We start from the raw sequence: 221,896 nt of genomic DNA, 5'->3' as shown, positions 1-221,896 counted from the left end.
CACAGTGAAAGCTTTGCCCCTGAGTCCCTCTTGCTGCCATGTTCAGCAGTGAGTGCAGTGCACGGCACCTCCCCGAGGTTAGACTGAGGGGGATGGTGAGGTAAGGGACCCTTGCAGCCACCGCGCGCACCCAGGACCTTAACGTGTGTCCCACTCAGAAGCTCTAGGATCTGGGTTGGAAGCCGACCTAGAAGGAACTGCAACCTTCATGGACTCCTCCTCCCTTCACTCTGCCTCCACCAGTCCCAGAGCCTTGCCTGCAAGCTGCACACTGTCCCCAAAGCTGGACCCCAACTAGCCTGAGGCAGGCCTCTGCCACTGTGAGGGGTTTGCTCTGTGCTACTATGATTGGCTCACCTGGCCCTACCCACACTGAGGCAGAGGAGGGGAGTGACCCAAGCATCCTGAGTCCATGACTAGGTGATCAGGAGAAAGCTACAGAAGAAAGGAGGGGGAGAGGGATGAGGAAGAGTCAGGTGATGGGAGAGGGCACAGAGACCAAAGGCGACTGGGTGCCACCCAAGACTGAGATTTGGAATGAAGTCAGTCAGAGAAAAAGAAGCCAGGGCTTAGGAGGGTCAGGATGCCCAGGATGAGACAACAGAACAACACAGACACGGTAGGCCCATGCTTGCTCCGCTTTGCAGTGTGGTGCTCCTGCTGGTTCTCACAGAACCATCCTGCTGGCCCGTGCTACTGGGAGGCAGCAGCAGGTTGGGGCAGCAGTGGGCACACTGGGGCTGCCGCAGTTTGTCACTTAGGTGCCTCTCCACTTTGTGCCAGAGATCACAGCCTGTTTCTCTTATTGGTCCAGGCTGTGCCCTCATTCTTGAGCCAGCTCTCTGGGGCCAGCGCTCTTTGCTTCTCTGGGTTCTCATTCTCTTTATGAGCCAACCCTTTCCCACTGGAGAGCCCCTGGGCTGTAGCAGCCAGGCCAGCATGCACCACACATGGGGACCAGATGGGACTTTCTCCCATTGCTACCCCGTGCTGCTGCTGCCCCAACTGACTCCTACATGGGCGGAGCTGTAGGCCACTGACTAGGCTCACCAGCTGCACCTGTTTCCACCCCTTCATCCCTACTCAGTCGCCCTGCTCCGCAGTTCCCCATAGGGTACCCACCTGCTCATCTGCAGTGGACCAGCCTACGATTCTTAAGGGAAGAACACACCAGTCTTGATCCCCCAAACCCTGCACGTTCCAGTCTGCAGTCCAGCTCCTACACACACTAACCCCACTTCGACTCTGGCCTGGCTGATATGCCCAATCTAGCCATCCAGGCAAGCAGTCCTGACTGGCCTTCTCTCACCAGCACCAGTAGAAATCTGAGCTTCCTCTGCGCTCAAGACTTTTTATTCCTACAGGGCGAACACTTCCAGGCTGTCTCGGGATGGAAGTTTGCTACCCTGACCCCCTTGTGAGCCTCATTCTGCAAAGCCTCATTCTTTATATCTCTTTAGCTGATTTGCACACAAAGGACTACATATTGATTCCATTTATATAAGATAAATCTAGAGAAAGTGGTTTGGTGGTTGCCTGGAGCTGGAGGAATTGGGAAGAAAGGGGAAAAGACTGCTAGAAGGTACGGGATTTCTTTTGGGGGTGCTGAAAATGTTACAAAATTGTGGTATTCAACTCTGTGAATATACTAAAAACCACTGAATTGCCCACTTTAAGTGGGTAAATTGGAAGGCATGTGAATTGTATCTCAATAAAGCTGTTAACAATAAAAACCAAAACCAAACAAACCCATAGCTGAAGCTCAGCTCTCCAAAATCTCCTCTGGCTCCTTGTTGAAGGGGAAAAGTAGCAGGCTTGGGGGCCAGTACAGTCTCATAGTGGACATACATCATGGTTTCTTGACCACCCTTCACCTGAACCTCTTTCTCACGCTTGGAAACCTCCCACCACAAATCTAGGTAGAAGACAGAATCTACCTCCCACCATATAAAAAACCAGACACTTGCTTTCCCAGCCTCCCCCTTGCAGCCAGGTGATCAGATGCCTCTGCCAGCAACATCTGTCTAGAGCAGAGCAGGGGGTAAATGGAGTGCTGCCTTTGGCGGTGGCAGTGACATCTTCACATCAACACTGGTTCTGAGAAAATTAACATAACGTTGTAAACTGACTGTACTTCAATTAAACACACACACACAAAAGCTCACTGGTTCCAAGGTAGGACTTAAGAGTGCTTTTAACTGCTCAGACTTTACCCCTCACTAGTCTTTTTTTTTTTTTTTTTTTGAGCTTCTCTCCAACCTTAGTTCCTCTGTAAGCCCAATAGTTCAATAGTCTTTTTCTGCTTTTATCAACCAGAATCAGTTTTTTTGGCTTTAAAGCAGGACTGATACATGTGACACTGGGGACCCTGGAGCACAGGCTCCCTCACTCCCTTTGGGCCAAACTATCCTGGTAGCTACAGCTCTCATCTTACAATTACTGGGAGCAGCACATTTTATGCATTTTTATCATAACATCTTTCCCCCCATCCAAGAAGTATCAAGTAATAACAGATGTCCTAACTTCTAATTCTACCTCCCTTTTTCTTTACAGCTGCTTTTTAGATGTTAATCTTTCTAATATTCTGTATCTTTGTCATTTATTTGCCCCCTCATCCTGTTTGTGATTAACTGGTCTTCTTAATTCTTAGTTTAGAAATTTTATGAATTCTAGAAAATTCTCAGCCTCCTTAAAATTACCTCCTTCTGCAACTTTGGTTTGGGTCACACCTCACTCTGTCGTCTGCTTTTTCACCTTTTCCTTAGTTTCTCTTTCTCTCTATCTCTGGGCTCCATGGGTATACCTTCTTCAGATCTACTTCCAGCTCATTTTCCTTCCTGGTGTGTCTAATCTGCCACTTAATCAGAAAGTCTGTAACTTCAAATAGTATATTTTTCATTAAAAAAATTTTTTAATCAAACTAATTTGGTCCTTCTTTTCATTAGCATACCTTTTCTTTCATCATAAGACTTGTTTTTTTGTATTTTATACTTCCAACATCTCAAGTCTTGCTGGTTTGATTTAATTGCTTATTGTTTCTTACGACTCCTGCTCATGGTAGTTTCTTTCCTTGTGCGCTTTGTGTCTTCACTGTAGGCTCATATTCCTTGAAATTCTATCTGAAGGAATTCCTTGAGGCCTAGATTTAAAGTTCAGTCCTCAAGAGAGGATTGTATTTGGTTCTGCCAGGTACCTAGAGAGACCATCAACCTGAGATCCCTGTAAACTTAATTGTCAGCTTGAGGATTTCCCAGTCCACATTAGAATGAACCCTCCACCCAAACAGTACTGAGGGGAAGGGTATGCTCAGTGGTAGAGTGTATACCTAGCAAGCACAAGGTCCTGGGTTCAATTCCCAGTACCTCCACTAAAAATAATAAATTAAAAAGCCCAATTACCACCCCCAAATAAAATAATACTAAAACAAACAAACAAAAAACCAACTACTGAGAGCCAGCTGTGTTTACAAGTTATTGGGGAAGCTCTTTGTCCCACATCCTACCACCCCTTGAATCCAAAATCAAAGCTAAGGAGGTGAGTTGTGGGATTGGTTCCCTCTCTGAATGACTGTTTCAGCTGTTGGATTTAAGTAGGATGGGTCTCTGATCTGACTTCCCACTCTGTAGGAACCTTAGGTTTATTGCCCACCTCATATGTCCCTGAAAAAATAGTTCTACGCCACTCACAAAAGGAAATAAAAAGATGAGTAATAAGAGTGTTTATGAACTGGCTCCCAGTCCCAGCCCTGGGAGTCACTGACAGACTCTATGGCCTTCAACTGGCCTCAAGATCACTCACTGGTCCTTCTCTTTCTACACCACAATCATTATTTTAAGGCACGGATGGGAGAAGGACACTAGAATATTATGAAGCAGATCCAAGCAGGGCGAGTGTGGCATGGCAGAGGGCTGACCTGCTCCTCCTGTCAGTCCTGGGGCAGTCCGAAAGCCTGCTAGTCATCTCCGAGCCAATCTAGTTCCAAGGCAGATGTGATCCTCGCCCTTGGGAAAGAACCAGAACAGGGCAAGCCCAAAGGTGTCCCCACAGATGCATTTCTCACTGGGGTAGTGGCAGAGTTGAAGACAGTTCCTTATTACTCCTTGCTCAAAGGGAGATGTCTTCTGTCCTTGCCTGCATTTCGGCGCCTCTTTCGACTCAAAAAGCTCTCTAACTTCTTGCTGCGTTTCAGCTCCTTGAACTTTTCAGCGAGGACCAACTGGCGCTGCTCAGCTGGAGCACAGGAAGAAAGAAAGCTGGTAAGCAAAGAAAGCCCCCTTTCCCTTTCCCCAGGCCCGTAATTCTTAACCACTTTGCTCGAATATATGACATATCCGGAGTTCACCGGTGTGTGGAAGCAAGGTGACTCCTATGATTCTACTCTTTCTCAATATGAGTTTCTTCTCTGTGCCCAACCTAACAAATGTGGGGGTGAAACAGAGATACGAGTGACACTTCCTGCCCATAGTCTAATTAGGGATACAAGAATGGTTACACACAACCCTGCCCTACTATTTCTACTTCCCTTCAGCTTACCATGGGATCCAGCCTTCATGCCTCCCTTAGGGAGCTCATAGGCCCCCAATACAGCATCCTGCCACTATGGCCACCCAACCCCCATCCCTGTAACTAGTCGGTCATAGCTGTGCCCTACTCACATTTCTTCAGGAAGTATGGCCGATGGCCCTGCTGGGCCTGAGCCCGCCGTTCCTGCTTCAGTGCCAGGCGCAGCTCCTGCTGCTGCTTCCGTTCCTGCTGCGCCATTTCTTGCTGCTCCTGATGGGCAAAGATGAGATTGGGGGGACAGGTAAATAGGAGGGACCGTGAATCACCTTCCACTTCTACCTGCTCTCCCTACTTCCCCCTCCTTGGGTAATTCTCACCTACTCACCATTCGCTGAAGCAACTGCTGCAGTTTCTCATGCTCCTCCCCTGAACGGCGCTTCTTCAACTGCTTTTTCACAAGCTCCACATTGGAAGGTGAATGTGATGGTTAGCATTCTGTAAATGGTAGCTAAAACTTTGTGCCAAGCGTTATTCTAAGAGATTCACGTATGTTAACTCAATGACCCTATGAGACAGGAATTATTATCTCTTTTTATGATTAGGAAACTGAAGCAGAAATTGGTTAAGTAACCTGCCAATGATGACATCAGCTAGTGAACTGATGCACCCTACTCCCTTCTGCCAGACTCCCTAACCTGTGCTCTAGTTTTCCACCCCTTGGAGTCCCCACAAACCAGTCCCATGGTACACACCTCTTTCTCTCTGGCTCGGATGTCATTTAGAAATTTATATGTTTTATCAAACACCTCAGGATTATATTCCCCTGACAGATCGTCAAAGCGGGGGTCCCGGGCTACCTTTGGAGAGAACAGAGAATATAAAAGAATTGTTCGGTGTCCTTTCACTTAGAAAGTGCTTACTGCCTCCTCCTCACCTTCTTACTGATGGGGACAACTTGACGCAAAAATGGCACCCGGACCTTGGCTGACATTTCCAGAGGCCTACAGAGAAATCAAAGGACAGGTCAAAGGCCTCCCACCTGCCATCCAGAAAAGCAGACAATTACTCAAGGTCCCAGGTATCCTCCAACAACTGTGACAGGCCTTGCTCCTCACCTGTGCTTATCTGCAACACACGCTTTTTGGACAGGTGGTCTAGAACCTTGCTTCTTAGTGCTGTTTCCAGTTACCAATTGTTTGAATGTCTTAGTCCCCATTTGGCTCTGCAATTCCAACAGCTCCTCAAATGACATGTTAGATGTGCCTGTGGAAGTGGGGTGGGGGGACCACAAGATGCTCAGCTCAGCACCTTCCACTGCTGCAAAGACATCACCCCATCCTTACTCCTTAGGTCACTGATCCTTTCCAACATCCTAACCTTAAGGCCCATCACTGCAGGTCCCAGGCAGCACAAGTTGTAATGGTGCTACACTGACACCTAACTCCCCATCTGTTCCAGTTACCTGGGGCCTCACCTTGCTAAGGTGTATATGTAAGGCTGGAGGTGGACCAAGCCAGTTTCTTCTTTTTCATCTTCTCTCTTTTGGGGGGAGGAGGGGTAATTAGGTATGATGATGATGATGATGATGATGAATTTAATGGGGTTACTTGAGGATTGAGCCCATGACTTCATGCATGCTAAGTGTGTGCTCTACCACTGAGCTATACCCTCTTCCCTTTCATCTTCTCTTAAATTATTCCTTCGCAGGCTTCCCCACAAGGGCTCCTGTCTCCCTTGCTCAGGTACCACTGTCATTATTCTGGTTCAGAACACTCTCAACACCTCTCACTTTTATCAGTGCTCTAGCCTCCTAACTGCTCTCTCAACTTCCAGCCTCAATCCTCTCGAAGCTATGCTCCCCAGAGAGAGGCATTGAAAATGCAAATCCGATCTTAGCACTCCCACCTCATTTCCACATACATATCCTTCAGATCAGAACTCAAAATTCCCCAATGGCTTCTATCTTGCTCAAAATAAAAGCTATAGGCTTTGTAACAGCCTGAAACCCCCACGTGACCAAAACCCCATATTGTCTCTAATCTTCCTACTCCTTTCCAGTCGACTGGCATCCTAGCAGTTCCTAAGCAGGGAGGTATGTTCCCATCTCAGTTCCTTTGCACTTAATTTTGCCTCTGCTTGGGAACACTTCCTCCAGATGTATTTATTACTTGCTCTCTCACCTCCTTCAAAGTATTTCTCAAATGTCCCCCACTCAGAGAGGCCTTCTGTGATTACTTAAAAATTGCAACCCTGCCTCTGCTTTCTCTTCAAAGCTCTTATCATTTTTTGAAAAACTGGGATACAACTCATATACCATATAATTCACCATTTAAAGTATGTCATTCTGTGCTTTATTGTCTTTTCATATACCAACTTGCTTGGTTTCATTTTTTTTTAACCCCTAAAAGGTAAGCTTCATGAGAACTTTTTTGGGTTGCTTTATTCACTATTCTCTCTTAAGCATCTAGAACTGTACCTGCATACAACAGATGCTCAACAGTGTCTCTGAAATTTGTTGACTCCTGACCTACTAACCATTTCCCAATCACCCATGCCCTTTCCTGCCTGTGGTTTTGAACATCTGTTTTCTCCCTGCGCAAAACCCTCATCCTTCCTTTAAGAAACTGTTCAGGATGTCCTAATCCAGGAAGCATCCTCTCTCACTCCCCACTTTCCAGTGCGTTGGGGGGCGCTCCAGTGTTTGCGTCTGTCATAGAATTTAGCAGTCTCACGGTGACGGCGTCCGCAGGGTCCGAGCCCACACCAGACTCTGAGTTACTGGGCGCGGGGCGGGCACCCCCGTCTGGATCCTCTCCCCGCCCCCAGCGCCCGCGCTACCCCTCAGCCCAGCGCCGTGCCCTCACCCTTCCGCAAGTCTTCGGGCTCCAGGCCCTTGGAGTCCTCCCAGTCATCCTGGGCCCCACCAGGAGACTCGGCAGCCGCCCAGTCGCGAGAGCTCGCTCTCGGCATCCGTTCGTGCGGCGCGGCGAAGACGAATGGCGCTACTTCCGCTCCGGCGGCCCTCGCCCCGCCCCTTCCGGTGCCTATGGGAGGCCGAGTCCACGCGGCACAGGACAGCAGAGCAGAACCTGCCCACTGCTGAGCCGCCGGGCGGGGTCAGACGGGCTGCCCCTGGGTTCTGGGCCTAAGAGAGCGCCCACTCGAGGTAAAGTCGCCACCTTTCCGTCGCATGGCACTGTCCGCGCCGATGAGAGACTACGATGAGAGACTACGTCCAGCCGTGGTGATGTCTAGTTGCCTAATGCTCTTGGCTGAGAAGCCAGAACCTCAGCACTCTGCCCCCATAGCACACTCCTACCATCCCCATCATATTCCACAAGAGATCACACGTTTGGAGATTTTTATTTCATTTTTATAAAATCAGAGCTGGCTGAGAGCGTCAGGGTGCAGCAACAGCTTAAGGAAGGGTGGGATTATCTGCTGGTCCTTGCCTCCCCAGGTAAGGGAGAAGGAGGTTTCATGCCAACAGCTGCAACTCCTCTCAGCTCCCAATCAATGCCCATGGCTCAAGCAGGGGGAAGGAGTGGAAATACGGGTAGGGGGGAAGCTCCTGAGGCTCAGACACTGCTTGCTTCTCCCTTCACCCCATTCCCTTCTTCTGTTCCCAGCAGAGCATGGCTGGCATGGGGCAGAGCAGAGGCCCAGGAGCAGTTGGAGGGAGGTGGATGGGACAGAGCACCAAGGGGAAGGGGCCCTCGGCCCAAGGAGGAAGGGACCTAGCCCTCCCCACCTACAGCTCCCCACTGAGTTCACAGCACAGAAAACATCTCTAGTCCAACAACTCCATGTGGAGGTATACCAAGTCCAGGGTCCAAAGGGGCAGGCGGGTGAGAGATGGGCAGGGGCAGTGGAAACAACAGCAGGCTCAGGAAGGGAAGCGGCAGAAACTTCCCCCTATCCATGGGAGGAGACGATGGGGCGACTGATATTGCTGTTGGTGGTCATGGCATTCAGCTCCCACCTGGAAGGCCAACAATGACAGGCAGAAAGGACAGAAAGGGGAGCCTCCATCCCCAAGCCCAGAATTGCTTGAACAAAGCTATGAACATACCAGTCCCTTCTACTTCCTAAAGCTCAACCACCCACAGCCACCTCTTCCTTACAGCCCTACTAGGTTTAACAATTAGTCACCACCCACCACCAAATCCAGTACCACCCACTCCTCCACCTGCAAGCTCATGTGGACTTCCTGTTTGCTCACATATTTGTATTCTTGTGCCCAACACCTGGAGAAAACCACCTGTTGTATACATCTCAATAAACTTCCCAACCTACCTTTCCTCCTCTGTTCAAATCCAAAACGAAAGCCTATCCCCCTCACTCCACCAGGAATGCCCCTTTTTGCTCTCAGTTCCCATCCTTTTAAGGCTCTGACTTAGCTCTCACATCCTCCCTGAGGCCTTCTCCATCCATTCCACCACATTAAAATTAAGTCCCTCTCTTTTTAGCAATTCTATCACTCTACGTAGATTCACCAAGTACCTCCTTACACCAAGGCTACAGGCTACTTGGTATTAGGTACTTGCACATGTGTCAATCCTGGGCTGGTCCAAGATCCATCAGTTCAACCATGTATACTCTGTCACCAAATACTGAACACAGAGACCCTCAGCAAGTAAGAGTTAAATTGAACTGATACAAGGAGAGGGAAGTGTCACAGAATGACCCAGAAGGGCACAATTATATGCAAAATAACTTAGTGCTTGATCTGGACCTAAGAATGGAATTCAAGGGCAAGTAGCTAGGAAGGACCTCCCTTAATTCTGGAACTGATGTGATCCAGAAGCTCTGAAACTTGTCTTTACTTTGCAACTAGGTTCTAAGATTTAATCAAACTTTCTCAGCACGTTAACAAAAACTGAATAAGCAGGTCTCAGGAAGTGATGTTTCTGAGCTTGGTTTGAAAAACTGGATTTTTTTTTCCCCACACAATTTACCGTGCTGACAGTTTTATATTTCCTTCCAGCTCACTCTCCACAAGCACACTACATCTCCAGCAGAACAAAACCTATCTCCCCCATCGTGAGACCAAGCCAGTCAGGTCATGCCTGTGCTGCCTACTCACCTCAACCCATCCCTTTCTAACCAGTCACTATACCTGATGTCATGGGGCAAACAGGACTGGTCCAGGTTATACTGAATCACAGCCAGTTTGCACAGAGTCTTCAGACTAGGGCCTTAAAAGGAGGAGTGAAGAGGGAGATGGTCAAAGCTGAGGAAAGAGCCCAGTCCTGGATATCACCACCCAAAGACAGGCACCCTGATGACATGAGCACTTTGGGAGTAAGTGTACTTACTAAAGTCCAAGATGTGTAAGTCAGAATGATCTATGAGGTCAAATTCATCTCCCAGGCCTTCCTCAGGAGACGGACTGTAGGGATCAAAAGAGAGATGAAGGAAGGAGCAGAGACGACCCACGAGACCCTCTCGCTCAAATGTCTCCCAGGTGAGTCACAGGCTGAGACCCTTCCTGGATCCCTCCCCTCTCTCCTCCTAACCTGGTGCCCCCAAAGAGGACAATCTTGTCACCAACAATACAGCAACACTGGCGCCGGCGGGGACACGGCCCCTTCCCTTTCGGTTCAATCTTTTTCCAGGTAAACGACACTAAAAAGAATTTATATGGTGGTTCAAGGCCTGCCTACTCCAGATATCCTCTCCACCCACGCACCTCACCTATTCAGGATTATTCTCCCCCTTGCCCGAAATTCCTCTCTGTTCCTCCTTTAAAGGCAGTGCTCTTTACCAGGGTTAAACTTCCAGAGGTCATGGAAGTGCCGGTTCAGCCTTGCATTATAGCCACCAAAAATGTACAGCTCCCCATTGTAGCCAACTGGAAGGAGAGAGGAATGTTAGGAGCGTGGGGACAATGGGCAGGAAGGGGACTCGGTGGGGATGGAACAGACACTCACAAGCTGAGTGGCTCCGGCGCCCCTCAGGAAGCACTGGGGTGGGTGGACAGTCCAGCCAGGCCTCAGTCCTCGTGTCAAAGACGCGGATGCGGTTGCAGTAAATCTCATTGTTGGAATGGAATGGCCCAAAACGGTCGGCGCGGCCCCCAAAGACATACATGTGACTGCCCAGCATTGTGGCCGAGTGGAAGTCCCTCCAGCGTGCAGGGTTGCCCTGGGCAGGAGCAGGGTGGGAGGGGGAGAGGGTCAGCTTTCACTGTTTGAGCTCCCTATGGTTTCTTAAATTGAGGGTGGGGACCTGGAAGAGAGGAAGAAGGGCAGACCTTTGTACAGATCAGGGTCCACGTCATGGTGCTGGTATCCAGCTTGTGAATGTCATTGGAAAAGCAGTCCGCCTGAGAGGGAAGAGAGAGGAAGTGAAAGAAGGAATAAATGAGGGGCAGTGGTCACTCTCCAGCCCTCCATCCCTCCCCACTCAGAACCTGCAAGCAAACCAAAGCCTTCCATTCCACGACCTTCAATTCCCCTTCCACTTTCTCATTCCCACCCTAAACCTGTAGTTTCTTCCCAGACCTACCAGCTGCTCGTAGCCCCCGAAAATGTACATGGTCTTGCCCAGGACACAAGCCGAATGTCCATCCCGGGCCCCAGGAACTGTTCCTGACACTCGGGGTGTGGACCACTTGTGAGTATCTGAAGGAGGGGAGAGGGTGGGCCTGGTAAGCAAGTTGACACTCTCTCCTAGACTCTGGGGGGCCTTACTCCCAGCTCCCTCAGCCCACACCCTTCCCAGCCCCCCAAGGCACCAGCTGGCAGAACACAGCCTCTCCAAGACCCATACTCACTGACATCAAAGGCATAGAGCACGTTGCAGGCCCCTTCGGTGTCATTCCGCCCGCCCCAGAGGAAGACTGTGTCATCGATGAGGACAGTTGAGTGTCCATACCTCATGTAGGGTACCACGGGAGCCTGCCCGCGGGTGGCAGGTCTCACTGGGGGCAGCTTTGTCCAACGCAAGGACACTGTGGGCACAGTTCTGCTCAGCCCTGGGAACCTCCCTTCAGGCTGTCCACCTTTTCCCAAACCAGATATTCATTTCCCCCACTCCCTTTGGCCACAGGGATCACCATCAAACCTCATTCAGCTGCCCGTTGCCCTCCCTGACATGGGCACCCAGGGAAGGTCCCCAAATTAGCTTACCTGCATTGAAAATGTGCACATCAATCTGACGCAGCGTCTCATAGTCTTCACCGGAGCAGTAACCCCCGAAGGAGTATACCCGGTGCCCGACAGCCACTGCAGCATGGTTCACCCTGCGGGGCCCGCCCTCCAGGTGCACTGTCCACCGTAACATCCCCTGGGCCACTGGTTACAGCAACATGCCCCCCCGGCACGGCCTGCTGCCTCTGCTACCTGAACACAAATTAGGGCCACGGGCTCCTCAGACGAGGCCTTTGCCCGCCTCACTGTGACTCTGCCCAAGACTAGCCCTTGCCTCTAAGTGTCACCCTGGTGGCCCTCCCACACCACCCCTCCGCAGCTCAGGTGGCTGGCTTTGCCCCAGGGGAGCTGCCGAGGTCAGGGAGCTAGCCCTGGCCCTGTGTTCTCCAACAGGGAAGGGTGGGGCCAGTCTGACCTGACTGCCAGCTCAGGCTGCTGATCAAGGCTCAACATGGTCATACCCCACTCATGGAGGCGCCACCCCGTCCCTGGCCTGGCCCAAGCTCCAAGCCCCCTTCCCAGGCCGGTGAGTTAGTTCTCTTGTCTCTCTGGCTGTGCTCTGCTTACTGCCACCTCTCTAAGAATCTCTGTGCTCTTTGAGGTGGGGAGAGGGATCTCAAAATACTCAGAGCTATTAATAGCCCAGCCAGCCCCAGACAGTCTATTGAAAGCTGGCATGAGTGCCTCCAAGCAAAAAAGCTTTTAGGCTTTTAGAATGGAATACTCCCTTTATCCACAACAGGGTGGGATTGATCCAGGGCAGGGACCTCCACGGATGGATAGCTAGGGGGCTCTTGTCAAGCTGAGCTGTTGTCTTCGGGGTCACCCAGGGCCCCTCATAGGCACAAGGAGTTCCTTTGACAGCTGTGCCTGGTATGCTGCCAAGACTAGGAACTTAAGCCAGAAAGGTATGTGTCTACTGGGGATTGACAGAACGGGAGTGAGGAGGAGGGGTTTTCTCCTCTTGCCACTTGCCCAACCCTGCTATTGTGGTAAAGAACGAGCTGTTTCCAGCAGCTTTTCTCCCACTTGGGTTCCTCAGAGGGGCTAAGGGTGGGGTGCACACTGCAAAGCAGTGGAAGCAGTTGGAAGGAAAGCAAAAATGCCCTTGTGCAGGACAAGAAAAAGACAGCAGGCATAAGAGGTCATGGTCTCTCAATCTGCCAACCTAGTGATAAAGGGTACATCTGGAGGCTCTGTCCCTAGGCAGATCCTGCGACTGGCACTGCCTTCGCTGGCAAGCACCTGCTGGTTTTGGGTGAATCGTTTGCTCCCTCTTCAAGAAGCCCTAGCGGAGGGAAGACCCAGGCAGAACCTCAGGCGCAGAAAAAGCTCAAGTAAAGGAGGCCCCTTGCAAGAAAGACACACAGCTTTGGCTTTCGGCAGGCTTGCCAGCCCCCTCCCCGACCCCAGCCCACCTCCCTCAACCCCCCACCCCATGCTTTAAATAGCCACTCTGCCAAACCTGAAATAGCCCCAGCAGGAAACCACTCTCACTTCATTACTCCTGTCCTCAATCCAAAAGCTCTCGGATCTGGGCTTGTGGGGACAGATAGGAAGGAGGTGGAAGAGCTTAAGAATGGGAGTTCTTCATCTTCCCTCATAGCTTCTACTCTCCCTTCAGCTATATGAAAGTAAAGAATTCACAGGGGAAGAGAGAAGCAATTCCATCCAAAGGTGGAGAAAAAAAAAACTTAGCTTCTCGTCCATAAGGAGGGACAACTCAAGCTCGCGGATAACAAGCCTGCAGGTTCTCATGAACTCCTCTTATCCCTGGGTCTCTCCCATCCTCCATCACTGCCGCATTCTCAAGCTTCTTCAAATCCTTTAATGTACCTAACTACGCTCCTATTCTCTTGCAATTTTCAGTCCCCGTTTCTGGCCCTTCTCGAACTCCTGAGGGCTTTGCAATTTTCTCCTTTTTCCTTCTCCCATAACTCCAAGCTCCACTCCGATAGCCCTCTTCCTCTAAGGGATAGAAAGCTAATATTCATTGACCCCTTTCGACCAGAGATTTTCCTCCCTGTATATGACGCTATCCCTGCCTTCTTCCAGTCATCCGAACCTCCCTTCCCCCACAACGCCAGACACCCCCGCCCTTTGCTTCCGTTATCCTCAGCTTCCCTGTTCTCATAACCTGGTCTTCCTTCCAATTCCCTTTAGGGCTTTCTCTAGCTACCAGGTGTCTCCCATGGGTCTCCTCACCATCCTCCCCGAGTCCTCCTTTCCCCATTAACACTCTCCTTTCCCATCATCCCCCTAACTCCCTCCCCACCCCCACCTCATCTCTCTCAGGCCCCTCCCCCACGAATCCAGCTCTTGGCATGGGTGTCCCCAGCCCCTATAATTTTCCTAGTCCCTCAACCCACCCGGGGCTACCTGCCAGGCCGGGCCGGGGCGGGGCCGCGGGTCCTCGCGCTGCCTGCAGCCTAGAACCCGTTGCGCGCCAACCGACGACTCGGTCCCCAACGAGATAAACACAGCCAGGCTCGGACCTTCCAGCGGGCAGCTGTGTGCGCACGTGCAATCAGCGCTAAGCGCCCGAAGCCTACCGGGATTTGTAGTCCACGGGTTTGGGGAGGGACGTGAAGGGATCTCAGGAGTGGGCAAGAGCCGGAGGAGGTTCTGCACATGTGCAGTTGTGTCAAAGCCGCGAGACTTCTGGGTGATGTAGTCCTTTGTTGTCTGGGCAGAAGATGGTGGAGGCGGGACAAGGGGTGGACTATACGTCCTCGCTCGCGTCAATCATGAACGTGGGGCGGGGCTGGAGGACTAGTTGCCCCGGCACGTCCTGCCCCGCCGGAAGTGAAGGTGCGGGTTCGGCCGCGGGCTCTGAGCTGGTGAGGCGCGCGGAAGCACCGGTGCTGAGAATCAGCGGGGTCGGGTAGGGGACGTTGCAGCTGGGGCCATTTGAAGGAGCCCCTGGGGCCTGGAGGGCGTTTGTCAGGTGGTACTGATGAGAACCCCTTGGGGAGGAGAGAAGGGGCGGGTACTCCTTGTCTAGGGGAGCTTCTTTGGCAACCCGGAGTTCCTAAGTGAGTTGGGGGGAGGGGGCATGGCCTCCGGTTGGGCTGTTTTTTTAAGAATTGGCAGAGCAAGGCGGGTGGGCCCCGGCTGGCGATAAGAACCAACTTAAGAGGTGGAGCACTAGGAAAGGCTGAGGTGGGTCGGGTGCAGGAAGCTTGGGGCGTTTAAATGTTTTGTGGACGCAGGAGGAGACCACGGGAGATGGATGAAAGGCTGACGGTGGACCTAATTTCACCCAGTCCCTGTTCTCCTATCTCCTTGTTCTTGCAGCCCCTGCCTGATGGCAGCAGTAGTTCTAGGGGGAGACACCATGGGTCCTGAGCGTATCTTCCCCAGTCAGACTGAGGAACTCGGGCCACACCAGGGCTCTACAGAAGGTACTGGGGATTGGAGCAGTGAGGAGCCAGAGGAAGAGCAGGAGGAAACGGGGGCAGGCCCAGCTGGCTACTCCTACCAGCCTCTGAACCAAGATCCTGAACAAGAGGAAGTGGAGCTGGCACCGGTGGGAGATGGAGAAGATGTAGTTGCTGATATCCAGGACCGGATCCAGGTATGGTGGAGGAGACATTGTTCCTGAGCAGGTGAAGCTAGAACCCCTGCAGGGCTGGCCCTGAACTGCCTTCTCCGGCTCTGCAGGCTCTGGGGCTTCATTTGCCAGACCCACCATTAGAAAGCGAGGATGAAGATGAGGGGGGAGCTACAGCATTGAGCAACCACAGCTCTATTCCCATGGACCCAGGTAAGAGATCATTCTTTTATTCTGGAATAATTATAGAGGAAAGGGACTGGTTAGAGCCAGTAAAGGGAAATCACAGAGGAACACCCCATTTCTAAAACAAGTTTGTAATCTAAGATCCAGGTGAAATGATGTTCTTCTAGACTTGGGGGATCCAGCTGAAAATGCTATTCTTCTAGGCTTGGGGGATGAGCAGGCTTGCCTAGGAATAAAAAGGATTCAGTGACCTTGCTAGCCCAAAAGCTCTGGGTTAGTTCAGTGAGTGGAGAGGGGAGCTGTTCCCATTGTTTCTACCTGCAGCTGGTTTCTGCCTGTAATTTCAGAACACGTAGAGCTGGTGAAAAGGACGATGGCTGGAGTAAGCCTGCCTGCGCCAGGGGTTCCTGCTTGGGCTCGGGAGATATCAGATGCCCAGTGGGAAGATGTGGTACAGAAGGCCCTCCAAGCCCGGCAGGCTGCCCCTGCCTGGAAGTGACCACCCTGAGAGCTGCCTTATCTCCCTGCATTCCAGGCCATGACCAGCACAGGACTGAACACATCTTGGTCGTAATGTCCATCTTCATCTTCCTGTCTCCCTTTCTACACCAAGGCAAATCAGACTTCTTCTCAGAGACCCACTTTATTCAGTTCTGTACATATGGGGACATCGGCCCAAGCCCAACCCACCATAGCATGTATCACTCTGTGGAGAATAAAGCACCCTATGTACACAGCCAAAAGCTGCACTGCCTGCGCCCCTGGAACCTGGGTCCAGCCCTTCCCAGACCCTTGCCCCTTCAAGGTGCCTAAAGTGGACAAGTGAGGGCCTGCCCACCATCATCACAAACAGGAAATAAATAGGTGTTGGGGGGAGCCATGCTTGGGGCACTGCTCCCTGCTTCCTTCCTCCCAGCTTTGGAACCATCAGCACAGGAAAGCAGTCAGCCCCAGGGAGGTCCCTTCCATGTCAGTGATCCCAGGGCTGCTGCTCACCAAAGAGGGGGCACAGGGTGGGTGCTTGTTCATGCCCTTCTTTTGGTCCATCTGGGCTCTATTCACCCATCACCCAGAGCCTCTGGCTTTTCTCCTCCTGCCCTCCCACATTGTCTTGGTCAGGCAGGGAGCAAGAGGAAATCATGCAGCTCTGTCAGCCTGCACACTGCTGGAGCCAGGGGTCTATTTGTGCCTTTGGGGGTTGGCTCCCCTCCAGCTAACTAACTCCAGGGGCCAATGGGGCTTGACAGAGCTTTGGTGAGAATCATCTCCTGCTGTTCCCTATATGCCTGTAGTGGAGGGGGAGAAGGAGAGACATCTGGAGGTCAAATGAGACTGAAGGGGACAAAAGAGGAGCGTATGTATTCCCATGTGTATTTCTCAGAGCAGCCTCAGGTAGCTGTGGGGTGAGGAGGAGGAGGGGGCCAGGCATCCCCAAGTCATCTGAGCACTGAGCATCAAGGTGCTCAGCCTGTCTGTACTAGCTGCAGGGAGTCATGAACACATTTGGGGGAGAAGAGGGACCACTCTGTGGGAGTCCCTGCTTCAAGTGCCGCATCCCCCTCCCTAGAGTAGAGAGGCACTGCCTTGCCCAAAGTCAGCCAGTGGGGAGCAGAGGGTGGAGGGCCAGGGCAGTGTCCCAGGGCTGAGTGGGCTGTGGCCCTGTGGCGGGAAGGTGAGGAGGTCAGAGAGCCTCCTGGCTGGCAGTTAGAAACTCTTCCGCCCGCTTGTGCGCCTCCAGTGCCTTGATGGTGTACACGTCCTGGGGCAGCTCTGACTTCCGCCGCAGCAGCACTTTCTCCTTCTTGATGTCCTTTAGCATCTGTGCGTGGGTACGTGGAAGGTGAGAAGTAGTGACCAATTCCCAAGAGCTCCTATTGTTCCCCCCCTTATTCCTTGGCTCTGCAGCTCCCATCTCCTCTGCCTCCCAGGGCTGTCTGTTCTTTCTGCTTCCCCTTCCCCCACACCCTCCCACCTGCACAGCCTCTGTCTCCACCGTCCTCTTCAGAAGCTGTATGTCCTCTGCTGTGGGGGTCTCAGTCTCCATCGAGTACACAGGGGGCAGTGGTGGAGGAGCTCGGAACATGGGATACTGAGAGGAAAAGAGGCATGGACCAGTGACTTCGCTTCCTGTTCCTCAAACAAACCCTCCCCCAGCCCAAGCCAGACCCCTCAGTCCAGGGCAGTGGCAGAACAGTCTCACCTGGGGATTAAGTCGGGCCAGCTCCTCAATCTTTTGCCACATCTCTTCTCTTTCCTTCATTCGGAACCGGCCCCTGAGGGAGTAAAAGACAGGACTGGGGTTGAGAGAACAGCCCCCGGGCTGGAAGATGAACAGTCCCCAAGGAGAGGTACTCACTTCTGCTTCTCTGCCTTGTACTGTTGTGTACAGTCATCAAACAGCTTCTGATTCATCTCCATAAACAGCTTCAGGGCATTGTAAATCAGCCCATGGATTGTCCTACCACGAGGAAGAAAGACGAGGTACAGAAGGCATGAGCCCGCCCTCAGTGCCAGGACCGCAATTTGCTCTCCCACGAGGGTCTCTGCTGAGAGCTTTCTCACGTACTACTCCCATTTCACTAACCTTTGTAGTGTCAGCTCATCTCGCTGGCCAAGACATGTGACTTGAGATTGGCATTTACAAATATGGCTCTACCTGTCCATCCTTCCCCACACCCCATGCTCCAAGAGCTCCCTTCTCCCCTCTACTCCCTGCCCTCCAGCCCACACTGATGGCCTCCTGGCACCATGACAGACTGTCCACACCACGGCACACTTGCTTTTGGCAGGAAAGCCTTTTTTACAACACTGGGATTTAATACTAAGAGGATCACATCAGCTTCTCACAACATGGAATTAAATCTCCAAAGCTACGGAATATCTGACCTCAAGAAGAGATGAGACACAGGCCACTGCTCTGTTGCTTAGTAGCACAGATCTCTCACCTGAGTTATCTTTTTCTCCCTGGTCAGTCCCTCAAGGTCCTATTAATGTGCTGTGGGCACCAGCCCACTTGCTGAGGGACTAGATGAGACATTGGCTCTTGAGTTCATCCACACCCTCCCAGGTTCCAAAACCAGATCCCCACTGCCCAGCCCCTCCCCAGTTCCCTACTTGTTCCAGTGGCTCTTGGAGTTCCTGTAGAGCGCGGGGAACATGATGGGAAGGACCCGGGCAGCATTGTCACTTATCAGGCTCATGATGTACTCGTTGTTCCAGTAATAGAGTGCGCGCTCAGCCACCTGGTGGGGATGGGTGGGACTCAGTGGGGATACAGTTCACTTTGCTGAAGACCCTCCTGTTTTCTGGGAAGAAGGGCCTGGGATGTTCTGGGTCTGGGTCTCACCTGGAAATGGGGGCTGGAGACACACTTGGCAAGCTGGCGGAAGAGTGGTTCCATCACTTTGCTGAACTCTGAAGGTTCGATGACATCCAAAATCTCCTCTAGCTCATTCAGGAACATCACTTCCTTGGGGCTGTGGGTCTTGGGCCAGAACTTCAGAAGTCCCACAATCACCTGTGAGAAGAGGAGGACAAGGGGATAAAGTTCTCACTCAACACCTGCCTGATTCTCCAGGAGGCCTTCCTGCCCTCTCCCCCACATCCTGGTGGGCACAACTTGGGGGACCGCATGTTTCTGGCTTGGGTCTGTTTCCTAGGTGTACAGAGGTTTGACTGCTCCTCTAGAGAAGAAACCATGTCACCTGGCGGGCCATATCCCTCCTGAGCAGCTGCTTACAGCACCGCCCACTAGGTGCAGAATGGCAAGCACTGCCAGGGAGGTGGACCCAGGGCACAGGAGGGGAAGTACCGGCTCAGTGAGGCTGCTCTCCTTCTCCAGGAACTGTACCACACAGTACGCCAGCTGCAAAAAGTTGCAGTAGAAAGGAGATTATGAGGTGCAGGACTCAGAAGGTTGCAGAGAGGTTGGTGAAAGAAATCAAATCCCAGAACAGAAGGGAGGTGGAGAGGAATTATGCCAACTGCTCCCTCTGCCGCCCCATCGCAGGCTGGACCACCTCCCCTCCCTCCTTTTCTGCCACCAGGGTCAGGGATCGTGGGGAGGAGGGCTGCTCACCTGGGGGTGGTATACACTCAGGGACTTGACCTTGTGGAGGGGAAGCAGGACACGGATGAGGAACATCTTGTGTTCCTCCTTCAGGGGCAAGGCAAAGCCATTGATGATACTGGGAGTTAAGAGAGGGTTGTTAGGACCAAAAGGCCAGGTCCAAGCTCAATGCACCCACCCTCCCAACCTTTTCAGACATGTGTGCCTCTGCCCTGCCTCTCACCTGCCCAGGATCTCCAGGAGCTCAGCAATCCCATTGTGATGCTCTGTCTCATAGATGAACCTGAGGGAAGAACAGAGGCTCTCTTTGTCACCCTGAGGCCCCTCCAGCATCCTGAAGAGCCCCACCCGCCTCCTTTCTCCCACCCCACCTCAGTGGGGACTGGCTTTGCTCCTGAGCCCAGGCTCCTGGCCTCACCTGTAGAAGATGTGGTTGATCTGCCTACGGATATAAGCCCGGAGCCCCAAAAACTTGCCATAGATGCGATGCAAGATGGTCTTGAGGAAGTCCCGCTCTCGAGGGTCCTCACTATCAAACAGGTCCAGGAGCTGGGAGCAGGCGGGAGGAAAGGCTCCAGTGAGGCAGGAGCCAGGGAAGGCTGGGGCTGGGGTGACTTGGGTCCTGGCCAGGGAAGCCCAGAGGTTCTCTGGAGAGGGGTGTGGGGACAAGCCTCTGGGAAGAGTGAATCTATCAGATTGCTCTAACCCAGGTGACATCTGGGTATGCAAGTGTCCATGGCGGGAGAGGGGGAGGAGGTAACTGTGTTGCTTTTTTGTTTCCTTCCATTATGCTGGAAGCTTCTTAAGGGCAAAGTAGGTTTGTTTAACCCCCATAGTCAGTTTGTACCAGACACAGCTGAAACCCCACACAGTACCTATAGTCAGCAGAAGGAGCGGCTGGGACTGGAGTGAGGGGACGAGGGGCTAGAGTGCATGGACTAGAAGGAGGGGAGGCAGGAACTTCCAGGACTCACAGCAAGGACAAACTTCTGATCAATATACTTCTTGGCTATGTTTGGCTGGAAATCAGGAGACTCAAGGAAACGTAAGAAAAACTCATACACGAGCTGTGGGGAGAAAGGAGCATCCACTTAGGGGAACTCTCCAGGCACTGGGACGGCCCCCTCACTTCAAGGCTCAGGGTGCCCCATTTCCCGCAGCCGGGACACTGCCCCACTGCCCTGGTACCTGGAGATGCGGCCAAGCGGCTTCCAGAGTGGGCTCATCTTCCTCGGGGTCAAACTCGGCCCCAGTGGGATTTGATGAAGGTGGCAGCGTCCGGAAGAGGTTCACTGAAAACTGAGGGGCAGGGCCCAGGTGAGAGCTCCGTCTGGGCTTCTCCAGGGCCCCTGTCCTGCCCGCGTTCCCTGTTCCCTGTGCCCACCATGGTGACGGCCTCAGGGTAAATGGCCTCGGTGACAACATCGCGGCTGTGGGTGATGTACTCCACCATCTCGTTGAGCCCTGCCCGCTTCACCTCCTTGAATTTGAGGTCACTGAGTGGGTCTGACACAAAGTCAAAGAGGACGCAACACTGGCGTAGCTTCTGGATAAACAGCTCCTCCCGCTCCTGGGTGGGCGAGTCTGGGGGCAGGCGGGCCACAGTCAGATCTCCTCCAAGGTCCTTCACTGCTGTGCCCTCCTCGCCTTGCAAGGTGTTCCCCTACCCCTTCCTGCCACCATCCTGCTCCCCGGCCCCCCCAGCTCCACTGCAACTCCCCCTCACATTCTCTAGAACTTCCATCCCCCCAAAATATCCCCAAACCTCCATCCTGCCAACATCACTGTGCCCAAGTCCTGGTGCCCCAGCCCCCTTGACCTTCCCTGAGTACCTTTCAGGGCAGGAAGCTTCTGCAGCTCTCGGTTCTTGCTGAGGTTGAAGCGGGAGGAACTTTGCCGCCGCTCCTTCTTGACAATCTGGGGCCCCCCTGAGTACTTGATCTTGCTGAGCTGCGTTGGGGGCGGTGTGCTGTTGCTGGGACGCTTGTTGGATGACGGCGGCTGAGGCTGGGGCTGCGGCTGGGGTTGTGGCTGGGGCTGGGCCTGGTCAAATGAGCGATTCACTGAAGTCCTTTTGCCAAGCTATACTTCCCACCCTGGGCCTGGCCCACCGCCCAGCCCCCTGGCCCCCAATCCATCTGTACAGGTCTAGGTGGCGAGCAGCTACCTCCTGCCCCAAAGGGGCCAAGGCCAGGGTCAGAGAGAACTACGGGCAGGAGCCCTGGAAGGCAGTGGTCAAGAAGGCATGTCTCCCAAGTGATGCCCGCGGCCTGTGCCTCATGGCCTTCAAAATATTCGTTCCTGTTCACGAACAGGCAAGGCTAATTGATGGACTGATGGCACTGTGAGTCAGAAAAGTGGCTCTCCTGCCTGCAGGGGTGGCAGTGGTGCAGGGGTGGGGAGATGCAGGTACTGACTGAGAAGGGCTGAGTGGAACCTTCCCAGTAATGGAAACATGCTATATATTGACTGACCTGGGAGGTGGTTCATAGCATAAGGATATGGAAAAATTCATTAAGCAGTACACCTACGATTATTGTATTTTATCATTTACTGACTGTGTGACATTCTTCAGTTAAAAGGTAAAAGAAATTCTTTCCGATGTCTCAGTAGTTTAACTACTAGAAATATTGCTTAAGAAAAGTCCTAAATATAAAAAAAGGCTTTGTGTGAACACACTTTCTACAGTCTTATTTATAACAGCAAATACATAAATAGACATGGAAAACCATGGAGTTAAAATTATGTTTATGAAAACTATGTACTAAATGTAATCATACATGGTTCGACTGTGAAAAATATTACCCAAAATGTGTGATAAGTATTCTGAGAGGAAGGGAAATGCCTGCATGGAGGTATAAGACACTAGGGCCTTAATTTTCCAAATCAGGAAGTCAATAGATAATATCTAGAGCTCAAAATTAAAGTAAAAGAATCTTATTTGGAGTATAAAAGTCAATCTGCAAGGAAAGAATTAGGAGTTGAAAGTGACTGCCACAAAACACCGGAAGAAGAGGGGCTGGAGACGGGCCCTTTTCATTACAAGCCCAAGAGTATTATCTGTACCTGTTATCACAGTGATAAAAATTATAAACAAAACAAAAAGCCTACAACGATGGAATGAAGAAAACTGCTTCCTGTGCTAAGTTAAATAGGGACAACACAAACCTGTATATACAAAATGAGCCCACGCACATTAAAACACATGCATAGAACCCAAAACCCAATTAAGAAAAAAAAAGAACTGCGTTGTGTTTGTGACTTATCTCCCGTGATGGCAGAATGATAGATGACTTTTTCCTACTTCCACATTTTTTACAAGCTGACACTGCTTATATTACAATGGGAGAAATAACAGCTAATTTCCAAAAGCTATTTCTTTACTTCCTCCCACACATGGGTGTCAGAGCCCCATGAATCCCACCTGCAGAAGCCCACCCACAGGTACTGCTCAGATAACCCCCTGCTGGGAGAGGGGAGAGGCTGAGCCACAGGACAGCCCTTGCCCACAACGAGAGGACAGACTGCAGCAGAACCAGAGGAGTGAGATCACATCCAGCCGGGTATCCATCCCACAGGAAAGTAGTCCTCCCGTCCTCACATCTGCCATGCCCACCTCCTCCCCAGCCCCTACTTCAGACAGAACGGGAGAAGAGGAAATCCTCTGGGATGAGGGGAGGGAGGAAAACAGAAATGTTATGCTATGTATGCTCTTGAATTTTTTATAGAAACAATTACATCAAGCTTGTGACCTATCTGGGGATCAGAGACAGGAGAGGAGCACTGGGTCCAGCCCTGGGGCAGGCCTTGAGGTCTAGTGTAGCTCATGACCACTCTGGCCATCTGGCCCTCTCCTGCACCTGAAATGAGCCCGAGACACCAATTCGGCCAGGGGAGCACAAAGAAGTAGGGCAAGAGCAGTAGTCACACACCTCCCTTGCCGTGACCACACTCAGCCAGCGGGATTCTGGTTGCACAGGGCAAGGCACCCTGGAGTCTGGGGTCTCGCTTCCTGTATGTGGTGGATGGATCACTCCTCAGTGGAAGATAGGGGAGAGAGACAGAAGGCTGGGGGGCCAGGGCCTGGTGTGCATCAGGCTGTCCCCTGCTTCAGGCCTCCATTTCTCTGTGGCAGGAACAGCCAAACCCTTATCTGTGGAGCTTAAGAGTCAAGAGCACAGACTTGAGCCTGACTACCTGGGTTTGACTCCTGGCTCTGCCATTTATTAGCTAAGTAACCTCCAGGAAGTCCCAAGGCCCCTGTGTGCCTCACTCTCCTCATCTGTAAGATGGGGATGACAATAGTACCGAGCTCACAGGGTTGTCATAAGGATTTAAATGAACAGCTTATGGCACACAGAAGTGCTTTATAAGCAGCTATTATTATTATTATTATTATTATTATTATTATTATTATTATTATTATTATTTTATTTTATTTTATTTTATATTCTATCCCTGGATTTTAGGAGTACAGCCTGGAAATTCTTGAAACCAGCACACCTCAGATACTCCTTAGAGTTTGTTATCCTCCTTGCTTTAAAATGGGGGAACCCAAGAAAGCAGTGCATCTTTCAAGACCCACCTTCTTCCAAAAAGCCTTCTCAGATCAGTCCGGGCCTTGCGAATCCCTCCGCCCCAACCTCCCGACACTACTCGTCTGCTCCATTGGCTCTGTGATCATCGCCAGTGGCACCTCTTGCTCAAGCTGTTCACATGTCATCCTCCCACTAGAAAGCAAGTCCCTTGAAAGCCAGGACCCTGGTTTGTACCCCTCTGGGTCTCCTCAGCACTGGCATGTAACAGGCATTTAACAAATGCTTGGTTGCTTGATTGATGGGGACGCCAAGCCCAGGCATGTCCCCACAGGCCCCTCCTGTCCTGACTTGGGAACCCTCAGAACTGAGCCCTGCACAGTGAGGGGAGCAGAGTGGGAAGGAGAAACACTAGTGAGACAGCGGCAGCTGAGGAACAAGACTCAGGAAGGACACGCCTCTCCCTCCTCCCAAATAAGATGCAGACACCCTGAACCACTGAGGGACATTCAGAGAAAAGAGGCATTCTTCCCAGAAAGGGCAAAGCCAGGCCTCAATTTTCGCTGCTAATGAGGAGAGGGATGGACTAAATCAGTAGGTTGCCAAACATTCTCCAAGTAAGGTTTCAAGAGAACAGAGGTTGCATGGCTGAAAATCAAAGTTTAAAAAAACCACCCAATGAGTTGATGCCTAAGGTCCCTTCCCCACCAGGATGGCGGTATTGAAGGCTGGAGAGAAGTTGAGCCGGCTTAGCCCACCCACCCCCACCCCACTGGGCCACCCTGGTTTTATAACGACCATTGGCTCCCAGGCCCCAGATACAACAAGCATCTGAGAGACAGCTGGTCCGGCCAGCAAAACCCGGGTCTGTTCACTCTGCTTATGAAACGTACTCGTCAGAAGGGCGGTATGGGTGTAGGGCAGCAACTCACTCATGCTCAACCCTTTCTCCCAAAAGCCCAAGCTTCCGACTTCTCCTTTACTGACATGGGCTGGAGACTAGGTGTCCCCAGGAGAACCTTCTGCAGCCATCAGGGCATGGGTGGACACTGACCAAAGGCAAGCTGGCCAACCTGCCCACTACCTGCGCCCGTGTCCTGCCTGGTCCCACGTCTGAGACTCCGTAGTGGCCATCTCTTCTGCCTGAAGAACCTCCTCCTCCCACTTCTAAACTCACAACAGAATCTGAACTCCAAGAAGCCTTCCTAGATTCAGGCCTCTGGTATCAAGTGGGGCTTTGAATTTCCACTCCACGCTCACACTCAAGAGGCTGAGACCAAGCTTGCCCACTCTGAACCAATCCTATTCCAACTTGATGCTAACACAGCCACTGGTCATAACTAAACTCATATATTTAAATATAGATAAAGTAGGACGCAGGAATGTAATTTAAGCACAACAGAAAGTACTATAGGAGAAAGGCAAAAGATAAAATTATCAGTGAAAAACAGAGATTAATGTTACAGCTTTTGCATAATGAATTAACTAGCAGAATAAAGATCATTTTAGTTTAAAACCCTGAAAATCAGAGAGGCATTCTCTCCTGTACTGACATCTAGAGCTCTGTCTGGCTGGGCTTCATTCAGTCCTTCCTTCATTGATTCAATAAACATGCTACGTATTAGAGAGTAACAGGTGACTAAGACGTGGCCCTTGTGGGCAAGACAGACAGGAAAGCGGCCATTAGAGCCAAGGCATCACAAAACCAGAGGCCAAAGGATGCGGGAACACAGAGGGTTGGGTGACAACATGTGCCTGAAGATTAAGGAAAGTCATCCCTGAAGATGTGACCTTGGATTTGACATGGATTTAGGCAAAGAAAGAAAGGAGAGAGAGAAAGCAGTCCAGGCCAATGGGATGGCATCCGTACGGGCCCTGAGCCATAAAAAGCCTGTCATGTTGGAAGACATCAAGTCTGAGGGGCAGGACACCACGAGGGGCACTGGAAGAACGGGGAGGGGCAGCTCAGGACGGCCGGGGGTGCAAACCTGAATTTATGAGCAATGAGATGCCAACAGGGGTTTTTAAGTTAAAGGACAGATAAGAGCAAAAGTGTTTTTAGGATAACAACTCTGGCTACAAGGATGTCAGGGAAGTTGGGGAGATTGGGATCGTGTCTTCCTCCCTCTGTCCCTGCTCCCAGAACCCAGGACAGGGCACAGCACATAGAAAAGTCCACAGCACTGAACTGCTTTCTCTGAAGACAGACCAGGAAAGACCACTGGCCTACAGTAGTGGCAGGTCCCACTGAGTCTGTCCTAACCTCTCAAGGCTCCTTTCCATGGTAAGACTCTTCTAGAATCTCAGAACCAGCGTATCAGGTCATTGAGAACACAGGAAAACTGGCTCCCAAGGCACACAGACCTGGGATGAATTCCAGCTCTGCTGTTTCACTGTCGAGTAAAAGCTATTTACTGTCACTGCGCCTCAGTTTCGTCTGTACAATGGGGATGATGATGATAACAGATGACCTCAGGGGAGTGTTGTAAAGATTAAATGAGAAGACTGTAAGATTAAATGCATGCAGAGTACTTAGCTCAGTTCCTGGTACAGAGGGTCCCCCCAAAATTCATGTCAACCCAACATCTGTGAATGTGACCTTATTTGGAAACGGGGTCTTTGTAGATGTAATCAAGCTAAAATGAGGTCACACTGGATTAGGGTGAGCCGTAAATCCAACATGACTGGTGTCCTTATAAGAGGGCGGAAATGTGGACACAGAGACTCAGGCATACGGGAGAACGCTGAGTGAGGACGGAGGCAGAGACCAGAGGGGGGCATCGACAAGCAAAGGGACGCCAAGGATTGCACAGCCACCAGGTACTAGGAGAGAGCCACAGGAGAGGTTCTTTCCTATAACCTCAGAGGAACATGGCCTGCTGACACCTTTAGTTCAGACTTCTGGCCTCCAAAACTGTGAGAGAATAAACTGCTGTTATTTTAAGCCACCCAGCTTGTGGTAATTAGTTTTGGCTGCCCCAGGAAACTAATACACAGGTAATTGCTCAATAAAATAAATGTTGGTTGCTATAATTATTATTAGGATCCACCGGAAAGACTGACAAATGCTGGACGTTGGGTAAATTTGGCTGTGACAGCCCAAAACTGGGGACTAGCAAAAGGGCAAGAGAAGGAGGATACCAAACAGCTTTTGATGACCTGGGCCTCTCAGCCTGGCAGCCAACTATTCTACTGTCCCTCTGCCTGAGGCCACTCTGCTTGGGGCCATGTAAGTACGTTTCCCCCAAAATCATGGAGCAGAATTCCTGCAGCTGCCTCAACCAGGTGAGCCCTGAGCAGCGTTTCACAAAGCAGAGCCCAAGGTGAACGCAACACGCTCCTTTTCCAGAGGGCAGTGGAGAAATCACATCAGCTGCGCTCAGCAGACTTAACCTGCTTCGTTTGCCTTTATCTGCCTACCCACAAAAGGGGAGGTTGTAAGGTTCCTTCCAGCTCTCATCTGAAGTTGGTTTGTTTCCTCATTCACTCACTGATGCATTCAGATGCTGGTGCCTCAGGTGTGTGTGCCAGGCCCTTTGGCATGAGCGAGAGCCTCTCAGGGCTCACGTGTTAACACAGGAGACAACCGATACACAATGAATTCCCACGGAACTGTTCCATTACAGCTGTGGTTAAGCGCGGCTGTGGTGTGGTGCTGGGTGCCAGGAGCCCTGAGTGAGTCCTGGGCCCGGGGATGGGGGTGGGTGGTTCAGGAAATGACAGGCAGTCTGTCTAGTAACTCAATAGGCAGGAGTATCCTGATGTATCTTCATAAAAGCAATGGAAGTCATGAATACTAGTTGATACAGTTCAAATAAAGACATCTTCACAGATCTTCAAGAAAAGCATAGGCTACTCCTCCCTAAAAGGTCATAAAGTTAATGTACATCCATGTTTCCTAAGTTATTAGCCTCTATTTTGTAAACCATAGAAATCACAATTCTCAGATCAGTATATCAGAAGAATAAGAATGCTTCTGAATTCCTGTAATCTGTATTTTGACTTAGGATCATACAGTGCATTGTAAAAGGCTTTATTTAGACTATCTGTGAACTTAATATATGTTAATTAATAAAACTGAATGGTTTTAACATGTTAAAAAAAAAAAGGTGAGAGATGGGAAGCAGCCCCTGAGCTATTCCTTCCTGTCCCTTTAAATCCTGTTTCTGAGTCTCTTGCCGCTTTGAATGTCAATTGCCTTGCCGCCTCCCAACCACCTTCCCAGCGGGGTCCCGCATGTTATGGGCTCCTGAAGGGGAGACTGAGCCTGGAGGGTATGCTCCCCAGAAGCATCTCCTGGTGATCTGTGAACCCTGGGCACCAGCACACAGGTGTGGGCCTCCTTCCCTCACAGTTCACATAGTCTGCTGGGGAGAAACACATCCAGGAAAAAACAGTGCCAGCACTGAGGGACAAGGACTGGCCTAGAGACATGTCTGGATGCCAGTGTAAGTGCAAAGGAAGAAGGAATTTTGCTTCTGTGGTCCTCAAGTCCCATGTCTGTAAAATGGGGAAAACCTACCAAGCTTCCTCTGATTATTCAAGTAAAATGATGGCTGCAGGTGTGAAAAGTGCTTGGCTCTCCTTGGAGGTGATGGGGCCAGGAGTACCCAGAAAAATCTAAATCCAGAGTTAACCCCAATCAAACCCTTGTTAACTGATCTCCTCTCCCCTATCCAAACCACAAGACCTGCCCGTCATTAGAGCGCTCCGCTGCCTGGTCGCCTCTGTCCCTCTGAACAGTTTAGAAAGGGAGGGAGGAAGCACAAAGACCAACGGTCACCAGCTTCCGGGTAACACAGGCACTTGCACCACATGCTCCCAGGACTGTTCACCATCCAGAGCATCCCACTAAGCACACTCCCAAACTTCCCAAGACACACTACACTCTGAATTTCCTTAAGTGCCCTGCCTCCTATGCACGCTTCTATTGCCATTTATTGCTTTACAGCCCTAGACTGCCAAGCTGTGCCGACCTCTGCTCACGACAGTCCTTCAGTAGCTCCCATCTGATTGGGACCAAGGGCCGTGGACCCAGCCCTGCTCGACTCAGGGACACCAGCCAATCCCCACCCCCTGCCCTGCCCAGAGCTATGCTGAACCCACTCGCCACCCCACTGAGCAACCAATGTACTTTTTCCCTCCTCCCCAGGACCCCTAGCTTTTTGCCCTAAGAGGGAAGGAATTCTCAACACTCCAAGTTGGTAGGCAGAGAATCGACTTTCACAGGAGTCGCTGGGAAGTGGGAAGAACTGGAGGGCTTATTTGGTCCATAGCAGCCAAAGGGAAAGCCTGCCGGAGGGCAGTCTGGACGGGCTGTCCAGGCCCCTCCCTGGCTATGAAAGCCTCTTTCCCTTCTGCCCGGATAACCTCTGGCCCCCTGGGATCCCTCACCCCACTGGCCATGAAGAGCTGGAGCGCACCTGCACTGTAACTAAGGCTGTGCCCAAGTTCATTACCTCTTCAGTGCTCTCGCCTCCACCATCTTTGCCCGAGCTGCTGGGCTTGGCCGTGCCTTTGGCAAGCTTGGGAGGCTCCTGCAGGGAGATGAGGGAAGAGTTAGCAGATGCTGGGCAAGGGAGAGCCTTATCCACATCCCTTAGGTATTTGTTGTAATTCTCCTCCGTCAACTGAATCAGTCCATCAGTCAGAACCACTGAGCTCCTAACTTGAACCTGAGGCAGTGGGGATGGGAGTTAGGGAACACACAAGGAGACTCAGTCCCTCCAAGGTGCCAAGGAGTTTAGAATCTGGTTAGGAAGACGTCTCTAAGACACGACAATTCAGCATGACCATGCTCTGTTGCCTCACAAGGCTGGTGTATGTCAAGCAAGAACCAGGGTGAGGAGTCTTAAGGGAAAAGTATCACAGAATGAGCTGCTCTGACTGGTTTCTGGCTAAATCGGGCAGAGGGGGCTTGAGGTTCTCATGCTGGAGGGGAGGGAGTCACCATTCTACCCTCAAGGCCACCTGCAAAGACCTGGAATACCATTTTTGGATGTCACAAATGGCACCCAGACTAGAAAGTGCTACTGGCATAATCAGGGGGGCCCAGGGATGACAACAGGTACAGGATTGGCCCAAGAGTGCCTCGGCAGACAAGCGCAGAGACAGGGACGGGGGGAGCCCTGAATGGCTACAAAAAGTGAGCACTAGTCCGAAGTCTCCCTCAGGAACCAGGCCACTGGCTCAGAGCACTGACCTGCCCAGCATCTCTTCCTATCCTTCCGGCCAAAAAAAAGCAACTGCCCAGGGAAAGGATGGGGAAAATGTGAAAAATACTTGGGGATTTAGGTCTCCCTACAAGCTCAACACAAATCACCCATGTGCTGTGGCTGTCACGGCAGCTAACGCGACCTGCTGTCCAGTTAACAGAACTGTGCAGAGTAGTTGGCTCTGGGGGACACAGAACCGCCCCATCCTTGGCACTGATGGGGCCATTCTGGATGATCTGGTTCAGTCGGGGAGCATCAGACATTGGGAGGGACAAAGACACATGCTAGGTTTTCTTCGGGAGAAATACAACCCATACTGGGAGTAGATTCAAAAGCATGTCCTGAGAGCAACAGCTGCAGGAACTGGGAGAGTTAACAATGGAAGGAGGAGTCACGGCGGGTGGGGTAGCAAGAGAGATCTTTACAAATAAATGAACGGCTGTCATGTGGACTAAAGATGCAACTTGTTCTGTGTGGATCCAGAGGCCCAAGAGCCAGGCTGAAAGGGCAGGAAGAGACTGAGGCTCCAAAAGAGGAAGACTTTTCTCCAGGAGCAGCTGCACAGAAAGCAGCTGCCTGGTGAGGCTGTGAGTCCCCCAATCCTGAGAGTATTCAAGCAGAGGTGCATTCAAGTCACCCTCACCCTGCCGAGGCACGGCGCACAAGGGACTCAAGCCTTAAATGAAGATCGGGTTGGAGGACCTTGGAAATCACTTCCAGCTCTGAGGTTCTGTGACTTGACAGCACCTGAGCCCCTTCAGTAAGAAGTGTTAAATCAAGTATTTGTGACAATGAGGGCAAAAGGATTTCGGGGAGGAGAGAGCTTCCTGTGGGCTGGAGTCCGGGGGCGGGGAGGCAGAAAGCCACTCCCAGGCGTGGAGCAGCCCAAGGCAGTCACACCCGCAGGGCCCCTCACAGTGGGCTGAGCACGCTCCCAGTGCCCACCGCCCAGGCTGGGCACACTCATTGCTTGCCAAGGGGCCAGGGAGCGGTGCAGAGCGGTGGGTGGAGGGGAAAAGGATGAGGGGGGTGAGGGCAGGATGCAACACCTAGGTGACCATCTGCACACACACCCCAGACGTGGGCCTCTCGGACAAAGCTGACCCATCTGCACACACACCTCATCTCTCTATGTGATCATAAGCTCCTCATTCCTTTTTGTACTCCTCCACCCACCCTACAGCACTCAGACACATCTCTCAGGGAACGTGTCAAAGAGAAATCCCGGCTGCCTGGGTGTGTGTAGGTGTGTGGAGGCATGGGGAAACCAGGCCCGCCACCCCTGCTCCCTGGCTCCTGCAGAACAGGTGACATGCACACATTTCAGCCCAGCCCATCATCAGGTGCACAGCCTTGTGGTATGGAGACAGTCCGGTGGTCCAGGCCCAACTCTTACTTGCTAGGTAAGCATGGGCGAGTCAACTACTCTCACCAAGCTTCAGTTTCCTATTCTATTGAGTGCTGACAATCATAGTCCCTAATTCCCTTTAGCACAGTGTCTGGCACGTGAAAACCTTAATGTCAGTCAATGTCATTACTATTATTATGAACAAGAAGAAAGCAGGAGGGGACAGGGGCACCCCACCCAGGAAACTAAAAGAGAGAAGTCCCAGATTAGAACATGTGGGAAGAAGGATGCAAATACTCGCAAAGACTGACTTTTCACCCATCCATTAAGTGCCTACTGTGTGCAAGAGAGATGCCAAACCAAAATGGAGCTTAGTTATTATCTCAAGGGTGAAGAAAAGACCTGTCTTAAATTAATTCCAGTCCAAAGGAACACAAAAGGGCCATAAGTGACCTACCAAGTGTTCTGCAAATTCAGGAGAGGAGAGAGAGCTCACCCCCAACTGGGGGTTCAGGATGGTCTTCAGGGAGGAGGCTGTGAGGTTTGGCAAGGAACGGGACCAGCAGAGACAAAGGAGAAAGGGGAGGGGTGATGGATAAGCAATACAGATCCTCCATCCCCCCTCCTCTTTGCCCCCACCCCACCCCAGCAAACCCCAGTCACATTGTCAGGACTTGTCGACCACTGAAGGAGGCCAAGTGCAACTAGAAATCAAAAACAGAGTTAAACCTTCAAGGGGATCAGAGATGCCTGGCCCCATGCACCCCAATCCTTCCAATACTGTTTCCCAACCAAACATTTACACCTGTAGTCCTAGCAAGACTAAGAATTTTTCTTCTTCTCAATCTTCTAGTAGAGAAAGGCTTTCTGTGGATGGGGCAGTATCTGTTCTATCAGATGAAAAACTACAGATAGGTGCGGAACCTCCGCAGCTTTCCTAGAAATTCCATGCCTTCCACACTCCTGGAAGGAGCCCCCCAGCCCTTGATGTGGCTGATCTGTATGTGCATCATCCACAGCTAAGCTGCCCAAACCACCTCAGCATGCCCAGTCCCCAAGGACATGGAGCCCGGGGAGGGCACACAAACCCGCCTAGCACAGCACCCCAGGAAGTTCTGTGCTTGCTACACCATCACCAACCCGACACTCAGAACTTTAGGCCCTGAGAGGTTATGGGGACAATCCAGAATCAGAGCTTCCTGGCAAACTTACAACAGCCCCCAGATAAAGACTTTAATTGATAAGGTCAGAGACGGCAGCCCAGCAACCCAGCCAATCAGAAGGCAAATGAAAGCAAGACACCACGGGGTCATAAAGTGGGTGTGCAGAACACCAGGCCAGAGCCAGCGCCCACCATAAGGGGCCAGCCCTAGGAGAGGAGAAGCTGGCGGAGGCTGGAACTGGTATCCTAGCATCCTCTGTGTGAGTCTGTACCTCAAAGGAACCACACCTCTGAGTCAGACCTCAGCAACAGCAGGAAATAGAGGGTAGAGAAAGACAGGGACGAAGAGGGGAAGGCGGTTCGGAGGTAGAAGAGGAAGGTGAAAGAAGGCAACAACATTCAGAGACAGTCTGTGTCAGGACACCAGGACAAAGGCAAGGGTGTCCAGAGGTTGCTGCCCTGTGGGGTAAGAAGAAAAACTAATCTGATAGTGAGGGCAGAATCCCAATTTAAGGATGTTGTGGCCCAGGAAAGAGAGAAACCCAGCGCTGGAAAAGGAAAAATACAAAGGTTATCCTCAGATTAGGAATAAGAGGAGGAGTCTGCGCAGATTAGGAAAGGTGACCGGTTTAGGATGAACCTGGGAGTGGGTTGATGCCTGTTAGAGGGGCTTTGGTACAAAAGAGGCCATTAAGTCAGGAAATCTGATGTTACAGCTGGGCCTCCAGCAGGCTGTGTGACCTTGGCCAAGTCCCTTCCCCTGTCCCCTTGTCGGGGCCTCAGTCTCCTCATCTGTATCACTAGGGATTGCACTGAATGCGCTCAGACACACTGACGTTCTGAGATTCCAACGGCAGAAGGAAGGGCTCAGTCCTGGCTTACAAGTTTGTGTGTTAAGGAAGAACTAGAGGGAGGGGCCTAGGCCAGATTCGGTGTAGGAGAGAGAAAGCAGAGCCGTTCTAGGTCAAGGAGCTTGGCGGGGAGGGAGAAGGGGCTGTAGGGACGGTGGAGAAAGCAGGCCCAGGCCCAGGCGGGTGAGAGGAGGAGGGAAGAGAAGGGGCTGCGCGGGGTTGGGGAGGGGGGTGGTCAGTTTTGGAGGGAGGTGCTGTCTCAGAAGAAGGGCTGTCCCAAACGGCAAACGGGTGGGGGATGGGGAGGTGACGGGGGGAGAAAAAGCAGGGGAGTGACCTGGGAGTGAGGCAGGATCAGGAGGGAGGAGGTTACCCTGGGCCAGGGGTCGGTGCACGGAGGAGGGGAGGGAGGTGCATGTGGGGGGACTCCATCCTGGGCAAAGGGTGAGAGATTTCCCAGCTGCGGCACAGGCTAGGGGTGCGACCAGCAGCGGGGGCGGAGGGCTGGCCCTGGGAGTCCTCCGGGGGCCGGACGGGAGGGTCAGTCTGGGGCTGTCCCGGGCCTGGCTCGGGCCCCTCCCAGAGCTCCGCGCAGGCCCCGAGGCGGAGGCGCGAGGAAAAGGGCCACGCTCACCTTCTCCTTCTTCAGTTTATAGGGCATCTCGGCCCGTCCGGACCCGGCCCGTCTCCTGCGGCCCCGCTCCGGCTCCGGCTTTGCTCGGCCGCACTCGGCCCGCTCGGCTTCTCTTCGCCACCGCCTGCGCGCTGCGCCCCGGTCGAGCGGTATCTGCGCCTCCAATTGGCCGGAACTCTTACAAACCTGCCTGACAACCAGGCGCCGCCTTCTCCGATTGGTCGCTGGAGCCAAGCGGCTTCCTTTTTTTCTCATTGGAAAGGAGGAGTACAAACCGCCAGGGTTCGGCTCCCAGAATTGGCTGAAGTGGAAGGTCCCGCCCTAAAGGGGGTCGAGCTTAGCGTGGGAGGCGGGGGTCAGGGGAAACCCGGGTTTAGCACCAAGTGCCGCACTTAGGCGTCTGCTGTGCGTCGGCTTCGGCCATTCTTCGCAGCCCTTTCCCTTTCCCCACTGCTACTCCGCCCAGTCCGAACTGAAGGAAAGAAGCCCTAAAATGAAGGGTACCTTTTGTCATCAGGGTAACGTAGCACTAATTGCCTACGCAAAATTGGTGGAGAGAGTTCCCATAAGTCCTCGAGGGCATCTGTTTCCTAGGAAAGGCTGGAGGAGTTTCAAAGGGGAAGCCTGGCAGATCGGGACTGGGGTGAAATGAGATGAGAATCCCGAGTTTGTTGCAACTTTGGACAGAGGATCCCCTGTCCTACTGCAATGGGGCTAGGGAACCAGCTAGACCTGAGCACTTGCGAATGCAATGGAAATGCTACCTCATTATTGAGTGTCTGACGAAATGCATCCCTTACTCTCCACCCAGCCCAAGCCAGTGTCCTATGGATAAGATCAGTTCCTGCCCTCAAGGAGTTCACAGTCTGGTGAAGTTCACAGTGGTGTATAAGCAGATGATTAAGATACAATGTATTAAATTACACAAACCTCGAGGTGGCTGGAGTATGTTTCAGAAAGTCAACTCCAGTAGCCGATTGAAGAAACTGCAGAAGGCACAAGAATCTGCCTGTAGTCCTCGCAAAGGAGAGCAATGTTATAAAGCAGTGGCCATAGGCATGGAGAAGAAAGGACAAAATTGGGAAATGTGTAGAATCAACAGGATTTGGTGATTCATCGGATTGTGGGAAGGATGGTAAGGGAAAGGGAGGGGTCGAGGATGACTTCTGAAAGCCGTCAGAGATGTAGGAGGAAAATTGGTGTCATGATGGCAAAGGAAGTATAAAAGGATTGGTCAATAGTGTCAGGTTAATGCCAGAGAAAGGCTGAGTAAGATCAAGATCAAACAGTATCACCTATATTCTGCAGTTAAGAGGTTACAGGGGAATCTTTGCAGGAAAGTTTCAGAAGAGTGGAAGGAAAGTTATAGTGGGTTGAAGAGTAAGCAAGAGGCATGGAAGTAAAGGCAACAAATCAAGGCTCCTGGTTATCTTACAGAAGTAATATTTGGCTTTCAATAACTAATGATAGGGGCAGGGTATAACTCAGTGGTAGAGAGAAGCTTAGTGTGCACAAGGTCCTAGGTTCAATCCCCAGTACCTCTATTAAAATAAATAAGTAAATAAATAAACCTAATTACCTACCCCCCAAAATATTAAAAAAAAGAAAAAAACTAATGACAATTTCAAGGTAATGCAGAGTGGACAGCATGCCAACCATTATTTGCTGGGGGAAGAGCCTGGGAGGAAAGGATGTTTATTTGTGGACGAATATTTGTGTCTGTCTGTATGGGTGCTGACCTAAGCAGGATACCAGATGTATTTACCCATTCCCAAGGCCTCAAGGAGCACTATAGCCCTGAGGCCTGGATCTTGCCTGCTACTGTGTAAAGCAGTCATATCCTCTTTGGACCCACCCCATCATCCTCCAGGTCCTTGTTCCCTCTGAGAGGCAGGGAACTGAGCCACAGAGTTTAGAACTACCAAACGGGAACTTCCATCCTTGTGAATTCAGGTATGTTCTTGCATGCTGTTTTAAAGATATGGAACTGGTTGGGGAGTGGGGTGGCGTATAGCTCAGTGGTATAGCACATGCTTAGTATACACAAGGTCCTGGGTTCAACCCCAGTACCTCCATTAAAAAAAAAGAAAGAGAAAAAGAAAAAATTTTAATAAATTAATTTTTTTTAAAGATGTGAAACTGGGCAATTTCAGGTTTAGGACTAAAGGTACCTCCAGAAACTATAATCAAACATTTAAAAAATATTTTCTTGTCTCTCTAAGGATAGAAATATCTTATAACATGAAAATATAATATTCACCTCTCAAATTTTCAGGAAATTTTCAGGAATACATAATGTACAAAGTAGAAGACTGCCTCAAGATGAAGGAAAGGAGAAATTTGGGCAATAGTTGGAAGAGAATGCAAGGTCCAGAAAGAGTAGACTGCCACCAATCAAACCATTGATTCTAAATGCAAGTATATTGTTAATAACTGGAAGTGTGACCAACCAGTGTCCAAGTAGAAGACAAGGATGTACTCTAAGTAACAGCACAGACGGGAAGAAAGCTGTTGGTTTTGTACTCATAACTGAAGCCTTGAACCCTTCTCTTCTGCCTGCTCTGCTGCCCACCCCTCTCTAGGATGGAAACAGGAATGGGTCTCCAGTCTGCAAGGATTGGTGGGGGGAGAGCAGCCAGTTTTGGAGAGATGAAAATGCAAAGCTGCTTTGTCTTCACTTCAAATTTGGTGGGAGTAGATTGAACAGGACAATAAACAGGACAAGAAACGCTGGAACGTGGGTTTTGTGTAGAATGTGTTGAAACAGGTGTGGCAGCACCAAGCATTTCAGGGCTACATGAATCACATATAGTTATTCAGCCAGCAACCACTACATATCCATAAGCATGTCTGAGACAGTTTTATAATCCTACCACTCCCTCGTGCAATCTTCCTCACAACCCCCAAACCTAAGTGCCTACAGTTCCACAGAGTGGACTCCTTCCTAAACACTCCACAGCTCCCAGCAGGGGGTCAGGTTTAGTTCAGGGGGCACTGACCATTCATTGATCATTCAATAAACTGTTAAGTACATGCTATGGGGCAGGCTAGTTGACAGGACGTTACTCCCCGAGCAGGCGCGGAAGGTAAATCTCTGTAAACACGTCTCAAAGGGCGCGTGTGTAACTGCAGCGATCGCCTTACTGCCATCGAGGTATCACGCTGATCAGTCCAAGGTGCAGCTCACCCTCCAGGATCATGCTTCGTGTACCGTACGCCCCGCCTACTTCCCTCGTTCCTCCCCCGGCGGAAGCGGAAGAGGTGTGTTTGTCGCCTGGACGGCTGACTCTAAGGCTTCGGAAGCCGCGCTCCTTCACGGTGCTTGTTGGTCTACTGTCACCATGGCGCTGGCAGTCTTGCGGGTGCTGGACCCCTTCCCGACCGAGACACCCCCGTTGGCGGTGCTGCTGCCGCCCGGGGGCCCTTGGCCTGCGGCGGGGCTGGGCCTGGTGCTGGCTCTGCGACCTGCAGGGGAGAGCCCGGCAGGGCCGGCGCTGCTAGTGGCGGCCCTGGAGGCGCCGGCCGCGGGCACCGAAGAGCAGGGACCCGGGCCCCCGCAGCTGCTGGTTAGCCGCGCGCTGCTGCGGCTCCTGGCCCTGGGATCCGGAGCGTGGGTGCGGGCGCGGCCTGTGCGGCGGCCCCCAGCCCTGGGCTGGGCGCTGCTTGGCACCTCGTCGGGACCCGGACTCGGACAGCGAGTCGGACCGTTGCTGGTGAGGCGCGGAGAGGCCCTGCCAGTTCCCGGACCGCGGGTGCTGGAGACGCGGCCGGCGTTACAAGGGCTGCTGGGCCCAGGGACACGGCTAGCTGTGACAGAGCTCCGTGGGCGGGCCAAACTGGGTCCGGAGACTGAGGACTGCAGCCGGCCCCCTCCCCCGCCCGTAGTGTCCTCCTTCGCGGCTTGCGGCACAGTCCGACGACTCCGGGGAGTTCTGGGAGGGACTGGCGATTCACTGGGAGTGAGCCGGAGCTGCCTTCGTACCCTCGGCCTCTTCCAGGGCGAATGGGTGTGGGTGACCCGGGCCGGAGAGACATCGAACACTTCCCTGCCACACTTGGCCACAGTGCAGGTCCTAGAGCCTCGCTGGGACCTTTCTGAAAGGCTGGGACCCAGCTCCGGACAGCTGGGAGAGCCCCTCGCTGACGGACTGGCCCTCGTGCCTGCCACTCTGGCTTTTAATCTCGGCTGTGATCCCCTGGAAGTGGGAGAGCTCAGAATTCAGGTAGGATACAGGACTGAGGTCAGGAATGCTTCCTCCTCCTTATCCCCTCTTCTTTGAACTGAGTGGGAGGACCAGTGCCGTAGAATTTAGGTCTCTTTCTCCTTAGATCTTGGGCTTTCTCTTTAAGACCTCTTAACTTTATTCATTCTCTACAATTAAAATATGTTGGTGGTGCATGAGAAGGACTTTCACTATTCAGGTGAAAGGTGAGAGTCACAGTCAAATTACCACCAGATGTATAATCTGCTAAATCTAATCAGTTTGTTGAAACGCTGCAGTGTATCCAGCATTGTGCAGAGTAGCATGGAGGATGATACCTCAGTGCTTTCACTCATGCTTATCCTTGACTCAAGTTCCTTCCTATTCTTCTAGCCTCCTCTGTTAAAATCCTACCATCCTTTTCTTTAAGACCCATCTAAGGATGCCACCCCCTGCTCAAAGCCTTACGTAATCTCACCAACACAAATTTAACATTACTTCCTATAACATTTTGTGCCTTTCAGAGAGCATTTGTTTTATTCTGTCTTGTTAATTGTGTAATCCAACCCCCAGTTATATATTGTAAATTCCTTGAAGGGAAAGGCTCTTTATTATCTTTATTGCTTGGTGTTTAATTTTAATATTTTAGTAAATATATCCAAGAGAAGTTTTTGCTTTCTGCCTTTTAGGAACTTACTTCAAGAAGATAATTGAGGGGAAGGGGGAAGGGTATAGCTCAGTGGTAGAACGCATCCTTAGCGTGCACGAGGTCCTGGACTCAATTCCCAGTACCACCGTTAAAAAAGTAAAATAAATAAATAAACCTAATTACCTACCTCCCCCTCAAAAAGATATTTTAAAAAAATGTTTAATAAAAAGTATTTTAAAAAAAGATTTGGAGGAACAAATATAGTCTAATGTTTAATTAAGCACCTAGATATATGGTTTAGGCCTGCAGTGTCCAATATGGAAGCCACTAGCCACTTAGTGGCTCTTTAAATCAGTTGAAACTAAAGTTAAAAGTTCAGTTCTTTGGTTACATGGTCACATGTCAAGTGCTCAATAGCCACTTGTAAATATAGAACATTTCTATTAGTGTAGAAAGTTCTATTAGGTAATGCTGGCACAGCCAGTTAGTGCTGTGGATGTCAAGAAGAGATACAAAATATGCATGAATGGGAGCCATGTGTGTTTCCTTCTGACTGGAGGAAAAATGCTGGAGAACTCAGGCTGGAACTCATTCAGCTGACCCAACCTTTTCAGCTTCAATGAGATCACACCCTTTAACTACAGCCTGAATTCAAAGGGTCCCCACTAATGTCCAGTTAATATTCCCAATGGCTGCCTGGTAATGGTTACCACGTTCTCCTCACCCAGTAGCTGCCTGGTGTCACTTAAAGGATTTGTGGGAATTACATGTCTTTACCATTTCACTGGCTCTGGGCTAACATGAAGGTTTCACAGAACAGTTATCTTTACTGGTGAACTTTTTGGAGCTAGAGTCAGAAAAGTCACAGTCAAAAATCTCTTCCTGGTGCTCATTAGGATAGGTTTCTGTTTTCTAAACAGGTATTCAGCTCTGCTGCCTTGGGTATCAAGCCTTGTGGTTATGGGAAGGATAAAGGATGAAAGTAGAAACATTGATTGCTGAGAGATTGGGCAGAGCCTGACTCCTTGGGAGAAGGTTGTAAGTAGTGGATTTCTCTAATAGAGGTACGTGGAGGGCTCCAGCACCTCTGAAGACAAAGGAAGCTGCTCCGTGCTGCCTGGGCCTCCGTTTGCCAAGGAGTTACACATCGAAATTGTGTCCTCTCCTCACTACAGCACTCACGGAAATTACGACCACGTTCTTTACCGGCACTTTCAGACACCCAGGTTAGCTACTTACCCCTTTCAGGAGGATAGCATCTTGTTGCTCCTCTCTTATCCCATGCCTTGGATTCAGGTACCACAGAGCCTCTGATTTTAAAAAGCCATATTTTAAGGCAACATTGTGGCTAGAAGCCTCTTGGTGTGCCAGGCAGACAGCAGAAGAGAAGTCTGGACCATGAGGTGAATCCGGACATTCTAAACTGAGAAACCACTCTGATTTGAAAAGGCCCCCAGAAAGCTGGGATCCTACTTGGCCCCTCTCTGGTCTTGGGTCCCCTTTCTAGACTCTCTGCCATCTCCCCCAGCTCATTCTAGGTCGGACTTGTTCTCTGGACAACTGCTTGAGATCTCTGGGTGGGCAGGAGGCTCCTAAGAAATAGTCTGCATCTTGGGGGTGGGCATGCGGGGATGTGTCAGGCCTGTGCTCTTGACTCCCATTGTGAGCTGACCAGGGCCACTGCTGTGTTACAGGGCAGTCCAGAAAGGGGATGTTCTGTGCGTGCCAACAGTTGGGCAAGTGGAGATCCTGGAAGGAAGCCCAGAGAAACTGCCCAGGTACGCAGCTGCCTCCTGTCCTACAGCTGGGATTCTTGACCTGGGTGCGGGAGTCCTACGACCCACTCCCCTCAAGTTGAATGGAATAATTTTGTGCATAGGAATATGTTGTGGTTGTCATGTACATTTTCCTAGAGAGACGGTACATTCTTCAGGTTCTCAGATAGACATGTGACTGAAAGAAGATTAAGAACCCCTGCGTGCTGACTTTGGGAGGTGTTTATCCCTAAATTGATCGGTGGTCCTAGGTAAAGTAAAGCATTAAGAATAGTTGAATGGCCTAGACCAAGGAGGGATTCCTTGCTTTCCATTCTCAGCCAGTGCTGTTTGGGTCAGGATTTGGGCCACACCTCCCATACACTCAGCATGAGGAGACCCAGGCCTTGATTTCTGCCCTAATGGAGGAAGTGTGCACATGCTGCTTTTCAACCCTTTCTCCCAAGGCAGGGGAGGGAGGGATTGCTGCTGTCCTTGAGAGCCCTTCTCTCTTTCCTTATCTTCAACCAAGAACAAGAAATAGAGCATAACTGAGACAAGGACCCAAAACAAAGAGTCCAACCTTTCTCCTCCTGTTGACTCTGACCACAGAGGTTCGGTGTAAAATGGTGAGGCAAAGAATTCAGATGCTACTTTGGCCTTTTGTGAAGGGAGAGAATGTGTACCCCCAAACCCCAGGACTGATTTCCTGTGGTGATTTACTAGGAGAAGGCAGCTGGTAGGCAACACTAACCTGACTTTCAGGGAACTCTCAGTGAGGTGGTGGGGCCAGCCTGCAGGAACTTGGGCATAAGAGTCCTGTTGTGCCCAAGGACTCTGGCCGAGCCAGCCTGGGTCCTCTGCCGAGAGAGAAGCCTTGTCTGGAGCTCCTGATTTGTCCTTGGTCAACATTCAGGGCTTGGTTCTGGCTAGTGCTCAATCTCCCCAGTCGCAAGGCTGTGGTACCCATCTGGCTCTCAGGAACACAGCCCAGTGTTCCCCAGCAGTGTCCAGATAATGTTCCAGAGGTCCGGCCCGTGTACTCACTGAGGTGGTCCATCCACTCTGCAGGAAAGGGAGAGGGGTGTCTCCCTGTCCCCTCCCCCTCCCAGGGCTGGTCCTCCTTGGATTCTACTGCTCTCCCTGGGCACTCTGACTCAATGTTCAGCCTGACTGAGAGTCTAGGTTAGGGACCCACCCGTCATTTATTTACAGTGAATAACAACAGGACAGTTTTCTTTATGTTCTAATTTTTACCACAATCACTGTCTACCGTCATAGTTTCACGAGTTTCCTAATACTAACCTGGTAGGCTTCCCCTCTACCTGGAGGAATTTACACCCTGACTGGACCTTAATTAGGCCCAGGCTCTGTTATTGCCTTGCTGCCTAAGGATTAAAGAGGGAGTAGTTCATCATATTTTCATTCGGAAAACTGGACTAGTAGCTGATATCTGCTACCCAGCCTCTGCCTCCTTAGTAGGTTGAGTAACACTAACTCCCTCTGACACAAGCCAGTGACTGCATAGCCCCGGTGATGGCTGGGAGCTTTTGAAAAATACACGTGCCTGTGTCCCACCCCAGATGTATTAGAGCAGAATCAGAGTGAGGCTGGGGCCTGTGCAGTCTTCTTATTTTTTTCAAAAGAAGGAAATTTTAATTTTTTAATTGAGATATTCATGCACCCAAAAATTCATGCTTTTAAAGTGTACAATTTAGTGGTTTTTAGTATATTCACAAGGTTGTACAGTCAGTGCCACTAATTCCAGAACATTTTCATCACCCCCAAAAGAAATCTCCATCCAGTGGCAGTCACTCCCTGTTCCCTCCTTCCCTCAGCCACTGGCAACCACTAACCTACTGAATGGAATCATCCAATATGTGAGAGATGTTGGTTTTTTAAAGTTTCACAGATAATTCTAATGTGCGGCCAAAACAGAGAATCATGAATCATTAAATGTCATTATTATCTGCTTGCGATGAGGTCTTGTGGATTATTGAATAAGAGCTAAGGGGCCTCTTTCCTCTGAGGTTTTGGGCAGCCTTGGCGGGTATGTTTTTTGTGGGAGAGACTGTAATCTGAAGCCAGTGAAAGTGGTCAGATGGTCACTGCTTGGTGCGGCAGTGGTTTCTCCCATTGCAGCAGGTGGGTAGGCCATTTACTTGGAGAAACCCACCCTCAAATGATGTTGTCATGAGGGATACAGAGGACCCACATAGCTCCCGCTCTCAAAATGCATGTGATCCAATCAGGGAGATAAGAAAGACTGCCTGTTTTTCTTCTGCCCCCTCCTTCTTCCCCACCTCCACCATGTCTGGGGGCATTTATTTGCACTTCTCTTGAGTTTGTCCCTGCAGTGGAGCGCTGATTGAGACCTCCACCTTGTCCGTGGAGAGTGGTGTGTGTGGGCTCTGGACCCAGGGTTCATTGGGCCTCTTGCTTGCAGGTGGCGGGAGATGTTTTTTAAAGTGAAGAAAACAGTTGGGGAAGCTCCGGACGGGCCAATCAGCGCCTACTTGGCTACCACCACCCATACCTCTTTGTACTTGGTGAGGCCCCAGTGGTGGGAGTAGACCTGGAAAAGGATCAGAAAGGACTTCCAGAGACTAAAGCTTCCTCCCACCTTCCACAGGTAGGTTCTACCCTGAGCCTCGTTCCAAGACTCCCTTCAGGGGAGTCCACTCCCTGGAGCAGCTTGTCTCCTCCAGGCCTGGAGGCCTTGGTGACCGAGCTCTGTGCTGTCCTGAAGCCTCGTCTCCAGCCAGGGTGAGTGACCACAGGCTCAGGGTGTGAGAAAAGCCTGCTCAGAACATCCCTGGAGGGGCACCAGGCCAGACAAGTACTCCTAATGCCCTGGCCAGAGTGGGATTGGATGGACCTCTCTCAAACCATTAGGCCCAGGCCACTAGCCCATATCCTGTCTAGAAGCAAATTCCCAGGCCCCTTTCCTGGGACAACCTCCACCCTCCAAACTTAGCTATGGAGGAAGGATCTCTACCAGAGACATCTGTCTCGGAGAGTGCCCTTCCCCTTGGGGAGCCCACTAGCCATCCTGACCTTCACCACCCTGGCCCTAAGAGACACAGGTCCTCATACCACTGGTCTAAGTATAGCTACAGACCCCTCCCTAATTCCTCTCAATATAATCCAGACCAGAGAGAACCAGATAGAAAGAGGCTTTACTGATGACAAAAGGGAGTCTCAACTGCTGGATACGCTCTCTGCTCCTGCCCAAGTACCACAGGTGGTGTGGGAAATATGGCCTCACCATGTGGTGACAGCCCTGGGGGGAGGGGTGCCTCAAGGAAGGTGTCTGCTTTCTCGATCCGAGGTTCCCTGTGTTCCTGGGGAGTCTCACTCACTTTTGGGCAGAGTGGAGGAAACAGATGTCTATTCTCTGGTTGCAGGGGTACCCTGCTGACAGGAACTAGCAGTGTCCTTCTCCAGGGTCCCCCGGGCAGCGGGAAGACCACTGCAGTCACTGCTGCCTGCAGCCGCCTTGGGCTCCACTTACTGAAGGTGAGGGTCCCCAGAGAGCAGACCCCAACTGTGTCTCCTCCCCAGCCGGCCCCTCCCTCTCCCTCTGCCCGCCCCTCCCAGCCCCTCCTCCCCGGGATACTAGCTGGGCCCCACCACCTTAGCCTAGTGGGCCAGTGGGTCAGGCATGGTCCCATGATGCTGAGCTGTACTGACAGATGCTCTCAAGAAGGAGGGGGTTTCAAGTTGTTGGCAAACAGTCCAGGGAATGAGATTAGGGCAAAAAAGAGTTAGGATTTGGCTAGTGTTACCTTCTTCCCGCATTCCTGCCCTCCCAAAAAGAGATGGCCTGCACCTTCTTCTGACTCCTCCCCCATTCTCCTGCCCCAGTCACCCTTGCCCCTTGCTCACAGGCCCATTGGGACCCCCTCCCCAGGTGCCCTGCTCCAGCCTCTGTGCAGATAGTAGTGGGGCTGTGGAGACAAAACTGCAGGCCACCTTCTCCTGGGCCCGGCGCTGCCGGCCTGTGGTTCTGTTGCTGACAGCTGTGGACCTGCTGGGCCGGGATCGGGATGGGCTAGGTGAGGATGCCCGTGTGGTGGCCACGCTGCGCCGCCTCCTCTTGGATGAAGACCCCCTCACCAGGTATCGGACAGCACTGGGCCTGTTAAGGGGTGTGGCGCAGCTTCCTGCCTCTCTTCAGCCTTCGCCCTCTCTTCCCCATTCCTTGGTGGCTTCTCAGACATGTCGCCCATCTGGCTGCTCTCCAGACAGCCCTGAGATGAGGGTTCCCAGAGGGAGGAGGATGCGGCCCCTGGTATTTCTTGGGGGACACTAGGTCGGAGTAAAAGAACAGCCTCTACCTTCACTGAGCTCCCTGTGTGAGGGGGAGCCCCACCCAGGATGCTCTGGGGCTCTCATCTCCCTGTCCCATCCCAGCACCACCATCCTCCCTGCCCTCCTGTGCCAGCAGGCCCCCTTCTCGCCCTCAGTGCCCACTCCCTGTCTGCAGCTGCCCTCCCCTGATGGTTGTGGCCACCACCAGCCGGGCCCAGGACCTCCCTGCGGACGTGCACACAGCGTTTCCTCACGAGCTGAAGGTGCCCGTGCTGTCAGAGGGGCAGCGGCTCAGCATCCTGCAGGCCCTCACTGCCCACCTCCCCCTGGGCCAAGAGGTGAACCTGGCCCAGCTGGCCCGGCGGTGTGCAGTGAGTACCGAGGCGGGGTGCAGGCCTCCCTGCACTCCTTGTTGGGGGAACTTGTCCTGCTGCCCTGCAAGTCAGGGTAGAAAACCCCGAGGCATTGGCATTGGGCCTCTGTTCCAGCTGGGTTCCTGCTGGCTGTGCCCTGCTCATGCGTTCTCTCCCGTGGTTCCAGGGCTTTGTGGTGGGGGATCTCTATGCCCTTTTGACCCACAGCAGCCGGGCAGCCTGCACCAGGATCAAGAACTCAGGGTAAGGAAATGGGGCACAGGAGGGGTGAGGCAGCCAGAGGTGGTGCAGGTGGCAGGGCTGGTGAGGAAGGGAGGAGGGCAAGGACCCTGATGGGGAGGAGGCCTTACATCAGGCCCTCCAGAGGCCTCCCTGGGTTTTTCTTGGCAGTTCTGGAGGTGGCTTGAGTGAGGAGGATGAGGGGGAGCTGTGTGCTGCTGGCTGTCCTCTCCTGGCTGAGGACTTTGGGCAGGCGCTGGAGCAGCTGCAGTCAGCTCACTCCCAGGCCGTTGGAGCCCCCAAGGTAGACACTCCAGGTCCTTGGAGGCGGGGCCACAGGTCCCTCCACCAGTGTGTCCCCAACCGTGCCCTTTCCATCTGCTAGATCCCCTCAGTGTCCTGGCATGATGTGGGCGGGCTGCAGGAGGTGAAGAAGGAGATTCTGGAGACCATTCAGCTCCCTCTGGAGCACCCTGAGCTGCTGAGCCTGGGCCTGAGGCGCTCAGGCCTTCTGCTCCACGGGCCCCCTGGCACCGGCAAGACCCTGCTGGCCAAGGCAGTAGCCACCGAGTGCAGCCTTACCTTCCTCAGGTGGCAAGGGGGCCCTAAAGGGAGGGCTGGTGGACTGGGGGCCGCAGCAGGCCAGGGAGCAGGAGGGGTTGGCCTGGAGGTCAGTTGTGTGTTTCTGCATCTGCCGAGTCTCACCCTCTCCCATCCTCTCCCTTAGCGTGAAGGGGCCCGAGCTCATCAACATGTATGTGGGCCAAAGTGAGGAGAATGTACGGGAAGGTGAGTGAGCTGTGAGGGGAAGGGCTGAAAGCCAACCCCAGTGGCCCCTGTGCCGCCCCCATCCTCAGGCTGCTCATGGTCACTGCTAGTCTTCCTCTCCACAAGTCAGGATCCTGCCCAGCAGGGCCTAGTACCTGAAGTGCTAGTGATGAATTGTCAAACCTGGGTTTCCCTCCTCATCTCCTGACTTCACATCCCACTGAGCCTCCCCATCTTGGGGCTCATCTCTCTCAGTGTTTGCCAGGGCCAGGGCCGCGGCTCCATGCATTATCTTCTTTGATGAACTGGACTCCTTGGCCCCAAGCCGGGGGCGAAGTGGAGACTCTGGAGGTGTGATGGACAGGTAGGGGTCTGAGACAGGATGGAGTCTGGGGTGCAGGACAGAGGGATGTGAGACAGGTTGCACTAGTCTTTGGAGCCCAAAGAGTTTCTGCCCTTCCAGTTCTGAGACAGTATAATGGAAACTAAAAGGGGCCGTGGAGTTGGGTGTGGAATGCTGAGGAGAATGGGGGCCTGCATGGAAGGGTACACGGGGTATGACTGAGCAGGGGGCCCTGTGGAGAAGGCCTGCAAGGAGGGAAACACAGGCAGGAGGGAGGCTGAGGATGCGTCAAGCACTTCCTCCTTTGCAGGGTGGTGTCTCAGCTCCTGGCTGAGCTGGATGGGCTTCACAGCACTCAGGATGTGTTTGTGATCGGAGCCACCAACAGACCAGACCTCCTGGACCCTGCCCTTCTGCGGCCCGGCAGGTGCACACCCCTTACCTCTCATCTCCACCAGGACCATTTGGGCCTGTCCCTTGACCCCCATCCTGTGCCTCTCCACCCTCATGCTGGGCTCCCTGCCACTTATGCCCACGTATCTCCCTACAGATTTGACAAGCTGGTGTTCGTGGGGGTGAGCGAGGACCGCGCCTCTCAGCTCCGTGTTCTGAGTGCTATCACGCGCAAGTATGCCCTTTTGGGGGGGATTCCTGAAGGGCTGGAGCCTCAGGATGGTTAGGGGATGAGTGTGGAATAAGCTGGTCAGGGATGCTGGTTGATGGGGGAGGGGATGCCAGGTAAAACTCTGTCTTTCCTGTTTCCCCACAACAGATTCAGGCTAGAGCCCTCTGTGAGCCTGGTGGACGTGCTGGACCACTGCCCTCCCCAGCTGACAGGCGCAGACCTCTACTCCCTGTGCTCCGATGCCATGACAGCTGCCCTCAAACGCAGGGTTCGGGACCTGGAGGAAGGTGAGCCACTTGCCAGCCCCAGAGGTTAGCCAAAAACCTAGTGGGCACCAGGCCCAGTTCTGGATTTCAGTGGAGGGACTGTGGACCATTAGGGACTCTGGGCAAGAAGGTGCCTACCCAGGCGCTCCCCTGCTCGGGCGCAGACCACAGCCTCTGTGCCCCAGCTGGGTCTCACCTACTCTCGTCACCCCCAGGCCTGGAGCCCGGGAGCTCCGCACTGCTGCTCACCATGGAGGACCTGCTGCAGGCCGCGGCCCGGCTGCAGCCCTCAGTCAGCGAGCAGGAGCTGCTCCGCTACAAGCGCATCCAGCGCAAGTTTGCCGCCTGCTAGGAGCCTCCTCGGCCTGGGACCCTGCCCACCCTGGGTAGCTCCAGAGACCTGAGAGAGCAAAGGCTGTTTCTCAGGCTGCTGCCATCAACCCACCTGACGGCTGCCTGCCCCTGGGAGATCCCCTGGGTGCCAAGTGGCATCAGGAGCCCCAGGAGAGCTCAGGGGCATCCCCTCCTGCCCTCCAGGCCAGTTCCAAGATTAAGGCTCTCTGCTCAGGAGAAGAGGTGGGGCCTGGAGCTCTGGGGATGGGGCCCTGAGAGAGCCCCTTCTGTGGCTGAAAATAAAGTGTATGCTGCCCCCTGCTGGTGGTGTGGTCTGAAAGGTTGGAGTAGGGAGGAGCAAGGCTGTGGAGGAGTAAACCCAGGGGTGGGCAGGTGGGTACCACAGAAGCCTGATCCTTACGACATAAACACAACACATAAAGTCTGAAAAAGGCACAGACTATATTGTTCCCCCTTCCATCTGTCTGAACCCAAATCCCTGCTCCCCAGCTGCAGACTGCCCTTACCCTCACCCACCCCAGGATTTGCACTGGGGGCTGGGTTTAGTGTAGGGTTACTGGTCCCCTCCTCTCCAGACAGAGCCTGGCAGCTCCTGGGCAGTGGTCTGGGGAGCTGAGGCCTTGCTCAGTCTGTCCTCTTGAGCACGTGGATGAAATAGCAGGGAATGTAGGCCTGGCCTGGCTTGTAAGGCTTGAAGTCGCCCAGGATGCTGTGCTGACACTTGCCCCCGAAGGCTGTTTGAAGCAACTCCGTGAAGGATGCCAGACAGTGAGGGTAGTAGGAGAGCCGGAACTTACTGCAACAGAGCCCCCGACCAACCATGAGGACTGGTGGGCTCAGCACCCTTCCCCCCAACCCCTGCTTCACCGAGTGGGTACCTCAAGCCAGGAGAACTGTCTTGGCCAGTCCCTGGCACCTGCACCGTGTAGTCCAGGGTCACCATGTGGGCCTTGTTGTTCACTGTCAGCACTGATGTCCTGATGTCCTTGGTCAGGTCACTCTGCAGGTGGTGGTAGCAGGCTGCGTTAGCTTCTGCAGCTACCGTGGGGCCAGGATCACACCTCCCACTCTGGTCCCTCCCTCCCTCAGGGGCCCCACCTTATAATAGATGTTCTTTCCTGGGGGCGCGCAGCCTGTGCTGAGGATGTGATCATAGTTGCGGTGATCGATGACCAGCACGCCCCCTGATCGCACCATGCTTGCGATGTTCTTCAGTGCCAGCCGGTGCTCGCTCTGGTCCCCTGAACTCCAGGCAGGGGCAGAGAGGCTACGTCTGCCCAGAGCCCCCAGCACCAGTCTCCCTCCCATCTTTCTCATCCCCAGGGGTCTGGAAAGGATACAGTTTAAAGCAGGGTCTGTGCCCAGGGCCACACCCTCTCTCACCTTTGCAGTCTGGCAAGTGGGCAAAACTGTTTCCAAGGCAAATGACAGCATCAAAGCCACCCCCTGGTGGCTGAGGCACATCTTTGTCCAGAGTCAACCAGTTGGCTTCTTCAATGACTAGGAGCCAGGAAGGTGAAGAGGGATCAGGTACCAGCAGTACCCTCTACCACCAAGTGCAGTCCTGCCTCAATTTCCCCTTCAAGACACACACATCCAGTCTGGGGGAGTGGATCATTATGAACAAGATGGGTGAAGAGGAACAGGGGTCCAAGGAGGAGGAAGCCATGGTTACCATGGGAAGGAGGGTTCTGTGCTTATGGGTTTTTACTCGGGGAGAGGGGGACAAGACACTACACATAATTAAAACTAGCTCCTCATACTAGATACCTCATTCTGGTGCCTAAGCCTCCCATTTCAGGGAAATGACAGTAATTTTACTGTCTTCCTTGAGAAGAACAAAACACCCCACCACAGGAGCTAAGGGATCCCAGGGCAGAGAGAACTGTGTCCTTGGGGGCTGGGCTGAGGGGGCCTGACTGGACACATTTACCCCACTTGTCGAAGGAGGGCTCGTGCCGCCGGTTCCAGCGCTCTTTAAGCGCATACTTCAGCATCTTGTCACTGGCATCCACGCTTGTCACATTGAAGCCCTCTTCCACCAGCATGATGGAGTCCACCCTGGGCAGCACCCGGAAGGAGAGGCAGGGAGAGGCAGGGAGAGGCCGAGAGGGACAGTCAGAAGGGCCTGGGAAGGCAAGGAGGAGGCCCTGTGCTGGACACTTCCATCTCCTCAGCTCTTCAGAGTCCATTTCTCTGCTTCCTGTTCCCAGGCTCTCTCCACTGACCTCAAATGACCTGGTAAATCTATCACTGAGTGGCAACTTTTATATTTTAGCATCTATTCCAAGCCAAGCATACTAGAAATGTGCATTAATCCTCATGGCAATACGTGGAGGTAGATGGTGTTATCCCCATTTGGGGAAGGGGACAAACTGAGGCTCCTGGAAATTCACTTGAGCACAGGAGGGCATGTAGCACGGTGGTTTAGAGCACAGGTCAGACCCTAACCAGCCTGGGTCTGCACCTCCTCTCCACCTTTACCTCTCCGAGGCCAAAGTTTTACAACTGTAAACGGGTATCACTACTTACCTCAATTGGGTTTTGTGAGGATTTTAAAAACTGATGTAATCAAGAGCACCCGGCACAGGGCTTTGGCGGGGCAAACGTTGAACAAGTGTTAACTGTTAATGCTGCCCAAGGCCATCACGCGAGGAATGAGAGGAGCGGAAATCTGACCTCAAAGCCTGGTCCTTGCGCCGCCCCCCAGGCGAATCCGCTGTGCCCACACCCTTGCTCCCTCCCTGGGTCTCCTCGCGCTCTTCCTGCCGTCAGCCTCGCCCTGCCCGTTCTGCCTGGGCACTTTTTTCAGGCCCTGGCGTCGCGCCCCGGCCCGGCTCCGGGTCGGCAGAGGAGGCTGCCCCGACGTGCCTGCGTGGTCCCGCGATCCGGCAGCCTGGGCCGAGCCGGTCTTGTCTCCCCACCATCCACCGCCAGCCCCCGGTTTCCCCGGCCCTCGCTAACCCCCGGCCTGCCCCGGCCGCCTGCTACCCCGGGTCCCGCTGTCCCCTGCCCCGACTCACCCGGTGCCGCAGGCTACGTCGAGCACCCGCTGACAGCCGTGCTGGCGCAGCAGCCCGAGCAGCCAGGCCTTGTACTCGGCAGTGCGGCTGCGAGTGTCCCCGATGTAGAGCTGCCACACGCGTGCTGCCTCTCCGTCCGCATACTGGTCCGGGAGCCCTTCAGCCGCCACCCCCAGGGAGCGGGTCCGGTACACGCTGTCCACCATCCTGCGACGAGCCTTGTTCCGCCGCCGCCGCCCGCTCGGCATTTATAACACGGCCCCTGGCGGAGCGCCGGCGGCCCCACCTGCCCAATGGCAGGTGAGCGCGGGGGCACGCCCCTGCTGGGCTCTGGGCCCAGGGCCGCGGGGAGGGCGCTGCTTGGCAATCCTGGACGAGTCCTTCTCGCCTTCCTTAAGATCCGACCTCTGGACGATCCTATGGCGGGAAAGGACCCTCCCAGGCCCCTATCTACTTAACCCATGCGCAGGAGGACACGGGAGGGGCCAGGAGAAGAAGGAGCTGTGAGATGGCCCGCTCCATCCCCTGTCCCAAGCTGGAAAGAAACTTCACAGTCCACAGAGATGAGCGCCCATGGCTGAAACGTCCACAGTGGAAAAAAGTCCAGCTGAAGGAGAGCCTAGCCAGCCAGGGAAGGGAAGAATGAGGAGTGTCTGGGGAAAATGCTGGCCTGGTTTTCCAAGTCCAGGAGCAGTTCCCAAGGGATCATCCCTCTCCCCGGGGGTCAAGTGCTCTTCTGTCGTGGAGGTGATGCTTCAGGTTTTCTGTGAGCCACCTGAGATGGAGTCTGGTTCCAACTCCTCTCCAACCAAGCGCCCTTCTAAAGACCCACTGCTTTCCACGGAGGTGGCCACAGCGTAGGAAGTCCAGGGTTGGGGTGGGAGTGCTTGGTGCTCTTGCTATTATATTGCTCATTGTTGCTTTATAAATTGGTCATTTCATTTGGTTAGTATACATCTACCCTTCCTCCTCAAAGCATAAGGTCTCTTCCTGGGACAAGACCCTGGACTGAAGTGGATTCAGGAAGATGCTGCCACCCAGGGAAGCCCCAGACAGCAAGAACAGCCTTCCTCACCTGTCTTTGTTCTTCTGGCTTCAGAAAGGGCCAGTTATGGAGTCTGGAACAAAGAAACCTCCCCTCCCCTCATCCTTTTACGACCTATAGAATCCTGGAGCTGGAGGAATCCCAAAGATATATAATCATTCTCACCTTTCTATTTTTGGCACAGAGACAGTCTTGAATGGGCCATGTCCAAGTAATGGAGTCTCGTGCTCACACTGACCCCACAGACAGGTCTTTGGCAACAGGCTTAGAAAGACACTATACTGGGGAGTTTATAATATGATTTTTTAAAATAATATGAATGCTGATGGCAAATTTGGATTTTTAAAAACTCATATAAGTTGTGAATAGCTTCTAAATGCACTTTCCATTTCAAAGACAAGATTTTTGTTCTGAAGTTAATAATTATTTGATTTCTTTCTCATCCAGAAGCATTTTTTAAAAGTTGAGATCACAGTACACATGCAATTTCAGACAACTTTTTCTTTCTTTTTCCACTTTTAACTCTCAAAACCATGTTTTCTTCTCTTGGTCATAAATTACTTGGCGTAAACCATTTTTTGGCTACACTGAGTGGATGTGCTGCGACTTGTTTAATCATTCCCCAAGCTCTGAACATTTAAAATGCTCCCACGATTTTTCAAGAGAGTGAACATGTGGATAATTATGATGAAATCATTCTCCAAATGGAATTTTTCTGTTAATTGATGCTGTCACCCAAAACAAATGTTTGTTTCAACTCTTCTCTATATGAAGATATTATTCATTGATATTTCAATGGGTAGAAAATTGTATCTAATTGTTGTAATCTTCTTTAATTACTACCAAAATGTACCAAGTAATTGCAGTCCTTCATCTCTAAATTGTCCACATTCTTTGTCCACTGAAATATATCAAAACTGCCTTTTGTTTTACTTGATTAGTCCCTGTGAATTTTAGACAACCCAAATCTGAGGTCCTGGGCCATGGAAGGGAAGGTCACAGAATACATATCAATTTATACTTTCACTTAGCTGAAAACAAGGATTGGTGGTATTTTTAATATGCAATGCTTATTATTTGTAATTGGCCGAAAAGACTAAATTCTGCATCCCCAAATGTATATTTGCAAAAAAGATTCTAGGTTGGAAATACGGCTGCAACCTGACAAACTCCAAGGCTATTCCTGTTTGAGGACACATTAAAATCTTAAAATTGTGAATTATGTATATGTATAGTGACTACAAACGGCAGACATCCTGGCTGTTTTTGTTTTAATTCAGAACAGGTAGAAATTCATTGTTCAGAGGAGGTATGCCCATTTCCAAACTCTAGTCCAAGCCCTTAGGAAAAACTCTTCTCTGCTGTTGAACACTGGGACGCTGTGGGTGGGGTGGGAAGCCGCCCACCAGCATGGACTCTGCTAGCAGATTTATCACAATGGATCCTTTTTTGGCCTCTCAATATACCGTGAAAGACTTAATCTGCTTTAATAAAGTCCCATCAAGTGAGTGTAAAAGTGGTTCCTAAATTGGTGGTTGTAACACAAATTAGTGGTGGCGACATTACCATTAAGCTTAGTGCATCTATGAGAAGTCCACCAATGTGTGGAAAAGAGGTTCTCTTTGACCATTTCATACTTTGTTGATTTTTTTTTTTCTTGCGGCAGGGTCGGTAATTAGGTTTCTTTCTTTTTATGGAGGTGCTGGGAATGGAAGCCAGGACCACTCATTGAAACAGGTGATTTAGCAGATGGCTTCACATCTTGATGAGATGAAGAATAAAATAGCAAGACCACTTTGGTGAGTATAATTCCTAACAAAATAACATCTGGCTTTTTGAGTGTCTTGTTTTTTTTGGATTGAGAACCTTTTCTATTTTAGAGAAGTGATGAGGATAGATGTCGCCACCCTGGAGCTGGTGATGGGGTCAGCCCACTTCTCCCTGTCAATGTGCAACACCTCCCTGTAGAGAATCACAATCATCTTGGTGAGAGTTTAAGTTCTGTTGGCCAGTACAACCTTAATAAGTGGACGGTACACTTTTAAAGAAAGAATGAAGAAAACTGGATTCCTCTTAAAGAAATTGTGAAGAGAAGCCAGCCCTAGAGGGCAGTGTCAGGGTCAGCTGCTTTTAAACTATCCACAACTGTAAAGTGAAAAGGGAGAAAGACTTGAAGGTTAACTCGCTCCCAACTGCACGTCCAACATGGAACTCTGAAGACATAAATAGATTAGCGTGCCTTCTAGAAGAGAGCCACGTGGAGGAAAGATGGTCTGAGCCAACTGGCTGTGGCTGCAGGGTTCTACAGCATTGGGGTTATGCCCCAGGGCACTGAAGCCATTCCACTGGGACTCGCAACCTGGTTGGGCCACTTCCTAAATGTGTGACCTTGGGTAAGTTATTTAACCTTTCTGTGCTCTGTTCATTCAACAGATAGTTATTAAGTGGCAACTCTGAGTGCTGGGGATACTGCAGTGAACAAAACAGACAAAAATCCCCGTTCTTTTTGTAGAGCGTGTGTGTAGGGAGTGGGGGATTCTGGGTGATGGTAACAATGTATCATGTGTGTGCTGGTGACTTCGGTGTTCAGATTGTAAAAATTAACTGAGCTGTACACCTATGTGGACTTTCCTGTATTTTACTTTGAATCCATGGCCTTGTGAAGATCATTAAATATTAAGTGAGTAAACTATGTAAAACCATGTAGAGCTGTGCTTGCCACATAGTAACACACACTCAAAAAAGTGACTACTATTATTATTATTAAACTCCTTATAGCGCAAACTAGGGCATCAGGGGATGTTCAAGAGGGATTCAGCTGTCTCTGCTGCTAGGATTAGTACAGAGTCCTTCCATAAACCAGTTAGGTGTGGACCATGCATCTGTCACGAAAACATGTGCTTTTCTTTCAAGATCAAAAAATGAGAGGAATTTTGTTCGTACTTGTGACCTAAAGTGATTTAAGGCAGCTGTGAACATGTGGACAGGTTGTGCACTGCACAAATTCTCCATATTTAAGGGGCTTCAATGCAAATTGCAAAACTCATGAGCTTGTATATTTGTTATCATTTTCTGGCAGGAATTCTGGCAGTCAGGTGTCTTACTCTAACAAAACTTTTATTAAAGTAACTTTCTGACAGATGGGAGTCAAAGGTGTGAAGAGCACCACTTTCTAACTTGCAAAAAGATGCTGCACATTAATACCGCCCAGGAACTTGGAAATAAAGGGAGGAGCCAGACTCCTAGGGGCTATCTCTTAAAACAAATACAGAGAGGTCCCAATGCAGCCACTTCTGAGACTACAGAGCCCCGGCACCTGAGACTTATCACTGAACTGGAACAAACTGACAAACTGACCTCGAGGTTTGCCCATCGACCTTTGTGGTTCTGGGTGATGCATGTCTCCAACAGGGAGAGAGATCCTCTCTGAGGTTCTGACAATTCGTGTCTCTGAGGACCAGATGTGGCTTCATTAGGCCTTGGCCCCTGTGAACACAAGACCCAAATTCTTCCTGGTGAAGTGGGTTCCACCTGGCCTCATCTTAAGACCCACACGGACTCCTAGATCTCCCACCCAGGAAGTCTGAGGGGGGCCCAGACATCAGCATGTTTAACAAGCATCCAAGTGACTCTCACGTCCAGGTGAGGGCAGGAAACCCTATTTTCATCAGGTTTCTAATAAGGAGATTGAAGTCAGGTTCACTCAAGCCCAGACAGTACCCTCACCTCATGGAGGGAAGGGATGTGGGAAAGTGGGAGGCAATATTCAAGTTCAAAGAAGCCTGTGTGTGGTGGCGAAGCCAGATCCTGCCTTCTTTCTTTTCCAGACTGGGCCAGAGAGAAGCTGCCTGCTGGGGTGGGTAGGTGGGGAGCTAGTGAGTGTGCAATATGTCTGGCCTTGTGGGGGGCGGGAGAGGGTGCTCATCACGCAGCCACAGGTCAAAGAGCAACACAGTCACAGAGCTGCCCGCCCTCTGGGCTGGTCCTTGGCCTGGGATTTGGCCCCTGGGCCAACACCCCAGGAAGGGGATAGGTCTTGCCTCATCCTACTCTAAGGACAGTGAAACTCTGGGGACAGAAGTAAGCCAGGCACTGAAGTGCTGTGGGTTAGTGATAGGATAAGGGAGTCAGACTGGCCATCAAACCCTAGACAGCCCTGGGTTCCAATGCCTGACCCCAGTTGTCTCCTGTGTTCAGAACAAAGTCCAGGACTGGAATCTCTGCCCATGGCCCCTTCAACAGCGGGTGGTATCAGCACTGGAGATGGGGAGGTGGGGGCCAGACCAAAAAGGATCATCCTCCAAGGGCCTGTTCTAAGCCTCATAGGCCAGAGGAGAAGCAGCTTCCCAGTTTGCCCCACTCTCTATGGCCTCGGTGTCCCCACCTCGGGGAGGGAAAGAGGGACTGAGCCCAGGTTGAAGGGACCCCAGAGTCTCTTGTCTGGAAGCTGGAGTCTGGGACCCCTCAGCAGTGCTGGTCCTACCTGCTGGCCTCAGCGCGGGTGCTCCTGGGGACGTGGCGGCCCCTTCCGCCATTCTCACCTTCCAAGAAGCAACAGCTGCTTCCTATTTTCCTTTTAGAAGAGACTTGTTAGTGGGGGGGCTTTAAGGGTAAGAATCCAAACCAGTTCAATATGAACCACGTGGTCAGTGCCAGGTGTCAGTGGGGAAGGGGTCCTGCAGCTGCAGGATCCTGTGGATACAATGCACTGGCGCTCAAAGCCAGAGTCTGAGGGCAGGTCTACCACTACCAACAGGAGGGCTTCGGGTGTATCCCTTGACTTGAGCCTCAGTTTCTCCTTCTACAAAATGGGGCTAACAGCTACCACCCAAGTGCACTGTTAGGGTTAAAGCACTAGCATCATCACCATTGCTACTGACGCCACTGATCTCTGCCCTCAGGACAAACTGGGGAGGTGCCTGAGCTTCCCACCCCTTCTCCCCAGAGGCCAGCCTTCCCGTTCCTCCCCTGCTCCTAGAGAATATGGTGTAACCAGCTGTTGTTGGGGGACTGGGCTGTCCTCCCCTCTAGGCTCCAGGCACAACAGTTAGGAAGTGCAGAGTGATCAGGTGTAGTCATCAGGGAACAAGGTTCAAGACCAACAGGCAGGGCCAGACAGAGGTGGAGGGCAGGGGCGGGAGCCGGTGTGGTCACTCGTGTACACTTTACACAACAAACGGGAAGACCTTGGGGGAGAGAGGAGAGGTGGGATGCAGGGAAGGAATGAGGGCAGCCAGGTGCCAGGGCACGAGTGAGGCCCCTCCCAGCCTGGGGGGTTCAAGTAGGCCAAGTGCAGCTGAGGGGCAGGTCCCAGGCCCAAGCACTGTGCCCAGCCTCACCCCACACCCCGCCGCCCTCCATACACCTGCTGTTCCCCAGTCAGCCGGTTAGGCCTCAGTAATGAGAGGATGGGAACAGCCTCTCAACCTCATCCCCCACGGCTGGAAGGTGAGGAGCAGGAAGAGCCATAATGGGCTCCGGGCCCCTCTGAGGGGCTGAAGGGGACTCAGAAATTGGGACGAAAAAGGCCAAATGGTTTTTACTCTGTGAGCCCTGGGGAGGGCCGGGCAGAGCACAAATTGTCCACAAGAGGGTGGGCAGAGGAGGAGCTGGGGGTCTCCGTCTCGCTTCCTGGTGCCGGGAGGAGTGAGGGGGTGACAGGCTCCAAGCTGCAGTCCTGGGGTCCAGCTCCGAACCCTGCCCACCCGAGTCCATGCTGAGTCCTCGGCAGTCCTGTCTGAAGCCTGTGTCAGGAGAGGGGCGCTCCGTGGGCAGAGGGAAGAGGACAGCCCGGGCCAGCTGCAGCTGATCTGAGTTCTTCCAGGGCTGGAGTCTGTCTGCAGCAGGAAGAGGCACAGCCGAGGCAGGGAGGCCTGAGGCCAGAGCCATAGCCCAGACCCTTCTGCTTCCAGGTCAGCGGTCTTGGTCAGCAGGAGCCGCTGGGTTCAGCTCAGAGCTCATCAGGGGGGCTGTGTGTGAGGGGGGATGCCTTCTGGATGCCCTCGTCCTCCTCAGGGCTGGGGTCTCCCTCGAGGCCACCCAGCTCCTTCCTCTGTTTGCTGCTGTCGCCACCAGAGGCCTTGGCCCTGCTGCTCTTCTTCTTGGACTTCTTCCCGCCCAAGGCGGCTGTGTCCCCCTTCTTGCCAGACCATTGCTCTGCCAGGCAGCCTGAGTGAGAGGACAGACACCCTCAACAAGCTGGTCTGCTGGGTGAGGAGCACTGACGGCAGAGCCACTGGGGATGTCTGGGCCTTTCCCAACTGTCCCATCAAGCTCCCTGAGGACAGAGATGCTACGATGCCCATTTCTTATTTCTTTTCCGTCCTCTCCCTACCCACCTCCCCCGAGGGGGAGCAGACAATACGATCATACAACCCAAGGCTGACGGCCCTCAGACTCACTGGTGTCCTTGCCCTTCAGCACGTGGTTGGCACAGAGAAACTGTGTCAGGTCCTCCTCCTGATGGTTCCTGTACCAGTCCTCGATCACCTCCTCGAACTCCTCCACCAGTACGTCACACTGTGAATCACAACACCTCACGCTGGCAAAGCCCTGGCACTGACTTCTCCCGGGGGAGCCCGGCCGAGCCTCACAACCCACTGCCGGACAGTGGGGTGGCTGTGATTCCCCTGAGGAGGCTGAAGCCAGAGGAGATGAAATGACTTGACATGGTCCCCTGGCTCCTGATAGCCTTCTGCGGCCTCAGACCCATCCCCCTACCCAGTCCTGTGGGGCACAACCGCCTCCAAGGGCAGAGGGGCCCATACCTGCTTCTTGAGGTCGGCCACCTCCGCCGAGGTCTCGTTCCACAGCTCGTAAGGGATGTCCATCACCACCTTGACCCCTTTGTGCACCAGGTTGTGTAGCGTTTCAAAGGTCTCTGACATGCCCTGGAAGAGGGGACCGGACATGAGAGGCTGGAGAGAGGCACCTTTCCTCTCCCGGTGCTGCTGGAGGCCCAAGGACCTAGCTCGAAGTCAAGATCAAGACCCCTGATGGCTTCTCACACTTGATCTCCTCTCCCCTCTTTTAGGCCAGAGTCCCATAATCCCTCTACACACGTACTGTCCTTTCAAAAAGCTCTGTTGTCACCCTCAGGCCCTTTGAACCAAACTCCTTTTCCAGGAAATTAGTGTGTCCTGCTCTCTCCCCTCCCTGTGGTGGGCACACTCACTCCCCCACACCCACCCCTGCTTCAGGTTCTTCCCCCGGCTTGTGTCTTTCCTTGGTAGGAAGATGGCACAGGCAAGGCAGGCAGGACTCTTGGTTCTGTAAAAATACTTCTGCCAGCTCCCTAGGTCTCCTCCCCAGAGACAACATACAGTCTATTTCCTCTGTCTTTCTGGAGATAATGCATGCACGCACACACAAATATATCCTCCTCGCCTCCACCCCCGCTTTTTGCAAAGCAGCAGTATAAATTATACAGATTATTCTGCACCTTGACTTTTAAATGGCTTAATAATATATTTTGGAGATGGTTTTAGTTCCATTCACAAATAGCTACCTTGTTCTTGGCTTCACAGTTGTATAATAGTCCACTGAATGGCCATATTAATTTATTTAACCACTCCCCTACTGGTGAATGGTTAGGTTGGTTCGGTTTTGTTTTATTTTATTTTATTTTATTTTATTTTATTTTATTTTATTTTATTTTATTTTATTTTTTATTTTTTGCTATGGAAAATAACTTTGAACATTTTTACATGAAAGTAAACATAGATTTATTACTGAGTACAACATTAGTATAAAATTAAGAAAACCCAAGACTTTTGTGGCTTGAGACTATTCCTCTGGGTGTCCCAGAGGTTTCTGATGGAGCTCCTTTGCTAGAAGGGTACTTAGGCAGAGAAACGTGGGAGACGGCTCTCTTACCAGGCACGGAAGATGCGGAGACAAAGAAATATGAGTCTTGTTGCAAGAAAGCTCCTTTTCCAGGGAGAGAAGCATTCGTGAACACAGTAAGTGCATTAAATGTCATAAAGGCACCATGATGGAGGTCCAGGGAGGGGCCCTGTGGGCCCAAAGGAATGACCGGGTAGTCACTACCCACCTCCCAAGAGTCTCCTGACATCTCCTCTAAACCCCTACAACTCTGTATATCCTGAGTTCTCCCTGTGCAAGTGCTTAGGTCCCCACGGGGACTCCCACCCGGGAGCATCTCTGCCTGAGGCTGAGGCAGGACCCGATGGGCAGGCCCAGGCCATCAGGAATGTGCTCACTGACACTGGAAAGTCAGCCACTCAGGAGGGCAGGGGTGCAAACAGCAATGGATGAAGATCGAGGAGAGGCCGAGGAGGGCAGCTCCGAGGGCACGATCCTCCAGTGGCACCCAGACCAGCAGCCTGGCCCCAGGGGGGATGAAGGGCAGGCACAAACCCAACCTTGGCAAACCGGTTGCTGCCAGTCCTCTCCTTGTGCAGGCTGTAGTCCAGGAGCCGCTTGCAGATGGTCTCAGTGACTTCGATTAACCGTAAGTCCCTGCCGAGACAGCAGCACAAGAGGGCCTGAGTCCCCTCCTCGCCCCAGTGAGTTAGTGGTCCGTCCCTCCAGCCCTGCTACCCCAGCGCCTGCGCATCTCACCAACGGGAAGTCAGGGCTGGAAGGAAGATAGGTCATCTGGTCTGGGGGCTCTGAAATGCTGGAACACAGACCAGAGAGACAATTTTAACAGCTCTATGGGAAGGAATTTTTTTTAATAAAGCTAAATGATTCAGTAGTTTTTTTTTTAATAAAGCAAAATGTGTTAAAATTTGATGTTAAGCTATCATTTCATTTTGAAAGGATGATCATAGTTGATGGAAGTGTTTTTTGGTTTGTTTTTAATATTTATATCTGACAAAATTAAAAGTTTTAGGCAATCCTATATTTTTAAACATTGGTCCATGAAATCCAAGAGTCTAGGGATCACTGAGAAGGTCCAACAGTCTTGCTTTTACAGATGAGGAATCTGAAGCCCAGAAGAGTGCAGGGATTTATGAAGCCCACACAGTCAGTTGTGGGGAGAACCAGTGGGCAAACTCAGGTCTCAGTTAGAACTGCCTTCCCATGGGAAGGGAGAAGGAAACTTCAAGCCACTGAAACCCCAAGGAACAAAGCAGGCCAGGCCAGTGGGTCCCCTGTTCGCTTACGACTTGGTGTATTTGACTCCGGAGGCCTTGCGGTCCAGGATGCCGTAGCCCGTGTCAATCACCTCCTTGGTCTTGCCGGTTTCCTCAAAGGCTGACTTCAGCTCCACAGCAACATATTTACACACTATGGGAGGGATACACAGCACAGCCTACTGAGTGCATCCGAGTCTTTGACGGGAGCTGGCTCCCAGCAAAACAGACCCAAGTGGATGCCTCTCCTAGACTGGGTCGAGTCAATGCTTGGAGCAGAGAAGGAGTTAGCACCAGACCACCAAATGGAGTTCACTGAGTGAAGGAAACTTGGCTCCAAAATCCACTGCCCCAAGTCCAGTCTTGGCCCTTGTCCTATCGACTTCATTTCAATCGTTTATTGTACTTTCAAAATTTCAAACATATAGAGAAGCTGAAGGAGTACAATGAATAACTATATACCTTCCACTCATTAATGATTTACCACACTCTCCCTCCAATGTATAATATGAAACAATGTGATAATAATAGATCTCAACAATACACACGTTGTTTTTGCTAAACCATTTTGAAAGTAAGTTGCGGACATCATGATCTTCACTCCTAAATAAGTCATCACCCGTCTCCTGAGAACAAGGACCTTCTCCTCCCTAGCCATAAAACAATTACAATCCTCGGAAAATTAGCAATAATTCCAGTATCATCTAATGCTCAGTCCACACTCAAACTTCTCTCCAGTTGTCCCCCAAATGTCTTTTACGGCTATTTTATTACTTTTTTTCACATGTTGTTCCAACACCAGCTCTCTATTCCTACCAAGTTAATTTGCTCCCTCCTCCCCCAGAGGCCTGTTTCTTCTGTTTTTTGTACATTCATTTTCTCATTTCCACTTACTCTTCCTCAAACAGTTATTAAGCAACTCCTATGTGTCAGGCACTGCCTGGGGATACAGAGATGAAAACAAGGTCCCTCCCTTCCAGATACTCGGTCCAAAGGAGCGGAAAGTAGTTAAACAAATAATTACCATTGCATAAGGAGCGTTAGCACTGGAAGTGTGAAGTGCCCGAGGCCTTAGGAAAGTGCTTGATGCCCTCTAGGGGCTTTGGGGCTTGTCTGCCCATTCTCCCAACCTCACCCTCAAAGCCTCCTCCCCCAGGAAGCGCTTCTGGATGAATCCCACCTGCTCTTGATTTCATTCTGGGACTCTGCAGGATCTATGCTCTCACTAAGGGCCGTGGTCATCTCATGTGTCTCTCCAATTAGACCACAAGGGTGCTCAGTATTAGGATTATGTACTGGATTTTTTCTTTATTCCTCTAGTCTGGGACTTTGTGTGTTGGGTACTTGATAAACATTGCTCAGAGAAAATGTGTGGTCAAGGCAGCTTCTGATGTCTCCCAATGAAATATGGTCTGCAGCCTAAATGCCATCAGCGTTTTTATAACACCAACAGCAGAGTTAGGTAGAAAACCAACTTACCACCAAAACAAATCAATCCCCTGCAGGCTTGCTTGGTGGAACTTTAAAACATACCCATTAATACGTGGCTTGGAGAACTTGGAACACATGAAAATTCCAAGATATAAGCCAGTGATCTCAGAGTCTGCAGTGAACTGAGGGTGTCTCACCTCCCTGGCTCTCCATCCAGGACCATCTGGGCTCCCTCCCCTCCTCTATCCTGCCCTCTGTGCAAGCTCATCATTTCTCTGGCTCCCGTGCCCTCCTCTCCCACGCCCTCCTCTCCCACAGTGTTCTAGGCCCTACAGGGCTGGAACCCATCAACCATAACCTCGCTTCCCAACTCTTCCAAACCTTACCTTGTCAAGCCCCCTCTGGGGATTCCACCCAGAACCAGACTTGGAGGAGATCCGTAGCACAGACCTCAGATCCTCATGGACATCTACCTGCTTTTTTCTGGGCAGGTTCTCCTCCCTCGGGGCCAAAGCCTGTTCCACTCAGACTACTGAGCCAGGAGGCAGACTTTGTGGGCCAGTCAGCATTAATAATAAAGTTATAACAGTGATAAATAAATGTAAATACACTACTAAGAGGAACTTAAGGGCTGGAGTTTGCCAAGCCATCCTGCGACTGAAAGTCCCTTTTAAATTATTCTTTATCAGTTACCTGCAACATCAGGTCAGACTAGAATGATCTCAAGATCTTTGACAGCTCTATGCTTCTTTGAGTCTCTTAAGGAAAAGAAATGTGAGTTTCTTAGGCTATGAGAATAATAAGAGAAACAGTAAGGGCTCTGTGGTATCAGAATACGATAGAAAATGAGAAGGGGAAGTGAAACCCTCAAAGGCTATTGGTTATGACTAGAGGAAGAGTGACAGGAAGGCATCCAAACCCTCTGACTGTCTATTCAAGGGAGTGGGGTAAAGTACAGGCTAGAACCCATATCGGAAGGCCCACCAGTGAAGTCAGCTCCTCTCGGAAGTATCTCACCTCTAATCTCTCAGATGAAAGGATTATGCATCCTGGGCCACCCCCACTTCCCACAGCTTAGGGAACATCTGGCCAGCCGTAGGCTTCGAATTTGGATGCAATAGATTTATAGCCAACTTTCAGGGGTGGGAGGCTGGGGTTAGGGAGGTGAGAAGGAAGAAGAGGCTGTAAAGGTCTGAGGAGGAAACCAAGAAATGGAGGGGAGGGAAAAAAAGGGAGGCCGTCGGCAGTCCTGGATGGCCGCTTTGTGTGCTGGTGCTCTCTTCTCTCTCTGAAGTTCCACATCTCCACCCCATGTCTTTGGGATTCACTCTTGTCCCACATTCCTAAAATCTTCCTCCCTCACCAAGCTCCCCCAGGTTCCATTCTTCCCCCAAAATGATGGGTCTCGGACCCTCCTCCTTCCTCCACCCACACCCACAGCGCCCCGCGCCCCCGTTTATTCATACTTATTCCAAGTATATTCATTGGGTGCCTACCAAGCACAGTGTGAATAAATATCCGAGCCAAGGTCCCTGCCCTCAAGGGGCCCACAGCCAGCGGGGGAGACTCTAATTACACAAAATAGGTTGGGTGAGGGCACAAGGGGAGAGTCTCAAGCTCTTCTTCCCCCAAGACCAGCCACATGGCTCTTTTCAGTTCCTCAAACTTATCCTTTGCTTGTAGGCCTCTGCATCTGTGGCTTCCTGGGTGGGGCCCTCTCTTTTCACTTTTCTTCACCCGTCTAACTCCTAATCACTCTTTGCGCTTCCTGGACGAAGCCTTTTCCCCAGCCCTAGGCTAGATTAAATGCTCCTTACCCAGCCCCCAAAGCCCTGTACCTCCTCTATCACGGCATCTACTACCCCGATTATAATTGGTTGTTTCCACCGATTTCTGAGCTCCAGGTGCAACGAGACCTGATCTCTCGCCCGCCCCGTCCCCAGCGTCCAGAACAGCGCCAGGCACACAGAAGGTTCGAGGAGCGGAGACTCTTTCCAGAGCCCAGGACCTTGCACCCCTATTCTCCGCAAGCCCCGCCCCCCAGCAGCATACTCCTCGTGGGCCCCGCCCCCTCACCTTCGCATTTGCTGGGCAGCCGAACCCAGTCGGTCTCATCTGCTCGGGCCTGCCTCGGGCCCAGCTCTGGGGCCGGCAGTAGCAGCAGCAGCAGTAATAACAGGGGAAAAAGCAGAAAACAGCGGGGCACGGGCTGGGGCAGGGACACGGGCTCAGGTAACGGCTCCATGGCCCAGCCGGGCCCGACCCCAGCGGACCGGGCTGCGCTTCCTCCGGCTGCGCGCGCTGGGCAGCTTCCCGGAGCCGCTCCCGGGACTGCACACGTGCCTGGGCGTAACCGGGGCAACCGCGAGCCCCCGGCGCGCTCCCTCCTCCGGCCGCCTCGGCCCGCCCCCAGAGCCGACGGAGGCCCGCGGACGACGCAGCCAATGGGCTTTTGGGGGTTTGCCCGCTAGCGAATGGGAAAACTATCTTTTTTTCGGCCTCGGCCAGTGAGAGATCGGATGGTGTCCTCAGTGACCTATGGCACATCTTTTCCCACCCCTAACGGAGGCTCTGGGAGGGGCTAGAAGAGACCAGGACCAGGAGAGAGGAAGCAGCGCTCTGGTCCTGGAAGACGTGGGAAAGGCCGACACATACCTTCTCCGCCTCCTCCCACGTCACTTCCCCCTCTCGGGTCATAATACAGCAAACTCTTACTGAATGAGCACTTGTTTTAAAAATTTACTACTATAATGATTGTTTTTATTGTTGTAATGTCCAGTCACTCTAGTAAGCGCTGTGAATGAGACCGGAACTCAAACGGTCCCCAGCCCTCAGGCAGCTTTATTATTATGCCCAGTAACCCTAGACTTGCCCCGGTGAGAACTAGAACGAATCACTTCCTCTCCGAACCTCAGTTTTCGTCTGATGACAAAAGTGATCCTCCTAGCTGCTGTTCAAGGCTTGCCTATTCCTGGGAAACTCAAATAGGTTAATGGAACTAAAGCTTATTGGGCAGATTGTAAAAAGTTCACTGGTTAATTTTTTTTTTTTTTTAGCGTGTGACCTCATCCCCTTTTCTGCCCTATTATTTATGTCTTTAGATTTTGAGGTCCCAGAAGGCAGGGACTTGGCTTTCCTTCCTTCTCCCTGGCAACAACTCGGAGCCTGGCTCAATGAATAACCCCCCCACCCCACTGTGTCCTCAAGAGGAGGACTCTGGGTCTTTGGGCTGCTTCAGGCTACCCCTGAGCTCAGTGTCCTACGGACACACGCAGACCAAGGCTGCTTCTCTGGGAAGTTGTATGCAAATTCCATTTTTGTCCATAAACCCCTGTTTCTCTAGTGCCTATGTTTCCTTCCCAGAGGTTAGATATTTATGCTATTTTATAAAGACTTAAAAGACTGATGCTCAGTGCATCGACTTGTCATTTCCTGGTCTAGCTGCTTGCTCAAAACAATCGTGTGAGTGACAAGGCACTTTGGATAAGCAGGAGCCGTGGTATGTAGAGTTCCACAGTGTATATACCAGGATGAGGACACCTCCTGAGGGCCTCCATGTTCTGCAGGCTTCGTAAGACTCAGAGAGGCTCAGAGTCTGACCATAGCACTTGATTTCCAGGGCCAGAGAGTCCTCCTGGGAAATAATGTTAAGCCAGCTCAGTTGGGATTCAGAGTCTGGGGCAGGGCAGAATTGGGGAAATGAGGGCGAGAGAGGAAAGAGCACTGAAGCTCAGGGGAGTCTGCTTCCAGAATAAACAAATGGGTCTCTGAGGGCATTTACTGAGACACAGATTAGTTTGGCATATGCTCTGGCCTCAGTATCTGGGCTGAGACCTGGGAAGGAAGAGCAGCTGGAGAAAGTCTGAGGTTATGGCTGGATACACCCCCGCTGCCACCCAGCCTACCCCTTCCTCAGTCTGTGTGTTAGGGGGATGGTGGACAGATTCATTCCAGAAGTTCTAACCTCTCCCTCCTTCAAGAATCCAAAAAAGAGGTGGGAGAATCTCCTTCCAGGCTGGGGAGAGATGGACAGTGGAGGGGAAGGTGAGGGTTTTCCTTGAACAGCAGCTTCGAGGACACAGGCTCAGGGAAGCTGGGAGTGTCATTGATGCCATGTGTGTGTGGGGGTGTTGGAGCATAATTCCCCACTGCCACTCTAGGGGAAGGAAGACTAAAGAAGGGCCATTGATCCAGGAAACTGTCCTATGCTGCCCAGAGGACATCTGGAGTCACATGAAAGCACCCAGAGATTCTTGGGGTGATTATTGGAGGGAAAACCCTGGGAAAGGCTGGATTTCCTGCCAGCACTGGGTAAACAGGGGACACACAGGTTACACTCCAGTGTGGGAGCTTCACATTCTATCAGTGCAAGAACTCTCTTCAGGAAATAAAACAAAACCCTCTTTAGTGCCTGCCTGGCTCAGAGCTGACTCTCACTGAATATTTGTCAAGTGAATAGTGACCCTTTGTTGATTAATAACATGTAAGTTTGGAATTATGACCTGTGATCTTGGCATTGGATATGATCTCGTCACCCTGGGATCCTGGCCCTGCTCTTTTCCATCAAGTCTGTACAAGATTTCACATAAGGCCCAACACCCTATCTTCCTGGGTTCCTGGGCTCCTTGCCCTCAACTCTCAAGAGAGATTGGGCCAGGGTGAGGAGATGAATATAGAGGGCCTTGCCTCATGCCTGGTGATGGGGAAAGGAGACAGAGGTGGGACAGCATCCTCCCCAACCCCTGGCCCCACTCTGCAATTCCCAGGCTCTTACCCTCAGGAAGTCTTCCAAGATTTCTGCCTCCTCTAAATCTACCCAGTTCCCTCCTCCTATAGTAGACATGAATTAAAATATTTTTCATTTGCCTGTGTCATATAAGTTCTCCTTTAATTGTTCCCAGATATCTGCACCTCAGATGTCCCAGTGCCTGGGTCGATCACCACCCTCAAGGGGCTTCCAGTCTGATAGGAGAGACAAAGCCATTTCTCTTAGCCCTCAGTTTGATGGGGGAGACCGACCCTAGCCCCCAGGATGCTCCTGTCAGCTGGGGGAGGCAGATCACAGAGAAATGCTCCAAGGCTTGAGGCAGGAATACTGAGGGCGGGTCTGGAGCACCCGGCCCTGAGCATGAGCGGCCCGATCTTCCCAGACCAGGCTCCTGGGATCCCGACCCGGACGGCGGGTGTGAACCCCTCAGCTGTTGCGGGGCTGAAGCGCCGGCGGGGCGGACAGGCTGAGCCCTGTGGTCCCCCCATCACTGCGGCGAAGCCTGTCGGTGGGGGCTGCGGGCGATCCTACCGGCGAAGGCTTCGGGAAGAGAAGGCGATCGGCCCGCGGGGCCGCGAGAGGCACGGGGAGCCTGGGGTCCCTCGGGCAGGACGGCCCGGCCGGGTTTCCCCGCGCGGCGGGCAGCGCGCGGAGGCGGCTGCAGGTCAGGAGCACATCCAGCAGCAGCATCTTGAAGAGCAGCAGCCGCAGCGCCCCCAGCCGCAGCGCCTGGCCCCGCGTCCCTGCGGGAGAGAAGGCGCGGGTGAGCGGCCCCGCAGGCCGCTGTTCAGCCTTCCACCCGCCCCGCGGGAGAATGTTCACCAGACAAAAGGTAATCAGGGAACGTCCTTCCTGGCGTCTAACCTCAGCTCTGTCTGGGAATAATAAACACCTTCCTAGCCTTCATTTTCTTTTATTCCTCAACAACCAAGGGGATTGAAGGTCAGGCAGGAGTTAGCATCCCATAAGGAGGAGAGTCATCAGCTCAAATTTCTCTGGTTGGGAAGCAGAACCTGGGTCATGACTCTGTGTCCAGCAGATGGTTGGACTTGCCACCACGCAGTCTCCCAAGTCTCCCTGGACTCCCAAGAATCTCCCAAGGCTCTGATGCTGAGACCATCCCTCTGGGCTGCCCACGGAGAGCTTCAAGGACCCTTCTGCTAACTCTCACGTGCTTTTCTCAACTGGTGTCCAGAAATTAGGCCGGGATCAGGGGATTTAATCCCCATCTGACCTGCGGGTTGGCAGAGGCCCAGGCTAGCCAGTGCCCTAGCCTAGCAAGGCAGCCTCTTCAGGGAACACCCATTAATCCCCAAGGGGACCATCAAGCCAGAGCCCAACAGAGCCTGAGATCCTGGCCCACAGTACTCACCTCGGAGAGGCTCCCAGAGGCAGGTCCTGGTTGAGGAAGCCTCTCCTGCCAGGCAAAGAGAAGGGAGTGAGTCAATGGGATGGGCTGTGTCCTCCACCCCAGTGCTATGCCCCAGCCCTGCTCAGGGCAGCTGCTCATGGCATGTTGGATAAATGGACAAAGGAACCAGCAATGGACACTCTGAGTCCATCTGCAGCAAGTCCTCTGAGGGGCCCAGATCTCCCTCCCTCCAGACTGTCCCCTGTTCTGTTCCCCTGGGAGGCTGAGATGCCTCAGCTCTTTTAGACAATGAATCAATTTTCTTAGCAGCCTTCTTTAGAAGGTGGGGCATTTATTCAACAAACATTTCCATCTGGAAGATGACAAAACTAACATAATCCAAAAAGAGGATGTAAGCCTTCTGGTCAGTAATAATAACGGCTGGCTTTGGACTACCTCTCTGTGCCTGTGCAATGGGAGTAATAGGACCCACTTCATAAATGTGAAGTGTTTACTTGCCATGCCCGGCACAGAGTAAACAGTGAGTGATAGCAATTTACTGTTTAATTATTGTCTGGTTCCGGTGAGTAGGGTGTCATATTAAGGGTAATTTACATACAGACAGTAACCCCAGGTATATATATAGAGAGATTAACCCTAGGAGGGAGGAGACATTATTACCTCTTAGAAGTCATGTATCAGAGCCTGGATTTGAATGAGATACCACAGTTGCAAATCCCAGGATTCAGGGCCCTGAGATCACCCTGCTCTGAGCCTAGATGGTTGGCACTTGGATGCCCTTCATGCCCCATGGTCTGGAGTCTGTCCTCCCTCCCACCATACCCTGGTTCCAGGGGCAGGGAGCAGCCTCAGAGGTGCAGGCTCTGTCCCCACCTGACAGCTGTAGGGGCTGTGTGCTCTGGCTCTGTTCTCCAGCCTCAGGCCCGGTATGGCAGACCAGGGTCTCCCAGGCTGCCAGCTCTTCAGAGGGTAGGGAGAGCTGAGCCAAGCTAGTCCAGGTGCCATCCGCCGCTGGGGAAGGACCATAGGTGAACGCATCCAGTGAGCTGCCGTTGCCAGCTGAGAACCAGATGGGACTCTCGAGGCCAGGAGGTGCAACGTCAAGGACCAAGCAGACCACCAGCGTCTGCTGCTTTCCATCCACCAAAAGTGTGATTGGTGGGGCCAGAGAGGGGAAGGGTGTGCTGCCCGCACCTACAGGAGAGCACACACTTGTGGTGGGGCTGGATCTGTCCATGCCCTCCAAGCCAGCATCTCACAGTAGCAGTCTATCCTTCCACCCACTCATCCATCCCTCTCTCCTTGCATTTATCCATCTAACCATCTTCATTCCCTCCACCCTTTCATTCATCCATCTTTTCTTCCATCGTCCATCTTCCCTACATCTATTCTCTCTCCTTTCCATCTATATCTTCATCCACCCATCCATCTATCCACACTTCCTTCTATTCATCCATCCATCTGTCCTTCCATCCATCCATCACCCATCTGTCTTATCTGACCCTTTCTGTGCCAGGCGTTGGGGATACAACATTAAGTAAAATATTGTCCCCGCTCTCAGTGATCTCAGTCCCATGAGAGGGACAGCAGATGCAAACAAATACTTACAGTACCTTGTTGTGCCAGCCTCAGGAGAGTGGTTACCTCTGGGGAGGAAGGGAAGAAAATAGGATCTGTAATGAGATCAAAAGGGGCCTCAAATGTATCTGTGATTTTTGTTTCTTTAAAAAAAATCTGATTCAAATATGGCAAAATTTTAACCATTTGTTAATCTGAATGGAATGTGCATGAGTGTTTTTTGTGTTATTCTTGGTTCTTTTCTGTAAGTCTGTATTATTTTTTAATAACTTTGTTTAGATATAATTCATGTACCGTACAGTTCATCCATTTAAAGTGTATGTCTGTATTATTTTAAAATTAAAAAATAAAAGTAAGTCATGTGAGGACTATAAACATTTGTCCTACCTTTTCCAGAATAGTCCTGATTTTCCACACTTATTCTTTTTGGGAAAGATGACTCATTTAATATATAAACGTTATTTTTGAACAGTTGGATATCTTTTCATATAAATAGAATCTCAAAGGTTAAAACCTACCAACAAATTTGCACAATGAGTTAAGTGCAGGCAGGCTAAAGAAATGCCCCAGGGTGCAGAGAAGGATGCCAGAGGGCCTTATGGGGACTTAGAGATCGGGGATGCTCACAAAAGATTTCTTGAAGGTCAAATAACTGACCTAGAAGCAGGTGGATGGTAAGTAGCCCACTCAGGATTTGAACTGAGATCTCTATGACTCCAGATCCCACAGACCACCCCATCTGGAAGAATGACTAAGATTTTGCTATATGACACAGTGGACCAAGCCTGGGACGTGGCCTCAGACAGAGTTGGTTTGACTCCTGACTCATCCATTTGATTTCCTGAGTCTAAATTGTCCTATAAATGTAATGGGGTTAATAACACCAGCACAGTAAAATTGCTGTGAAGGATAAAGATCATGAATATAAAACAACTTGGAAGGAAAGTGTTAGTATTATCATCAATACACATGTTAACAAGACATCACAAACAAAGGGAGGAGGGAAGGCTGGGAATGAGCTCCAGGATGCTCGACCTCCTGAGACCTTTCAGCCGTACAGAGAGACATTCCCCAAGTTGAGTTGAGTGTCTGCCTCCTCCATGAAGCCTCCCAGGATTGCTCCTCCTCACTCTGGCTGCTTCCCTCCCAGAGCTCAGGCCTCCTGCCACAGACTCTCCTTGCTCCACATGGGTGTGGTTTATCTCCCTAGCAAGGAAAAGTTTGTGACATACTGGGGGTCAGCTTTAGAACACGGAGAGGCCATAATTCAAAGGTCAAGGACCTTCCCCCACCACAAACATGCTTGTAGATGAAGCTGGAATTCTCAGAATTCGAGTCTTTTGTCTCCAGCCTTCATCTTTGAACGACCAGGGTTGGGGAAGGTGGGTAAATTCACCCGGGAAGTCACTGGGGCCTTGAGACTTCTGAGAATCCACTGGTAAGGGGAGCTGGGAGTAAACACAAGACACCCTGAGCCCTGAGGGCAGGAGACTGGACAGGAAGGGGGGACCTCACAATGGTGCCTGTGTCCCACCACCCTACGTAGCACAACACGATCTGGCTATCCTCCCGCCCATTACGGACACCTGTCCAGCTTACTCTGGTTTCTCTATATCTCCGAGACTGACTGCCCTCCCTACCAACTCTGTGGACTCCAAGGGAGCAGGACTTGGGAGCCCGGAGTGCGGTAGCTGGCAGGTAGAGTACAATGGGGAAGGGGATGATGGGCTTCTGGGGAGAGCCTCCCCAGAGGGCCCTCAAATACCCCTGTCCTGCCTCCCTGCATCCCACCCACACCCAGGGAAGCCTAGCGTGTTGGAGTGGGCTGGGCAGACGGATGGGGTGCAGAGAGGGATGCAGGGAGGGTGCTCACCTGTGGGCAGGGCTGGACACTCGAGGGCCAGGAGAAGCAGAAGCCAGGTCCCGGCCATGGCCCACCTGAGAGGAGGCAGGACCCAGCTGCAGACCTGAGGTGCGGGCTGGGGGAGGAGGCAGCCACAAGACTGCCTCACAGGCCACAGGCCCAGCTGCATCTCAGCTGCTCCACCACGGAGCCGTTTCCCCAGGGGAGGGGCCCCTCCCACCCCCAGTCTCTCACAGTGCCTTCCTACACCAGAAGGCTCAGAGAGATTGAGTGACCTGCCCAAGGCCACATAGCTGGCAGGTGACAGAGCCAGAGCTTGAACTGTTTTCTGATGGCTGGCTTTATTATAGCCAAAAAGCTAATAATTGCATTTTCATGTAGTTACAGCCCTTTTAAATAGAATTTAATTTTTAGAGCTGTTTCAAGTTTATAGCAAAAGTGACCAGAATGTTCAGAGATTTCTCATATACTCCCTGCCCCATCACATCAAACACCTTTTAAAAAATAAACTACTGTTTAAAATGGCCATTTAAAACATAAATGCCATTTTCAGTGACTCCACTAAATTTTAACTGGAGCTGTCATTTTTACCCAGAAACTTCATATCTAGGTATATACCCTAATGCAATAATAAGAGATTCAGTCATTATAAGACAAAGATTTATGCACAAAAATGTTCGTTGAAGTATTATATTAAAAAACCAAGGGGAGGGGAGGGTATAGCTTTAGTGGTAGAGTGCCTACTTAGCAGGCACGAGGTCCTGGGCTCAATCCCCAGTGCCTCTGTTTAAATAAATAAATAAACCTGATTACCCCACAAACAAACAAACAAAAAACCAAGAGAAATTGAAAACAACCTAATTGTTTAATGCTAGGAGAAGGGTTAAATGAATTAATGTTTGAATTTTTTATATTAGTGAATATTATGCATCAGCTTTTAAAATCATGTTTTCAAAAGAATGTTTAATGACATGGGATATAGAATGGAGTTTGGTTCAGTTATGGGCTGTGAAGCTAGAATGCCTAGCTTTCAATCCTGACTACATTGTTCAGGAGTTGTCCAACTTCCACCAAATTACTTCTCTAATCCTCGATTTCCTCATCTGTATGATGGGAAAGGTAATAACAAATAATAAATACATCTGTACAATGGGAATGATATTTAAACAAGATCATCCATGAAGAGGGTCTAGCATTATTATTTATACATAGTAAAAAGTCAATAAATGTTCTCTCTTTCTTGATATATGTGTATACATAATTACATACAGAAAGTTTAAATAAACAGGATATAAATTTACATGGAAAATATGTAACCAATTTTACATAAGAAATACATAATTATTCCTAGAAGGAAGCAGACCAAAGGTTAACAATGGTTATCTCTGCATGTTAGGATTTTGGATAGTTTTTATTTTTGTCTTAATAATTGTTTATTTCTTAAATTTTCTATGATGAATCTGTATTATTTTAAAAATCAGGAAAATGAATATTATTAAAACATAAAACTACAGTATACTACGGTTTATTTAGCCATTCCTTTACTTTTAGACTTCTGGGTTTTCCAGTTTGAGGCAGTAGATACTGTCGTTTATAAAGCATTTTCCAAATTCATACTTATTTCCTTAAAATTGGCTTAAAGTCCTCTGTGTTTTCTTGTGGGTTTTTGTTTGTTTGTTTGTTTAACTTAAAAATGTTTTAAATTGTAATAAAATACACATAACATAAAATTTACCATGTTAGCCATCTTGAAGTGTACAGTTTGGCAGTATTAAGTATATTCACACTGTTGTGCAACCACAACCACCGTCCATCTATAGAATTCTTTTCATCTTACAAAATTAAACACTCCATCCCTGCTCCCCCAGCCCTTGGCTGCCACCATTCTACTTTCTGTTTCTATAACTTTGACTACATCATTAAAGTGAAATCATGCAGTCTTTGACTTTTTGTGCATGGCTTATTTCATTTAACATAACAGTCTCAAGCTTCATAGTCCATGTTGTAGCATGTGTCAGAACTTTCTTCCTTTTCAAAGGCTGATTAACATTCCACTGTATGTATATACTACATTTTGCTTCCAATCAATTCATCTCTCACTGGACATCCCTCAGTGGTTGCTCCATTTTAACTATCATGAACATAGGTGTGCAAATCGCTCTTCAAGATCCTACTTTCACTTCTTTTGTGTATATATCCAGAAGTGGAATTGCTGTATCATATGGTAATTTAATTTAAATTTTGATAGTGATCATCCTAATGGGTGTGAAGTGTTGTCTCGTAGTAGTGGTTTCAATTTGCATTTCCCTAATAATTAGTGATGTTGAGCATCTAAGACCTCTGTATTTTAAGGCTCCCGACACACATCTGTTATACTAATTTGTGTTAGTATAAAACCACCACAACATATGAAAGGCCCATGTGGCATTTCTTTAAAAAATAAGATAAAAATTTTAAAACCCTAATTTAATTAGCAAAAAATGGAATCTCAGTTCTCTTATCAAAACATTCTTTTCCCATTTTAGTTGCTTCCTTTGCTGTATTGTCTGTTCATTGTCCTCTCATAGTCCTAGTGTCTTACTGATTTTGAAAAGCTTTCACATATTAAAGGTACCAACCCTCTGTATAATGTACTTGGCTGGAGCCATTTCCAGATTCATTGACTACTTTTAATTTCACTTTTTTTTTTTTTTAACCTGCAGTTTTTTGTTTTGTATGAACCAACGTATCCATCTTCCCTGTTGGGATTTATCTCATCCCTTTTAAGCCTAGAAAGTCCTCGCCCCTCTAAAGGATCCATACATTTCCACTTGTATTGTCTTTTTGTGCGTGTGTAGTTTTACCCCCTCCCCAATTTAATTCCGTGAGGAATTGAATTAATTTTGGTATATTATAGAAGATGTGCATCTAAATTTCATTATTTTTCCCAAAGAGCTAATCAGTTACCCCAGGGCTATTCATTGAATAATCCTTCCTTTCCCTACTATTTGCGAGACGTTATTACTTGTTAACATCTTTATCATATGTTAATGTCTTTTATATTGCTGGGTTTACTTGTTCCTGGCTCTCCGGATTTCCTGCTTTACATTATTCTTTATTCTGGTGTCAGCCTCACTCCATTCCCGTCCGATGGTATTTTAATAATCATGTCGATTGCACCCTTCCGCGCCCCGAGTGCCCCCCTGCAGTCCGCGCTGCGCTCCCACCCCTTTTCCCGTGGGGCAGCCTGGAGGCCTCGGGCGCCACGTGTTCCCAGGCGCAGCCCGCGCCCAGGTGCGCGCAGTCTCGGTGGGTTCCCGCCGGGAGGGGGAGGGAGGGAGACAGGTGTTCCTAACGACTCTCCCGCCTTCCAGCCTCTTGGGCTCAGTTACCACAATACAGATGGGGACGAGACCTCTGGCTTCCTTCGCTCTTTGAGTTTCAAGATCTTCCCAGGGACGGGAAGGCTGAAACCTCCCCCACCGCCAGCCACCTCCCTCACCCCGCTGCTCACTGCTCGTCTGGGCCATCTCGCGACAGCTACCCCACAGGCCCACTGCCAGCTCCCTGGACACGGGTTGGCCTGGAAGTTTTCTTTGCTCTGTCTTTCATCGGTTCTCTCCTTCCAGGAGCCCCGGGAATCTCCGCCTGACTCCACAGTCTTACTGGTACTAAAAATGCCCTTCCCCAGGGCAGTGAGGATGCTCTGACATGTGGCCTTAGATCCCAGAGCTGAATTTCTGCTCTGAGCTTCTCACTTGGGACTGAACCTGCCATTTGCAGACCCGCCACCTAGAGCCAGGTGGTGTTCACAGACATCTCATTTAATCCTCAAAACCACGCATCGGGTATTATCATCTCGGTTTTGCCGTCAAGTAAACTGAGGCTCAGAAAAACGAAGTCACTGAAGATTCTCTAGCAGGCAAGTGGTGGAGCTGGGCATTCATTGCAGAGATGTGTTTACAGGTCTGTCTCTCTCCAAAGCTCTTTTCACAAGGTTTTTGGGAGAATTCAGTGAAATATGAGTACCCACCTGAGTGCCTGGTACACAGCAGATTCTCTCTCCCTTCTTTTTTCACCTACCCAGGTAGAAAACCCAGGGCTGTTGTTAAACTGAGATGAGCCACATAGAATATGAGAAAGAAAATTAAGGAAACGTAGCAGTACTTATTAGAGAAGACTGCTGATATTACCAAATGATTACTGAGCATAAATCTGACCTATCTGATTAGATTGTAACCAGAGGGGCAGACGGGGCGTCAGCCTGTGTGTCTGCTGAACTTGCAAGTAGAAGTCTCTTCCAGTGATACCGAAGGGGTCATATGTCCACTGGAATCTAAAATGTTTCCTACCATCGGTGTTCACATAAGTTAGCAGGGGAAGAGTGGTTATGAGGCCCAAGTTCATAATCACGGCTAGCTGCTACACCTCCAGTGACAGGTTCTTCTTCTTTGACAGCACCTTGGCTGGACTGGGTTCTCTGCCTGGTGGTGACTCAGGCCTTTATTCCTGTGGTGTCTGAGTCCTCGGTAGTCTTGACATTGTGGGTTGCTGAGGTTTTCTGTTAACCAGGACAACTGAGCAGAGGATTATTAAGAGGCACTGTGTGAATCCCCTGGGTCCCAGACCTAGTGCCTACCTCTATTCTGTGGTAGCAACCTAATGTTCTCTGGTAATTGGGATTAGTCAACCCAGACCTTACAGTAACCGCCCCCCTTTCTCTGCCTGTGGGTTCAACAGCGTGAGAAACCAAAATGGCCTGGGGCCATCTCAGCTTCCAACTCTATGACCCTTGCCTGGTGCAAACATTTCTCCCTTGGATGCTAGGATCGCCAAACTTCCTGAGGGCAAGGTTATGGGGGTGAGTAGCAAAAGTTCTTCCAGTAGGTTATAGACTTTAGCTATAATAGTGAGAAGGCTGCTGCTACCCCCGCCTCTCAGTTATATACGATTCTAGTTTTGGCTTAAAGAAGACACTGTATCCTGTAGGACAGCACGTCCACCTTGCAGGGTGTAGTTTCTTAACTCTGCTCTGAGCCTGCAGCTGGCCAATCCTCCATTCTATCAAGCCAACTGCTCCTGGGTCATGGGGCAAATGGTAAGACCAGTGAATGCCTTGGGTGTGAGCTCATTCCTTGGCTATAAAATGTGTGCCAATGTTGGAGGCAATGTTATGTGGAATGCCATGGTGATGCATACAGTATTCTGTGAGTCCATAAATGGTGGTGTTGACAGAAGCAGAGGTGAATTCATACCTGGAATATGTGTCTATGAGGATAAAGCACAGCCCTTCCATGCTAGAGGGGCCCAAACAAATCAATCTATGATCAGGTGAGAATGGTGTCCACTCAGGGACTCAGCTCTGGGCTGTAAATAGGATGGACATTCAGCCAGATTAGCCTCAGAGAGAGGAAGACCATGTTACTGAGCCAAAATATAGCTTCCACCCTGCCACCATGGGTCTGCTGAGCAAGTCCTGGAGCACCTGGGGAAAAGGGGTGACTGTGGCCCACAGGACTATCATTTTGTCTACCTGATGACCATTATTCCCCATGCTTTATTATGGGTCATTGTGGTTCCTTTGCCTTTGGCTGTTAAGCATCACCACCTGCTCTTTGCCCCACCAGGATACCATTATTCTCATCCAGGTCAGGGTATTCAGTTCCAGTCTCTAGCATCCCCCACTAGCATCTCTAGCCTACGGAGGCCCACCAGTAGAGCAAGCCAAGGTTGCTGGTGGTCCTCACCGATGCATTTCTTACTGCTTTGGTAAAGGGAGTGTTTTCCAGGCCCCCTTAACATATGTGGCTAGGGATGGCGAAGCAGACTGCACGTAATAAATCCAATCCAGCATTCCTATCTCTCTGAGACTTTGGATTCCTTCCTCTATAGTATACCAAGGAAATTCTGGCGTTTTAAGTTTATTAACTCTAGGCTACATTAAGTCCAGACTTTAATTAAACAACCTAACAGACTACTCACGCTTCTTCCAGGTACTTGAGCCAACACATTAAGTCCAAAATCCTGAATGAGCATCCTGGGCCATGGGTTTGGCCAAACCAGGTCTAACTTTCCACCCTCCTGGGTCTGTTTCCCCTAGAATCTTCTCCATACATGCTCCCGTGGCTCTTGCCAAGTCAGTTTGGCAGGGCCTGTGACTCTGTCTGGGCATTCTCCTCTTAGCGTGGGCTCAGAGCTTCTCCACCCAGGCTGGGCTGGGATCTAACTCACAAAGGGCCTGGGGCCAAGGAGGGGTGGTGTGGGAAGGGTTCTGAGGCTGATGTCCTAGGAGACAGGATCACTGCAGGAGGAGGCTGTCTGCACAGACGAGACCCTTCAAAAGAATTTGCGGGTTCAGAGTTCCCAGGCTTGTCTGTGTCTGCCCAGATATCCTTATCCCATCTCTGGGCTCCACCCCTTCCCCATCAATGCCCTCACCTTAGCGTAAGAGACCTAGAGGCATTTAATCCAGCCATGTGAGCCCCTCTGTCTGTGGGAGATGAGGGATCCCTTCAAGTCCCATCAAGAAGTCCTCATGGCTCACTCACATTCCTCCTCAGATACTGATGACTCTTAGTTCTCCTTTCCCCTGCACGTGTTCCCTGAGGCCATCAGAAGCCACAGGACTCCACACCAGAGTGTAGAAGAGCCGAAGCCATTTCATCTCGCTCCTCCACTCCCCAGCAATGCAGGGCCCTATCCTGCCTTCTGCGCTATCCCGGCAGTAGCTTGAGAGGTGGTGAGACTCTGCATGCAGTGGATTTCCTGGGTGCTTCTCCCCCACTGCGCAGAGGCTTTCCTTGTCCTCCTTGAATTGGTGATCCATCCACTCCCAGTATCCTGTTTGAGGCTGCTCCTGGAACCAATTCCTGTATTGATGAGTATGGGCAGGAAATAGATGGAACACTTATATTGGGTAATTTGAGGGGAATTTAATAAAAGGATTATTTACAGAGGCACAGCAGTGTGAAGGGAAATCCCAAGGGACAGCGCAGTGTCCAGGACTAGTGACGGGCCTGCAGAGTGAGGGGAGGGAGCAGTGTGGGGCCCCAGAGCCAGAGAGCCGTGTGGAGGGACCCTGCAGCCAGTGGAGATCCTGGAGGGAGAGAAAATGCAGAGTAAATACCCTGACTGTCTTCTCCTTTCTCCTGCTGGGCCCACCATTGGCCAAAGCCAGAGGTTCAGGGAGCCGACTGCAAGTGTCTGCAGATGTCAGTGGCCAGGAGGCCAGGAGGACAAGGGTAGAGAGAGGACCTGAAGGGGCCAACAGGAGATGGCCAGCATAACCACCACTGGATAAGAATATTAATAACTGCCTTCATTGGGCATCATTCGTTATCCCATTTGATCTGCTGGGCAGTCCTGTGAGGCAGGCACCATCATGGCTCTTGTTTTACAGGTAGAGATCTGAAGCACAGATAAATGGAAACAATTTGCTCCAGAGTCCCGCAGCTCATAAGAGCCAGGGGTGGCATTAGGATCTGGCTCCAGAATCGGGCTTGGGCCAGCCCTGCAGGCCGACAAGGTGACCATAAGAGCAGCTCCCATGTATGTGCTCTGAGATCAAATACATTTCAAAACCACTCTAAAGTGTAGGCTGCTATATCACTGGGCACAGAACACTGTTCCCACACCAGGCAATGCACGGCATTATTTGTATGATAAATTCTATGATACATGTGTATCATAATTATCATCATCATTTAGTTCTGTGACTTTTCCCCCAGGTAGGCTGTGAACCCCTGGAGAGCAGGGATCTGTGCACCAGGCTCTGGGTACTGGGCACTGGGCACTGCACATGGCAGGCTCTCGGTCTGTGCTTGCATTGAGTTGAATTCAGTCTTTTCTCCTTGAGTTTATAACAAGAGATTCAGTCATCCAAGCATTTAGTTAACATTTCTGAACACCACTAGGTCTCTGCAGCTGCCAGTCTAGGCACATAGGAATATTAGCTGAGTAGGACTCACGGTCTAGTCTCAGAGACAACGGGTGCACGGTGAGATGAGCGAGGGACAGCAGGAGCACAGAAGGAGGACCAGTTAATGCTGATGGCAACGATGGGAGGGGTGGGCCCACCGAGAAGCCTTTGAAAGATGAATTGGGCTCCAATAAATGAAGGATAGGGAAGGGCATTTCCTGTTTTTAATTTTTTAAATTAAAGTGTAGTTGATTTACAATGTTAGTTTCAGGTGTACAGCAACATGATTCAGTTATTTTTATTTATTATTTTTAAATTTATTATTTTTAAGTGGAGGTACTGGGGATTGAACCCAGGACTTCGTGCATGCTAAGCACACACTGTACCACTGAGCTATACTCTCCCTCCAAAAGTGATTCAATTATACATGTACATACATATATATTTTTTCTTTTCAGATTCTTTTCTATTATAGGCTGTTACAAGAAATTGAGTATAGTTCCCTGTGCTATACAGTAGGTCCTTGTTGTTTATCTGTTTTATACGTAGTAATGTGTGTCTGTTAATCCCCTAACCCCTAATTTATCCCTCCCTGAAGAGCATTTCCTGTTGAGATGCACTGTTGAAAATCATGGGTGAAAGATGTCTAATGAGTTATAAACGAGCTCAGTGGTGTTTGGAGGTTGAATCTGGCCTTGCCACACCCTGCAGAAATGACTTCTTGGCCTCCAGGGTCCCAGCTGATGCAGGGAAAGGCTGTGGATGTGCCTGGATGGGAGGTATCTCTGTCCCCACCAGTGGGTTTACTCACTTTTCCTTCTTTCGTCTCCCTTCCTTCTGTGTGCACGTCCATGGCAGGGCACAGGCTCAGGACGGCTGCCCACAGGGCAGGGGCCTCTGTGCCCTGTCAAGGGGAGGCAGCCTGGGCTAGGAGTCAGCGGGCCCACGTTCCAACCCCAGCCCTGTTACTCCTTCTCACTGGCTCAGTTTACCTCCCTGTATATGAGGGGGTTGGGTTCAGTGGTGCCAGAAGTCCCTCCTGACAACCCCTAATTCTCAGACTCATCCTGTCTGTCTTCTGGAGTTGTGCTGAGGAGGAAATAAAAGAATTGGAGAGAAGAAAAATTATGATGCTGAGACAACTCCCCACTTCCCAAACGCATACACATCACTTTACCTAATTCTAAGAGAATGTGGTCCTCACTGAGCGGGGGAGGATGCCCGAGGTTGGCTTTAATTCCATAAAGATGTTTTCTGGTAGGAAGGAAGGCAGTGGTGGAGCAGGAACCCAGAGCCCACCAGCTAGGTTGTGAGGAGTGGAACTGGGGCCAAGGACATCTGAGGAAGAAAGAGAATCTGGTGGTTTAGGAGGAAATCCTTAGGGCAGGAAGTACAGGAGGTCACCCAGAAACTGACGCAGGCCACAGAGAGAAGGGTGAGTTCTTCCTCCAGTTCCATGTTACAAACGCCAGCGGAGGTGCTGCCCTTCAGCTCAAACACTAACTGGCTGGTTAGCACAGATCCCACAGGTTCAAGAGCACAGTCCCCACAGGAGTGCTCTTAGTTCAGACACTGGCTGCAAATTCAGAAGGGCCCCAGGCCACAGGCACTTCTGACTCACTGAGTACAAATTTAGGGGATCCCATGACCCCTTTCAAGTTCAATAATTTGCCAGAACAACTCACAGAACATAGAACTCAGAAAATTACTGTTCTTATGATTATAGTTTTATTAGAGAGGATATAAATCAGGAGGAGCAGCCAAATGAAGAGGCGCCTAGGGCAAGGTCTGAGAGGGTCCTGCATGCTGGGCTACTGTGCTGGCTCCTGGTGCAACCGGAAGATGGCACAGAAGCCTTTCCCTGTGGAATCTCCCGACACGTTGATGAGTTCAACCAGGACGCTCCACTGAGCTTTGTGTCCAGAGTTTTTATAGGGGCTTCCTTACATAGGCATGGCTGATTAAATCATTGGCTGGAGACTGAACTCAATCTCCAGGCCCCCTCCTTGGACTGCCTCCCCTACAAACCTTGGGCTCAAAGCCCCAACTCTTTAATCACATGGTTGGCCAGCCCCAGTCCTGAAACCATTTAGGGGCCACCATGAGTCACCTCCTTGGCATAAACTATGAATGTTACTTCTAATACTTGGGAAATTCCAAGGATTTAGTCTCCCCTCCAGGAACCAGGGACAAAGGCCAGTCAAATTCTTTCTCAACTAACACTTTGTTTGGACAGTTTCTTCCACACTAGCTTCTCAAGCTCACCCCTTCCAACTTTGTATTTTGACAAATTTCAAACCACTTAGATTCACCAGTTCTTAGCAATCTTGCCACATTTGCTTTCTCTTTTTCTCTCTTTCTTATTATGACATTTCACCCATAAATGCTCCAGCATATATCTCCTATGAACAAGGTCATTCTCCCACATAACCAAGACACAATTCCTGCACTTAATTTGACACTGATATAACACTGTCATCTAATACACAGACCATCTTCAAATTTCCCCCTCATTTTGGATCCAATCCAGGATTACACTTTGCACTTTTCACACCTCCTTTAGTCTGACATAGTTCTGCCGTCTTGTCTTTTTCTTTCTTTCTTTGTCTTTCGTAACATCGACATCTATAAAGCTTGCAGTCCAGTCACTTTGCAGAATGCTCTCCCACTTTGATTTGTCTGCTCATTTGCTCAAGATAAGATTCAGAGTGAACATTTTGGGCAGGAACACTATGGAAGAGTTGTGGTATCCCCCTCAGTGCCTCACTCCAGGAGACAGATGTCGTAGAAAGTAATCAATAAATAATAATAAGAATAGAAAAGAGTTTTATCTGAGCCAAACTGAGGACTAGCCCAGAAGCCCACTTCCCAGATTACTCTAAGAAGTTACTCTAGATAAGCAGGTTTTTCAGTCCAGTTTTGTATCTTGTCAGAACAAAGAACATTAAACAAGTCAGGGTTACATTTCTTCAAGGTTTGGGGGAAAAACAAAAAAGCCCAGACCAGCATGAACGTAGCGAGTCAGTATGGCCTTGGCACCTGGGACGGGACTCATCCTCAAAGGAGCACTAGTGTTAGTGACCCAGGAAGAGGGACATTTAATCTTTATTTTTAACATGAAAACTCTTTACTTCTGGCAGATGTGCCCTTTTCTTTAATAATGAAAGCAGATGTACAGTGTATGTTTGGTAGGCCGTTTTAGTTAGTATACAATTCAGATTAACTCGTATAAGCCACAATAACGTCCTTCCATCTCACGTCCCTACGGGAAAAGTCCTTTTATCACACATGATGCTAGTTTGTTCTATTAATAGTAACTGAGCTTTGCTTATTTGATTAAAGTGGTGTGTGCCAGGTTAGGCTTGCTTTTGTTAAACTTAGAAACCTGAGCTGTATTGGCCCTGACTTCGGGAGCCGCTTGAGGGACTTAGCCCGCCTGGCCTGCCTGCATCTTTTCCCCTCCCCTCTGGGAACACCAGGTATTGTCTTGATGGCAGGACATGGGGAGAGAGAAGCTCCGCTGTGGTGTCACTGATTCCCAGTTCTCCTCCAGTCACTGGAGACCTCTCCTCCATTATTTTCTGTCAGGTGCTGCGGAGCCAGAAAGCAGGTATGTGCGGTGTGTGTGTGTGTGTGTGTGCGCGTGCGCGTGTGTGTGTGTGCGTGCGTAAACGCGAGTCTTTTTGCCTGCACCGGCGAGTCGGCACGCACTTGCATTCTGTGCACGCCTTCATGGTTCTTCTAACGCATCCCACACTGGGGGCTCTGGGGCGGGCTAAGCCGTGCGTGTGTGGGTGAAGCGCGTCGGCGCGGAGCCGGCCGTGGTTCTACAGCGCTCCCCGCTCTCTGGGCTGCTTGGTATGGTCTGCACCCCTTCCTCTCCTCCCAGGGTGGTTGCACCCATCCCTCCCGGAAGCGCCCAGGCTCCGCGCCCGTTATGGAGCCGCCCTGCAGTCCCAGCCGGTCGGGCCATGTTCCCGCGGCGGCGGAGTCAGCCCCGGCCTCGGTGACCCTAACGCAGCTCCTGCAGCTGGTCCAGCAGGGCGAGGAGCTCCCGGACCTGGAGAGGCGCCACATCGCGGCGACCCTTGGCGAACCCACGGCATCCCGGCTCCCGCGGAGGCCCAAGCCCTGGGAGGCCGCAAGCTCCGCAGAGGACCTGGCGCCGCCGCTCCAGACCTTGGGCCACAGGCCCACCGACCCTAAAGTATGGGCAGAGCAACCTCCTGGAGGAGCCCGGCTTGGCGCAGGTGCGACGGCGCCTTCCTAGGTGGCACCTAGTGGGTTCCTGGTGCTCGAGGTCTTTTGCAGCTGTGAATGAAAAATGTTGCCTGTCATATCAACAAAGGATGCTGCGGCCAACAGCCACTACCGCTCCTTGCCCACGGTGAGCTTTGAGGGAACTCAGGATGGAGACAAATGGGCTGCCGGCTGCCAAGCCCTTAGCCCCTGCAGCACCCGCAATGGTGCTCCCTAGGAGACTCAGGATGGAAAGCACAGGTACTTTCCCTAGGCAGCTGAGGTGCATTTCAAAGGGATGATTTCAATGAGCCCAGATTCTTGCTTATTCCCATGCATAGAAGAAGCACTAAATTCATTGACTTGAGATGTCTGGTTTTCTTTAATTAACAGAAATCTTTTGTTGTTCCAGCTATCTGGTTGACTACCTGGCTTTTGTTGCAAAACTGTATTTTGGTTCCTCCCTTCTCTCTTCTGAGCAGTCCCTCAGAGCTATCTGCAAGGCTGCCTCCTGGGCTTGAGTCCTCAGAAAGTCCGCCAGATAAAACATAATCCTCAACTTTTAGGTTGTTCATTGTTCTCACTCGACCTGGCTCTGAGATCTGGAGGATGTGACTGTCCCGCATAGACACGGACCCTGGATACTGGCCATTCTGCTGTTCCTCTTTTGTGCATTTACCTCCACCTATCAGCTGGACTTAAGCCTCCAGGGAGCATCTTTGGGGTTGTTTTGTATTCATATCTCTGGACCATGAGCCTCAGTAAACAGTTTTTTTTAATAACTCCTGTTTCAGTCCTTATTTTTAATTGAAACATCTCTCATACTTTACTACTTGAGGTGCATAGATGTGTTTTCACTTTTAAAATGCTGCTTAGGATACACTAAACGGTTCTGACCCGCTGGGAACGATTTCTTAGGAATGTAGAAGTTGGTGTTTATTTCCTGATTCAGCTTATTCTGGTGGTTGTGGAAATGAACTTGGGATCCAAGTGGCATTTTGCTTTCAGACAGCCATTCTCTAGATAGGCAGTGAAAAAAGGGGTTTGATGAAAAAACTTGGCCCAAGAATGACAACGAGTGAAATCTCAAAGCATAAAAAAGGCCAGTCAAGAACAGCCCCTAGAATCCTAGGATCTGAGCACCAGCTGGGTCATGCAAGGGGCTGGAGGCTTTACAGCAGGGGAAAAACTCTGTCTTCTAAAGTCAGTCTCTTTAAATCTGCCCCATGGCTCACTGCACCTACTCTTGCTTCCTGAAACTAGGTTGTTTGTTCTCCCTACGCCTAGAACATACCAGGCATTTATGTTGACTGTCATGGACCCACATTAGCACACACTAATGTACAGGCTAGATCATAGGGCTAGCTTTTCCCAGAAATAAGGAGAGTCCCACAACTTGTTCAGGGAAAGGTATATATCATGGTACACAATACAGAAGTGCATCTTTTTTTTTTTTAATTGACGTATAGTCAGTTGGCAATGTGTCAATTTCTAGTGTAGAAATGCAGCATTTTTATATAGAATTCTAAGTTAAAAACTGTTGTTTTGCTTAATACCCTTAACCATGTGAGGCAGACAGGCTAGATAGACCACATTAGCCCCATTTTATAGGCAAAAGTGGAAACATTCCCATATTTAGTATAAAACAGCTCTGGGATATAAACTGTGGGCTTCCGTACTCACAACTGCTCTTTTCCCATGACTTTTGATACATCATTTTAAGGTGATCTGATCAATGCTTTACAGTATAAGAGTAACATCTATACCTTCTAATCCTGGCAGATTAACTCTTGAGCCAACCAACTGTGAAATAAATTTCATATTTTATGGCTAGACAAGAAAAATTTAAACAAAACATTTCCACCCTTTGGCCTCCTATCCCTGCACTGTGCATTGTGTATCTGTATTATTGACCAAGGCTTTCTCATCGGCAGAAATTTCCACTCAATCGTAAATAGCACATTCTCCTAAGACAGCGCCTTAAAGATAACATTCCTTCTTGATAAGGGGTCACACACTGCTCAGATGTGGATTATAGAAACTGTTAATATGTCATTTGATGTACAGCTCTCTGTCTCAAAAAGCTTACGTAACTGTCTTCACTTCTAACTGGTGGAAGAGTTCAGAGCTTTCTGAGATGCTCTTCTTGAGTTGTATCATCAAATTTGGTTCAAGTAAAATTTTCCATTTCTTGCTTAGACTGACTGATTAGTTTTTCATCACATATTGTTGTAGTTAGCAGGATATCAGAGGTACCCACCAGGGGGCACCTAGAGTCTACCTGGAACCAGTGCTCAGTACCAGCACGAGCCCACTGAGCCCCACTGGCTTCTCCGTACTCCTTGGATGTTCCGGTGAGTTCTCCTCATGTTCATATCTCATTGTTTGGGTGATGGCCGTACAAATTTTATTGGAGCTGGTTTTCACTTAAGACTTGGAGTCTTTTTTTTTTTTTTTTTTTTGTGGGTGTTATTATTGTAACTGTTTTATGGGTAAAAAGAAATAGTTATGATTTAACTTTTATACCTGAATCAGTAAAGGGATAAATTTTATTTATTTTTATTTTTTTAACATTTTTTATTGATTTATAATCATTTTACAATGTTGTGTCAAATTCCATTGTAGAGCACAATTTTTCAGTTATACATGAACATACATATATTGTCACATTTTTTTCTCTGTGAGCTACTATAAGATCTTGTGTATATTTCCCTGTGCTATACAGTATAATCTTGTTTATCTATTCTACAATTTTGAAATCCCAGTCTATTCCTTCCCACCGCCCGCCCCCTTGGCAACCACAAGTTTGTATTCTGCGTCTATGAGTCTGTTTCTGTTTTGTATTTATGCTTTGTTTTTGGTTTTTTTTTTAGATTCCACATATGAGTGATCTCATATGGTATTTTTCTTTCTCTTTCTGGCTTACTTCACTTAGAATGACATTCTCCAGGAGCATCCATGTTGCTGCAAATGGCGTTACGTTGTCGGTTTTTTATGGCTGAGTAGTATTCCATTGTATAAATATACCACATCTTCTTTATCCAGTCGTCTGTTGATGGACACTTAGGCTGTTTCCATGTCTTGTCTATTGTAAATAGTGCTGCTGTGAACATTGGGGTGCAGGTGTCATTTTGAAGTAGGGTTCCTTCTGGATATATGCCCAGGAGCGGGATTCCTGGGTCATACGGTAAGTCTATTCCTAGTCTTTTGAGGAATCTTCATACTGTTTTCCACAGTGGCTGCACCAAACTGCATTCCCACCAGCAGTGAAGGAGGGTTCCCTTTTCTCCACAGCTTCTCCAGCATCTGTCATTTGCAGATTTTTGAATGATGGCCATTCTGACTGGTGTCAGGTGATACCTCATTGTAGTTTTGATTTGCATTTCTCTGATAATTAGTGATATTGAGCATTTTTTCATGTGCCTATTGATCACTTGTAAGTCTTCCTTGGAGAATTGCTTGTTTAGGTCTTCTGCCCATTTTTGGATTGGGTTGTTTGTTTTTTTCTTATTAAGTCGTATGAGCTGCTTATATATTCTGGAGATCAAGCCTTTGTCGGTTTCATTTGCAAAAATTTTTCCCAGTCTGTAGGTTGTCTTTTTGTTTTACTTATGGTTTCCTTTGCTGTGCAGAAGCCTGTAAGTTTCATTAGGTCCCTTTTGTTTCTATTGCTTGAGTAGACTGTAAGACTTGGAGTCTTAAGGGGCAACTGAGCATTTCCTAGGAAAGACCTAGGGGGCCTGGGAAGCATAGGTCACTGCGTTCTTGTTAAATTTGGCTTAAATTGAAAAAAATGAGCTGTATATGGTCTGAAAACTTTTGCTAGTGAAATAAGACTGAATTATTCAGTTCCAAAGAATAAAGGGACATTTTGCTCCTCTGGTCACAAGGAGTCCTCAGGCAACTGAAGACCTCGTGGAAATGTCTGTGGATCAGTCCTCATGATGTGCAGCAGTCCTATAGGGGAGACCCACCACGACCATTAAGTACTGCTCTTGGAGAGGGGTCATGGGGAGGGGCACGACAAAGGCTAATCCCCCAGCATTCCCAGCACCCATGATGGTTTAAGGCTGTCACTGGGAGAAATCGAGCCACATAAAAGAATTTGACTCACCCAAGGGTCCTTGGGGAGTGAGACTCAGAGCAGCACACATGTGATCCACCACACTGTCCTCAGAAAGTTGTTCAGATCATGTCTCTTATCCCATATCTGAAACTAATACTGGGAAATTGTGCCTCAGGCCAAGCAACTCCTATTTAAAGAGTCACCTATGGGAATACCAGCTGGGTTTATGTGTGCTTGTGAGTACTAATTGGAAACTAAAGAAAATCCAGCCCTGAAATGGCCAAGTTGTTGTTGTTGTTTTTTGACACTCCAGTACTGAATTTTGAGCATGCAGTTAAAGCTGGCAGTCTTCTGGATCTGTGCTTGCAGGTGTATGGGGCCTTCCTGGGACAGACCCTTCCCTGCTCTAACTCCTCTCTGGAGTACCCAGATAATAGTATCTCATGCATATTTCCTGAGTTCTTCAGATGCCAAAAAATCATCACCAAATGGAAGATATTAACGCTTGATGATCATATACCCTTATCACATACCCTGGGACGCCCCTCCCTTAATTGGCCTTTAAAAATGTTCTGCTGAAACCCTTTGGGGAGTTTGGGAACAGGGCGGTTTGGGCATGAGTTACCGGTTCTCCTTGCTTGGCCCAGCAATAAACCTTTCTCTGCTCCAAACTCTGATTATTTCAGGTGTTTTTTTTTTAACCTCACTGTACATCAGGCACATGAACTTGCATTGGGCCACACAAGGTCTACTGGAAACAACAGTGGTGTTTTTCTCTTTTCTAAAATTAGATTAACAAAGAATAATATTTGTAGGGCTAGCTCCATGGATTCTTTGAATTGGAGAAACATCTAAATTGTTAAAATTTTTAGAGAGCTCTCATCTTAAACTGTTTCACCTATTTTAGTTGGTATACAGAAGCCCCCCAAAACTTTAAAATTCCAGATCTTCTAGAAGCCCCTGGGAGGCCAAATGGATTAGATCAAGATAGGAGAGGTCTCAGGCAGATGACCCCTTGGTGGATCACCTGAAGTTCTCATGACACCCGATGAACTCTTGTAAAAGAACAGTGTTGACTGGTGTCACTGCTGCACCCTGTCCCGTTTACCTGTGTAACTGCCAAGCCCCAACCCCAAAGGGGTTCACAGTTTGGAAGGCACTAGCCTGCTGTGACTCCCCTTTGCCGGGCAAAGCAATAAAGCTGCTCTTTCCGTTGCTCCCAAACTTTGCCTCCGAGTTTGAATTCACTTTTCGGGGTGCAGAGGCCGATTTTTTGGTAACAGTAAATGAGAAGAGCTTTTAGTAAACTCTTTAGGAATAATTGTGTTTTGGGAATATCTGTATGGTATCTCCAGATTTGGTGACTTGGAAGAATTCATTCACTGTGTCATTTCAAATAGGATACTGGAACATTAATTGCTGGGCCTTCTTAGGAGAGGAAAACTAAAGCGTAAGTTTATCAATCAGAAAATGCTGATACAACAAACAGTTTACTACTACTTCTTAGTGCTCACTAGAGATGAACATGTTAAGGTTAAGAGTTGTCAAGGAAACATTTCAGTATGCAAGGGCAGCAGGATGTGTGTTTTCAGCAAAGAAGGTGTGAGGAATGAAAAATGCATTTTGTTCAAGGGGAAAAGGTGGTTTTGTCCTAGATAGAGCTGGTTGTTTCTGAATAGATACAGAAAGTTGTGAAAGGTTTGTGGAAAAGGAACACTGAGTTTTGTGCATGGTCAAGATTGGCTAAGATTGAACTTAATAAGAAAATGAATTTTAAAGGTAAAGCAGTACAAAACCTGAATTTGGTTCTGAGAGGACAGAGTTTTCTTAGAATATTGTACTGATTGTGAGTTTGTGTCTAAGTGATCTGTACTTGCCATTGTGATCTTTTATAGTTACTTTGGTTAAGTGAATGGGTATTGTTTCACAGTGACCTGTGATTGTGTTTGGCCAAGTGTTTTAAAACTCTGTTATTTTTGACAAAGTTTCCAATGATCAACTTCTAAATGAAGTTCATTTGACTTCTAGCTAACTGTCAGGTGTTCCAAAGGGTCCTTAGAACATCTCAAAATATTTTCTCTCCATCTCAAGAGAGAGGAACATTAAACTAATTAGGTTTATCTGGTATGTTAAATGGGAAGCATTGTTAAATTAGCAGTGATAAAACTTCTTAGGCTGTCATATAGGTAAATGTTATTAATATACACATTCTGGAAACTGTATGGAACCCCTAAAATATCAGTCATAATTTTAGTGCATGTCATAGCAGTAACCAAGTTTCTTTTCAGTTGTATTGTAATCAAAAAGCTCTTAACCTTGACTTTTAGTCTTTTGTCATTTACAGCTATTATGGACAATTAACCAAATGTTTGGTAGAAATGAGGGTAATTTTAGAAAAAGATTGTTTCAGTGAACATTAAATTCTAGTTTTGTTAATTGAAGTCTGTATTTACTGGCTAAGATTCATTTCCCAGATAGCTCCTTGTAAAATTTAGTTATTAAAAGGACACTTTCTGAAGTTTATCACAGTAATCTAATTTTGGATGAAGACTGGACTCACCATGACCTAAACCAGATTGTTCATAATGGAAGAGACATGAGATAAAGGGCTCCTTGCAGCCACGTTGGAAGGGCCTCTCCTGAATGAACTGAAACTCTTATTTTTGACACCCGATTTCAACTAAGATTAGCACTACCAGATCAGGATGAGAAGAGGACATCTGAAGTAGACAGCTGACCCAAGATGCTAGGACTAGGCCTGTATACCAATTCCTTTGACAATTTCTGTTTTGCTTATGAACCAAATGCATTTCTTGGGCTCACTCATTATGCACATTTCAAAAATCAGTCCAGTTGTTGGGTTTGTGGCCAATTACCTATGTCCAGTACTCTCAGGTTGCCTTGGTGGATTTCTCCTCTCCAAGGCTTGAGTTGGATGGTCCTTAGAAATTTTACTTTAAAAGAAAGTCTAAAAATGACTATAATTCAATTTTAAAAAATGTTAAAAAAATAAATAAATAAATAGAATAAAGTCTAGGTGGGAGGGTATAGTTTTCAAGTGGTAGAGTGCATGCTTAGCAGCAGGAGGTCCTGGGTCCAAGCCCCAGTACCTCCTCTAAAAATAAATAAATGAATAATAAACCTAATTACCTCCCCCCTCAAAAAAAAACACCCCAAAACACCCAATTTAAAAATTAAAAAAAGTAGCACCATGCAAGCTAATGTTACCACAAATATCGCTAAGACCCTTTTCACCCAGCCAGTTAACATGCCTGTTCTGGCTTTTATATTAGATGTTGTTTATTGGGTAGTTCCTAACAAGACCCAATATTTACAGAACAAGTTTATGACTTTGGCTTTCCCCATGTTAGTTAGGGTGATGCACAACTGGTTTCCCCTGGGCTCAAGGTCACTTACAGGCAGCCTTGGTAACAGCCCCGGCCAACCATCAATCTGCCTTCAGTGCAGGCACGTTGGTTTCTATCAGTTTTCCAATGGCATGACCATCTGGCCATATTTGTTAACCCACCTTATGACCCATGAAAAGTCAAATACCCGGTTTGAACAATCCTGTTCCCACTTAAGAGTAAACATTAGGAAAATGGTTTGGTTCAGGATTTTGACTTAAATCTTTGCTAATGTAATGACACTTGCTCCCACTACCAATTTAGTTTGCAGAACTTACAACAGTCTCTTGCCTCTCATGCTGTCACCTGCTTGCACTAAGATAATCATGTCTGAACGACCCCAAACTATAGATCACATCTAGAGTTTTCTATAAAATAATGGACATACACAATGCACATGAGGAAAATTAGCCTAAGTCCCTTACTGGACAACCTAGAATTCACTATCAATCCTTGCCAAACATTCTGCTAGTATAACCTCCCCCCCACCCCAAAAGGGAGAACTGGGCTATTAGGACCTGGAATCCAGGGACATGATGGACACTGGGGCAGGCAAGCAGCCACACTAGGTCTGAGGAGTAAAATATTTCATCACCCAATGCTTTCTATCAAAAGATTAATGATCAACAGAGGGAAACTGTGTAATACATGTTTTATGGCAAGACAAGTACAATTTAAACAATTCTCCCCACATTTGGCCTCCCTCTCCCCACACTGCATTGTGTATCTGCATTATTGACCAAAACTTCCTCATCGGCAGAAATGTCCACTCAACCATGAAGAGCCCCATTCACCTAAGACAGCTCCTTAAAGACAATATTCCTTCTTGATATGGGGTCACATAGTGCTCAGATGTGGATTATGGAAACTGTCAATACATCATTTGATGTACAGCCGTATTTCAAAAAGCTTACGTCTTGACCTCTAACTGGTGGAATAGTTCTGAGCTTTCTGAGATGCTCTTCTTGGGTTGTAATCCTCAAATTTTGTTCAAGTAAAATTTCCCGTTTCTTCCTTAAATCGATTGATTATCATTACAACTTAATTACCTCATAATCTGGCACATTTTAAGGCACCGTTAATACTTTCAACTCAGTCTCACAGCCGGAGGGCCCCACGAGCCAAAACTGCAGCAGAGCTGGACTTAAGGGACCAGGAGACAATGGTAAGCGTGTTTTCAGCTCTTAAGCTGGGCCTGGCACACCTTCACCAACTGCTTAGGTAACAACTTGAGGCAACTTGTGACAGGAGCAGAGGGAAGGCCCATTTAGGGGTGCACACTGATGACAAACACAAGTGGGATCAGATCACCCAGTTTATTAGGTCGAACAACTCCAGAAGCCCTAGTGTTGGTTTCCATCATTACCTGCAGGGCAGTGGGCACTACTTTTGGAGTCTAGAATATGTAAGGAAAGGGTCCATTAAGCTGCTTGCCTGGGACCTAAAAGACCCAATAGTGCTAATTTCATCCACAGCAAACCAAGAAAATGGTTCACTCTTCCTGATTTGGGTTTGAAAAAGAAGAGTGATCATCAGGGAAACCAGAAAATTCCATCTTGAAGCCCAGAAAAAATAAGTGGTAGGCATTTCCCTGAGTCAGAGATGGCACAGGAGCTCAGCAGCTAACGCTGTGCTAATAGGAAACACCCATTTGGCTTAAAGGGAAAAAGCCACCTTGGTAAATAAGCTTTGGTCATCCACAGGGTATGGAACCAGAGGAAGCTAGCAAGGTCAGAGCCTGAGTGACCAATCCTGATAGCGCAGGACTTCATCACAGATGGTGCCTGGTCCCTGAGAAGGTCTATGAACACCCTAAACTTATGAGTTTATGGGTGTTTTCCTGGGGAGAGACCCTCGCTATCTCATAGATCCAAAAATAAGCTAAACCCCTGAGCTAGAGAAAAGCACTAAGCCAGTTGCAGGCAGAGACAAGGAAGCCACCAGATACACCTAGAGCCAGCCACGTCTGGGAGCCTGCCAAGCTGTCACTGAAGTTAGAATACGGACTCACACACAGCACAGACAACCAAGCAGTGCTTTTGTGCGATTCTTTCTAGTTGTATTTCAAGTTCTTTCCAAAACAAGGCTCTGGAAACAGCCAGGTTCAAGTATGTCCCTGGGCTTGGTCCACTGCTGTCCTGTAGTGATACCTGGGTATTCATTCACCAACATTAAACCCCTGGGCAGAAGATGGAACAAAACGGTCTCCCTCCTCCATGGCATGAGTCCTTGCTGATCTCAGAGGTGCACGGTGGCCAACACAGAAAACACACAGGAACTTTTCCTTGGAACTGGGGTGGGATGAAAAGTGTCTGCTGTGAACATCACAATCTTTCCCCTGACCCTTCCCCTTCAGTTTCTGAAGATATAGCAGAAAATAATCTCTGAAGAGACTGGGTAACAATTCCATAAAACAAAAAACACATGCTTCCAAAGCGCTGTGCTGAGGAAGAAAAACACAACTTTATCAATACAAATTTACTGCAACTTGGCATCTAAGAATAATAACAAAAAGCAATTTCAAAGAATTAAGATTCCTTCAACAGAAACAATAATTATACCTTCAGATCCTTTTTGAAATTAGTTAACATTATTCTCCCCCTATCTCCAGCTAAACTACCACAGCAACACAGGTTTTTTTGGTTACTCAACTTTTTCCATCCTGTAACTCTTGGGGTAGACAGAGCCCCTTGTCCTAACCAGGCATTCACTGTACCAAGCACATCTCTATCCATTAGGCTTGTGAATACACCCCTCCCCCCTGCCAAGTTATGCTCACACACTTGTAAATGCAAAAAGATCTTTTAAGGGGCAAGGCACAGCCCATCAAAAGTCAGCCCAAGGGCAGTTTTTAGCCCTGCCTCACCTGGGTTTAGTTCAGCTGCCGGATGAGCTGGTTGATGCGTTCACCTCGATAGCCAGGTGAACCCACTTCCTTGAGGAAGCCCACTCTATTCTTGGTAGCATGACGGGCCACTGAGAGCTGGAAAGGGCGCAAGAACCCTGAGATCTCCTGAAAATTCTTCCCCGGGAAGGCAATTTCATGAATAAGGTCTTCCAAGCAAATGACACCAAACTTCCCTAAGAAACATAAGGTTCAGAATCCTTTACTCAATGTTTCCCCAGCATATACTGCAGGCTCTTATTTGCCAGAGCTGGGCACTCTGGCAAGTTCTTGGTGCCTTCTGCTCTGACCCCTAAGATGGGCACTCACCCAGGTGCTCCTCTATCACTGTGTTGTCTGTCAGAGGGACGATTTTATTCTTGACTTTGGCTTGTCCACGTTTCAAGATGAGTTCCCGAACAGACTTCAGATTTGGAAATCTATGTGAGGCAGAATAAAGTACAACCTTAGTGGGCCCCCTGCACACTGCATTACACTGGCCACACAGTCCTGCAGCCTGGCTAAGGATTCTCCCATCCCCTCTCCCCCTCCCCAAGAGGCGCCCTGCAGTACACCCGAAGGAGGTGAAAAACCTAAGCAGCCCTGACTATGTAACTATAGGAATTAAAATTTATGGATACAAATACTCACCAGACAAAGATATTTATTTCCAGGCAAAAATAAAGTCCTGGCTTACATTTTAGGACTTTGACCTAGGTGACCCTATTAAAGAGTTTGAAATTAAATCTAAGTCTTTTTTTCAGATCTTAATGTTTGAAGAAATACAACCCTAGCTCTGCTTCAAGATTCCAAGAATTACTCTCTCCTCTACTAGTCTTACTCAGCCTTAGCCCACAACTGACCGAACCCTGTCATGGCCCTGTTCAGACCATTATCAGTGGCATGGATACCCCCTGATCTAACCACCCCACGTGCCAAGGTTCTTATTATGGCTGGTGGTTGATTCCTAGTGACCATGATAGTCACACCAAAATGCTCCTTCGACACAGCAACATGAGTGTTGGAGAAGAGTACCTGGTGCATCCTAACATTCTTAATATAATCTAACATGAATTCACTCAAAACATACTCACCCCCAGGTGACATAAGGTTCCACTATACGGAGTGTTTTTATGGTTTGAGGGGTTACTTTCACAAACACACCACTGAAAATCTTATTCAGGCGAAGTCTTCCAATGGTCCTCTGCACAAGTGAACTCACCCCATTAATCCTGAAATCAACAGCAAAAGAATTCAGGCTCTGTCCAGCAAGTACCTATGAAGTGTGTGCCATTACTGGGGGTCCAGAGAGTAGGACACAGACTGTGCCTCACAGATCACTTCCATGCGATGTGGAGCAATACCCGAGGTGCTATGAGAAGAGGACCTGAAATCAAATACCTGACTTTGTGTGTGGGGTTGTACCTGTCAAGCTAAGGAAGCTGGACTTGCTTCTGTGGGCAGTAAAAACTATAGAAGATTTTAAGTAAAGAAAACATGAACAGATTTGTTTTTGACAATCACTGAGGAGAGCATATAAAACAGAAACAAGAGCATGACACCATACTCCAGGAAATCCAGCTAGAAAGCTGAGATGACAGTCCAGGAGAGACTATGGACAGTGGTGGGAGGCTCATACATATTTAAAACCCACAGGTTTCTGGTTTGGGTGACTGGGTAGGGGAACAGGAGGAGGTGGAGCTGCATGTGTGGGTAGGAACGAGTAAGGGATCAATAAACGTGGAAAATGCTTTCAGTACTGTCCTCAGCACTGAATGTGCTCCATCCACTCGACCTTGCTTCAGTTCCAAGAAGATACCCTGATTCCTCACTTCATTTTTTCATCTATGCCTGGAAACTCCTTTCATGTTAACAGGTCTCAGCTGCAAGTTCCTACTTCAGGGTGTCCTCAACCACTACACACCACACCTCGGCCCCCTTGCCCCACATCCAGCACTTTACCCTCACAGCAATTAGTGTATTTTCATGTCTATTTGCCTAAGGTCTGTCTCCCTAATCTTGAAGACAAAATCTGTTTTGCTGAGCCGTGAATTCCCAGCACAACTTGCATTAGTGGCTTAAGGCCTATTATCTTATCTCCCTAGAAAGGGTCTAAAGCTGAACCAACAGTTTTCCCCAGCCTCAAGGAATCCGGCAAGTTTCCTACCTTTCGATGCGTACAACAAAGGCCAAGGAATGTTTATCTGGCATTTCCAAGCCATGCGGTTTCACTTCTAGTCGTCTGAGGCGCACCCTGTCACGTAGCTGCCGCCAGGAATCATGCAGGAACCATTCTAGTCGCTTAAACTTGAGCTGTTTTCCTTTCCTCTGCTACAGAGGAGGAAGACCATCACCATTTTATGCCTCTAGTAGTCGTTACTTCCACAACAGTAACTCATTAGTCACTACTTTGGTGGGGGGGGGGAATCAGGTTTATTTTTATTTATTCATGTATTTTTTAATAGAGGTACTGGGGATTGAACCTAGGACCTCGTACAAGCTAAGCACACACTCTACCACTGCGCTATACCCTCCATTAGTCACTACTGATAGAGCTTATTTCCCTGTATGTTCCAGAAAGGGAGCCAACAAACATCCTCTATTCTTACATAATGGAAAAACGAGATACCCAAGTAAAGGTGGAGTTGAGAAAACTCAGGAACTACTGGGAAAAGCTCCTGCTAAATAAACAAAAACCCAATTCGTTTACATTCTGTCAACCAATGTTTCCCAACAAGTGTTTATGGAACCTAACACCGTGTTATGCCTCATAAAGCTCCTGCTTGTTTTATTTCCTGCCTCCAAAATATGCATTTCTCCAAAAACATTTAGCAAATAGCAAAAATTGGTACGTTAAAAAAAAAAAGTTTTCCTCCAGGTACACAGGCCTTTTTGGCCTCCCAAATCACCTGGTATGAATCCAGAAGGAACAATCTCCGTTCCGCTTTTCCTTAACAAACTCCACTCAGTATCTTGCCCGCAGAAAGGGCTTGATACATACTTGCTAAACAAAGAATATTAAACCTGGTATAATCCAATCGATGGGGGAAAGGAATGTCAGTACCAAATCTAGTTCAATACATGCTGGATAAAACTCACAAAATACAAATTCTTATTCCTTCCTCCTCGTTCCCCACCATTACCTCCTTCTTTTGCAAAAGCGCCTGCTTTGCCTGGGTGGCTTTGAGGGCCTGATAAGCCTTCCTCTTTTTCAGGAGATTTTCCGGAACCAAAGGGATTTTTTTCCTTGGCCTGATAAAGAAAAGGGAGACCAGTGATAGCATTTAGGAAACAAATCCGTCAATGGATTTCTAAACGATATCCTGGGTTTCAGGAAACACTGCCTTCAAATTCTTAAAGGCTGAGGCTCCCCCGAAACCTGTCGTTCCTGACATCAGTCCTCAAAATGAACCCCTACCATTCCCTCGTCCCCAAAGCCTTAAAAAGTCAGGAACCCCTTAGCCACCGATCCCGTGTATGTCAACGGAACTTTTACTACCCCAGCCTTTTACAGACACCATCATTGATGAGATTCCGCCCCGTGGGGTTGGGGCGACGCAGACTCAGCTGCAGAAATATTATTTATGTCAGGGTGGGGGAACCCACACTCCAACTCACTGCCTGAAAGTCAATCCTCGCTCCTTGAAGTAACCCGAAATCGACGGCGGCGCCCTCCGCCCGCCCCAACTCTATGGCTCCTTATTCCTCCTTCTGTAACCTGGAGCCCTTTCTATTCGCTCCCTTCAGTCTACAAGTATCCTTATCTTCCACCACCAAGAAATAAATTCTGTGGATGGCACCGGATGCTCAAGACGCCACGCCAAAGATTCCCAGCCCCAAAGACTCACTCTTCCTCCGCCATCTTTCCAACGATGCGGCTACTGCTCATGCGCAGCTCCACGGCGTGAGGAAGAGAGGAACCACTCTGTTTACTCAACCGTAGAGACGTCCACTCTATATCACGGCGGGGCAACTGGGGCGGTCCCGCGCCCTCTTGGCCGCAGTAAACCGCTGAGGTATTGCTAACCCCGATTCCTGCCAAAAGCTGGACAAAGCCTCCTTCTCACTACTTTGAAAGTTTTTGGAGCCGTATCATCTTCAAAACCCAGCCCTTTTCATTTCAGTTGTAGTCTCATAATGCTGGAGGCCGGGCTATAAACATCTAAACGCTTCCCACAATGCACCGACTTCCGGCAGAGGGTGGGCGCCGCTTTTCTGGCTTCCGCTGGGCTGCGGGCGGTCTTGAGACAACTTTCGGCTGGGTGGGGAGCGCTGGTTCTACCGCTTTGGCTCTCACGTGTGGGTGGAGATGTATATGGACGACTTAGGATGGTTTAGAAAAAGACAGCTCTGATTACGTAGGCCTGGCTTCGTCAGTGGGTCCCCGAGCAAGTTCTTTAACCCGTCAGTCCCTTTGTTTCCTTTATTCATAAAATGCACATAGTAATGGATCTTGCCTAATAGCCTTAGAAGAGTTATATGAGCTACTCCTTGTATCAGCAAAGTCTGGTAGTAAGCGGTTAACACTATGCTAATTATTCTTGGTGCTGGACCGAAAACTAGAAATTACAACTTGCCATCTTAGAACCTTCCCTTACATAGTTCTCACCACTTGGAATATGCTTTCTTATTTCCTCGTCTTCATAAAACAATGAAAACTCACGTCTTGTGTTTTCTGGAAACGTCCAGAAAACCTCCAGAGTAGCGCGTTCAAGCGTTAATGTGCATAGGAGTCACCTGAGGAGCTTGTTAAAATGCACATTTTTCTTCAGGAGGGGGCGATATTCTGCATTTTAAACAAGCTTCAAAATGAAGTGGATGCTTCAGGTCTGTGGAGTACACTTTGACTAGCAAGGCTCTTAAGTAGTCTGTTTTCTGAATTCCTTCTGCACGAAATTTTTAACATTTCTTCACCATGATCCTAGGAGGGCAGAGACTATGCCTGCCTTGCTCATCACTGATCCTAAGAGAGTCTAGCACAAGTTTTTCAGTCTCGGTACACTATTGGCATTTTGGGCTAGGTAATTCTTTGTAACAGAGGGCTGTCCTGTGCATTGTTTGATGTTTAGCGGCATCCCAGGCTTCTGCCCACTACGTGCCAGTAACATCCCCACCCTAGTTGTGACAAACAAAATGTCTCCAGGCATTCCCAAGTCTGGCATGGTATGTATATTTATCCTAAGGTCTAAGACAGTGTCGTTATTTGACAGTAATTAAAGGCATATCAAGAGACTATCGTGTTTTGTTTGGCTTTTTCTTTCTCTGATTGGACTGGGTTCTCTGAAGGCCGGGAACTTGTCTCGTCTGTCTCTGAATCTTCTACGGTATCTGTTACAACAGGGGGCACCCGCAGGAGCTTGTTAACCATCTAAGCTCAAGGCATCATATTGGTATGTGCTGTGTAACTAGTTCATCAAGAAAGACAGTGCCAAGTGCAGAGCTTAGTACCTGATGAGTAAATTTCAAAGGATAACACAGTCTTCAGAGACAGGCTGTGGTGAGGCTCATTTAATGTACTCACTCTTTCAGCACTTCACCATGTATCTTACTTTGTGAAAAGGCAAAAACAGAGGGGTCAGCAAAGTGTAAAATATATTAAATAGTAAAGAAGGAACAAAAACAAGTCGGTGTTTTGTAACTTCTGTCTACAGGTGAAAGGTGGGTTCTGTGGTACTGAAGGTATTTCAGAGATATTAACAAGACGATACTCCTGACTGAAAAACTTGGAGGCCAGATTCAGGAGAGGCCTTCCAATACCAGCAGATGGTGCCAGGAGAGTACTTAGTCCCGGTGCCAAAGCCATCATCCACCAGACTGATCCAGAGAAAGAGATGGAGTCCTCTTCAACCCAAAAATGTTCACTGACTGAATACATATTTACTGAGCACTGAGCATATACCCTGAGCACTGGGCAAGATACGAGATTTTTCATTTCAAAGTTAGGTTCCTGAATGAGAATGGGGTGTGGCCACTTACAACCTCAAGAATCTTACTCTTTTTAGCCTGTCCTCATAGGCCTCTGTCCCTGTTTTCTTGGCCATTTCAGCTATCCATCATTAGGGAATAGTTTAAGAAATCATGGAAGACTATGCAATTAGATGCAGTAAGGTAGGTCTTTATGTCTTGAAATCTTAGTGGTATTTGTTATTTTTTGGCCTGCTTCTTGACAGTACCCCCATTTCTCTTGTGGACTGATTGCCCTGATTGTGTGCAGTCTTTGGAGGGCAGGATATCAAATCCAAACGCTTGCCCTCTCAATACATAAATTGAAGGCGTCTCTGGAAGATCTATTCAACCCCTCCCACCTCCTCGTCAGACTCTAAACTTCTCTCTTCTGGGTTTTGAATCTTCAGCAGAGTGATGGCAGGACTGGGGCAAGACTTTTATGGATTTCCACTTACTAGGACCTCCTGGAGTTTTTTTATTCCTGTCTCTATCAAGCCTGATGGTTCTTCAGTCTTCCTTTTAATTCTTAGTCTTCCAATAAAACTTGTTAACCAACAAGATAGGTTTCTGTTGGTTAAAACCAAAGAATCCTGACTATACTGCTCCCAGGTATTTGGTTACATTTGAAAAAGCAAGATTCAGAATAGGGTGTAAGAGGATAGTTCGCAGTTATTTTGTTATTTTTGTCTTTTGCTATAAATGTATTTGTATGTAGCAATTTTGGAAGGCTATACAGGAAAGTGTTGATGAGGGTTATTTTTGGGAAATAGTGAAGTGAGGCCTGGAATGGAAGACTTCCATCTTTGGATGGAAGCCTGCCCTTTGTTTGTTACATATGTATTAGTTTAAGAAAGAGCTTGTTAGGGACTTAGGTTCTTGTGATTTGCCTGTTTTACAAACCACTTGACCATGTTTTTTTTTTAAGACTCCTTTTAGGACCAACATTTTACAGTTCTTTGTATTAACTCTGGGATCCCTTTCCTAACGTATTCCACCATAACTTATTTCAGTGTTGTCTGCATTTTGGGGTTATTTGGAATCCTGTTCTTTTTCACTGAAGAGATAATTAAACAACACCTTCTTAGTGAGGCAAGACCACCACACCCAACATGCCATAATGGGGGCCCCATCTGCAGTTTCTCATCTGCTTCACACCTCTTTCTTGGATTATGACCCTTCTTGCAGCCGACTTCATTTTCAAGCTTTCCTTATTGCTTCTTCCTAGAGTGACGTGGGGTTACCAGGAGGCAGGTGGGAACGAGCAGCCAGATGAGCCTGGAGTTGGGGAAGACAACATGGACAACGGCTCTTGATCCTGATGAGAAACAAGCAAAGAGAGCAAAAGCGGGAAGGAAAACAGTGAAAACAGTCGAAGGGCAACAGCCGTCTGAGGGTTGAGGGTGGACACAGGAGAGCGCCAGTAGGAAGGAGACAGTGTGTGGTAGGTGAGACCAAATGCAAAATGGAAAAGCCCAAACCTCTTCTGATGTATTTCAGGGATAATGGGAACATTAGCCTTTTCTACCTTCAACACTTCTTCAGTAAGACTTCATTTTACACCCTAAGAAGTGGAGGGTCAGGACTAGGGCTTCCTATTTATAAGCAAGGAAGCTGAAGCTGAGAATAACTTGCGAGAAGGCATCTGATGACCTGTTAAGTGAAGTACTGGGATGTTTCCAGATTCTGCTGCCAAAGACACCTTCTGCACCCGTACCCTGCTCCTGGCTGTACTGCTTTCCTTGACCTTCACAGACATGACTTTTCCCTAAAGGTCTTGCCTTTGTAAGTGTTTTCAAAGGCCGGCTCCAGCACATGCCTACGAGAAGTATAAATTACAGACTCTTATAAAAGCCTCTTACCTGCAGCGGTGTAGACACAGGCTATTTACATTACGGAATCCACTTTATACTACAAATGTGCTCCTACTGTGTGTGCATCCGCTGAACCAGATTTCTCCATGTAGTTAACACTGTACAATTCCTTTACCTTCATTCCTGCAGAAAGTATCATACACTTTTTCTCAAACAGAACTCGGGAAACTGCACTAAGAACCATGGACATAAAAGACAGACACTGGGAGTAGAGAGCGCGGTGCTACCAAGAGGCAATCTGGAAGAATTTTAGCTCCAGTTTTTTCTCTCTAGAAGTGTACTTATTTAAGTGCTTGTTTCCTCTCTAGACTGTGAGCTCCTTGAGAGTAGAAATCATACCTGAATGGGCCGTGGATCCCAGTGGCCCAGTGTTTAGCACAGTGCCCCTAAACTGCTCTCAATGTGTCAGGTGCTCAACGCCAGACGCCAGGCGTCCTCCCTCTGGCTCGGCCGCACACTCAGGCTGAAGCCCCCTGGCTGCAGCACAGCTCCACTCCTGCCTGACAACACTGTTTCTGTGCCCCCAGACAGTGGAGTTCCTTTCTTTCCCCCTCTCTTTCTCCCCAGCAACCCCCTGGCTGCTCTCTCCACATCAGGGAGAGCTCAGCCCCTCCCGGGACACAGCTTCCCATACACAGAGCTGAGGGCTTTAACTGTCCTAGGACAGGGTGCCTGGTCTCTCCCCTGGGCAACACCAGACTCTGATCCTAACCAAGTGGCCAGATGATCCTAACTCTTCATGCATGGGACACACCCACTGCAGAGGGCCTGGAGAGGGGCAGAATAGCATGTTGGACCCACATTTGTCTGAGCAAGGAGAGAACCCTGACACCTGGATGCTGCTGCGAGAGACGTTAAAGGAGCCATCACTGACGTAACTGTCCTAGCAGTGCTGATTCTCAGTTACTTGACAACAAGTTCCTCTTTACATACTAGCTACTGAAGAATCTTGATATCCGGGCTGCTAGTACCTGAGGGTGAGGGGTGGGGGTGGGAAGCAATTAAACCATAAAGTAAGCGGTATAAGCATAAATTCGAGGCCCAAGAAAAATCTAAGGAGCCTTACACCCTCACCCCCAGAAGTTTCCCTGACAGTGTGGGTAGAGTCACATCTGTGAGGGCAGGAGCTCAGATGGGCCCTGTGGGGCTCATTTTACAGATACGGCTACAGAGGTATTTCTCAAAACAATTTGGTCAGATGTGTGAATCCAAAGAGAAACATGTTAATTCTGGAACAAGTCTTAAGTAAAAGATTTTGATTTTTTCTTTTCTTTTCTTTTTTTTTACCTATTCCACAGCCTTCTTGCCCCTGCAGAAACAAAAGAAATATAAGGATTAAGGAAAACTTCCTGTAGATTGAGGCCCATTTCTCTAACTTTTAAATGGCTTCACTTTTCTTTCCTTAGTTAAGGGCCCAGGTGACAGGAGAAGGGAGGGGAGGCCAGAGGCCTATGTGACTAAACTTTCTCACTGACCAACTTTGTTTAATTTGTAACTGTTTGGAAAAGCCAGCCAATTAAAATCCTACCCCCTCACTGGCTGGGCTACTTTTTGGTAATGGTAAATATAGTTAATAATAGAAATGAACACTTACTTACCCTTTTCTTCTGGGAAAAGCAGCCATTCCTCTTTGCAAAATCAAGACAATCACAGTTGCACAGTTTCCCAAATCTTTGGCTGTATTGCAATGGTTGTTTCATTTTGTAATCTCCAACTAAACATTTCCTAACCATGGATTAACAATATAGTTACTGACTCGTTTCTTTTAACAGTATTTATCCAACATAACAAAATAAACTGCAATTTGTTATACTTTTTTTTTTTACAAAACATTTTATAAATATTTTTACAAAATGTATACAAAGCAATTTCAAGTGAGACATACTATACAAATGAAGGTATTTAAGCAAATAAAGCCCACACCACACTGACAGTGAGTGACGCGTCCTCTTTTAAGTCAAGTCAGTCTGTAAGGCCTCCCTAATCTAACAAAGTCTACTAAATTCTTCAGAGCTAAAATAGTTCTTTTTCGTAATTGCCAGTTTAAAATTTGCTTTATCTTTAGGCAGTACTTAAGGACACAGGAAATCAAATGCTTAATAACAAGTTCACACTTTTCCACAACAACAACAGAAAAAAAAAAAGAAAGAAAAGAAAATGATTTTGTTACTGAGTACTAAAACTTAACCTTGACTAATGAACGTGGACAATTGAACGCTGGCCATTGGAGGCTGGGCTCTTACCCTTCACCAGAGGGGACTCGACATGCGAGTTATGACCTAATCACAGGAGTAAAATACATTTTGTAATCTTCATTTGTCATTATCTAGAATCTTTCCTCCATAAAAAGTAAACTTACATACAAGGACACAAAAATTTACAAGTTTCATTTTGGTAAATTAGGCTCTCCATTTGCTAGACAAGTGTCAGGGCTTAAAAAAACCCTTTTAGATGGTATATTGAGAAGCTGGGACGGGGGGCAGGGCAGAAAGAGAGGTGACAAGTGTATATGAAGCTTGTCTTGTCTCTTAAGAATTCCACTGATTCAGGAATTAATATAACTCATCAGTAGCCTCCGTGAAGGGTCTAGGTATAAATTTCCACAAAGAGAAGAATCTGATCAGGAGGGACCATCTTTAAGTCTTGCTAGGGATTAGGGGAGCATGAGCCCTAAGAGAAGAAGAGCCTATGAAATCATGAGGTTCAGGGCAGGGTGTTACCCTAGGGCTGCCCAAACAGAAAGTTCCAACTGGCAATACCAACTTATCTTTCTAATATGTTACAATACAGAAAAAGGGGAAATCTGCAACTTGGACATTGGCACAAATAAGGAAAACACGGCAACCGTAAAATGGCCCAGATTTTCCAATTTCTGTTGGTTTGGGGCTAGGAGTGGGGAGAAGGTATTTTGTTTTTGTGAAGACTAGCTGTCTCACAGGGTTTCTCTGTGTGTGTGTTTGGGGTAGGGGGGGCGGCACAAAGGGGCAGGGAGAGTCTAGGTCTTCTGTTGCTGTATTTTCTAGTAATCAGAAGCATTCCTTTCCTTTGCAGGCCAATCTGGAAAAGAATACCCAGTATGATGACAATGGGGTCCTCCCTATTCTGGGGAAGACCATATGCCGATCTTGGCAACGTGTTACAGTGAAGACCGTTGGAGATGGACAGAATACATGAGAGCCCGTGCACACGAGAGGGAGAGTGTGTGTATACACACTGCAGCCAAAACGACCTCTGGGTCTGAGCAACTCAGACACGTGCACACATGTGTGTACGAGGCTACATATAAAATACCGTATGTAGCTTTCCCAGTGCTAGGAGATACTGATGGTTACCATGACGTTGAGAATGAAAGTGACCACAGAAATGGGATGACCTGGGGCAGGTATACAAGAAAGGAAAATGGGGAAAGCTCCCTGAAAAGAAATATAAATAAATAAAGCAGTAAGTCATGCTCACGATCATGAACATGGGCCAAACACAAACAATGACAGGGCTTGTCCTTTGGATCTCGAGTGGGGATCCCGTGTCTCAGATCTTTCCTCTCAGTGGTGGGCTGCCTGGTTACCTTTGGTTTGTCTGTGTTTTGGTAATGATTGCTGCCGGGAGTGACTACTGTTCTCAGACAACAAGAAGCAGAAACAAGGCCAAAGTCCCCTTACAGTTTAAGATAAGAAATTACAACATAGTTTTCAAATGAAAGTGCTTTTGACGCTTGGCTATTTGTAGTGGGAGAGGGTGCAAAGAGAGGTAAAATGAAACAAACCCAGCAAACCAATAAAAACATACGTCGTATGTTGACTAGATCCAATTACAGAATGCAAAACGCTTGGTTTTTCTCAATAGTTGACATATGTATGCTTTTACATATATACACATTCGATCCCTCAGGGCTCTAGCCCGGCCTCCCCTGTACATGCGCCACTTCACCGGTTTCCATTTTCCTTTTTTTGGCCTGGTGAAATTACCTCAGGTCATGCTGTCGCAACTCAGAACCAAGTATTCCCTAGATGAAATTCGATGCGGATGTGCTGAAGAGGTGAGTTTTGCTCCAGGAGCGTCAGAAAAGCACTTCAACGATGAACAAGGAAGCCCTGCAGAGCCGGGCTTGTGCGCTACGGGTGCTCGCACCGGGGCTGCGGGGCCCCGCGGAGCCAGGACTACCTTCTCAGGGACGGCCGGGGGAGAGCCGCACGGTCTCCTGGCCAACGACAACCCCAAAGCCCCCCAAAGCCAAAATTTGGAGATGCAGTGGGATACTCTTTAAAAAGTATCTTCTACCAGTCCTGTTTGATTTTCTTTAATAAGTCTGTTCTTTTCAAATGACTTATGATTGTCAGAATTTTACCCAGGGCCAAGTGTACTGTGATCTCATTGAGTTACAGTGTTTTTTTGTTTTTTAAATAAAACAAATTTTAAAAAATGACTAAGCACTTTCAAAACACTTGAAATGTGTAGGGCCTATCAGACTGCTTTCTAACAAGGATCAGTTTTACTAGAGGATTTCCCTGTAACCACGACGAGTATTGCTCTTAAACAAAGAATGGGATTGAGATTAGAAAGAATAACCTGTGATGAAAGATCAAGCAGGATGGAGACAGGAGACCGTTTCCATTGCTTTTGCCAGGAAAGGATGTAACTTGTCCGGGGCGGGGTCTCGGGGCGGGACAGGGGGCCAGTGGCTACTAACACTCTAGGATACTATTTACAGCTGCTTCTAAAATGGAGTCAGTTTCTACAACGCCTTCATTGTGGTCCGGGATGAACTTTTCCAGGCAGTTTTCCTGCGAAGCCATTGGAGAAAAATTGGGGAAATCTAACTCAACAGAGCCGCTAACCGTGGGGTCACTCTGGGGCTGCCGCCCAGCCTTTTTGAGTTCCAAGATATTCTTAAAAGTTGTTTCTAAACTCTTAGTGAGCTGGAGGTCAGGCTGGGGCTCGCCAGACCCTTTCATGATGTCTGTGTGTAAAACTTCATTCTTTGGAGAACTCCTCAGAGTCTTGTCCTGGAAGGAGCTGTTACACGTCATCTCCAGGTGAGAATCCACTAGGATGCTTGAGAGTTTGCTCTCAGGACCGTGATCAGGTCTGGACGAGTTCTTCCGGTGCCCTTCGGGGCCAGGAGAGCACTCGCCACCTTTCACTGAGTCTCTCCGGCTGGTTTTGTCTTCGGATGCACTCCGGTACTGAACTAAGCCCATTTTGTCAAATTTTGGTGCTCTACCGAGGCATTCGGTTTTTTTAGAAGTGTTTCCTTCTGCGGAGACCACGATGTGATTAGGCACTAGATGAAACTGGTCATGATTCGTTGGTTCTGCCTGGCCTGGTTTGGCTCGGTCTCTGCCCTGGGCCTTGGCCGTCAGGTGCACAGAGCTGGTTGTTTTACAGCCATGCTGGTCACTCCGGCCAAACTGCGTCTCATGAGCAGCCTTATCAAATTTGAAGGAACAACAGAAATCAGCCTGAAAACCCTCTGGAAATGGAAACAAAAAGAACATTAATGAAAAAACTGAGAGTAAGGGCTGGACAGCAGCCCCTCGTGGGGCAGATGCAAACCCACCAGCCCAGCCCAGCCCAGCCCAGCCAGTCAGCCTTTCCCGTCCACGGGAAAGCACGGGAAAGCAGAAGCACAGTGCTAGAGGGCACATCCTATAAAAGGAACGGAGCTGAGGGGGCCGTGGGGCCGCAGCTTCTAGACGAGCTTAAATCTCTTCGAAAAGGGGATTTGCTGGATGACAAATGGGAAGACCGAATGTACAGAAAGCTCCACTTTGTCTTCATCTCTTACTGTAGTTTTTATCAGTTGTTTATTAATGACTACTTTGGAATGGTCTGAACACAGAAATCAGATGCTAGTGTCAGCCTCGTTTCTTCTGTGGGGCAGAGGGCCCTGAGGTGAGGCTCTGGGAGGGGAAGACACACCTACTTGTCTTTGGGTGATGGCGCTTCCATCCCTCTGGACACACTGGAGGGGACCTGCCGTAACTAGAGGCACTTTGCCAGGAACACAAAACGAATGGTCAACACACATCCTAAGTGGTATCTGCTTGGAAGGACAGGGGTATGGAGGAACCAGGCCAGACAGAGTGCTGACTCGTGCCAGGCTTGAAGAGCCAAGGATGGCAAGGGGGGTGTGATTGAGGATTTAGGGGGTGGGGTTACGGAGGGAGGGGGGCAGACTGCCATTATGCAAGGGCAAAAAAAATGTGCACTCTTTATGTAATGAGAGTGAAAAAGGGCTTTGATGACAACCTAGAAAACCACAAACATGAGTTTATTCACTAAATCCCAAAATACGAGCTGTAGGGGATAGAGCCTTGAAATAAAAGAAGATGATTGCACTCAACAAATACCAGCTGTGCAGGTACAGGACAGAGGAGAGTGTCACACCCGCCTGGGTGACGCTGTGCCTCAGGGGCTGGGACAGAGGAGGAGGATTTAGCCACAAGCCCAATTCACCAAAAGGCAAGGGTTGATTTCAGGGTCTAAGAAAAAGGGGGAGAAATATATCCCACATTAATTATTCTCTTGTTTTTTGGAAAGATTTGAGGATTCTCCTAGGTGTACAGCAATTCTTCAGGACTCTCCTTTACACTGAGTGTGAGGATCATGTATTCTCTTTGAAAATTTCTTGAGCCACATCAAACACAAGGCAAAACCTTGATATTTAAGTAACAGAAGATGTGAGAGGAATGTGAGTTAAGCTACAGGAAAGTAATAGTCCAAGAGTAGAGGAATGGATTACCTGAATTATCAAATTGATGTATTTAAAGTGTATTAAATATTATTTTGAAGACTATAGCAACAGGATAAAAACTTCAGGTGAATTAAATGGAAGAAACTAAGAATAACAAAATCATAAAAATATAAAAATGATGTATGCAAACAGGAAGGAGAATTGGAAGAAAACTTGGAGACGTAAGAACGTTTCTTTTTACAGAATGGTGAAAGTACGGGCAAAACTCGAATTGTTATGCTATCTGATTTAAAAAAATTTTAGAGGCTACAAAAAAGTAAAGAGAATTCATTTTTAAAAGGCAGAATGGGGGTCAAGTCTAGCACGTATGCAGTTGGTGGACGCTGATGGAGTGAGGGATGAGTACTTACAGGGAACACTCCAATCTACCAGCTTGTGGGCAGGGACTGTGTTGTGCTGACTACCCCCAGCAATGCCCTGCACACAGTAAGACAACTCAATAATTGGCTGAGGTTAAATTGCTTCTGGGAAGGCTTCTGGTTTACTTTACTTCTCATAAACTATTGAGAAATTTCAGTGTACAGTGAGGAAGAAGAATCACTTAACTGAATGTAAAACTCCAGCTTGGATTTTACAGAATATAGACCTTCCCAGAGTATTCACATTCTGCTCTCAACTCCAGGTTTTTTCTCCCCAGCATTCATATCTACCTTCAGGTTTCACACCCAAAGGTCAGTTCAGATAGTCTCCCCAAAGCCACGGCCCCGGAGCCACGGCAGCTGGTCTCCTTTGCTTTTACTCTGACGTTCCTTACCAGGGTCTACAAGTGCCAGACGCTTGTCCCGGGACAGAGAAGCTCTTTCTTCCTGGTTGAACATTCTATCGATCATCACCATCTCAGCAGAGGGATTGATCCGCTGAAAATGAGACAGTCTAGTCATTTCAGGTACCTTTTAAACAAGTGTGAACATCTCTGTGTCTTTCGAACAAAGTAAGCGATCAGAAAGGAGGAGGTGGTGTCCAGGTTCTGGTCATGTCCCGTTTAGTCACCTTTATCCTTGCCACATAGGATGCATTTTTTCACCATGTAATTCTTTGGGAAAAAGTAATTTACCACAATGGTACAAACTTTAAAAGGTACAACAGGGGATGGGAAAAGTAAACATTCCTTCTCCGCCTCTGCTGTGCTCTGTCTTCCCCTAGCCTGGCGCCCTCCCTCAAGGCAGAGCCGTTTAATAAGCTTTTCCAGAGATATTTTCTGCACACACCCAAATTTACATTCTTCTTCCTTTGTTTATTTTGCACACAAATGGCAGCAACTGTTCTGTACCTTCCTTATTCCCTCCTCTGCTTAATAATAAGTTGGAAATCTCGTCATTAGGATGAGCTTTGACTTTATATTCTGCTATGCTATAACTGTGTTTTTTTATTAAGGCTTTCTTTAAAGTTATTTTTTGCCATGCAGAATCAAATCTTTTTTTTTTTTCAGAATCAAATCTTAAATTGTATTTCTGGGTCTTACTTAACATAAAAATTCATGGCAGACATGAGATAACTTGTTCGAATAATTTGTCCATTTGTCCAAATTTTTCCCGGGGTCCTTTTCTCAGAGATGATAGAGTTAATCTTTTTGATATTTCAGAGTTTTGTTTCAGAAATGGTCGTTAATATAAAAACAACTATTTCAAACTTTGGTGGCACAATTTTAAAAAAGATACATAAGTCCAGGCAGACCTCATTTTACTGTGCTTCATTTCATTGTGCTTCGCAGATACGGCAGGGGTTTTGTTTGTTTGTTTGTTTTTAATACAAATTGAAGGTCTGTGGTGATCCTGCATTGAGCACGTATACCAGCACCATTTTTTCCCATCAACATTTGCTCACTTCATGTCTCTGTGTCACATTTTGGTAGCTCTCCCAACATTTCAAACCCTCCAGCGAAAAGTTATAACTCACTGAAGGTGTAGAGGATGGTTAGCATTTTTTAGCAATAAAGTATTTTTTAATTAAGTTATGAACATTGTTGTTTAGCGTAAACATAACTTTTATATGCACTGGGAAGCCAAAAAAATCCATGACTTTATTGTGATATTAGCTTTATTGCAGTGGTCTGGAACTAACCCACAGTGTCTTCAAGGTGTGCCTCTAAATATATATATTTTAGTAAATACAAACACACGTACATACGTAATCACACTATATTGCATATGTGTATAGTGTAGTTCAGCTAATCTCCGAGACTACGTTTTCAAAGTTGATCTCAAATTGAATGCTGCTTGTAGGAGACTAATTTATTAAAGTCTATGTGACTTTAGAACTGCTTGTAAAATCTCAGATAGGTTTGGTCTTTCCATCATTTTCTGGGATATCTTACTCCTTTCTCCAGATAACTGGTGCTTTAAAACTAACTTTAGATTCTATTTGGGGTGATGAAAATATTCTGGAATCAGAGAGTGGTGATGGTCGCACAGCCTTGTGAATATACTAAAAACCATCAGGTTTGTACATTTTAAAGTTAAGCATGACTTTTATGACATAGTAATGATCTCTTAATTGAAAACGAGACAAAACTAATTTTAACATCTGTCGCCACCTCATCTTTTCAGGTGTTATTCTGAACAGTCTTCACTGAAGTGTCACTGGTCCTCTCCCATGTCTTCCAGTCAGTGCGCAGCAGTAGGCAGCACCAGAGTGTGGATGGGGGTCAGGTGGTCCCGCTCTGTATCCCAGCTCTGCTACTTACATGCAGACTTCCTGGCTGTGTGGTGTTGGTCAAATTATGTAACTAAGGCCCTCGTTCCTCATTGGAACCAGGAAAGCAGTGGCACTGACTGAGTGTGATCAACCACGTAAAGCACAGCAAATGTAGCTGCTGGTAGGAGTAGGTACGGTCAGAGGTAAGTTTTCTACAATTTTAAACTATGTTGGGAAAATGTAATTCCTGAAATTTTTCTTTCTGAATTGGTAGCTGTGATCTGCGGAGTTTTAAGAAACAAATGTGCTTGGTAGTGGAACTTTACCATGGCGTCTTCCAGGAGCAGGCATCTGTACTTGTTAAGCATAGCTTGGGTCCTTTTTAGGAGCTGAGTGGCAACTGTTTCAAATTCATTGTCGACTTTAAAGAGAGAGAGAAAAAAAAAACAGTAAGAGAGCGTAAATCACCCACTAGGTTCTTTATTCCTTAGGATTGAAATGCAGTGCTCTTCCACTGACTTCCTTCCAACAGCATGAAAAACTGAAACCCTTGAGACAATGAGTCCTACTGGTGGGGTGGGCAGACCAGTTTTACAGAATGACACCAACTAGTCCATGGCATCGTGCAGGTCATGGTACTGTGGCTATGTCCTTTGTCTGTCAGTCTCAAAGGCCTCATATTTTCCACTTCACTCTTCTCAGAGCCTCCATGCCCCTGGACACTGGATGTGGACACTCTCCCTGGACCTCTGTCCCAGGGAGGGGAGGCTCACAGCAGACTGACGGCTGCACTCTGATCAGAGACCCCGGCCTCAGGGAACAAGACTGGCAGCAGCTGAGGGAGGGACTGAAGCGGTGGAGGGGCAAATGGGGTCAAGGTGGGAATGGTGCTGAGGAGGGGAGAACCCAGCAGCACCCTGCGAGAGGCAGCAGGGCCAGGTGTCAGAATGGGCCGAGTTCTAGGTTGGGACAAGGAGACCTTATCTCTAAAATTTTCACCAGTTTTCTGATGTACAGCAATGCCGTGGACTCACTTTGGAACTTTAAAGAATGCTCTTTGGGAGCTAGTGTCTACCTAATTCATAAAACCGGTAGTAACAGCTAAGGGTATGCATTCCGCCTAAATGCAAGGACCGTGCCTAGATTACCGCACAGGCCACCCCGTCCAGGGCCAACCTGTCTGCAGCCAGCAGTCCAAACAGGGATCTGGATTCACTGCCCTCAAATCTGTCCTTAAAATACTCTTTTGGGTATCCTTTCACGGAATGGTGAGAAGACCAAGTCACAGTCCTAAACAGGGACTGGGAAATCGAGTAAACTGGGAACGTGTTAGGTCTGTGATGAAAAACAGTAACCTGGCCACCATCTGGGGGCCACGTGGCTCCGGCTCTTCTGTGGGGCGTCCCCAGGAGGGCGTCTGGTGTCAAGGTGGCACTCTGGGCTTCCAGCCTGTTTACCTTTCTTCAGGTCTTCCTCCGTGGGCATGGAGCCCTGGCACACGTGGTAGGAGAGCAACCTCTGCACCGCGTCACTCAGTGAGCGGAAGTGACTTTTGTCAGGTGTCACAGCGTAGGCTTGGTCCCTCTGTAACTGCTGGAGAATGCTGGAAAAGAGAAATTGCCAGTGTCAGTGTGCAGTCAGCGTGCAGCACGATGGTCATTTGCATGCAAAGACAATGAGACGCATGGGAGTGTATCATTCATAGGACTGCAGTTCTGTTTTTCCTTCAGTTTTATACTTTGTACAACATGGTGGGTTTAGAGTTTAGTCTAACCATCTGTACTGGGGACTCAAACTATGACCCTGGTCTCAAAGCACTGCGTTCCCACCAGCCATTCAAGTGCGGATGCTCACACAGACCTTGGCAATGCCTGACCACTGGCCGGCTAAGCTTATGGTAACATTTCTGCTCTGGACACAGGAGCTTATCAAACTGTGTTTCTCCTTGGAGAAACGTAGGCCAATCAAAGGGTATGTGGTTGCTAAAAAGACAAAGAACTATTCTCCTTAAGAACAGAAGGGTAAACAGTAGGCTCAAACGACATTTGCCATATTTATAGGTCCCTAACAGAAACAAACTACAGGGAAAGAAATCCAAAGTATATTTTTTAAAAATATATGATTATAACCTGACTTCTGTTGTATATGTATTTTTAATTTTTTATTGAATGTAGTTGATTTACAATGTTAGTTCCAGGTATACAGCAAAGTGATGCAGTTACTGGCTTCTGCTGTATATTTGTTGAAGGTTAGGAACCTAGAAGAATGTTCAGAATGAGTCGTTTGCGAAGGTAACTCACAAAGCTCCTTTCGTTAGCTGTTTTGCAGCAGGCCTCTTCTGTCCTCCCGAATGACTATCCACCTAAAGAAGAAACACACCTCTTATTATTCCCTTTTGTGGGAAAAATAAGCAGAATACAGTTACACATAATGGACACTATGTTTCAAATATTTTCAACTCCCCATCAAGAGCAGATTCTAAGAATGTAGAATTTGATGCTGAAAAATAAAACAAGGAGTCCACGACCATGTAGCAAAGTGGCAAGATTGTAGAAAGCTGTACTATCAGTTCCTGAAAGGACTTGGCTTGTGCCTTAAAGCCTTGATCCCCAACTCCCTCTACAAATGCTTCATTATATTTTTGAAGAAATATATTTGTAAGTACCAACTCCATGAACATCTGAAAATTCAGTAGACATCCCCTAATGCATCTTCTCAGCAATAAATAAGGGAGCAAACACTTTTGTGCTCCTGTTAAATCCAGTCCAAGTCTGTGATCCAGCAGGGCATTTCTTAGATCGTGTTAAGGAATAAATATGCCTTCTGCCAGAACCTGAGAACTGAACCAGACCCTTCATTGAGTGCTCCAGGCAGGCCCAGACTATCACAAGTTTCATTCAACTATTAACTGGTAAGTTTGATGGAGAAGAAACTAAGGACTTAGAAAGCTGAAAACAAAAATTTTTTTCTTCTTTTTTAGACCAGTGGATGGGTTAAGAGACCACAGAGACTGACTGCTTCATACATTCCCTGCAGGGGAAAAAAAAAATCCTTCGTATAACTAAGAGGAACAGAGCCACTTTGATGGGATAATGATCATCATCATTCAGCAGTAAACTGTGTTTTCTGAGTGCCTACTATGTGTTGGCTGCTGGCCTATTATTAATTCATGAGGAAATGACAGCACTGTAAACATGCGAGAAACAGAACAGACACATTCATCCCATAAACGTTAGCATAACAAGGCCTGGCCAGCAGAGAAGGTCTTCAGTGAGCACTTCTGTGGCACTGCGATGGGCTGACTGTGCAGATGACGCCAGACAGCAAGTAGCAAGCAGAAGGTGACGCGACCGCCTTTTCTTTCAGTGATGCTGAACATTCAGAAGAAGCTATGCCAACTGTCCTCTACCTGCACAGCTGGCTGGCCAGGAGATGATCCAACTCCTTTTTCCTGCTGTGGCTGTGCCGTTCCTAAGGACGCCGGTATAACTTTGCTTCCAGAATCCTGCCCTGTTAGAATTAACACATGGAACAGTGTTCAACAGAAACAGTAAATCAGGCTCCTTGTGGAACCCCTAGAGTCCAAAGTGTACAAATTACTGAACATTGTGGAAGGGATTTCTTAACCTTGGATGCCTGTGTGAGCAAGGAGAGCAGGAAGTACATTAACCTACCAAAGCTCGAGAGGCAGAGGTCAGGATTACTAATGCCGATTTAGGTGATAAAGAGAAATAAGTACATAAATAAATGGTAATAAATAAAAGCTGTCAGGGCTACAGTTTCAAATTACTTAAGCCTAAGGAACTGGTCTCAAGCCAGTGATCTGTCAGCACTACCGAACTCCAAAACACAACTTAAGGAAAGGGAGGCCCAAACAGGGTGCTGGCCGGGACAGTTCGCGCTTTCGGCATTTCCAGTACTTATTGAGCAATGTAGGCGTTCAAAGCTTTAGAAGAAATAGAAGACACGGCCCAAGATGTTTTTTTTGTCTCGGGGGGATTCTAAATATACATATATAAAGCAAGGTGAGGAGAATTACAGAGTCACACTGCATGTAGTACTAGATTTCATTGTTTCTAAGCAGCACATTTTTTTCCACATCATTTAACATGTCATAATTTAAATAGAAGTGCTTTTATTTCTTATTAGTATATAAAATGATGGTACAGAAGGATACAGAAAGAAGGAAGGATCGAAGTGGAGGTGAGGCTGAGTGGGCAAGGTGTGGAATGAGGGGTGTGTAAGGAGGCCCTGGGCCACGGGGACAGGACAGACTGAGGACCACCGACAGCGAGGGCTCCTGACCTGGCAGTGCGGTGCTCAGGAGGCCGGGGATGGGTGCTTGCCTCAGGCCATCTGCTGTCTTGGGAGCAGAAATGGGGGACGTCTGATTCAAACTTTTTTTCTGAGCCTGTGAAAAATAATGCCAAGATAGAAAAATGACTTTCATGACTTAAAGCTTTAGCAGATTACTTAAAACACCAACCAAGCCTGTCAATGACTATCTGGCATCACCTTCAGGTTAGATTATAAAACAAAAGTTTAAAAACATGATTCTCCTATCACACTGAGAGAAGTGCAAAAAGTCCCCTTGACAATCCACAGGCAGGCTGAATTTTCTCGACGCCATTCAGGAGGGCTGCTGAGTTGATTGATACCACATTGCTTTCTTGCTCCTGGAACTGCTGTGTTCATGGTGCGCAGATGCAAAGCTGGGCCTGGAACTCAATTTCTACCCCCAACAATTTCCATCCTTGGTGGTTTTATATCACGCCTGCAAGGATTATGACCTCAACTACCAGTTCCTACGTGGGGTCTGTAGGGACACTAAGCACAGATCAGGGCCAAGCACCACCCCCAAATCTACTGCCAACACTTGCTGTTCGCTGTGTAGATGACCTAAAGGACACTTCACCCCAGCCATCGGGGATGTCTCTAGTTCGTGTCATGACAACCTCAGGTAGCATGTTAATTGGGAAATGTAAATTCAACTGAATATTAGCCCAAGCAAAATATTATCAGGAAAATTAATCTGATGTTTAAACTGTCGTGTGCTTCTTTTCTATAAGTAAGGAAGATGAACTGTGAGATGTTTAAGGACTAACAAGTTCCCTTTGGCTCTAAAAAAATCTGTTATCTCTATAATGCATTTAAATTAGGGTAATAAAGGGTTTCTAAACTACTCCCAGTTTTTAATCCTCTATGTCATTACTACTTCATAGTACAGTGAGTTTTCAGTTTTTCCTTCAGTCTTATAGTTCGTGTATCAGCAGTGGATTTAGATCGAGTCTAACCACCCCCATGGGTGATGACCTGTGACCTTGGCCTAAGCAAAACGTTCCCACCAACCATTTACGTATGGCTGCTCACACAGACCTTAGCAATGCCTGACCACTGGCCAACTAAGCTCATGTTAATATTTCTGTTCTAAACAATGAAGTATTTGAAACAATTAATGATGTATTTGGTTCTCTTTTCTAATATAGAAATGGAAAGGGCTTTGACTTCACCCAAGAAAGGCTGGCGGAGGTGGGAAATGTCCCCTCGCTCATCCTTCCGTTAGCAGGGATCGGACCTGCACCTGTTAGGTGACGGGCAATGCAGCCTCAGTGAGACGCCCCTGGGCGGTGTCTCCCAGTTTTCACAGCATTTCTCCCAGAACAGAACTCCACACTCTTCTACTATAGGGAAGCTCTTCACAGGGGGGACACCATGCTGTGGGAATGCCTGGGGCAAACAATGAGCACAGGCCTTCCTCACAAATATTTCCAGGGATGAACACTAAGAGCCACCTTGAATAAAAAACAAACAGATAAAAGTTGGGAAAACACGGTCTAATAGGACAAAGCTATATTCTAGATGGGACTCTGAAATAACGAGATCAGCAAATGAACAGATGAACCAGAATTAATATGTTCAAAAGATGGAAGTCCTCCTTCCTGGAAGTACTGCCAGGACACAACGTTTCTGGAATCTCTTTCAATATGCCAAGGTCACATGAAACAGAAGAGTCACCCTTACTACCTCAGAGCACACAACTTTTTTTTTAGATAAATCAATGGCATTACCCAGCCTGATTTCCCTCCTTATTTATCAGACATGACCTTGAATGACTCCTAGCGATTAAACAGATAAAATAAAACAAGTCATGCATACATAAGAAATAAAACTGTAAGAAAAGCAAGGAAGAAATCACCATGAAAGTCAGGAGAGGGGCTGAGGTTAGGAAGGCACGTGGAAGGGGGTGATTTCGGGGGTACTGGTAATCTATTTCTTGAGTGGTTACATGTATGGGTATTTGCTTTACAATTATTTGTTAACTGTACATTTATGTTTTATGCATTTTTTTAAATGTGTTTTTTCATAATACAAGAGAGTAAAAAGAAAAAAAACAAACTCTGAACAATCTAATCGAATGTCAAAGCTGGAAAATTTGCCATCATTTAAGGGGATAATACACTGTTAAAAACAAGGTTACTAGCTGTAGGGACGCCTCCTTATTGTGGCCCTCCCCCCAGGACGAGACCATCTCTCCAGTTGTTACGCTGTCGGGTAACACGGAGGTCGACGGGGCGGGGAGGGCCAGGGCAGTGGCAGAACGGTAATCCACTGCGGAGTTTGGTTTGGCCTTCACACTGGAATCCCCTCCATTCACCAGGCCTGTATGTTTGGAAAGCTCTGCCACCCTGGGAACTGCTGTTTCCAGATGTTCGCTGCTCACGGGTGGCTCCCAGTCCTCTCATTTTCAGGGCAGGACTTTAGTCTGTCTGGTCACCGTGTATCCCCAGCACTAGAACAGGGCCTGGCAGCACAGTGAGCACATGGTAAATTGTTTTTAAATGAAAATAAGTGAGTGACTTCCACTGCAGCATTCGTCACAGGGGTCTGGACTTCCTCCCAGCCCTCCCCTCGTCCCCAGGAGCAAGCAACTTCCTCTCATTTTCCCCAAATTTAGGTTGCCCCCCAACTGACAATCTCTTCCAGAAATAAAATTTATCATTCTTTTTTTTTTTTTCTTTCTGAACTCTTAGAGAAGACTTGCTCTTGAAATACATTTTCTTTACAGATAAAGAAGCTATTTCAGGATATTTTGTTGAGAACTTGGCTCCAAGAACTCTGCTCATGTCAATGTATAATTTTAACTCTTTAGACCCTGTGCATTATCTTGACACCATGTGAATATACAGAAATCCCCCAATGCATCAGAATACTCAATATATCTCTCACCCTCTGTGGGACACTTTGTAAGACGCCGGCTACAAACTAGAAGGTGATTTTCATCGAGCGACATGTGTTTGCTGAATGCAGGAGGCCATCTGGGATCTTCCCTGCCCACACTCTCCTCTGGGAATTGCCCCACTGCCACAGAGATGGGTTGGAGCCGGCGTGGGTGGGGAACACAACGGCTGTTACCTGCTAGAGGGCATTAAAAGCTAGAATCCAGGCAACAAGCATCTTTTCTCCCCATGGAAAAGTGCCAAGCCTGCCAGTGAGCAGCTCTGCCCAGAGGGGTGCCTTTTTCTGTTTCGGCTCAGAGGGGCACTTTTCCCTAATTTAACAAAGGCCCTACATGGAGCAGCAGGGGCTCCACGTGGCCACTTCCTCAGGTCACCTCCTGCCCCCTCCTCTGGTCAAGGGTGACTGAACCACGGGTGGGCCAATCAGATTCTCTCTCCTTGGATTTTTAGAATGGGGGGGGTGGGGAGGAATACCCAAGGGCAGCGGTTGTCAAATGCAGGTTTACAGACTGATTGCATCAGGATCACCTCCGGGAGCTCCTGAAAGACTAAGTTTCTGGGTTCCATCCACAAAGACTGATTCAGAAATCTGATGCAGGTCTTTAGGAATCTGTAATTTCAGAAAGCCCTCCAGTTGATTCTGATGCACTGTGAAGTCTTGGAAACCACTGCACTTGCCAGTCTCTGTTAAATGCTTGGATAATCTTGTGAAGCTGGACCTGGGGTGGGCACTGTGGTCCAGAGGAGTGAGACAGAACCTGAAGGAGAGAAGAGGCCGAGGGAACAGCAGAGCGCCTGGCTTCTGACCCTTATAAAGGAACTACACTACACTCCTCCATGTCCTCCTTTTTCGCTAAACATGTTAGGGTGTGTTTTGGTAGCTGCAACCCAAAGTGCCTTGACTAAGACACCTGGGTGTCCACGGAATACACAGCACTGTGGAAACCACAGGAAGTCAGCTGAAGGCTACCACACAGTCTCCACCCTCTGAACGTTCACCATTCAGAAAACACCCAGGCCCATGGAACACGATCCATCAGTGCACCACATATGGTGTCCACCCTCAGCTGGGCCCTCATGCCTGACCATTTTCCAACGAATGCTATTTCCTTATCTTCCAACCTGTCAGCCAGGTGAGAATTCACCCAACTTTCTACCACCAGGGCTACCACCTCACCTGCATCCCCATTCATTCGTCCCTTCCCCTTCTCTTGTTACAATGGAAGAAGCATCTCTCCTTTTTTCCACAAAGAATCCCACCAGGGTTCTAGAGCTCGTGTCCTTCTCCTTCCCATCAGCTTTGAGTAAAGCTCAAGCCTTTCTCTTTTCTTATAAAACCACCCCCACCCCCCGACTCCACACACCCTGGAGCTGCTGCAGTGTCAGTTACCATCATTTTTCTGGAATTGTCTGTGCTCATCCCACACCTCCCCTCCCCTCAGTCCACTGCGATCTGGCTTCCGCATGTATCACTCCATGGATGCAAATCATGCCAAGGTCAACAACTGCCTCCTTGTTGCTAAATGTGTCGGAAACATTCCAATCCCGACTCCCACCGACTTCCCAGCGACACTCCAGTCCGTGGACCCCCCGCCCTCCCACCTGCCAAGTTTTCCTTTCTTAGCTTCCAAAATGCTGAACCTGCTGGCTTTACTCCTCCCTGGGAGATTCCAAGTCTCTCCCGTGGACTCCTCTCTGTGTCCGTCCGGTGCTTTGGGGTCCTCTTCTGGCCGCTTTTTCTCTCTCTTTACACACTCTTCCTGATCCATTTCATCCATTCCCACTGCTTCCAGTGTAACAGATGTGCTGACCCATCCTACCTCAGCACACATTTCAGGCCATACCTCAGTGTGTACAGCTGTTCCCATACAAGCTGGTTGTCCCACAGGTACACTTGAACACATCCTAAACCAAACACAGAACATCCCTTCAAACCACAATTTCTTCCCATGTTCTCTTTTCAGTGAACCTGGGCGTCACTGGCAGGACCTCTGTGTCATCATATTCCTCCACTATAGCCAACCATCAAAAGTTCTATCTAACCTGCCTCAAATCCATTCACTGCTTACCATTTCTACTGCCACTGGGCTAGTGTGAGTTTTCCCTATTTCTAGGTTATGACACTGGCTCCTTAACGTGACATCAAGGTCCTGAATGACTTAGTGCTTGCTTACCTTTCTCACCGAAATCATCACCTCTCACCTGAACTTGCTTTCCTTCCCCCGCAGAACCATGTTCTCTTCTCTCTCCAGGCTTTGCCCTGGCTGTTTCCGCTGCCTGAACATTCTTTTCTCAGACCCTCTCTTGCTAGATAACTCTTCCTTCTCTCTTAGTAGGGCTCCATCAGAAACCACTATTTCATGGACACCTGCCGCAACCATCCCATGTGGGTGAGAGGCTCCTCCTCGGAGCCTGGAGCTCTGGACTGCTTCCACCAGAGCACTTAAAATACTGTCTCGTGGCTGTCGGCTTCTCTGTCCACCTCCTGCCCTGTGACTGACTGCTGTGTCCCTGGGGCCTGGCCCAGGGCTGGCCGTGGCAGGTACCAATATACTGCTGAATGAATGAATCAGTGAAGGAAACAGCCCAGTGACTCTGCACCTGGTGGGCAGTACAAACAAGAAGTGCAGAGAAGAGATCAGCAGAGGGACTGGAAAGACTTCCTTCTTCTCAGGGCTTTGGATGCGCTGAGGGAGGGGACGTGTTTAGACCAGACAGGAAAGAACACTCAGTGAATACCATCAGCAAAGGCTTGAGGCTCAGGATGAGTCTGGCCTGTTCGGGGAACCACGGGAGTCTGGCCTGGCCAACCTGGAGGGTTTCAACTAGAGGAATTTAACGGCCAGGCCAAGGGTTTGTGCTTTCTCCTTGGCAAGTTGGAAGCTCCCAGATGATTTGGGAGTCATCAAGCAAATGTTTTAGGGAGAGTAATGTGGTGGAAATCAGACTTTAGGAAGAGGCTGAAGCAGATCAATCACCCAGTGGTGCGGGGTCTAATGACAACACGGATGGGCCTTGGAAAACATCTAGCCCAGGGGTCCTCCTTCCTGGCTGCACTTTAGAACCATCTGGGGAGCTTCTGAAAAATGCTCATGCCTAGAGCCTTTAATCTGGACCATTTAAATCAGAATTTATGGAGGTGGAGTCCAGGCATCCATATTTTTACAAAGCTCCTCAGATGATTCTGTTGCATGGCTAGCGTTCCTCATTTTCAAGAAGAGAAACCTAGGGCTCAGAATTTAAGATACAATCTTAGATCACAGTCACTGGCAGGGTAGGACCCGCAAGTGAGCTGACTCCTACTCCAACCCCTGTTTTTCCCTGTTATACTGCAGCCTCTCTCAGTCTGGCTCGGGGTATGGAGGTAGAAAGGAGAGAAGTGAGAAGCGATAAGGTACAGACAGCTAGTAGGTGAAGTCTGCTTTTACAGCAGCGTGCCCACGCACTGGACCTCCATCTCCCTGACTGTGAAATGGGAACAGTAATGCTACTCACAACCCCAAGGTAAGGATTAGAAATAATACAGATAGCCCCTGGTATGGACCAGTTGTTAATAATATAACCATTATTTTCATTATTATTGGGGAGAATAGATATGAGACATTCGAAGAAGAATTTTAAGATTTGTCAACTTATTAAAGGTTTAGAAGGAAAGGAAAAAACAGGTAAATCTTCTTTATTAATAAGAGGATTTTGAAGGCTGGTGTCTGAAACACAGTGGTTCCACAACAAGATAGGCAGGCGGAGCCCGATGGGGAAGGAGTCAGAGAGGGGCAGGGCGGGCTGAAGACCAGTGCTGATCACTCATCCAAAGCACGGGTAGTGCTGCTCTCAAAGAATCGAAAATCTACTAAATCTTTTAGTGATCTAAAGAGATTTGGACTTAAAATAATTTGCATACTTTTGTTTGATAGCCTAAACACTTGTAAACTGCCTTCTTTAATCACTGACCTTTGAAATATTAATCCAGTTATAACAAAGTTTAACCCTGTAAATTACCCTCTGCATTAAGAGATTTAAATTCACAAGGCTCCTTAGAGAAATGGCCGATTCTAGGTCTGAGGAAAGGTAATCACAATATCTTGTGCCAGCCAGTGCCCAAAGGAGGTGGGGATGAGTCAGAAGTATAGAAGCCAGCATAATAGGCCTCCTCTGACCCAATCTGGGACAATTTAAGCATCAAAAAGAATAAAAGCTATTGATTGCAACATTTAATATAAAGAAAATAAATGATCTTGCAGAGACATACACTAAAAAATTACAAATGAACTTATATGCCTGGCTTAGCTTCAAAATAATATTGGGCAGGAGAGACTGACTGGAGTATGGATGAAATAAGAATAGCCATGAGTTGGTAAGCACTGAAGCTGACTGCACACGGGGCTCACTACACTATCTTGTCTACTTTTGTTCATGTTTAAAATTTCCCATAATACAAAGTTTTTAAATGAATGCAAAAAAAAACCAACTATGATTTCATAGTGTTACACACACACACAATGTGAGAAAGAAGAAAAGGCTCTAGTCAACAGTAGATAGGATAATATAATTAGAAAATTGTTTTGCAACCACTAATGGAATATTTATCAATGGAGTCAAACCACTGGGTGAGAGGCCAGGAAGCAGGATAGTCACGTGGCCCCAAAGCACCATCCTAGAGAGCCCATCTTCCTCACAATGGGAACAAGATACCTCTGAGTACCTGGAGGAGAAACCTGGCGGGGGGCCACCTTAACCAAGTGATCACACCAGACTCACCCATAATGGGACAAACCAACTATAAGTGCCTTGTCAAAACCATTTAACATGAATCAAATCATGAGGAAACAATCAGAGGACACACTGAGGGCCACTCTACAAGACAACTGATCCAGGCTGCTATAGACTGAAGATGCATGACAGTAAGTGAAATCAATGCTCTCTGACTGGTTTCAAGAGTGAGGCATTGTCATAAAGGACATTATTGGGTCAACTGGAAGAATTCTGATATAATGTTATTATATTAATGTTAAATTTCTTGGGAGTGATAGTGATGCTGTGGTTGTGTGGAAGAGGGTCTTTGTTCTTAGGAGATACCTGCTGAAGAATTTGGGGGTAAAGGCTCATGCCACTTGCAACTTACTTTCACATGGTTCAGAGAAAAGAGTCTGTGTGTGTGTGTGCGTGTGTGTGTGTAGACAGACACACAGACACACATAGAGCAAATGTTGCAAAACTAAACAACTGGTGAATCTAGGTGAATACATTCACTGTACTCTTTCAAACCAATTTTTCTGTGAGTTTACAAATTTTCATAATGGAAAAGGTGGAGTGGGGACTTAAGTTCACTCTGCAAGAAGCTGGTTACATTGGTTGCCTGTGGGCAACTGGGTGCCTGGGGACAAAAGGAGAGAAACTTTTCACTGTAGTGTACATCTTTCTGTACCTTTTGAATTTTGAATGAAATAAATGTATTAGCTATACCAAAAATAAATAGAGTTTACATTTTAAAAATCATTCCTCTCTAATATTAACTTGCTGAATTAAATTTCCCCAAGTAGATAAACACCGAAGGATAATGGTATTTTTGTTCATTACAATGTTCTATAAAGTAATTTATACAGAAATTACAAAGTAAAAGAGTCACTGTAAATGTGTCTGGATGTCCTGGGAGTTTAAACGTTAGATGACACCTCAACACTACTTTTCCAACTTGTGCTGCCTGCAAGGCTGTGTCCTCCTTACTCCAAAACACCCGATGCTTTAATTTTTCCGGAAAACCTACAGCAGGATCCCACCTGCCATAATGCAAGAGATCTAATCCCCATTACCCTTTGGCATTACAAGTCACAAAAAAATTACTTTGGAGCTGCCAATATAGGCTTCTTGTTACCTCTGGATAATTGAAACTTCAGGGGGTCAGAGAAAAGGATTTTTTTCCCTCAGTGAAGCATTATTGAAAACAAAAAAAAAAAAAGAAAAGAAAAAGAAATGACCATGCTTTGGCTGATTATGTGTAATTAACTATAGTAACAAACGTAAAGTAGATCAATATATACAGATGTAAAGTGGTCCTCAAGTTATACGACTAAGTAAAACGGTGTATGGTGTGTTGCAGAGGTAAATGTATGTGTGACATCTGTGCTGAGGATGCAGAGGACACCTCTGGGAGAACAGAAAGAACCTAGAGACAAACAGTGGTGGCTTCTGGGAGGGAAACTTGGGAGAGGAAGACTTGCTTTTCACTCTAAACTATTTTGGAGCTGTTTCTAATGTTTACCATTTACACGTTTTACTTATTTTTAAAAAATGCATCAATATGTTGATAAGCGCTATCCAGGTATCACCTCCTTGATGTGGGGTAAGTTTTTTAAACTAGAAGAAAACAAGAGTAATTTGTAATTCCCCCACCCAGAGAACTGCTGTTAATGTAACAGGGCGCTTCTTTCTAATCAAGTTTCTGGGTGTTTCATAAGCAAGAGGGTTTTCTGCTTTTTAATTCACCATATTGTCTCTCCTCAGCATTTTTCTAAAAGTGAAAACAAATTGAAGAATTACTATTTGGGTTTAGAAAACTTTTTTTGCAACTAAAGTGTAGAAGGATATTGCTCTATAGTGTGCTATATGTGAATAAGAAAGAAGGGGAAATAAAAAAATATACATGCATCTGCTTATTTGTGTGAAAATAACAGAGGATAAATAAATGAGAAACTAATGAGATTGGTGAATGAATACAGGGGATGGGTGAGAACTGACTGGCAGGAAAGGATGGAGGGGTGGGAGCAGGAGAGGGGTTGCGGGGTGGGCCTGCCCCAGGCACACTTTCTGCATAGCCCTGACTTTCGAGACCATGCTATGGCTCACTCATTCAAAAGAAATTAAACAGAAAGTAGAGAGGAAAGAATCCTAAAATGAAACACAAACAGAAATAAATAAGCAGAAGTACTGTTCAAATGAACAGCACAACCACACCAAGAGGGGGAAGACGCTCTTACCCAGGTAACTTTTGAACACAGTATTTTGAATATACACCTATAGGCTAAATACAAAGCTTTAAACCAATACGGAAGTCTAATTAGTAGGTTTGTTTTTCGCAGTGGTATGAATTTGCAATTCTTTTTTTTTTTTTTACATAGGGGAAAGTGAAAATGCAGGACCCCACTACCACAAATTATGCAGCTGAGTTTCCCACATTTGGGGAAATCGCAGGGGTCAGCACATCCGGAGTGCAATGGATGAGCCTCGCCCTGGGAAAACCACCTTCATGATCATAGTATCTCCCCTGCCAGGTAAGTACTGGATTAGCAATTCTTAAACTATTTTCTATGTGTTCTAGGACTGGGCAAATCAGCAAATGCATTGTGGACCTGGCTTTCATATTGTTAGAAAAGAGAATTACAAATATGGAAAAGAAGAAGACTTGAATAACAAAACTGGTGGTCCTGGATTAGAATTGGAAGTATCAACATGAGTGCTTGGTTTTTAATATAGTTAATATATTTATGTTTAATATATTTCAATAAATACCCATAGAGGTTGGGTCTGGGTAAATATATGTAAGTCCCATCTGAGACGACTTCAGTAGCAATGAATACGGAGTGCTCAGACCTTGGTTTCTAAGTACTGTTCTCCACCAGAAGGAATAAGGTTCCTTAAAGAAATGGTTGATTCTAGGTCAGGGGCAGGGAAAGAGGAAGATGAACATGGAACATTTTGTTTTGCCAGAAATTAAAGGAAGTGCTCAAAACATGATGGAAACATGTCAGAAGGGCCAGCAGCCAATTTGGAGGGGCATCCAATGGCCATCAAATCGATGTGAACATCAAAATAAATGATTGTAACAGTTTCAAACCCATTACATAAAATAAGAATCTATTTCAGTCCATACTGATATAAGCAAACAGAGAAGTGGGAAGCGGGAGAAGGAAAAGCTCTTCCTTAGAGCAGAATACCAATAATTAATGTAGAACAAATGATGGAATCAGAAAATCTCTGTTTGGTGACCATCGGAATAGCTGATTCAGTAATAACTGATTCAGTCAGGAACTATCAATGAAAGCATAAACTAGTGTGTGCAAGTCTGATGAGAAACTGGGTATCTACATAGTCTCAGAGTATCTCCCAGAAGAAACTTACTGACGATGCATCAGACACCACATGAAGCGGACACCATCTTAAGCAAGTGTTCAAAGTTAACACCACCAGGAATGTGACGAGTCTACATCCTGAGGACAAATCGCTCTGTGACAATCCTACCAAAAATGTATAACCTGAATCTAATCACAGGGAAACAGCAGAGAAACCCAAACATCTTTAATTTTTCAATAACCTTGACATTATTTCAAAACAAACAGACACATATGCACCTTTGATACCAAAAGTAATACACTGAACAACTTTGCATAAATAATCTTTGTTTCCTTAGGATTTGTAGTGGAATTACTAAGTCAAAGGTATACAGTTTAAAAAATATTGAAGTAGATGGTACAGAGTGTTTGAATTCTTCTAAATGTGAAGGAGAAAGGCAAGGAAAGTGGAGGTCTAAGGAGGTGGACTACTGAGGGGGGAAGTGACGTATGAAGCTGGAACTACAGAACACGCTCAGAATGAGTGAGAATCAAGAGCCAGAGTTCAAGGATTGGCCGATGGGGTGAGGGACCAAACCTGATGATCGTTCGAAATGCTGTTCAGAAACATAATCCTTGTCTAGTTTTTCTGATTGCCCAAAGTAATTTACCTGCACAGTGGCCTGGTAAGAGAAGGCTCAGGTACCTAGTCCAGTGCTCTGGATCCCTCCCTCCACATGCCTCCTGCTGGTGCAGGCCAGTTACCCACTGTTGAGTCACACTGGGTTCCTGAGCCTTTCCAGTTGGCACCCAAGAAACAGGCTTGACTTCTCTACCCAGTCTTCAGTGATATGACCTAAGTGGCTTCTATATGATGTAAGTAAATAATCTAAAATAAGCTTTCCTTTTAAATGCCTATAATACATTCCATCAAGTATGTGTATCAATATTGGCTTTTACTGAGTATCTGCCATTTGCCTGGGCCTGTGCTGAGGGCTTTATATGGATTATCTCATCAATTCTCCCAATAACTCCATGGGATGGTAACATTATTATGTCCATCTTACTGATGAAAAAAAAAAAAGTCTAGAGGGTTTAATTAGGGTAAGACCTGCTCCATGTCATAAAGCTTAGATTCAAATCTATCCATGAGTCTGAGTCTAGAGCCTCCACTCTAAACCAGAATGCTCTGCCGGGTGAAACATTTTAATTAAGAAGAAAAAAGGCAATCAATCATAAGTTGAACATTTTAAAATAATAAATTGGGAGCCTAGGATGAAAATTGTATTCTAGTAAAAACACGTTTCATTTTTGCACTCTGTTATTCGTCCACACGTTCACTTGGTAAAGGGGCTGTTACCTGACAGAAGAACTGCTGCTGGGCTCCCACCCCGGGTGTGGTGCTGAAGGTGCTGGTAGATTTGGAAGAAGGAACTGGAAGACGATGAGACACACTGACCGGTCCTGGAGTCCTGTTTGGCTGGGTCAGCTGATCTCCCGTAAAGTTTGATCCTGTTGCACCAGACTGAACCGCAGACCCGAGACTAGGATGGGCAGTGCTGGAGGAGCTGACCACGGGGAACCGACTAGGTCCTGACATGCTCGTCACCGAGGGCATGGTGGTGAAGCCCGGTCTTCCTTGGGAGACGCTGCTCTGCCCAGGGGACAGGTGCAATACGGTCGGTGACGCCTGCTGCAAGGGCATCTGTCCACCAACAATCTGAGGAGAGGCGTGATTGACTATCACTGGACTTCCAGAGGCAGCGAATGTCTGCCCAGACACTAACTGGACGGCGGTGTTCTGGTTGTTAAGCATCTGTCCAGAATACGGTTGGTTGGTCCTGAGCATGTTGGAGGAGTTTCTGTTCAACATGACATGCTCTGAGGCCACCTGGCCAGAAATGAGCTGAGAGGGTTGAGTCTGAAGAAGTTGCCCATTTATGGTCTGGACATGGTGTACCGAGTTGGAACTGACGGAAAGGCTTGTAGGTATGAGGAACTGACTTTGGGGTGTGTGAGGCTGGCCCATGGGAGAATGAATAACGATGCTGCCCCCCGCGCTGCTCACTGCCTGTGACGTGACTGGTTTCCTTGTGTTCTGTTGGTTGACAATGTTCACCGACATGTGCGGACCAACCACCGAGCCCTGGGGTGAGCTTGCAGAGGCGAAAGAGATCCCTTGTTGAACGTGGTGCTGCTGTATTCCCAAATTGTTCACATTGTATGTGTTTTGCTGACCCATCTGCATAGGCTTTGGCTGGATATTAATCGGGACTTTATTTGAATTTGGTGCAAGACCCCTTTGTATGATGATGTTATGCACAGGTAAAGACGTTTGAAAATTTGTGCTGTTAAATGGAACGGTAACAGGCTGTGCTACTGGACTGGAACTGGAGTTCCCAAACAAGGAGTTGCCGTTAGGAGTCTGTCTGTGAACCAGGAGCCCTCCACTCACATTTGATGGGGGCTGTTGCCCACTGCCCTTTAATATGATTTGAGATCCATCTAGGTTATTAATAGTCATCATGGAAGGTTGATTACCAAATGACCCAATTAACTGTATTTGACCAGAACCACTAATCTGACTGCTGTTAGACAAATGCTGGCTGGGCACACTGATCCCCACGTGGTGCATAAAGCCATGGTGCACACCCACTGTATTGCTTGCAAACGATGCTCCAACAGGCACATGAGTCACCCCTATAGGCTGCAGCGTCTGACCTGAGTAATTAGAAACATTAGAAGCCTGAGTAAAGGATGCTGATGAAGAGGGATGAAGCTGAGCTTGTGCAAACTGTTGGCTTGAACCTATACTGGCGTCCAAATATGCCTCTTCTGCCAATGTTTGTTCAGTGATATTGGCCTCTTGCAAGGATTTCTGAAGAATGTCGAAAGGTTGGTCCTCACTGAGATCAGGAAGAGGAGAAGACTCAAGCTCATCTTCGAGAAACTGAAGGCTACTTGAAAGTGGCAGTCCATCACTGGGCCCTTCTCCAAGCTGGCTGCTTACAGCTTTGAGGGATGACTTAGGATCAGCATTCTAAAAAAATTAGCAGGAAGTTACATGGCACATCTATCCTTTGAAAGAGAGATTCTTAAACAAAAAACTAATCTCACTTTTGAGTATGAATAAAGCGTAACAGGCTGCCTTTCAGGCACAACTCTTCAAACTGCTCACCTTACTCTGAACTTGATTTCCTTAGTAATGATGTTTAAAATTATTTCTGTAAGTATATGCATTCATTATTCTGGTAAATTATTTTACAGGAAACAGATCAATAACATGAACATATTCATGACTATCTGGAGTTTAGTTTTTTTGTTTTTTTTGAGATAGTGGCGTAGGTTTTATTTTTTAGGATTTCTCCCAAGACCAAGGCTGGAGTGGGACTCAGCCTAGGGTCTGTGGTATCTAGGAGACAGCCATGTCTAGTGCTTCATACCACAGGAGTTGACATGAGTTTGGGGCATGCTGAGTGTGGTTCTACTACAAGTTCATAGGGTATCCCAGATTCAGCCTTGACTTTCAAGGTTTCTCAAAACTCCCCTCATTCTAACCTGCACCACTCCAGGCAAGACAAGCTTCCCACATGAAATGAGTGATGGTCATTTGATTTCTCAGAAGTAATCAGCTTATCAAGACGTTTTGAAAACGACTTCAGTGTCTTATTCAAAAATAAAAGTTGCTCAACATTTATCAAGTGTCCAATTATGTATTACTGTCTGTTCTTAATGAGTCCTTAAGGACTTTGCATTCCAACCGGAGACAGCAACACGGGAATATGAAGAGAACTGAACAGAGTCACTGACAAATCAGAGACACTCCACTGGCCAGCAGTTTATCATGGGATACGTCAAAATTATACAAGAAAAAAACCCAGAATCAATAGCTATTTGACATAAGGTGAAGATAGTGTGAATGTACTTAATACTATCAAACTGTATACTTAAAAACGGTTAAGATGGTAAATTTTATGTCATATATATTCTTTAACACAATTAAAAAATTTTAAGGTGAGAAAAATTAAAAATAGGTTAATCAAGAATACTTCAACTTGCAAAAACTACAGAGATTCTCAGCCCTAGGCTATTAAGGTGTGTTGGGGGCTTGGTGGTGGGACAAACGAGGTAGAAGAGCCAGTTCACTGGACACCCAGTCAACAGCTGAAATGGGACTGACATGGTCTCAGTTAGGTGGACACCACCTTAGGGCTTGTAGAGTCATTGGAAAGGAAGTGGAGAAAAGCAATTGAAAGCAAGGAGGGTTATTTATGTTTTTTGGCAGAGAAATATCAAGGCAACAGTGGATCTCTCCTGAGTGGTGACACACAGGTGAATGTTTTCACAATGCACAAATCAACAGACCACAGATTTAAAATTCCATATTTTTCAAAGCTTTAAAAATATTTCTACTAATAAGATGCATTCCAAGTTCCTAATAAATAGACACCGAGCGGAGCAGCCTGAGGAGTCGGAATTGATGCTCATGCGGAAGTGCGAGAGCTGGTAAGGAAGATTCGGTAATGCTGGGGAACAGACTAAACATCTACTTTCTGGGTTTAACGGCATCACATGCAGTTATCACCCGTTCAGAATGAATTTCAGAATTGCTTCTGATTCACCAGCCTTACAGGAAATCAGTGCTGAGACTTGAAAGCCACCCCTAGCACGGGGAGGAGTCTTGCATGTGATGATCTGACATACTTTACACACACTCAAATACTTGAGAGAAGTACGCATTCCGAAGGCCTTTCTGAAAACTATCCTACTCTATAGATGAAGACAATAAAGACCTTGTCGATAATAAGCTGACATTAACTGAGCACTGGACCACGTGACTTCCATGGACTAGTCCATTAACCTTCCCCATCTTCAGAGGTAGTTCTGTTATTCTCCTGGGTTCACAAATAAGGAAACCGAGACTTAGAGATTTCATGATGCATGCAAGGTTACACAGCTAGTAGGTGGCAGAGCAAGGATACAAACTTGGGCAGTCAGACTCTAGACTACCATCCACGGCAGGACACAGCAGTTGAAAAGATTAAAGTCACATGGGCTTAAACATAGTGCTCTGGATCCAGTCTCCAGGCAGGACTCCCCTGTCCCCCAGGTCAGATTTCTTGTGTTGATGCTCCTGGAGCTTATTAAGCATATGTGCCCTGGAACCTGGTGGCCTGGGCTGGATTCCTAGCTCTGCAGCTCCTGACTCTGTGATCTTGGGTCAGTACTACCCTCTCTACCCTTTAGTTTTCTCAACTCTAAAGTATGGATACTAACAGAACACACTTGGTGGAATTATTTGAGGGTTCATGAGGTTAATATATATTAAGCCCTTAGTGCCAAGAACATACTGAGTACTCGGTAGGTATCAGCTACTATTCTCTTTTTCCTTGTTTAAGATGAAAATCATCAGAAAGTAACTACAATTCAGATGATTTCTTTAAAGTTTATATAACAAGGTTCAAAAGACTCTAACAGAACTTTCTCAGGTCATAATATTTCTGAGTCATTTGAGAAAGAAAGCTGAAAGCTTAGGAAAATGGCAAAGTAAAAATCTTAACTGACTAAGTTAAAAGTAGAAAATATCAACATAATTCAACAGATTTTTCCTTTTGTGTAAATTACAAAAGTGAAGGTAAGGATTCTCATCATGATACATCGGCAACTAAAGCTTCAATTTACCAGGCATCAATGAGACAGAAACATCTAATCACTGCATTCATTCAGTTTCCAATACTCACACTAGAGTTGGCAAAAATTGAATTTGAATTGGCTGCAGAATATCCTGTATTAGTCAGGTCCTCATTGCTCTGCAAAGGTACAAATTTTAAAAAATGATCAATTTAACTGTAAAGAAGAAATGAAATGTATGCCTGTGATGTTCTGAGTATTACTTACCGATTTGTTACTAGGTCCATGTAGAAAATAGTTCAATGCTTGTGGGTCTCTAGAAAACCACCACCAAAAAGGGAAAACAACAAATAAATACATTACTTATATAGGGTTCATTTTTACTAGGGTAAAAAGAAAATGACATATTAGCTTGAGTAAAATCCCTTCCCTTTTTAAAAACTATTAGTTGTTTTTTTGTTTGCTTGTTTGTTTGTTTTGTTTTGTTTTGATGTTCCATTTCCTATTATCACTCATTTCTTCCTCCTAGGGTTTCTGAGGAAATAAATTTAATAAAGGATTACCTAATTATGACCCCGTGTTAATCCATGTCACTTTGTCTCCCTACTATACCCAAGATGATTATTTAATTTTTGTTTAAAAGACCCACTTGGTTTTAATATGCTTATTAGATTGTTTCAGTCTAGCAAATCTCACACATTTGATTTACTCTGATTTGGGAGCAAGCATCTTACCCAATAAGATCAAGGAGACACGAGTCATCATCATCATCCATGACAACTATAAAAGAAAGAAACAAGAAAGCATTGTTTCAGCAAAGCAGATTAAAGTCAGCAGCATCAAAGCACCACAAAAACATACTTCCTACTTTCCTCGATAAATAACTGTAATTCATGTAAGTTTTCCCTCTAATTGCTAATATGAATGTGATTTTTAATTTTTTGTGGTCATTCAAGAGATCAAGTATTCAATTTAAATTGTTTTTATTGAACACAAATCCTTAACTTACAAGTCAAAAAGGAATCTAGACAAATCAAAGATAGTTGGCAGCAACCCCTCACATGCAGATTCCCCAAAGGGGCGGTAAACCATGAACAGTAACTTCCTCAAAATGTATAATGAACAAGAGGAGAAATCATGTTTTTTTGTTTCAGAAAAAAATCTCATGCATACAGAGGTCTTTGAATTTTGTGACTGGATGTTTCCAAACCTGGTGAGCAATTTGGGTTTCTAGCCAGATTTGGGCTATCTTTAGGAAAACAGAAAAGTCAGTTCTCCCTACTTTTTGAGACAGGAGAGGCACCATCACCTCAGGCAGTACTGTGACAGGCTTTGCCCTGAAGATCCCAAGTTCCTCCTTCAGCAGCAGCAGTGCCAACTGTTCAGTTCTAAACAATCTATATCCCAATGCCGGAATCTTTAAAGTCGAAAATCTCAACCCCAAATTCACCCCAGCTCCAAGCCCAAAGCTCCCTCTCTCCCCAGCCATCAGCAGCCTCAGGCTCAGCCAGCGCAGTCACTGTGCTCTGGCTGAAACAACAACAACTGTACAAATTCCAAGAGCAGTTCTCCCCCTTCCTTTCTCCTCCCTCCCCCGAGGTCCGGGAAACTTACACTAGTGATCCGACACCTGGCAACACTGCTTCGCACCCATTTCGAGCCATGCGTGGAATAATTTACATCATGGAATGCCAAGGCCAAGAGTTCTGGAGCCGTTGGAAAGGGCAGTTGTGAACGGCAGTTGGACGGAGGAATGAAATCCTGAAGAGATGCCCAGAAGAGGGACACACCCGAAGAAGGCAGAGGCAGAGTTTCTACTAAGTGTTTTTTGTCGGTTAAAGCAGCCATCTCCTCTCCAATCGTCCCCCAACTTCCCATCCTATCGGTCACAAGGCCAAACAAATATAAAATTTACTCCTGCCACACGGAAGGAAACTTGTGTTCCTCAGGAAGGGTCTGGAAGGGGTAAGTATCCCCCAGTGTGGGACCTTCCCATTGGTGGGCGAATTGGTTCAGTTGCTGAATGATCCGATGGTTACAACTCATCTGAATGGACAGTCAGTGGAAAGGAAGATGATGGATGAGGCAGGAGGAAGTTAAGAGTGGGGAAAGCTTATCAAGTGTAACATCCCTGGCCAAAGTTAAAAGGGGCAGCTGGTAAGTGAAATCTGCTTCCAGGACTCAGATACTGAGTTACTCAGGGGCATGCCAGCATGACTCTACCAACATGACTTTTGAGTGGAAATGGAACAGGAAGGAAAAAAGAGGAAAACAACCACTAAGTAGATATGTAGAATCTGTGTGAGGGTCTTCCCTTAAATCCTGGTATTTAATATGTAGAATTGCGTTAGCTGTTGCTCATAACGGTACCCCAGGCCTGTCTCCCAGACATCATAATCACATGGACTATATTAGCCAACAATAACATATAATTAAGCCTATAAATAAAGGGGATGTTACTTCTTTACTTCCACATGGCCAGTTAAATGGAACTCCACTGTATCCTTTGTAAATTTATTTTTTTAAGTGTCTAACAGTCTCCAGAACAAACTAATTAATAAAAGCACATGTGAAAAATAGCTTACATCAAAGAAAAACCCTTTCATGACTGTCCCAGCTTTGCTCCCTACTTTATACCTGCACCTAGCTCCTCCAGTGGACGAGATGCCCAAGGGTTAACACGCAAACTGAGAGAGGAAGTTAGCACCAGTCCCTCCTCTGAGGTGTTACTGCCACCAGGACTTTAAAGCACAGAGCACATTTGCTACCTCAAAGTTCAAAGTGACAAGCTACCCCTTGAATAGCCCAAGTAAAAGAACAATTTTATAATATTGGATGAAATGAAAAGCCATTGCACATCCCCTCCCCAAACCAAACCAGGTGGCTCAAACACTTGGCAGAACTCCTTGGGCACACAAGCCCTACCCAGTGGCATCAGTCTACCAGACAGGCCTCCTCCTCCAGTCCCACTTGCGTAGAACTCTACGAGCCATTATAGTCAGTGGTACCCTGAGAATTCTACTTTTTAAATGGCCACACCCTTTTTTGACTAAACAGTTTTACATTAGGCAAGATGACTCTTATCCCTCCACCCCAGCTCTTCATCGTGCCAGACAGTCATAATACCACCCAAGTGAGCAGGTCTTTTCCCCAGGAGGACACACGGCCCACCAAAGGAAATCTACCAACGTAAAGTTGTAGAAATTGACTACGATTCTAAAGTGGGAAAACAGCCTGAGGATCAGAAACTAATGACTCCAAAGTGAAGAGCTTAGTTTTCTTTGGAAAGATTCTCCCTTTACTTCTGGACTCTTGTTGAGGCTCTTTTCTCATTAAAGTGACAACCTTGGATTTACGAGGTGGCTCTCTGGCCACAGGTGACACTTACAAGGCTGTGTGAAAGATGAGGCCCCCCCTCAAGGGGAAATCCCTGGATCAGTGGTTTAAAACTACTTCTTGGCCCAAAACACTTGAGCAAGACACATCCCCTCAGTAGTAGCAGCTTATGGCAGCAGGATTTGTCAGGGAGAGAAGGGGGCTGCGGTTCGTACAGGATCCTGACAGGCACGCTGAGAGATCAGAAATCACTACCCCAGACACCTGAGTACCACTCTAACAAAATTAAAGCTAATATTTAAAATTGCTATTACTATCCTTAATCAAGAGGACACAGTATAAAAAGTGACATTTCAAATCAGTGGGGGGAAGACTTTAGCTGTCTAAAGAAAAGAAGGCAGACCCAGACTTCACGTCTTACACAAAACCAAATTCCAGACGCATCTAAGAGTTAAATGTGGGGGAGGGAGGAGAGCCTTAAAGTACTAGAAAAACACATGGGAGAATTTTGTTTTTATAATCTTGGACTAGGAAAAGTTTAAGGGTGTCACAAGATGCAGAAGTCATAAAAGATAGACAAATTTGATGATAAAAAAATTTTAAATTCTTCATGATAAAAGAAAAAAACATGAACAAAGTCAAAGATTTTAAACCCAAAAAACGTTAAGTGAGGAAAGTACTTCCAATTCATATCACAAACGGCTTTTCTCCCTAATAAATAAAGAGCTCCTATTTAAAAAATCAGCTATCCTGCAGAAAATCAAAGGTATGAATAATCAGGGAGGAGGGTGTAGCTCAGTGGTAGAGCGCATGCTCAGCATGCACAAGGTCCTGGGTTCAATCCCCAGCACTTCCATTAAAACGTAAATATGTAAACCTATTACCCCCCAAAACAAACAACAACAACAAAAAGAAATGTATTGGTTTCAAGAACAGATATTTCAGGAAAGATAGCTAAGCAAATCAATTCTACATTTAAGATATTTTAAATAAGTGGCAATAGAAGAAAACATTAAAAGTCATAACACAGGATTTCAAATACTTCATAAAATGAAATTTGGTATGTCACTGCTACAACAAATGTTTCTCTTTTCTCCCTTATATGCTTCTCTGTTCTTCTTCCAAAAACATTACCTAGTGAAAATGATGACTAATAAGCTAAAACTTTAAAAGACCATCAAGAGTCAATATAACAGGCTATCTTGCCAACACATGAAAAATTACAGACATTTGCTTTATTTGCATGAATTTGGTATAGCATCAGTATATGCCATAATTTCCAAATCATTTACAAACAGAATTTTAGAAAAAGTGCCAAGGCCAGCAGAAGGATCACTGGGGAAGTCTATTTAAGCAGTCAGGAACTATGGAATGGTTTCATTGTCCTCAGGTGATCACTGCCTGAACTATTAAAGGTATGATGAGCTGCAGTCACTTTCATTTTTACCCACATTATTTACCAGTTCCAGTGCCGTTCATTCCTTTAAGTAAATCCAGATTTTCATCTGGTATCATTTTCCTTCTCCTGAAGGATGTCCTTGAATATCTTTTATAGTGCAGATCTGCCGCTGATGATTTCTTTCAGCTTCCCTATGTCTTTAAAATGTGTTTATTTTGCTTTCATTTTTGAAATGTTTCATTGGCATATAGTTCGAGATTGAGTTTTTCCCTTTTTTTTTTTTGGTTCTTTAAAGATATTGCTACTGTTTCTTGTTTGCATTATTTCCAAGTAGAATTCTGTTGTCATTCTTATTTTTGTCCTTTTGTACATAATAGGTCTTCCTCCACCACCCACCATGCTTTAAAGATTTTTCTCTTTATCACCGGTTTTAAGTAATTTGATTATGGTATGCCTTGGCATAGTTTTCTTCATGCTTCTTGTGTTTGGGGTTCGTTAAACTTCTAGGATCTATAGGTTTACAATTTTCCTCCAATTTAGAATAATTTCAGCCATTACCTCATTTATTTTGTGCCCCTATCCCTCCTTCAGGGACTCCAATTACCTATGATTATGCTGCTTGAAATACTTCCACTGCTCACTGTTGCTCTTTTTAAAAAATTGTTTAAGTGTCTTTTTATCTCTCTGGCTTTCATTCAGGATAGTTTCTATTGCTATGTCTTCAAGCACACTAATCTTTCTTCGGCAGTGTCTAATCTGCTTATTAATCCTATCCAATGTGTTTGTATTTTCAAACATTGTAGTTTTCATCTCTAGAAACTGGGTCTTTTTGTTTGTTTGTTTGTTTGTTTAAACATTTTTTATTGAGTTATAGTCATTTTACAATGTTGTGTCAAATTCCAGTGTAGAGCACAATTTTTCAGTTATACATGAACATACATACATTCATCGTCACATCCTCTTTCGCTGTGAGCCACCACAAGATCCTGTATATATTTCCCTGTGCTACACGGTACAATCTTGTTTATCTATTCCACATTTTGAAGTCCCAGTCTGTCCCTTCCCACCCCCCATCCCCTTGGCAACCACAAGTTTGTATTCCATGTCTGTAAGTCTGTAGAAACTGGGTCTTTTTTTTTTATATTTTCCATGTCTTTGTTTAATATGTTCAACATTTCCTCTACCTTCTTGAAGTTATACAGAATAGTGATAACTTTTTAAAGTCCTTCTCTATTATCATTTATATCACTTCTGGGTCTGTTTCTATTGACTGATTTTTTTCTCCTTGTAATGGGTGGTATTTTTCCCTTCTTTTCATGCCTGGCGTTTTTTTTAATTGGATTCTAGAATTGCTAATTTTACATTATTGACTACTGGATATTTTTGTATCCCTACAGATATTTTTGAACTTTGTCTAGGATACAATTAAGTTACTTGTAAATGGTTTCATTCTCTCGAGACTTGTTTTTAAGCTTTGTCAATCTTTAGGGCTAACTTTGCCCTATACTGAGGCAATATCCTGAGTACTTCACTTGATGTCCCATGAACTGCAAGGATTTTTGCACTCTTGCAGGTGGGAACACAAACAATTCGCTGCCCTGTGCGAGCTCCAAGTTTTGTTTCCTCTAATCCTTTTGGCGAGTTCTTTCCCAGGACTCGGGTAGTTTCCCTACATACATGTGCTGATCAGGTATTAGCTGAAGACTCAAGGGAGACACTCTGCAGCTCTCCCCTCTGGTGCTCTGCCCAGTGAGTTTTAGCCACTTCTACGCCCCAGCTACCTCAGCTCAACTCAGGAAGACGACAAGCCTCCATCTGGGTTCCGCTTGCCTGTGCTGTGGCCTGGAAACCTTCCCTAGGCAGCAAGCTGGGCAATTACAGGGCTCACCTTATCTGTTTTCTATTTCTCAGGAGTCACTGTCCTGTGCTGCCTGATATTCAATGTCTAAAAACCATTGCTTAATACATTTTATCCAATTTTTTAACTGTTTTATGCAGGAAGTCCCTGTTATTCCATCTTGGCCCTATAGCCATTTTTAAGGTTTTGGAAGAAATCACTTTAGGAGCTAAGAACAGCTTATATGAGTTGATTAGCACAAATTATAGGATCAGAGCAGCCTGACAGAGGGAGGAAAGGAGAAAGAGAGGACAGTAAATTGTACAGGTTTATCCCATGCCCCTTTCTGTTTTCTACCCTGAGGAATAGCTTAGGGAATGAGGAAAGCTGCTTCTTTAATGACTGTCTTTAATAAAGTTGTTCAGTGGGTGAAAAGAATAGGCATTTAACAAACATTTAGCACCCACTATGTGCCAAGTACTGTGTTAAAGACTGGGAATATCAAATGAATATGACATAAAATGCAGTAATAAATGTAAATACCCTTAACATTTTTGTAGGACTATAAAAGCAAATAAATTATTATAAACAAGCAAACAATATTCCAGTAAGTGTCATGATCAGAAAGTTACAGCATAAAATAGCCACTTACCCAGAGCAAGTGACTGTTTATGTCAATCAGGATATAAAGTATTTTCGTCTTATTCCTTTTACTATATTGTCATTGTTACGGGCTATTGAATTTTGCAATTGCAAGACTGTGTGAAACTTCCTGGCGTGGTTCCCAATTGTAAGGAACTCACTCTGAGAAGAGAGACGGGCAACAGTCCATCACAGTGCACTGTGAGAGGTGCTTGAGCTCTTGGCCAGCGTCCCCACGCTTCTTCAGGTGAAGTCACTGGGCTTTTTTTGTGAAATAATATGACATTTTACTAGAAGAAAACATGATTATATTTTTACAATTATACCCATTTGTAATAAAAAGAAGCTATCGAACTCAACGTGATGGGCTCGAAGTTTTTCCATTGTTATTCAACCAAGAATTTCATTCTGTCACCAACTAGAGCCTCCTAGCAGCAAGGAAGAAAGGTGGGGGAAAAAAACTAAGAAACATTATCAGGAGAAAAATTTAGGAATCAAAAAATTCCTCAAAGTCAGAAAAGATGATCGTTAACGTAGAAAGCATCGGACCTTGGTTCAACTCATGAAATGCAGAATTTAAAGGCATTAAAACTGCTTTAATTACAACTTGGAATGAGGTGGGGTAGAAATAAACCTAATATATTAAGCAATCCAATGTCATCCTAAGTAAAATGAACCAGAAAGAGAAAGAAAGATACCATATGATATCACTTACATGTGGAATCTTAAAAAAAAAAAAAAAAAAGACAAATGAACTTATTTACAAAACAGAAACAGACTCACAGACACAGAAAACAAACTTATGGTTACCAGAGGGGGAGGAGGTGGGAAGGGGTAAATTGGGAGGTCAAGATTTGCAGATACTAACTTATATATATATATAAAATAGATAAACAACAAGTTTATACTGTATAGTACAGGGAACTATATTCACCATCCTGTAGTAACTTATGGTGAAAAATATGAAAACGAATATATATATGTTCCTATATGACTTAAGTATTGTGCTGTACACCAGAAATTTACACACTGTAAACTGACTATACTTCAATAAAAAATATATTTTAAAAAATTGAGCAATCCAGCTGGCTAAACAATATACTATAACATGGGGAGGGGGGAAGAGTGACCAACCTCAGGGGGTCAGGGAGAAGTCTGGCAAGGCTTTACAGGGGCTGGGGACACACTTGGACACGCTTGGGCACATTAGAAGCTACCTGGGAAACTGTCCCCCAACTGCAGGCAGGTGAGACCTGCAAACAAGGGCCTCTGGTCAGATGAGAGACACAAATTGAGGCTGCCATCTTTCCAAACTCAGGGGAGGATTGTTTCCTGGTAATATGATGGGAGGAAATGCAGAGGGTGAAACCTTATTTGGGGATGCATCACTCTCAACCACCTTCAGCATCAGTCTCTTACTACTCCTTCCCCTCAATTTATTTCTCCCTTCCCCTCTTTACTGTATTTACTCATATTTACATTAGAAAGCCAGCTTTACCAGGACAGAGGTTGGTGTCTGTTCATCGATGGACCTCAGTACCTGGCACATGACAAGGGCTCACTAAATATTTCCCTCCTCAGCCTTACTGAGATATAATTGAAAAATAAGATTATATTAGTTTAAGGTGTACAATCTGATGATCTGATAAGTGTATATATTGTAAAATGATTACTACAAACACATCCATCACTTCATTAGTTAACTTTTTTTTTTTTGGTGTAGTGAGAACATTTAAAAATCTACTCTCTCAACAAATTTCAGGTATACAATACAGTATTGGTAACTCTAGTCACCATGTTATACATTAGATCCCCAGAACTTACTCATCTTATAACTGAAAGTTTGTACCCTTTGTCCAACATCTCCCCATTTCCCCTACCCCCCAGACCCTGGCAACGACCAATCTACTCTGTTTCTGTGAGTTCAACTTTTTTAGATTCTCCATATAAATGAAATCATACGGTATTTGTCTGTCTTTGTCTGACTTACTTCACTTAGCTTGTGTTTCATCCATTTTGTCACAAATGGCAGGATTTCCTTCTTTTTTATGGCTGAATAATATTCCATGGTAAGTATGTTGTATGTGTATGTTAACTACCTATATATTTATCTATGACAATTTCTTTATCCATTCATCCATCAACAGACATTTAGGTTGCTTCCATATCTTCGCTATTGTGAATAAAACTGTAGTGAACATGGGGGGTGCACATAACTCTTCAAGATAGTGACTTCATCTCCTTCAAATATATATCTAGAAGTGGGGCTGCTGGAGCATATCGTACCTATATTTTTAATTTTTTGAGGACCTTCCATACTGTTCTCCACAGTGGCTGCACTAATTTACATTCCCACCAACAGTGCACGAGGGTTCCCTTTGTCCACATCCTTGCCAACACTTGTCATCTCTTGTCTTTTCGATAACAGCCATTCTGCCAGGTGGGAGGTGATATCTCATTGTGGGCAATGAACATTTTTTGAAATAAACTTTTATCACCCTTTCCAATATATTGGCCACAAGATGACAAAACCTGCAGCAGGACTGAGCACACCAGGGAAAGTGTGCTTATTCTCTTTTCCTTGAAACTTACTTCAGTTTTCCAAGAAAACATGCTTATTTTGGACACCAGGTTATTCCTATGGGAGAGCAATCTAAAGTGGAAAAGAAAGAGTTATATTTAAACCTAGAATGTACAGCGGGGCAGAAGTGATTTCCCAGCATTCCTCCACACTCTGTTCTAGCCACACTGCCACTCTCCTAGCCCCCGACACAATGCACACTCTCCCAGCACCTGCCCTTGTCCAGGTGACAATTTTGTTACCTGAAATACTCTTCTTCCTCTTCTATATCTACTGAAATTCCAACCATCATTCAAAACTTATTTTGAATCAACCTCTGTAAGTCTCTCTGACAACCATGGACTGTCTTTAGGATTTTCTACCCAGAATTCTAAAAGCAACAACCATGTCTTTTTACACGGATCAGACACTGTTCTGTGATTATCTTCACTACGCCTCTTTTCTGTACCCAACTAAAGCAGAGCCCAAATTTAAATACAAACAGTAGAGAATGCTACAAGAGTACAATGAATTCTCCCAACTGAAAGCCAGGACATTTTTAGACTATATGGTTTCTTGGCATCAGTGAACTGAAAATACTGGCCCATTACAACAGGCTCTAGTTTCATTTTATACCTTAACTCACCCCAGCCTCCCCCGTGTGGAACTCTTGTTTCTTTGCCATCTTGACCATCTGATGTCCCCCAAACTTATCATACCACTTTTTCCATTCTTTGGCTTTGTGCTTGTCCCTTTACTTAGAAAACAAAAGACCTTCCCATCCACCTCCAAGTAGTCAACTGACCATGCCTACTTATCTTTTAAGGCTTTGAGTAAAAATGATATTGCCTTTCTTTAAAAAAAAAAAAAAAAATCCCTAAGCAAAATTAGTTGCTGACTTATATGTATCCCTAGAACACGTCTGACCTGTTACTAGGTCTGACACACGTATGACAAACTTTGTTTTTCTGACTCCCTCATTAGCTTACAAGTTCCATGAAATCTGGGTCAGTTTCTTCCCATCTTCCTGTTACCAGAGTTTATTGCGATACCTGATACAAATGTGCCCAATAAACACATCTTACTCAATTGAATTAAGTAAGATTTTGGTCTAAGAAACTAACTTTTTCAGGGGTGAGGTCAGTTCCTCATCATTGAGTTTCCAACAATACGCAGCGAGACCACACATGAACACTTTTGCACAATTATAAAGCACAGGGTTTGGATGCAGGGCTGGTCATCCAGCATCCAGGATCCACTGGCTTAGGCTGGGCCCGTACGTATCTAGCCAGGCATCTGTGCTGGGTAGAAAAAGCCTTGAGAGCTTGACAGATTTCCCATCTCTGCTCCAGATCAGATGGTTCAACTCTCTGAGGCATAAAGAAATGTCATTTTTTAAGACCCATAGGACAAAAAAAATTGTGTATCCTTCTATGATAACCCATTTAATGTTCAACAAACCTTAAAACAGGAATTTATGTACTGAACATAAATATAAAATCCTTGGAGTCCCCAAATCATTAGCAGTAACTTATTCTAATAATATCTGTCTTCATTAACAGGCTCAGAAGTAAAAGTCTAAGTTGAAGGGTCCCTGGCACAGCCGTGTATGACTTCTTGAGGCCATCAGTAACAGACCTGACAGGAAAAAAAAAACACAACTCTGCAGTATAGGAAAAACAGATGTCCTGCCAAAAATGTTTTCATAATTTCCTTATTGTGTTGTATAAGAGACAACATTTTAGTGACTATGGAAAACAATACACAGGAAATGAATGAGAAATGATCGAGAAATGCTGCTGTCCTAATTGTTATTAAATACTGAGTAAAAAACTAAGTTGAAACTATCTTTGTGATAATTCACAATACTTCACTACATAGAATAATAAGTACTAAAAATATGACTCAGTTCTCTTCAGTTACACTACTAAATATCAAAGAATTCGTGTATTATACCTCCAAGAAAAAGGTGAATTTTGATTTTCATCATTGATTACCATATTTATTACTTTCTTCCACTAAAGGTAATCAATCATTTAGAGAATCAGGTCCAATGACAAGCTGACTTAGCAAAAGGAAGCTGTGCCGACATTGAAATAACCACTTACAAAGAGGAACCTAGTCATGTATTAACCAAAAACACATTAGCAAAAATTTTAGGAACAGGAATTAAAAACTAGAAGAGCCAAAAATAAATCTTATTTCCATCTTCTCGTAAAAGCAAATTACCTGAATATTAAACACAAACTCCTTTCGACAGTTTTTAAATTTCTAGTTTCATTCAGAAAAATACATATTTTATTAAATGGAGATCTACCTGAGTCTTTTGTGTATTTCCTAACAGAAAAGGGATTTCTTTTAGAGAACACTGTAAATGAAGTAAAAGAAAAATCCTCCCAGTGCGGATTTTTTTTCTACTTTTAAAAACAATGGCTACTCAGGGAAGGGAACAGCTCAGTGGTAGAGCATGTGCTTAGCACGTATGAGGTCTGGGGTTAAATCCCCAGCACTGCCATTAAAATGAAGAAACCAATAAGCCAATAAATAAATATCTAATTACCTCCCCACCAAAAAAAAAAAATTAAAAACAAACAAACAATGGCTGTTATTGCACAACACCAGTCAGAAATAGTAAAAAGGATCGCCGTTTGCATTTCCATCCCACACTCACAAAATTTACTAGAATACAGTATGGCAATAATTAAGCTATTAAAAAATAAAACAGCCCAATCTTTCTCTATATTTCCTCAAATATAACAGGACACTCTGTGTTGCTCTGTGTTAGTGTAGTCTGCACACATTATTGTGCCTATGTATGGAACTGCTTTAAAAACTACTTTAAAATGGTAGTAATTCCAAACTAAAAACATGTTTCTTTTATTGAGCTTTAGTATTAGCAATCTGGTGAAAGTTATTATGCAAACTCTTGACACTGACTGCTCTCTGTCAATGAGTAACATTCAAAATATTTTGGTTCTACGATATGTTCCAAGAAAAACAAGCCCTATAAAAACAACTAACAATATTAACAAACAAAATTCCATCTTACAAAGTCAACGATGTTACCAAAGAAGAGATGCCAAGGATTTCTTTTTATAAAAGCAGACTCAAAAGGAAGATGTGTACATGAAATCAGTATTTTTAAGGAGGAGAGACTGAAAGGAACTTTTTCAAGGCTTGATTTAAGAAAAATACATATGTAGCATATTACTGCAAGCAAGATTTCATTGTTTCTATAAAAATTTTAAAGAAGCTGAATTACTCTCTCTCTCCTAAACTCCATTTAAGAAAAATAAACTTCTACCTAGTATGAAATCTTTCACAAACTCTAAGAAATGCCATGTGAACTGGAATTTAAATTTGTTATAATTTCTATATAAAAAAAACCCCATAAAATACAGAGTCTTAGTTGAGGAAAATGAAAAAGTTCTGGGGAAGTTGGTGGTGATGGTTCCACAACAATGAGAATGTACTTAATGCCACAGAACTGTGCTTAAAATGGCTAAAATGGAGACATAGGTCAAGATGGCAGAGTGGTAGGACCACGAGCTTGCCTCTCCTCGTGACTACAACGAAACCACAACTGAATGGTAAACAACCATCGGAAAAAGACTGGAACCTAGCAAAAAAGATCTTCTGCAATTGGAAACATAAAGAGGGAACCACAGCAGGACAGTAGGAGGGGCGTGCTCGCAATATAATTGGTCCCCAGACCTCCTAGGTGGGCGACCCACAAGCTGAAGATTTGTTAAGTCGCAGAGGCCCTCCCACAGGAGTGAGTGCTCAAAGCCCCATGTCAGGCTCCCCAGCTCGGGTCCCGGCATTGGGAAGAGAAGCAGATCCCAGGACATCTGGTTTTGAAGGCGAGGGGGGCTTGACTATGGGAGCCTCATGGACCTGGGGGAAACGGAGACTCCATTTGCTTGAGAAGTGTACACAGAAACTCACGTGCACAAGTTCCAAGGGCAGAGGCAGTGATTTCATAGGAACCTGGGCCAGACCTGCCTGCTAGATTTGGACGGTCTCCTGGGGAAGTGGGGGATGGCTGCAGCTCACTCAGGGCACATAAAGCTGGTGGTGGACATTCCAGGAGTGTTAATCTACAGGAGCTTTCCTGGAGGCTGATATCCTAATTGGATCATTAGCACCAAGACCTAGCCCCACCCAACAGCCTGTAGGGAAGCCTCAGGCCAAACAACATACAGGGTGGGAACATAGCCACATCCAGCAGCAGACTTCCTAAGCCACAAAGGCCTCTAGACAAAGCCCTCTAGACAAAGCCCTACCCACCAGAGGTCCAGACCAAGCTTCACCCAACAGTGGACAGGCACTGGCTCCTCCTGCCAGGAAACCTGCATAAGCCTCTAGTCCAGCCTCATCCACCAGGGCAGATACTAGAAATAAGAAAACAATAATCCCAAAGCCTGTGGAAGGAATCCACAAACACATAGAAAGAAAGACGATCTGAGGTGGCAAAGAAGTATCTCCCAGGCCAAGGCACAAGATAAAATCCCAGAAGAAGAAATTAAGTGATGAGGAGATAGGTAATTTATCTGAGAAGAGTTTAAAGTAATGATGGCCAAGATGTTCAGAGAACTCAAGAGGAGTATAGATGCACAGAGTGAAGTTTTTAGCAAAGAGTTGGAAAATACAAAGACCTGAGTTGAAGAATAAAATCACTGAAATGAACAATACACTAGAAGGAACCAAGAACAGACTAAATGAGGCAGAAGAACGGATTAGTGAGCTAGAAGACAGATTAATGGAAATCACTAGTTCAGAACAAAGAAAAAAGAATAAAAAGGAAGGAGGATAGTTTAAGAGAACTGTAGGACAACATGAGACGCTCTAATATTCGCATTATAGGGGTCCCAGAAAAAGAAGAGAGAGAGAAAGGACCTGAGAAAATCTGGGGAGAGGTAATAACCGAAAACTTCCCCAACGTGGGAAAGGAAACAGCCGCCCAAGTCCTGGAAGCGCAGAGAGTACCACAAAGAATCAATCCAAAGAGGAACACACCAAGAAGGCACATAATCATCAAATTGACAACAATTAAGGATAAGGAGAAAATATTGAAATTAGCAAGAGAAAAGCAACGAATAACATACAAGGGAACTCCCATAAGGTTATCAGCTGATTTTTCAGCAGAAATTCTACAGGCCAGAAGGGAGTGGCAACGATATGTTTAAAGTGATGCAAGGGGGAAACTTACAACCAAGAATACTCTATCCAGCAAGGCTCTCGTTCAGACCAGATGGAGAAATCAAAAGCTTCACAGATAAAAGCTAAAAGACTTCAGCACCACCCAACCAGCTTTACAACAAATGTTAAAGGATCTTCTCTAGTCATCAAAGCATAAGAAAAGAGAACAAAAAGGAGGAGGGAGAAAAAAAAGAGACCTACAAGATTGCTTTGGCTGTTCGAGGTCTTTCATGGTCCCTTATAAATTTTGGAATGGTTTGTTCCAGTTCTGTGAGGAATGTCGCACGTATTTTGATGGGGGTTGCGTTGGATCTGTGGATTGCTTTGGGTAGTGTAGCCATTTTGATAGTGTTGATTCTTCCAATCCAAGAGCACAAGAAATCTTCCCATTTCTTTGTGTCCTTTCACTTTTCAGAGTATAGGTAACCTCCTTGGTTAAGTTTATTTCTGGGTATTTTTTTGTTTTTGATGTAATGGAAATGTCTCTGCCAGTTATAAAATTCTGGTTTTTGAAGTGAAAAAAAAGTGAATGAAGGGCCTCAAATGGCAAAATATCCTTCTTTTTTATGGGTGAGTTGTATTCCATTACACACACACACACACACACACACACACACACACACACATGAATCTCCATTATCTATTCAACTATTGATGTGCACTTAGGATGCTTCCTTATCTTGGCAATTATAAATAATATTGCTGTTAAGAGCAGGGTGTATGTATCTTTTTGAGTTAATTCTTATTTTGTGGTTGGCTTTATTTCTTTGATAACTATGTAAGTTTAAAAAGCTAAAGCTCTAAACGTTCTTAGAATCAATGAACAGTACATACATATAAATTAAAAAATATGTGCAGTGAAAAAAAATGATCAAACCATAAAAGACATAGAAGAAACTTAAAAGACATATTACTAAATTAAAGAAGCCAGTCTGAAAAGGCTACTACAAACTGTACGATTCCAACCAAATGACATTCTGGAAAAGGCACAGCTACAGAAACAATAAAAAGATCACGGTTTCCAGGGGTTTGGGGAGAGGGAGGGAGGGAGGGAGGAATGATTAGATGGAGCACAAGGGATTTTTAAGGCAATGAAATTATTCTGTATGATACTATAGTGGTGGCTACATGTCATTATGCATTTGTGAAAACCCATATTATGTACAACATCAAGAGTAAACCCTAATGTAAACTATGGACTTTGGTTGCTAATAATGTGCCCATGTTGGTTCATTGATTGTACCAAACATGCCACACTGATGAGGGATGTTGAAGGCAGGGAAGTATATATGTGTGGGTGGGGAGGGCTATGTAGGAACTCTGTATTTTCTGCTCAATTCTGTTGTGAACCTGAAACTGCTCTAAAAGAATACAGTCTATTAAAAAAAAAAAAGATTCAAAATCATCCACAGTTAGTGGTTGAAACTGAACCTCAAGCATTTAACAGCATCTTTTAAATATGTGTAATTCATGGATACATTCTCACTATTTTTAAAATAAAAAGTCATAGAAGTAAAATAAAAAAGGCTAAAATGGTCAATTTTATGTTATGTATATTTTACCACACAGAAAAATAAAGCATCTATGAATATTCTTACCAAAAACAAACAAACCCAAAAGGGTTTGCTTGAAAATAACTAGTTGTACATCTATGATCAAAAATCTTTCTCTTTCTGGAAAAGTATTCTCTCCCTCCAAGCTCAAAGCTTCAGGACAGATGCTCACTGAGGGGAGATGAGGGACCTATGGCTCATCAGTTAAGATTAACCCCAATAAAAATTGGGGTGAAAGAAGCTGAGGCAGGTCACCCCACAACTACCGACAGACACCAGATGTGGCTGCAGGAAGAAATGCACAAAGAAAGGAGGAGAGTTCACAACCCTTGCTGTGCATTTTGGCTGACTGGTGAAGCCTATAGATCCCTTCAGAGTAATATTTCAGGATGTATAATATACGTAAGATTTTTTGGGAATACAGTTATAAAAATATTTTAAAATTGTAATATAGGTATATATGTGATTCTTCACCAATGTGTTAATATACTAGATTTAGTAGTGAGTCTAGTAACTACTGTCATTTGGAAGATAGTAATCTTTCAAGACATCTGCAGATGTAACACCAGTAAACAATATTTCTACTGATAACAAATTCCCAGGCACTGTTAATACTACTGTAGTTGGTAGCCTTCATTCACAGATTTAGGAAACGATAAATTTCAGTTGGAGCCAAGTGAAAACAACATGCAACTTTTTGGTATCCAAGTTCAATGCGCCTCCATCTCAATTCTCTCCACAGATCCTTTAGGGGTCGGTCCATGGAGCCCTTGCACTGTTGGGGTCCAGGACAGTTGTTCTACGTGTGAAATGAATAAACTCAATCCAGTAACAAACACAATGGGATTCTGAACATATGAATATAATTCACAAGATATTTTTATGCTTGCTAAGCAAAATGGCCATTTCTACACACTGGATGTACTTGTTTGCAGTGTAAAGATGCAGAAGGTGCTGCCAGATGCACAGGATGGGAGCAGCAAGCAAGCTGTTGATTTCAACAGCACAGAAATGATACTGTTCACTACTACCAAAGTTATCAGAGAATTCCCTGCAGGAGGAAGGTCGAGAAAGCTAATTTTCTATAAGCTCGGTAGAGAGCAACAGAAATACATTTGACAGTTTTTAAAGCCTGACACTTGGGTAGGAAAGCCCAGCAAAATTCTCCACCTCGGACCAGAGGGAGATACAAAGGCAAGTTTCATCTGATAAACATGCCAGCAGTATTTTCTAGAAAGCTTAGTAAAATTCACATCTCCATTCCCCTAAACATTCGATGTAGAAAATAATTACCTAAATTGTTTACTTTTCTAGTTTTTACATGAATGCTCACAACTGAATAGACATCTAAATTAACCCCTTTTTCTATACTCACTTCTGGGCATCCTGCTATAGACTACTGAACCCTCATAAAAGAGGGTCAGGTCACTTAGAAGCAGCCTTTGGTGGTCTAAGGATAAAACACTGCAGTTCTTTTTTAAGGCCAATTCAGTGTAATTTTTTAAAAAATGATTTTTAACTTAAAACCACATCATTCTGAAGGTGGCAGTTACTTGTGCTAGAAGTAAATGTATGTAACCGATTTAGAACACAGTCCCATCTTCTGAGAGATCTGTGCCTACAACATAACCCTTTTCCATAGGAAAGAGGTAAAGATTTTTCATTTAGTTTGACCTTACAAACTAAACTTTAGACAGATCCATAGTTCTATTACCACCACTATTCAGTATTATTCTTTTGGACTAATTAAAATAATTTTTTCTTGCCTCATTATGTCTTCATAGTTTTGCCTTTAAAAACACCTTATTTACCTCTCTAAATATTTAAAGTCTTAGATTTTGCCTCACTTAGTAAAATTATTTATCTATGAAGGGTTGTCATTATTTAACTTTTTCTTAAACCTCTAATGAAAGTTTGCAAATTTTGTTAATGATTCTCAAAACATTAGTATCATAATTTTTCTTTAAGAAAGTACATTAAAAATAGCAGTACTATTTAAACTTATTATACTAATGATAATGAGGACTCAATTCAATGATTTATTTATTAAAATAAGCCTGTGCTGGAGGAGCAGGGTAGAGGATTAAAAGAACACACAAAAAACCTCACAAAAGTATATAATATGTCCCAGCTCTCAAGTTGCAGACAATCTTATTGGAAAGGCAAGATACCTATGTATGAAATGACTTTCCAAACTGTAGAAAGCATTATCAATGTGCATGAAAATAAACATATACTAGCATGGATATTTATAGGAATATTAAGCCCTCTTTACAATTATTATTACTACTATTATTATAAAGTATAAATTACTTTAATATTAATTACTATTAATATATTAAGGCACTTGAGGTGATTAAAAATTGTACTAGCAGCTAACCTTTACTAAGTGCCTTCCCTCTGCCAGGCTCTTTATGCAGTTCTAATCCTTCTAACACAGTTCTGCCAGGTATGTATTATTATCCCTGTTTTTAGAGAGACTGTAAGACGCCTGCCCAACACTGCAGAGTTTGTAAGTAGTGAGACAGAGGTTTGAACTCAAATCTCTTAATTCCCAAGCCCATGCTGCTTCTCATCTCTGTGGGTAGAAATATGATGATTTTTGGAAGGTTTGATTTCTGTTAATATTTCCCATGACAAAAGACAGCAGTTGAGAATCTTAACACTTTCTCTCACAGCAAAAAAACTCACTATTCCATCAATTAAAATTCCAAAATTTTAAATCAACTTATTATATGGTATTTTTGCTCAGAAAAGTTAGGCACATTATTGTAGATCTACCACTATAAAAAGGTAAGCGTAAGCAGGGAGAAATACATTGGCAGGGGTTGGAGAAAGTTGCTGTGGGAACATGGTGGCTGAGAGAAGCATTTACAGTCTTTTCCATGTAAGACTTCAAGGAAAGGAGTCCTTTAAACAAAAAAGGCTGGCAGAGGTCCCATAATGAAATAACTTTGTGAAATGCTACCTATCACATATCCTTCTTGGTAATTCACAATGCACATCAGACCTCCTTCTTTCTAAAACTCAGTGTTGCCCACACCGACTTAGGCACAGGACCTTCCATTTTCTCCCAACTCCACTCTCAACACCCAGTCACTCCCGCAGGATCTAGAGCAGCACAGCTGTCCAACAGAAACGTCAAGTGAGAGCCACATGTGAGATTTAAAGTTTCCTGGTAGCCAATTTTTTTAAAAAGTGTAATTTATTTTAATATACAGTTGATCCTTGAACAATATAGGTTTGAACTGAGAGGGTCCACTTATGTACAGATCTTTTTCAACATGTTTATAAATATATACACACAGAACATTGTGTGCAGAACTTGAAGTGGATAGCCTATCCTTACACAGACATAAGGTGAGTGGTATTTAACATAAAATTAATAATGTGTTGGTTTTCTTACTGTCCTATAACTCTGCTTTCAAAGAATTGCATTACTGTGAAGGACAGCTCTCCCTCTTGTTATTGGAGAAACTGCATATCAGCCTATTACCACAGGTAGTGGTTTTTTAAGAAAAATATAACACTGTTTCCAATACTGTATTATGAATCTAACTGTAATACTGTACACCATACAGATTTTAAAACGACTCATTCATTAGTGTAGCGGTTAGACAACTGGGCCGCAATCCTGTCGATCACACTAAGCACCATAAAGCAATCATACAGCCGCTGCTTCGCTGTCAATGCATGAATCATTCTACCTATATGTAAGTATAAATTTCTTTTTCACATTATCTTTTCCTTTTTGATGTCTAGTGTTAGTGATATAGTAACATCCACAGTGTTTTGTATTACGTTAAGACAATACTGATGTAGGTACTAGCAGACAAGACAATCCATCTTGTGAACAGACGTCGTAAACTTGTGGTATGGATGTATACAGTACAGCGCTCTAAATGCATTTTTTCTTCTTTATGATTTTCTTAATAACATTTTCTTTTTTCTCGCTTACTCTATTTTAAGAATTCAGTATGTAATACATATACCAAATACACGTTAACTTACTGTATGTTACTGATGAGGCTTCCAGTCAACAGCAGGCTATTAGTTAAGTTTTGGGGGAGTAAAAACCTGTATGTGGATTTCTGACTATGTTGGGGGTTGGCTGTTCAAGGGCCAACTGTGTTTTATTTGGTCCAGAATACCCAAAAGATATTTGGGGCAAAATAAAAAAGAATTATTTATTTAGATGATCATTTCAACATGTAATTAATATAAAATTAATGAGATATTTTACATCCTCTTTTTCAAACAAAGCCTTCAAAATCTAGTGTGGACTTTATACTTAAGAGTAAATCACAATTGGTGCTGGCCACACTTCAAGCACTGATAGCCGTATGTGGCAAGGGGCCACCATATTGGACAGGTCAGATCTAGAGATTTTTATAAAACTTAGTTTAGGAAAAACATTGGCCTAGAGGTTCATTTGCCCCTTGTTAGCCCTTATGGATAGCCACAAGGTGGAAATCTTTAAAAATTTAAGAACAGTTGAAGAGGTATGAATATTATTTACCCTAATTATTTATATATGGTTTTCCAAAGGTTTTTGTTTGTGGGATTTGTTTATGGGGGGATGCAGAGTGAAGGGAAGGGAGCTCCCATAACCCTGTTTTCACCAGAATATAACCCCCTCCACATTCACACACACACACACACACACACACACATACAGATTTAATTTGGAAAAGAAAAAATGATGAATATTAAGTATCAGTTCCAAAGATAACCCTCATCTAGCCAAACAACTGAAATCCTAATCTTCTAGAAGCAAAGTTAATTTTACATGATTCTTACGTATTTATAAAGACTTTAATATATGTTTCTAAAAATAAGTTATTTCTTCATGTTTGTGTGAAATGATCTTAAATACCTGGGGAAAAAATCCAAAAGTAAATTATTTGGAGATAAAAGCAAACAAACTATTTACAAAAATAGACACTAAAATTAAGGCTGAGAGCTCCTGGATCAGGCACTCTCACACAAGCCTCATAACTGGCTCACAGACCCATTTTTGTAAATAGTGAAATCAAGACTTGCTCTAGGCTCTCAATCACCTGGCAGCTTGTTAAAAATCCAAATTCTCAGGCCCAGACCTACTGCATCAGGAACTCAGGGGGTGTTGAACAAGGTCATCTTGATGCACACTCATGTTTGAGAACCACTAGATCAACACAGAACTAGTATTTAAACCAAATCTGCCTAACTTCAAAAGCTGTACATTTTTTAGAAGTTTTGGGGGGCCGTTTCTTTGGGAGGGGGCTGAGAACTTGTGTGTGTATGTGTGGTAAAATACATATAACATAAAATTCACCATCTTAACCATTCTGAAGTGTACAGTTCAGTAGTATTAAGTACTATCGCATGGTTGTGCAACCATCACCACTAGCCATCTGCAGAAGTCTTTTTCATCTTGCAACACTGAAACTCTATACTCATTAAATGCTAATTCCCCCTTCCTCCTCCCCCCAGCCATTGGCAACTACCATTCTATTTTCTGCCCCTATGAATTTGACTACTCTAGGTAACTCACAGAAGTGGAATCTAGAAGTGGAACCTAGCTTTACCCAACACCTTCAATTGCAGAAAGTTTGGAAAGTACAGAAATGCCTAGGGAAGAACTGAAGATCACTTATGGACTCCACTGCCTAGAGGTGACTGCCATGGACTGAGCTGTGTCCAACCCCCACCCCAAACTCAGGCTGCAACCCTAAGCCCTAATGTGACTGGATTTAGAAACAGGGTCTTTAGGAAGTAATTAAGGTTAGATGAGTTCACCAGGGTAGAGCCGTAATCCAACAGGGCTGATGCTCCTGTAAGAGGAGGAAGTGACTCCAGAGCTCCTGTGGACATTGAGAAGGTGGCCGTCTGCAAACCAGGAAGAGGGCCTTCCCAGCAAGTGAACTGGCTGGCACCCTGATCTTGGACTGCCCAGCCTACAGAACTGTGAGGAAATAAGTTTCTGTTGTTTAAGCCACCCAGTCTACGGTATAGTTGACCCTTGAACAACTTGAAGGCTGGGGCACTGACTGGGCAGTTGGAAAACCTCATATAATTTTATAGTCAGTTCTCTACGTGGACAGTTCCTCTGCATCTGCAGAGTCAACCAACTGAGGATCCCATAGAATTGTATGTATTTAGTGGAAAAAAATCCACACTTAAGTGGACCCATGCTGTTCAAACCCATGTTGTTCAAGGGTCAACTGTATTTATGGTAGCCCGAGGTAATACTTTGGAACATATTTTTTCAGTCTTTTTCTTTAGTTTATTTTTTAAAGTATGTTTTATATTTAAATGGAATCAAACCCCACATGCCTTTTTTCACCTTCCCAGCATTTTCTAAACCTGCACCCTGCAAACTAGTGCTCGCAGGACATTGATTTTTGGAAACTGGGTTTTAAAGTGACATCAGGTTTCTATTGCTAAATTTCTCAGTCTTTTCTATATTAAACTGAGAATATCAAAATGGGAATCTGTTATATTTGATCTCTAAGTGTTTTGGGGGAAAATTCTGTTACATCTCCTGCTACTCTGATAAAAGTCGACTACTGGACAACAAACAGGAAGTTCAAGGGTCAACACTGGCTGACAGGAATAATTAAGACAAAAAGTCAATTTAATTTTCTAAAGGAGCTATTCACTTACTCATTCACTGTTAGCAGACAAGTCTAATTAAACACTGCTTTAATATTGCTTTTTTATAACAATAATTTAAAAAAGCAGTGATAGCTAGGCCCCAAATGGGTGAGGCACTGTTAACCCTTTATATGTCTGATCTCACTTATTCCTTGCAAACTTCCTCTGCGAGGTTAAATTCTCAATCCAGAGGGAGTAACTAAGACACATGCCCCCAAAGAGGTTATGTAATTTACTTGAGACAGCACAGAAAGGAAAAGAGCCAGGGTTAGAACACAGATCTGTCTGGTTCCAAAGCTATTATTAACTAAAATGTTTCTTTCTTTCTTACTCAAATCACTGACTTGCTTGAAAACCCGTTTTGTAATACCTAAAGAAAAATTCAAATAATCTGGCCTTGCATTTAGTGCATTTCACAAATTGATCCCAAAGTCCCATCCCAGCCTCCCTTTTTTCTTCTCTCTCGTCTTCTACAAACTTCTCACTTCATCCAAAGAAGTTTTCTCACTGTCTTGCCCCTCTCATTCACTTCTCACTTAATTTAGTTCTTTCCCACCGGAATTCCTCTGCTTTGCCATCTTCTCCTGGTCAATAAATTCCTTAGGCTCCAGTTCAAATTCCACTTTTTCATATATAACCTTTCACTGGTCATTCTCTCATGCTCCACATCCCAATCCCACTGGCTACACTTTCAAAATAGATCCAGAACCTAACCACATACCACCTCTATCTCCCTAGTCCAAGCCGTCATCACCTCTCCTTTGGCCTCTCTGCTATTGCTCTATTACCCACTACAATCTATTCTTACCCCAACCTCCTGAGTAATCCTCTTAAAACATAAATCAAAACTCTCCAGTGAATCCCCATTTTCCTCACTGTAAAAACAAAAATCCTTTTCTATGCTCAGCTGTGAACGCTCATAATGCCCTACACAACTATCCTCCCTGCCCCCAGACCTCTTTGACCTCTTTCTGATTCTAGCCCTTGCTGACTTACCATGCCCTGAACTCACCAGGCATTCTCATGCCTCAGGCCCTTTGCACCAGCTGCTCTCTGCCTAGAATGCCATCCCTTCAGACAAGGCTTGCCCCTTACTTCTTTCTAGTCTCTGCTCAGAGGATCATGACCTACCATGACTACCCTGCCACCTCCCAGTACTCCACATATTCCTTACCTTGCTTTATTCCACCCCCCATTAACTTACTACAAAGTTTACCTAGGTTTATTGTCTGTCTTCTCATGAGAGCAGGGCCTCCATCTTTTATTCACTGAGGCATCCTGGAGCCTAGAATGGCAGCTGGCACACAGTAGGTGCTCAATAATATTTGCTGAATGAGTAGATGTATGGACATGCTCACACACCTCAGCCAAAGGCTCTCTCCTTTGCTCTCGCTTGTACCACTCATATACTGCTGATCCACCTGGCTGGATCATGTATTCTTGTACCCTCCAAGTACCCTGTACAAAAGTAGCATTTAGTAAATATTTGATGATGAAATATGAGTGCAGTAGCTTTTTCTTTCAGAATAGTTACAGCAATAATTTTTCAAAATATGACACTTCATTTAGAAAAGAAACATTCTGGAAAACAGTATAAGGAAAAACAGAACACTTAATTTTAAATTAATATTAAAAGGATAGAAAATATTTTAATGGTATATGCATATAATGCATATACTTTATATCACTTTAGGAAATATCACAGTTAAAAGAAATCTAACTATTTTAGATTTAGGAGCATTCCTTTTTATTTTAAATCGTATGAGGAATACTTCCAAATTAAAACCACACAATCAAAAATAACTTTTACTCTCAGAAATCAGGAGGAAAAAAACCTGATTTTGGGGGGTGGGGTGGGTAATAGTCTCTACACATGGAAAGAGTTATTTCTAAACCTGAAGACATTTTTCCACATTAAAAAAAAATCTATTATTCTACTTCCTAGGTAAGTTCTGTTTAAAAAACTAAAATTTGCTCTAGAAAACTTTCTCTGACATTAATCCTAACTTTGTAGGCAATACCTTTGTTTGCCAAACTCAAATATAAGGATTTTAAATTTAATCTCTCAAAATGGCATCCAGGTTTCTCCAGTTCTACTATTTATTGAGAAATGATTTCTGAAAAGAATAAATTATAAACTACTCTAAGTTATTTTATATTCATAAAACTTTCACATATATTACACTAAAAGTAAACATTCAATAGCTATGGCTTTATTTTTGTTTCAGGGGACATGCTTAGGGCTTTAAAAATTATTGCTAAAAATCCACTGTTGGGGTGGCCCTAATACTGTAAAATATTTTCTAAGGACAACTGAATACCAATTCTAAAACGAAAACTTAACCAAGAAACCAGATAAACTGTCTTTTAAAAAAAATTGCAATAAAAATCTGAAATATACCAAAAGCAACTCTTAAAGATGGTTGATTTTAACACATATAGTAGCAGTCTTGATACGCCTTAGTTAGGTTTGAAATATTTAGTCTACGTAATAAATTTTGAAAATCTCTCCCGTATTATGCTCACCACAAGATCATGAAATTCATCTCCCCAGATTAGGTTTACCACTAATAAGCAGTGAGATGGTTGGTTCTTATTGGGAGAGGAGGAGAACTCAAGTTAGTTCTGACAGCCTGGCATGAAGAACGCAGGCACTACCTCAGACTGCTCAGAGAGCAACTTAATGCTCAAGACTACAGGTCAGCCCCGGTAAACTAAAAACTCCATGGTGAGAATGTTTCATGACCTTTTCACTACTGTTGTCTACTGCGGCTCAGCTTTCCTGTAGAGTCAAAAAGAAAAGAAAAAATCCTTTTGACACGTCATCTTACTAGCCTTATATTCAACCTACAGCACTGCCTCTTTAAAAGAATGTTTCTTTAAAGCAAATCACACTTTGTACATTTTAAGTACTTTACCCCAAGTCTGTACTATAAGCACGGTGCTTACACTGACAACATTCCAAGCAACGGAACAACCTGAGCTACATCGTATCATGTTTAAATTAAGGTTCTAAGTGTTCTCTTTCCCAATTAGGGATTTTTGTAAGTGAAAGATATGATTCACAATCCCTGATTGCTCCCAAGGATAGAGCCAAATGGTCCCCATGTTTGACTCACCATACTATGCAAAAAAACCTGAATTACCTGCAGAAGGAGCAAAATAACTGCTCTGACCTAAAACTTGACTATCGACATAAGATTCTGGTTTTTTTGGTTCCCATTTTGATTTATCAATAAAACACTACTTTTCTTTATCACCCTGTTGAAACAAAGGTCATCCAATTTTAAGACCTCAAAATGTTTAACTTGTAGGCAGTCATTTGTAGATTGAATGTATACATGGGCTAAATACCAATGGCAAAAAATATGATGCATGGATCTGCAACATATATTCAAATCCCAGCTCTGCCCCTCAGTAATGTAACCTTGGGCAAGTTATTTAGCATTTCTAAACCTCCGATCCACTATATATAAAATAGAGACAAACCTACCTACAGGGTATTATGAGAATGAATGTTAAGGTTTAACAAATATTACTTCTCTTTCCCCCCATTTTCTCTCTTGTGAACATGTCTCAATCACAGGTCAGGACATCAAGTTTAAATTCTGATGATACAAGGAAGCACCCTGGATTTTAGCTGAACTGAAATAAGCCTTTCCTAGAAAGGCAATACCTTTCATACCTCATTCCCTCACATTCTCACATTCAGGATTTTTATTTCAGGTAGTATGAGTGAGTGTTCAATATGTCTGTAAGATAAGCCAAAGAACCCACAAAAACAGAAAATGTTCAATTTTACAACTTTATTAAAAAGAAATATATGATCAAATCACAACTATATAAATTAAAATTGATTAGGATTAAGTGGAAGGGGAACCTGGGTTTCAGATCTGATAGTGAGGTCTCCAGATCTTTTCCGTAATGGAAGCACATATGAGGTAAGGGGAGGAAAAAAAACCATCAAAGCCCCTAATGGCTTCTCCCCAAGACCTCTTTCTTCCATTTTCCCACATGACACATGTTGATGGCCCATGAGCTCTCCTGAACCACACTGTACATGGTAAGCCACCCCAGCAGAGCCACCTCCTGGGCCCATCTCCACTCAGCAAGGGACCACTTACAAGGTTCCATTTTAGGGTTTTCCTTTCAAGTCCACACCTCATTCCTTCTCTGTCAGCTCTCCCACTTCTCCACACTCATTTAACCACCCCCTACTTCCTGCTAGACCCTTACTCACTGTATTTTCCACTTCTTCTACAGGACATCACTGCTGACGAGAACCATGGCACTCATATGTTACCTAATTCAAGCTGCCTCATTACAGCTAAGGACCATTCCCTTTTCTCCATCTTCCCCCATCTGATACACTCCACAGATGTACTCCTCTCAAACTCAAAACCTTTTGCCTCTGCCCCTGACAAGTGACCTTGCTAACTTCTCAGGAAAGATGACAGACCTCTATTTTGAATCCTATCATCTACCCTGCTCTAATTTTATTTCACTGTTCCTTATTCTGCAGGCAATTTGGGGAACGGAGGAACCTTATGAAAAGATGAATGACAGCATTCCGAGGAAAGAATAGAGAAAGGAAGGCTAAGGGAAGTGCTACAAAGTTCTACTTGGTATTATCTGAAAAAAAAAATTTTTTTAATGGTTTTCCTTTATTTCCCTCCCTCCCTGCCCTATAATCTGATTGTTCTTATCACCCACTGAGATCAGAGTGTATAAGGCATTGCTGATCTCTACCTATCTCCAGAAATGGTTTTTCCTTTGGTTCCCATCATTCTGCTCTGCCTGGGTTGTCTAAGTTCTTACTTAGCAAATGTTCACTGAGTGCCCAGCTTGTTTTAAATGTTATGCTAAAGGCTTCAAATAAGTCAGTGAAGAGAGAAACAAATAATCTAAAGTTTCTTGGTCCCACTCCAGAACCTCTGTGTCGCTGTTATGCCTCTTCACGTTTGGGTTAAGAGGGGAGTGTGCAAATAACCTCTGTACCTGCCACAAATGTTTAAATGTTAGTTTATTTCTTCGACTGTGATAAAACGTATGTAACGTTTGCCATTTAAGTGTACAGCTCGTTGCTTTAAGTACATTTACACTGTTGTACAACTGTTGTCATGATCTAGTTCCATTACTTAAAAAATTTTTTTTTCAAATGTGTTGCAATTTTATTTATTTATTTTGGGGGGGTAATTAGGTTTACTTGTTTATTTTTAGAGATATTGGGGATTGAATACAGGACCCTGTGTATGCTAAGCAAGCACTCTACCACTTGAGCTATACCCTTGCCCCCTCCATTACTTTTTCATCATCCCCAGTCGAAATTCTCTACCTATTAACTTTTTATTAATCAAAAGTGATTTTCATGGCTGAATTCATAGCTCCACCCCCATTGTCTTCTCCTGATTTCCTACCCAGTAACATTCCAAGGTTCATCATTGTAATCACCCCCTTGCAACCACCCTCAATTCTCCTAGCTCCTTTCTTCCTGTCAGGCCTGGGGGTGCAAAACTCCGATCTTTGTTGAACCCATCCACTGGCTGCTCTTTGCACACCTTGTAATAGCTGAATGTTGCTGGCAGAAAACCACACAGCTAATTGGGTTGATTGGTTTCACCTTAAATTCAGACCCCAAGCCACATCTAGGCATTCAATAGTGCCCAACAATCTCACATCGTGTCTCAGTGAGTTCAGTGTCCAAGGCAAGGTGTCGTCCTCACCTCAAACCATCCACATCTCTTCCTCCTTTAGTTTAAGTTGCTGGCCTTGCCTTAGACTTAACTGAGAAAGCAGAATCCATCAGAACAGAAAGCCCTATATTCCACCTCCAGTTCATAAACTTGCACCCAGATTCTGCCTTCTCTCCTGCTACACTGCAAATCATCTTGCTCCCATCAAAGGCAAACCCTCTTCTTGTGTTCTGAATTCCTCAAGAATTTTGCTCCTTTGGGAGTCTTATCTTTCTTCTGCATTAGTCTCTTTCCTATTAGATAATATTTCCAGCCTACTTGAAAATGCTCTTATATTTACTATCATTAAAAAAAAAAAAAGGCGCTTCCTTATGACTAGGACATTTCGCTTTACACCAGAAATTGACACACTGTAATTGACTATACTTCAGTTTTAAAAAAAGCGCTTCCTTGACCCCACATCTCTCTCCAACCACTGCTGTGCGGTTTCTGTCCTCAGTTTATGGCAAAGCAAGCAGTTGATGTTCACCTCACTCCCATTCTCTCAGTGCATTCCAATCTGGCTTCTGTCTCCATATGCCACTGAAGCTACTTGTCAAGACAGCCAAATCCAAGTGGAATTTCTCTATCCTCACTGTTTAACTTCTCAGCAGTATTTGGCAGAGCAGACCATTCTCTCTTTTCTTGCAAAGAATAATTCACTGTCCCGCTTTAATGCTAAACTCTCCCAGTCTCCTTTGCCCAGCCTTTACCCATTGGTACTTTTAGCTTAGGCCAGGAACTTGAAGGAATCCTTGATCCCTCCCTCCCTCCCACAGCCAACCTATTAAGCAAATACTGATTCAACCTCCAAAATATACCTGAAACCCATCATCTACTCCGCTCCATCTTCACTGCCACTGTACTTGCCTAAGATACTATCAGTCTTGAGCTGACCTCAAGTTAGCCCCCTAACTGCCCTCTCTGCTTCCTCTTCCTCCAAAGAGCAGCCAGTGATATTTAAAAACACATACCACTGCCTTAATTAAAGTCCTACAATAGCTTCTCATTTTCATTAAAATAACACCCCCAAACTCCTGTACACCCTAATACAAGAGGCCTTGTGTGACCTTGCCAACTCCAACTCATTCCATTCTCCTCCTGCTGCTCTCCGTTCTAACATATAGGCCCTTCTGGGCCTTTCAGGTCTTTGCACTTGTCCCCAGGCCAGGAATGTCTCCCCAGCTTTTCACATGGCTAATATAAGCTCACGTTTCAAGTCTCCGCTCAAATGTCACCTTTTCAAGGGACACTTCTTGACTCTTACTAGCCATTCCCTATGACACACTTTTGTAGCTCCACCAGATTATTAATCTCTTTTAATTTTTCTTAATCTCTAACTATCTTGAATATTTGTGTTTACTTATTTCCCATTTTCCCCACTATACTATAAATTCCATGAGGGCAGAGATCTTGTCTGTCCTGAATTCCACTAAAGGCTACTTTAAAATAAAGAATCTACTCTTTCCCTCTGAGCAGGTTTATTTTAGATTTCCTCTCCTTTCAAGCTTTATAGGATTTAGTCAAAGAATATAATTACTTTGGCATTCACCACATAAAACAAGAGGAGAAAAACCACAGGGGACAGCCAAAGACTAGAACTCCACCCACCCACTAGTCTAGACAGAACAGACTGCACACAGGTATTCAACAGCTGCCCTTAAGAAAATTTTTCAAAATGTGGAAGAACAGAGAAGTGTGGATAAATGCAAAGATCATATAATTTTGACACCTGCACCAAAAATCAAAGTTTTCATTCTCTCGAGCAATTACTAAATACAACGGTGACTTCAGAATAAAAAAATAAAAGCACAAAGTAACTAAAGTATGTGGTCCTTGCTCCAGAGAGGTGAATGATTTCATCACTGACGTGGTTCTCTCTCATGTTGGTCTGGCTGGCTATTCATCAGCTGCTCTGGGTGTTTCTTCCTGACCTTCTGTGTCTTTAATATGCATACTGTTCTCATCAAGCCACGGGTTTATAATAATTTCCCCATCCTACTTCCCAAAACCTAAGACAGCTTCACAATTCAAAATTCTCAGTAGAATGAAATGATAGTTTTTAAAAAGCACTGGTATTTTAAAGCCTTAGGATACTTCAAACTTGCTTTCTGCAAGGAAAATTTCAAAAATTTGATAAATGGCAGAGAAAAATAAAAGTGAGAATAATATGAGCAATAAAACTGTGCAGAAGCTCAAAATGATATGGGCCTCAAGCCTCACATTCCAGTTCAAAAAAGCCAGCAGCACAGTGCATAGTGTAGTATAGTGCTGTTCTGAATGTGTGTCTGTGCTACAGTGGAATCATCTGCAGAGCGCTAGAATTACAGGGTCCTACACATTTGGATTTAGGGGATCCTACATGAGCCATGAGCCAGAATTTCAAAATTGGAGGTTGTCAGGAGCATCAAGAAGTTGAAAGTCAGAGTCTTAAAACTGAGATTGCCCAAAACATTAGACCTTTGGGGGAAAAAAAACCCCATCTGTCCTTAACAATGGATGTTACAAATCTGTATTGTAAAACATCTCCCCAGTTGATTCTAATGCTTAGATTTGGAAACCACAGGTATTGAGGCAAAAAACACAGCTTTTGGGATCCACTCAATTCTACCATTTAAAACTGCAAGAGACCTTGAACAACTCCACTACCTCGGCAAACATTATTAGTTCCTCCCCTGGTAAATAGATAATAAAAATCAATACTGTAGAACTGATACAACAAACAGGCATTAAAAAAAAGCACCAAAGTCCTGGCATAAAAGTGTTCAATACATGATAGGTTTTAAAGGGCCTAAAACATCTACTACAGTGTTTGTAAACACAAGGACACACTTAATGGTGCCACTATGTTACTTTTATCCACTAGATATTAACTATTTACTTTCCACCTCTGTGGACTCCTAGAGAGATTAGAGCTTTACAGACTTTTTTCTGAAGAATCTTTTCAGTAACAATTGAAAACAAAGTTAAAACCCACACATATCTTAATACACAGCTAGTACAGGGCATATAAATACTTATATGGATGCTTTTAAGGAGACAATAAGTGGGAGAATGAAGACGTCTGATACTGATGAGAAAGAGATGATCCAAAACAAAGTGCAACTATTTCTTTTTAGAAAGGGAGAGGAAAAAAGTCTCGGGAGTGTTTCAAGGCGACTTTAATTTTTCAGATCAGAGTTCTAAGAAACTGTCTTAATTTACTATCATTTGGGATAGGTAATATGAAAGCCAACAATAAGTTTCAAATGACAGGAACCCATCACCTTCCCACAATTTGACAACTAGAGAAATGTCTCTCCAGGGTTGTTTGAAAACACAACTAAAAAAATAAAACTAACGTGGGTACTATAGAGAACCATGTTACTGGAAAACAGACAGACTCTGCCTTCGACTTTCTTTTTCTTTTTTTTTTCTCCTCGAATTTTGTAGCTTGGTTTGACTCTATTCAAAATTAACTAGAGGAGGATGAAGGAAAACCCTCCATGCCCTGTCCCGAGCCAGGCCGGGGAAGACAAAGCAGTCCAGTTTCAGGCCGAGGGAAGGCGACGGAAAGCCCTCCCCTCCAATTTTGGCTGGGGGGATGCGGGTTCAGGGAGGGAACCCCTCGGTTGCAAGGCTCGACCCTCAGCCCACTTCCTTCCTCAAACACAAGTGGTAAAAGGGACAAGACGCCGCCAGCCCCAGCCCCTTACCCCTACGGGCCGGCGGCCTCATCTTTTGAGTCTGGGGGCCCCGGGCCCATGCACACGTAGCCCCGACACCCCGGACCTCCCGGCGCTCGGGCCGGCGAAGCGTCCACGAAGGGCGCCGCCCGAGCCGCCAGGGAAGATGGCGCCCGCGGAGCAACTGCGCCACCAGCTCTGGCGACGGGCCAGGCCCAGCGCCATCTTAGCGCCTTCCAACCGCTCCCCGACCCCACCCCACACAACCCCGCAAGAACCCGCATCCGGAGCGATCCGGGGGGAGGGCGAGAACCGCGTCAGGCCCGCGCACTCTCGGCCAAAAGAGTGCCACCCAGCCTCTTGTCTCTTCAGACTGGTCGCGCGGGCCCCGAAGGAGGCGCCTGGCTGGGCCGTGGGTCCTCCGCGCGGCGCAAAGGCTCGCCAGGGCCCGGCCGCGGGTCGTCGGCGCTGCTTCGGGCCCAGGCAGCGAGGCGACCGGGAAGGGCCGGTGCAGCCGGCAGGCGCGCACCGAGAACTGGGCTGGACCGGGAACTGGGCACCGGGCCGCGGCGGCAGGCCGGCCCCGAGCTCTCCCTGCCGCGGCCCGGCCCGGCCCCGCTCTCTCCGCCGCGGCAGCCCGCAGGAGCGGAGGGAAGGAGGAGGAAGCCAGGATGAAAAATAAACCCTGTCCCGGCCGTCGCCTCCCTCCCACCCGCTCCCCTCCCCCTCAAGACGCGGGGTCCATTTTGCCGAGAAGAAAAAAATGCGATTCACACCCAAGAGCTTCCAAGAGAGAAAAGAAACGAGGGGGGTAAAACCGAGGGGAGGAGATTGGAAAAGCTTATTTTTCTTCCTCGCCCGCCGTCACTCCTGGCCCTCCCTGCCCCCTGCTCGCGGCCCCGCCGCGCCGTCCTCCCCTCGCCGAGCCTCGCTCCCTCCTTCCCGGCTCCCGGCGGCTACGGGGGGGGGGGGGGGCGGAAACACACTCACACTCGCACACACAACTAATTTTAAACCGGCTCAATCAATGAGTCATTAAAAGGCTTCCCTCCCCTCTCCTCCCCACCACCAACCGCCACGCCACCCCCTTCCCAGGCTCTCCCTCTCCCCGCTCCAGAAATTTGCATCCGCGGAAAGGGAAAAAAAAAAAAAGGCGCTGGGGCCCCCACCCCGCCGAGGCGCCCCCAGCCCGGCCCCGCCGCCCCCTGCCCGCCCGCGCCCCCGCCTGAGACACTGAACTTGGTCTTCCCGGGGCCCGGGCATCGCTAGGAAAGGCATAAACACTCGATTCCCCTTTTCTCCGTGTCCATTAAACATCCACCCACCACCACCATCACCCACCCACAACCCCCCCCCCAAAAAAAAAAACACAGCCTTAGCCAATAGCTCTCTGGGCTGAAACCTAATATCCTGGTTTTGGCAACTCGGTGTTTAATTTGCTCCTCTTTCTTTTCTATCTGTCTGGAAATAGATCTCTAGCCCCCCCTCCCTCGCATTTCCCCTCCCCGAAGGAAAGAGGCAGAGGAAGGAGGTTGTGTGTGTTTTTTTTTCTCCTTGAAATTTTTATCACAAAATTATAATACACTCAAAGGGAAACTCACCGTCATGAAAAAGCAGTGCCTTGTCAACGGGGTTTCTGCGCCATCGCACCAGGGGCGGCGGCGGCGGCGGCGGGCGCGGGGCGCGGGGCGCGGGCGCGGGAGCTCCCGGCCGAGCGGCGCCGGCCACACGCGCTCCGCTCTCTCTCTCGCTCACCCCCGCGCCGGGCGGCGGGCGCCCGCTCCCCGCGCCCGCCCGGCCTTCATGCTCTGCGCCCGGGCAAACCGCTCGCTTGCTCGTCTACCTCCAAACTTCGGTTCTTGCCTAGCAAAAAATGTGGAGATTAGAATTTTTTAATTAAAAAAAATGTTTCTTTAAAGAAAAATCAAGCTCCAGAGCTGTTAATTCCTGTTTCCTTTGGGATTCTTTTTAACTTCAAGAAATGTAGTGGTTTATTCAAGAAACAGGGTTTTTTGGCTTTTTTTTTTTTTAAAGATCTACAAGATGCGTGCTATTCTCCGCAGGCGCCCTGCACACACACACACATACACGCACACACACACACACACACACAAACACGCACACACACACTCTCCAGTTTTAGCTCGACGCGGTGGGGGGTGGTTAAAAACAAAAAACACAGTATTTGTTTAGAACTCTAATTAGACCAAGTCCCATTAAACCTTTTTTGCATACGTTTCTTTAAAAAAAAAACGAAAACATCACTTTTAACTTAGTTATATGGCAAGTAACTGATTCATTCTAACTTTTGTATCTACTAAGCTTTCCTTTGCAACACCCTCTTTACATTCCAAAATGCTGTGAAACCTTATCTGTAAACCTGTGTGTCGACATTATAAAGAAAAGAAAAAAACAAACAAAAAACTTAAGCGGCCAAGATGAAGGTGAGGAGCTAAGTCACTCTCAAAATATCCAATTCCCACTGCTTTCTCATTTTACAGATATCCTTTATCACCACATTTGTCGAATTTTCATTACGTGATCCCCAGCCTTAAAAAGACATTCAGTGAAATGAAACGGGTTAAAAAAAAGAGGGAGAGAGCTATCCAACCTTTTAACACTCTTTAGTCCTAGTCCAAGTATAATTATCACTGTTTTTAATCTCAAATCTCGAATGTTGAGACATCTCCATAAACCATCCAGCACCCAGAGTAGTTAAATAAATGTTAATTATGACAGTGTGGATTGGGAGTGGGGGCCTTTGTGGTCTAGGTTGATTACATTTATTTTTCCTGTAAATGCCCACAAAAATATAGTTGGGGGATTGTTGTCTTTTATTTTACATAAACATCAAGGAAAAGATGAATTGCATGAGCAGGTGAATCAGATTTTTAAAAATCTTAAGTAAGCTCCAGAAATATTCTAAAATTATTTTAAGTTAGTTTGTAATACATATAGCTGAATAAACAGAATGCTCAAACCCATGTCCCCCAGATATTTGATGAGTTCCATATAAAATTATCCCTAGATTTAAATTATTTAACTGAAATTGGTTAGTTTCTAATACAATATCACCTTAGCATTTCATAGTAGCACACCTTGCTTGCTTTTATAAGGATACTGTAACTATTACTATTTTATTGCACAAAATAGATATGTCAAGGTTGGCATACAATGTTGTGATATTCAAAATAGAAGATCTTTTAAAAAAACAAACCATATCTTGTTCTAGTAACTGCCACTCTCTCATTCACAATGTGTGCTTTGTATTTATATGTGCCTGAATAATACAGTGATTTAGTATCACATAGTATCATGGAGGTGTTTTCTCAGATGTGTATTGTGCTTCACAATCAGCCAAGGCCTTCCTGGAACAGTAGTTTTTGCATAAATTAGCATATTTCTCTACACTTGACAGTTGGACCAACCAGTTTTCTAATTGGCTTGAGAAATTTCGAAACATGTTTTAAAGTGCCTTTGGATTGGCTGGAGTTTAATTATAATACACATTTTGAAGAATTACATTTCAAAAGAGTCCATGGATTATTCGCAATTAGGGCCCACCAGGCAAGTTTTACAGCTGTTGCTCCACAGCTCCAAAGAAATATTAATGGATTTCAGAAAGCTGTTCTCCTAAGTAGGCCAAAACCCCTAAGAAACACAAATCTGACTGAAAGATCACCTACTAAAACTGAATTTATATACCCATGAAGAGTATAGGACATTGTAGACTTTTTAATGAAGCACTGACATTTATTGAGGGCCTACTAAGTGCCACCAGGCATTATTCTAGATACTTTATTACTATATTGTACCTTTTTGCATGAAACTTCATGTAGACCCATAGAATTGTGTTTAATTGTCCAGATTTTTTGCAGATAATGCTCCCAGTGGTTTCACTAATCTGCCTGAGGTCATCGGTCTAAAGGCTGGTGGGGGAACCCAGGCCTGGTTGACTCTGTAACTCACCCTCTCTTCAAGGCCCCAAAAGGATCCTGGGAACAAGCAGTCCCTGATGTTTCAATAGACTCAAAGTTCAGTGGTGTGGCATAGGCAGAGGGGACCACCCTCTAATTAGGGAAGACCTACTTTGAGAGTGCTAGTCATCAAATCTAATTTAAAATATGGGGGGGGGGGTGTCACGATATACTGGGACAGCAGTGGGGAGAATCTCAGATTTACCAGGTAACACCAAAATTGAAATCATTTAAAAATAAAACAAAAACAACTTCTTAATTTTTTTCCCATGTGGATAAAAGAACATTTTAAATAAGGTATATGCCTTTATACATAAAGTTTTAAGTTATGGTTTATAGAGACAGGATTTTTGTATTTGAATGCAAGATAAGGAAATCTTTAAAGAGGAAAATTCTTAAAATGGCTTGACTATATGCAAATAATTTGTGTTGCCTACAATTTAATTATGTACAATTAAATGGTCACTCCTATGGTTTCCATCTGTGTATGTGACCCACAAAGAAGGGCAACTGGACACAGAAAAAGAAAAAGATGTAATTATAATTGAAATGTTCTAGCATTGGGCCTCTAAACAAACAGGCCCAATGTCCACTTAACAAATGAAAGTGCAAATGTTTCTGTTTTCTTGTGTTCTTCCTCCAAATGTTCCCCTGGGTTGGTTGGCCATTCTCAGAGGGGGAGAATGCAAATGCTGGAGATTAACTGGTGATATGCATGATCAGATGTGTCCAGATCACAGAAATCTGAAATATACCCATTGAGTTAGCAAGTGCTCTAAACAGCATTTGTGAAACAAAACTTTTGAAGTTCTCAATGTGTATAAATAAGATACAGGTACATACTTTTATCTGTACCTATTGAGGTATTTATATTCTGAGGCTTAAATGCACTGGCTCTGTACTCAGACTGACCTGGGGTCAAATTCCACCTTTGTCACACACCAGGTGTGTGGCTCTGGGCAAGTCACTTCACCCCTCACAGCTTCAACTTCCTCATCTATAAAACGGGGATAATTATAGTGCTCACATCTGAGAGTTATTTTAAGGATTCAGGAACCAGTTCACAGAAAATATTTAGTATGGTGTCTGAAACATAATGAGAAGTCAGTACATTCAGCGAATATTCTTCCACCTCACTTTAGTTATGTGTCAGGTTGAACCACATAAAATCTTCCCATGTAAATTTCCAATAGTAATCACACATGATTCAACCAAATATATCTCACTTAGGTTCTCTCCTGGATAGGGAGCTCCTCAAGGGCGCTTTATTTTCTAAGGGCCTACCAGATTATTTTGTATATAATTAGCTTGCAGCCAATACTTGCAGAATAAAAGAAAAATAGCCCAGTCCACAGATGTATAAGAATACAAGGGATAAGTGTATCTCTACCTAGACACACACACACACACACACACACACACACACACACACACACACACACACACACACACATATAGAAAGCAAATAATACAGTAAGTTTCCCTAAACCACATAAAACCATTGCCCAGTTGATCCCAGGCAGTATTGCCTAATGACTTACAAGTTCTTCCTCTCTCTCTCATCAGTTAGAGCTTTATAATTGCCACTTTTTAGCCATGTGACCTTGGCCTATTTTTTTTTTTTTAACTTCTCTCACCTCAGTTTACTCATATGTAAGAAGAACGTGATAATACCTGTACCTCAGGTCAGTAGGGGGAGAGTTAAATGATCCGAGATACGCAAGTCCCTTGCTTTAGTGCCTGGTGTTACAGTGAATATTTAATAATAGTTGCCATTATTGTTGTGGTTAATACTATTATTAGAAATAATGTGGAATTGTTTTCAAAGCAATGGTAAATAAGCAATTGACTGGAGTGATTACAAATGTTTTCAATACCTTGCCTACATTATTATTTTATTTGATAGATGAACATAAACACTTTAAATCATCTTTGTAGAGACTAAGGTTATTCTAGTCATGACACATTTCAAGCTGGTTATTTTCCTTGACAGACTTAAAAAAAAAAATCTGAACTCCTACAAGCTTCTAGTACAAGGATAAGGAGTATAGCAGAACTGTTGGGGGAAAAAAAAGTCATCAGCACTCCCACTGGCCTTGCTGTCTCCCACATCCAGCCTGCTCCCCCACAGAGTGTGTGAGGGGGAGGACAGTCATCAGGTTAGGGGGACACCACGTGCCTCTGGAAGGCATGGCTGGGCGGCAGCCCTCACCAGCCCCCAGACCCCTGTGGGGCTCTGCCACAACTCCCAACCTCTCCTAAACAGAGCATCTTTCCACTCCACCAGGCCCAGGAGGATGGTTGATTGTAGAGGCAGCAGAAGAGGTCTCATAAGCTCAGAATTTGGTGAGCCTTCAAGATAGGATACCTATGCAAAGGGCTTGCTCAATAAATGTCAGTGTCCATCCTGAAAATGAAACTACTAAGAAGTAAGACATCTGAGGAAGGGACCACCCCTAAAGGTGACTCATAAATACAAGTAGAGGACAAAGAAATAAGCAGGTACTAAGCAGGCACCAAGATATATCCTCAACACTGAAGGAAAAAAACTGAGGGAGTAGAGACACTGTATCACCTCCATGAGTATTTTGATCTCTAAAGAGCCACATTCTTATATGAGCACAGGAAAGTTAATCAGGCAACTTGAGAACTCAGGAAATACTCCTCAAACCATATAATTCTCTCTTTCCTAAATCTTCTAATTACTAGTGCCATTTCCCAGGTACTCTAACACTGAGCAAAGGTTCAAGTCCTTTTGTACCCCAAAAAAGTTTAGACATTTCCTTCACTGTAAATCATGCCAATCAATTAGCAGTTGGGTATATTGATCAGTCCCTTGTGAGTCACATTAACTTTAGTCAGGACTAAGACAATCAGCAGGTGTGCAATCAGAGCAAAGGACATATACTCTCTACATGTTTTAGGATCATCTATGATTCCCTCTTATTCTCTTACCTCCCTTAACCCATGTAACCCACCTCCAAAATCTCCCTCGAATCCAGCCTGTCTCCTCCACCAACTGCCTCACCTAAATGCAGGTCCTCATCTCTTGCTCGGCCTCCCACTTTTACTCCCCTCCAATTATTCTTCTGTCTAAATGACTACCAAAAAAAAAAAAATCACCTTTTAAAAACCCAGTGTTGGTCATATCATACCTCCATCAGCACCTCACTGCCTGGGGAAGCTTATTAGAAATACAGACTCCCAAGGCCAAACCCATCACTGGAGAAATGGAATTTTGGGGGAGAACTGAGGTCCTGATATTATTTGTATTTTCTAGTGTCATTAGCTCCACCTGCCCTCCCAGGTGCACCCCCCCAGCCGCTCCTCTCCCCGAACCCTGCAGTCCAATCACAGAGAATACCAGCCTGCAAACAAAGGTCTCCATTTGGGTATATACTTTTCCTTCTGCCTGGAATGCCCTTCTGCTTCTGGGGCAAACCCACCATTCCCACCATTCTCCAAGGTCCAGTTCAAATGCCAGCTCCTCCAGGAAGCCTTCCTCCATCCCCTACATCGGTGGCTTTCAAACATCTTTGCCTGAGACTCAATCTCAAGAGATTTCACATTACAATGCAATTATATAACTGAAACGAAGGTTTCAGAAAACAATATCTAAGCTCACTATGGAGGATGCAACTTGATCTATTTCATTTTACTATCCCATTTAAAAACATGCTGTTTGCCACCTTATAATGGATTTCATGATCCACTAATGGAGGCACTCCTCATTTGAAAAATACTGCTTAAAGTGAATAAGTGACTCCCTTCTCTATGCATGTAATACGTACTCTATTACACTATTTATAACAATCTACAGTAATGATCTGTTTACAGTCTGTCTTCACCCCCCATTTTCCTCCCCCAAATATGCACACACCACAAGGAAGTCAGCATATCTGGGCAGTTACCCAACCGTTGACAAATGCAGAAATTAGAATATTGGAGAAGGAATAATTTGATTGCTTTTGCTTGTGTCTAATTTTTTTTTTCCATTTCTGGTTATGGTTCACAGAATAGTCCATCAGCGTCTCCCAAGAGGCTGAGCCTGGAAATCATATTAGCTTCAACCCTTAAGTTAACAGCAATTAAAAAAAAAAAAAAAAAAGCTGCTGTATTTCACTACAATTTAACCAAGGTGTAAATTTTTCTTCCTCTCAAAAACAAAAACCACGTATAGGCAAAACCAATCAGAAAATATTTTGTCTGGTTGCTAGCTTGCCAAGATAGTACAAATGTGGGCAAACAAATCTCTTACTTAGATACTTAAAGCAAATATTCAAAAACCTCAAAACCCTCCTTCCGTACCACTTCAGAAAGGAAACCTCCCCTCCCGCAGGGCGGGTGCAGATATAGAGGCCTTTCTATCTGTGCTGCCTAGAGCCCCACGTCTCACTAGGCTGTGCCCATCAACACAAGCACATGAAAAAAGTAGGGAAAAAACAAGAACAAAACCAAAAAGAAACCAGAGCAGCAAAAAGGAACCGCGGTAACGAACCCGGGCAGCAAGTTCCGGTGCGAACTGTACCTGCGATGGATGCGCGGGGGAGACAGCGGGCCGCAGGGGGAGGGCTCCCTTTTCTGCAGCACGTGGCTCCATAGACAGGAAACCTGCCTGCAACACCCCCCAACTCTGCGCACCGCTCATTTGCGGCATCGTCATTTGTGTGATGCTAATTTGCTCAGTGTCCTCCTAAACGTACTGAGATTCAGTGAAAATACGGTGTGGGCTGGGGGCGCTGGCCCTAAGACAGGCTGGGAGTGGAGGAGGGATGGCATCAAGTGTGGTGGAATGCTCTGGGGGCCAGGGGACGGAGCAGGCAACTCCGTCCAAGGAGAGCGGGGAAGACGAGTCACTTAAGAGCTGGGTTTTAAAGGATGAATAAGAGTTCTCCAAACCGTGAGGGGAAGGAGAGGAGAGAGCTCCAGGTGGAGGAACTTTAGGTAGGGGAGTCATTAATCAATATAAATTGGGGGGGGGGGGTACCTCCAGACAGATAGATGGTGAGGGGCTTTGTTGCTCATGGCCAAGAGCATGGATGATTCTTTAGGCTGCGTTTTCCACACTGCAGGTCACAATGTGACTGATTGCGAAATCTATGAGACTTGGACCGGCTTTCATAAAAACTGAAACTGCCTAGAATAGAAAATATCTAATACATCGTGGATAGTGAGGGTGTAAACTCTTTTGTGAAGTTTATTTCCATTATAAAGGTGTCTATGTACTGATTTGCAATGTAAAATGTATTTCTTACTGTGGTGGTGATTTAAAAATTTTCAGAAAAAAACAAAAACAAAACCAAAAATTCCATCTGGGCAAAAAGGGGCCTCACTTAAGGGGAGTGGTAGAACGCATGTCTAGCATTCATGAGGTCCTGGGTTCGATCCCCAGTACCTTCAGTAAAAACAAATAAATAAACCTAATTACCACCCCCCCACACCAAATAAAATAAAGTAAAAAGGGGATTCACTTGAGGATGGTTAACTGCTATGAGCAGATCTAAATTTTATTAGGATAAGTGTGGCGGCTCAGGGGACACAGTGGTGGTGTTTTTATAAGTCTTCCCACTACCATCGTGAGCTCCTCAAGGACAAGAACTCTGTGTCACACAGCTGTCCATTCCTAGCACCTGGCACACAAGTAGGCACTAAATACATGTTTGTTGATTGAATATGATAACTAATCTTCAAGATAATTCCCAAAGAGCCTCATCTCTTGGCATTCTTGCCTTTGTGTATCCTCCTCCCATGCTATACCAAGCTTGGTCTGTGTGACCAATGGAATAGGACAGAAGTGATTATCATTTGTGAGGTTAGGTTATAAAAGGCTGCAGCTTCCATTTTAGGGGCTCTTTCTGGAACACTGGAGGGGAAGTCAGATGCCTCGTCCTAAGGATACCCAACCTATGCAGAGACAGGGAGACCCACAGAGCCAGGAAATGAGGTCTCCAGCCAACAGCCAGTGAGGAAAGGAGGCTTTCTCTGGGTCATGGAAGCAGATCACCCCCCCAGCCCACCCTTCACAGGATTACAGCCCCAGGGCACAGCTGGACTACAGTCTCATGAGAAACCCTGAGGCAGAAACATTCATGGAAGCTGTTCCTGGGTTCTGAACCCACAGAACTGTATTATAATAAGCACTTGTTTTAAGCTGGTAAGTCTTGGAGTACTTTGTTATACAGCAAAAGACAACTAGTACACTGAATTATTCATGAAGTCTAGAAGAGCTGAACGAGAACACCAGTATCCTAGAGTTATCCAGTGTTTACTATAATTGTTTTTTCTCAAAGAATCCATCTTATCACATTTTCTGTATGACTTGATTAGGGAGAGTCTCCCTACCCAACCTGGACCAACTGGATTCTCCCCTCTAGTATTAGTACTTGAGACACAGAAACTGGGTCAGCTGTGAGGAACAGACTGTGAGTCTGGAAAGACCAAGGGTCAAGGCCACCATTTTGGAGCAGTTATAATGGGGCCCATGCAAGTGGATAGGAACAGAAAGGCCAACGTGTCTGGAGGAAGAAGAAAGTAGATTCCCAGGGGGCATGGAAGAAGGGGAGAGGAGAGGAGAAAGTGCCTGACGATATTCTAAGCCCCATGAGGTCTGGTTGCCTTTCTAGTATTTGGGCTGGAAGATTCCTCTTCCTTATAATTATTTCCCATTTGACTTGCTTATCGATGTGTGAGTTCCCTGTCTTGCAACCAAAGATCCTCGAATGCACCTCCAGCCAGCCTCTCTCCAGTGCTGGCAGAGGAGCAGTTCCTCCTGCTGTGGCAGGTCGAGGATCTCTCCAGAAAAGAGGAACAACTCGCCAGAGCCGAAGCTGTATTACTTCTGCTGTGTAAAAGCGGCTACAGATGGAGTAAAAAGTCCTTTCAGATCATCCAACTCCTTTTGCCTTAACTCCATTTTCACTGAATAATCCTTTGATTATTAATGTACTTCAATTTAAAAAGCTGTCTTCTGGCCAGCTGACCTAATCATTCGAGTGGTTGGGTAGGTTCATGCCCATTATAAATTCACAGACTGGCTTTCAAATACAAATCATTCTTGAATAACCTCCATTTCATTTCCACTGCCCTCGGTCAAGCCCTGTCATTTATCCAATAACCCGCTGCAGCAGTCTCCCCATGGCACTCGCCCAGCTCCAATCCATCCTCTTCAACTCCTCTTCCTAAACCACAAAGAATCCCATGCTGTACTCCCTGCTCAAAACCTCCGATGGTCCCAGTGTCTTCAGAAAGACTATGGGCTCCAGCCGGTCTTCCACCTCACCCCTCGGCACTCATCTGGACTCCTTGCCCGAGGGCATTGCTCCAAGTTCCTCAAATGCAACTGGTGCCCACCCGGCTCTGCTCCTCTTCCCATTGCTGGCATCCCTCTCCTCTGGGTACTGCCCTTGCCTGCTTACTTCCCCTCATTCCTCTCTGTCCTCCGCCTCCCTCAACCCTTTGTACTTCCACAGAACTTCCTATCTCCTTTATGACACTCCCTGCAGTCAACTTGACTTATAGCTCATTGTCTTCTTGTCTATCCCTGGATCGAGAGCCTCAAGGAGACCAGGACTGTGCTTTGTTCATGTCCATTTTCTCCTCACCCCAGGGCCAAATAAAGCATCCTGCATCAATACTTTAACATTTATTTAGTGTCTTCTGTACCCAGGCACCTGGCTGCTGTTGGAGGTAGCAGGCACTCAACAAATGGCTACTGAGTTGATGACAGTCAGTCAGGGTCGCGCGGACAAGTTTCCCCTGGGTCTAATGATGTTCAGGTGAGGTGACCACCTAGCCTCTGCACGTGCAGAGCTGAGAGCAGTGCTGGACTCCTGGTGACACCCACAGTGCAGCAATGAATGAATGAATCTCAGCCTAACTTTTTTTTTTTTTAATAAAAGCAAAGTGCAATTTCTCACATCCTGATGAACATGCTGCTCCCCTTTTCTTTTCTTTCCCCACTCTTTCTACAATTGCTATTATGACTCACAGGCACATGACAGAATGCAAGCTTTAGGTCAACAACTACTGGAGAATGGGAATGGGGTAGCCTCCCCACCCCCGCACAGTTATCTGGTTGATACGTTTTAGAAGAAGGGCATGTGGGTCAACCCACAAGTGACTTTACTGTAGTTCTTTCAAAAGAGTCAGCATCTACATATGAAGGCAGAGGCAGAATCTGGTCCTGATTTGCTCACTGACAATCTCTGTCCTGTCCCCAACTCTTCTTGTGGGAATGCCTTGGTCCTGGGCAGACCTGAGACAGACAACCCAGAGTCCTAAAGACACACAGAGTTATGAACAGAGAACTTAACACAGTCATTCCTAAAGCAAAGGATCAAGAAGTACTGGAATTAATAAGCAAAAGACAAACAAACAAAAATATACCCATTGCATATGTTTTCTCCTCTTTTTAAATAAAAATGAAGATGTCTATGCACTAAATTTCCATCTTGCAGAGGCTATGTACTAAATGAATACTGCTTCAAATCAATGCTTACAAATCAAGGCCACAGGTTCTAAAAAGGCAGCAAAGCATACTGCCCAGACCCCGGACAGCCTCCAGCGCTACCTACACGGCAGCAGGACACGCCAGCCTGGAGAACGCGGGGACACCGTCAGCGGCTTTGGCCTTCTGGGGAATCACACCTTTGTGAAGAGCCTATCTTTCTTGGTAAATCTTCCCATCCCAAGTTCCACTCATTCTTCGGACAAACTTTTTATTACTTTAAGAGAGTTAAGCTCTTAAGACAAAGAGTAGAGAAAACAGCATGCTATGTTGAAATGCTGATGGTGGCCAGGGGCGCGGCTCCCTCACAAGCTAAATCACTGTCCCTGTCTACAGGTCTCCTAAGATGTGCTGGGATTTGTACAGTCTATAATGAAAAAGATTGTGAAAAGGAATATATATATATGTACAACTGAATCACTGTGCTGTACACCAGAAATCAACACAACACTGTAAACTTACTGTACTTCAATTAAATATATATATATGAAGAAATACCAGTGTTATCCTGATAAATTGGCAAAAACTGAAATGTGTTGGTTAAAGTGAGAAAAACCAATATTCTGATATACCATGTGAGGAAGTATAAGTCAGAATAGCTTGTGGGGGAATGCCAATTCGCCACAGTCTATTAAATTTTACACTGGGCATATTACTTCTCAGGTGAGCAAATCTATTTCTTGTTGTCTAGTCTAGCAAACACCTACACATGTTTCACAGGAAATATGTTCAGGGTTATCCATTACAGCCTTGCTTGTAATAGTAAAGTCATTGGAAACATCATAAATGTCTATCCATTAAATGATTAAATGTAAAAAAAAGGAAAAGAAAAAAGGGGAAAAAAAGATGTGCTTTTTTTGTGCCCCTGCAAATTTCGACATGTCCTGGATCACTGGGTCCCTCCCAGAGAGCAGACCTCACATGGGTCAGAGCTGCACGGGCCTTACACTGTACCTCCCACCACACACTCACATTCCTGAACTTTATGTGCCACTGTGCCCTCGTCCAAAGTGGCATCTTTCACTTTCTGTAAGCAAACTTCCATTATCTTTATAAACAGAAGGAGGAGAAAGCAGCTGCAGCACAAACTGGTTCCCATTTGACAAGACAGTCCCAGGAACTGGCCTGACGGCCGTATTTCCCATCGCTATTGTATCTCAAGGACACAAAAGAGTCCCTTTATCCACATCACCAAGCACGTCTGAGCACCGTACGTGCAAGCGTCATTCACCAAACCATTTTTCCCAAACTTCTGTGACCATAACCTATAAAAAGAAATACATTTTATCCTGCAAGTCGTGTATATGTATATGTAAAATATATACATATAATATAAATTTGTTCATGCAATACAGTGCATCTGAGATTTTCTATTCTATTTTATTCCTTTTGTCATTAAAAACAAAATGTAGACCTCGATCCACTAAGTGGACTTCATAACCTTATCGGGTGGAAACCTGCGGTTTGAAAATAGTCATTTGTAATATTTCACAGAATAGTGGTGTCTTGTAGAAAATAATGAAATCCTATCTAAGGAAGAAAACCTTTAAACTTCAAGGCAGAAGAGTTGAAGAGGAATAAATGTTTTGCTTCTTCTTTAACTTTCAATTGCCAGGACACTTGAAAAGCATCTGATCTCAATAAATGAGCATTTCTACAAAAGCCTTTAAACTATCTCAAAACCTTGTGGGTCACTATTCCCCTTACACTGAAGAAGAAAAACCCTGAGGTTGCAAAGGTATATCCCCCTATCTGTATTAAAAATTCGCATCTGTTTGGGAATCAAAATAGGCTGTATCTTTTAAAGAATCTTAAAATTGTTATGCCTTCAAATTATTACCCTCCTGGCAAGGTTACCACGAAGATTAAATGAGATAATAGGAGGGAAGTGCCAGGTTCTTGGATTATCTTTTCCTGCCTATGCCTGAACTCTGTGTGCCCTGGGGGCTCACTCACCTGCTCTTCAGAGCAACACAGGACAGCCGGTTCCTCAAGTTGCTTCCTGGCTCCATGGATAAGAATAAATATCATTACAAACTAGGATTCTAGAGTGCCTGAGCTGAGTATTTCATTTATTCCTCCGACAGATAATTATTGTGAGCCTTCGCTGCCAGGCATGATGCCCTATGCAGGGGCGATGGGGGGCGAAAAATAGTAGACTCACCACAGCCCTCGTGTAGCCACAGTCAAGTAAGAGCTTAAAGTCTGTGAAAATACTATGCATTCTATGAACGTTACACAGCATGCCTCTGTTCTACATTCCTCACCTGTAAAGTGAGGTAAGATCGGATCAGCATTTCTCAAAACTGACCATCTCGAAAAGGCTTTCACAAAAGAAACTTCAAAAAAAAAAAAAAAAAAAAAGGAAGAAACAAGGAAAAAGAATATGAACTCACAATACAATTCTTTAAACAGAATGAATAGTCATTTTAAAAAAATCATTACATATCCTTATTCTTTCCTTTTACTATAAGCCAGTTTTTGTCCTGGAATTTAAGAATCCCTCAGGGCTCACGCAGCTCTGACTTTCTAATAATGTTTGGTTTTCCTTTGCAGCACTATTTACATGTAAATTCTGCCCAAATATCCCCCAGAATTGCAGAAAGCCAGAGACCTGTTCCTAGGGGAATCAGTAAAAGGTCCTTTCTGAGAAAGTCATAGCACACCCAGCAAATTGTGGTTCCACCTCTTACCCCGAGGGCTGGGCAGAGCACAGGGACAAAGGTCCCAGGGCTGGAAGCAGAAAGGCACAAAAGTTGAGGGTCTCCTTCAGGTCTGGCCCAATACACGGTTCTTTCCCACATGTTACTTTATTTAACATCACAAGCATCCCAAGGGAAATAAATCTTTTTCTTTATCCCCACTTTTCAGTTGGAGGAAACTGAGCTCAGAGAGGTTAAGTATCATGCCAAACATCACACAGCTAGTAATCAGAATTTAAACTCAGATCTGTCTACTTATTGCCACCACCATACTGTGCTGCCAGGAGGAGGCATCAGAGAAAGAACAGACAGAAAGAACAGACACAGAAAGGCTTTAAGAGATTTATGTGCCTTTTGACAAGAAAGGAATTTGAAACTACGTTCAAAAGACAATTCACACTGTCAGTAAGAATGTAAATTGGTGCAGTCACTGGAAAACAGTATGGAGGTGCCTCAAAAACTAAAAATAGAACTCCCATAGAATGACCCAGCAATCCCACTCCTGGGTATAGATCTGGAAAAAGCAAAATATTAATTTGAAAAGATACATGCACTCAAATGATGTTCATAGCAGCATTTTTACCATAGCCAAGATATGGAAGCAACCTAAGTGTTAATCAACAGATGAATGGATAAAGAAGATGTAATGCACACACACATGCACACGCACACACACATGTGCAAGCAATTGAATACTACCCAGCCATTAAAAAGAATGAAATTTTGCCATTTGCAACATGGATGAACTCGGTGGGTTTTATGCTTAGTAAAATAAGTCAGACAGAGAAAGACAAATACTGTATGATATCACTTAAATGTGGAATCTAAAAAATAAAACAAACTAGTGAATATAGCAAAACAGAAACAGAATAACAGATACAGAGAACAAACTAGTGGTTACCAGTGGGAAGAGGTAAGAGGGGAGGGCCAAGACAGGGATAGGGGATTAAGAGGCACGAACTACTATGTATAAAATAAATAAGCTATAGGGATATATTACACAGCACAGGGAATATAGCCCATATTTTATAATAACTATAAATGGAGTACAACCTTTAAAAACTGTGAATTACTATGTTGCACGCTGGAAATTCATACAATATTTATCTTGGAGCCAGCAGCTGATGCACCTTGTTAACTTGGCCTCTCTCCTGATCAGCTCAACAAATATCCTCCTCCTGCGCCTGGACTCCTTCCATCCCTTACCTAGAAATGAGGATGGTAAGCCCCCGGACTCACTTCTAGGAGAGGTCTTGCTTCCAGCCCAACTCTTCATCCATTAATCTACTGAACAAGCCTTTATTAACGTATACCAGGTGCTATGCTAGGCATACGGTGTGGAATAAAACACATCCCCGGTTAGAGAAGCCCAAACTGCAGACTAGATGGCTGCACATATACAGTCAGGATACCGACTTCACAAGCTGATAAACACTCACCCAGAGCCAATGGATGGAAGAATCCAGATAGGCTTCCTGGAGGAAGAGATGTGTAAAACAGGTCTTATTTGAGACAAGTGCCCTGTCATGTGGATAAGAAAAAACACAGGATTGCGGGCAGCAGAACAAGGGAGTAAGCAGCAGGTCCCACATGGGCCCACCAGCTCTCTCCAAACCTGCTCATCTTGCACCAAGCTCACTACAGACCCAGCTCCCCGAGCTGGAACCTTCCACAACTATTTGCCCTCCTGTATCCCTTACTTCCGGTGAATCACGGAGTCCTGTCTAGTCTCCTTCTACATCTCTCAGCCGTGGCCCCTTCCTCTCTCTCCTCACTGCCATCCCCACAGCCCAGCACCATCATTTGTCCTTGGCTTCTGCAACAGCCTCCAAACTGACATCAGTTCACTTCTGCTCCACGTGAATCCATTCTGCACAGAGCATCTAGATTGAGCATTTGTTAAAGGGGGAAAAAAAGGAGTAGGTGGGTGGGAGTCATCTGATGCTGTCATTATCCTGCTTAAATCCTGCACTAGCTCCCAGTGCCTTCACAATTACGACAAAAGTTCCCAACAGGACTTACAAGACCCTCAGTGGTCTGGCCTCTGCTCACCTCCCTAACTTCTTCTCTGATCGTCAGTTCGTCTAATGCAGTGGCTGCCAACCCTGGTTGCCCAGTACAACCACCTGGGGAGTTTAAAAAACACCAGTGTCGTGCCCACTCCCTGGCATTCTGACTGAATTACTTGAGGCAAGGCCCTGGGCAGTCAGGAGGCCGCAAAGCTCCCCACGTGACACTAACGCGCAGTCCCCACCTGAGGACGTTGCTCTAACACATCTAACGGGCTTGCCACGTGCACCCTGTCTCTGTGGCTAGAGGCACTGGAGCTCTCTTGGCTTGAGGCCAGGGACTTTTGGTCTGTTTTGTTCACTGCACTATTTCCAACATCTAGAACAGTGGTTGGAACACAGTTGGTGCTCCGTGAATATTAGTAGAAAGAAATGAATGAATGAGTGACTCTGCTTTCTCCCTTCACCTGGTTAGATTTCACTCGTTCTTTAAGATCCAGCTTAGATTTCCTGAAAGATGCTCCCTCCCCTGATTCTCCTATTCTGGGTTAGGTGATCCTGTGTGTGCTCAGCACCCAAGATTTCTCCCATTACAGTACACATCACACCACCTTGTAGTGGTCTGCATCTGCACTGAGCCTGTAAGCTCTGAGGGAGCCCTGTGGGTGTGTTCGTCAGGATAGTACCTCCATCTCCTAGCGAAGCGCCCAGCAGAGTCAGTGCTGATTTAATGATTGCAGCACAAATACACGGAAGTGAGTGAGCATGAGTGTGGATGTAACAGCAGAGTATGGGGTGGCTGGAGTGAAGGCGATGGTGAGGCTCGCTAGGCACAGGTGGTGAAGGGCCTGGCATCCACACCAAAGACTATGAACAGTAACAGATGATAGGGAGCTGGCAGAACTTTTAGGTAAAGTGACACAGTCAGCTTGAATTTTAGGGCAATAAGTGTCTGAGGCATGGAGGACTGGGGAGCTCAGGGAAGCACAGGGGGAGGGGGCCAGATGGGGGTCTAGAGCAAGAGCCCAAGGAGGAGATGAGGAAGGGGGTTAAGGCCTGAAGAGAGAGAGCCAGCCGAGACAGAGAGAGAGGGAGAGGGAGGGAGGGAGAGACAGAGAGAATGAATTAACAGTATTTGTAGCCTGGGTGGACCAGTGAGGGTGAACGAGTCTCTGTGGATGACTCTGATTTCCTGCTTGGAAGACTCCAGATGTGGTTCGCAAGGGTGATCAGATGCAGTATCATGATCAGACAGGTTGGACTCAGGAACCTGACTGCCTCCATTCAGATCTCAGCTCCACCACTCACTAGCTCTCGGTCCTGAGGAAGTCACCTTCACCTCTTCCGTTCTTCCTCTGTTCAATGGGGATGACAAGTAGTGCGTGCAAACAGCACAGGGATGTTGTGAAGGCTGAATGAGGTAATACGTGGAGATTCTCAGCCACTGCCAGGCACAAAAGGGCACGTGGTAAATCACATAGAAGAGTTAGCAAAACCATTTATCTACAGCATGGTGGGTTATCAGCAAAGAGGGCTGCCCACAGTTCCTTCCATCCTCTGAGCCTGTGCTTCACCCACTGAGAGGTGGAGTCCTTGAATCTGGGAGGCCCTTGTGATTTGCTTTCACCAAACAAATGCACTAGAAGTGAGACTGTACCAATTCTGGCCCAAGACTTAAGAGGCCTGGTGGCATTTACTTTTGCCCCTTTGGACGCCAGCCACCATGCAAAGCTGGAGCGCGATTACTGAAAGCTTAATTTAGGGGGTCTTGACCAGCATTTTGAAATGCAATAAAAAAGAACAGAAAATAGCATCACTGTACAGCATAAGAGAATTTTCTGTTTCTTAAAGCTTCTGTTTAAATTACAGTGCTTCTGTTACTATAAGTTGAGGTCAAAAGGTTTGTGTATGTTAGAAAACTTTCATAATAAGAAGTTAAGACAACATCACCACCATAGAGAACGTGTCCTTCTCTCCATCTACTGCAAACCCTCCCACCTGTGTTTTGGTTCCCATCCCCTCTAGCCATTCCAGGACCATAATATTATGGACCTTCTGTCTTCTTTCTCTGTAAAAAAAACTTCCCCGGCCACCACACCCTCCCCCCATTTATTCATCCTTTCTTCCTTCACTGTCAAACTTCTCCAGTTACCTGGGTTCGGCATCAGCCCCATCCAGGGCTCTCACCTCTCCGTCTCACCCCTGACGTCTGCCTCCTGCCCACAGCGCTCCTCAGACACAGCTCTCCATGAAGTCACCAGGGACTCCATGAACCCACACATCTAGAAGACACTTTTCAGTGTACCCTCACCCCTCCTTGTTCACTCCTGCTCATTCTTCCAGCCTGGGCTCAACCCCTGCGGGAGCCTTCACTACCTCCCAACAAGGTTGAACCTCCCACTAAGGGCACTCCCTGTCCCTCTGCCCTTCCTAACAGTTGTCAATTGTCACTGTTACAATTTTACATGTTTGTGTAATTATTTGCCCAGATGAGGCCTCCTCAAGGAGGAAAGGGACTCTGCCAATCTTTTTGCACCCTGGCAGCTGGAGAGCCTTCCTGGCTCAGTGCTGGGCACGGTGCTTAATAAACTGACGTTACAGAAATAATCAGCACCAGCCCCTGGACTAGGCATCAGATGTATCATGATGGAAAAAGCCTCAGCAAGTGAAGGGTGTGGAGGGGGAAAAGAAAGCCAGGGGCAGAGGTGGAAGGAAAGGGCTGCTCCCATGCTGGTCCCCAGACCAACCTGGAGCCTTTTCAAGCACAACACATGCCATCATGGCTGGCATCTTTCACTGTCTTTGTGTCAGAAAAGTCAGTGACCCAGGTAGGCAAATCTGCCTAGTATTTCATATTTGACATGTAGAACTCTTAAAGAATCCTTTACATTCACTACATGTTCAATATTTGCTGAAAGATGAATAGGTGACAGACACCTCCTTCTGACATCGAGCTACTAGAACACAGGGCCTGGATCTGTTTGATTTGTGGAGGTGTGGCCGGCACATCCTACCTGCACAGGGTCCCTGCTAAACTCTGCAGGACACAAAAAGCCTGATTCTTTGCTGTCCAAGCACAGCTAAAGACTGTTTAATTGTGCTTAACATGCTTACACTACTTGGTTACTGATTTCCTGTGGCATATCATCACTACACAAACGTTCACTTTATGATGTTAAAAGATCAAATAAATATGACAAGCATTTAAAATCACAAACATAGTGTGGAGATACAACCAGCAAAAATCTAGATTAAAGAAATAATCAGTTTTTTTCGACAAACAACTGGGGAGGGTAGAGGATTCTGAAGTGATTAAAAGTAATCTAAGAGACACAGGCACACAGTACAGAACATGTTTGGATCCTTATTCAAATAAAATAACTTAGAAAGAAATTAAAAAAAGAAAGGAAATTATGGAATAATTGAATGTGAAATATGAATACAGCCTGGAACTCAGATGATAATGAAATAATCACACATTTTTGGAGTGGGGTAATGGTATTGTGGTTATGTTTTAAAAAGAAAGTCCTAATCTTTTTAAGATACATATTGAAATGTTTATAGATTGTAAAATATGAAATATAAGGTTTGGGATTTGCTGTCAAATAATCAGAGTGAGATGGGGGGAAAGTGGACAGGGTTTTAGAAGAAACAAGACTGCCGGTTAGGAGTTGTTGATGTTGGGTGATGGGTACATGGAACACTCTTCTCTCCACTTTGAAATTTTCAGGAAGTCAAAAAGTAAATCAAACTAATAAATAGAATCATTACAGTATCAAAATTTTTGTTAAATAATCTTTAAAAGTCTCTAGCACCTTAGAATTCTTTCACTTTTCAAGATGTCTATAAGACAGTAGTCCTTCGGTTCACAAGCTCTTTAAAGTATTTCTGAAAGCAGGATTCAGAACACATGGGCTGCCTGCCTTTTGGCACACTTCTGCTGTATGCATACCCCTTCTCCTTCCATCAGAGCAGGCACTTTCCTCTGAGAAGCTGGGATCCATTTCAAGGATGCACACTGAATTGACTGCCCTCAAATGGCAGATAGAAGTTGCAAATACAGCCTGGCAATGCCTTCCTACAGCTTTAGAAATAGCTTTTAACCCATGTCTTGACCACCTTCCTTGGCTTGCAGTCGTGTTGGGGTCTGTCAAGAACTGTCAAGCCAATGCTTCATGATGACCACACTGCTGACCCCTGTCCATTCCTACTGGAGCTTCACATTAGTTTTCGAAAGTGCCTTCCACACAATGGGTGAGCAGGGTGACCTGTCCATTCTTGTCCTTTACTGCCTCTTTCTCATAAAAGTTTGAACTAGCCAACTTAAAATATTCAGAAACTTCCAAAGTCTACTGGACTCTATGCCAAAACCTCCTGTTGGGCAGGAATGAAGCTGAAAGTGTTTAACGACCTTCCATTTCACTTCTGATACAGACAACACTGTCCCCTACCCACAGATCACTAAGGCTAATACAAAAATGTTGCCTCATTCCAGCTGCAACTTCCAAGTCCACTAAACCTTATTTGGCTACAAACTTTATTAATTTGAGCGAGACAGATTGAATTGATGAAAAATTTAAGGGAGGGAGGTCAGGTTTTTCCCCTAGCAAAAAATAAATCTCCTCAAAACCTTCATAAAATAAAGCAGCCACTGCATTACCCGATACGACTCAGACAAGATAACCAGTTATATATTGCATTCACCAGCCTCGAAGAAATCATACCTCACAAGAAACCAAAAGCCTCCGTCTATCTTGACCATGAAACAAAGTGAACGAAAGAAAACACAGAATATATTCAAGCGTAAGCACTGGTTTTTTCAGCACCTCCGTTTCCGTCGGGTGCAGATTCGCACACACAAACGCACAATACCCCCCAGCGCCGCGTGGAATTTGCCAGTGTGACCTGTGCTGACTTTGCAGCGGAGAAATACGGGAATTCATGTTTGGTTTTGGTTTTGGTTTTGGTTTTAAATGGGAAGCAAAGGAGGAAGGTGGGGAGTGAAAAATTGGAGATGAGTCTTAATTCTCTCGTTTCCTCCAATCTTTCTCTCCATCAAAACGCAGGTATATCAGTGAAATGTCAAGTGACAGTTTCTTGGGCCATTAAATACCCCGATTTAAAAAACGATGGAGGCTGGGGACGGGTGTGGAGACAAGGGTGAAACCGAAGGCTGGAAGGGCCGGTCGGGTCAGAGGCCCCAGCGCTCCGCCCGACCGCATCGAGCACGCAAGGTCGCCGCGCACCGGCTGCTGGCCGCGCCCGGTTCTCGCCCGGCCGACTGTCCTGGGTTTTGCCAGTGACTGCGCCGTCTGGGCTGCCCACTCACACCTCTGGCTGGTCCCGACTTTAGGCTAGGCTCATTCACTTCCGGTGACAAATCCCTCCCACCACTTCTAGAAATAATGTAACATTTCCCCATCGCTTTCCTAAAGACCGACGGTTCCACTAAGACCCGCAGAGCCCGAGACTGGGGTCTCACCCCCAAGCGGCCAGCGGCGCCCAGCTGCGAAGGCAGTGACGGCGAAGGGTGGGGGAGGGCGTGGGAGGAAGAGGAAGGGGGTGTGGAATCTCACCCTCCCCCCACACCCCTCCGACTGCAGCAAATGGCCAAAAAAAAAGTAATCCGTTTTTAGACTCCCCCAGGGCCCCCTGAACCTGATTGCAGTGGGGGACCTAGTCTCTCCCATCCTGGTGCCCCTTGCCTTCTCCCGCCCCCGTAACTGCCTGCGGGAATCCGGGAGCCCTCGGCCACGCCAAACTGCAGCGGCAGGGGGGTGGGGACGGGTAGGATGAGGATTTGGGGGCGGTTGGAATGGGATGGGGGAAGGGGTGGTGGAAAAGAAAAAACCAGAGGCATGCAAGCGGCTCCCTAGCCAGCTGTTCCAGCTGCCGCTTCCTCCGGCGCGGGCCAGGCGGTGCAATATTCCCCCCCCTCCATCTTTCTCACCACTACCTGTCCCCCCCACCCACCACACGCTCACATTCCCCCCACCAGTAGAAGATCTCCGGCCTGTTAGGGGGTAGTAGGGAGGAGCCGGGGGGGAGGGGGAGGCCTGCGAGTTTCTAACCTTGTTCTTATAAACAAACCCACATGTGCAGCTGCCGCTGCTGCAACTCACCCCACAATCCCGGATATAAGTCCTGCCCCTTTAAGAGGAAAAAAAGCTTCCCCCGCCTGCCTCCCACCCCACCCATCCACCAGAACCTTTGTCTCCCCACCCAACTTGTCAGTCGGCCCCGCCCCATATCCCCGCCCCCTCCAACGCGGAGGAACCAATGGGCGAAGAAAAGAAGGCCAGGGTCTGACGTCAGCGAGTCCGGCCAATCACAGGTCGCGTTGGTGTGAGGCCTTGAGGAGGGCGCGCCCAGAGGAAGGAAGACTGGAGGAAAGAAGCTTGAAGTCAAGATGGAGACTGCTGGGCTCCCAGCTGCTGCTGTGGGGAACGGAGAACTGGGGCCCCAGAGGGACCTGAGCCTGGTGCCCGAGCGGCTTCAGAGGCGAGAACATGAGCGGCAGCAGGAGGTGGAAAGGCGGAAGCAAAAGCGGCAAGACCAGGAGGTGGAGGAGGAGAAGAGCGACTTTTTCGCCGCCGCGTTTGCTCGGGAGCGAGCGGCCGTGGAAGAGCTTCTGGAAGGCGGGGAGTCCGTCGAGCAGCTGGAGGAGGCGGCCGCTCGGCTGCAGGGGCTGCAGAAACTTATCAACGACGCGGTTTTGTTCTTGGCCGCCTACGACCTGCGGCAGGGACAGGAGGTGCTTGCGCGACTGCAGGAGGCCCTGGCCAAGCGGCGCGAGGAGATGCAGCCTAAGAAGCGTTTCGCTTTCAAGACCCGCAGGAAGGACGCTGCTTCAGCCGCCAAAGTAGACTCGGCTCCCCGCGCCCCGGCAGCGGAAGGCAGCCTGGCCTCCCAGCCGCCCTTGAAGGAGGAGGGAGGCTTCGGCTCCAGCTGGATCTGCGGCTTCTCCAACGTGCAGTACCAAGTCTTAGAGAAGAGAGCCGAGGAGCTGCACCAGCGCGACGTCCTTTTGACCCAGCTGAGTAACTGCACGATCAAATTGTATGGCAATCCGAACACCCTGCGGCTGACCAAGGCCCGAGGCTGCACTCTGCTCTGCGGCCCAGTATCCACCTCTGTGTTCCTGGAGGACTGCAGTGACTGCGTGCTGGCTGTCGCCTGCCAGCAGCTCCGCGTACACACTACAAGAGACACCCGCATCTTCCTGCAGGTGACGAGCAGGGCCATTGTGGAGGACTGCACCGGGATCCAGTTCGCCCCCTACACATGGAGCTACCCGGGGATCGACCAGGACTTCGAGGGCTCGGGTTTAGATAGGAGCAAAAATAACTGGAACGACGTTGACGATTTCAACTGGCTGGCCCGAGATGTGGCCTCCCCCAACTGGAGTGTTCTTCCTGAGGAAGAGCGAAGGGTCCAGTGGGACTAAGCATTTGTTACTCTTGACTCCTACCAAATACTCCCCATGTGGGACTGACTCCAGCTAATGGGACCCCAAAGTTTGCTTTTGTTGTCACACTGTTTTTATTTTAAGATTTGAGATAGGCCCCTAATTTTGATTTCCATTAAACTTATGACAGGTCTACCATTTGAAAGAAGTTTTGCTATTTTGGTAATGTCTAGGAGCTTTTATTTGACGATGATAGTTTGAAGCCATAAGGGGAAAAGAGTGTTGTGTGTTGATGTTGAATGATTTGTGGTGGTTAAAAGTAATTGCAGCCCAGGGAACTATATTCAATATCTTGTAATAAGCTTTAATGAAAAAGGATATGAAAACAAATATATGTATGTAAATGCATGACTGGGACATTATGCTGTGCACTAGAAATTAACACATTGTAACTGACTATACATCAATTAAAATTTTTTTCAAAAAAAATAAGAGTAATTGCATGAGAAAGTAGGCTTTGTTTAATAAACGAAATCAGAAGGGCTTTAGTAGGAGCTAGTTAATCTGGAAGTAAGGTATCAAACCTGTTCAAACTATCTTTAGCCATTAAGAGCTTTTTTGAATTTCAGGTTTGACTTCCATAGGTATTTCTTCAGTAGGACTCTGGAAAGACTTCTCACCGGTCTTCAGCCACATGTTAGCTTGTGTTTCTGGCATCCAGCTAGTCATCGACTTATTTGGGTCCAAAGTTTTGGCCTGGACCCCAGGAGGCTCATGAGTCTTAACCAATGGTAAAGCTACCAATTTTTTGTGCACTTAAAATGTCAAAGACACCATTATACGCACCTTACTCATACAAACTTAATATGTCTTCAAAATCTTATGAGGTAGGTTCTGTTAACACCATTTTTCAAGTAAGGAAACAGATAATTAAGTTGCCCAAAGGTCACACAGCTCAAGTGGACTGGGACTTTAAACCAGGTACTCTGGCTCCAGAGCCCACCTTCCTAACTGCTACAAGATACTGCACTGGAATAGTGTTAGATGAATTGGACAGAATGGTCCCAAAATTATTAAAGAGGGCAAATTGTTTTTCTTAGATTCTCAGGCATAATGATGATATGTATCTATCATACAAAAAAGAATTTAGGCAAACTTCTGGCTGAATCTTAATTTTTCCACTCATTTTGCTATAATTCTCTACTGTTAAAATTTGGCTTTCTCCTCTATGCACTACCACCCATTATTCTTAAATGGAAACTGTAAGATTTTCAAAAAGCTTTTTTGTGTCTAGTGGCCTTGTAACTTCAGATGTGCTTTTTATTTAATTATTACCACAAGTATAAAGGTGCTTAAATTACCTCAAGTATTTATATGTTTAATATTTTTATGTTCTATTTTGTTCCAGAAAGGAGTTTAAAGTGGCTTCTAAGATATGTGAAGTGTAACATTAAAAAAAAAAATTACAAGGAGGAACAAGGATAGTCAGAAATTGGAGGCAGAAATGAGGCCAATAAAAATTGTAACCTGCCAACCTCTATTCTTTAGCTGGAGGTGAATCCAGATTTTTTTTCCCCTCAACTACTAGCTAACTTGAAAAGGGATGCTAATCAGTTTCACAATTTGCAACAGCCACAAAGAAGGGGGGTGGGGGAAGATTAGTTGCTTAGGAGAATTAATCCTGATGATAAAAAAGAGACAACATATAGTGAGATTCTCAACCGTATTTTTACATTAGAAACTTGGACCAGTATCCAAAGCTATTCCCCTAGAGACTGATAGTTCAACACAAGTGCACTTAAGGATAAACCATGCTTGTGGCACTAATGGGCTTCCAATTCATATTTGTGGACTCATCATTTTTATAGGAAAGTTAGCTTTCCTAATTAATTAAAAAAAATCCCTTGAACTTCTTACAAACCTGCAGTTTTTAATAAATAATAAAATCAAAAATTATAGCAGTATGAACCATAGTTAATGCTTGCTAATCTCAGCTGAGCTTTCTTTGCTGCTTCAGCAAGCCTGTCCTACCTTCCTGAATTGTGCCAAATCTCCCAGCCCCTTTTGTACTACAGCTCACAACTCTGCAGACTTCACCTGAGAAGTTATAGGCCATCCAGTTAGCACCCCCTAACATCCCTCAATATTTGAAAACATTTCCAGCCTTGCTGGTCTTCCTTACTAGAGGCATAGCTCTTCTTGCCCAGAGCTTCCTCTTCCACTTCTGCCCGTCCCTCCCTACCTCCTGTGGCTCTCAGGCCCTTTCCACTGGTCTTTTAAGACATCAGATCCTGAGTTCCTCCAATTGGATAATGGAGGGTGTTCCGGCTCCTTCCCTGTGCTGTCAGCTGTCTTAAAAGAATAACTATGTACCCACACCTACATCTACCCCCTCTAAATCTTTGTAACTTTACTTCTCTGCTGAAACTCATCTTTGATGGTATTACGGGGCCTAATCTACTGTCTCCCTCCCCTCCTCCACTCTTCCCCCTTCACTCTAGGTGAAGTTTACTCTTATTCTTGAAGTTCTTTTTTTCTGGCCATAACCTTTCTAAACTTTCTCTTCTGTTGGCTTCTTTCCCTTCATTGGGATTGAAATATGAGTGATGCTCAAAGTGTTGCCATTAGCTTCTTTGTATTCTTCTTCAACTGATGTGCACAGTTCTTGTGTCCATCCCTGGCCTTCACCCTTATTGGGCTCACCTGCCTTTCAACCTTTCAAATTCCATATACATATATTTTTTAGTTTATTTTCTGGGGGGAGGTAATTAGGTTTACTTATTTATTTTTTGACGGAGGCACTGGGGATTGAACCCAGGACCTCGTGCGTGATACGCATGCACTCTGCCACTGAGCTATACCCTCCCCACTTCAAATTCTATATATTTTTAAAATCTCCATTTTCTCTTCTCTCCTTCCCAAGTTCCATGTTTATTTTAATGATGTCACTCTTCCCCAGGCATCCAGTGCTTACTAGGGCCAAGCAGGTAAAGTCCATGAGTAAGGCTGCTGGGAGTAAGTCACTAGGGAGTTGGGGACTAGATGACTTGGCAGACAAATTCAAGTATTTTAAAAACATTGTATAAGCTGAGCACAACTTTTTCTGCAGTCTGCATCTGGTACCTGAGCTGGACCAATTTGTACTTAAATATGAAGGATGCCCAAAGTGATGAGAGATGCCCAGATCATCTCAGTTCTATCCCCAGGTCTTGCCTGTTCATCCCATCTTCTCAAGTCTCTCTGCCATTTTAGGAAGATAGACTCTATTACGTTTTCCCTAGACTTGAACTGGGATGGATTTTTGGATTTTTTTTTTTTCACAAAAACCACCACAACAAATCTATGTTAAAGTCACACCCCTGAATTAAAAGCATTGACTTAAAGTCATTTTAATAAGTTTCTATTAAGGAAATCTAACGATAGTGGTAATAACAAGGGGCATATTGCACCAATAAGTGTAATGACAATATATTTTCATTAAAATCAACTCTGGAAAAGCAATTAAATTTCATGCTAGTCCAGCAGTCAGAGTTTAAAAACTTCATTTATGATCACTTATGTTAAATATAATTTATTACAGTATTATATGAGAATTGTGTAATTATAAAAGTGCCACTCCAGAGTCTCAAGCCCATAAGAATAGGAGAAATGGTCAACTTACTTACACGTTCTAATGCTGACGTTCTGATTACAATTGACGAGTCATTTATTGAAGGAAAATTTAGTTGTAATTGTGTTAATCAGGCAGAAATGAACAAAAACAGCAAGCTATAAAAATTTAACGTCCTGTGGCTAATGTTACATATAGTAACAATGATTTATAAACATGGCAATTACTGTAGTACCACAAAAACTGGACAACTCAATTGCGTTTAACTCAAAAGTTTCACCACCAACTCAAAAACTTGATCACACTATTTGACTATTTTCTTCTCTTGTTAAAAAAATTAAGTTGGCCATGACAATTAAGATGAAAGGTCAATTATTTACCAGCTTTAAATTTCAGGAAGGGCAGGGACAGTATGACACAGAAAGCCATGTTCAATTCAAATGAATAAATATTTGCGCATCTACTACCCACCCGTTCAGTGCTGGGCCTAAGAACACAACATAAGGAACGAGGTAAGTGTGTGCTCTTCCTTGATGGAGGTCACTGTCTAGTTGAAGGTCAGATGAATGAAGGAAGAATCGTGAGAGAGAAATCCTGAGAGCTCTGATAGTGTTCTGCCTTATTATTATAACCTTAAGTAAGTCTTCTATATTAACCACCAATCCAGGGTTCAGCCCACTCCCTGCTTAGGTCAGCAGCAGTCACAGAAAGAACTAGTCACTGGTCAGAGGCCTGCCTTCCAGTAATTCAGATACTCCCTCTGAACTTTAAGAAATGATAAGACCAAGCAAATAATTCAAGGCCATTTATTCACCTGGTAACCAAGCTCGACATTCATGTACTATATTATTAAAAAATTTTTTTTACTTGAATATCTTTCAGTTGTGTTTATTTCATCAAGAAAGCTATACATAATCTACTTTTTAGAACTGATATCAAGATTAACATTTGATTCTAAGATGACAGTGCAATGGATTTTTACAACATAGGTAATTCACGCAGAGGTATAAAAAGATTGGAATAAAAAGAAAATCTCTCTCCTTCCTTTGATCCCAGCCATTCAGTTTTCTTCAGAGAGCAACCACCTGTTTGTTTTGTATTCTTCTGGTCTGTGCATTTACAAACTTATGTGCAGTATAGCCTTTTATCTTCCTCCCCCAAAAGAAGCATACTATGTGTAGGACTGGGCACCTTGCCTTTGTCCTTAATGACACACTGGAGATCTTCCCATATAAGTATACAGCCATCTCATTCTCTTTAACTGCTGCATTGTGTTCTGTTATATGGAATGTGCCATAATTATTTAACAAGTCTCTAATTAATGAACATTTAGGTTATATCCAATCTTTAGCCACCAGAAGAATGCTACAATGAATATCCTTATACATAAATTATTCAGCATGCGTGCAGTGGGTACTTATGGGTAGGCTAAGTACCTAGAAGTAGAATTACTGAATCAATAGGTTATAAACATTTATTATGTTGATAGATATTATCAAATTGCCTTTTGAGGAGGTTTATCAGTTTACACTCACTAGCAGTGACTGAGAATGCTATTTCTTCACATCCTTATTGACATAAACTGTGCTATCAACTTTTGGATCTTTGCCAATCTGATGGTTAACAAAATGTTATCTTCCTGTAATAGTAACTGTCTCCTAATTTGTCTCCCCAGCTCCAATTTCTAAAACTCTTTTGTATGCAGCTATGAGATTAGCTTTCTTAAAGCATGTCACTCTTGGTCTGTCACTTCTGAGATGCCCACTGCCTGCTGGACTTTCCAGCCTGGAAGACAAGCCCCTCCCTACTCTGCTTTCAGCCTAGTGTTCCTACATGATGTTTCACTGTTTCATCACACACTCTTCGTGCTCCAACTAGTCTGAACTAATACCCATTAATCAAACACACTGTACCAGTCAGGGACCTGGCAGGAAACAGATGGCACACTCAAAATGGATAATTTGAGAAAAGCTTAATATAGGAGCTATTTACAAAGCTGTGAGCAGAGTTTAGGAAAAGCCGTAAGAGACAGTGTAATACCTGTTATCACTCCTAGGGCTGAAGGGACAAATCTGTTACCTGAATCCAGAAAGAGAGGGCGCTAACTGACAGGAGCTGCGGCCTTCGTTAAAGTGATGCGGCCAATCCAGCGTGACCTGGCAGTGGGAGAGCCACAGGGATTTAAAAACTCTCTTTCATGGTGCCTTCCACTGGCTGAGCCCAATCAGAATTTTAGGGCAAGGAAGTCTGTTGATGCAGTTCATGTGTGTCAGCTCCCAGGACACAGAGCTCCAGGGTGCAGAAAAAATGAATGGATTTGGAGGAACAAATGGAAGATATTGAGTATAAACACCTTCTAGCACACTTTCTGGCCTTTTCTCAAGCAGTTCCCACAAAGCTTGAGTCCATGTGCACTTGCCAAAATTTTGCACAAGCCAAATGTCACCTCCTCTGGGAAGTCTTCTTGGATTTCCCTTGATCTCTTTGAGAATGAAGCATGAGATATAGAGACAGTAAGAGCAAGAAGGAAAAGTGAATGAGCCAGTCTCTGAGGTCAAGTTGTTGCATTCTCCAGTAGGGACAATTAAAAAAAATTTTTTTTTTAATTTAAGTGTAGTTGATTTGCAATGTTAGTTTCAGGTGTACAGCAAAGTGATTCAGTTATACACAGCACTGTAGATTGACTATACTTTAATATAAAATACATACATACCAGGTGGCTTGCATTATATTTCTGCTGGACAGTGCTGCTCTAGCGTAGGTGTTGGCAAACTACAGCTTGTCCATGAAATCTGGTCTGTTGTCTGTTTTTGTAAATAAAGTTTTATTGGAATATAACCATGCTCATTAGCTCACATATTGTCTGTGGCTGCTTTCCTACTACAATGGCAAAGTTGACTAGTTACAAAAGACACTGTATGATCCTCGAAGCCTAAAATATTTACCATCTGGCCCTTTATAGAAAAAATTTTCCAGTCATAGAAAAAGTGATTCTCAACTGATACTGATTTTACCCACCGTGGGTATATCTGGCAATGAAAGGAGACATTTTTGGTTTTCACAGTTAGAGGGTGGTGGGAGCTCTTGGCAAGTAGTAGGTAGAAGCTGGGGATGCTGCTAAAGATCCCACAGGGCACCAGACAGTCCCCTCTAACAAGGTATTCTCTGGCCCAATAGAAAAACTAGTTTATCTACAAAGAAGGGACAATTAGATTGACAGCAATGGAAGCTATAAAACAGTGTGATAGTAGTTTCATCATGCTGAGAAATCATAGCAGTTAACCTAGAATTGCATACCTTAAAAAAAACTAACTTTCAAAAAAAAAGGATGAAATAAAGATATTTTCAGACATTAATAAAACTATAACAGCTTTACATGAGTAGAATCTTCCTAAAGGAAATTCTAAAGGATGTACTTCAGGCAGAAGGAGAATGATCCTTGGAAGTTGAGAGATGTGGGAAGGAAGAGTGAGTGAGGACAGCAATAAATAAAAACATCAACTATAGGCAAAAACGATAATGATACCTAATTTTAATGGGTTTAAGGAAACAACGTGGAACTAAAATACTGATAACTATAGCATATAAATCTGGAACAGGGTGATTGGAATGAAAGTGTTCTAAGGCCACTGTATTATCCTAAAGGAAGGAAAATATTAAATTTAGAACTTATTAAAGATACATGAAAAAATTTCCAGGGTATCTATTAAAAATATAGTAATAAAGTATATAACTTGTAACTAAAAGGGAATAATTAAATTAGGGAGAATACCCTTAACCAATCCTAAAGAAAGCAAAATAAAGGGAAGAAGAAAAAAGAGAACCATAGAAAAAAATGGACAAAGAGAAAACACTAAATAAGTTGGTAAAAACAAATCCAAATACATCAGTAATCATAGGAAATGCAAGCAGACTAATGCTTCCACTTAAAACACAGATTGTCAATGTGGGTTTAAAAAAATCAACTATATGCTATAAGCTTAGAGTGCTAAGCATGTACTCTACCACTGACCTATATCCTCCTCATTCTAAGATATTCTTGGTGAAAAAGAAAAAGGTGTCTGTGTGTGTGTGTGTGTGTGTGTGTGTGTGTGTGTGTGTGTGTCTTGCCTAATTAGATATGAATGATGGCCAGGAATACATAAAGTGACTCATGGGACAGAACAGAGAACTCAAAAATAGACCCATGCATGTATGGAAAACTGATTCATGACTGGGCAGTGCAGACTATAGGGTAAGGGAGAGAATACTCAGTGAACGGTGTACTGGGACAACTAGTTATCCATATGGAAGAAAAGTAAATCATACCCCTTCATCCCACCATACACAGAAATCTACCCCGGATACATTCAAATCTTAGAAAAAGTACAAAACTCTTAGAAGGCCATAGAGGATAGTATCTTTCTTTCTATGTTTGGGGCAAGGAATAATTTCTTAAACAAGCGTTTGGAAAATATTGAAAAATTCTGATCTTCAAAAGATACCATAAGGAAAGTGAAAAGTCAAGTCATAAATTAGGAGAAAATCGTTGTAATGTATATAGATGTCAAAGAAATATAATATAAGGAAGTCAATCAGAAAAACATTAACAACTGAAATGAAAAATGGGCAAAAGACAAGAACATACATTTTTCAGAGGAAACACAAATGGCAATAAGTTTATGACAATGTATGCAAACTTATTAGTAACAGGGGAAATGTAAATTAAGACCACAGTCAAAACGAGGAAAACAAAAATTAGGAAGTCTTGACTCAATTGTAATAGTTGGAGAAATTGCGGATGATAAATATTTACTGCCAGTGGGAGTAAAATTTGGCCTGATCACTTGAGGTAATTATTTGGCATCACTCCATAAAGGGGAAGATTCGCAAACCCTACTTCTCAGCAGTTCCTCTCTCAGGGCTACACCCCAGAGAAGCTTCTGCTGAGTGGGAGACAGGTACAGAATGTTGACAGCAGCTCTGCTCATAAAAGCAAAACTAGAAATCATTACAAAATAAACGCTAGAAACAAGCAATCCCCCTCCTGGGCATATATCCAGAGGAATCTCTAATTCAAAAAGATACATGCACCCCAATGTTCATAGCAGCACTATTTACAATAGCCAAGTCATGGAAGCAACCTAAGTGTCCATCAACAGATGACTGGATAAGAAAGTTTTGAGCTATATCTATATCTATATATCTCACATTGTATCATATATATACATACACATACACACACACACACAATGGAAAACTACTCAGCCATAAAGAAAAATGAAACTATGCCATTTGTAGCAACATGGATGAACCTGGAGATTATCATACTAAGTGAAGTAAGCCAGAAAGAGAAAGAAAAATACCATATGATATCATTTATATATGGAATCTAAAAAAATGACATGAATGAACTTATTTACAAAACAGAAACAGACTCACAGGCATAGAAAACAAACTATGGTTACCAGGAGGAAATGGAGTGGGGAGGGATAAATTGGGAGTTCAGGATTTGCAGATACTAACTACTATATATAAAATAGATAAACAACAAGGACCTACTGTATAGCACAGGGAACTATATTCAATACCTTGTAATGGCCTATAGTGAAAAAGAATATGAAAAGGAATATATATGTATAACTATGCTGTACACCAGAAACTAATACAACATTGTAAATTGACTATACATCAATTAAAAAAAATTTTTTTTTAATTTAAAAAGCCTATGCAAAAAAAAAAAAAAACCCCACTAGAAATCACCCCATATCCACCTATAGGAGAATGGATCCTGAATGTTATGATATGAAAATTAACTGAAGCTACATTTAGCAACAGGTATGAGTCTTTTTTTTTTTTTAATAGAGGTACCAGGACCTTGTGCATGCTAAGCATGCACTCTACCACTGAGCTATACCCACCCCATCCCCCAAGGATGAGTCTTAAAACATCATATTAAGTGAAAAAAAGATCCCTGGAGACTATGCATTATGATACAATTTTGTAAATCTAAAAAAAAAAAAAAGCAAAAAATATATATACATAGGGAAACATATGATTTTTGTATGAAAAGGAAAAGCTAAGGTATTCAGAATAATGCCTACATCTTGAGCAGAGGGAAGGTATATTAGTCAGCTCAGACTGCTGTAACAAAATGCCAGACTGTGGCTTAAACGACAGATGTTTATTTTCTCACAATTCCAAAGGCAGGAAGTCCAAGATCAAGGTTGTGGCTGATTCGGCTTTCTGGTGAGAACTCTCTTCCTGGATTCTTGCTATGTCCTCACAGAGCCTTTCCTCTGTGCCTGTGAGCCGAGAGAGAGCTCTGGTCTCTCCTCCTCTTCTAAGAACCCCAGTCCTATCAGATTAGAGCCCCATCCTTATGACTTCTTTTGACCTTAACTACTTCTTTATTGGTCCTATTTCTAAATACAGTCACATTGTGCTTCCACATATGAACTTGGAAGGGACACAACTAGTCTAGAGCAGAAGAGAATGTGATGGGAAGAATCATATATATTGATGTAAGTTGCTTATGACAATTGAGTTGGGTGATACATGAGTATTTATTATTATGAGTTATAACACATGTTACATATATTCTTTACATTAAAAATTATATTTAAGATTCAATGCAATTTAAAAAAAGAAAAAAATGATTAAATGCTATCCCTATCAAAATTCCAATGGCATATTTCACAGAAATAGAACAAATAATTCTAAATTTATATGTAAACACAAAAGATCCCAAATAGCCAAATAAGCTTGAGAAAGAAGTAGAAAGCTGGAGGTATCACACTCTCTGGTTTTAAACTATACTACAAAGCTACAGTAATAAGAAACAGTATGGTACTGGCACAAAAACAGACATGTGTGTATGTGTTCATGTATATATATATATGTGTGTGTGCATGTACATGTGCATGTGTGTGTATGATGGAATACTACTCAGCCATAAAAAGTGAATGAGAAAGCCAAAAAATAATGAAATCCTGCCATTTACAACAAAGATGGACCTTGTGGGTATTAGGCTAAATGAAATAAGTCAGACGGAAAAAGACAAATACTATATTATTTGACTCATATATGGAATCTAAAAATAAAAAGAAACCCAAAACAAACAAAAACAAAAGCAAACTCATAGATATTGAGATCAGATTAGTGGTTGCCAGAGGAGAAGGGCATTTCAGGGGATGAAATGGGTGAAGGGGGTCAACTGTATGGTGACAGATGATAAACAGACTGTGGTGGTGATAACTTTGCAGCATATACAGATGTTGAATTATAATGCTGCATACCTGAGACATATAAACAATTACATTTAAAGATTAAAAAACTAATGAACTTTAGATGATGTATTAATATCAGTGAAATTCAAATTGTAATGCTGATTGATCAAACTGTACATTTATGACATGTGGGCTTTTCTGTATGCATTAAAGTTTTCAAAGTAATGTTGGGATGAAAAAAGCAAGGGCAAAAAATAATTATCCTATGGTTCTATTTTTGGCATGCTCAAAATTATGCAAATTATCTTGTTGAAGCATACATGCATAGAAAATCAAAAAAAGAATAATTACCAAATTCACGTTACCTCTGGGAGCATAGAAGGAGGCACACCCCAGGTTGCTTCACGGTGCTGGTGATATTCTAGTTTTTATGCTGCGGGAGGGAATATAGATATTCATTTGAGCGTTACTCTTTTTTTTAACTTATATTTTCATTAGTCAAAGACTGTGTACAATTGTCTCCTTAAGATGGCTATTTTCCAGATGCTTATACTCACCTTTGACACACATAAAAATGAACCTGTATGGTTACTATTTTCACTTCTCTCTTCTTCCTGCTTTCGCCTAAATTCAGCTAACAAATACATGTCAAGTGAAATCTAGTAGTATAATCTCACTCTTGCACTCAGTCTGGCACCTGCAGGAGGAGCACGCACTCCTCTGCTGTCCTGGAGATATTTACATTTTGGCTGTAAAGCTTGGGGACATTATACCTGTAAGCCAGGTGCAGGCTGAACTGTGGCTGGTTGTCACAGAGGGACACTCAGAGGGATATTTTCTTGCTGTTCAACTTTTCCTGAAATATTCTTTCATAAACAATCCTATGGCCTTGCTTTGTTTGTTCTTATCAAAGTTTTTTGTCAAAGTGGACTTTGGGTTCATTATGGAGTTTTCATTAACGACCCTGTTTTGTCCTCATTCTGAGGAGTAACCAGGATTACTCCTGGAAAGAGGGAGGGCAAAGGTCCATGATAAACGGTTTTTGTTGCTTTGCAGTTCCTTCCTTTATTTATTTAATGAGCAGTATTCTTTATGCTCTTTAGGTATGATGTATTTAACAAAAAGGAAGAAAGAAAGAAAAAGAGTATAGGGTAAAGAGAAGTTATGATGATGACAAAGGAAAAGGATTAAGAACACAAAAACCAGTTAATTCTTCATAGAGCCTGTGCTCATTCTTCCGTGGGTGGGAGGTCCAGAGAGATGATCTCTTGGGCTCCTTTATTTTTAAAACATTGTATAAATTTCTTTATTGTCATTCCATTGTTATAATAACATTAAAGGAAATTCTAAAGAAGAAAAACTAATCACTCTTCATTCAAGTAACCAATTCTATTATTTTTATAATAGATTTATAGCATCTAGACTCACATCCATTGGTCCAGTGGGGGAGGTAGGCAGCTCTCCCCCTTCCTCCCTTCCTCTACCAGAGATGCATTAGTCCTTCCTCTGCAGTCTGGTTTCCGCAGCTCGTTCCTCATCATATCCTGCCTTGCTTCCTACTTGGAAGGTTTGGCCAGGGACACTTCTGATGTGTCTGTTCTTTCTCTTTTACCTTTCTAGATAATTGAACATCCTCAGAGGTCTAGCTTGAGAGGCGAAATCTCCATTTTCCATCCATTGAAGTCATTCTACTTCTGGCCACCATGGGGCGTCCACAGACTTGCCTCGGGCTCAACCATGCCCCTCCTCATGGTAGACACCTCTGGGTCATCTGAGGAGAAAGAAGGCCTTTTACTAATTGGTTTATCCCTGTAGAACTATTTTTAAATGTTTGTTTCTGTTTTCTACATCAAATCTTTCTTCTTCTCATTCCCTCTGATTTTCTCATCTGCAGGGGAAAAAAGTCACATCGGTTTGTTCTCATACCTCTTCCTTGTGTGGAGAAATACTCATTTGATTTTACTTAGTGATTTGGAGATCTTAAAGAGGAGGTCTCTTATTCAAATCAGGAAGACATCTTTGGTATTTGCTGAACCTGAATTTGAGGACAAATTTGTTTGGTTTGTTCTTAAAACTCTTTGCACTTATGCACAGGCTGTTCTGAGAGCTGTATTTGCTGGATCACTTGGAATGTGCATTTTAAATTCTAGTAGAGATACATTACTCCCCCAAAAGGCTGTAAAAAACTTATAGTCTAAAGAAAACAAGCAATTCAATGAAAAAGTGGGCAAAAGTGCTGGACAGACACTTTACCAAAAAAGATATACAGATGGCACCTAAGCGTATGAACAGGTGCTCCGCATTGTATGCCATTAGGGAAATGCAAATTCAAACAAGTGAGATGCCACTACACACCTATTAAAATGGCTAAAATCCAGAACACTAACACCACCAAATGCTGGCTAGGGTGTGGAGCAACGGGAACTCTCATTCATTGCTGGTGGGAATGCAAAGCAGTACAGCCACTTTGGAAGATAATTTGGCAGTTTTTTTTTTTCCCCCACAAAGCTAAACATAGTCTCTCCAGAGATCCAGCAATTGCACTCCTAGGTATTTACCCAAATGAGTTGAAAACTTCTGTCCACACAAAAACCTGCATAGAATTTGGTAGCAGCTTTATTTATAATTGCCAAAGGTTAGAAGCAATCAAGATGCCCTTTAGTATGTGAATTGATAAACAAATGGTGATACAGTCATATTAATGGAATATTCTTCAGCGATAAATAGATAGCTATCCAGGCACAAAAAGACATGGAGGAACATTAAGTGCATATTGCTAAGGGAAGAAACCAGAGTGAAAAGGCTACATGCTGTGTGATTCCAACTGTGACATGGAAAAGGCCAAACTGTAGAGACAGTGGTGCCTGGGATTGGGCAGGGAGGGGAGGAGGAATGAATAGGTGGAACACAGGGATTATTAGAACAGTGAAAATATTCTGTGTGCTACTGTATGCTATGATAATGGTGAAAACATGCCATCAAGCATTTGGCAAAACCCACAGAACTGTGCAATACACAGAGTTAACCCTCACGTGGACTATGGGTTTTAGTTAATAATGTATCAAAATTGATCCATCAATTGTCACAAACGTATCGCACAAATGGAAGATGTTAATAATGATATGGAAAACTGGTGGTGGGGGGAAGGAACATATAGGAACTCTATACTTTCTGTCCAATTTTTTTTTGTAAACCTAGAACTGCTTTAAGAAATAAGTCTATTAATTAAAAAAATAATAAATGTATAGACTCATCAGAAATGTACATCTCCATTTCTACTATCTTTGTTTACACAGTTCGGTGAAAGAATTTTGATAGATGTTCAATCTGATAGGTCAAGTTTGATCTTTTATTACTGTTTTAATCACATTTCCCCGTATTCTACTCAGACTGACATATTTTGAAGACCCTTGGACTTTCCAAGTTCGCTTATTATAAATCACCTGTTCCTGTCTTTGGTCTCTTTTTCCTGTTGGTTGTTGACCTTTTGATTGTGAAATTGTGGGAATTAAATTTTTTTTTTTGCTCATTCATTCTTTTGTCACATGTTGCAAATGTTTTCTCATCATCTGTCATTTGTTTTTTTACTTGGACAATGATGTCTTTTTTCCCCATAGAAAGTTTTAAATTTCAAAAGAGTCTGGGTTGGAAACATGCTTCTAGGGAGACACATGATCTGAGCCAAACCTCCAGATACAATCGCCCATTCCTCTGGCCTTTTTGCTCCTGATTCTCCATGCTGAACCCAGAGCTCTGTGCCTCAGTGTGTCTGTGGAGGCTCCTCTTGGCCATGTTCTGAAACTGGCACGGCTTTATCTAATGGGATGAACCTGGCTAAAGAGATTAGCAAGATGTCTTGTGGATCCCACTTTTAATCTGCAGCCTTCAGGGTGTCCCTCCTTGGCTGGGAAGGGAGCTGCAGAAACGACACTGAGAACTGGCCCCTTCATGAGCTGTGATTCTGAGGCTTCCACTACTGAGTTAACGGGGGTCCCAGGCAAGGGGCACAACATGGGCAGCCCCCAGAGCAGCTCCCTGCAGCTTGGGCCATCTGCACCCTTCCCAAGGCCCTGAGTCTTCAGCCTCTGGGCTCACTGAGGTCAGGAGTGGGAGCTGTGCTGTGGGAGGCTGCCCGGACTGCACTGAGAAAGCATGGCGCTGCTGAAAATCAAATTTGACCAGAAGAAGCGGGTCAAGTTGGCCCAAGGGCTCTGGCTCATGAACTGGCTCTCCGTGTTGGCTGGTATCATCATCTTTGGCTTAGGGCTGTTCCTGAAGGTTGAACTGCGGAAGAGGAGCGATGTGATGGACAATTCTGAGAGCCATTTTGTGCCCAATTCCCTGATAGGGATGGGGGTGCTGTCCTGTGTCTTCAACTCTCTGGCTGGGAAGATCTGCTATGATGCCCTGGACCCTGCCAAGTATGCCAAGTGGAAGCCCTGGCTGAAGTCATACCTGGCTGTCTGTGTCCTCTTCAACATTGCACTCTTCCTGGTGGCCCTCTGCTGCTTCCTATTGCGGGGCTCTCTGGAGAGCACCCTGGCCCATGGGCTCAAGAATGGCATGAAGTTCTACCGGGACACAGACACCCCGGGCAGGTGCTTCATGAAGAAGACCATTGACATGCTGCAGATCGAGTTCAAGTGCTGCGGCAACAATGGCTTTCGGGATTGGTTTGAGATTCAGTGGATCAGCAACCGCTACCTGGATTTTTCCTCCAAAGAAGTCAAAGAGTGAGTGGCCTCTAGTTCTGGGGTCAGAGTGATATGGGGACACGGAGACCCAAGCCTCTAACTCCTCCTGTCCAGTGCCTTTTTCTCCCCATTGGGTGCTCTGGGGGCACAACTTATTACTGTGTATGTGAAGGTGTATTTTGTTGGACCATATGGAATTGTCGATATTCTATCATTTTTGACCTATAAAAACAGCAGTCCCATATGGTTCAACCTAATGTTTGGCTAAGGTTGGAGGAAGCTGCTTGAATGGGGGCCCCGGGAGGGGATCCAGCCAGGATTGTGTGTCTGCTTCATGCAGGAGGGATGGAGGGAATTCGTGGGTCACATATACTGAGACGTTATCTGGCTTCTTGTCTCATTCACTCAGAGTGAATGGATTCAGCCCTACAAGTGTAGATTTCTTGGTTTGTTCTCTTGTTTTTCAACCTTTCAACCCTGAGCATACATTCCCAAGGTGTCTGTCCTTGGATACGGTGTAAAGAGCAGAGGATGGGGCGGTCGGGGATCTAGACAGTAGTTTTGACTATGTTGTTACTTAGATGGTGACCTTGGACGAGGCACTTAACACCCTGGGCCTTTGCTTGCCCAGCTTTAAATGAAGGTACCAGGATACACAGCCTTGGAGGTCATCTCCTTGCTCTGTCTAGAGCCAGGCACAGGACAGGTGGTCAGTAAATGCCTGCTGATATTTACCACTTAAATCATGACAGTGCAACTCGATAAACTGTTCCTAAAGTCTTCTTGGCATGTACAAAAATAAAATCCTGAGGGGGGGGTGTAGGAAGGTGATGCTGAGAAAGAGAACCTCACCCTTTGTGCTATCCCCTCATGGGCTGACTCCGGCATGCCACTCTTCCAAAAGACCCACTATTGCGGGTCTTGAGTCATTTTCCAGGGAAAGGGCAGCCTGCCCTGAGCCAGCGACTGTTCCCATTCCCTGGCTGAGGCTAGGGGTTCAGTTGTTCATCCAGGTGGTTTATTTGAGTGAGGCTGGTGATCCCAGGGGACGTGCATGCTGGGCGTCGGGCACACTGGCAGGCAGTGGGAGATGGTTGCAGCCCAGACAACACTGGTGAACCCCAGATGGATAGCTTAGCTGCTCCTTGGATGGAAGGGAAGTCAGACTGAAGGTCACTGCTCAGGAGTTTTTTCTCTGTGAGTGGGGATTACTGCTACAAATCCCTTGTCAAGGAGGCTTGTAAGCCTGCCCTTCCTAGGGGACAGGTCCACAGAGACAGTGCAAAGCAGTTGATTTGTATAAGTTGCCTTGGGAAGCTGTGAAGCCAGGGGGACATGCAGAATCCCTGGGGATGTGGAGAGTGAGAGAGCGGGAGATGATGGTAGATAAAGGGGAAGGGGCTTCTCATCTTTTCCTCTATCTTTTTCCTTGATTGTCTTCTGCAGAGTCAGTCCTTGGTGAGACTTAGGAGAGCTCTCTGTAATCCCCAAATCCCCTTTTGTCCCAGGGCAGAGAAACGTTCCAGGCTGCTCTACTCCCAGTGGTCGGTGTATCTAGATTTTCAGGCAAACGTTAAACTTGATCAAAATTACAATGCCCCATACCAATTTATTGGTGTGAAACTCTCCTGACTCCCTCAACTTGGAAAAAAGTTACTCGGCTATGGAAAAAAATATAGTGACAACATTAAGAGAAACAAAACAGAAAAAGAAATTCAAGTCAAATTCTCACCCACAACTGATCAATGGCCTTACTTTTTCCATGTTTCAGTCTAGTCTTATTAATATTTACATGACATAGTGTAACCATAGTATAAATACAACTGAGTGCCCCATTTTGATAGTATAACATTTGTGTAATGTTCAAAACACTCATTTCCCCCCAACTTTACTGAGATATTCAGTAATTGACAAGATTGTATAAGTTTAGCATGTACAACCTGTTGATTTGATACACTTATAAATTGCAAAATGACTACCACCATAGCACTCGCTAACACCTGCATCACATCACATAATTAACTTTGTGTGTGTGCTTAGAACTTTTAAGACCTACTCTTTTAGCAGTTTTCAAGTATTGATAATTCTAGAGTCATCATGCTGTATGTTACATCTCCAGAACTTACTTGTTACCGGAATCCCTCTTTGACCACCATCCCCCTAACCAGCATCAGTCCCTGGCAACCACCATTCTAGTCTCTGTTTCTAAGCATTTGGCTTTTTTAGATTACAGTATAAGTGAGCTCATAGACTATTTGTCTAAAATGATCATGTTTAATGGTTGCATAATATTCCATGGAACGGGCGGATACCCTTAGGCAGGCATTCAGGTTGTTCTCATTACTTCCATTATAGATGGAACTGGAAGGGCCTTGAAGGCTTTGATTCCCTATCTTGGTCTCTCTCTTACTTACCTTAGGTTCAAATTCCAGGAAGACAAAGCTTGTTTCAAGATGCAGCTATCTTTCTTTCTTTCTTTCTTTTTGAGGGGAGAGGTAATTAGATTTATTTATTAATTTTAGTGGAGAAGACGCAACTTTAGAACAAAAATGTTCTTCTCTTTTCCAACCACCCACCCTGTGACGTCATACTCCTGTGCTGCCAAGGGTACTGCCTGATAGGGTCACCTTCACAAAGAGAGGATCACATTTCCCACAAACTACTTAATGATCAATTCCCGACACCCATAAGCAAAATGAGGCTCCTGGGGCAGGGTCCAGAAAGCTTTGTGGAGCTGGATTTGCCTGGGGCCAGAGCTAGCACAGCCTTATCTGCGGGTAGAAGGAATGAACAAACAGGAATGGGAGAATGTGGACTGATTCCGCCCTCCCCCGCCTCCCCCATCCAGGGACAATAAAATTGTTCTCTGTTCACATTTCAACTGCTTCATTTAGGAGGATTAAGAAATTAACTTGGTAAAGCCAGGTCCCCCATATCCTCCCCTAAAAACATAAATTGTGGTGTTTTTTGTTTTTTTGAGATCCCAGCACTGAAAGTGGTAAGCATTTACCTCCTGGCTTCTCTCAGCTGCAGCCTCAGGGCCTGGAGTCTGAGGCAACACCAGTGAAGAGAAGCAGGAGTGGGGCTTACCAGGAGGGCAGGATTATCTTCCTACAAGATCTCTTAAAAAGGAATTCTGCTCCGACTTTTCCCTTTCCCCACAATTCTGGGGAGCCAGCAAAGGACTAGGGGGAGTCGTACTCCCCTCCCTGACCCTGAGGACTCTGGGGAGGCGGTCCCAGGAGCAGCGAGCTGGTCAGGAGGTGGGAAATCTGGAGAAAATGCACCAGGATCCTCCACTGATGCTGATATTGGGCTTGGGCAGTGTCCAGTGCCCATGACTTCTGATCATTTCTGCAGGTTCTGTCCCTGGAGTTTCTCTTTCCATTTGTTTGATGTGTACCCTGCTGGACTAGATGTGTGAAAGTTCAGGTCCTTACCAGTCCTCACCTGAGAGGAGGAGCTGGGTTGTTGCACACAGGGCTTCCTTGGGCCTCCCCAGGTATCCCTTGCGGGTCCCCTAGGAAAAAGCACGGGTGCTTGTGGGCTCAGCAAGCAAGGAGGAATGACTGGGTTTTAGAGATTTCCCAGGGAAATCTTTAAGGTCAACAGCTGGTTCCTGAAGGTGTCTGAGCTGAACAATGAGCTCAGGTGGGGACAATTCAAGACTTTTACAAGACTTTACAAGCCTTTGGCCCCCTGTCTCAGGCAAGTAGCCTGGTAGCCAGATCCCACCTCAGCCTGTCCCACACAATATTAATGATGCTCAATAAAACTAATATTACTATCATCTAATACCCAGTCTGTGTTCACTATTCTCTGATTATCTCAAGATGTCTTTTACAGTTGGTTTGTTCAAATCAGGATTTGAACCACACTGGTCTCTTAAGTCTCTTTTACTTTAAACAGTTACCTTTTTCATGCCATGTGTGTCTTGGAGGAAGTTGGCCATTTGTCCTGCAGAATTTCCCACATTCTGGGGTTGGACCGTTGCAGCCAAGTGGTGTCATCTAACATGTTGTTCTGTCTCCAGCATTTCCCTGTAAACCAGCAGTCAGGGCTGAGGTGCGGCTAGATTCAGGTTCAGTTTTGGCAAGAACACCCCCTAAGGTGCTGCTATGAGCACCTTACTGCCTCAACACCAGGAGGGACATGAGGTTTTCAGCCAGTTTACAATTCCTTTAAAGTTTCTCCCTGTTTTCAGGATGAGCTGAGCTTCAGTGTCTTGGGGTGAGAGGCAGAACACAAGGAAGCTCAGAGGCCTTGGCACTGTCAGTATGAAGGAACTGTCGGCCAGGAAGGACTGGCCTGGGGCCCTCAGTCTGAGGGAGAAGCTGGCACGAAGCTCTCTCACTTGACTGTCCTTCCCGTGGAACCCACAGGCGATGGCACCTGCTCCCTCTTCCTGAACAATTAACAGAAAGTCTGCACCTTGGCTAGGGGATCCCTGAGGCAGGGCTGTCTCCCCTCAGACCGGGGCTCCCTGAAGGCAGGGCTGTGCCTCCCCTCAGACTGGGGCTCCCTGAGGGCGGGGCTGTGTCTCCCCTCTCTCCCCCAAGACTGTGGCTCTCTTAGGACAGGGCTGGGGCCCCACCTTCTTCTGTCCTCCCTCACCACTTGCAGTTCTTTATCTCCAGTGACTACTCAAAAAAGAAATCAAATAAATACTAATATCAGTATTTCAACAAAATACTGAATATTGTATATTCACTTGCTGTATACCAGGTGCTCTATGTGTATTATCCCAATTAATCCCCACCACGCCTCTGTCATATTATTGTCAGGCCATTATATTGTCATTTCTCAGGTGAGAAAACAGACTCAAAGAGGTCAAGTGAATTGCCAGGTTTCTCCATTACCCCAGAGAGAGGTGCACCCTTTAATGAGGTACATTTATTTGGAAGAGACAGAAGGGCTTGTTCAGTCAGAGGAGCACACAGACTGGTATTATGCTTGGCGTGGGGAAGGCCATGATCTGTGTTTTGAGGTTGTTACTAGATGAGATCCCTCTTAGAAATAGTCGGAGACACTCAGCTGGCATTCTGGTTGGGGCGGACTTATTCTCAGTTACAATCCTGGCTCCCTCCTCTCCCCTCCCCTGCTCATTGCCATACAGCTTTCCTTATTGACTTACTGATTCACCTACTAAATTATGTTGGTTTTTCCAGGAAAACTCTAACATGATGATTTTCCCAAGTCATATGTAACTTGGCTATGGGAGACTGAACTAGAACAAAGCCTTATCTTAATCAAGACCCTTACAAGACTTGGTGAGCCCTGAGCAGAGATTTGTAGCCTGGGAAATACTCTGATATAAATAGCCAGCTCACCACCCTAAGGAGCTCTCTGCCTGGCTTTGTCTTAAGAGGGTGAGTGGAGCCTTAATCTGTGGTTGGAACCAGGGCAAGCACTAAGTAAACAAGACAGTGCTTCCGCGGGGGAGGGAGGGGTAGTTCCAGATATGTGGGACCCCAAGAGGTCCTAGGCTTGGTGAGGGAGCTGGGGAAACCACAGCATCCACTGAGCCAGGCCTATGTCCCCATGCTGACCAGGGCCCTGTCCTCAGCAAGCCCCAGTCTGAGGGGAGACACAGCCCTCCCTCAGGGAGTATAAGGCAGACCTGTAGGATTTACCCCAGCTTAGGGACACCTGGAGAGTGCATAGGAGAGATGATGTTGGACAGGGAAGGGCTCCTGGGACAGTGAAGAGTGGAGAGAACTCATACTTTCCTAGAAAGTTTAACTAGAAAAGCCAACAGGCAGGAAGAACCGAGAGACTCTGAGGAAACTCTGAGGGGAAGAGGGGGCAACTGCTATGGGCTGGTCTTCCACTTCCTGTGTGGCTTTGGGTGAGGCCCTGCCCCACCCTAGGCCCGACTTCTCCCCAGCAGAACAGTATGGTGGGTTGTAGGGTGCCCCCTAGGTGGCTCTGAGTGTGGAGAAGCAGCATTCTTCTCAGACCTGTGTCAAATGCATTCCTCCAACTGCCTCTTTTAAACCTCCCCACAGCCGCTGAGGGGGTCTGATTATCCCACCTCACACAGGTCCAGAGAGTGAAGCTCCACGCTTCACAAATGCAGATTTGGGACTCAAAGGCTGACTCTTTCTGCTCTACCCACTCCTCCCCATGGGGACATTGGGAATGGCCCAGGTGGGACATTGTGCAGGCGGAAACAGGCTCAAGGGACAGCCTGTAGGTGAGGAAGAGGGCCGAATAGTGTTAGGCCTGTTGGGGTTGGTCTTGGGGGCATCTGCTCAGTCCTACAGGGGCTGCTGGCCCCTCAGGAGAGGGGCCAGGAGCCCCAAGCTGAAGGCCCTCTGCTTCAGTCCTCCACCCAGGACCACCACACAGGTGCCGCACTGGGGGCTGGGCAGGAGAGCTGCTCCCACAGAGTTCACGGTGTAGCTGAACGTCAGCAGCTGCCACTTCCATTTCTGGACAGATGTCTCACAGCCCTGCCCTCGCAGACACGGCCGCTGCCCTCACAGAAGGCACTCACTGCTTCTTTTCCACAGTTGGCGAGGCCGGTGCCATTCATGCACAAGTGATGGCCCCCAGCAGTGTCAGGTGGTCTGTCCCACATGCTGCTCCCTGAGGGCACACGCAGCTGACGTGAAGTGAGGGCTCTTGCTCAGCACCCTGCCCAGCCCAGGCCCAGGAGTCCACATCTTTTGCCCACTTACTATGTACCAGGCTCTCTTCTAAGCCTTTTCACCTGGTTCTCTTCATACAATCCTCACCTCAACTCCATTTTCCAGATGAGGGAGCTGAGGCCCGATGAGGTTAAGGTACTTGTCCCGAGGGATGAACCGGGAGTTAACAGGTGGTCCAGCTGCCATCACGGTCCTGGGCCACCTATGCACCCAGAGCCATCCATTCTCTGGGCAGTGGGTCCTGTCCATGAAGCAGGTCAGGGACTGCAGGGTGTGTGGAAATTCAGTTGTCATAATGCAGGTGAGGATTATTCTGGAACCAAGTAGGCCACATTGTGCAGAGCCTTCCTCAGGTCCTAATCATACAGAGCAGCAGAGAGTTCACTGAAAAGGAACCACAAGTGGATCTTAAACATATCAAAAGATACTCAACTTCACTTATAATGAGAAAAATGGAAATTAGAACCACCCTGAGATACTATTTTTCATCTATCAGGCTGGCAAAGAACAAAAATCTGTATGGGTGTGGCTGTGCGGCTGGTGGGAGTGTGACTGTACAACCCCCAGGGGAGAGGTAGGGCAGGGCTCAGGTGCAATCACAGATGGATCCTCTGATACAGGGATGCCTCTTCTAGGAATTTGCCCTCTAGGTATATTCCCAATGTGCAAAATGACCCATATCCATGTTTGTTTTAACAGGAGACTGGGAAACCCCCAACTATGTTCCATAGCTTGTAATAACCTATAATGAAAAAGAATAAACATCCATCAGTAGGCAACTGGATAATACCCCATGCGCCATCTGCGGTTACCATTTAAACCTGGAGAACATTCCCCATCATAGATATGAAAGACCTCTAAGATACTGCTAAGGGAAAAAAGAACGGTTCAAGACACAATGTATATAAGGTTACCATTTGGGTTAAAAAAAAAAAGAGAGAAGGGGACAGGGTAATAGCTCAGTCGTAGAGCACCTGCTTAGCATGAATGAGGTCCTGGGTTCAATCCCCAGTACCTCCATTAAAAGTATATGTATACACACAAAAAAGGGAAACCTAGGAAGAATAAGAACTTTGCAGAATCTGAGTTTGCTTGTCCATGCTTGTCCACCCAGGCCTCCCTAGAAGGACAGACAGAGCTGGCCACAGTGAGGGCACCCAGAGGCTAAGGGACAATAATGAGTGGTAGACTTTCTTTGTACTGAGATTTTATTTAGAAGCTATACACAGACATCTTTTTTTTTTAAGAGCACAATTATAATTCCAATGAACACTGCTGAAAATAATTTCTAAACAGTTACATGCTCCTTATTCTTGTGCTGTAGAAGTCTGCTGCTATTATGTAATGCATCGTTCATGTGCAACTCAAAAAAAAAAAAAAAACACCTTTTTCACTCCAGATAACATGCACACGGCCAAGGGTGCAAATCTTCAGTGTGTAGTTCCATGAATTTTGACATAAAGTCACCTGGGTAAGCACGCTCAGATCACGGAGGACATACCCAGCCTGCCTGATGGGGAAGGGGCGGCCTTTCACTGTAAAGATGGCTGTCCTTTTTGAATTCTGAACCTGCAGGAATGTATGGTGTGCTCTAACCAATATATGCATAAATAGAGAAATGCAAAATTGTGCAAGCTGCATCCTTCAGGTGAGTAAGGAGCTCCTATCCAGCTGGGGGCAGAGCTCAATGTGGATGGTAAGCCAGCCGTGGCAGACTCCTGCATAGGCCCAGGCCCAGGCCTTCTGGAAACATCTGTTGAGCAGAACTGATCCAGCCAGAGGGGTCCTTGGTCCCCAATGACATGTAAGGGGGAAATGAGGTTGGAGAGGAGGCTGGGGGTTAAATCTGCTGGTCACGAATGCTAGGCAGAGCCTTATTCTACAGTCACCACCTGTCCTGCTGCTCTTCCTACCAGCCTGGTACAGCTCCAAGAAATCATTGCATGCCAGGGATTGACAGCACAAAGAGTGGTTGGATGATTTTTTTTAAAGTAAATCTTTATTTTGGGCTTTATAAAAAGCAATGCAGTACCCCACAGACTGGTGTTAAATGTCTACAGTGCAAAATCCACGTGACACACATAAAAGTTGCCAGGAGTACAGTGCTCTTGTTGATTTTGTATTCAGTCAGGTTAAACAATGGACAATAAAAGAATGAGCACGTTCCTCATGTGCATGATTCATTCTTGTCTAAATGCCCCAACCTGTGACTTCTTTACTTTTCCTACTGCTAGTTATCCAAGATCATGAGGAAACACTGAATCTCTAAAGGTCATCCTCTGGCAGAGCAGTACAGTAAACAGCATTCTGAATCTAAGTTTTACCAAAGGTTGCTCAGAGGGTTCCAGGGGGTAAATGCTGGGCAATTTCAGGATCAGCAGGTCCACAGAATTCTTGAAATGTCATTATAAACTTATTTTGTTGAATCTCCATTGCTAAGCAAGGGCCAGAATATGTGTGTTTCCCATTTACTTGCTTCTTGGTTTACCATGTATCTCAACCATCTAAACATAAGCTCCAGGAGGGCTGGGGCATCGGCTCTCCAGGGTCACTGCTCCATCTTCAGCACCTCGCGCAGTGGCTGGTGCATCCTCGGTGCACAGCAAATAATTCTTGAGGGAGCAAATGAATGAATGAATGAAGGAGTGAATATTCTAGCTTTTCAGAGTGAGGGGTGGGCGGAGCTGGCACCCCAGAAGCTGGTCTCAAGCCATCTGTTTCTCCTCCAGTCGTGTCAAGAGCAATGTGGATGGGCGGTACCTGCTGGATGGAGTCCCCTTCAGCTGCTGCAACCCCAACTCGCCGCGGCCCTGCATCCAGTACCAGCTCACCAACAACTCAGCGCACTACAGCTACGACCACCAGACAGAGGAGCTCAACCTGTGGGTGCGTGGCTGCCGGGCCGCCCTGCTTAGCTACTACAGCAACCTCATGAACTCCATGGGTGCCGTGGTGCTCCTTGTCTGGCTCTTCGAGGTAGGTCCCGGGCCAGCGCAGGGCAGGGCGAGAGGGAGGGACCTGCCCCTTTGGGGTTTGATGGGGTGAAGCTGGGCCTGGAACATGTCTCCCTCCTCGGAACCAGCCCTCTGTCCACCATGGGTCAGGCAGGCCCAGGCTTGAACACCAGCACTTCCACTTTTTTTTGGTTTGTTTCTGTCTTATCACTTAAAAAAGAGAATTTATTGAGTTGAAATTCATAGCAGATACAATTGACTATTTTAAAGTGAACAATTTGGTGGCATTTAGCACATTCACAATGTTGTGGGACCACTACCTCTATCTTGTTCCAAAACACTTCCATCACCCCCTCATGAAAACCTCATACCCATTAATGCAGTCAGTCCCCCTCCACACCTCCCCCTAAGTCCCTGGCAATCACCAATCTGTGTTCTGTCCTTGTGGATTTATCTATTCTGGACATTTCATATAAATGGAATCATATAGTATGTGACCTTTTATATCTGGTTTCTTTCACTTTGCATGTTTTAGAGGTTCATCCTGTGTCTCTCCTTCTTTAGTCTGAGGTCTTGGAAAGTTATTTAACCTCTCTGTTATACAGGGCTGACAGCATTTAGCTTTGGGACTGTTGGGAGGCAACAGGAGATAACAGGCACACTGAGGTGTTCAGTAAGTGATGTGAGAGTCTCCTGAGATTCTGGTAGCAATTTACCTGTTATTCTAATTATTTATAGGCTCATATTTTCTCATCTGTAAAGATTAACTCCTGTCTGTAGCTACAGGGCTTGAAATGCAGCAAGGCCTCATTCATTCATTTGTTGAAGAGATACTTCTCACAGTGCCGGGTGCTGTCCTGGGTGCTGAACAAGAACCTGAGTTAGTGAGTGGTAAACCATGGTGGCACAGAGGGTGACTCATGGGCCCCTGCTTTGAGCTGACAGCAGAAAACCCAAACTCCAAAATCCAAATGTACAGAAACATTAGGTGAGAAAACTTCACCCACCAGAGAGGAGTCACTGAAAAGTTCCTTTAAGTAAGTCAATCCTTAGTACTACGGAAAGCCATGTGCTCTCAGCTGAAACACACCACTTCTAACTCACCACATCACACCAGAGGAGCTGTACTGCCTGTGTGTGTGTGGGTGGTGGTGGTGGAGGGAGGACTCCTTTTAATACTGAGGCAAATGCAAGCAAGCATATTCATGACGATTTATTGGTCATGGACTCCTTGAGGTAGAGTCTTGGGAATGAGTGGGTAGAATGAGAAGGTAAGAAAGTCATGTCCCTTGAAAACCCATGAAAAGAAGAGTGAAAGAATAGCAGAATCATTGAGAAAATGGGGCTCAATTGGCTGCCTCTCAATTTACCCACCTTGCCAGGAATCTAATGATTGCTTAAGATGAGGAACTGTTTGTTCACTAGAAACAGGGAGTTTGAATGCTGCTGACTTTCACCCGAGGCCTTTAGTGGGCAACCTCTGTAAGAGTACAAAGGTGGCTGAGGTGATGATAGGATTCTGCCCTGAGTCATGCCCTCCTGGGGTTCATAATTCAGTTAGGAGATGACATCTTACTCATGAACCAAAGGGAGTGCCAATATCAAATGCAAAATTCATAGTGCAGCAGGGGCCTCCTTGAGAAAAGCAGGAACAAATCAGAGTGGGCACATGCACACCAAGAGGACTGCCTGGAGGAGGTGAGTTTTCCACTTTAAAAATATTTTATTACTATTATCATCTATTATAGTAATTATAAAATGCTCCCAGAGCATTTATTCAACAGGATGTTTACTGAGGCCCTGCCACCACTGGGTGCTGATCTAGGGGCTGGGATAGTGGGTGAACAAGATGCATTAGGGGCTATCCCTGCCCTCAGATGGCAGACATTCTCCATCAGCAGGCCTAGTCCTCTCACAGAATTTGTTGTATCATCAAAGGAGGAGTGTAAGACAGCAAACCAGGAATTTGTGTAGAAGCAAGTGGCTAACACAATACATGATGAGAAAAGTGACAATACTTACCACACTGACTAATAACCAACTACAGCTGACACTCCTGTGCATCCTTGCTGTGTACCAGGTACACGTAGTGAAGCATCACAGCATATGCATGAAGCAGGCAGTACTTCATCTGAACATTTGCAAACCAGAGGAGTAAACTGAAGGTTTCCTGGACACATGACTGGCTAAGTGCCAGGGCTGGGGTTTGAACTCAGACATTTTGGCACCAGAGTCTGCCCCAGTGACTGACAGTAAACAGATCCAAACAAATCACCCACTTACTCTCAGAGTAATAAAAATAATAGGAGAGGGAAATCACATTAGTATATTGTTTGCAGAAAAGGAGGTGACTTTTTAATTCTGTCTAACAAAGTTATTGAGCACCCAATATGTGCCAAGCAACATGCTAGGAATGAAGTGAGGGTGGGGGTAGGCACAGGGAGGAGCCCAGAATTAATGCCCCTGGGATGGGAGAGACCTGAGGGGAAGGAGGGGGGCACCCGCTGGGCATTGCAGCTGAAGTGACAGGTGAACGTGGAGGGGAGCAGTGTTCTAGGCAGAGAAAATAGCAGGGATCCAAAGAAGCCCAGGGTGGCTGGAAAGGGAGGAGACTGGGGCCCGAGATGTGGCTACAGCTGAGGCAGGTATCTGGAGTGCCCAGGCCTGGCTGGGGCGGGCAGCCCTTTGCCAACCCAGACCCAACAGAGCCTTGTTCTAAGGGCCCCAGGGATGAGCGGGCTGGTGCCCCCCATGGTTTCCTAATAGCCCCCACCCCAGCTACTTCTCCCAGACCTCCTCTAAGTCTCCTCTCCCCATACCAGGTGACCATCACCATTGGGCTGCGCTACCTGCACACGGCACTGGAAGGTGTGCCCAACCCCGAGGACCCTGAGTGCGTGAGTGAGGGCTGGCTTCTGGAGAAGAGTGTGCCAGAGACCTGGAAGGCCTTTCTGGAGAGCGTAAAAAAGCTGGGCAAGGGTAACCAGGTGGAAGCTGAGGGAGCAGAAGCAGGCCCGTCCCCAGAGGCTGGCTGACGGCCCCGGGACCCCCTCCCCTTCTGAACACTGAGAAGTAGTGGACTCCAGGAAATGCGGACTCCCCCCTCGTCCAATCTCAGTCTCCCAAAGAGGCCAACATCTCACAGAGACTCTTCTGGATCGTGGGATTTAAAATTTGAGGTCCCTAAAAACTTTTGTTGAATGATTTGACTCAAAATGTGAGTGAATGAGCCCCTACTCAGGCCCGCCACCCTAGGACACACCCCCATGGTGGACTCAGGGGGCCTCTCAGTGGATGACTGTTCATGGCACAAGAATTCCGTCCTACCCTGAGGCTAATGGCCACACCTGAGGGCTGCTCCCCTTTGACAAGTTGGACATTATGAGCTCCAAGTTGCTTCATTCTATATCCAAAGTGTCATGTGGTGTACAAAACACAGGATTCTGGAAAATGTCCTGGTCATGCTGTCATTTTCTTTTTAAACGCCAAGACTGACAGTCAGCCATTTATTTGTTTAGTCACAGAAGGTGTGGGATAGTTACGCTTTTCTGAGAGTAATGGTCTCTTCAAAGCACTGAGGGCTCAAAAGAGGAATTCTCAAATCATGGGGAAAGAGAACTTAGAAACAGATTGTTTCCCCCAGCAAGAACACAGCTAAAGGCCTGCTTTTATGTCACATTCACAAGTCCTCAGTCACCTAGCCAGCAGTGAGCCACGTGCTGAGGAAGTTGGCTGTTCCAGCATGTCCCACCCCTAAAGTGCCAGTGACCTTCTTTGGCTTGTCTGTGGAAACACTGGGCTAGATGGCTGCCTTTCTGTGGAAGAGAAGCAACAATCAGACAAGAGTCTACCTTCTGGAGACCAGGCCTCACCTCTGGGTGGGCCCAGGGACACCCACACAGGTGCTGTGACAGACCCCACGGACAACACTAACTGTCTACAGTGGAGGGCAGAGTCCTCTGGGAGCTTCGTCCTGTTTCTTTCCCCAGATACCCATCCTGCAAAGTGACATTTCTGGAATGCCTCCACATTAAAGAAGATTCTTTGAGACAGCTCATCTTCCCACGCTAGTAACTGTGAGAAAAGTTTTCACTTCCCTCTGAAAAAATAGAGAGAAAGGAAGCTTCTAAAGGAAGGAGAGAATGGTTTCACTGCTGTCCTAAGAGTCTTCAGTGTGAAGAAAGTAAGACTTCCGGTGCTGCCTAGGGTATGTTCTGGGGCTCTAATTCTCACAGGCTTGAGACCAGATCAAAGATGTTTGGACACTGTCAGATTTTGGTCCCCGGTTTAATTCAATTAGACTTCTGAGCACGGAGACCAAGGAGTGATGCACACAGAAAATGCTCAGGGAATCAGCCCCTCCGACGAGGGTCAGGGAGCTCTCTCCCCATCAGGAGCGCTGAGAACCATTGTGAAAATGCTGCTCTAGGCCCACAGGTGTAAAGATGATGTTGACAGCTGTACAATAGACATTAAAAGTTATATTGTATGAAAATCACTTTTGTTAAATGCCTGTCTTAAACATATGTTCTAAATGTGTGTATCACAGGACCCCCAGTTCTAGCCAGTATTTGTTAACAAAACAAAACCTGACACTGAAAGAGTGCAGTCAGTGATCAGGCCAGCTGTTTCAAGTGTGCCTATTACCTCTCCCTCTTGCTCTTCTCTGTAAGAACAGGAGCTATTTGGTTACCTAAATAATCTCAACATTTGCTAGAGTCTGGACCAGAGCTTAGTATTTTATATGTGGCATTTTAACTTAGTGATTTAAGCAAAAATTCCAAACCATATTTTTCTGTGATCACAAAACATACTTCCCCAAATGGGGAAGTGTAAGTCTCTATGGGGCCAGGTTAGAGGGCAGATGTAAGCAAACTCAGAATCTGAGGGCTGTTAGGAGGATCCAGGGTGAAACCTGGACCCTACAATAAACATCACCCACTGGTTCAGAGCAGTGTGTTGGGAGCCTGGAGCTGGTGTACTGAATTAAGCACATACAGATTATGACCTGCTGAATGAAGGGGCACAAGCCACCCACATGGAGTTGGCAGGCAGCTCCCTCAGCATCCCAGGCCCCGCTTTGGGGAAGTGAAAACCCCAGGGTTATTTTGACTAAAGGCACAGTTTCAATGCACTCATACAAAGGGAGAAAATTCACAAGGTCTATTACTTACAGATCCCAGAACAGAAAGGCTGTGCATGTGCAACAAGCCAGGGCAAAGCAGTCCTCCGTCCCAGGTCACGAGAGCAGGAGACAGAGAGCAGCGTAGCAAGCATCTATTACTTAAGAGGTGGTTGGGGTGGGAGTCACTAACTTTTCACTAGCTCCACTCTGAGTGGTTATTTAAAAAGGTGCCCTGGGAAAAGCAGTGCAGGAACCCAGGGCAGGACTTCTAAGTCCAGGTCCTTATCCAAGAGTCCTGATCAGGGTTGTCACACTGGAAAATGCTCAGGCAGAAACTCACAATAGCTATTTTCTCATCACACAAGACTTAGGGTGAGCTGCATCCTAACAGTCTGCTCAGGGAACCAGGTGTTGACAGAGAAAACTGGCCCATCTCGTTTGGTCATCTACCAGTGCTCACCAAGACTTTGGCCAGGTTCTTCCTTGTGTCTAACCTCAGTCTTTCCTGGGGCCAGTGTAATTCATTTCTCCCAAGGGACTCAGCCAGCTTTTCAAGCCCTGCCAACTTAGCCGGGGGAGGGGGTGAGAGGTAAAGACAGTGCCTTAGGTCTTCTATTTTTTAAAGCGGTTACTCCATAGTGAGAGTGTAGTAATAGCTACTTATTCCGAACATTTAGAAAGATAGGTGTCCTACAGTCTGTGGCCTCATCTCAGGAAACCATAGCCTCCCAACATTTTCAAGCCCAGGACTGAGCCACCAGCCAATAAACCCTGAGCAACCTAAATTCGGGTTAATAAGATTAGGCGCTTGCTCTGCAGTCCCCCGCCCCTCTTCGTCTGGGCACCTGTAATGCTAGGCCAGCAGGTTTGCAGCTTAGCCAGAGGCGGGGGGGGAACCACAACAATTAGGGCCTCTGACCTGCTATTAGATAAAAAAATAGCCCATGATGAGTTTGGCCAGCTAGCAGCACCGTGTGTTAAGGACTAGAAATGTCGGGGAGTAACACAGAAGTCCAGGGGGAGAAGGGATGCTTTCCTGGTCCTCAGAGAAGATGAGATTGGCTGGAAGGAAGGAAGGAAGGAAGGATCAGTCCTTAACTCGTGATGGCATTGTATCGTATCCTCCAAATCAGAGGATGCACATAAGCAGCCATGTGAAAGACAATGTTACACGAGAATGGTGTAGAGTGATTTAAGATATAAGGGACAACTAGCTATTTACCTGAGGGGAGTGAAAACAGGTCCACACAAAAACCTGTACAGGAATGTTTGTTGTGGGTTTATTCATAACTACCAAAAATGCCAAAATGTCCTTTACCTGGTGACTGCATAAACATCTGCACGATGAAATACAACTCTGCAACCAAAAGGAACACGGACAGCCCTCGAATGCATCAGTCTTCTTAGTGAGAGACGCCAGACTCAAAACGCTACATATATATTTATGACATTCTGGAAAAGGCAAGACAAAGGGACAAAAAAAGATTAGTGGTCGTCAGGGGTCAGGATGTGGGGACAAGGTGCCCACCAAGGGGCACAAGGGAACTTCTTGGGGTGATGGAACTGTTCTACTCGAGTATAGTGTCTGTTAAAACAACTGCACGCATTTGTCA

The 221,896-nt window shown here is 45.9% G+C and overlaps 12 protein-coding genes, 3 long non-coding RNA genes and 2 other non-coding genes across 36 annotated transcripts; 7 read left to right on the top strand and 10 right to left on the bottom strand.

Annotated features, from left to right (window-relative positions):
• Window positions 1-3,458: 3,458 nt before the first annotated feature.
• KLHDC3 (kelch domain containing 3) lies at window positions 3,459-14,189 on the bottom strand. 5 transcript variants are annotated; one of them, XM_032463103.1, is made up of 15 exons: window positions 14,037-14,189; window positions 11,637-11,849; window positions 11,282-11,458; window positions 11,014-11,129; window positions 10,760-10,831; window positions 10,437-10,650; window positions 10,271-10,357; window positions 10,023-10,131; window positions 9,822-9,895; window positions 5,619-5,766; window positions 5,438-5,504; window positions 5,256-5,360; window positions 4,889-4,963; window positions 4,656-4,773; window positions 3,459-4,230 (listed from the first exon to the last, which is right to left on the bottom strand). In XM_032463103.1, the coding sequence occupies exons 2-15, from the start codon at window positions 11,788-11,790 to the stop codon at window positions 4,094-4,096; spliced, it is 1,653 nt and encodes a 550-aa protein (XP_032318994.1). In that variant the 5' UTR covers window positions 11,791-11,849; window positions 14,037-14,189; the 3' UTR covers window positions 3,459-4,093. The 5 variants fall into 5 exon arrangements, with proteins under 5 accessions (XP_032318994.1, XP_006190817.1, XP_032318992.1 ...); XM_032463101.1 differs by lacking the exons at window positions 3,459-4,230; window positions 4,656-4,773; window positions 4,889-4,963; ... (1 more) ...; window positions 5,438-5,504; window positions 5,619-5,766 and adding exons at window positions 7,850-8,485; window positions 9,623-9,701; window positions 13,123-13,196 and having other exon boundaries at window positions 14,037-14,184; XM_032463100.1 differs by lacking the exons at window positions 3,459-4,230; window positions 4,656-4,773; window positions 4,889-4,963; ... (1 more) ...; window positions 5,438-5,504; window positions 5,619-5,766 and adding exons at window positions 7,850-8,485; window positions 9,623-9,701.
• Window positions 14,190-14,338: 149 nt separating this feature from the next.
• MEA1 (male-enhanced antigen 1) lies at window positions 14,339-16,139 on the top strand. 3 transcript variants are annotated; one of them, XM_014564279.2, is made up of 4 exons: window positions 14,339-14,541; window positions 14,955-15,234; window positions 15,321-15,423; window positions 15,744-16,139. In XM_014564279.2, the coding sequence occupies exons 1-4, from the start codon at window positions 14,354-14,356 to the stop codon at window positions 15,893-15,895; spliced, it is 723 nt and encodes a 240-aa protein (XP_014419765.2). In that variant the 5' UTR covers window positions 14,339-14,353; the 3' UTR covers window positions 15,896-16,139. The 3 variants fall into 3 exon arrangements, with proteins under 3 accessions (XP_014419765.2, XP_014419766.1, XP_032318995.1); XM_014564280.1 differs by having other exon boundaries at window positions 14,419-14,497; XM_032463104.1 differs by having other exon boundaries at window positions 14,477-14,604.
• On the bottom strand, window positions 16,021-34,490 carry PPP2R5D (protein phosphatase 2 regulatory subunit B'delta). Its single transcript, XM_006190663.2, has 16 exons — window positions 34,211-34,490; window positions 29,460-29,537; window positions 21,298-21,508; window positions 20,850-21,049; window positions 20,654-20,764; window positions 20,440-20,532; window positions 19,884-20,014; window positions 19,689-19,748; window positions 19,475-19,583; window positions 19,208-19,261; window positions 18,743-18,913; window positions 18,511-18,638; window positions 17,753-17,854; window positions 17,597-17,669; window positions 17,369-17,485; window positions 16,021-17,215 (listed from the first exon to the last, which is right to left on the bottom strand). Exons 1-16 carry the CDS (start codon window positions 34,463-34,465, stop codon window positions 17,078-17,080), a joined length of 2,031 nt encoding a protein of 676 aa, XP_006190725.1. The 5' UTR covers window positions 34,466-34,490; the 3' UTR covers window positions 16,021-17,077.
• Window positions 34,491-37,469: 2,979 nt separating this feature from the next.
• PEX6 (peroxisomal biogenesis factor 6) lies at window positions 37,470-48,378 on the top strand. Its single transcript, XM_032463099.1, has 17 exons — window positions 37,470-38,433; window positions 40,124-40,287; window positions 40,756-40,839; window positions 43,262-43,364; window positions 43,448-43,581; window positions 44,223-44,334; window positions 44,729-44,937; window positions 45,305-45,500; window positions 45,670-45,746; window positions 45,894-46,026; window positions 46,108-46,313; window positions 46,450-46,511; window positions 46,746-46,854; window positions 47,144-47,260; window positions 47,384-47,461; window positions 47,606-47,745; window positions 47,940-48,378. Exons 1-17 carry the CDS (start codon window positions 37,552-37,554, stop codon window positions 48,074-48,076), a joined length of 2,943 nt encoding a protein of 980 aa, XP_032318990.1. The 5' UTR covers window positions 37,470-37,551; the 3' UTR covers window positions 48,077-48,378.
• A 123-nt stretch (window positions 48,379-48,501) lies between these two features.
• GNMT (glycine N-methyltransferase) lies at window positions 48,502-52,617 on the bottom strand. Its single transcript, XM_032463097.1, has 6 exons — window positions 51,102-52,617; window positions 50,012-50,139; window positions 49,462-49,578; window positions 49,177-49,319; window positions 48,957-49,078; window positions 48,502-48,874 (listed from the first exon to the last, which is right to left on the bottom strand). Exons 1-6 carry the CDS (start codon window positions 51,347-51,349, stop codon window positions 48,703-48,705), a joined length of 930 nt encoding a protein of 309 aa, XP_032318988.1. The 5' UTR covers window positions 51,350-52,617; the 3' UTR covers window positions 48,502-48,702.
• Window positions 52,618-53,813: 1,196 nt separating this feature from the next.
• Window positions 53,814-54,835, top strand: LOC116658287. The gene is made up of 2 exons (XR_004313604.1): window positions 53,814-53,945; window positions 54,027-54,835. It is a non-coding gene; the product is annotated as an uncharacterized LOC116658287 (long non-coding RNA).
• A 411-nt stretch (window positions 54,836-55,246) lies between these two features.
• CNPY3 (canopy FGF signaling regulator 3) lies at window positions 55,247-65,081 on the bottom strand. Its single transcript, XM_006190656.3, has 6 exons — window positions 64,755-65,081; window positions 61,278-61,401; window positions 60,531-60,627; window positions 58,914-59,036; window positions 58,548-58,665; window positions 55,247-58,314 (listed from the first exon to the last, which is right to left on the bottom strand). Exons 1-6 carry the CDS (start codon window positions 64,921-64,923, stop codon window positions 58,097-58,099), a joined length of 849 nt encoding a protein of 282 aa, XP_006190718.3. The 5' UTR covers window positions 64,924-65,081; the 3' UTR covers window positions 55,247-58,096.
• Window positions 65,082-67,559: 2,478 nt separating this feature from the next.
• Window positions 67,560-72,327, bottom strand: PTCRA (pre T cell antigen receptor alpha). The gene is given in 6 exon segments (XM_032462353.1): window positions 67,560-68,038; window positions 68,041-68,189; window positions 68,819-68,863; window positions 69,692-70,012; window positions 70,432-70,491; window positions 72,270-72,327. Coding segments are annotated over 6 exon segments (738 nt in total). The 3' UTR covers window positions 67,560-67,933.
• A 6,824-nt stretch (window positions 72,328-79,151) lies between these two features.
• Window positions 79,152-81,715, bottom strand: LOC116658119. The gene is made up of 2 exons (XR_004313291.1): window positions 81,335-81,715; window positions 79,152-79,335 (listed from the first exon to the last, which is right to left on the bottom strand). It is a non-coding gene; the product is annotated as an uncharacterized LOC116658119 (long non-coding RNA).
• Window positions 81,716-83,640: 1,925 nt separating this feature from the next.
• Window positions 83,641-85,178, top strand: C20H6orf226 (chromosome 20 C6orf226 homolog). Of its 5 annotated transcripts, none has more exons than XM_032463096.1 (2): window positions 83,641-83,767; window positions 84,047-85,178. In XM_032463096.1, the coding sequence occupies exon 2, from the start codon at window positions 84,095-84,097 to the stop codon at window positions 84,425-84,427; it is 333 nt and encodes a 110-aa protein (XP_032318987.1). In that variant the 5' UTR covers window positions 83,641-83,767; window positions 84,047-84,094; the 3' UTR covers window positions 84,428-85,178. The 5 variants fall into 5 exon arrangements, 1 of the variants encoding a protein (XP_032318987.1); XR_004313603.1 differs by lacking the exon at window positions 83,641-83,767 and having other exon boundaries at window positions 83,839-84,544; window positions 84,963-85,178; XR_004313601.1 differs by lacking the exon at window positions 83,641-83,767 and having other exon boundaries at window positions 83,839-84,544; window positions 84,809-85,178.
• Window positions 85,179-87,958: 2,780 nt separating this feature from the next.
• On the bottom strand, window positions 87,959-98,928 carry RPL7L1 (ribosomal protein L7 like 1). 5 transcript variants are annotated; one of them, XM_014564329.2, is made up of 7 exons: window positions 98,602-98,926; window positions 97,897-98,005; window positions 96,921-97,084; window positions 95,848-95,985; window positions 95,084-95,193; window positions 94,736-94,950; window positions 87,959-88,353 (listed from the first exon to the last, which is right to left on the bottom strand). In XM_014564329.2, the coding sequence occupies exons 1-6, from the start codon at window positions 98,640-98,642 to the stop codon at window positions 94,742-94,744; spliced, it is 771 nt and encodes a 256-aa protein (XP_014419815.2). In that variant the 5' UTR covers window positions 98,643-98,926; the 3' UTR covers window positions 87,959-88,353; window positions 94,736-94,741. The 5 variants fall into 5 exon arrangements, with proteins under 5 accessions (XP_014419815.2, XP_014419818.2, XP_006190717.3 ...); XM_006190655.3 differs by lacking the exon at window positions 87,959-88,353 and adding an exon at window positions 92,505-94,228; XM_014564331.2 differs by lacking the exon at window positions 87,959-88,353 and adding an exon at window positions 92,505-94,312 and having other exon boundaries at window positions 98,602-98,925.
• Window positions 98,929-104,231: 5,303 nt separating this feature from the next.
• Window positions 104,232-188,769, bottom strand: BICRAL (BRD4 interacting chromatin remodeling complex associated protein like). Of its 5 annotated transcripts, none has more exons than XM_032463094.1 (13): window positions 188,754-188,769; window positions 167,039-167,300; window positions 133,607-133,652; window positions 133,140-133,188; window positions 132,983-133,051; window positions 128,602-130,281; window positions 116,264-116,369; window positions 115,368-115,468; window positions 114,259-114,320; window positions 113,416-113,561; window positions 112,285-112,379; window positions 110,079-110,181; window positions 104,232-108,040 (listed from the first exon to the last, which is right to left on the bottom strand). In XM_032463094.1, exons 3-13 carry the CDS (start codon window positions 133,645-133,647, stop codon window positions 107,253-107,255), a joined length of 3,240 nt encoding a protein of 1,079 aa, XP_032318985.1. In that variant the 5' UTR covers window positions 133,648-133,652; window positions 167,039-167,300; window positions 188,754-188,769; the 3' UTR covers window positions 104,232-107,252. The 5 variants fall into 5 exon arrangements, with proteins under 5 accessions (XP_032318985.1, XP_032318984.1, XP_032318983.1 ...); XM_032463093.1 differs by lacking the exon at window positions 188,754-188,769 and adding an exon at window positions 182,062-184,634; XM_032463092.1 differs by lacking the exon at window positions 188,754-188,769 and adding an exon at window positions 180,188-180,240.
• LOC116658418 lies at window positions 126,309-126,472 on the bottom strand. The gene has a single exon (XR_004313797.1). It is a non-coding gene; the product is annotated as a U1 spliceosomal RNA (small nuclear RNA).
• On the top strand, window positions 134,701-161,199 carry LOC116658284. 2 transcript variants are annotated; one of them, XR_004313597.1, is made up of 4 exons: window positions 134,704-134,837; window positions 152,832-152,902; window positions 152,983-153,114; window positions 160,563-161,199. It is a non-coding gene; the product is annotated as an uncharacterized LOC116658284 (long non-coding RNA). The 2 variants fall into 2 exon arrangements; XR_004313598.1 differs by lacking the exon at window positions 152,832-152,902 and having other exon boundaries at window positions 134,701-134,837.
• A 64-nt stretch (window positions 188,770-188,833) lies between the features above and the next one.
• TBCC (tubulin folding cofactor C) lies at window positions 188,834-190,342 on the top strand. Its single transcript, XM_006190653.3, has one exon. The coding sequence runs from the start codon at window positions 189,041-189,043 to the stop codon at window positions 190,076-190,078; it is 1,038 nt and encodes a 345-aa protein (XP_006190715.1). The 5' UTR covers window positions 188,834-189,040; the 3' UTR covers window positions 190,079-190,342.
• Window positions 190,343-192,832: 2,490 nt separating this feature from the next.
• TRNAD-AUC lies at window positions 192,833-192,904 on the bottom strand. The gene has a single exon. It is a non-coding gene; the product is annotated as a tRNA-Asp (tRNA).
• A 12,105-nt stretch (window positions 192,905-205,009) lies between these two features.
• Window positions 205,010-218,458, top strand: PRPH2 (peripherin 2). The gene is made up of 3 exons (XM_006190652.2): window positions 205,010-205,590; window positions 214,934-215,180; window positions 217,981-218,458. The coding sequence occupies exons 1-3, from the start codon at window positions 205,010-205,012 to the stop codon at window positions 218,191-218,193; spliced, it is 1,041 nt and encodes a 346-aa protein (XP_006190714.1). The 3' UTR covers window positions 218,194-218,458.
• Window positions 218,459-221,896: the final 3,438 nt, after the last annotated feature.

Source organism: Camelus ferus, chromosome 20 (assembly GCF_009834535.1).
Source record: "Camelus ferus isolate YT-003-E chromosome 20, BCGSAC_Cfer_1.0, whole genome shotgun sequence".
Lineage (NCBI taxonomy): Eukaryota > Metazoa > Chordata > Mammalia > Artiodactyla > Camelidae > Camelus > Camelus ferus.
This window is presented reverse-complemented; position numbering and strand designations above follow the sequence as displayed.

What these genes read in the sequence shown, in the direction of transcription:
- GNMT (XM_032463097.1), bottom strand. Translation starts at nt 51,349, where the DNA reads ATGCCGAGCGGGCGGCGGCGGCGGAACAAGGCTCGTCGCAGGATGGTG. An exon ending in CCACTTGCCAGACTGCAAAG is followed by an intron (nt 49,320 to 49,461) that starts GTGAGAGAGGGT and finishes CCTGGAGTTCAG; the next exon opens with GGGACCAGAGCGAGCACCGG. An exon ending in GAAAGAACATCTATTATAAG is followed by an intron (nt 49,079 to 49,176) that starts GTGGGGCCCCTG and finishes CACCACCTGCAG; the next exon opens with AGTGACCTGACCAAGGACAT.
- BICRAL (XM_032463094.1), bottom strand. Translation starts at nt 133,647, where the DNA reads ATGGATGATGATGATGACTCGTGTCTCCTTGATCTTATTGG. An exon ending in CCTGAGCACCGCACTGCCAG is followed by an intron (nt 115,469 to 116,263) that starts GTCAGGAGCCCT and finishes TAATTCTAACAG; the next exon opens with GGCAGGATTCTGGAAGCAAA. An exon ending in TCTGGCACTTGTAGACCCTG is followed by an intron (nt 108,041 to 110,078) that starts GTAAGGAACGTC and finishes TTCCATTTCCAG; the next exon opens with AGGGTTTTCAGGCTGATTTC.
- RPL7L1 (XM_014564329.2), bottom strand. Translation starts at nt 98,642, where the DNA reads ATGAGCAGTAGCCGCATCGTTGGAAAGATGGCGGAGGAAGA. An exon ending in GAACCTTATGTCACCTGGGG is followed by an intron (nt 95,194 to 95,847) that starts GTGAGTATGTTT and finishes TGCCTCACATAG; the next exon opens with ATTTCCAAATCTGAAGTCTG. An exon ending in AGTGATAGAGGAGCACCTGG is followed by an intron (nt 94,951 to 95,083) that starts GTGAGTGCCCAT and finishes TATGTTTCTTAG; the next exon opens with GGAAGTTTGGTGTCATTTGC.
- C20H6orf226 (XM_032463096.1), top strand. Translation starts at nt 84,095, where the DNA reads ATGGAGCCGCCCTGCAGTCCCAGCCGGTCGGGCCATGTTCCCGCGGCG.
- MEA1 (XM_014564279.2), top strand. Translation starts at nt 14,354, where the DNA reads ATGGTGGAGGCGGGACAAGGGGTGGACTATACGTCCTCGCTCGCGTCA. An exon ending in CTGAGAATCAGCGGGGTCGG is followed by an intron (nt 14,542 to 14,954) that starts GTAGGGGACGTT and finishes TTGTTCTTGCAG; the next exon opens with CCCCTGCCTGATGGCAGCAG. An exon ending in CTCTATTCCCATGGACCCAG is followed by an intron (nt 15,424 to 15,743) that starts GTAAGAGATCAT and finishes CTGTAATTTCAG; the next exon opens with AACACGTAGAGCTGGTGAAA.
- TBCC (XM_006190653.3), top strand. Translation starts at nt 189,041, where the DNA reads ATGGAGACTGCTGGGCTCCCAGCTGCTGCTGTGGGGAACGGAGAACTG.
- PPP2R5D (XM_006190663.2), bottom strand. Translation starts at nt 34,465, where the DNA reads ATGAGAAAAAAAGGAAGCCGCTTGGCTCCAGCGACCAATCGGAGAAGG. An exon ending in ACCCTGAGGCCGTCACCATG is followed by an intron (nt 20,765 to 20,849) that starts GTGGGCACAGGG and finishes CCTGCCCCTCAG; the next exon opens with TTTTCAGTGAACCTCTTCCG. An exon ending in TGAGTGTATACCACCCCCAG is followed by an intron (nt 19,262 to 19,474) that starts GTGAGCAGCCCT and finishes AACTTTTTGCAG; the next exon opens with CTGGCGTACTGTGTGGTACA.
- PRPH2 (XM_006190652.2), top strand. Translation starts at nt 205,010, where the DNA reads ATGGCGCTGCTGAAAATCAAATTTGACCAGAAGAAGCGGGTCAAGTTG. An exon ending in TCCTCCAAAGAAGTCAAAGA is followed by an intron (nt 205,591 to 214,933) that starts GTGAGTGGCCTC and finishes TTTCTCCTCCAG; the next exon opens with TCGTGTCAAGAGCAATGTGG. An exon ending in TCCTTGTCTGGCTCTTCGAG is followed by an intron (nt 215,181 to 217,980) that starts GTAGGTCCCGGG and finishes TCCCCATACCAG; the next exon opens with GTGACCATCACCATTGGGCT.
- CNPY3 (XM_006190656.3), bottom strand. Translation starts at nt 64,923, where the DNA reads ATGGAGCCGTTACCTGAGCCCGTGTCCCTGCCCCAGCCCGTGCCCCGC. An exon ending in GGAGTCAAATACACCAAGTC is followed by an intron (nt 60,628 to 61,277) that starts GTAAGCGAACAG and finishes CTGTCTCGGCAG; the next exon opens with GGACTTACGGTTAATCGAAG. An exon ending in TGGCCGACCTCAAGAAGCAG is followed by an intron (nt 58,666 to 58,913) that starts GTATGGGCCCCT and finishes TGTGATTCACAG; the next exon opens with TGTGACGTACTGGTGGAGGA.
- KLHDC3 (XM_032463103.1), bottom strand. Translation starts at nt 11,790, where the DNA reads ATGTTACGGTGGACAGTGCACCTGGAGGGCGGGCCCCGCAGGGTGAAC. An exon ending in GCGCCGGAGCCACTCAGCTT is followed by an intron (nt 10,358 to 10,436) that starts GTGAGTGTCTGT and finishes CTCTCCTTCCAG; the next exon opens with TTGGCTACAATGGGGAGCTG. An exon ending in CTTACACATCTTGGACTTTA is followed by an intron (nt 5,767 to 9,821) that starts GTAAGTACACTT and finishes CCACTTCCACAG; the next exon opens with GCACATCTAACATGTCATTT.
- PEX6 (XM_032463099.1), top strand. Translation starts at nt 37,552, where the DNA reads ATGGCGCTGGCAGTCTTGCGGGTGCTGGACCCCTTCCCGACCGAGACA. An exon ending in AGCCCAGAGAAACTGCCCAG is followed by an intron (nt 40,840 to 43,261) that starts GTACGCAGCTGC and finishes TCTTGCTTGCAG; the next exon opens with GTGGCGGGAGATGTTTTTTA. An exon ending in GATGAAGACCCCCTCACCAG is followed by an intron (nt 44,938 to 45,304) that starts GTATCGGACAGC and finishes CCCTGTCTGCAG; the next exon opens with CTGCCCTCCCCTGATGGTTG.